The sequence below is a fragment of the Staurois parvus genome, unplaced genomic scaffold (assembly GCF_062004578.1).
Source record: "Staurois parvus isolate SC_StPar_1 unplaced genomic scaffold, SC_StPar_1.0 ptg000009l, whole genome shotgun sequence".
Classification (NCBI taxonomy): domain Eukaryota; kingdom Metazoa; phylum Chordata; class Amphibia; order Anura; family Ranidae; genus Staurois; species Staurois parvus.
Window position 1 is genome coordinate 888,459 of NW_028317805.1, and position 288,358 is coordinate 1,176,816.

Genomic DNA, 288,358 nt, shown 5'->3' on the forward strand with positions numbered 1-288,358 from the left:
TGTGGGTGCATGCATTTTCTTTCCTTCAATGTTTACAAACCAGCGTCTGTACCTATATAGCCTGATCTGGTCGCCACACATCGCACTAAATTACACGGCATTAAATTGAGAAAATTGCGGCTGTAGAATGACATAATTGCTTTCAGGCTCGTGTCATTACAGCAGAAAAATATGATTTTAGTCATCATAAAACATCTCTTTCAGATTTCCTTGCATCTGTTCACGTTCAGAAAACGATGACAGAGCAAAGTAAAGGTAATATTAATTTTATTTTATTTTTTTTCTAGGTGGTATATTATATGTACTTTTTTCACACTGGGGTGGAGAGGAGTTGCACCATTTTCAGCTTTGCCACCTTTCTACCGCTCAATACCACTTCATGTGACCTCGCCGCCCGCCTCGCTGCCGTGCCAGAGCACACAGGAAGCCATTAGCGCAGCTGCAATTACATAGCACATCCATCCAGCAAGCGCTCCTATTTTACTTTAATCTGCTTAAGTGCATTTTCTGCACGAGGTTAAAATCCAACTCCCAGCAGCCCCTGAACTCGCGGCTGCGTCTCCGGCCGACAAGAGAGGCCAATTTAGTGCTGATTCAATTTGTTCTTTACAAACATGTGTAAGGGCTCTGCCATCGCTCCCTGACCTGCCTCTTATCACATTAACTCCCAAATCTTGTTAAAGACCATATTGATGCGAGGCGTTATTAAGGGTGATTATGGGAACAACAGACAATGCGCCAAAGTGTTTACTAACTGGCTTATATATAATTTTGGTAATATCTCGTCCAGATGGGAGGGCTGCAGACAATAAATTCAGCTTTTCAGCCTTGCCATGAATTGGCATCCTGCACTGTATATATAGAAGCCTCATAATGACAGGGACAGAATGGTCCTTACAGCCTGTCAGTCTGACGCTTCGGCGCGGCAGGACTTGCGCTTTTGTGTTCAAGCGTGTATTGCTCGGCTAGAGACAAATGAAGAGAAACACCTTTAAAAGCAAATCACGATTTAGGAAGCAAGCTACCTGTGTGTGGAGCATCAGATAGAAGCTGTCACCCCTCCATGAGGTGCAAGTTAGTTCTGTGGTAGTCTAATATGCAAGTTTAAGGCCACATGTACACTGCATTCTGGCTTTTTATTCCACAGGTGTTTAGCAGCAATAAAAAGCCGTGTTTTTTCATGCGTGTTCACGCATGATTATGCATGTTCACGCATATAACATGAATGCATTCTGTTGGCTGGAATATTAATTTATTCTGGCCATTACAATGGATTAACGTGCCTAGAGTTAGCGCACTTATGCGTGTTTAAGCATTTTTCCGGGCCAAAACCTTCTCTCCTGAATGTGACATTGGTGTGGGTTTTTTTTCTGCCACTAAACTCCTGTAAAAGCCTATAGTGTGCATGTGTGCATAGGCTAACGAGGGGCGTTTAGTGACATGAAAAAAAAAAAAAAGCTCAAACGCCTGTAAAAGCAGCATTTTTAAGCTCAGGTGTGCGTGAGGCCTTAGAATGATAGTTGCAGTTGGAGAATTCTCAAAGGGCATTTTGTTATGTGAGAGAATTTCTTTAAAGTGTTACTAAACCCAGGACCTTGCAATCAGTATATCTGGTCTCACCGGACCCTGCATTTAGTATATCTGGTCTCCCCGGACCCTACATTCAGTATATCTTGTCTCCCTGGACCCTGCATTCAGTATATCTGGTCTCCCCGGACTCTGCATTCAGTATATCTGGTCTCCCCGGACCCTGCATTTAGTATATCTGGTCTCCCTGGACCCTGCATTCAGTATATCTGGTCTCCCCGGACCCTGCAATCAGTATATCTGGTCTTCCCGGACCCTACATTCAGTATATCTTGTCTCCCTGGACCCTGCATTCAGTATATCTGGTCTCCCCGGACCCTGCATTCACTATATCTGGTCTCCCACAGCACACACAACATGGAAATGCAGTTATTGTAGCAAATATAAACTGCTAAATACCTTTTCTCATCAGCAGCCAGTTAGAGCAGTCTTGTGATTTCTATCAGTGTTCAGCAGAGCACTGGTTAAAGCTTGTAGGAGGAGTTTTCTTTCTGCTCTAGGAGGATGCAGAACCCCTGACCTCTGTCTGGACAGTGTTGATAGGTCCTGTGCTGATCACATGCCTTCTCCCAAGCAAAAAAAAACCTCTCTAGCAATATACACTAAACTGAGCATGTGCAGAAGGGATACGGGTTCAGTCTGTCTTATCGGCATGGACATTTGAACAAGAGGAAGGGCAGAGAAGTCAGGATCAAACATCCTTTTTGCACAATGCAGAGGATTAACCCCTTAGGTATAACAAGCATGCTTTACTGCACATACAGACTGATTTTACTGTTGTGGGTTTAGTAACACTTTAACGGCTTGTTCATACTTACAGTTGGGGGATATAACATAGTTGAGCTGTGTTTTTAGTACCCCCCCAACTGCCCTCACCTCCCCTTAGGCTGCAGTGGCAGCAGACAGAGGCAATCACATGCCATGGTTGCAATGCTTTGCTTTGGGCCAGCAGCAACAATTATCTGACAAGTTGCACTCCAAAAGGGACCCATACAAGTGAATGAGGAAGAGCCGCAAAAGCCACAATGTATGCAGCTGGGGTGAATTTATGCTGCAATTATGGGGTTAAAACAGGTATTGATCGCCTCCTCACCACCTGCCAAATGGCTCTGAAAAGCTGTCAGAATGCTGATCCCTCTTCAGAGGAAGACTGGTTTAGATGCAGGTCTAAAATCTAGCCTTAAAATATAACTAATGGCAAAACTTTTTTTAGTTTTGGATGGAGTGCAGAGGGATTAGACTACTTCCTTATTACTACTTCTTCCCCCGTTAGGGAGATTTAACCCCCCCCCCCCCCCACCCATTTGGCCTGTTTGCCGATATCAAAAGTGAAAGTAAGAAATCCCAAAATTTTGGGTTGTCCCTAAAAGCTAATAGAGGGGAAATCTTCCAATGAGAACACTGGTTCTGCTGACCTGGTGGGCCCCAAGAGATTACCTTAATTTGCAGGGATTTCCTCTCATTTCCTGTTTTGGTTATGGGACAGGAAGTGATGGGAAATCTCCCCAATGGGACATGGATGGCAAAAACAAATAAAAACCGTCAGGGGTTATAACCTCCCCTTACTCTATCAACAATGAAAAAAACTGTTTTCCTTTTGCTTCTACTTTAACCCCTTTGTGCAGGCACCTCCTGGCCCTTTAAGGGGTTTGTGACACTGGGAGGTGGGGGTGAGGTTTAAGGTCAAGTGATCGCCCTGATTACAGCAGTCACATGATCGGAAAGGTCCCTATCACAAGTAGCAAGAAGTGACTGGGACCTTTCCGTGGTTGTTTACTTTTGGTACGCAAATAGGAGGCCGCTCGGCGTCAAATCCCAGCCACTGAGAGGCCACATATTTGCGTACCGTCAGCACCGCACCAAGAGGTTAAAGTCTACAGTGCTGTCCCTACAGCCATTCATTCAGATTCAAAAGACTTTATAATTCCTAAAGAGAAATTGCTCTGCCCAGATCAGCGTTATTCTGCGGTAAGTACAGTTAGGTGTTTGCACACAACCACTCAGGTTGTACAAATCAATGACAGGCTGAGAGACTCCGCAGCTTTCTGCATGGATACGCAGAATATAACTGGATACTAACATTTATGGGTCAAGTTGATCCAGGAAATATCCGATTGCCTCTCGGGGGATCAGGAAGGAATTTTTTCCTAGCAGGAGCAAATTGAATCATGCTTTGCTGGGGGTTTTTTTGCCTTCCTCTGGATCAACTGTAGGTGTAAGATTATAACTTTTTTTATGGTTGAACTGGATGGACTTTTGTCCTTTTTCAGCCAGACTAACTATGTAACTATGTATTTGCACATGGCACGATTACCAGTGGTTAGGGACAAATGAACAGCTCTGTGCGCAAACTGCATGTAATCGCTTCTTGTGAGATTACATGTGAACAGTTGCCAGCAGTGTCAGCCTGTCATTGAACAGGATTGCTGTCTGCACTTGAACATAAACACTTGGCCAGAACAGCTGCCAAAAAAGGCCATGTGTATGAGCCCTAACAAAGTGCCAGCATTGTGTCAAATGCATCAAATTGCATTGACGTCAATGGAGAAGGTGAAATTAAAGTGTTTTTGGTGGGCTTTAAGGGTGTGTAACATTACCCCCTTAGGAATCGCTGAGTTTTGGGTCCTCCTGCAGCTCTGCACAGCCAGGCAACACACATTTTCTTCCACACGTTGCACTCAGAGTCAGTAAACAGTCCCTGAGCTTGGTTTTGTGGTTTTATTAAGCAGTTGATAACTTGGATAGGGTTGAGGGGTGTAGGGGATGCCCAAGGAACTGAAAACTTGAGGACAAACTCTTTAGCAACTGTGTACAGATGTGGACAAAATAATCTCTCCATTCCAGTTCTCTGGTGTACCTCCTCAGACCCCAGATAAAGTCTCCCCTTCACCCAGCTGCCTGAGGGTATTCCCTGGGCAAGGGGCCCAGAAATTGCTAATTTAGCACAGCAGCCCCGGGTGAGAAGCTAGTTGGGTTTTCCACCTGACTGCCCTCTCCCCTTATCCAGCCCAGAGTACTCACACTGTCCTCTCCTGATAGCTTAATGGGTTGGTGGCTGCCTTCAGGACTTCCACTGCACTGGCTCCTTCCCTGCTGTTTAGGATTGTCCTGGTACAGTGGAGATCCTCTTCTCCAGCCGCTTCCTGTAGGTAGGCCCCGTCCTTGGACCCCCTCCCAGGCTCCACATTTCAGCCTGTCACTCCATCTTCCACCCGACACTGACTGCTCCTGCTGCACAGGCTCTAACACTTTTTAGGGTTGCCCTGGACACCATGTCCAGCCTCCTGCCAGGGAATTGGCCAGAGTCCCTCAAACATGCAGATCTGGGCCTCCTCCCCATCTACACCCCAGAAAGTTCTCTAAGTTTCTGGAAGAGTGGAAGGACTCCAGAAGCCCTGATCTGTTAGAGCCACCCAGCCTGTCCTGAGGTGAACTCCTGTCTCACTCAAAGGCTGACTCATCCCCAGGCTGCTACTCAGTCTCTGCCTAAAAAGAGAAAACAAACAGCTATCTAGCTAACCTTAAGGGCGTTACAGTTGCAAACGTCTTTAAAGAAAACCTGCGACCCAGACCCTCATTCCTGAACGCACAGTGCTCTAAGTGATATTATCACACACTATATCATTCAATCTTGTCTAGGTTGCACAGGTGTTCCATGCATCTGCTGCCAGGCAGTCTCATATATTAACCACAGTGGTTGCATGGACACAGCCACTGCTCCCAACTTGACATCCATGTGGCTGTGAGTGGGTGCAGGTCCCAGACAGCGTGGCAAGGTATATTGCCTTTTCTTTGCATTGGGACTGCATTGGGCAAGCTGACCAGGGTAGCCCAATGCATTTGGTGGGAATGAGCCCTTAGGAAATACATAGGCTGCTAACCTCTCTTGAAAATGCTATTTGACAGGCTGTCCTAGCATTGAGGTGCATTTAGATGCGTTTAGCCCTCTTTGTCAGCCTCTAAATGAGAGTTAATGCCTATGTGTGCATGGACACTAACATAGAGGGACGTTTAGAGGCAGAAACAAAATGCCAAACACCTGTAAAATCAGCGTTTTTGACATCCAGTGTCCATGAATAGCTTTTCAGAGGTTAGTTTGACAGGAGGGGAAGAGGAGTTAAGGCACCTCCTCACTACCCATATTAACCCCAAAAAACTAGCACTACCGCACCAAAACGTCGGATGTGGGGCAGTTGCAAAGTGGCCCCTGTTAGTTGACACACAAGGGATCATTTTTGCTACAGAGCGATACAAAGCAACATAGCCGCAGCATGTGTACACCCCTATCCACTACCGTTGCAGCTTAAGGGGAGCAGTCAGTAAAAACACAACTCAAACCCGTCTTTTTACCACCCCCAACCAAAAGTGTAAATGAAGCCTAAAGCTGGTCATATACATTGTTTGATTTACAATATTCTGTATGATATAATACATGGGCTACATTCACTATCTATTCAATTTTTGTAGCTGAGGCAGAACCTTGTACAATATAATAGTAGATATAAAGAAAACTCTACATCAGATTGTAACGTATTAACTGGCCATTAGGCCAGCTTAACAAACTGTTATCTGCATACTACATTGGACTCCTTTTGTCGCCAGCAATGCGCTCTGTGACAGTGTCAGTGTGTCCATCCCATGCCTTCACCAGGAGTTGCTGAGACACGAGGCACTTTGAGCTTCCTGGCATAACAGCATTGTGGAGGGTGACAACACTATTTCTGCTTTGTAAGGTTGTAGTTGAGTATTGTAACCCTAAAGGAGCATGTCAATGGATGAAAAACCAAGTTGATCAAATACTAAGGATTTCTAAAGGTAAATTAGACAATTAATGTGCTTTTAAATGTAACAGGGACATTGGACGAATTGTGTGTGAAGCTTAATGGTGCCGCTCCAAAGCCGGATTCACAGAAAGCAATCACCCCACTGACACAGGAATAAAGGGGCAGCACCCTGGGTCCATTCCAGTAGCCTGACTAAGGTAAGGGGGAAAGGATGCCGCTCAAGACTAGACCGAGGAGTTGACATTGTGAGTTTTTTTAAGTTATTTTTTTGGAAAATGAAGAAATTATATAATATTAATTTAAAAAACAAGTTATTTCTAACACACAGCATACAATTCATTCCGAAACACATTCTGCCACTCCTCTCAAGTATGGAAATACAAACATGTGTGAAATGTTTTCACAGCCTTGTCACACAAAGGAGCCCAAAATTCAAGGAGCACCTTCAGGCTTTCTAGGGACATAAATTATACATCTAGTTTCCTGACTACCTATCACATTTTGGAGGCTCTGGAGCATCAGGACTATGGAAACAGCCACAAATATGACTACATTTTGTAAAGAAAACACCTCAAGTATCTCCTAAGAGGCATAGCAAGTCATTTGAAAACTTTATTTTTTTTGTCACAAATTTTTGGAAAATGCAGAATGAAAATGAAATTGTCAATTAATAAGATATTTGTAACACACAGCATAGGCATGATTTAAAATACACCCCAAAACACATTTTATTGCTTCTCCTGGGTATGTCGATACATGTGTAAGAATTTTTCACAGCCTAGCCACATAGAGAGGCCCAAAATCCAAGTACCATCTTCAGACTTTCATGGGGCATAAATTAAGCATCTAATTTCCTGATTGCATGTCATATTTTTGGACACTGTGATTGCTAGACATGTGCGGTTCGTTCCATTCCTAATTGAAATTCGGACCATTTTTTTGTCATTCGGAGATTCGAACGTATCCGAATTTTTTAATTGCAATAGTAACAAATTTAAATGAATCCAAATTAACAAAATTAAATTAAATCAGAAATTCTAATTGAATTTGAAAACGAAATTGATTTTTAAAGCAATAATGGAATAAAATAGAATAGAAAATAAAGAAATAGAATAGTAAAGAATAGAATAGAACAGAAAAGAAAAGAATAGAATATAAACGAATTGAATAAAATGAATAGAGTACAAAACAGAATAGTATTGAATAGGATAGAAAAAAATAGAGTACAAACTAAATCGAATTTGAAAATGAAATAGAAAAAAAGAATCAAATAAAATAGAATAGAAAATAAAGGGATAAAATAGAATAGAAAATAAAAAGAATAGAATAGAGAAGAATAGCATAGAATAACAAAAAACATTAGAATAGAATGAAATAAAAAGACTATAACCATCTTCCGAAATCCGAATAGAATACATTTATAAAGTAGAATAGAAAATAAAGGAATAAAATAGATCAGAAAATAAAAGTATAGAATAGAGAAGAATAGCATAGAATAGCAAAAGCATTAAAATAGAATGAAATAGAAAGACTATAACCATCTTCCAAAATCCGAATAGACAATATAACAGGAAATAAAAGAATAGTATAGAAAAGAAAACATTTGAAAAGAATAGAAAAGAATAGCGATAACAATAGACAAGAATAGACTAGCATACAGTGGGGATCGAAAGTTTGGGCACCCCAGCTAAAATGTTGTGTTAATGTGCATAAAAAAGCCAAGGAAAGATGGAAAAATCTCCAAAAGGCATCAAATTACAGATTAGACATTCTTATAATATGTCAACAAAAGTTAGATTTTATTTCCATCATTTACACTTTCAAAATAACAGAAAACAAAAAAATGGCGTCTGCAAAAGTTTGGGCACCCTGCAGAGTTAATATCTTGTACTGCCCCCTTTGGCAAGTATCACAGCTTGTAAACGCTTTTTGTAGCCAGCCAAGAGTCTTTCAATTCTTGTTTGAGGTATCTTTGCCCATTCTTCCTTACAAAAGTCTTCCAGTTCTTTGAGATTTCTGGGCTGTCTGTCACGCACTGCTCTTTTAAGGTCTATCCATAGATTTTCAATTATGTGGAGGTCAGGAGATTGTGAAGGCCATGGCAAAACCTTCAGTTTACGCCCCTTGATGTAATCCCCCGTGGATTTCCAGGTGTGTTTAGGATCATTATCCATTTGTAGAAGCCATCCTCTCTTTAACTTCAGCTTTTTCACAGATGGCATCAAGTTACCATCCAAAATTTACTGAAATTTTATTGAATTCATTTTTCCTTCTACTCGTGAGATGTTCCCTGTGCCACTGGCTGCAACACAACCCCAAAGCATGATTGATCCAACCCCATGCTTAACAGTTGGACAGAGGTTCTTTTCATTAAATTCTGTGCCCCTTCTTCTCCAAATGTATCTTTGCTCATTCCTGCCAAAAAGTTCAATTTTAACCTCATCGGTCCACAGAACTTGTTTCCAAAATGCATCAGGCTTGTCTATATGTTCATTTGCAAAGTTCAAACAATGATTTTTGTGGTGAGGACGTAGAAGAGGTTTTCTTTTGATGACTCTTCCATGAAGACCATATTTGTACAAGTATCTCTTTATAGTGGAATAGTGTACCACAACTCCAGTGTCTGCCAGATCTTTCTGGAGGGATTGTGCAGTCAAACGTGGGTTTTGAATTGTTTTTCTCACAATCCTGCGAGCTGTTCTGTCTGATATTTTTCTTGGTCTTCCAGATCTTGCTTTAACTTCCACTGTTCCTGATGACTGCCATTTCTTAATTACATTCTGAACAGAGGATATTGACATCGGAAAACGCTTTGCTATCTTCTTATAGCCTTCTCCAGCTTTGTGAGCGTCAACTATTTTCAGTTTCAGTTTTCTAGACAACTGCTTAGAAGAACCCATGGTGCTGATTGTTGGGGCAAGATCAGATGAGTCTGGGCATTTAAAACCTTTGAGAATGACATGACCTGGTCTTCCCAGACGATGATTGAGAACAATCCATGACACTGGCAGGTCTCAGCTTTGCAAAGGGGGAGGTGCATGCTATAAATTCTGCAGGGTGCCCAAACTTTTGCAGACGCCATTTTTTTGTTTTCTGTTATTTTGAAAGTGTAAATGATGGAAATAAAATCTAAGTTTTGTTGACATATTATAAGCACATTAATACAAATTTTTAGCTGGGGTGCCCAAACTTTCGATCCCCACTGTACAATAAAAAGAATATAACCGTCTTCCGAAATTCTAATTTTTAATAGAATAGATTCAAATTCAAATAGAAAAGAATAAAATAGAAAAACCAATAGAATAGAATAGCATAGCATAGCATAGCATAGAGTAAAATAGAAAGAATATAAGCATCTTTTGAAATTCGAATTTTAAATAGAATAATTTAGAATAGATAAGATTAGAATAGAATAGAAAAAACAGAATAGAATAGAAAATAAAAGGACAAAAATGGAATATAATAAACAATAGAACAGATTAAAATAGAAAGAATATAACCATATTCTGAAATTCAAATGTCAAATAGAATAAATTTGGATTTAAATGCTTATTCAAAATTTCCAAAACTGAATTCGGAAAATATGAACTTGAATAAACTAAACAAATTCCGAAAATGAATGAAACAAATTTAACTAAACCAAATTAGTTAAATAATGAATCGAAGCGACACAAATGTTTCCATCCTGTACATGTGTAGTGACTGATGTGTTGGTGATCAGACACACTGTGAGTGGCTGCACTATTAGAGCTCATTGGGGGGAGGTAAAACCTCGCAATTGAGAAACCAAAAAGTTCCTCCTTGCTCATTTAGGTCCAAGGGAAAGAAAAAAACATTTTTCCTACCTGACCCCCTACTCCCTCAGCAAGCAGCACTCCCCCACGCTTTGACAGTGGACTGTCCTTCAGTGTCATCACGTCCAATCCATGACTATGGACCCTGCATTGGTCTTGATGACATCAGGATCTTAGACTGGTGGAACATGCAGGGAGAACATGCTGTGGTGACCGGTCTAGTAGCACCAAGGAGTGGAGGATCGGGTAAGTCATTCTTTTTCATGCCACCTAGACATACAGGAGCAGTTAACCCTTGAAGTGCAGAGCAAGCAAGGAGGAATTTTCAAGTTTCACAAAGCCGGGCTCTATGTTGCGGTATAATCTGAGTACAGGCCTGCTCAGCACTAGGTGTTGAGTAACTCCCTGATCCCTTTATATTTTTATGTAACCCTTTATATTTTTATTTCTGCATCACAGTATGATTTATGCACCAAAAAAAATCCTTCATCACTATGCTATCCTTCAAAGACCTGTCCGCCAAGCAATATGCCGGGTAACGAGCAGGTTCCACACGAGTCGGTGGAATGTCTGAAGCTATACCAACATAATTAACCAAAAAGCTGCAAATTATCTCATTGTGCCGCACTTCCGCGAGACCGAGGAAGACGGAGGAGAGAAGGTGAAAAAAAAAAAGGCAGCGCCAGATTCTAAAGAAACTTTAATTAGAATGTGATAATAGGCGCTATCTGATTCCTGGATAATTACCTCCCCACATTTTGTGTGTGTGTCAGGACCTCACAAAGCTGGGCACCTCTCAAGAGCAAACAGTGAAAGTGTAGCCAGAACAATGTGCGAGGACGGGCAGCCTCCCCGCCTCCTGCCCATTCATCGCCTTTATTCTTTCCAATTTAAGCAAATGCTAGTGAAACTGTAATTAAGAAAGCGCCGTGACCCTGATCGCTGCAGCATTAATGAGGGACTATTGATTTTTCTATTATTCCTAATGACCGTACACAGAAATCGCCGGGAAACAAATGAAAAGAGCAAAGTGTGCGTGAAGATGAACCAGAGAGGGAAAAGACAGGAGCCGGCGAGATGGGACCCGGAGAAATGGAAAACACATGGAGAGGCTGGGGAAGAAACAAAATGAGATGGGGAGAATAAAGAGAGAATAGAGGTTCTGAATGACTAACGAATAGAATATGGGCAGAAGCCACTGGAGAGGAGGACTAGGAGGACTCTTCATAGAGCCTTAGAGTGCTTGATTATCTGTTGCTTCTGAGCTATTTTTAAAAGTGTGCGTAGTTACATGGATATAGTAGTTGTCCATTTTTATTTTTATCTTAAAGTATTTGTAAACCCAATCACTGAAATCTCATATATGCTTTAAAGTGGTCCTGAAGGCAGGAGGTTCTTTTACCTTAACCACTTGCCTGCCGCCCTATAGCAGAAATACTGCTACAGGGCGGCAGGGCTGTGCAAAATCGTGTATATATATATATATATATATATATATATATATATATACACGTTATTTGCATTTCTGGGTAGGAGGCGCGCATGCACCGCCCTATCTGTGCCGTCATTGGCAGCTAGGGATATCAATCACCGGGTCCCAGCTAGTGATTCCCAGCTGGCACCCAGGGATCGTCAGGGAAAGCTGACAGGGGAGAGACCTGTGTGTAAACAACAGAGGTCTCTCTCCCGTCAGCATGGACATGCTGTGTTGTATCTCTCTGCACAGCAAAGAGATACAAAACAGCATGTCTCCAAAGTTAAACATACATGCAACACACAGTTAACCCTTTCATTGCCTTAGATAGATAGTTACATAGTTAGTCTGGCTGAAAAAAGACAAAAGTCCAACCATCAATGTTGACTCCAGATGTTAACCCCTTCCTGCCCAGTGTCATTAGTACAATGTCAGTGCTTTTTATTAGCACTGATCACTGTTATAGTGTCACTGGGGATGCCAGTGGCAGTTAGTCAGCCTCCCCCCCAGTGTCAGAATTACCACCGCAGTCCCGCTATAAGTCACTGATCGCCGATATTACTAGTATAAAAAAACCAACAATTCCAGTATATATACCGCCATTTGTAGACGCTAAAACTTTCATGTAAACCAATTAATTTACATGTATTGAAATTTTTTTTTTAGCAAAGACATGTCGCAGAATACATTTTGGTCTAAATTTATGAAGAAATTAGATTTTTAAATTTTTTTTATTGGACATGTTTAATAGCAAAAAAGTCAAGAATATTGTTTTTTTTTTCAAAATTGTCGGTCTTTTTTTGTTTATAGCGCAACAAATTAAAAATGCACAGGTGATCAAATACCACCAAAAGAAAGCTATATTTGTGGGAAAAAAGGACATACATTTCATTTGGGTGCAGCATTGCATGACCGCGAAATTGTTAGTTTATGTAACACAGCGCCGAATCACAAAAAATGGCCTGGTCAGAAAGGAGGCTAAATCCTCTGGAGGGCAAGTGGTTAATGTATTACCTGCATTAAGTAATACACTGCTCAAAAAAATGAAAGAAACTTTTTTTAATCAGAGTATAGCATCAAGTCAATGAACCTCCTGGAATATTGATCTGGTCAGTTAAGTAGCAGAGGGGGTTGTTATTCAGTTTCAGCTGCTTTGGTGATAATGAAATTAACAACATGTGGACTAGACGGGCAACAACGAGACGACCCCCAAAACAGGAATGGTTTTACAGGTGGAGGCCACTGATATTTTTTTCCTTACTGATCATTTTTGACTATTTTTCACTAGTTATGCATTTGGCTAAGGTCAGTGTCACTACTGGTAGCATGAGGTTATACCTGGACCCTACAGGTAGAGCACCATAGAGCTCGATTGGCATTTGCCATTGAACACCAGAATTGGCAGTCCCACCACTGACGCCCTGTGCTTTTCACAGATGAGAGAAGGTTCACCCTGAGAACATGTGACAGATGTGAAAGGGTATGGAGAACGTTATGCTGCCTGTAACATCGTTCATCCTGACCGTTTTGGTGGTGGGTCAGTGATGGTCTGGGGAGGCATATCCATGAAGAGACGCACAGACCTCTACAGGCTAGACAATGGCACCCTGACTGCCATTAGATATCTGGATGAAATCTTTGGACCCATTGTCAGACCCTACGCTGGTGCAGTGGGTCCTGGGTTCCTCCTGGTGCACCACAATGCCCGGCCTCATGTGGCGAGAGTATGCAGGAAGTTCCTGGAGGATGAAGGAATTGATACCATTGAATGGCCCCCATACTCGCCTGATCTAAATCTAATATGATATCCCAGAGATGTTCTGTTTCAGTCCATCCGATGCAGCCAGATTGCACCTCAGACTGTCCAGGAGCTCAGTGATGCCCTGGTCCAGATCTGGGAGGAAATACCCCAGGACACCATCCGTCGTCTCATTAGGAGCATGCCCCGATGTTGTCAGCCATGCATACAAGCACATGGGGGCCATACAAACTACTGAGTACCATTTTGAGTTGCTGCAATAAACTTTCAGAAAAATGGACTAGCCTGCTGCATCATTTTTTCACTTTGATTTTCAGGGTGTCTTTGAATTCAGTCTTCTTTAGGTTGATAATCTTCCTTTCCATCAAATGATGGGGCATCCTTAAGTTCCTAACACATTACCCAGTCCATATCAGTATAGATATCCAGCATGATATTTTTCTCCATTAAGATCTGATAGGTTTTCAAAGTGTTCCTTTAATTTTTTTGAGCAGTGTATGTCAACCCAAGATTTCATATTCCTGATATGTGCCTCCTGTACCATTTATACTTGTATGTACTCTTTCTATTGCTTTCTTTGTGTGAAACCCCTGGTGTTCATGCCAGTCCTATTAAAGACTGATCACACTAAACTTGAGAGCGCAGCATGATCAGTTTTCTGGCCATTCTGGTATCAGGCTTGCACAGATATCCCCCCCTTACTCAGCCAATCACTGGGAAGATCAGTGTCCTGCTGTTATTCTCCCCCCAGCTCTTGTGCAGCTTAGAACAGGTGGAATGTGATCAGTTATATAAAGAAAGGGGGGGGGCAGCTATTTATAATTTTTTTTTATGTATACACAAATGTTTTGCCTTTCATTTCTGAACTGAGTGGGTTGTTTTACAAAGTGAGGGTTTACATATACTTTAACCCTCCCTGTTGGTCCTGTTGACCATTGTTTCCCATAAAGACATGTTTGGGAGATGGGGTTGATTTATTAAAGGCAAATAGACTGGGCATAATCTGTTCCAGTGTATTACATAAGATGGGGAAGGCTAGAATCTCTGTTAGCTTTGTTGTTCTGTCTGTGCCCCCATTTCAGATTTCCACTGACTTCCTTTGCACTAAAGAAAGAGTAATGAGATAGCATTTGGATTGCACATTTTTCAAGTCAACAAGTCCCTGTGTGTCCATACCCTGGGAGGCATGCCATGGTAATGTAGCTCCTTCTTCTAAAGACTTTCTTTTATCTGCTTGCCAACCATCTTATAGCAGCTTTACTGCAGCAGGGTGGCCACTCTGTGCAGAATCGTGTATAAACACGTGATTCTGCATTTCCTGGTAGTGAGGGCGCATGCAACCGCCTACCCGCACTTTCATTTGCTCCTGTACATATCAATCACCAGGTCCTATTGGCAATCGATAGAGCAACTGACAGGAGAGACATTTGTGAATGTAAACAACAAGGACCTCTCTCCTGTCTCTCCACAGCAGGGAGATAAAAACCAACACATTCCATAGTAAACCACCACACAATACACAGTAAAAGCACTCCCTAACACATAGTTAACCCTTTGATCCCCCTAGATGTTAATCCCTTCCTGCCCATTGTCATTAATACAGTGACAGTGCTTTTTATTATCACTGATGACTGTATAATGTCACTGGAGATGTCAGTGGCAGTTAGTCAGTTCTCATCCAGTGTCAGTTAGTGTCAGAATGCCTGCCGTACTATTGGTATTTTAGGTCTGGCTGCAATAGAGAAAGGAATGGCTGGGAACACTGGCAAGGTGAATATCAGTGAAGGGTAGTTTTATTTTTTTCAAAAAGAAAAGGAGTGAGGGAAGGGAAACATGTCCAGACAGTACACTATAAGTACTGTCATAGTACGGAATTAAACTTGGGATGGTAATAAAGTTGGAGGAGGCAAGTAAGGTGGGTTTCACAGAGGGTTGAGGAGTGTGGAAAAGAAGGCAGATGGAAAAAGTGAGAGGGACGTTATCATAAAATTGATTATGTGGTAGTATAAAAAAGGTAAGGGGGTGATAAAGAGGGAGTGAAGGAGGTAGGGTCCTACTCCGCAATTCAGCCCTATGAAAGATAAAGTTTATCATAGGATAAATGTGATGTGGGGTTAGAACTATTGTCAGTAGTGGAGGTGTTTTTTGTCTAGTAGAACCTTTTCTGCCTGATGGTTTCCCGAGTGCCAATGATCATGGAGATGACATCTTCCATAGGTTTTATATTACAAAATTCTGGCAAACCACTGTGTCAAAGTTGGTGCTCACTGTCTACATCAAGATGCCGGTGTACAAATTCTATCAGGATTTACAAGATGTAAGCGTTGGTATGATTTCTGTGAAATGCACTTGTGGTGGAGCAGGAAGAAAGATGCTCTATAAGGTATTTACATTGCCTATACATTTTTTAGCAATTGTCAAAACTTCCCTCCAGACGTTTAGGTGCTTGGGGTATTCCCTGAAAATATGGAGAATTGTACCTTTGCCACTTTGCCACCACATTGTCAACATTGCTTTGGAATGGATGGGAAAAAAGAATGTAAGGCACTTAGGACCCTCTACCACCGTGTGAGAAGTTCATAGCCTGTTTCTTGGTATCAAGGGTATCACTTTACCTAGCCAAGGGTTTATGTTCAAAGTGCAGTATTTTGTCCATCTGTCCTCTGCAAGAAGGTAACTTGTAGATCTTTATTCCATTTCTGTAAGAATGAGAGAGTTTGTTCTGAGTTTGGGGTGGTCAGTAAAATTTGGAAAGAGTGTGTCTTATAGAACCATGTTCAAGGAACGTTAGAGGGTGGAAATGTGCCCTGGGGAGTAAGGGGAGGAAGGGGTTGACAAGAAGTACATGTGGAATCTTATGTCATTTCCAGTAAAGTGGACAAGTCAGGTGCAGAATTCTTGTCTGTATCAAGGTCTGGAAGCCCAAATCAGCCAGGCCTGGCAAGAACTAAGCATTGCCTATAATGATTAGTAGAGTGGTGATGGAGAAGGTGAGATATTTCAGAAATGGGAGTATTTATGAATACGGAAGTAGGTATGACACCTTTGTTAAGAAGCGGCACCTTTTATTGATTAAGGCAGTTTATGAAGTTTAAGTTATTACGTTAACAAGGTATAAAGCAGATGGCAGCTGAATTTATTTTAAGACTTAGTACAGGAAAGGTGATGTAGATGGCTAAGTAATTATCATGACGTAGCAGTTTGATCAACCTATACATCTGCGTTTTAAAACTGTCAAAAAGTGTTCTCTGAAATAAATACACCACTCAGCTAAATAAAAGTACAGCTCCCAGCTGTGTTCCCCACTTTAATGCAGTCGATTTTAACCCTAAGTTGATGATATTTAGTTTGCTGAAGCACTGTGTACCAGGTTTTTGTTTTCCTTTACTAAGTACTGTTAACACCATTATTGTGATAGCTAGCTGTAATTATTACCTTTGATCTGCTGGCTATTGAGAAGCTATAAGGGATATTGTTTCATGTTGTATGTACATAAATGTTTCCATTAATTCTTCATAACATTTACTTTCATTATCTTCAGCAATTATTTTTTTCAGTCACACAGCTTTTACAAATTGGGCTTAATTTTTCTTTTGTAGAATTCATTTTTTTTAAACTGAAATTTTGTGCACACTTGTCCTGCGCCGATGAAATCTTATTTAAAATGTAGCAAAGACAGATCTTACTTCTTAAGTTCTGGATAAAGCTGTGGGTTTTATATATATATATATATATATACATACATACACACACACACACACACACACACACACACACACACACACACACACACACACACACTATAGTGCCTAAAGTATTGGGACACCCCTCCAAAACATTGGATTCAGGTGTTCCAATCACCTCCATGGCCACAGGTGTATAAAATAAAGCACCTAGGCATGCAGACTGCTTCTACAACATTTGTGAAAGAATGGGTCGCTCTCAGGAGCTCAGTGAATTCAAGCGTGGTACCGTGATAGGTTGTCACCTGTGCAATAAGTCCATCCGTGACATTTCCTTGCTACTAAATATTCCACGGTCAACTGTTAGTACTTTCGTATTAAAACAAAGTGGAAGCGACTGGGAGAAACAGCAACTGAGTCATGAAGTGGTAGAACACGTAAAATGACAGAGCTGGGTCAGCGCATGCTGAAGTGCACAGTGCGCAGAAGTCACCAACTGTAGCTAAAGACCTCCAAACTACATGTGGCCTTCAGATTAGCACAATAACAGTGTGTAGAGAGATTCATAGAATAGGTTTTCATGGCTGAGCAGTTGCATCCAAGCCATACATCACCAAGTGCCTTGCAAAGTGTCGGATGTAGTGGTGTAAAGCACGCTGCCACTGGACTCTAGAGCAGTGGAGACGTGTTCTGTGGAGTGACGAATCACACTTCCCTGTCTGGCAATCCGATGGACATGTCTGGGTTTGTCAGTTGCCAGGAGAACGGTACTTGCCTGACTGCATATTGCCAAGTGTAAAGTTTGGTGGAGGGGGGATTATGGTGTGGGGTTGTTTTTCAGGGGTTGGGCTTGGCCCCTTAGTTCCAGTGAAGGGAACTCTTAAGACGTCAGCATACCAAGACATTTTGGACAATTTCATACTCCCAACTTTGTGGGAACAGTTTGGGGATGGCCCCTTCCTGTTCCAACATGACTGCGCACCAGTGCACAAAGCAAGGTCCATACAGACATGGATGAGTGAGTTTAGGGTGGAGGAACTTGACTGGGATGCCATTAAAGGCATATAAAGGCAGGGGTCCCAATACTATCATGCAAAGGTTATAGGCAAGTGTGAAGAAATGTTGTAAAGTAAGAATGCTTTTTAAATTTACAAAATGCAAAGTCGGCGAACAGAAGAAAATCTAGATCAAATCAATATTTGGTGTAACTACCCTTTAGCTTCAAGTCAGCATCAATTCAATTCATCAAGCTCTTTTGAGGAAGCACAAAGAAACAGGCAGTGTTGAGGACTGTAGTGGTTGGCCAAAGAAACTTAATGCAGCAGATGAAAGACATCATTCTCACTTCCCTTCGACATTGGAAGATGTCCAGCAGTGGCATCAGCACAGAACTGACAAAACCCAATAGGATCCAGGTATACCCATCTACTTTCCAGAGAAGTCTGGCCAGAAGTAGTCCTCGTGGAAGAATTGCAGCCATAAAGCTATACCTCTGACATGGAAACAAAACTAAGGATGGCCATACACTATACAATTTTCTTACAATTTTCTGTCTAGATTCCTTTAGATTTACCTTCAACTATGTAGTGCAAGGGCCTGCCTAATTGGATACAATTGAAAGTGTCATTTAGGATTGACCTTATATTGTATGGTTTTTGGTAAATCTAAAGCAAATATCTCAAGAAAATTGTATAATTTATGGCCAGCATAAGTGACTTAACTATGCACAAAAACATAGGAACTGGTGACTGATGAATCAGAATATGAAATATTTTGCTGTAGCAGGAGGCAGTTTGTTCAGTGGCAGGCTGGAAAGTGGTACAATAATGAGTGTCTGCAGGCAACAGTAAAGCATAGTGGAGGTTCCTTACAAGTATTGGCTGAATTTCTGCAAATGGAGATGGAGATTTGGGCGGGATAAATGGTGTCCTCAATACTGAGAAATACAGGCAGATATCTATCCATCATGCCGTAACTTCAGGTAGGTGTGTGATTGACCCCAAATTTATTTGCCCTGATCTCAACATAATGGAATCAGTCTGGGATTACATGAAGGCTTGAAGAGGATTTGAGGAAACTCACATCCACAGAAGATCTGTGGTTAGTTCTTCAAGATATTTAGAACAACCTACTTGCAGAATTCCTTCAAAAACTGGGTGCAAGTGTACCTAGAAGAATTGATTTAATGGAAAAGGGTGGTCACACCAAATATTGATTTGATTTGATTTCTCTGTGCTGAACATTCAAGAACACGAAGGAAGTTTGCCAATGCTAAAATAATATTGTAACAACGCTCTCTGGACTACAACATATATACTTTAGTAAAATGGCAATGTGGAACTTTTTCCACCTGATGGTTCCTTAGAGCCATTGACCATCCCCTGTTGCGCACACAGCTTAATAGAGGATGGTCTATATTTCTGAAGACCCACTGGCATATCTTAATAAACCTGTGTATGACATGATGCCATTTTCCTGTAGTCCTACTGTTAATGATTTGTGTGGCCTGTACTGACAGACACCTAGTGACCATCTCATGCCCACGGTACCATCAGACAGACCTGACAAGCTATTATGAGGAGGGAAAGTATTGTTCAGACAGGTTAGAAGAAAATTTCCAATTTACTATTGTCCTCCCCACTGATAAGCTGGTGGCGGTGTTATCACACTGCCTCCTTTCCTTCCCGCAGCTGCAAGCTTGCAAGTTCCTGCACTGTTATGCTCTTCCCTTTTTCCTGAGGACCCTTGGATCATGCCTGCATGTTCAACAGAACTACCTTATTAAAGCAGCCCTACCGCTGATCTAAAATTTTACATAAAGCTGTTCCCTGTAAAAAAAAATTTTAATTACTTACCTCTTCTGCTGCCTGCATGGATGAACACCTTTGAAGAGGAATGCCCCCCCTGAAGTCTGTTCAGAAACTGACACTTCCTGGGATGTCGATATCCTCTGTCACTCACAGAACACATTGGTTCCTCTGGATGACCTTCATGTCACAACTACAAGACTGAAACCTTTTGTTTTCTCTTTTTGAAGCATAGTCCTGTCATTCTGGCAGATTTAATATTACATAGAAGGGTGGTGAAATAATTTGTATGTTCATTGATTGCCCTTCTTTTGCATCATCTTACCAAATCTTGTATCCAATGGTCTCAATGCAAAAAAAAACCTTTTTATTTTTTCATTTAGAAAATTGTAAGCAACTCTGAATGGCTTCACAACAAACACAAATGGTGTCCAAGACCACCACAGCATTGAGGTTTAAAGCAGTATTAATGAGGGATAGCTGTACTAAGGAGGAGAGGGACTGTACTGGGGGATCTGTACTGGGGGAAACAGTATACACTATAGAACTGGAATCTGTACTGGGGGGAAACTATACTAAGAGGGGAAACCTTGATTGGGGGGGGCTGTACCAAGGGAGGCATAGATCTGTTCTGCAGAGGTTGTACTAAGGGAGGAGGATACCTGTACTTGATGGGAAGATCTGTATTGGGGGAGGGGGAAGATCTGCACTGGGGGAAGGGGCAGATCTGTACTGGAGGGGAGCTGTACTAAGTGGGAAGATCTGCACTGGGGGTAAGATCTGTACTGGGGAGGAGATAAGTAGTGGGGGCAGATCTGTACTGAGAGGAAGATCTGCACTAGTTCTGCACTTCTAACTCTGCCCCACTGTGCGTTACACACTCCTGACCCCTTCGCTCTGTGTGTTACACACTCGTGATCCCTGTACTCTGTGCATTAGACACTCCTGACCCCTGTGCTCTGTGCATTTTGCACTCCTGACCCCTGTGCTCTGTGCATTTTGCACTCCTGACTCCTGTGCGCTATGCATTAGGCACTCCTGATCCCTGTGCGCTATGAATTAGGCACTCCTGACCCCTGTGCGCTATGCATTAGGCACTCCTGACCCCTGTGCACTATGCCTTATACCCTCTTGACCCCTGTTCTCTGTGCATTATACACTCCTGACCCCTGTGCATTATACCCTCCTGACCCCTGTGCGCTATGCATTAGGCACTCCTGACCCTGTGCGCTATGCATTATACCCTCCTGACCCCTGTGCGCTATGCATTATACCCTCCTGACCCCTGTGCGCTATGCATTAGGCACTCCTGACCCCTGTGCTCTGTGCAATATACCCTCCTGAACCCTGTGCTCTGTGCATTATACACTCCTGACCCCTGTGCTCTGTGCATTATACACTCCTGACCCCTGATTTATATACAATAGATTTGTAATTCAGGAGCAGCTGGAGGGCCAGAGTCTCTCTACTGCTGATATACATTACGCTGTGTATTTGATACTCCTGATCATTTTACAAATCATTGTGCTGAGCTTAATATGCATCTATCAGTTATCTTCTTGTTGCACAGAAATTAAAGAATGTTTCTTTTTAGGTAGAAGGTACCTAAACATAGTGAGAGACTTAATGAGAGTCTTATATATGATATTTTAATTATTGAACTGTTGCATGCTGAGCTTTCTGTTGCAGGCGGCAGATTTTCTTGAAAAACAAACCCATTGACTGATCCTTCCGACTATATATGCACTACAGTTCTTTCAAGGCGAGAATATCATATTGACATATTGGTGAAATTTTATCATTCAGTTCGGAAAGAGCAAAGCACAGAGGCGCCAGAGCTGTGGAGAATGGGTGTCCGCAGGTTATGCCCCACGGATTCAGTGCTGAATTAAAATCCCATTTCCAGGGCTGCCAGCAGCCTGAGCAGTTAAATGCAGATTTTAAGAAAATTGAAGTCGTATTAGAGCGAGACCTGCAGGTTGCGGAATCGAGCCGGAGCTGAAATGTGTGCGCAAATACACCAAAATTGCCTTCTAATCAGCTATTGAATAATATTGTCATCTAATGGATTATAATAAAATAAAAGCTGTTATTAGAGGAAAACATTATCTAAAAAAAAAGAGCAAAAGAAAAAAAGAAAGGAAAAAAAAGCTGTTTTTATTCGCTTCTCCCTCCCCCTAATGTAAGTGTGGGGGGAGCAGATTTAAACAGGTACATTGTGTGCTTATGTGCAAGTGATTCATGGTAGAGGCTGCTGAAAATGGCTTTAAACAAGGAAGCGAACAAAAGCTTCCTAATAAAAGAACAAAAAGAGTGACCGTCCCCCGAATATGAAGAGGAAAGAAACTGGAGGAGACAGTAAAAAGGCATCCTCCCCCCTTCATCCTTCCCTCTCTATTGGAGTAATTAGGTATATGCTGCAGTTAATGTATTTGCGGCAGAGAATGCCTGGGTGTCCCATTCTCTTGCTGTTACCTTTGCACCCATAGCAATGCAATGAGTAGAGCGCAAGAGATTAGCCTGCCGCCGGCTCCGCAATTCGCTCTCTCTTTTTTACCTCCTGTTAGTCTGTGCCAACTTTTAATTCTTTTCTGCTTCCAGCCTAATTATATTCCGCTCTTTAGGGGTATATTTTCCTAAAGCTTCATTTGAAAAACACGTTCAGATGTGCAAAGAAATGTGATCAAAGCAGCTTTGTTGAACAGGCGGAATTGTGAAAATGTTTTTAAAATCACAGTGGTGTCCAGTGCAAAGTAAATGCCATATTGTATTTTTTAATCAGTCATAGCTAGTTAGCTATATTTTAATTAGTAGGGCCGTGTTTTATAAAAGGGGCAAAAAAGGGTATTTGCCTTGGGCCCTCAAGGAGAGAGAGCTCACCAACGGCAATGAGGTTGTATTATGAGGATGTTAAGTAGTCTGAATCTCACCCTACTCGTGTTTTTACCAAGAGACCACCTATTTTATAGCGGTAGGGGGCATGTTTTAGTTTTTGAGATCACTATGTTCCTTGGACTAATTAACTGGTTGCCCTCCGCCGTATAGCAGAAGTACTGCTACAGGATGGTACAGCTGCGCAAAGTCATGTATATATACATTATTTGCATCTCTGGGTAGGGGGCAGGTGCACCCCCTTTCAGTGCCACTATAGGCTGCAGGGGATGTCAAGTACTGGGTCCCGGCCAGCGATTCCAGGCCGGGTGTTTCAGGGGGTCACAGCCTGCTTCTTCAGGAGGACTTCAAGGCACAATTATCTAAAATAATAATCATGCATGTAAGCAAGTCTTTAACAAAATATACATAATCCATATGATGCAATATAAAAATGCTAAAAAAACATAACTTGAAATGATGAGGCAACGTGAGCATGCAGATTCTTTTTCTTTCAATCCTTACCTATGTTCCTGTCAAAGTTGGTGCCATTGTCTCTGCCCCAGGTGTCCTATTTCAGGGTGGCTCCTTTTTTTTTTGCAGCATCCTATGGAGTCACCCTTTCATACATGGACTAGAGTCATGTCATGTCCATTCATCATCCAAGTCTCCTTTCAACTGTGCCACACAACATACTGTATGCCAACCAGGGAAATTCATGACTCATTGAGGCAGTAGGCCAAATAGTGAACACTAAGTAAACTTATTACCATCCCCTTAAAGCGTGGTTTCTCAACCAAGGTTCTGTGGAACCCTGGCGTTCCTCCAGAGCTTGCTATGGGTTCCTGGAGCAATGAAGATATTTTTTTAACTCCCAGTAACCACTGAAAGCAATTAACTTTTTAGCTGTGTGTAAGGGGGACAGTTTTCCCACTGTTCAACAATGTAAGAGTACATATAAGATAATATGTTCATGCTACAGAAACAGGCCTCTTAAAATTGATGATCCGCATGAAGAGTCAGGGCAGGCTCATCTTCAATCTTATCACGCAATTGGTGTAGAAGTGGCCACCACTAATAACCCCGGAGTCTGAAAGCCTTGCTGCTTTCTTCAATTTGGGGAAAAAACAGTGCTACAACACAAACATAAGAAGAAAGCACACCAGCATTATCAAACGTCTTTAATGAATAGATAAAAAAAAGAATGCCAAACTACTCACAAATGTAAATAGTCAAATGCATGTAAAATGCATGTAAAAGTCATTTAGACTGAGCCAGGGTGACAGTGATTGGACTGAGCCAGGGTGACATAGCGGTTGCACTGAGCCAGGATGACATAGTTGTTTAGACTGAGCCAGGGTGACATAGTGGTTTAGTCTGAGCCAGGGTAACATAGTGGCTGCACTGAGCCAGGGTGACATAGATGTTTAGACTGAGTCAGGGTGACATAGTGGTTGCAGTGAGCTAGGGTGACATATTCATTTAGACTGAGCCAGGGGGACATAGTGGTGGGACTGAACCAGGGTGACATAGTGATTGGACTGAGCCAAGGTGACATAGTTGGTTGGACTGAGCCAGGTTAACATAGTCGGTTGGACTGAGCCAGGGTGACATAGTGGTTGCACTGAGCCAGGGTGACTTAGTCATTTAGACTGAGCCAGGGTGACATAGTGGTTGCAGTGAGCCAGGGTGACATAGTGATTGGACTGAGCCAGGGTGACATAGTCGTTTAGACTGAGCCAGGGTGACATAGTGATTGCAGTGAGCCAAGGTGACATATTCATTTAGACTGAGCCAGGGGGACATAATGGTTGGACTGAGGCAGGGTGACATAGTGGTTGGACTGAGCCAGGGTGACATAGTGGTTGGACTGAGCCAGGGTGACATAGTGGTTGGACTGATCCAGGGTGACATAGTGGTTGGACTGAGCTAGGGTGACATAGTCGGCTGGACTGAGCCAGGTTGATATAGTGATTGGACTGAGCCAGGGTGACATAGTGATTGGACTGAGCCAGGGTGACATAGTCGGCTGGACAGAGCCAGGGTGACATAGTCGGCTGGACAGAGCCAGGGTGACATAGTCGGCTGGACAGAGCCAGGGTGACATAGTCGGCTGGACAGAGCCAGGGTGACATAGTCGGCTGGACTGAGCCAGGGTGACATAGTCGGCTGGACTGAGCCAGGGTGACATAGTCGGCTGGACTGAGCCAGGGTGACATAGTCGGCTGGACTGAGCCAGGGTGACAAAGTCGGCTGGACTGAGCCAGGGTGACATAGTCGGCTGGACTGAGCCAGGGTGACATAGTCGGCTGGACAGAGCCAGGGTGACATAGTCGGCTGGACAGAGCCAGGGTGACATAGTCGGCTGGACAGAGCCAGGGTGACATAGTCGGCTGGACAGAGCCAGGGTGACATAGTCGGCTGGACAGAGCCAGGGTGACATAGTCGGCTGGACTGAGCCAGGGTGACATAGTCGGCTGGACTGAGCCAGGGTGACATAGTCGGCTGGACTGAGCCAGGGTGACAAAGTCGGCTGGACTGAGCCAGGGTGACATAGCATTTTTTTCTTGCACATGATTGGATGATGGAAGTCAGCAGACCTTCTGCTCAATTACTAAGCTGTGGAGCTCTTTCAGAGTGCACAGTCTATTTGCTTTTAGTAAACCAACCCCATAGTCGGCACTGCTGCCTGGTGAGAGCTGAGCAAGGAATGTCACAGCTGAAGGAAGGGGACAGAGAATTGTGAATAGCTTGTGAGCGTGTCAGGGACAGGACTGCATACTATGTACGTTCCCATGGCAAAGGAAAGAACTAACAGCGATTGCTGATTATATTTTGTGATTTTCACATCTCATTTGAAAACAAAACAATACCCCACCGTTCCATTAGACCTGCAGTTCTGATTTAAAGGCATTAAAATCATTTCTGGAATCTGCTTGCTATGAAATAAAGATTCTGCTTTTCATATTTTACATAGGAGGCACATTGTATTAATACGGCAATCGCTTCTCTATAGTAAAAAATGGGATCATTTTACATAAAGGACAGGTATTTAATTAGGAATATTATTGACTTGGTTCCACTTTGAAGCAAATGCCTAAACATTTCTATACAATCTATACACGAGCATTGTTCCTGCACACGCGCATGTGTCTCCTACACCTCTCTAGGGGCCCGGCTTGGCTCCTCTCTGGCTGTTTTCACGCAGTTGATAAAAATGATCTCTTACTTCTGAGCCTGAAAGGAGCCCTGGGACAGATCAGTTTATCTCCTGCGACCTCCCAGGGCATCTGCTGCCTACAAGTTCTAGTCTTGTAATGCACAAGTAACAAGCCTCACATAATGCATTATTAAGTAATAGAGTGCTGTCTGTAACCACACAAACCCGATGACCTGTCACCCCCCCACCCTCCCCCTACAAGTCACCACAATAGCACATGACCGGGGAGAGGTGTCCATTTTCTGCCTAACCTCTGATCTGCAAATCTTAATGTGATCTATAGCTTTTCAAGATAAAATAGGCAAGAAACAATGTACAAGACCCATAACTACCAGTCAGAATCCATCTTGTGCTCGCTTCAATTAAGAGGATTCTGATTGGCTACTATGGATAAAGGAGGTGCATTTAGCGCCTTGCTACTTACCCTCTTTACTGACAAAGCCTTCTCTTAAGGGGTTAGTCCCCCTTTGCCAAAAGGCTGCCTATGTAGGTAAGGGCACCTTTAGCATCCTAGCAACAAAGCAACATCCTAGCAACAAGGCAGAATGGGGTGATGCCATCTCTGGAAGTTTTATGGCCAGGCTTCAAGGAGGTACATAAATGACTTACACTTATAACAAGGGCATTATTTAACTTTGGTCAAAGCTGCACAGTTTGTTTTTATCCACAAGCATGGGTGGAGCTTGAAGAGTCCCAGGGCTCACAATTGCGACTCTCACCCATGCCCCCGGGGGCTTTGTACTGTGTCACTGGGCAAAAGCGCTTGCAACATCACCCTGCATAAATAATTCAGTAAATTCAGAGGGCCCGGGCCAGCCGGGCAGGGTCCTTCCCAGACCCGTTTCAGGCCCTTGGAGTTTCCGATTTCACCTACATAGGGTGACGGGGCAAGCCCTTTCCCCCAGCAACGCACTCTCTGCTCAGTCACCCCGCCCAGCGCAGTACAGCCCATCCTGACCCTGCTTAACTGTACACGTGCACACAAGGTGGGGGCAGGCAGGCCACACTCAGAGCTGCCGGGTGAAAGCTTCAAGCTAGCCCTATATCTACAGGCGTCTATTACATGTACTGCATTTGTAATTAATCCTTTAAAGTGTTTCTAAACCCAGTGCCAGAAATGCTGTATATTGTAGCCCACTAGTCCTTGGTGTGGTGGCTGCATTAGTTTCCCTTTTTCATGCTTATTTTGCTTTGTTTTCACCTTGCAGTTCTGTAAATAACACTTCACTCCTCCATGGTATCTATGAAGGGTGCCATGGTTGTCACCCTAGGCTGCTCTCCTGATATGGACTACATACAGTATCGCACAGAAGTGAGTACACCCCTCACATGTTTGTTAAAATTTTATTATATCTTTTAATGTGACAACACTGAAGAAATGACACTTTGCTACAATGTAAGTGAGTGAGTGTACAGCTTGTATAACAGTGTGAATTTGCTGTCCCCTCAAAATAACTCAACACACAGCCATTAATGTCTAAACCGCTGGCAACAAAAGTGAGTACACCCCTAAGTGAAAATGTCCAAATTGAGACCAAAGTGTCAATATTTTGTGTGGCCACCATTATTTTCCAGCACTGCCTTAACTCTCTTGGGTATGGAGTTCACCAGAGCTTCACAGGTTGCCACTAGAGTCCTCTTCCACTCCTCCATGATGACATCACAGAGCTGGTGGATGTTAGAGACCTTGCGCTCCTCCACCTTCCATTTGAGGATGCCCCACAGATGCTCAATAGGGTTTAGGTCTGGAGACATGCTTGGCCAGTCCATCGCCTTTACCCTCAGCTTCTTTAGCAAGGCAGTGGTCATCTAGGAAGTGTATTTGGGGTCGTTATCATGTTGCAATACTGCCCTGCGGCCCTGTCTCTGAAGGGAGGGGATCATGCTCTGCTTCAGTATGTTACAGTACATGTTGGCATTCATGGTTCCCTCAATGAACTGTAGCTCCCCAGTGCCGGCAGCACTCATGCAGCCCCAGACCATGACACTCCCACCACCATGCTTGACTGTAGGCAAGACACACTTGTCTTGTACTCCTCACCTGGTTGCCGCCACACACGCTTGACACCATCTGAACCAAATCAGTTTATCTTGGTGTCATCAGACCACAGGATATGGTTCCAGTAATCCATGTCCTTAGTCTGCTTGTCTTCAGCAAACTGTGTGCAGGCTTTCTTGTGCATCATCTTTAGAAGAGGCTTGCTTCTAAGATGACAGCTATGCAGACCAATTTGATGCAGTGTGTGGTGTATGGTCTGAGCACTGACAAGCTGACCCCCCCACCCCTTCAAACTCTGCAGCAATGCTGGCAGCACTCATACGTCTATTTCCCAAAGGCAACCTCTGGATAGGACGCTGAGCACGTGCACTCAACTTCTTTGGTCAACCATGGTGAGGCCTATTCTGAGTGGAACCTGTCCTGTTAAACCACTGTATGGTCTTGGCCACCATGCTGCAGCTCAGTTTCAGGGTCTTGGCAATCTTCTTATAGCCTACGCCATCTTTATGTAGAGCAACAATTCTTTTTTTCAGATCCTCAGAGAGTTCTTTGCCATGAGGTGCCATGTTGAACTTCCAGTGACCAGTATGAGAGAGTGAGAGCGATAACACCAAATTTAACACACCTGCTCCCCATTCACACCCCATTCACACCTTAGACCTTGTAACACTAACGAGTCACATGACACCGGGGAGGGAAAATGGCTCATTGGTAGAGATGAACGAATTATTCAAAAATTCGATTCGGCTGATTCGCCGAATTTGCGGAATAAATTCGATTCGATGCGAATTTATTCGCTGCGAATTTAACTTATTAAAAGGGTTTCTAGGCTTCAGAGAGCCTTTATATTAGTGCAGAACACTGTACTTTTAATTTTAATGCCCTTGGAGTCTGCTGGGGAAGAGAAATAATACTGTCAGTCAGTATGACATGCAGATGAGTGCCGTCGATCTTAGAATCACCGCACACTTCATTCATTTGGGCAGTCACGGGGCACGACGAAGAAGATGAAGAAGAAGAAGAGGAAGAAGATGAAGAAGAAGATGAAGAAGAAGAAGAAGAAGAAGAAGATGAAGAAGAAGAAGAAGAAGGAAAATAAGAAGAAGAAGAAGAAGAAGAAGAAGAAGAAGAAGAAGAAGAAGAAGGAAAATAAGAAGAAGAAGAAGGAAAATAAGAAGAAGAAGAAGAAGAAGAAGAAGAAGAAGAAGAAGAAGAAGAAGAAGAAGAAGGAAAATAAGAAGAAGAAGAAGAAGGAAAATAAGAAGAAGAAGAAGAAGAAGGAAAATAAGAAGAAGAAGAAGAAGGAAAATAAGAAGAAGAAGAAGAAGAAGGAAAATAAGAAGAAGAAGAAGAAGAAGAAGAAGAAGGAAAAGAAGAAGAAGAAGAAGAAGAAGGAAAATAATAATAATAATAATAATAAGAAGAAGAAGGAAAATAAGAAGAAGAAGAAGAAGAAGAAGAAGAAGAAGGAAAATAAGAAGAAGAAGAAGAAGGAAAATAGGAAGAAGAAGAAGAATGAAAATAAGAAGAAGAATGAAAAGAAGAAGGAGAAGAAGAAGGAGAAGAAGAAGGAAAAGAAGAAGGAGAAGAAGAATGAAAAGAAGAAGGAGAAGAAGAAGGAGAAGAAGAATGAAAAGAAGAAAGAGAAGAATGAAAAGAAGAAGGAGAAGAAGAAGGAGAAGAAGAAGGAAAATAAGAAGAAGAAGAATGAAAATAAGAAGAAGAAGAAGAAGAAGAATGAAAATAAGAAGAAGAATGAAAATAAGAAGAAGAAGAAGAATGAAAAGAAGAAGGAGAAGAAGAATGAAAAGAAGAAGGAGAAGAAGAAGGAGAAGAAGAATGAAAAGAAGAAGGAGAAGAAGAATGAAAATAATAATAATAAGAAGAAGAATGAAAATAAGAAGAAGAAGAAGAAGAATGAAAATAAGAAGAATTCCAGTACAGCAAAAAGTGTATCTGCAGAGAGCTCCGCTATTTCTGACAGTTCTCTGACAGTTCCTTCACATTTACAGCGGTTGAAACATTGTATCTATTTGTTTCCGAATAAAACCATCTGTATCCTAAATGGAAACAAATAGATACAATGTTTCAACCGCTGTAAATGTGAAGGAATTGTCAGAGAACTGTCAGAAATAGCGGAGCTCTCTGCAGGGACACTTTTTGCCGGCTGTAGAAGGGATGAAAATCGGCCGATCGGGAAAAATTTGATTCGTGCATCCGAAGTTTGCTAATTTTCGGATTCGGTGCGAATCAAATTTTTCCTAATATTCGAAACGAATTCCACTTCGCCAAGTTCGATTCGCTCATCTCTACTCATTGGGCCCAATTTGGACATTTTCCCTTAGGGGTGTACTCACTTTTGTTGCCAGCGGTTTAGACATTAATGGGTGTGTTGAGTTATTTTGAGGGAACAGCAAATTTACACTGTTATACAAGCTGTACGCTCACTACTTTACATTGTAGCAAAGTGTCATTTCTTCAGTGTTGTCACATGAAAAGATAGAATAAAATATTTACAAAAATGTGAGGGGTGTACTCACTTCTGTGAGATACTGTACATAGCTCTTCATCTTCATTATATGATGAACAGGGCAATTGGTAGTTTACATTAGATAGCTAGAAAGGAAGGTATTCTTCGGTACAGCTCACAAGAAGTGGCAGAGACAACAAGATCAACATGTATTTTCTGTATTTGTTGAAATGTTCTTAGGTTGAAAAAAAGAAAACTAATGCAGCCACAACATCTAAGAACTGTAAGCTGCAATATACTACATTTTTGTTCTTGGGTTTAGTTATCCTTTAATCTGAGACAGATAGATAATTAGATGGATGAAAAAATAAAGGCAGTTTGTAATATACTGTCTTTTAGATAAAGAATGATAAATCTAAAGAAGTTAAAGAAAACAAGCACCTTAGCCAAAACTGCATTCAGCATTCAGATTAGTGAATGGAGAGGAAGCAGTTTGCTGACAGTCATATGTAATAAGACTTGCATCGCCAGACACAAACACCCTGAGCTAGAACATACTTGAGGGCCTCATTTTGAATCAGATGTGTACTCAAGTATAGAGAGGTCTGGTAACAGCAGGGAGGCAGATTGTGACCTTGTCCTATCTCTCGTGCTGGTCTTCCCATCCATCTGACATTATTCCTTCCATTTACAAATATTTTTTGTAAATAACATATCATGTTTTAACAAAGAGAATTCCCTCTACACCCTTTAACCCTCCCAGGAGAGGTCTCCTTGGCCACGTCTACTGGGACTGACCAGCTGCTTGTATCCCTAGTAGTCACCAGAGGGAGATTCCTCTGCAGGACTTGTCACTTTAATGGACACATGATTGCTCCCTGAAGGTTTAAGAACCAGTATCTCTGGTTACACATTGCTGGCTCTCACTGGTCTGTACAGTTGCTCTCTGACTAAAGTAAACTGAGTAAACAGTGAGCAGATTGAGACTATACTTCTGCATTGACCGCTAAATATTAAGTACTATTGCTGTGCATTAACATCTAGGATCATATTTAGAGCCATAAGGCTTCAAGATTTTTTTTGTGTTAAATCCCTACGGTTTTAAACGTATGGTGCACATTAAGTATATTGCTTTGTGATCTCATCACTCAAGTCTAATCTAGTATTAAGTCCGGGAAATGGATATTTTGTTTGTTTAGTGACTTATACAAGATTGAGATGGGATGACTGGGCAGTTTTCTGTTCAGTAATTGCACAGAAAAAGCTAATTATTGCCATTTGTAGCCTTTTTTTGCATAGCACTCAAAACACACCCAAATACAAATGAATATGAGAAATTGCTACCAAATTATGTTACACTGTAACTTTAAGAAATATATAAACATAAATCTTGAATTCAAATGCATATACAAAGCATGTGCAATCAACAGAAATCGTGCAAAAATCATAATCCATAAAACTCCACCATAAAAATAAGTTATGATCAAAATCTTCCATGAAGCCCCTTAGTGAGCTCCACCACCATTGCTAAGAATCAGCCTCTTACCAAAGATAGAGACCTCAAAGCATAGGAGTTCTCATAGATGCCAGAGGAGTATTTGCAGCAATCCAACAAAGGAATTGGGAACCACAGGGCTCACTAGTAAGGATTGGTATAAACTGGCACCACCAATCACTTTGTAAGATTCTGCCAAGAAACAGATCACTAATACTCCATAGTGTAAAACCGCATAATTTGTTTGTTTAATAGAGAGAAAGGTACTCCCATTTTAAATGTGAAAAAGACAGCAAAACAAACAAGTTGCCATTCAGTTCAGTGGCATGATGACATCAGAACTGCCCTGCATGGTTATTAGAGCAATAAACTTCATTCTGAATAATTGTTATGTTCAATACAGTTTGTTTTCTCATTAAATTAAAGTAGAACTATGGTGAACTATAAAAGCACATGTGTTTTAAGCTGCCAATACAAGACCAGACTCTCTGTTTTCCTACGTACCCCCCGAAACAATTTGTATATAACTGTCAATTCAGCTAGTAGACCCATTGGATAGGCTCTCTTCCTTTGATGGGGTGACAACTCTCCTTTTTCTGCTGTAAAATCACCAAAGATCTATCAGCCGTGCTGCTGCTGTAGCTGCTTAGATGCTGTCCCCAGTCACCCACTCTAGAATTTTTTGTAAAGGGCCTACATGCTCGGACCTGACCATTTTACTATTAATATATTTGAAGAATTTTGGGGGTTTGTCCTGCTATCTTTTGCAATCTGTCGTTCATTTTCAATTTTTGCGGCGTTGATTTCCTTTTTGCATATTTTCTTTGTAATGTTTAAACGATGATTGTGTTCCTTAATTTTTATATTTAATAATAGCTCTTTTGTTATTATTTATAGCTTTTTTAACTTTGGCCGTAAGCCACATTGGTTTGATTTTTAGCCTTTTAAACTTGTTGCCATGGGAATATATTTTGCAGTGTGTTCACATAAGGTCTTTTTGAAGAACTTCTATTTCTGTGTTGTGTTAATTGATGCCAATATTCCCTCCCAATCTAAGTCTTGGAGAGCAGCTCTCAGCCTTGGAAAATTAGCTCTCTTAAAATTTAGCGTTTTTATTTTTCCCATATATGCTTGTTTACAGCTAACAATAAATTAAATCATGTTACGATCACTGCTACCCAGATGTTCTTTTATATGGATTTCATAATAAGCTCTGCATGGTTTAAGATTACCAGGTCTAGCAGAGCATACTTCCTAGTTGGGGCCTCTATGAACTGTACCATAAAATTGTCCTGTAGTAGGTTTATAAATTTTTGCCCTTTCACTGTTCCTGCAGTACCATTACTCCAGTCAATTTCCGGGTAGTTAAAATCCCCCATTATTATCACTGTCCCAGCCCTTGCAGCCCTTTCAATCTGTGCAAGGAGCTGGGTCTCTACTTCCTCATTAACACTGGAAGGCCTATAACAAACTCAAATGATTTCCTTTGTAGCAGGCACCACCATGTGCAGTTCCGCCCATAATGCTTCAGCCTCATCACACTCTCCATCAACTAGGTCCTCTTTCACACTCACTCTGAGATCACTTCTCACATAGAGACAGACACCACCACCTTTCCTTTTTACCCTGTCTCTTCGAAAGAGAACATAGCCAGGAATATTAATGGCCCAGTCATGTGAAGAATGAAGCCAAGATTTAGCAATAGCAATTAAATCATAGTTCTGTTCATGCACCAAAGCTTACAACTCACCTATTTTGCTTGGCAGACCTCTGGCAATGATGAGCAAACACTTTAATTCATTGACACCTTTTGCACACGTATTTTGCATATTTTTTATTTTCATACAACTGGTACCAATTCCAATGGTTGTTTGTCGCATGGGAACCTTCTTGTCATCTGCAGTAGCCCTCCCCTATCTTTCCTCATTCCACCCACCAAAAAGAACTGACCCCTGTCTGATCTGTCTACCCCATTATAATCTAATTCTCCCTCCCCCACTCAATCCTAGTTTAAATACTCCTCCAGCCTCCCCATAAATCTCTCCCCCAGCACAGCAGACCCCCTTCCATTGAGGTGCAAACCATCTCTAGCTTATACTGTAGGTTGCACCCCAATGAAAAGTCAGCCCAGTGCTCTAGAAACCCAAATCCTTGCCTCTTACACCAGGTCTTTAGCCATACATTTAATTCTCTAATCTTCCCCTGTCTTTCCTGAGTTGCGCATGGCACAGGTAATATTTCAGAGTTATCACCTTGGATATCCTTCCCTTCAACTTGCAGCCTAGTTTTTTTAAATTGATTCTTAAGGAGCCTCCATCGTCCATGTATTCTGTCATTGGTTCCAACATGGACCATGACAGCTGGGTCATGCCCAGTCCCTCCCAGTAATTTATCAATCCGGTCTACCACATACTGAACCCTGGCACCAAGGAGACAGCAAACCATTGGGTTGAGGCGATCCTGGCGACAAATTATTCTCTCAGTCCTTCTGATTATAGAATCCCCTACTACTACCAACTGTCTAGGCCTTCCTGCACTACCCTCACCACCCCTCCCAGATGGTCTGCCCTCCCGGCTGTTAGGGATAGCAGTGACCTCCAGGGCTGCCACACCTGAGCTTGCCACCCCCACATCTTCACCCAACCTGGCAAATCTGTTTGGGTGCAAAAACCCAAGGCCGGTCTTCCTTTTTTGTGATCCCCTACCACTCCCTCTCACTACATTAACCCATCTTCCTACCTGATAATTCTGATTAGCCCCTTCACATCAATCCCATTAGCTACCTGCTCAGGGAGCAGAACCCCTTTCAAGGTTGTCGGTTCTGCCCAGTGTTGCAACTTGGTCCTCCAGATCTCTAACGTGAGCTTCCAGAAGGGCAAGCCGCTCACATCTGTCGCAGCGGTATCCATCCTGGAGCTGTTGCTCAATTGTTGCATGCATGCGGTGCACTGTGCACTGCACAAAACCACCAACCCTGCTAGCACTCATATCCCAGTTACTATATTAATATTTCTAATATGAAATATCAACTGTCACTTACAGGTTAGTAGACTGCTGTTATAATCTCCTGTTTTCAACTCCGGTTTTTTAACTCCACTTAGTCAAAGGTCCTGCAAGCAAAATACAGGCAAGCTCAAGGATGAGCAAGCTCAGAGTGAGCTCTACAGCAGGTTATAAAGTACCTGGAGCACCTGTGACCAATTAACCCCTCACCTTAATTAGCAGATTGAAGGAAGACAAGGAAAGGAAGAAAAAAATGCTATTTAAAAAGTGACAGAAAAAAGTGATTTAAAAAAATAAAATCTTTTAGCAACACTCAAAGAAGAAAATAGAACAACTACAAGCACCAGCAATCACCAGCAGTCAAGAGTAAAACTATGTTTCACTCTCCACTCAAATTTCCCACTCTTTTTAGCTATCAGCTAGCAAAAAGTGCCAGTGGCTAGGCTTTTATCATGGTGCTTTCTCCTTGGGGGGGGTTGAACCGGGAGATGCAAGAGGACTCACATCCCCCTGCTTTGGGTGGTAGACGCTGTACAATCCCTCTTGTGGGTACAGGCATTTCCCCTCTACTCTACTCTACGCTGTTCTACTCTACTATCTCTGAACTTTGCTATGGACTGTGTGCCATCGTACCTTATGAGAGGCTGATCTAGTATTAATTTCTGCAAACACTTTTTTTTGTCAATCCTTTAAATTGTAGTAAACTCTTGAAAAAACACTTTCTGGTGTGAACTGCTCCTTCCTCCAACCTACATGGGAACGTCTCCTGAAAACAGCCCTTTGTATTGGCATCACAGTGCGGTCCATTGCCGGCTAAGCCTAGGAAGGGTGTGAGAGTATCCCAGGAAGTGCAAGTTAGGCCAGGCTGGGGTGCCCTGCAGGTGTTCCCTAAGTGACCAATGCTGGGATCCTGTGGGCCCCATGCTGAAAAACACTCAGCGGGATCAAGGGCCTGGGCAGAAATGAGTTAAAAAGACAATGTGCTCTATTACTACACAAAATCTGTCAAACACCAGAGCAACTGCTGCCCACTAAACAACACTGCTATAGTACAGGTACCTTTTGGTGGGTTCAAGTCCTGTACCTTTGAACATTATTATTAACATTATTATTTAATTCTGTGGTCAAGAAACCCAAGAACATCAGGTATACACTATATACAAGACCTTAGGTTCTGCCTAATTTACTGGTCCAATGTCAGAGCCTGTACGAATCACTGGGGCTCCCTCACCACACTGTTGAATTGTTGGGGGTAGACATGGAATGGGATGTACGTATGGACCTGGGGTTCAGGAGTTCCAAAAGTCAATGGAAAAATAGTAAATGAGCAAGGAACATGTGTTTTGTTAATTTAAAGGTGTGAAGTTTTCACTGTTTACAAACACTAATTGAAAATTGCATGTGTATGACTATGTGTGAAAATGTGTGGCCATGTTGCTCTGTCCATGGTCCTGATCTACATCAGATTTAGGAACTAGGTGGAACTTTTCAGTGTTAGAGTAGATATTCTCTGAGTTTTGCTTTTCATCCAGTCCAGTCTCAATTGCTCATATCCATAATTAATAGAGGTGCGTAGCACATTCAGAATTCAAATAAATGTATGTGCTGCCAGTGATGGATGGCTGCTGTCTGTACAGGCCAAGCATGAGTGATGCCTTCTCAGCGGCTCTGATCAATGTTTCCATTAGATAAAGTCCCTGGTATACATGCAAATCCTTCCCTCCCGAGCAAAGGAAGTGTGCTCTCCCGCAGGGCGCATAGTATACACTGACAGACGGCTCAGGGGAAGGCTGTGCTGGGCTCTGTAAATGACACACAGCTGGGGGCACGCACATTGCCATTGGCCTTAGACTTGCGCAGTCTGTCACAGTCCCATACTAGCTTCACTGGAACAATCCTTATTACAGAGTTTCAATTTTCTATTTTGTTACCACTGTATGAGCTAGCATCATATCTACTGGAACCTCATTTTTTTCTTAAGACTTTATTTGCTTCATTCAAAATAAAGTGCATGGCAAACATAGGCATATTTACTGTGGATAATGGTCTGTATGCCATACATTTGTTCTAATTCATGTGAATACAGAGACTCTGTCACTTTGCCCATTAAAGGTAAGGTGACAGATTCTCTTGAAAGAACACCACCACCCCACCTGCTGATACTCACCTCAACTGTGCTTCCTTACTGGTCCATTGCTCCAACAGAGTCCCCTGGAAGTTCCTGGTGCTGGGGTATGGTTCATGGGCGAGCATGTGACTTTTTCTCATGATTTGTTGCTCAGACTCCAGTGGCTAATCGCCAATTTTGAGAACATGAGGGAGAGGAGGAAGTCATCAACTCCCTGTAAGTTCTGACACCACCCAACTCAGAGCTTACACAAGATTTTGACTGCCCCTCAGACAGAGTGGTGGTGGAGCCCAGGGATAGTACATATAAAAGGGTGGCAGGTCGTTCTTTCTAGAGACTTTGTAACTTTACTGTGGATAATGGTCTGTATGCCATACATTTGTTCTAATTCATGTGAATACAGAGACTCTGTCACTTTGCCCATTAAAGGCAAGGTGACAGATTCTCTTGAAAGAACACCACCACCCCACCTGCTGATACTCACCTCAACTGTGCTTCCTTACTGGTCCATTGCTCCAACCAACAGAGTCCCCTGGAAGTTCCTGGTGCGGGGGTATGGTTCATGGGCGAGCATGTGACTTTTTCTCATGATTTGTTGCTCAGACTCCAGTGGCTAATCGCCAGTTTTGAGAACATGAGGGAGAGGAGGAAGTCATCAACTCCCTGTAAGCTCTGACACCACCCAACTCAGAGCTTACAAAAGATTTTGACTGCCCCTCAGACAGAGTGGTGGTGGAGCCCAGGGATAGTACAAATAAAAGGGTGGCAGGTCATTCTTTCTAGAGACTTTGTAACTTTGTCCTAAATGGTCTTTAAGGTATTTTTAAAGAAAAATCAACCTAAAACTTGTAACTTTGTCCTAAATAGTCTTTAAGGTATTTTTCAAGAAAAATTTACCTAAAATTTATGTTTCGCTTATAGGTGAACTCTGGTGAATTGAATTGCATCTTGCTTTCTTATAATTCTTGGGGAATACCATTGGTAAGTAGAACCCTTAGGATGTCTTTACTCTATCCTCTATAACAGTTTTGCCCCTACTATATTCTCTAAAAGGTAAAATAAAGTAAAAATCTAACAGAGTTATCAGACTCTTTTCTTCTTTTTTTTTTACATTAACGTTTATTGAACTTTTAGGACATTTCACAATTCAAAAAGTACATAGGAGATTCACATAATTGCTACATTTGTCAACTCAAATATGACAATATTGAAGTAATTAAGCCATGTCAGAGGGTTCTCCCCAAGCAAGATGGTAATAAATGTTCACTGAACAAGGTAGTACATCACCCTTACCTCCTAATATTCAATATATACAGAAATTGTCATACTAATGTAGCACTACCCCCGCAGGGGCCGCTGAGTAATTTTCAGGTTCCATGTCTGTCTTGACCCCTGCTCTCGAAGCCCAACCTCTGCTGATTCCACCTTACACCTCTGGCTAGAAGAATCTTCTGGCTGCAACCATAAAAATAAACTCACACACACATTAGAGTGAACTGATTTTTTGGTTGTATTGAGATCATACATAAACACAGTGAAGCAACAGGGAAATATATGCATAAAACAACAGTTGTCACTCTAAAGACTTCAAGTAAAGGTCACAAAATAGCATAATCTCAATCAGTTCTAGAGGATCTGCAATTCAGAATTCATAGCCCTAGTCATGGGATGTTTCCTCCCCAGTGAGTAAAAAACAACTACCAAGCAGAGAGGCTAACTCACTTTAGGCTCTCAATGGCTGAGGGCTAAGTCTAATTCTGAGGGAAAGAAGAGCTCTTCAATTAAATAGACTAATGTCCCTTTAACTGCAGTATGAGATCTTCTGTGTGCTCCATAGGGCCCTAGTTGGTGCACATAAGGATTCAAATCCTCCTGGAGGCAAAGGGGTAGAATTTCCTTAATAGTGGGTGAACAAAAAGGGAAGGAGCTGCCCTCTTGGGTGATGTTGCATTCAAATAGTACCACTTTGGCACACACAGGGTGAGGTGCAAAATTTGGCAGGAAGTAGAAATGGGCAAAACACACTTCTGTGGAAATGGGTTCTTCCTTGGGCCACAGTGACAAACTTCAGCAATGCAGGAGCTCCTTGGTGAATGGCCAGACTGTAATGGGAACAATAATACCGCTGGGCCTGCAAGGGCAGATAGTGCAGTAAGCAGTTGTGATTGGATATGCTGGAACTGTAATAACTAGTAGGCCAAACAACTTAGACCTTAACACATGTAACTTGAGAAATTATAGTAATCAAGCCGAGTAGAAAATAACTGGATTTGGTAATGTCAGGTGCAACTTAGATGGCTTGACTAAGGAATTCTCTCACCCAATCCGTGGTCTCGGTCAGGTGACGGAAAGTCTCTCTGTAGATGGGGCCCCCGTTTCCTCATGGTTCCTCCTTCAGAGATCACTTTGGACAGCAGCATTCTGGCTCACCTACTCGCAGGGCTGTGCACCAGACTTGTCAGCGGTGTCAGTGGTCAGCAACTCTCTCTCCTTCTCCTCCACTTTCTGTGGTCTGGCCCAGCTGGAACCTCTGACGTCCCGCACAGTCTTCTCCCCACACCTGCTCTCAAGCTCTCTCTGTCCACTTCCTGTCCTCCAGTTCCCGGGCTTCTGTATTTACCTTCCCCACCCATACACCAGCTCCTCTGGGAAATGTAGTTGGCTAGCTCCATGTCAGACATTGAAGACCTACAATTCAGTCTACAAATCCCATGAAGCTTTTCAACAGAATCTGTGTAACTGGGCTGCAGGACACTGCCATCTTGTGTCCATTTAACATCCTGCAAACAGTATTATGGCAGGGTGTTACACTAATTATACCAGTAAGTTCCAGAACTTCATTATCTCCTATGGAATTAGTACTATATTTATTCATATGAGAATAAAAGAAATCATAAGACTCTTTTGTAATGATAGTGGTAAGTGGGCACAGCTGGGAACTACAGTACACAACCTTTGCAGGTGTATAAGAGGCAAGTGGTGATTGAACCTGCTAATGTGTCTACCTAAAATGACAAAAGATGATTTTCTGTGATGGCTTGATGCTGCAGAAGTTCTAAGAAAGCCTCATTGTAGAAAATTACTGTGTGAAATTATAGAAGGCAAGTGCTGGAATTTAAACCCAAACCGGTCACTATTCCAATGAGATGGATTACCTTCCTGGCCACTTTTCTTCAGGTCTGGAGTCAGGGAGTCAATATACAGTGACAATAATTGGCAGTATTACCCTTAAGGAGTCTGTTCCTTTCACCCAGGAAGCCCATTTTCCATGGATAATTAAACTAAATCCTACTGGCTTCTAGGTATACATGACCGACCCTTACCATATCCTTTTTTACTGGCTTAAAGGAAGTCTATAGTTTTCGGAATGTTTTATTTTTTAAATATATATGCGTGAATATAATCAGTTCAGTGTAAATCTTCAAATCAATGTTAATATTTTAAAATGTTTCTGTGCATAGCTTGTAATGATTTATATACACACATTGCATATTTTCTTAATACATAAGCTGTGCTTCCTGCATATTAATGTTACATGGTGATTGTGCTGTACTCGCTGTACATGTTTAAATTATTCTCATTCAGCTATTCGGCTTGAACAAGAGAAACCACTTGATTCCTCCATTCAAGATAAACAGTGTGGATGGAGAAATCTCCCCTACCAGCAGTTGTATCCAGAGAGCCACAGCTGCTGCAGTTGACAGAATACCCAAACAGTGATTGCATCGTATTGAATGCTGGCCAAAGTTGGTCCAGCCAAGTGGTGTCGAAAAAGCCCCCACCACCGCTGCAGCTTAAATTGCGTATAATTCAGCAGGAATTGGATGAAATTTGAACTGTGTATGGCCAGCTGAAGTCTTCTGGTCTTCTCAGGATGGCAAAAAATAACACAATCTTCATGTGGCCTATCCTGTGATCTCAGCAGGGCTATACAGAGTTGCTGAACACACTTTTTGTTTTACAAATACCCACTAGAGAGAAAAAGAGCATAAAGCATAACTAAAGGTAGAGAGTAGAGAGGGAATAGAACCCCTGTCAGGTTCATGTTGCTGTCTGTGCCCCCATTAGGGAGATTCACCCTCTCTATTTGTCCTGTTTAATGTTCAAAGCCAAAGTAAAATAAAATCTAAAACTATGTCCCTAGAATAGTAATAGAGGGGAAATCTTCCAGTAAGGACACTAAGGACTTTAAAATGTTATATTAAAATGACAATGTAGACTGAACAACAGGCACGTAAAAATGTAAAAGACGCAATAAAAAAATTACCAGGACTAGAAAACTAGCAAACCTGGAATCAATTAAATTTATCGCCCAACTCTGGGCACCATAATTTCCATAGTCTGTGCTTACTTCAGCTGTGTAATAATCTTATTTCAGTGCTGTTTAAATAATTTTTTCTTTTTTGCTTTAGCGGAAAGTTTTGCCCCCGCTCCAGATCTGATAGACACCAGCATTGGTGTTGTCTAGACCCCCTCTACCCTTGTCTATTCACAAAACATGCGGTTATAACATCATCGCAGCCTGTGTTTAATGAATGGCCAAGTGCAGATGGAGACACAACACTAGAGGTCGGTCAAACAGACCTGGAGAGTTGATGTCAAAGGGTGCTAGAATTATAGTATCAGGAATAAAAAAGAACTGCTTTTAAGCTGTTTGAAGAGTACTGACATCATATTACTACACAGACCAGGTAAACACATACTAAACCCTCCTAAACTATAGAAACTCTGGTGCCCATAGGGCTTTAAAGTGTGTCTAACACAAAAACCTTTAATTGGGTTTTGTTTAGGGCGGAGAAATGTCAAAAGAGGCATAAGTGTGGTTTGAGGATTGGCTTTATATATGAAGAAGATGGCAAAGCAAAGACAATGGGAGGGGTGTACCTAAAATGTGAATCCTTGGAAATACAGTTTTACCCAGACATTAGATTTACATATTCCTAACGAGCAGTAAATGAGCTTTAAAACATTCTTTCATCCATCTCTGTAGCAACTTGTATTGTGAAGTAATTCATCCGCAAAGATTACAAAAGAGACTCAAAATAAGGGTTTTAGTGGTAATCGTTTATAAATGTCCATGCCAACTGGATCTGTTACTTCTTACAATATAAGCAGCAGTTGTTAAAAGACCAAACGACCTGCATATGAAATTAATTTATTTTCTATCGCAGCAGAAACTTTTCAGTATACTAGCCCTCTAATGTAAACACACAATAGGTGTTTCTAGGCTGTTAGACACCACTAAAACCCTTGAAATGAATGTAATATAACCGCGCTACTATTTGACCTTGTGTTAAATGTAAAACTCAAAATTAAAAGCAAACTAAATATAAACTGCAAAACAACACAACATATAGTATCAATGCATAAATATCAAAAACAATTAATATACAATATACCATGTGAAAACTTTTCATATAAAAATCATATTCTATCAGAGTGAAAAAAATATGTGAAAAATGTCCAATGTGCGTATCTTATATCAATTCATTCAAGTGAAAATCCAATTGTAAACAATCTGGATGTGCAAATCATAAGTGAATGATCAACTAAAGTCCATCCATTAATCTAATAACATACAAAGTGCTCCAGCTGCCAAGTGTCCAAACTCCATTCTTAGTGTCCATCCATAGACCATAACACCACGTGTCTTCACCGGAGCATACACCATACTCACCCTCAATATAAATTCATATATCCTACAACCAGTATGGTTCAAAGCATTTGTATATATTTAGCGTTGGTTTTCCCAATATACATGGGTCTTTAAACAATTCAACTTTCCAGTGTAAACATACTATTTTATCTCCAGCCATACATCAATCAATCTTCTTGTCTGATCCAATCTGGTGCATATATCTCAGGAAGAGAGAGGTACTCATAGTGTAAAACCATAAAACATTATTGACAATGCAAAAGAGTTGCACTTACAATGTATGACACTAAGGTTCAAACATGCAGTCAAAATTGAGTTGTATAATCCAGCTGTGAGCTAGCAGACTGTGCAGGATGATGTCACAATCCTAACCACCACTTGCGCGTTTCAGCGTCAAGACATCATCGGAGGTGGATGGACGTGTTGTTTATGGATGGACGCTAAGAACGGAGTTTGGACACTTGGCAGCTGGAACACTTTGCACTTTATTAGATTAATGGATGGACTTTAGTTGATCATTCACTTAAGATTTGCACATCCAGATTGTTTACACTTGGATTTTCACTTGAATGAATTGACATAAGATATGCACATTGGACATTTTTCCCATATTTTTTTCACTAGGATAGAATATGATGTTTATATGAAATTTTTTCACATGGTATATTGTATATAAATTGTTTTTGATACTTATGCATTGATACTATATGCTGTGTTGTTTTTGCACTTTATATACAGTAAAGGAAATAAGTAATTAAACCCCTGCTGATTTTGAATGTTTGCCCACTCACAAAGAAATAATCAGTTTAAAAATTGAATGGTAGGTGTATTGTAACACTGAGAGACAGAATAGCAACAAAAAATTCAAAAGAAATGCATGTCTAACAAATTATGCACTGATTTGCTTGTTCATGAGGGAAATAAGTATTTGATCCCCTTCACAAAACATGACTTAGTACTTGGTGGCAAATCCCTTGTTGGCAATCACAGAGCTCAGACTTTCCTGTAGTTGGCCACCAGGTTTGCACACATCTCAGGAGGGATTTTGGCCCACTCCTCTTGGCAGATCCTCTCCAAGTCATTCAGGTTTGGTGGCTGACGTTTGGCAACTCGAACTTTCAGCTCCCTCCACAGATTTTCAATTGGTTTAAGGTCTGAAGACTGGCTAGGCCACTCCAGCACCTTAATGTACTTCTTCTTGAGCCACTCCTTTGTTGCCTTGGCAGTGTGTTTTGGGTCATTGTCATGCTGGAACACCCATCCATGACCCATTTTCAATGCCCTGTCTGAGGGAAGAAAGTTCTCACCCAGGATTTGACGGTACATTGCCCCGTCCATCGTTCCTTTGATGCAGTGCAGTTGTCCTGTCCCTTAGCAGAAAAACACCCCCAAAGCAGAATGTTTCCACCACCATGTTTGACAGTTGGGATGGTGTGCTTGGGGTCTTGGCAGCATTCCTCCTCCTCCAAACACGGCGAGTTGAGTTGATGCCAAAGAGCTCGATTTTGGTCTCATCTGACCACAACACTTTCAACCAGTCCTCCTCTGCATCATTCAGATGTTCAGTGGCAAACTTCTGATGGGCCTGGACATGTGCTTTCTTGAGCAGAGGGACCTTGCGGGCACTGCAGGATTTCAATCCTTCTCAGCGTAGTGTGTTACCAATTGTTTTCTTGGTGACTGTGGTCCCAGCTGCCTGGAGATCATTGACAAGATCCTCACGTGTAGTTCTGGGATGATTCCTCACTGTTCTCATGATCATTGACACTCCACGAGGTGAGATCTTGCATGGTGCAGCTGACCTAGGGAGACTGACAGTTGTTTTGTGTTTCTTCCATTTGAGAATGATTGCACTAACTGTTGTCACCTTCTCACCAAGCTACTTGGCGATAGTTTGGTAGCCCAGTCCAGCCTTGTGTAGGTCTACAATCTTGTCCCTGACATCCTTGTACAGCTCATTGGTCTTTGCCATGGTGGAGAGTTTGGAATCTGATTGTTTGATTGCTCCTGTGGACAGGTGTCTTTTATACAGGTAACAAAATGAGATTAGCAGCACTCCCTTTAAGAGACTTCTGCTAATCTCAGCTTGTTGCCTGTATGAAAAACACCTGGTAGCCAGAAATCCTGCTGAATGATAGGGGATCAAATACTTGTTTCCCTCATGGACATGCAAATCAGTGCATAATTTGCTAGATATGCATTTCTTTTGAAGTTTTTGTTGGTATTCTGTCTCTCAGTGTTACAATACACCATCTTCTTTTGTGACATCATCAGCTGGCCCCTGATGATGTGCTTGTGCACAGTGTGGCATTCCAGCTGCAAGAACCAGGAATTGACAGCCAACTTCTGATGACTTGCCATGTTGCATGCCCATATGCTGTGGATTGGTCAGATGCCTCTTTGGATGCGTGAAGTAAGTGGATGGTGCACCATTCTCGCCTGGGTGGTTGGGTGTATTCTGGAAAAAAATAAATATTCTGTGATTCCGTGAAAAGTGGGTGTGGAAATTTAATGAAAAGTGGGTAAGAAGGATGAAGGTCCACTTTAGCATATGATTATATTTTTCCTTATCCTGGCCTGTTTTTGTTACAATAATTATTTTATACCACCTTTGCTCCTTTAGTGAAAATGCTCCAAAATGCTTTATAAAACTCTGCAATAAGCTTAAGGTTCCATATAAACATAAAACACAGTGGTGTTGTGGGTAAGTTTTTATTATATATCTGTGCTCGATTTTTGGGAGAAAGTAAACATAAAAGAAAGAAAAGAGATGACAGGGCGCCCGTCTTGTAATGGGACCTATCAGCGTTAACACCTGAGGTACCAGGCGTTTATTCCGTTTTTATCTAAGCCCTACACTTCTAAGCCCAAGGATCAGGCTCTATTGTGTGGAACTAGATGGAGGAGTTTATCCCATTATTCCTACTATTAGATACACTTTCTGAGATCTTGCTATGTGACCGCAAAGTCCCATCCGCAAAGCACTGTTAGGTTTTCCTATCATTGTTAAAGCAGGTTCTTCATCGCAGGTCTAATACCTATTACAGCTATGAAAGAAGCACACAGCCAGTGAATAGAAAGGTAAGAAAAGCAATGCATAAGCATCTTCTTGCAAAGATACAGAATAAATGAACAGTACAGAGAGTACTGTGTAACGAAAATGCTTTGTGTATAAGGCCAGAAAGCACAGATTTATGGAATGCAAATGAACCAGAAAACTTGGCGCTAAGGGGACATTTCACCCACTATTGAATTCTACTTTCTGATGCATCTTTGTGGGTTGAAATGTACCACCAATATCTCCTATCTTTTGCATTATTCACCTAAGCTTGCAGGTGCACCCCTTGATTTAACCATAGCAAGGGAGGGTCACTTTCTGTGTTGGATGTTTAATTTATTTTAGCAGGAGTATTGAGACTTTGTCTGGGTAGGATAGTGAGACATCATGGTGTGTGTAGTGGAGCTGGAAGAGTCATCAGGTCGATCTTTAATTCCCCAACATAAAAGTTTTAAGGGAGACTTAGCCCACCAGTCCTGATTCCTAACTGAAATAGAAGTTTTGGGTGGACTGAACCTTTAAAGTGCAACTCCAACCTAGGATTTAGGAGAGACCAAGGAGAGAGTGATATACAGTATCTACTGTACACACAATAATTGAAGAAATTAGTTACCTGCACAAAACGAAAGTGATATTCAGGAGCAGAGACAAGTGAGATCCATTCACACACAGATCTTTTCCCGGAATACAAGCTATAAATGACATCATCACTCCAGCACATACAGCATATACATACCACCAATGACATCTACACTCCAGTACACACAGCTCACTTTCCATCATCCATGCCACCAATAACATTTGATCTCCACCACGCAGAGCTCACTGCACATTGTCCATGCCACATGTAACATCTATACTCCAGTACACAATCTCACTCTCAGTGCTCACTCTCTGTAGTATCTATGCTACAAATACCATGCACTCCAGTACATACAGCTCACTCTCCAGTATACATACCACCAATGACATCTACACTCCAGTACACACAGCTCATGCTCCAGCAGCCATGCCACAAATGACATCTACACTCCAGTTTACACAGCTCACCCTCCAGTATACATGCTACCAATGGCATCTACACTCCATAACACACAGCTCACTCTTCAGCATCCATGCCACCAATGACATCTACACTTTAGCACACAGCTCACTCTCCAGTATCCATGCCACCAATGATATCTACACTCCAGTTTACACAGCTCACCCTCCAGTATACATGCCACCAGTGACATCTACACTCTGGCATACAACTCACTCTCCAGCATCCATGCCACCACTCACATCTACACTTTAGCACACAGCTCACTCTCCAGTATCCATGCCACCAATGACATCTACACTCTGGCATACAACTCACTCTCCAGTATCCATGCCACCAATGACATCTACACTTTAGCACACAGCTCACTCTCCAGTATCCATGCCACCACTGACATCTACACTTTAGCACACAGCTCACTCTCCAGTATCCATGCCACCAATGACATCTACACTCTGGCATACAACTCACTCTCCAGTATCCATGTCACCAATGACATCTACACTCTGGCATACAACTCACTCTCCAGTATCCATGTCACCAATGACATCTACACTCTGGCATACAACTCACTCTCCAGTATCCATGTCACCAATGACATCTACAGTCCAGTACACACAGCTCACTCTCCAGTATACATACCACCAATGACATCTACAGTCCATAACACACAGCTCACTCTCCAGTATACATACCACCAATGACATCTACACTCCATAACACACAGCTCACTCTTCAGCATCCATGCCACCAATGGCATCTACACTTTAGCACACAGCTCACTCTCCAGTATCCATACAACCAATGACATCTACAGTCCAGTACACACAGCTCATGCTCCAGTATACATACCACCAATGGCATCTACACTCTGGCATACAACTCACTCTCCAGCATCCATGCCACCAATGACATCTAGACTCCAGCACACAGCTCACTCTCCAGTATCCATGCCACCAGTGACATCTACAGTCCCGTACACACAGCTCACTCTCCAGTATACATACCACCAATGACATCTACACTCCAGTACACACAGCTCACTCTCCAGTATCCATGGCACCAATGACATCTACAGTCCAGTACACACAGCTCATGCTCCAGCATCCATGCCACAAATGACATCTACACTCCAGTTTACACAGCTCACTCTCCAGTATACATGCCACCAATGGCATCTACACTCCAGTACACACAGCTCACTCTTCAGCATCCATGTCACCAGTGACATCTACATTCTAGCACAGTTCACTCTCCAGTATCCATTCCACCAATGAAATCTACACTCCATCACACACAGCACACTCTCCAGTATCTATGACGCTAACCTCCAAATTATTGCATTTCTTATTTTCAAACATTAGTATACAGGTGATGAAAAAACATCAGAGGCATCTGTCATTTTTTTGTTTGACTTCTTCCTTGCAGACATGATTGGGACTAGTACAGGTGCGTCCTTTGTCTACATACTCTATGTTGAAAGTTGTCCCTCTTTGCCATCTCTGTAAGGTGAGAGTAATGTGACAGGAGTTCATATAAAGACTTTTCTGCTTTCAGCTCTGCTTTGTAATTCTGACACAAGGATAGCATGGCAAAAATGCCTTATCTGTCAGCTTTTTAGATTTTAACAGATCTCGTATTGGAATTTATAAACAGATTAGACACGAGCTGTTCTATTGAATTCTCATGTCTATTAAAGCGGACAAAAAGTGCCAAAATAAAATTTCTTTTGTAGAACAGACATGCAAAGTCTGTTTTGCCAAAAAAAAATCCTTCCCCTTTCTCTCAGCATTTCTTTTATTTTGTACACACTGCCTGCATTGCTGTGTACACCCCCAGCTTATTCAAATCATTTGAAGATGCGAAGAACTGAGTTAGGTGGTAGAACGCATGCTCAGAAGTTGTACCATTGGTGTGTGCCCAGTAGTTGGCTCAGAAGATGTTGGACACAGAAGACAACCAGCAGAAGATGAGAGTGGCCATCGAAAAGGCAATAAGAGAGATGGTGGAAAATGTACAACTAGAGGGTAAGTGTGCTGCAAGTACCTAGCACACAGTAAAGTTACGTTTTCAATAGGGAGTATTCCAAAAGTTTTTTCCTAATAAAACAGTTTGAAACCTTAATCCATTATCACAATCTGGTGTTATCTCATTTTAAAAGGACACTACCTGCCTCTCTCTGCCCAATCTAATTCAAACCTACCTATCCATTCCTATTTTATCAGCGAGCAAAATTTAAATGATTCCTTAGTAATTATCCGATAATCACTTAACATGGAGATTACCGCGCCATGCAGCCCTTTGCTTCTGGAGTTTAAAACATTCTTTTAGTGACCTTCAGCGCCATTATGAGGAGACCCTCTTCCATTGAAATTGTTTAATGCTGATCATTAACCTATTTCACAATATCCTGCTACAATAATTCTCTATAACCTATTTCATGTACTTTTTTGCATTGTCCATGACATTAATCTGTCAGCCAATTACAGGAAAGCCATTATCTCACATGACAAATGCTTCTCTGATTCACATGTTTTCCATGTTGCTGACTGTGAAATGAACATGAGGTGACATTTACTCCATTAGTTTGTTGGCATCTACAGTTTTGTCAACATGTACACCTGTCATATTAAACAGATACAAAATCTGACATAAAGAGTTAAATATAAACACCAAGAGGTGTCTACATAAATGTTTGTGTAGCTTCCTGACCTAACAGAGAGTCCCTAAAAAGTGGGGTAATAAATAAATATCAACTTACTGCTACAATGTGGAGAAGGATCTGGGAGTTCTGGTAGATCATAGCTTAATAATGGCATGCAATGCCAAGCTGCAGTTTCTAAAGCAAGCAAAATCCTCTCTTGTATTAAAAGAAGTATAGACTCCAGAGAGAGAGATATCATATTACCCCGGTACAAATCATTAGTAATACCTCATCTGGAATATGCAGTTTAGTTTTGGGCACCAATTCACAAAAAGAACATTGGGGAACTGGAGAAAGTACAGAGAAGGGCAACCAAACTGATAAGAGGCATGGAGGAGCTCAGCTATGAGGAAAGATTAGAGGAACTGAATTTATTCTCTCTTGAGAAGAGGAGATTAAGGGGGGATATGACCAACATGTATAAATACATCAGTGGTTCATATAGTGAACTCGGTGTAGAGCTATTCACCCTGAGGTCATCACAGAGGACAAGGGGGCACTCTTTATGTCTGGAGGAAAAGAAATGTAATCTCCAAACACGGAAAGGTTTCTTCACAATGAGAGCTGTGAAAATGTGGAATAGACTCCCTCAAGAGTTGGTTCTGGACAGCTCAGTGGATTGCTTTAAAAAAGTCCTGGATTCTTTCTTGGATACACAGAATATAACTGGATATTAACATTTATAGGTAAAATTGATCCAGGGAAAATCCAATTGCTCTCCGGGAATCAGGAAATATTTTTTTCCCCTGCAGGAGCAAATTGGATCATGCTTTGCTGGGTTTTTTTTTTGCCTTCCTCTGGATCAACTGGTATAGGATTATAACTTTTTTTTAATTTTTTTAATGGTTGAACTGGATGGACTTTTGCCTTTTTTCAGCCAGACTAACTGTGTAACTAATGTCTGAACCTAACCTAACCCTTGCAAAGATTGACAATCTATATCAACTTTTTTCAACCAGTGTTCCTCCAGAAGCTGATAGGGTTTCATTGAGCAGTGGCAGATTGATCTACTGCCTGTTAGTACCTTCATAGTTCCGACACCAGCACTACTTGGCAAAGCTATCGACATAGGACTAGTGAAGTTGTTCTTGTTGCACTCTTGTTGTTCAGGGACATAAGCACTAACACCATTTTTTTTAGCTATCTGTCCCACTGACCACCGGTGTAAGGGATGTTCTTTCCATTGACCACTCATGTAAAGAGCATTCTACCCATTGACCATGTAAGCAGCAGTCTTCCTACTGATCACTGATGTAAAGAGCATTCTTCTCACGGACCACTGCAGTAAGGGGCATTTTTCCCACTGACCACCAATGTAAGGAGCATACTTTCTACTGACCATGTAAGGAGCATTTTCCCCAATTTTTGTTTATTAAAAGACTTGCAATCAAAAAACATAAAATCTAGAATATACAAAAATAAATACTTATATACATATTTACACAAAAACAAAAATAAATATAGCAAAATCTGCTGTCAGACAAAAGTAAAACTCTCATAAATGAACATGCCATTACTGGGGGAAATAAATCTTACTAAGACTCACATAACTACACAAGACATCAAACCTGCAATTTTCCTACTGACCACTGATGTAAAGGACATTTTTCCCACAGACCACTGTTATGAGCAATCTTCACACTTACCACCAATGTAAAAAGTATATTCCCACTGACCACCAGTGTAAGGATCATTCTTCCCATTGATCACCAATGTAAGGGATAGTCTTCCCAATGACACCTTTTCTTACAGACCACCAAATGAGAAAGAAGAGATCACATTTCTTATACTGCAACAAGCCTTCTTAACATCCCCTGTACCTCCTTCTCCCTATAGTAATCTTGCTAAATTTTGCCACTAATTCCCAGGGGTGGCCAAAAGAAGAAGCTGAAAAAGTTATCAAAAACAGTTTCATCAGAGGTTTGGTGCTGTGCCTAGTGCATTATCCAAGGTTTATTGAAAGGTATAAAGCATAAAAACATACTCACAGACGAAGCATGTATCTAAAAAGCACTTGCATTATGAAGATGGCCACAACGGCAAGCAAGGTGTTCCAACTGTCAGTGCAGTCCCTTTCCTCAGAGCTGCTGACCAGCTTCTTAGACTGGAGTAGATCCCTTTCAAGCATATTGCACAGAAAAAACAACTTAATGGCCCAAATGTAGCATTTCTGATTTGGAAACATTTGGAATTTAGATTTGGAAAAAAGTTCACTAGAATCACTCCACTCACCCCAGTTCAACCCTAACTGATGAAGGGACCCTGTGTACTTTCAAAATATAAGACAAAAATCCACATATCCACAATATATCCAGAGATATATGATACCACAGTTTACCAGCAGTCAAATATTGGAGTGGTGGCTCATGTAAACATATTTCTGTTGTGATGGGTGGGACTCCTTATTGGTACTACTTTTTAATGCCCTTGGCAAAGCCCAAAACTGAAGCATAAATCTACACATTTATTGTAAACATGCAGACATCATGGTGATCAATTATTTGCGACCCAGAACTTGGTCACCTTATGGCAATGGTAAACAAACACCACCACACCTGCCTATATGAACCTTGTGTTACTGTTGTATCTGCTGCTCTCAATGTTCCGAAATCAGCAGAGCGCAGGCCTAGTGGGACCGCTAATCTACGCAAGGCTCACAAATCTCTTTCAAGCTGTGTATCTTTCTTTATAAAGGAGCCAGAAGCAGCTGAAAGGAAATTAATTATTCTGGCAGTAATTGTTCAAGAAAGAAGCAGATCTGAGAGAACAAATTAGTAATTAAATCATAATTAAGCACACTTACCTAATTTAATGATTCTACAGTCATTTAAGAAGCCTTAATTGGCTCCAGAGTTGGAGCAATAACAAGACGGCAATGTATGAGGTCAGGAGAAAAGGTTTAATTGATCATAATAAGTCTTTGATGGGCAAGGATGAATTATCTCATTGAATATCGGCCCTGGCCAAAAGTCAAGTGCCACCTCGCCAGAGTGGAAGGGAAGGCTGCAGACTGGCACAGGCCCACTGGGGAGGTTTTGGTGAAATTCTTGCATCTCTTTAAAGGAGATGTTTGGGGTTTTAGAATGTTTAGCTATTACACCAAATCTATGTGGGGGTTCTGATCTTCCCTACTTCCTTAAAAGTATTTACAAAAGTCTTTCTGTTTATCAGACGTCAACATCTGATGTGATACAAGATGCACAATTATATCTGATATGAGGAGCTGTGATACCACTTATAATCAGCATATGTCTCTGAGGATGAAATCTCTAATGAATATTTCTGGTCATTAGAAAACCACTGTGACAAATGGGAGCCATGCTACAGGTACAAAAGAATTGTCCACATTTCAAATGATTACTGTGTATCTAAAGTTATCTTAGTAATGTGTTTGGATAAAATGGTGAGGGGACAGAATGCCTGTCAGGTTTTTATTGCTGTACAGTATGTTCCCTTTAAAGAGATTCACCCTTTCTATGGGCCCCGATGACCATTGTCACGAGGAAAAAACTAAGCCCTCTTGTTTGAAGAATTTACTCTGACTTCCTTTTGTGTCTTTAGGACAGGGAGTGAAAGAAAAAAAAAAAAGGTTTGACTTTAGATATATTTTCCATTTTGACTTGTCCAAGATCTGGCTCTATGTAAATTCTTTGAAGGGCAGCAATTCCTCTTTGTTGCATTCTTTGACCCTACATTAAAGCTGAACTGAGGGGTTGATATATTGTGCATACTTACATTGGGCCAGCTTGTCACAATTTAACTATGCATATGTGGTGCCTGATCATTCTCTATGGAAGCTGTAAATCACTGTAGTAACCTGAGCTGTTACAGAAATGGCCGTGGTCTTCCAGGTGCTGTGCTGCAGCTTCCCTTCTGCATAACCACAGGGCTGCTCACTTGGCATGACTACCATTCAGAGAATACCTTGTGCTTTTCTCAGCGAATGTAAAGCATTCACTGATTGGATGAGGTGGAGATTGTGATGTCACTCCCCACCCCAGGTCGTCCAATCAGAAAACACTTTGCTTTAATTGAGAATGCAATCTGTCTTGATGTCAGTATGAAAAATATATTATCCCTGGAGTTCAGCTTAAAGCTGTTATAACCAGTGGAGTAAAAATGTATCTAATTGTGTATATGGCTGTATAGTCAAAGAAACTAAAAAGTGTCAGTGCCAAAAGAAACCTGCTTTTATTGAGATGTAGAATCGTTAACCGATAACATATAAATTATAAAGGAGCCTAGTGCCATCGAAGAAAACTAGTTTTCATTTTTTTGGGTTGGCTGATAATTATTTTGAGGATCAAAAAGTTTTCACCTTGACTTTAATTGGCTCAGATGACAGATGCTGTTAAACACGGCTATGCTTGGTGTGCATGTACATTTTTTTATGCCAACAGTCAGTCAAAAGCCTTAAAAAGAACCTATAAGAATGGAATGATACAAAACCCAAAGTGCCCAAGGGACTTTGTGAGACACAACAAAAATAGTTACAAACTTCACATTTTATTAAGAATAGACATTAAAAAGGCTCAAGCTAGGTATACAAACCTTAGTGCACTCACAAAGTAATAATATACATACAGTATGTCATCAGTAATGACACATATGTTCCACATCTTGAAAACTTAATAATAGAACAGCTCTTGCACAGATCTTGAAACCTGTAAGAATGGAACAATGGACATTGCAATTACTGATGTAGTCATTCTTGTTCTGTCTTTAAAATCTTCAGAGCCTCATACTGGCCCCTAATTGATCTGAACACACCTTGCATACTACCTACCTGCATACTTGTAACTCAGCAGTTAGTGAAACAAGGATCAGATTGAATTAACAGTGGCTGCTCACAGTTTTCTGTCTTCAAAGGCTCACTTTACCGCTCTGATGAGAAGTAGAAGCTAAGAATGGTACCAATGTCCCATGGGACATATAGGTAATGATTTACTAAAACTGTAGAGTGCAAAATGTGGTGCAGCTATGCATAGAAACCAATCAGCTTTTAGGTTGTATTGTCAAAGTTTAATGCAACAAACTGAAGTTAGAAGCTGATTGGCTATCATGCACAGTTGCACCAGGTTCTAAGTGCTCCACTTTTAGTAAATCTCCTTCATAGTTTATGCAAATTAAATATGACACTAACAGGGTAGTGGGACATCTTCCAGTGCTAATCTTTAAAGAACATCCTTTCCCATTTGTTTTTGAGGAGTCGATAGTCATGATTATCCTGCCAGATATTAAAACCAGACAAGAAGGCTGGCACCCATAATCACAGTTTCGTATATTCTTTAGTAAAGATACAGCCAGCTCTTACATACCATGGGATGGACTTCTAATGCCCCCTGGCCACAAGCTGCCTGTCTTTCTGGAATATTTCTTGGTAAAAGGTAAAAGATTTGCCTTTGTATGTTCCACTTTTGTCAGACCCGACCCTTTATAGTACAACTTCAACAAACAAGTAAAATTTCATACCAACCCTTTCCCCATCTTGTGGCTATGAAAACAAAACCACACCATGGCTATTGACTGTACGTTGTAGCTTTGGCAAAAAGAACGGCCTCTCTTCCATCATTCTGTCATATCCGTCTGGATAAATAATGAAGACTCCAGAGCAGGAGTTCACTTACTGTTAGTTAAATTCCATCGGCATAATGGATGAATATTTGTTTATAATTTCTGTACACGGCCCCAGTGTCAGCTGCTTGCTCCTATTTGCATAGGTAGATTGAGCTGTTGCGAGGTTAATGAGCGCGCACGGATAACAAATGAGTTTTATCAGCGGCTCGCCTGTTCTCTAAATGTTTGATAAATTCGGCATGGATTATGCCAGCATTATCAGGTTTTAGTGCTTCAACTCGTCACGTTAAGTCTACGCCAAAAGCTTTCCTGATCCTTCTCCGACTGACAGCTTTTACAGTGCACGCCGTGATCGCCGTGGCAGCGAACGGCAGACAGGGGAAGGCTGTCTCAGCAGCAGATGCTGGGTAATTAAACATACGGTTTGCTCCTTCTGAGCGGCTTTGCAGTGTGCCGCAGATGCAGTTTGTTTAGTTTTGGCTTGAAACACAGTCTCCCAACGAGGAGAAATAAACCAAATACAAACAAGCGGAGGACAGAAAGTGGGCAGGAACCAAGAATATGACTTTCCGTCTACGCTAATCGACTTCTTTCATTTAATTTACATTTCATTTCCTAATAAAGACACAATGATTTAGGGCTGCACAAAATGAGGCTAGGGATTAACCCACTGTTGACTGGTTCCCCATTATTTTCTATTTGTCATTCATTTTTTGCAAATGAATTGTCCAATAAGGGTAATAATTCAGTGATTAAAAATCTTAGGTGCAGTTGAGCCCTTGACGTTAATGTTCAGTTCTCTAATGCCAGTATGGCTGTTGGCACATTACCAATTGGAGGGCATATATTGAAAAGGACTGTTGCAGTGGGCATCAGTCATTCTAATGTAACACAGTGAAGTGATCACTCGCATCCATTGAGTTCTTTGGTTTAAGGGGCTCTTTTAGGTTAGTATTTAGTGGGTAAGAGGGACATGCAGTGGGTACTCCCTTTTATAGGTGTCTTAGTCCAAGGTGTGAAGGGAGATTGATTTACTATGCTCAAGCAGTCTGCAACTCTTCTATTTCTTCCAGGTGGTTGATACCACATTATGTTATAGCCATTAGAAAGCCTATTTTACCATTCCTTTTGCATGGTTAGGTTGCTTGAAATGAAACATTTTTACTAAAAAGATCACCAGTGAGATCATTGCAGTTGTCAGCTACATTTACAGACTTTGTTGGCAGTTTTTTTTATTTTTTTTACATGTTATACACAGATTTAGGGAGTAGAAAGAAGCATCCACATCAGTCCCTGCCCCAGAGGACTAATGTGTTCACATTATAATAAGACTACCAGCTTTACACCCTGTCTCCTCTATACCCTGGAAAATGCCAACCTTGTGGCATATTGAGATGCCCCATTTAAACATCTGCTTTGATTGATCCCTCAGCAGAATGCATGCATTTAGTGTATTGACATGCTTTTTAGACATGTTGGGGTTTTGAAGACTCCATTTAAATTGTTCTGAATGGCATAATGCAGACAAAGCACCTATGGCAAGTAGAACCTTTCCAAAACTCTTCCATTTGATGCAAACAGGTCATATTGAAGACAATGGAAATTCTCATATCTACGTATACTGACAAATGAAGCAAAACACATCACAATGCATCTAGTCTGAATAAAATAAGCGCATATATATATATATATATATATATATATATATATATATATATATAATGTTTATCTCTCTCTCTATATATAATATTTTGTTTTCTCAATAAAAATTGTATATCTGTATATCCTATGAGTCATCTATTCTGTCTCTCTATAAGAACTGATTAATGAATATTTGCAGGAATGGGAAATAATGCAGTAGCCCATAGCAACTAGTCAGGTATTGGCTTTCCTTCTGCAAATTACACTGTAAAATAAAGCAGGAAATTGAGCTGCTATGAGCTCCTTTGTTTTCACTTACATTTTCCCTATAGCTTTCCTAAGCTGCTCTGACCTGCAAATGATAAATTGCATTAAAATGGCCAATGAAGCACAATGAAAGCATTGTATAATAAAAATAAATAATATATGGCGCAATCCTCTAACACAGATTGTTATCTTAACCAAGGATGTGGTCCTGCTCAAAATAAATGATTACATAACTAATATTTGAAGATACTGAGAGGACCAGTGACTGTTCAATATCCTAAAGCCAAATTTAAAAAAACCTTAGAACCTAAGATTGATGGAAGATGAACATGTTCCCAGTTCATAGGTAATGATCATCGGTAATGCAGGTAAGACAGTAATGATTGTTGTAATATATATTAGTATGTGAAATACTATCATTACTCTAAAAATTAACAATATTTTTGTAAAAGTGGTTGTTTAATTTTTAGATAATAAAGTTGTGTTGCAAACCGATTAAACATTTGCACATAAATATATTTGTCAGCTTCACACAAGGTAACGCCAAGTTTGGAGAATGGTGGGACTTGGATTGTCAAATGTTCCTGAGATCTGTACAAGTGGAATCTATGTGAAGGACCACCTATGTCTGAAGTTCTGGATGACCCTCTGCACACTTCTGTACACCCTTTCCAGCAAACTTTGCAATAAAAAACAGGGATATTTAGTTCACACATATTGCAATACATGTTAAAACTAGCCAACTGCACCAAATTAATCCCTCTATGGCCAGTCCCTAACCTGCTCTGCAAAATGCAAATGCTCCAGTGGACATAATGACAATATGGGACAAATAGGCACAAGTTGAAGAAAAACTACAAGTTCAGGTCTGGCCACTGACCTGCAACGCCATAGAAATAAGATATACCTGTGTTCAAATCACAATAACTTCCACATGTATATAATCCATCAGGTACTATCTATGCTTAAAGTTCTTCATTGATGAGCCATACAAAAAATACGTTGGAGGTTGAATATTGGGATAACATTTTCCTTTTGTTACAAAAATGATTTTGATTTAGGTAAATATGAAGTCAGAGTACTTTATTGGCTGTAGAGTCAGTGTGGATGAGCATCAACTTCAATTATGGCCACTGTAAACCAGTTTTAGTTCATGTTCAGGTGACCAAACGCTCTTGTGTAATTAGACATCCACTTCTTGAAGGATAACTTGGTCTTTATGCACTTTTTTGCTTAACTGATATTCCAAGATAGGGCAACTAAACAATCAATTTTGTAAATGGTGATCATTACCAGTAATGTACCCCTGTGCTTACACATGGTCTTGATGTCTCTACTTTGCCCATCCAAGAATTTCGGGTTCTTGCCGTATCTGTGTACACATTTTACGGTCCACTATAGATGTGTAGTTACAGACTCCCAAGGATACCAAGTAAACTTTGGACATTTACAGTACGGATTTACAGTGAATATTTGTATAGCCAGTCCTGGGTTGGCAGAAAATACCAGGCGGTGAATACTATGAGGGGCGTTTTGGTAAAACTGGGACTTTTAATTTTACAAGTATAAAAAGGAATGCTAGTGTTGTGGTAGTACATGCAGTAGTAAGTGGCAAGTGTGTCCTATTACTGATAGGCAGCGCACATGTCGCGGGCCAGTACAGCAACCGTTAATCAAAATCGAGGACAATAGTGTTAGTGCGTGCATAGAACAGAGTGTGGTGATGAAGTTTCTTGCAAACGAAGGCATAAAACCTGCAGATAGACTACAGAAGACTTCATGCACAGTACGGTGATGAGACCTTCAGCCGCAGTAACACATTTAAATGGTGTAAACATTCCAAAGATGGCTGTACGTCCATCAGTGTCCGGTCGTAGCAGTTTCCAGCCCACAACAGTCAATCCTACAAACATTTAGCGCATGGAACGCCTGATCCTGGATAATTGATGCATAACCTGTCATGAAGTTGCACAAGAGACGAATCAGCATTTCTGCACTGATGATGAAGTAAAGCAGGTTGTCCTAGAATGGTTCAGGGATACTGACAAATCTTTTTATGCCAAAGCTTTCCAGGCATTAGTTAAACACTGTAATAAGTGTATACCTGTACTAGGGGAGTATGTCAAAAAATAAATGCCGTTTCCACTCCTTGAAATTTGTTCTCTTATTATATAAACTCAAAAGTCCTGGTTTGACTTGAAAACCCCTCATATTTACAAAGTTGATTACTTCTATGTCCTGATGTACAGTATCACATTTGTCACAAAGGTAAAGTTGCATCTTTGAAAACAGGGAAATCTATAATGATTATAATAATAATCTTGAATAAATGTAGGTCTAATGCCAATCACTAAAATCTCATATAAGCTTTACCATATTAATGTCATTTAAAAATCTGTTTTCCATATTTTTAAATATGACACTTGTGATTCTTCTATGAAGGTTCTTGTTGAGTCACTTCCTGTTATGGATTGACAACGGTCTCCCAACTGTGCTCCTGGGTTGTCACCCAGACATGCTCTAGTGAGTTTATGTGGACAGGGAGTGGCTGAAAGAAGCTGGAGGAAAGCAATAGCTTTGAAAAGGAAAGAATATTAAGGCCAGGGGCACATCTATCCATGTCGGCTGTTGTCTGTGTTTTTACTGCATTTTTTAATGTGCATTGTGGTGTGCTTACACACATTGTCATTATTCTATTGGACATTACAGCACATGAAAATGCACAAAAAAGTGGACATGATTCATTTTTCAAATTGATCTGAACAGTCTTGTTGAATGACATTGCTTCTTATGCCACATCATTGTTTTGCTTTACAATGCACACTTTACAACATAAAGACATAAACAGGGTCTAAAACAAAAGGTGAAAAAGTATTTTAGAGGGCAATTGCTTATAACACAATGGGGTAGATTTACTAAAACTGGATCACTCAGAATCTGATGCACTTGCACATGGTAGACAATCAGCTTCTAACCTCAGCTCCTTCAATTAAGCTTTGACAATAAAACCTGGAAGTCAAACAAAAACTGAACTCTAACTATTCTTAAAAGCTTTCCTTCCATGCTCCTCCTACCTATTCGGCCTACTCTATAAAAAAAATTTAGCAAACTTACCTCTTTTTAATTAATCCAGCCATGTGATCCTGCAACTCTGGCTCCCCTTGTAAGTGAAAGCCTGACAACGGCTGTGAATTCCAGGTGCAGTGACGGCACCCACAGGCTCCCATGACCCAGCCGTTGTCAGCACTCCCACCTCTCCCCTGCAGCAGCTGCTCTCTGACACATGGGAGCCAGAGCTAAGGGATCATGGGACTGGACAAGAGCAGATTTAAAATAGGTAAGTACACAGATCTTCTTTACACACGTAAGGAAGGATAGGTAGGAGGAGTGGGGAGGGAACATTTTTAAGAATTTTTCCATTTTAATGGTGGTTCACTTTGGATTTACATCAACTTACAGCAGCAACATTTTTAATATCACTAAATACATTTAATTTTTGTTTGCCCCTAAACTGTTTTCTATGCTAGCCTGTGGTGGAGATTTAAAACGGGTGCACAAAGAATCTGGTGCAGCTGTGCATAGTTTCCAATCAGCTTTCAGGTTTTTTTGTCAAATTTGAATTGAACAAGCTGAAGTTAGAAGCTGATTGGCTACCATGCGCAGCTGCACCAGATTCTGAGTGCTCCAGTTTTAGTAGATCCCTTCTTATGTGTCCATACACACATTGGCATTTACCGGCATTTAGAGGTAGGGGCATTTAGGAGCAGAAATCTGAACGCACCAAAATTGCTTTCAGGAGAGGAGCGTTTGGGCAGAAAAATTGCCAGACGCATCTAACATGTCTAAGCTCTAGGCGCGTTTAGTGCTTGAGCATTCATTCATTTCAATGGCCAGAATAAATTACTATTCTTGCTAAAGAAATGAATGAACGCCCAAACGCTTAATGCACCTGAACAAGTCTAAACATGTTTGAAAAACGTGGCTCTAGGTGCATTTTTAGCACTGCTTTTCTCCTGTCAGCAGAAAGGTGTTAAGAAGAGCATGGTGTACACAAGGCCTTAATGGCACCCCCACACGTCAGCAAATTGGATTGGACGCATTTCTGCATGCACCAAACTGCATGGTGCCACACAGTTTTAAAAAAAAAGGGTTGGGAACTTCATTCTCCCCATTTCTCATGGGTAGGGCAGCCCATTGGAATGAATAAACTACCCTACACACATAGTTCTGAACCAAGCCTTACACACGCTGATTGTATGGCTGCTGTGGGCCCACCCATTTATTTAAAAGGGGGCTGCCTTGCTTGTTCATTCCAATTATTGGCTCTCAGCTGACCGGGGACAAAGGCTATGCTCTGCATTATAGGTCGTTCCTTATTTCTAGTGGCCAAAAGTTCACGCTTCCCTGGGATTCACTGCAAACCCATGGTACCGGTAACATAAACTTCACCCCTAATGGTAATATGCCATTGAAGCCAACTCTAGTCGATTCTCTCTGAGATTGCTGAGGCTGTGCATTTAGATTCTGACTCCAATAACTTTCCCTTTAGGCTTGCTACACACATTCCAATCTGATTGTACAATATCTTTTAGATATACCAACAATGTGAGGGCATGCATGAAGGAATACAAATTGATTGGATAGAGTTTAAAGGTCCTCATATAATGTAGTTTTGGTAAATGAAAATTTGACTATAAGAAAATTAAATGGTCAAATTTTAATATTTATGGTGACCCTTGGAGAAATCATACAGAGATTTAGGTATGTGTTTTCAAATGTCTGCAGCCAATAGAGGACATTAGTGGTTTAACCACTTGCCTACTGGACACTTTTACCCCCTTACCAGGCTTGCAGCACTGTCACACTTTGAATGACAATTGTGCGGTCATGCAACACTGTACCCATATGAAATGTTTATCTTTTTTTCACACAAATAGAGCTTTATTTTGGTGGTATTTAATCACCACTGGGTGTTTTATTTTTTGCACTATAAACAATAAAAGAGCAAAAATTTTGAAAAAAGTTTTTCTTAGTTTCTATTATAAAAGTTTGCAACCAGATCATTTTTCTCCTTCACTGATGTGCGTTGATGAGGCTGCACTGATAGGCAGCACTGATGGGCACCTATAAGCAGCACTGATGGGCACTAATAGGTAGCACTGATGGGCATTGATGAGGTGGCACTGATAGGCTGCAATGATGGGCATTGATGAGGTGACACTGATAGGCAGCACTAATGGGCACTAATAGGCTGCACTGATGAGGCGGCACTGATGAGGGGGCACTGGTGGGCATTGATGAGGAGGTACTGATGATGCTGCACTGATGGGCAGTGATAGATAGCACTGAAGGGTACCAATACGTAGCACTGAAGGGCACTTGACTGGCAGCACTGGCTGACGGCACTGAATGGTGGCACTGATAGGACGACACTGACAGGTTTCACTGACAGGCACAGATTGGCAGCAGTGCTGGGCAGCACTGTTGGGAAATGAGGGGCAGAACTGATGGGCTATAGCGCAGTAGTAAAGTTGTTAGAATGACATTAAACGTTAGCTTAATTCGCACAAAATAATCCATATACATCCACTACTTAATGGCCCTGTAATCTATTTTTCATTAATTTGTTTCTTACTGTGTTTTTCTGCTTCCTTGTAATGTCCCCCATGAGCTCCCAAACATTTCCTTCTCCCCCTCACTTCTGTGTGTGTTTGGAACGAGCAGTGCATGTTAGTTGCTTTAAGGTGGGAATACACAATTAGAAAATTGACCGATCGGTCATCTGGCGACCAAGAGGCGTTCGTTCGTTGGTCGAAATCGTGGCCCATATTAACCAATCTAAAAAAATTGTTCGTCTGGCAATACGTAGTGTTGACGTCTTCCATACAAGTGGAAGTGATGCAGTGCGCATGTGACCTTGTAGCCACGCCCTTCCGGCCAGAACGAGCAATATACACAACAATTACCAGCAATGAGTATAATATAGTTTATTACATGACCTATATACATAAATAGTGATACATAAAAATATAATCTGCAGAATTCTGGTTTCATTATCTCATTAGGCCAATCTACTTTTAACATTTGGATTATTCGTTCGTGTTGACAAAGATTCCTTGGACATAAACATCCGGGTCATCTTCTGTTTCCACTCATGCGTGATAGCGCTTGATAGATTTTTTTCATACGATCGTCATACCACTGCATAGCAAATCGGTCGTTCGTATGCAAAACAACAAATTCTTTCACTGTTGTTCAACCTGATTTTTTCGTTTACAATATCGTTATCGGTTAAAACATTCTGCTCATCAACCAAGAGAAAATCGTTCAATCAGTGCTTCTGTGAAAATTTTCATACGATTTTCTTATCATGTGTACGGGGCATTACTGTGGACTGCTCTAAGCACACTACATAGTCCTTAGTCCATCTGGGGAGCAAGCAAGAAAAGGTGGCTACATTCTTACATATAGCGGGAATTGGAGAATAAATGTAGCCACCCTCTAACAAGAAGTTGGATCACAGCAGCAAAAAAAGGAATTTGTTGATTTGGAGGGGACTCAGAGCAGCAGAAGGCATTTTTGAGTTAAGAATACATACTTGAATCGATTTTTTTAAAATCAGAGTTTGGTGTCACTATAAGATTTCATGCACACTGGGGCTGTTGTAAACGCTTTTCTCCTAGCAGAAAAGCAGCTTGAAAAATGCACTAAAGTGTTTAGGCGCATCAATCGCTTGGGCGTTTGTTTATTTGATTGGCCAGAATATTAATTTTATTTGCCCATTGAACTGAAAAAAAAAATGTTTTCCTGGAGCTTAGGCATGTGTTGACACATATGCGTTTAGAAACATTTGGCTGCCAAAAAGCTCAAGCACACAAGTGATGTTTTTTTTGCCTCCTAAATCCTCTCCCTCTAAACTCCTGCAAATGACACATAGGAGATTTACTAAAACTGGAGCATGCAAAATCTGGTGCAGATCTGCACAGAAATCAATCAGCTTTCATTTTTTATTATCAAAGTCTAAGGCTAGGTTCACATCTGTGCGGGTGGTGCCGCTGCAGATCCGTACAAAAATCCGTGCAGCTGCACCACCCACACAGAAGAATGCGGACCCACGGCCGGGTGCCATTAGTTCTAATGGCAGCTGCCCACACGTGAAATCGCAACCACACTGGGAACTGAGGTTCCCGTGCGGGCTGCGGTTTCCAAAGAAGCGCAGGGACTTCTTCCCTGAGTGTCCCGAGGCACGGGAGTCCATTCAAATGAATGGGTTCTCATCCCTGCGCAAATTGCGGCCCGCAGGAACGCACATATATGAACCAGGGCTTAAAGAACAAGCTGAAGTTAGAAGCTGATTGGCTACCATGCATAGCTGCACCAGTTTTAGTAAATTCCCCCCATAGGCTAACATAGAGGGGCATTTAGAGGCAGAAAAAAAATACCCATCAAACGCCTGTAATACAAGCGTTTTTCATCTCAATTGTTATTTATTTATTTTTTTTTTCACACTATGAAGTTATTCCTAGCAAAGCTAAGATTGGTCATGCCACTAACAAAAATGCATAGTGCATCACAGATCTATCCGGTTAATTTAATAAAACCCGACGCAGTAACCCATAGCAACCAGTCGCCAATTACCTTTTATGAATCTGTTTCCAGTGACTTGATGAAAGGGAAAATTGGATGGATTGCTCTGGGTCATTGCTCCTTGCACAGTATCACTGCTCTTTGTATTGCCTCATTAATAAAACCTCAATGTCCACGTACCTTTACAGCTCATAGGCGTCATGATAGAATTGTATGATTTGATAAAATAAATTGGATTTTTTTTTCTGTAAATGTAGCTATTAACGTCATCTTAAAAAAAAAAAAAAACACTAGAGCAGTACATGATATAGAATAAGTCATATTATCTCAGGGGTGTTGACAACGGTAGGGGGGCGCGTAGTGTCAAAGGCAATGAACTGCATTAGTAGCACAGTCCTTCCAGAGCCTGCCCGCTTTCCTCCACGGCAGCAACTGCCGCCCCGTTCCGGCAAATCATGTTAGTGATTATATGGGTAATGAAAAGCAAGCTCTTTTTGTCTGCGCCGCTGATTAATCTGCTCTCTATTTAGCCCTGATTTATGGGGCTCAGCAGTTGAGGTGAATGCTGCCCCATCAGTTCTGCAGCCTATTAGCAGCGCTGTGACCGCGCCATGCCTAGGAGGCTCAAACACTGCCACCGCCAGCCTCCAGCTTGCCGCCTCACTCCCTCCAATCTGTTTTGCTTGCCGGAGTGACCTTTTATACAGTAAAACACATTAGTTGAATAGCAGCGTCTCATTAAAGGAGTGAATTAACCAGTGAGTCCCTTTAACGAGATGACAGCCAAGAGGAACGAGTGCCAATGGCCACAGGCATTTGGAAATTTAACTCATGAATCAGACGTGTTAATACGTTCTGCAGCCCCGGAGCTGTAAGAGCTCTTCTAGCCCTTTTCTCTATTCCCGCTCTGCCGCTGTTAGAGTACAGGAGGAAAAAAAAAAGAAGGGAGGAAAAAAAAAAAAAAAGCGCATTACTTTCTTCCTGATGGGGGTGTGCGAGCGAAAACGCGGAATAATAAAGCTTGAATTTTTCAATGCAGTTAAAAATGAATCTGACAGATTACTGACAATAGCAGTTCTAGCTGAGACACAGGGAGCACAAGAACTATTAACCATATCATATATCATACAATGTAATTAAATCAAGCCACGGAGTAAAATGGGTTTTTTTCCAGCGAGCGAAATGGCCTCTGTAAGAGCCCTATTAAATGAACTGGAGAGCTGAAATTAAATAATTCACAGTGAGGGATTTTGCATTTATACAAAAATTGTGTGCTTAATTGTCTGTGCCACATTACGAACTTGGCCCTGTGTTAACAATACACCCTGAACATATTACTGGGAGCCGAGCGCAACTGCTTAACACAAATGCAGCACGGGATAATAAAAAAAAAAGGCTTTTAAGAGAGAAACGCAGCTGCAGATATCCTTGTAAATGTCCGTTTACCTGGCAGAAAAGAAGTCAGCCGATTGGAAAGTGACAAGCTAAAATATCATTAATGTCTGAGCAATATTTAAAAAAAAAATAAAAATCAGTACATCTCTCCAATGCATACACATTTCCCCATATTTTTGTCTGTTGAAGCGCACTACAAGTTGAAATAATACCTGTTGATCTGCCAGATATCCAGTGTGCTCCTGACTTCCTGTTTCAGCTGACAACACTGCTCCTGCTGCACTTAAATCCCAAGTAGTGTTGTCAGCCCTGCCCAGTTCTCCCTTGCTGGATAACAGAACACCTTTCCTTACCTCACCTCTATAACATAAGGGGGGAAAAGTGATTTGTAGTCCAATAGGGGTGGGAGAACAGAAATGTTTTTGTTGTTTTAATTCTGTATTAGTGTATCACTGTTTCAATGTTGAGTGGTGCCCATCTGCCCATTGAATCGGCTGATGCTGGAATTGCTTCTGGACACCTGCTCCTTCTTTTCATCTGTTGGCGAGGTGACTCCTTTTTCCCATCACCAGCATGGAGTGGCGCTGCACGGTATCTGTATTAGTGTAGTTATATTTCAGGGGCAGACTGACCATTTGGAAACTCGGGCACTGCCCGAGGGCCCAGGGTCAGTAGGGGGCCCCATGAGATGCCCCTGGTACCTTTTTTATAGGATTTTTTGAGTTTGGGCAAGGACACAGGGGCCCCATGATCCCCTATTGCCCGGGGTGTCAGTAGAGGGCCCCATGAGACGCCCCTGGTACCTTTTTCATAGGCTTTTTTGAGTGTGGGCAACGACACAGGGGCCCCATGATCCCCTATTGCCCGGGGGCCCCATGAGTTGTCAGTCCGCCCCTGCCTGTGTCATTTACTTGCCTTACTTTGTAATGATGGGCTCACATTATGTGGCTGCAGTTTGAAATGGCATGGCTGATTGGTGAATAGGGACAAGCTAGGTGAATGAATACATGGGCATAGGGGGATCAAAGAGATAGGAACTTCTTGTTCCTGGGTCACACTGCGTCCAATCCATTCCTCACCAGATGCACTGAGAAAAAAAATAATGAATGAAAAAAAGGGGAACACTGAATTTTATTGGAAATGGCAATTGTTCTATAATACATGGTGCTTTATCACAGAAATTGTTATCCAGTAAAGGCTAACTTTAACCACTCTGCTTTCATGCTATAGCTGATTGATGGCTACAGCGAGGTAGTCCAGTTCTGGGAGGGCATCATATGCTGATCACATGAGATGGCAAAAGGCCAATCACAGTGGCCTTTTTGCCATGTGATCAGCTGTGTCCAATCACAGCTGACCACTGTGTAAATACACTTGCCGGGTATCAGCAGTACTTTCCTCGTGTTGTCACAACACGAGGAAAGTACTGCCAGTAACCATCAACTGTCAAAGCAGACATCTGCACTGATTATCAGTGCAGCCCCAAAAGTGCCCAACAGTTCTACCCATAAGTGCCTAACAGTGCTGCCCATCAGTGTCCAGCAGTGCTGCTCGTTAATGCTACCCAGCATCGCTGCCCATCAGTGCCCATCAGTGCCCAACAGTGCTGCCCATCAGTACCCAACAATGCTGCCCAGCAGTGCTGTCAATCCGTGCCTGTCAGTGCTGCCAGTCAGTGCCCTTCAGTGCTTCCTATCAGTGCCCATCATTGCTGCCTATGAGTGCAGCCTCATCGACGCACATCAGTGAAGGAGAAAAATTACCTGTTTGCAAAATTTTATAATAGAAACAAAAAACCTTTTTTTTTTTCAAAATATTTGTTCTTTTTTTCATTTATAGTGCAAAAAATAAAACACCCAGTGGTGATTAAATACCCCCCAAAAAGCTCTATTTGTGTGAAAAAAATGATAAAATTTTCATATGCGTACAGTGTTGCATTATCACGCAATTGACATTCAAAATGCGACAACACTGAAAGCGGAAAATTGGCCTGGGAAGGGGGTAAAAGTGCCCAGTAGGCAAGTGAACAGTGCACTGGGATGCTTATTAACTGCAAAGGTGTAAAATCTCTGGCATTTTCCCATGCCCAGAGACCCACAAGTGCCATGTACAGCAGTCAATACAAGTGATAGGCTGTAGCCGGCTGTACTCGTGTAAACGGCGATGGCTTGTGCATTGGCGTTTACCTGTTCATATGTATACAGCATACTCGTATTTTCTCACACGGCCCTTTCCCGTTTTACGTTTAAAGACTTTGGATCTAATAAATGTCCATGTGCATGAGGCCTAACTTCAGTCTAAATAGAATTCAGGGTAACATGTTAAAACCTAATACAACCAATTATTGGTGACTCTCATTGAGAATTTCTAGGAACAGCAATTACCTTTCATCCCAATAGTGGCCTGTATACAGATGCGGTGCAGGGGACGTTCCTTTATCTGTGGAGGAAAGGAAATCATCTCTGAGCAACTGCAATTTCACAACATGTTACAACATCTCTGAATAGAATAACAAGCACAACTGCAGCTCTAATGTGTTCATTATTGGCCAGTAGTTAACCCCTACATAGCCCATACATTAGAAGTGCCGCTCAAATCAATTGCAACTCTTCATTGTGTTGTGTTGCAAGAAATAGGCACTTTTTTTAGTGCACTGAGGTGCTATGACAGCCCTTTCAAAGTAAATGGGCTAATGCACTATGAATAGACCTTCGGAGTTTGGACCACGCGTGGATACTGCAAATAGACCTACTGAGGTTGATTTACTTTAAGAGCAAATGCTGTTCACTTTGCAAAGTGAATGCTGCAAGGTGAACCTGTGTTCACTTTGAACAACCATCATGTGTAAGGGATAGTACAAAAAGGGATTTTTAATACTACAAGGTTGGTTGGGTATTCATCATGAACACAGGTTTCCCTTGTGTACTAAAATTCACTTTCCTGTGTGAACAGCCACTTCTCTTTCCTTGGTAAATCAACTCCTCTTTATTACCATATGAACTTTGGGCTAATTAAAAGGCTTGATATACACAGCTGCTACAATTACACATAACTAGATGTGAACTCGGGTGTCCTCCAAGCTCTCCTCTAACCTGAAACCCTGAACTTCAGCTTTTTGGTACTCCAACAAGCTTTGGGCTAGGTCATTCCTTGCATCACTGTGAGCTGGGAATGACCTGGCATACAGTAAAAAAAGGCAGTAGCTTGGAGTTCAGCCTAAAGATGAGTTGGGAGGATGCCCAAGCTCATCTATACATATAACCAGTCTGTTTTACCTGTTGACTTTGAAAAACACCTAATTTGCATTTTTGGGCATGACTCCTGTTCATTTTTTGTGTCTCGTAAAAAATCTTCATTGATAAATCTTAATTCATAGATATATATTTCTATAGTGCCAAAAGTGTGTGCAGCGTTTTACAACATGAGGGCAAACAGTACAGTTACAATACAAATTAATACAGGATGAATCAGATGGCCCTGCTCATTAGAGCCTACAATTTAAGAGGGAGGATCAAGACGTATAAAAGGTAATAACTGTGGGGAATGAGCTGATGGAGAAAATAAAATTACAGTTGTTAGGTGAAGGCAGGATAGACCTCTCTGAAAAGAAGGATTTTCAGGGATTGTCTAAAAGTGGACAGAGTTGGAGACAGTCAGACAGATTGAGGTAGGGAGTTCCAAAGGATGGGAGAGGCTTGGGAGAAGTCCTGGAGGTGACCATGGTAGGAGGTGACAAGGAACAGGAGGTCTTGGGAGGAACAAAAAGAACCATTAGGTTGATATTTTGAGACTAGGTTAGTGATGTAGCTGGTCCCATGTTGTGGATGGCTTTGTAAGTTGTTATTAGTATTTTAAATTTAGTTTGTTGGGTGAGTGGCAGCAAATGGAGGGATTGGCACAGAGGGGTAGCAGACACTGAACAATTGGGAGGATGGATGAGTCTGCCAGCGGCATTCATGATGGACTAAAGGGGGATAGCCTAGGTAAAGGTAATCCAATGAGGAGGAACTTGCAGTAGTTGAGGCGAGAGATAACCACGGAGTGAATTAGAAGCTTTATGGAGTCATTGGTTATGATGGGGCATAGTTTGGAGATGATAGGTTGAGGTGGCATGGTTTGGACATTGATTGGATGTGGGGCCGAAAGGATAGTTCAGGATAATACCTAATACTTTGGCATGCGGGGACAGGTTGATGGTTGTGCCATTGATCTTGACAGAGAAGTCAGGGAAAGAGGCACATGGGAGACGAAATATTATGAGCTCTGTTTTGGATAAATTGAGTTTGAGGAAGTGGCGTGACATCCAGACTGATATGTCTGTTATTAAATTAGTGATGTATGTAGAGAATGATGAAGTGAGCTGAGGGTTAGAGAGATAGATTTTGGTGTCCTCAGCGTAGAAATGATTTTGGAAGTCATGGGAGGCTATAAACTGATCCAGGGAAGAGGTGTAGATCAAGAATAGGAGGGGTCCAGAAACTAGAACCTTGGGGGACCCTGACGGAGAAGGTAGGAGGAGAGGAGGATGTAAACTTGTAAGTGATGCTGATGGCATGGTAGGATAAGTAAGATGCGGTAGGGTATTTACAAACACCAATCAGCCATAACTTTATGACAACTGACAGGTTAGGTGAAAAACATGGATTTTCTCATTACAATGACATCTGAATGTTGGTGGGATAGATTAGGCAGCAAGTGAACATGTTGTCCATTAAGTTCATGTGTTGAAAGCAGAAACAATGAACATATCAGTTTGCTGTGTATGGGGCTGCATAGTTGCAGTCCAGTCAGGGTTCCCAAGGACCTACAATGGGCATGTGAGCACCAGAACCAGACCATGGAGCAATGGGAGAAGGTGGCCTGATCTGATGAATCAAGTTTTCATTTCACCTTGGTTTGCCTTTCATGTGGATGTTACATTGACATGTACCACCTACCTTGCTGACCAAGTACACCCCTTCATGGAAATGGTATTCCCTAATGGTAGTGGCCTCTTTCAGCAGGACAATGCTCCCTACCACACTGCAAAAATGGTTCAAGAATGGTTTGGGAATACAACGAGTTTGAGGTATTGAATTAGCCTCCAAATTCTCCAGATCTCCAATCCAATCAAGCATTGTGGGTTGTGCTGGAAAAACAAGTCTGATTTATGAAGTACCCACCTCGCAACTTACAGGACTTAAAAGATCTCCTACTGATGGCTTAGTGCCAGATACCACAACATACCTTTCAGAGGTCTAGTGACATGCATTGCTATGCCATACCTTGACAAGCCAGGGCTGTTATGGTGGCAAGAGGGACTGTTTTGTGTTCATAAAGTTATGGCTGATCAGTGTGTATGTGTATCTATATATATATATATATATGTATACAATCATGGCCAAAAATATTGGCACCCCTGCATTTCTATCAGATGCTGCACCACTTTGCCTAGACAATTGTTGCATTTGCAAATGTTTAGGCATTCTCATGCTTAATTCTTTCATTTGTATTGGTATGACACAAAAAAGTCGAGAAACAAAAGCAAAATCTGACACATTCCATGTAAAAGCCCAAAAATGAACTGGACAAAATTATTGGCACCTTCTAAAAATTGTAAGAAATTCTTATAGAGAAAATACATTGGGAGTTGGTATGAATGACCTAGTAGATTAAGACCTCCATTTTTGGCAATATTAGCACCCCAAACTGTAAATCGTGGGGCCCACCCATTCATTGAAGTGGTGGCTACAGCAATAATCACTTTTCCCAATCTCCTCGCATCCCAATTCCTATTGAGGTGCTTCAAATCCTGCTTTCAGACATATGAAAAATGTCAAATTCCTTCTGCTGAATTTCTGACACATTGCCAGAATAGCCATCTATCTTGGATGCCACCCTCTCCCTATTTTGAAAGTGCCTAACCCTGCTTGGTCCTTCTGGAATTCCAATTCCCAACATACCAAAGGCATGTCTTTGTTCCACCATGAACCTAATTCAAAATTAATGTTTATTAAAAGTCCCCCATTTCTCAAATGATAAACAGAATTACAAACATCCTACTCAGAAGAGCAATGGCAGGAAACCGTTATATGTAATTACTCCTTTTCTAGATGTGCAAACAATTGGGAAATGGGACAAAAGATCCATCTGAGATGATACCTTACCCCTTACTCAACAGCCAAATTTTCAAAAGGAGGAAATAATCTGTGTTGAAGAGGCTGTCGCCTGATAGGCATGTTATCCCATATGTTAGGGTCATGTCATATTTGTAGTTATTATAATTCAGTCTAAAGATTACTTTCGGGGGTAACAGGAGTGTTAGTAAAAGCTACCGTGGAGCAAGCAATTGTCTCTATAAATGTATGTAGACAAGTATCCACTACAACTCAGACCCATAGTGATCAATATTTTGGCAGAGGCAAGCCTTATGTAATACCAAACATTTCGGAAGTGAAGAGTCACATGGATGTTGTTTTTCAATATGAGTTAATAATGGCATATAAGGATGGGACTCAAATTAAACTTTACCAATGCTGGGAACCATGGTTGACCTATAGAGGTCACAAATAGAAAATGTAAGTTATTGTTTGTATACCTTCCCTTTGCAGATGTTATTAGTGAATATCCTATTTAAATATACTAATGGATATCGTTCTGTATACAAATGGCACTTATTTGCTGAGTTATGGATATTATACATACGTTTCAGCTGATGTAATTTGTTTATTTTTTCTTGCTATAAAATATAATAACAATTATTTGACTAAAATTGTAAGAAATAATTACATTCCAAGTATGTGATGCTCCTGTAATGTTTAATTGACCTCACCTGTATCAATTAACAGGTGCTCACAATATAGAAATCACACTGGCAACTAGTTAAAATGGTGAAAAATTGTCTCAACCTTTCTGTTGTGTGTCTCTGTGTGCTGCATGGAGAAGAGAAAGAGCAGCAAATAATTCTCTGAAGTACATCTCCAGAGATCTTAATGTTCCTATGTCCACTGTGTGCAACTTTGTCAAGAAGTTTACAGCCTATGGCACTTTAGCTAATCTACCTGGATGTGGACAAAAGAGAAAAACTTGATCAAAAATTGCAACAAAGGATTGTTTGAATGCCAGATAAAGAACCTCAATAAACTTCCAGACAAATTTAAGCTGACCTTCAGGCACAGGGTACAACTGTGTCAGCTCACACTTTACATCGCCATCTGAATGAAAAAGGACACTATGGTAGGAGACCCAGAAGGACCCCACTGCTGACACAGAAACATAAAAAACCAGATTGGAGCTTGCCAAAACTCACCTGCGGAAACCAAAATCCTTTTGGGAAGATGTGCTGTGGACAGAAGAAACAAAATGGCAGCTTTTTGGTAAAGCCCATCATTTTACTGTTTTCAGAAAAAGAAATGAGGCCTTTAAAGAAAAGAATACAGTTCCTACAGTCAAACATGGAGGAGGTTCACTTATGTTGTGGGGTTGCTTTGCTGCTTCAGGTACTGGATGTATTGACTGTGTGCATGGCATTATGAAATATGAAGAGTACAAAAGAATTCTGGGGTGCAATGCAGGGTCCAGTGTCAAAAAGTTGGGTCTCCGTCAGAGGTCATGGGTTTTACAGCAGGACAATGATCAAAAGCACGTGTCAAAAAAAAGCACCTAGAAATGGTTAAGACAAAGCTCTGGAGAGTACTGAACTGGCCAGCAATGAGTCCAGATCTCAATCCCATAGAGCACCTGTGGAGAGATATCAAAACAGCAGTTTAGATAAGAAACCCTTCCAAGCTGAGCGACCAGTAGAGAGGTGTAAGAAACTTATTGATGGTTACAGGAAGCCATTGATTTCAGTTATGTTTTCCAAGGAGTGTGTTATCAAATATTAAACTGAGGGTGCCAATAATTTTGTCCAGTCCATTTTTGGGTTTTCGTGGAATGTGTCAGATTTGGCTTTTTGTTTCTCCACTTTTTAGTGTCATACCAATACAAACAAAAGAAATAAACCTGAGAATGCCTAAACATTTGTAATTGCAACATTTTTGTGGGCAAAGTGGTGCATTATCTGACAGCAATGCAGGGGTGCCAATTGTTTTGACTGTATATATACAGTGCCTTGAAAAAGTATTCATACCCCTTGAAATTTATCAGATTTTGTCATGTTACAACCAAAAGTGTGAATATAGTTTATTGGGATTTTATGTGATCGACCAACACAAAGTGGCACATAATTGTGAAGTGGAAGGAAAATGATAAATGGTTTTCAACACTTTTTATAAATAAATATCTGAAAAGTGTGGCATGCATTTGTATTTAGCCCCCTTTACTGATACCCCTAACTAAAATCTAGTGGAACCAATTGCCTTCAGATATCACCTGATTAGTAAATAGGGTCCACCTGTGTGTAAAGTAATCTCAGTACAAATACAGCTGTTCTGTGAATCCCTCAGAGGTTTGTTAGAGAACATTAATGAACAAACAGTGTTATGAAGGTGAAGGAACACATCAGACAGGTCAGGGATAAAGTTGTGGAGACCTTTAAAGCAGGATATTATAAAAAAAATCCCACGTTTTGAACATCTTAAGGAGCACTGTTCAATCCATCATCCAAAAATGGAAAGAGTATGGTACAACTGCAAACCTACCACGACATGGCAGGCCACCTAAACTGACAGGCTGGGCAAGGAGTGCAGTAATCAGAGAAGCAGCCAAAAGGCCCATGGTAACTCTGGAGGAGCTTCGGAGATCCACAGCTCAGGTGGGAGAATCTGTCCACAGAACAACTATTAGTTGTACATGCCACAAATCTGGCCTTTATGGAAGAGTGGCAAGAAGAAAGCCATTGTTGAATGAAAGCCAAAGGAGTCCTGTTTGCAGTTTGCAGGAAGCCATGTGGGGGACACAGCAAACATTTTGAAGAAGGTGCTCTGGTCAGATGAGACCAAAATTGCACTTTTTGGCCTAAAAACAAAATGCTAACTAACATTTCACATCACCCTGAACACATCATGAAACATGGTGGTGGCAGCATCGTGTTGTGGGGATGCTTTTCCTCGGGAGGGAGAGGGAAGCTGGTCAGAGTTGATGGGAAGATGGATGGAGCCAAATACATGGCAATCTTAGAAGAAAACCTTTTCGAGTCTGCAAAAGACTTGAGACTGGGGCGGAAGTTCCCCTTCCAGCAGGACAACGACCCTAAACATACAACCAGAACTACAATGGAATGGTTTAGATCAAAGCATATTCATGTGTTAGAATGGCCCTGTCAAAGTCCAGACTTAAATCCAACTGAGAATCTGTGGCAAGACTTGAAAATTGCTGTTCTCAGACGCTCTCCATCCAATCTGACAGAGCTTGAGCTATTTTGCAAAGAAGAATGGGGAAAAATTTCACTCTCTAGATGTGCAAAGCTGGTACAGACAACCCCAAAAAGACTTGCAGCTGTAATTGCAGCAAAAGGTGGTTCTACAAAGTATAGACTCAGGGGGGGCTGAATACAAATGCATGCCACACTTTCAGATATTTGTAAAAAAATGTTTACAACCAGTTATCATTTTCCTTCCACTTCACAATTATTCACCACTTTGTGTTGGTTTATCACATAAAATTCCAATAAAATGCATTTACGTTTTTGGTTGTAACATGATAAAATGTGGAAAATTTCAAGGGGTATGAATACTTTATATATATATATATATATATATATATATATATATATATAATTTGGGGAAATGCTTTCAATACCATTCACAGTATACATGGATTACTACAAGAAAAATGAAATAAGGTACAAACAGTTTTGGCTGGTCTCATTGTGTGTATGTTATGTATTTACTAGTAGTTTAGTCTATGTCAGTAGTTCAGTTGTGAGCACTGTATGAGATAATTATTGATCAATCACTTTGTCTTAAACATTTAGAGAGATGGTGACCACCTTTTCGCATTCCTCAGTCTGACATACATTCATATCCCCATGCATCCTGAAAGTCACACAACAGACAAGTGGATGAAGTGATCAGAGTGTGAAGGAACAGGAAAGAATTTGTGCTTGGAAGCAAAAAATATCATATGTGGCATCAATTGAAGAGAATTTGACTGGTTGTGATAGTAGGTTAACAAATCATCTTAATACGGCTTTTAAAAACAAAAAGCCAACAAAACTGGCTCCTTCATTTTTTCAATCAAAATTTGTTTAGCTTACAGGGCCACCCATTACTAAATTTGGCCAATTCAGCAGGAGTCTGCAAAATTTTGAACCATGTACGACCCATGTAAGACTCCTGGTAGGAAAATGAAGTTGTAAGGTGCTGGACACAGGTAAGTGTCCCATCTGGCTGTAGAGGCTTTATAAAGACAGCTGTCTAGTGAATTATGGCCATAGCTAGGACCTTGAAGTAATGTCTTCAAATGAATAGGTAGGAGAGTGCCAAGATATTTTAAGTCCAAATAAAGTTTATTGATTGCAGACGTCATTTAAAAACAGCAATGCCTTTCCCGGGTTAAAAACATCAATGCCTTTCCAGGGTTAAAAGGCCCCCCCCTTTATTAGGGCTTGAGATTTTTCAACTGAGAAAAGTTTGTTTGCAAGGTTGAGCACCCAAAACTAGAATATAGGAGAAACAAGCAGCCTGCTCAGGTCTCTGATTTAACAGCCTTCTAATTCTAAGACTCTTGGCCTTCTTGTTTCGAGAGCAATGTTCCACTTGTTCTTGGAGCACTTGTTGCAAGACAATGATGTTAAATTTGCCATCAAAGTCCTTGCAATATAGAAGAAGGTAGATAGATGAATAATATGCTATCAACAGCAGTTTAGAGAAGGTCTCCTTTCTGTTCCAGATCTGGCTATTGTAGAGGAACCTGGGCATCAACGGCCACTTATGACAATCAAATCTTTATTTATTTTGACATAGTTGAGGCCATCTGTCTCCTGTATGTGTGGGTCTTTAACTTTAAGGTGTCATTAAACATCATAAAAAAAAACTGTCAATAAATGCTGTATTACATTACTGTTTATACTCACCCAGTCACTATGGGATTTGTTTTCTGCATTCTGCAAAAAGTCTGATTGATCCTGCAGTTCTCTATCTCCCACATTTGATCATGTCCCCAAAACAGTTGGGGATTTTGCAGAGAACTGCACATGCTCAGTTTTCAGTGAGCTTCTATGCTGAGCATTTCCTCCCTTTCACATCTGATCAGCCCATGTGACTATAGAGTCACACATATGGGTGTATACACAGTGGTAAATGACAGCCCACTCCCTCCCTCCTCCTCCATGCCCACTAGCCAGCTAAACACAACAGGGATTGGATATTACATCTTGATTGATGAATATTTTACCTCCCTGTTATTCTAAGACACAGACTGGAGGGGTGTGACACAGCTTATGACTGGCAGAAATCAGCCCACATTGTATTAATGCCAAAAATAATAAAAATTTGATTTCAAATATATATTTGTATGACAATATAAAACCTTTTTTAATATTAATTATTTATTTTTACTCTGTATCCTAAAGCCTATTTTTTTATTAAGAACATGTGACCAGCAGAAGAGGACTAGAAGCTCCTCCTGCCACTATTTCCCTGCAGACAAGTTGAGAAAGAGCTGGGTCTTGTAACAGCTGTATATCGATTAGGAAAAAGGTACTTTTTTAATTTAAAATAATTACAGTACCATCATCCATATTCAGAAATAGAAGGGATAATGTAAATTAAACAGTGTGTGTTTAGTATCACTTTAAGTGTACTCCTGTCAACATGAAGCTGAAGGACTGATGCTATATTAAAAAAAGTTTTGCTGTCCCTTTAATTGAAACCAATATCTGTGACTCAATATTCATAATCAAATAATCAGTACACATAACTAATTAATAATTTGTGAAACATAATGTGATAAACAATCAATAACCGTAATTGATAAAGAAATGTATTTCATTAAATTCAAAAGTTCATATAAACATATAGTCCATAATAAAATTGTGCCATCACTGTGCTCCAGGCTCAAACGATTATATAAAGGTGCTCCAGTGCATAAGGTGGTTCTCAAGCAATAAGGCCTCTTACCAGACAGGGATGATCTCAAATTACAGAGATCATATGAGTTTTATGTTTAAATGGATTTCCGACGCTGTCACCATCAGACCTTCAGATAGCTCCGTGACCCCATCAGTAAGATACAGCAGTGATTTCCCCACAACAGGAAAGCACACCTTAGCCCTCACTCCAGGCAGCGTTCTCAAGCAATCAAGTATGTTAAGCAAGAAGAAGGAGAAGCCTCATAGTGTAGTTAGATAAAATCTTCTTCAATAAAGAATGATATTGCACTTATATTTAAAAGATCAAAGTAAGCGGTGTACAAGACTAAAGACACGCCGCAGGACCAACCAACACGCCCATACGTCATGACGTCACACTCTAGCTCCGCCCAGTATATTTTACTGCACCCAGTCTAGGTGGCTGAAACACTACAAAACTAAAAGATGGCAGTGCTTAAAATACTGAACACAGTGCCCTGTGTTTTCAAAAGTTTACAAGATAGAGACGTGTGCACTAGGAATTAGCTATTTGAGCAACCAGGGCAGGAATAAGAGCCACTCAATTGTAGACTGTGTCCTAAATATGTTTTATTAATGTGTATTTTCATTCCCAGGTAACTTCAGACAGAACTTTATTTTAGTCATGTTTTGCATAGAGGGGAAAGGTTTTATATCTTTTTTTTACATTTTCATTCCTTTCTGTGTGCCCATTGGGGAAATTCCTCACTTCCTGTCATCAGAGCTTTTGGGTGGGCTGAACTTCCTATTTTCCCTCTAGTAGTACATTCAACTTATATTCCAATGGAGAATTCATTAGGAAGCCAAAGGCTCTATTGGAGCTTCCAAAGTAATATAAAGAGAATGTATTTCTGAGAGGATATACAGTACATAAAGTTCAACTCACAGCAAGACTTGAATGGTCATGGAGAGAGGAATTGGGGTGGAGGATATCTCCCATTAAGTAAACAGAGAGAATGCTTGGGTTGCTTTCCATAGCCAGTTTGTGCTGCTGTTGAAGTAGGAGGAAAAGAAGACCTTTCATTATCGTCTTATCCCAGCAGGCAAATAGTGCTCAGACAAGTCTTTCATACCTTTAAACCCTACCAAAAGGGTCTACAGGGACCATAAACATGAGATTTGTGCTAGGATAGTTGATGCTTATCACGTCTACGGCTAGCATAGCTGGTCCAGGATAAATCTTGAAAGACACAAAACTAAATGTGCAAGAAAAGTTATGAGGATCAGACCCTAGCAGGCCTACTTAGTAAAGATGCATGTATTGGATACAGGTCTGATTGAGTTCATATATAAATCAGTACTGCATAGTTTTGGCGAGAGTCCGAAGAAACACTCCTACGTTTCTTGAGCATTTTGACAGCCAGCAATAGGGAGCAGGTTTCTAGGTTATGGCAACTTATTAATGCACAGATAGCTTTGTTTTTGGGTGAGGGGGTGGTAGGGCACAGGTGAAGCTTATAAATGACTTAAGCAGGCCTCCCCAGGCCATTCTATATTTTTGTTGTATTATTATTTGCTCGCCCCATTCTCTATCAATATTCGTCCTGTTGGCTCTGGGTTCGAAGCGCTGGGCCGCGGCATGAGGTGCCTATAGAGTTTTAAACAGGTCTCGGTGTGATTGGTGGCTGTGTCACAGTGAATATTATTCAATGTCACGCTTTGAGCCGCTGCTGTCAGACAGTGTTGGCCCGGCCGCTCCGGCCCTGCACAACATGATCGCAGTATTAATGGCAGCTGTTCCCAGAGGCTCCTGTGATGAATATTGTTTAGTTATCGCTGCCGTGTTCATGCTGCAGGACATCATTACCTCACTGCAATGAGCCTAGGAGTTTTCAATTCTATTTTCTTTAACTCCCTAAATGCTGGCATTGAGCAGTGGACCTGGGGCTCGGTTATATTTAATTACTGGTTTTAATGGGCATGTTTTGTCCTTTGTATAGCTGCCGTGTATAATCATCTTCTTCTTTAAAGAGGACATGTTTCTTGCTGCTCAACAGATTATGTAACGTAGTGCGATGTGGAGTCAGACAGCCTTTTCTGGTTTAGGAGTTTAAAGAATTAGTTTTTAATGGATGTTGATAATAGTTTACTTTTTTGTACTTTGTTCTCCTAGAAAATCTTTTCTATTCTATTGCTGTGTATTTCTGTCACTAAGGCCCCTTGGAATCTTGTTCCTGAAAAGACAGGGCCTTAAACACCGGTAACACCGGTATATCATTCAGCTCCGTCTGCTACAGACTTTGACAGGTTATCTGCAGCGGGGCTGGATGCTGCACCTGTCATTTCTGGGCGCACTGCAACTAAACACCCCAATGTGCAAGGGACCTTAGTCCCCTTTAGAAGCTTTTTTTTAGCATTCCATGTCTGGGGGACTGGACTGGCTCTATGTGCTCATGAAGACTGGTCCCCTCAATTCCCCTGTGTAGTTTTTCCTGCGGTCACACTAATGTGCCCATGTGGTTACATCACCACAAACTGCTCAGTGGGTGTGAATATTAAAACTATTTTTTTTTCTGGCTATTTGTCTCTTCAATGCAGTCTAGCTATTTCCTACCTCCCACCTGCCCTCTTTTGTGATCAAATTTTTCTGTCACTCTTCCCTCCTCAGTTGTCTCTCTGATGTATAGACCTCTATATACACTCAGTGGCCACTTTATTAGGTACATCTCGCCAGTACTGGTTTGGACCCCCCCCCCCCTTGCCTTCAGAACTGCATTAATTCTTTGTGGTATAGATTCAACAAGGTGTTGGAAACATTCCTCAGAGATTTTGGTCCATATTGACATAATAGCATCACGCAATTTCTTGTCAGCTGCACATCCATGATGCACATCCCTCTTTTCACCACATCCCAAAGGTGCTCCATTGGATTGAGACCTGGTGACTGTGGAGGCCATTGGAGTACAGAGAACTCATTGTCATGTTCAAGAAACCAGTTTGTAATGATTTGAACTTTCTGCATTATCCTATTGGAAGTAGCTATCAGAAGATGGGTACACTGTAGTCATCCGCCACACTATTACACCACCACCACCACCAGCCTGAACAGTTGATACAAGGCAGGATGGATCCATGTTTTTATTTTGTTTACGTCAAATTTTGACCCTACCATCTGAATGTTGCAACTGAAATCGAGACTCATTAGACGAGGCAATGCCTTGAGGCATGCCACGTCCAAAGTCACTTAAATCCCTTTTCTGCTCCATTCTGACACTTGGTTTAAACTTCAGCAAGTTGTCTTCACCGTGTTTAGATATCTAAATGCATTGAGTTACTGCCATGTGATTGGCTGATTAGCAATTTGTGAACTAAAACTGCACTTGAGTTCAAACCTCCAATCACCCACCAGTCATGGTCATTAGAAAGGGTCCTATACTCCCTGCTGGATTTGTCTTTGATGTTATATTTAGAGATGAGCGAATCGAAGTATCCGAAGTGGAATTCGAGTCGAATTTCGGAAAAATTTCGATTCGTGCCGAATCCGAAAAACAGCCTAATTCGGACGCGCGAATCGAAATTTTTCCGAAAATGGCGGCTGACATGTGCGGCGACGGAGCGGGGATGTCGGGGAAGGCGCGCAGACAAGGCGCGCTGCCCCATAATGCATTCCTCAACGACATGTGATCGCATCAGCCAATCAGCAGCCAGCCAGCCAGCACTGTGTAATGGTCGAGGTATATATAGCGGCCATTTTGGAAATCTTCATTTGCCTGCAGTCATTGAACAGAGGCAGACCGCTCTGTACTAGGGACAGGGACAGAGTTAGGGCCACAGAAACGAGAATTGGGGACAGAGAGAAGTTACTTAGGGACAGAGAACCATTACTCAGGGACACAGACTTGTTAATGAGGGCCACAGAATCGTTATTTAGGGACAAAGAAACGCTAGTTAGGGCCACAGAATTCATACTCAGGGACAGACAGAATTGTTACTCAGTGCCAGAGAATTGTTACTTAGGGCCACAGAAACGTTATTAGGGCCACAGAATTTTTACTCAGGGACAGACAGAATTGTTACTGAGTGCCAGAGAATTGTTACTCAGGGACAGACAGAATTGTTACTGAGTGCCAGAGAATTCTTACTCAGGGCCACAGAATTCATTCTCAGGGACAGACAGAATTGTTACTCAGGGACAGACAGAATTGTTACTGAGTGCCAGAGAATTGTTACTCAGGGACAGACAGAATTGTTACTGAGTGCCAGAGAATTGTTACTCAGGGACAGACAGAATTGTTACTGAGTGCCAGAGAATTGTTACTCTCACAGACACAAAATTGTTACTTGCACAGACACAGAATTGTTACTTGCACAGACACACAATTGTTACTCAGGGCCACAGAATTCATACTCAGGGACAGACAGAATTGTTACTGAGTGCCAGAGAATTCTTACTCAGGGCCACAGAATTCATACTCAGGGACAGACAGAATTGTTACTCAGGGACAGACAGAATTGTTACTGAGTGCCAGAGAATTGTTACTCAGGGACAGACAGAATTGTTACTGAGTGCCAGAGAATTGTTACTCTCACAGACACAAAATTGTTACTTGCACAGACACAGAATTGTTACTTGCACAGACACACAATTGTTACTCAGGGCCACAGAATTCATACTCAGGGACAGACAGAATTGTTACTGAGTGCCAGAGAATTGTTACTCAGGGACAGACAGAATTGTTACTGAGTGCCAGAGAATTGTTACTCTCACAGACACAAAATTGTTACTTGCACAGACACAGAATTGTTACTCGCACAGAGACAGAATTGTTACTCAGGGCCACAGAATTCATACTCAGGGACAGACAGAATTGTTACTGAGTGCCAGAGAATTGTTACTCAGGGAAGACAGAATTGTTACTGAGTGCCATAGAATTGTTACTCAGGGACAGACAGAATTGTTACTGAGTGCCAGAGAATTGTTACTCTCACAGACACAAAATTGTTACTTGCACAGACACAGAATTGTTACTCGCACAGAGACAGAATTGTTACTCAGGGCCACAGAATTCATACTCAGGGACAGACAGAATTGTTACTGAGTGCCAGAGAATTGTTACTCAGGGACAGACAGAATTGTTACTGAGTGCCAGAGAATTGTTACTCTCACAGACACAAAATTGTTACTTGCACAGACACAGAATTGTTACTTGCACAGACACACAATTGTTACTGAGTGCCAGAGAATTGTTACTCAGGGACAGACAGAATTGTTACTGAGTGCCAGAGAATTGTTACTCAGGGACAGACAGAATTGTTACTGAGTGCCAGAGAATTGTTACTCAGGGACAGACAGAATTGTTACTGAGTGCCAGAGAATTGTTACTCTCACAGACACAAAATTGTTACTTGCACAGACACAGAATTGTTACTCGCACAGAGACAGAATTGTTACTCAGGGCCACAGAATTCATACTCAGGGACAGACAGAATTGTTACTGAGTGCCAGAGAATTGTTACTCAGGGACAGACAGAATTGTTACTGAGTGCCAGAGAATTGTTACTCTCACAGACACAAAATTGTTACTTGCACAGACACAGAATTGTTACTTGCACAGACACACAATTGTTACTCAGGGCCACAGAATTCATACTCAGGGACAGACAGAATTGTTACTGAGTGCCAGAGAATTGTTACTCAGGGACAGACAGAATTGTTACTGAGTGCCAGAGAATTGTTACTCAGGGACAGACAGAATTGTTACTGAGTGCCAGAGAATTGTTACTCTCACAGACACAAAATTGTTACTTGCACAGACACAGAATTGTTACTCGCACAGAGACAGAATTGTTACTCAGGGCCACAGAATTCATACTCAGGGACAGACAGAATTGTTACTGAGTGCCAGAGAATTGTTACTCAGGGACAGACAGAATTGTTACTGAGTGCCAGAGAATTGTTACTCTCACAGACACAAAATTGTTACTTGCACAGACACAGAATTGTTACTTGCACAGACACACAATTGTTACTCAGGGCCACAGAATTCATACTCAGGGACAGACAGAATTGTTACTGAGTGCCAGAGAATTGTTACTCAGGGACAGACAGAATTGTTACTGAGTGCCAGAGAATTGTTACTCTCACAGACACAAAATTGTTACTTGCACAGACACAGAATTGTTACTCGCACAGAGACAGAATTGTTACTCAGGGCCACAGAATTCATACTCAGGGACAGACAGAATTGTTACTGAGTGCCAGAGAATTGTTACTCAGGGAAGACAGAATTGTTACTGAGTGCCATAGAATTGTTACTCAGGGACAGACAGAATTGTTACTGAGTGCCAGAGAATTGTTACTCTCACAGACACAAAATTGTTACTTGCACAGACACAGAATTGTTACTCGCACAGAGACAGAATTGTTACTCAGGGCCACAGAATTCATACTCAGGGACAGACAGAATTGTTACTGAGTGCCAGAGAATTGTTACTCAGGGACAGACAGAATTGTTACTGAGTGCCAGAGAATTGTTACTCTCACAGACACAAAATTGTTACTTGCACAGACACAGAATTGTTACTTGCACAGACACACAATTGTTACTGAGTGCCAGAGAATTGTTACTCAGGGACAGACAGAATTGTTACTGAGTGCCAGAGAATTGTTACTCAGGGACAGACAGAATTGTTACTGAGTGCCAGAGAATTGTTACTCAGGGACAGACAGAATTGTTACTGAGTGCCAGAGAATTGTTACTCTCACAGACACAAAATTGTTACTTGCACAGACACAGAATTGTTACTCGCACAGAGACAGAATTGTTACTCAGGGCCACAGAATTCATACTCAGGGACAGACAGAATTGTTACTGAGTGCCAGAGAATTGTTACTCAGGGACAGACAGAATTGTTACTGAGTGCCAGAGAATTGTTACTCTCACAGACACAAAATTGTTACTTGCACAGACACAGAATTGTTACTTGCACAGACACACAATTGTTACTCAGGGCCACAGAATTCATACTCAGGGACAGACAGAATTGTTACTGAGTGCCAGAGAATTCTTACTCAGGGCCACAGAATTCATACTCAGGGACAGACAGAATTGTTACTCAGGGACAGACAGAATTGTTACTGAGTGCCAGAGAATTGTTACTCAGGGACAGACAGAATTGTTACTGAGTGCCAGAGAATTGTTACTCTCACAGACACAAAATTGTTACTTGCACAGACACAGAATTGTTACTTGCACAGACACACAATTGTTACTCAGGGCCACAGAATTCATACTCAGGGACAGACAGAATTGTTACTGAGTGCCAGAGAATTGTTACTCAGGGACACCTAATCGTTGAATTAAATAGTATGTCAGACAACATGCAGAGGAGTGGCAGAGGAGGCAATGTTTTAGGAGCGAGCAGACGTGGCAGCAGAGGAAGGGGTCGAGGCAGCAGTATTCGCAGCCAGAGGCCAGTGCTCCCGGTGTCATCCAGCGGTCGTGTCTCCACCGACAACCCTGCCGTCATTGATTGGTTGGCTCGGTCGTCTTCCTCTTCCCAGGTCACCTCTGACACCTACAGCCAACGGTCGGTGGGTACGTCAGACACAACCGTTAGTTGGCATGGCCCGGGACCAAGCCCACTGAAATCACGTGTCCTCTACCTGCCCCTGTCCTTTGCTGTTCCCTCACCAAGCGAAGTATCGCATGCTGTGGGCTCAGCCCCACTGTACAGTGAGGAAGAGCTAACAGAGGGCGGTCAGAAACGGGGGGAGACATCAGCCTTTTCAGCAGCCAGGCGAAGAAGTACTGGCGAGGAGAGTGACATAGGGTGCTGGCAGATTACGGACCTCCCATAGCTGCTGCCAGGCCCCTAATCTGCCATGGGCCCCTATATACCGCCTCCTCATGCTGCTGCCAAGTCCAGAGTCTCTCATGGGTCCCTGTACGGCCTCCCATTGCTGCTGTCTCCATCGCCACACTCTGCCATGTGCCACTTTCAGGTCTCCTCACACACTGCTGGTGTGTTGAATTTTTTGACATAGGGTGCTGGCAGATTACGGGCCCCCTATAGCTGCTGCCAGGCCCCTAATCTGCCATGGGCCCCTATATACCGCCTCCTCATGCTGCTGCCAGTTCCAGAGTCTCTCATGGGTCCCTGTACGGCCTCCCATTGCTGCTGTCTCCATCGCCACACTCTGCTGCCATGTGCCACTTTCAGGTCTCTTCACACTGCTGGTGTGTTAAATTTTTTGACATAGGGTGCAGGCAGATTACGGGCCTCACATAGCTGCTGCCAGGCCCCTAATCTGCCATGGGCCCCTATATACCGCCTCCTCATGCTGCTGCCAAGTCTAGAGTCTCTCATGGGTCCCTGTACGGCCTCCCATTGCTGCTGTCTCCATCGCCACACTCTGCTGCCATGTGCCACTTTCAGGTCTCTTCACACTGCTGGTGTGTTAAATTTTTTGACATAGGGTGCAGGCAGATTACGGGCCTCACATAGCTGCTGCCAGGCCCCTAATCTGCCATGGGCCCCTATATACCGCCTCCTCATGCTGCTGCCAAGTCCAGAGTCTGTCATGGTCCCTGTACGGCCTCCCATTGCTGCTGTCTCCATCGCCACACTCTGCTGCCATGTGCCACTTTCAGGTCTCTTCACACTGCTGGTGTGTTAAATTTTTTGACATAGGGTGCAGGCAGATTACGGGCCTCACATAGCTGCTGCCAGGCCCCTAATCTGCCATGGGCCCCTATATACCGCCTCCTCATGCTGCTGCCAAGTCTAGAGTCTCTCATGGGTCCCTGTACGGCCTCCCATTGCTGCTGTCTCCATCGCCACACTCTGCTGCCATGTGCCACTTTCAGGTCTCTTCACACTGCTGGTGTGTTAAATTTTTTGACATAGGGTGCAGGCAGATTACGGGCCTCACATAGCTGCTGCCAGGCCCCTAATCTGCCATGGGCCCCTATATACCGCCTCCTCATGCTGCTGCCAAGTCCAGAGTCTGTCATGGTCCCTGTACGGCCTCCCATTGCTGCTGTCTCCATCGCCACACTCTGCTGCCATGTGCCACTTTCAGGTCTCTTCACACTGCTGGTGTGTTAAATTTTTTGACATAGGGTGCAGGCAGATTACGGGCCTCACATAGCTGCTGCCAGGCCCCTAATCTGCCATGGGCCCCTATATACCGCCTCCTCATGCTGCTGCCAAGTCTAGAGTCTCTCATGGGTCCCTGTACGGCCTCCCATTGCTGCTGTCTCCATCGCCACACTCTGCTGCCATGTGCCACTTTCAGGTCTCTTCACACTGCTGGTGTGTTAAATTTTTTGACATAGGGTGCAGGCAGATTACGGGCCTCACATAGCTGCTGCCAGGCCCCTAATCTGCCATGGGCCCCTATATACCGCCTCCTCATGCTGCTGCCAAGTCTAGAGTCTCTCATGGGTCCCTGTACGGCCTCCCATTGCTGCTGTCTCCATCGCCACACTCTGCTGCCATGTGCCACTTTCAGGTCTCTTCACACTGCTGTTGTGTTAAATTTTTTGACATAGGGTGCTGCAAGATAACGGGCCTCACATAGCTGCTGCCAGGCCCCTAATCTGCCATGGGCCCCTATATACCGCCTCCTCATGCTGCTGCCAAGTCCAGAGTCTGTCATGGTCCCTGTACGGCCTCCCATTGCTGCTGTCTCCATCGCCACACTCTGCTGCCATGTGCCACTTTCAGGTCTCTTCACACTGCTGGTGTGTTAAATTTTTTGACATAGGGTGCTGCAAGATAACGGGCCTCACATAGCTGCTGCCAGGCCCCTAATCAGCCATGGGCCCCTATACCGCCTCCTCCTGCTGCTGCCAGGTCCAGAGTCTCTCATGCCATGTGCCACTTTCAGGTCTCTTCACACTGCTGGTGTGTTAAATTTTTTGACATAGGGTGCAGGCAGATTACGGGCCTCACATAGCTGCTGCCAGGCCCCTAATCTGCCATGGGCCCCTATATACCACCTCCTCCTGCTGCTGCCAGGTCCAGAGTCTCTCATGGGTCCCTGTACGGCCTCCCATTGCTGCTGTCTCCATCGCCACACTCTGCTGCCATGTGCCACTTTCAGGTCTCTTCACACTGCTGGTGTGTTAAATTTTTTGACATAGGGTGCTGCAAGATAACGGGCCTCACATAGCTGCTGCCAGGCCCCTAATCTGCCATGGGCCCCTATATACCGCCTCCTCATGCTGCTGCCAAGTCCAGAGTCTGTCATGGTCCCTGTACGGCCTCCCATTGCTGCTGTCTCCATCGCCACACTCTGCTGCCATGTGCCACTTTCAGGTCTCTTCACACTGCTGGTGTGTTAAATTTTTTGACATAGGGTGCTGCAAGATAACGGGCCTCACATAGCTGCTGCCAGGCCCCTAATCAGCCATGGGCCCCTATACCGCCTCCTCCTGCTGCTGCCAGGTCCAGAGTCTCTCATGCCATGTGCCACTTTCAGGTCTCTTCACACTGCTGGTGTGTTAAATTTTTTGACATAGGGTGCAGGCAGATTACGGGCCTCACATAGCTGCTGCCAGGCCCCTAATCTGCCATGGGCCCCTATATACCACCTCCTCCTGCTGCTGCCAGGTCCAGAGTCTCTCATGGGTCCCTGTACGGCCTCCCATTGCTGCTGTCTCCATCGCCACACTCTGCTGCCATGTGCCACTTTCAGGTCTCTTCACACTGCTGGTGTGTTAAATTTTTTGACATAGGGTGCTGCAAGATAACGGGCCTCACATAGCTGCTGCCAGGCCCCTAATCTGCCATGGGCCCCTATATACCGCCTCCTCATGCTGCTGCCAAGTCCAGAGTCTGTCATGGTCCCTGTACGGCCTCCCATTGCTGCTGTCTCCATCGCCACACTCTGCTGCCATGTGCCACTTTCAGGTCTCTTCACACTGCTGGTGTGTTAAATTTTTTGACATAGGGTGCTGCAAGATAACGGGCCTCACATAGCTGCTGCCAGGCCCCTAATCAGCCATGGGCCCCTATACCGCCTCCTCCTGCTGCTGCCAGGTCCAGAGTCTCTCATGCCATGTGCCACTTTCAGGTCTCTTCACACTGCTGGTGTGTTTAATTTTTTGACATAGGGTGCAGGCAGATTACGGGCCTCACATAGCTGCTGCCAGGCCCCTAATCTGCCATGGGCCCCTATATACCGCCTCCTCATGCTGCTGCCAAGTCTAGAGTCTCTCATGGGTCCCTGTACGGCCTCCCATTGCTGCTGTCTCCATCGCCACACTCTGCTGCCATGTGCCACTTTCAGGTCTCTTCACACTGCTGGTGTGTTAAATTTTTTGACATAGGGTGCTGGCAGATTACGGGCCTCCTATAGCTGCTGCCAGGCCCCTAATCTGCCATGGGCCCCTATATACCGCCTCCTCATGCTGCTGCCAAGTTCAGAGTCTGTCATGGGTCCCTGTACGGCCTCCCATTGCTGCTGTCTCCATCGCCACACTCTGCTGCCATGTGCCACTTTCAGGTCTCTTCACACTGCTGGTGTGTTAAATTTTTTGACATAGGGTGCAGGCAGATTACGGGCCTCACATAGCTGCTGCCAGGCCCCTAATCTGCCATGGGCCCCTATATACCGCCTCCTCATGCTGCTGCCAAGTCTAGAGTCTCTCATGGGTCCCTGTACGGCCTCCCATTGCTGCTGTCTCCATCGCCACACTCTGCTGCCATGTGCCACTTTCAGGTCTCTTCACACTGCTGGTGTGTTAAATTTTTTGACATAGGGTGCTGCAAGATAACGGGCCTCACATAGCTGCTGCCAGGCCCCTAATCTGCCATGGGCCCCTATATACCGCCTCCTCATGCTGCTGCCAAGTCCAGAGTCTGTCATGGTCCCTGTACGGCCTCCCATTGCTGCTGTCTCCATCGCCACACTCTGCTGCCATGTGCCACTTTCAGGTCTCTTCACACTGCTGGTGTGTTAAATTTTTTGACATAGGGTGCTGCAAGATAACGGGCCTCACATAGCTGCTGCCAGGCCCCTAATCTGCCATGGGCCCCTATATACCGCCTCCTCATGCTGCTGCCAAGTCCAGAGTCTGTCATGGTCCCTGTACGGCCTCCCATTGCTGCTGTCTCCATCGCCACACTCTGCTGCCATGTGCCACTTTCAGGTCTCTTCACACTGCTGGTGTGTTAAATTTTTTGACATAGGGTGCAGGCAGATTACGGGCCTCACATAGCTGCTGCCAGGCCCCTAATCTGCCATGGGCCCCTATATACCGCCTCCTCATGCTGCTGCCAAGTCCAGAGTCTGTCATGGTCCCTGTACGGCCTCCCATTGCTGCTGTCTCCATCGCCACACTCTGCTGCCATGTGCCACTTTCAGGTCTCTTCACACTGCTGGTGTGTTAAATTTTTTGACATAGGGTGCAGGCAGATTACGGGCCTCACATAGCTGCTGCCAGGCCCCTAATCTGCCATGGGCCCCTATATACCGCCTCCTCATGCTGCTGCCAAGTCCAGAGTCTGTCATGGTCCCTGTACGGCCTCCCATTGCTGCTGTCTCCATCGCCACACTCTGCTGCCATGTGCCACTTTCAGGTCTCTTCACACTGCTGGTGTGTTAAATTTTTTGACATAGGGTGCAGGCAGATTACGGGCCTCACATAGCTGCTGCCAGGCCCCTAATCTGCCATGGGCCCCTATATACCACCTCCTCCTGCTGCTGCCAGGTCCAGAGTCTCTCATGGGTCCCTGTACGGCCTCCCATTGCTGCTGTCTCCATCGCCACACTCTGCTGCCATGTGCCACTTTCAGGTCTCTTCACACTGCTGGTGTGTTAAATTTTTTGACATAGGGTGCTGCAAGATAACGGGCCTCACATAGCTGCTGCCAGGCCCCTAATCTGCCATGGGCCCCTATATACCGCCTCCTCATGCTGCTGCCAAGTCCAGAGTCTGTCATGGTCCCTGTACGGCCTCCCATTGCTGCTGTCTCCATCGCCACACTCTGCTGCCATGTGCCACTTTCAGGTCTCTTCACACTGCTGGTGTGTTAAATTTTTTGACATAGGGTGCTGCAAGATAACGGGCCTCACATAGCTGCTGCCAGGCCCCTAATCAGCCATGGGCCCCTATACCGCCTCCTCCTGCTGCTGCCAGGTCCAGAGTCTCTCATGCCATGTGCCACTTTCAGGTCTCTTCACACTGCTGGTGTGTTAAATTTTTTGACATAGGGTGCAGGCAGATTACGGGCCTCACATAGCTGCTGCCAGGCCCCTAATCTGCCATGGGCCCCTATATACCACCTCCTCCTGCTGCTGCCAGGTCCAGAGTCTCTCATGGGTCCCTGTACGGCCTCCCATTGCTGCTGTCTCCATCGCCACACTCTGCTGCCATGTGCCACTTTCAGGTCTCTTCACACTGCTGGTGTGTTAAATTTTTTGACATAGGGTGCTGCAAGATAACGGGCCTCACATAGCTGCTGCCAGGCCCCTAATCTGCCATGGGCCCCTATATACCGCCTCCTCATGCTGCTGCCAAGTCCAGAGTCTGTCATGGTCCCTGTACGGCCTCCCATTGCTGCTGTCTCCATCGCCACACTCTGCTGCCATGTGCCACTTTCAGGTCTCTTCACACTGCTGGTGTGTTAAATTTTTTGACATAGGGTGCTGCAAGATAACGGGCCTCACATAGCTGCTGCCAGGCCCCTAATCAGCCATGGGCCCCTATACCGCCTCCTCCTGCTGCTGCCAGGTCCAGAGTCTCTCATGCCATGTGCCACTTTCAGGTCTCTTCACACTGCTGGTGTGTTTAATTTTTTGACATAGGGTGCAGGCAGATTACGGGCCTCACATAGCTGCTGCCAGGCCCCTAATCTGCCATGGGCCCCTATATACCGCCTCCTCATGCTGCTGCCAAGTCTAGAGTCTCTCATGGGTCCCTGTACGGCCTCCCATTGCTGCTGTCTCCATCGCCACACTCTGCTGCCATGTGCCACTTTCAGGTCTCTTCACACTGCTGGTGTGTTAAATTTTTTGACATAGGGTGCTGGCAGATTACGGGCCTCCTATAGCTGCTGCCAGGCCCCTAATCTGCCATGGGCCCCTATATACCGCCTCCTCATGCTGCTGCCAAGTTCAGAGTCTGTCATGGGTCCCTGTACGGCCTCCCATTGCTGCTGTCTCCATCGCCACACTCTGCCATGTGCCACTTTCAGGTCTCCTCACACTGCTGGTGTGTTGAATTTTTTGACATAGGGTGCTGGCAGATTACGGGCCTCCTATAGCTGCTGCCAGGCCCCTAATCTGCCATAAGCCCCTATATACCGCCTCCTCATGCTGCTGCCAAGTCCAGAGTCTGTCATGGGTCCCTGTACGGCCTCCCATTGCTGCTGTCTCCATCGCCACACTCTGCCATGTGCCACTTTCAGGTCTCCTCACACTGCTGGTGTGTTGAATTTTTTGACATAGGGTGCTGGCAGATTACGGGCCTCCTATAGCTGCTGCCAGGCCCCTAATCTGCCATAAGCCCCTATATACCGCCTCCTCATGCTGCTGCCAAGTCCAGAGTCTGTCATGGGTCCCTGTACGGCCTCCCATTGCTGCTGTCTCCATCGCCACACTCTGCCATGTGCCACTTTCAGGTCTCCTCACACACTGCTGGTGTGTTGAATTTTTTGACATAGGGTGCTGGCAGATTACGGGCCTCCTATAGCTGCTGCCAGGCCCCTAATCTGCCGTAGGCCCCTATATACCGCCTCCTCATGCTGCTGCCAGGTCCAGAGTCTCTCATGGGTCCCTGTACGGCCTCCCATTGCTGCTGTCTCCATCGCCACACTCTGCCATGTGCCACTTTCAGGTCTCCTCACACTGCTGGTGTGTTCCATTTTTTGTCATAGGGTGCTGGCAGATTATGGGCCTCCCATAACTGCTGCCAGGCCCCTAATCTGCCATGGGCCCCTATACCGACTCCTCATGCTGTGACGTTGCAACAAGGTGGAATTCAACCCTACATATGTTAGACCGCCTTTACGAACAGCAAAAGGCCATCACAGATTTCCTGATGTTAAAAGCAGATAAAGGTACTCCCTGTGTAACTTAGATGTCAGCCATTGGCAGCTCATGCGTGACACCTGCGCTTGCTCAGGCCCTTTGAGGAGGCCACGCTATTCGTGAGTCGGCAGGACTATGGGATGAACGACGTCATTCCTCTGTTGCACGTCCTGGAACAAATGCTGTTAACAATGGCTGGTCAGGGTGCGGTAGACGTGGCGCACAGATCTCAACGCCACATGGCCCCTGTGGGGGCAGGACTGGAAGAAGAGGAGGAGGTAGAGGAGGACATTGGTGCTCAGGAATTATTGAGTGAAATGGGTGGTTTTTCCACTCAGCGGACAGGAGTGGAGGAGCAGGAGCATCTGGTAGAGGAGGAGGAAGAGGAGACAGAGGACCTAGACGCACCGTGGCAGTATGCTGTGGAGATGGAGGCAGGGAGTCCCTCGCATTCCTTGGCACAAATGGCCCATAGCATGCTCGGTTGCTTGCGTAGCGACAGCCGAATAATAACCATCAGACAGAGGGATGACTTTTGGCTGTCCACCTTGTTGGACCCTCGCTACCGTTCAAAAATGGTGGCCTTTTTCACACCTGCTGAGAGGGAGGCCAAAATAACGTACTATAAAAAACACCTATGTAGTCAGCTGGTCTCTGCCTGTCTGCGCCAACGTCCATCCTCAGACACTGTGGGCCCTGTGCGCTCGTGTTCCGCTGCCATGGCAGCAGGGGAGGGGTGGGGTGGTAGGAGCAGTGGCAGCTCCACCAGCAGCGGCTGCCTCAGTCTGCAGTCGATGATGAGTAGCTTTCTTCACCAGCGCAGTGAGGAAACTACTAACCAGCCGCAGCAGCAGCAGCAGCATCAGGTGGACCTGGAGCAGGACCTCAAACAACAGGCTTAGGCCTACTTGGACAGCACCCTGCCAACCGAGGTAGACAATCCCCTTGACTACTGGGCAACGAAACTTGACCTTTGGCCCCAACTAGCTGAATTTGCCCTTGAAAGGCTGTCATGCCCGGCCAGTAGCGTGGCATCGGAGCGCGTGTTTAGTGCGGCAGGAGGTATTGCAACTCCGCGGAGGACACGACTGTCCACCCAAAGTGTGGAGAGACTGACGTTTGTGAAAATGAATCAGGCGTGGATTAGTCTGGATTTCAAACCACCAGTTCCTGACACAACTGACTAAATCCGCCATGAATCATGCCCCAAACATGTGCCACTTTCAGGTCTCCTCACACTGCTGGTGTGTTCCATTTTTTGTCATAGGGTGCTGGCAGATTACGGGCCTCCCATAGCTGCTGCCAGGCCCCTAATCTGCCATGGGCCCCTATACCGCCTCCTCATGCTGCTGCCAAGTCCAGAGTCTCTCATGGGTCCCTGTACGGCCTCCCATTGCTGCTGCCTCCATCGCCACACTCTGCCATGTGCCACTTTCAGGTCTCCTCACACTGCTGGTGTGTTCCATTTTTTGTCATAGGGTGCTGGCAGATTACGGGCCTCCCATAGCTGCTGCCAGGCCCCTAATCTGCCATGGGCCCCTATACCGCCTCCTCATGCTGCTGCCAGGTCCAGAGTCTCTCATGGGTCCCTGTACGGCCTCCCATTGCTGCTGTCTCCATCGCCACACTCTGCCATGTGCCACTTTCAGGTCTCCTCACACTGCTGGTGGGTTCCATTTTTTGTCATAGGGTGCTGGCAGATTACGGGCCTCCCATAGCTGCTGCCAGGCCCGTAATCTGCCATGGGCCCCCGTACCGACTCCTCATGCTGCTGCCAGGCCCGTAATCTGTCATGGGCCACTGTTGTCGCTTGTTGGCATATTCCGCTCGTTCAGATGCTCCTTCTCCTGCTACTCCTCTTCACGGATTCCGTCAGCAGTCTTTCTTGGAATCCGTTTCCAAGAGACAACAGTTTGCGAGCACGCACCCGACGGTGCAGAAGCTGAACGTCCTCCTGTCCAAGTTGCTGCTGCCAGGCTCGTAATCTGTCATGCGCCCCTGTACCGCCTCCTCATGCTGCTGCCAGGTCCAGAGTGTGTCATGGGCCCCCGTACCGACTCCTCATGCTGCTGCCAGGCCCGTAATCTGTCATGGGCCCCTGTACCGCCTCCCCATGCTGCTGCCAGGTCCAGAGTGTGTCATGGGTCCCTGTACGGCCTCCCATTGCTGCTGCCAGGCCCGTAATCTGCCATGGGCCCCTGTACCGACTCCTCATGCTGCTGCCAGGCCCGTAATCTGTCATGGGCCCCTGTACCGCCTCCTCATGCTGCTGCCAGGTCCAGAGTGTGTCATGGGTCCCTGTACGGCCTCCCATTGCTGCTGTCTCTATCGCCACACTCTGCCATGTGCCACTTTCAGGTCTCCTCACACTGCTGGTGGTTTCCATTTTTGTCATAGGGTGCTGTATGGCCTCCCATTGCTGCTGCCTCCACCGCCACACTGTGGCTCCACACTCTGGTTTTGGCCCCGTGACTGCCCAAATGAGTGAAGTGTGCGGTGATTCTAAGATCGACGGCACTCATCTGCATGTCATACTGACTGACAGTATTATTTCTCTTCCCCAGCAGACTCCAAGGGCATTTAAATTAAAGGTACAGTGTTCTGCACTAATATTAAGTCTCTCTGAAGCCTAGAAACACCCTTTTTTAAGTTAAATTCACAGCGAATTTATTCGACTCGAATCGAATATTGTCCACGAATTCGCCGAATCAGTCGAATCGAATTTTTCATTTCTTCGCTCATCTCTAGTTATATTAAACCCCACTATACATTTGGGGTTAAATAAGCTAAATACATTCCAAGTACATAAAAACAAAAGGTGTTCAAAGTCTTACAGTGTGTTTATTTTAGAAAGTAGTTACAATATGATTAGAAAAACCTGTTCTCTGCCAGCATGCTGTAGAGGACCCCTGATCTCTGTGTGGAAGCAGTGGTCTCTCTGCAGAGGCCTGACTCCTCTGTCCCCTACTAAGCAATTGAGAGGACCAAAGTAGCATGCGTTGTGGTGCAGCATGATTTAAAGAAAGGGTCATGCATTCTTTAGTGTGATTTGGGTGTGTAGGGCAGTCTACTAAAATCCATGGGCTGCTCAAAATGCGACTCACAAAACTGTGCAAAAATATGCAAGCACCATCGCACTTGCATAGGTGTGAATGGAGCCCTAGGCAGGCCTTCATATTATATAACTGTTGATAAGTCTACAGGAGATTGTACAATCATATACAAGATGTAAAGAGTAATCTCTCCAATCATGGTGCAGACAGCAACAGGGGCAGACTGACAACTCATGGGGCCCCTGGGCAATAGGGGATCATGGGGCCCCTGTGTCCTTGCCCACACTCAAACCACACCCAAAAAAGCCTATGAAGGGTACCAGGGGCATCTCATGGGGCCCATTACTGACCCCGGTCCCTCGGGCAGTGCCAGAGTTTTCAAATGGTCAGTCCTCTCCTGGACAGCAATAACACAGTTTTCAAAACCATGAGCTACTGAAGCCTTAGCTGATACTTTAGTAACTAAAGTATTTTTATTAGGAATTAAAGTAGGTAGAAATTCAAAGTGCAAAAAAAAATCCCCATGACACTTCAATAACTAGCTAATATTAATCTTAGCTGTATACATTAGAAATCATTGTGATTTTCTACATTTATAGGTGGTCACGTGACCGTAACCACCTGAGCACTGTGCCTCCCTCTGTAGGTGGTGGGCAGAAACTATCAAAGGGCCAAAGCGAGGCAAGGAACAAGGCAGGAGGTTTATGGGTGGTGCACAGCTAGCACAGTCAGAGGTCCTCCATTATCACAAGACATCAGAGGAAGCTCCTGGCATGCTCCATCATTCTGCATGAATAATTAGTCTGTGAAGCCTTTGCATGTGGACAATGCACTCTTCATTTGCATAGAATGAATATAGCATTGCCAATGCACACCGGAAGTGGTATGAACTGGCAGAATCAACAGGTAATTACTATGCAAAGGCTCTCAAACATTAAAACAACATGGAAGGTTCGTATATGTTGTTAACCATGTAAAGCTGCATTTTCATTTTTTCCTGGAGTAATTAACTTTAATCATTTCTGCCGGCCTAATTTTCATCCACTTCAGCATGTAGGCAGATGCAGTCTATTTTGGCCACTCTAGGTGGCACTCATCTGGAGCAGTACCACAGCTGAACGTGAAGTCTAGGGAAACTTGGCTTCTCTATAGTTCTTACGGCCCCCTGGAGTAGCGTTCCGGTTGGCTAGGCTACATCAAAGTGACCCTGGCAGCCAACTTTGGTCACACACAAGACTTTTTAAGTCCTTGCCCCCAGGTTTTGACACCTATTTGCGAAGTGGCAAGTGTAGGGAAAGCATATCCATCTGTCAGGGACAGCTCTAGTGGTAGGGACAGGTTTTGGAGAAGTAGGGATAACTCAGGGCCTATGTCTGTACTTTAGCAAGCTCCCTGTTGGGTTGGAATGGCCAGGCTACATTCCACCCCCCTTGGCCTGCATTGTCTTCAGTTCTGGCCTATTACTGCTGACTCTCAGCTGCATTGACTGTGAGTTCCCAGTTGGTTGGCCTCCCCTGCCGAGTTGTTGTACTGTTTTCAAGTTCTTCAATACATTGATTACTGCACTCTGTGCCTCTCTGTGTTTAATGTTGCTGCACCTACTCAACAAGCAGCATTATAAGCCTTGATGAAGGTAGTACAGTTTTGGCCACCAAAAAAAGTTGTACTGTTACCTTGAATTTCTATGATGGAATAAACATGGTTGTATTCACTAATCATTGGTGTGGCCCCTTGTAAAAAAGGTAGGGTTTAGTCCAGTATAAGTAAACCAGTGTGTACTTATGCACATGTACATAGTTCTATGCATATTCTGCACTGGTATTGGCCCACAGCAGCCTTTAAAAAATAGAGCACTGCAGAGAGATGTTGCTGAGTGGTCTTCACCTAGCTCCTAATTACCTGCCACCTGACCTGCTAATTATGCCTTTCTGTGTGTATGACCAGCTTGCCTCCTGACCTGCCTCTAGGCCTTTGCTTCCTTGTTGTGACCTTGGCCTGCCTTCTGTACTTCATTTTTTGCCTTGTACATCTGCTCATTTCCTAGACTTGTCCTTGCTTCTTGATTCAGTACAATGCTCTTCAGCTATTTCCGACTTTGGTTTGTGCCCCAACTCTGCCTCGGTCTCCTAATCTGGAACCCCACTGCCTGGCTGTATCCACCTTTGGCAAATGCTTCAAACTAATTCCCGTCACCTTCCTGTGCTTGGTTCCTGCTCCATAGTTGAAAGTCTTCTGCCCTACACATCCGGCTGCCATACAAATCCAGCACTGTTTGCAATTCCAGCACTTGTGCCACTCCACACCCTCATACTCTCTATCACCACCTTCAGGAGTGTTGAGCGGGAGATGCAAGAGGAGCCTCTTTTGTCTATTTGGTCTCTACCAGGTAAGTAATACCCCTTATTCATTTACAGAACATTCTCCTAGCAATAAAAATCCAACAAAGGTTTTAACCTCTCTGTGCTGCATAAAGCTAGAAGACAAATATGTCAATCTGTATTGGATCACTTACCTTTTTGAAAGTGAATTATAAAACTATTTCCCATGAAGAGCTAATTGTAGTAAGTCAGATTCAAATGGACCTGTTCTGTAATGTTGGAGATGTTTCGTAACTTCTCCAAGCTACTTCTTCAGTTCTTGGAGCTCAAGAAGTAGCTTGAAGAATCTAGGAAACATCTTCATTAGTCCTGTTGAATGTGACTTGCTACTTCTAGTTATACCATGACCTGGACAAAGAATAACCTTCACAAACATATTGTCAGCAAATACCATTTTACCCATTGATAACCTGCACTGGAAACATAAAAGGGAGAATGTGGTTGGTTACTACGACCAACAAAGACAGTACCTCTTTTGAGCACATTACAAATGAGTTCTATTTTATTCCACATTGACAATCTGCACCTCCAACCAGCAGAATTATTCTGGAGATAACATCAGTGTAGTTTGCTATGCCTCACCCTCACACTACAAAGGCCCTAGATATAGTTCGGTATGGCCAGCTGCCTGTATCTAGGACCACCATTTGAATGGGGACAGGTTATGATCAGTGACCTTTGTGGTCGATGTATGCCTAAGACATCTCTGTGGGATCTGGCTGAGTGACCCAAACCTTAGGCTTCAGCTTGATCTGCGCTTTGCATTCTGCTTTGGCTTGCCAGCGGAGACAGAAAAAGAGAGATCCTAGTGATAAGCCTGCTGCAGCCTCAATAAAAGCCTCACAAAGGCTGGGAAACAACGAGAAATTAGATTAAACAGCGGCAATAGTGGCTGAATTGAAACAAGAAGTTAATATGTCCCCCTCCGACCGGCTCTGTCATTACCCTGAATCATATGCACCCATTTAGTAAATAATGCTTATCGCCTGCAAATCTCTCCTTCCCCACCAAGGCTTTATGCTTTATTTCTGTAAAGATTGCATGAATAATTAACACCTTCCGTGCCAGAGACAAGCCGGTGATCTACGAGAAAAGGTGGAAGGCGCTCCGGTAATAGTTGCAATCCAGCAGAGACTTGTTTGATATAGCTGTAGTGAAGCCACTCACCCATAGAACACATTTTCTGGATAATTACATTTTTCTTTATTGTATAAGCCCACGTTCCTCTCCCACAGTCCTCCTGGACCAGTCACAAGCCATGTATTATAAAAAGCCATTCCATCATTTTACCGACGCGTTTAACTTTAAACAAGGCTTTAAAAAGGACATTGAGATCGCACATTTTTTTTGTGATGGGGTAATGTAATCAATTCAGGAAAATAAAACGGAGGGTTATGCGTTTCCTTTGTGTGCCTGATTGGAAAAATGGTGTGTTCTTTTAGGCTGTAACAGAGATTTTTTTTATGCATAACTCTAGTCAAGTATTCGTTTGTCAATTGTTTTTATTTTACTTATTCATTTAGATATCATATATATATATATATATATATATATATATAAACAGTTTACATATATTTACTATATATATACAGTGTTAGTGTATATGCACTATATATATACATATATATATATATACATATATACAGTATATGTAAGCACACAGACAATCAGCCCTTGCAAGATTTGTATAGCAACTATTTTAGTACTTGCATTAGTTCTTTTTTCTAGTATCTTTATAGTTTTTAATATATTGCTCCTTTTTGTGTTTTAGAAGCCCTTGTTTGTAACTATTTGCCCAAACAAATGCGGTGTTACCCTTGGTCTTCAATAGAGATGTATCTGCAGAATTCATACACTAACAATAATGAAAAATGGGGAATCTGGAAAAGATTCCATTTAGCCCAACTAACTTTTGATCTGATTTTGATGTCCTGAATGGTGTCCTGAATTTTTTGTGGTTTTTATGACATCAATTATACAATTAAATTATGCATGTTGGATATGCGCTAAGTGAACCTTAAATATGAGACCACGGCTAATAACTAATACAGAATTAAACGTTAGCAGTCATAGTAAATTTGAGTTTGTATTAGCCTCTTGCAGTCAACTGTACAGCAAAGCTCAGCAAGGGAATGAAACAGTACAAGCAACCAATCAGTTGGCAAGGAACACACTGATAGGAGGAGAGAACAGGTGATAGGGATATGAGCTCATTACTCTGCTGCTTTAGCTTTCATTGTCTAGTCACAGAGTGGGGAGGTGACCTGAAAGTGAAAGTGAAAGAGCAGCAGAGAAAGATCAGGTTTCCTTCCTTGCTAGGCTGGATTGTGCAAACATGTTTAATGGTTTTATGTTAACATATGGTTATAGGACCACTTTGTGACCCATACACAAGATATTTATATAACATACACTCTTCTGTGCATCGGGCCATGTCACCAAAATATTTTGCCAGCGCATCTCTTCAAGTTTCTGATGCACTGTGTTGCAAATGTATTTACAGTACACCCTCTATGAAAAGTGTTATATTTCTGGTACTATATTTGAGATTCATAAAGGATAAAATACTTCACTGGAAGTCTTAAATGCCAGATAGCCAATACACTTACAGGATTATAACAGATAATAAAATGTTTCTGCCCCACTTAGCAATATGTAATCTGTCAAACATGTTGATTTAGTAACATAGAAAAGTGAACCAGAGAAAAAAGTGGCCCATCAAGTCTGCCCATTTTTATTTTTTTTTGTGGGGGGGGGTTCAACACTGTTGTTTGAGTATAGATTTATGTTTGTCCTAAGCATGTTTGAATCCAGTTACTGTTGACTGACTCACTACCTCTGCTGATAGTCTATTCCAAGTATCAACCACTCTTCTGGTAAAATAATACTTTCTAAGATTAGTTTTGAACTTTCCTCCTGCTAGTTTGAGGTCATGTTACAGCTGCCATGATCTTATCAAAATTACCACATCATTAACAAATCAAGCCACAACCAGGGGCGGACTGACCATTCAGGCACTCAGGCACTGCCCAAGGGCCCGGGGTCAGTAGGGGGCCCCATGAAATGGCCCTGGTACCTTTTTTTATAGGCTTTTTTTGGTGTGCTTTGAGTGTGGGCAAGGACACAGGGGTCCTATGATCCCCTATTGCCCAGTGGCCCCATGAGTTGTCAGTGCGCCCCTGGCCACAACCATCTTTATTTGGCTATAAATGCCATAGTAGCCTTTTTATTGTTGTAATCAAAAGTAACAACAATAATGTACATAACTGGACTTCTAGCAGATCTTAGGATTTTGAAGGCACATGTGATCAACCAACAGCCTGCATCTGCCACAACAAAGCCCCTCAGCCACAATTACACCACATCAGGGACAATTGCTTACCAAGTTACCACCCGAATCAACCCAATAACATTATTGACATTACTTAGCATGGAAGGTAAACCCATACCTGAAATGGGCCAAACCCATCATTCTCCAAATGCTTTTTAACCATCCCCCCCTTCAAATACCGTTAGACCCCTGCCTGCTGATTTGTCACTGCCAGATCCCCCCATAGATTCAATGCTTAGGAAACAATCTCCACCACCACCAACCACAACCACCTTAGCATGGGAGGAGAAAAGAAAAGTGAAATGAGGAAGAGGGGAAAACCAACTAGACAGAAAACATTTCAGGGAGGGAGGGCAGGAGAACCTTGTCTGACATTGTCACTGCTCATACTGACCCTTGAAGCAACACCTCCCACTTATCAAACCACTAGAGCCACACCATGCTATACACTGCCACACCCTGCTCTCCACCAATAAAAATATTTTCTTTTAAAGAAATATATATTTATCACTGCATTAACTACAGCCTAGACTTACAAACTCAGTCAAGTAGGCCTTCCACTTATGCTGCGCATACAGCTCCTGGCCTACTAATTTATATAGAAAATACTGCCCCGTTGAACCTTCTTCACTTGATGTATTTAAATGTTTTAATCATGTCTACCCTTTCCCATCTTTCTTCTAGACTGTACATATTAGGTTTCTGGACTCCTGAAGTCTCTCCTAATATTGTACTAAAGCAGGGTATACATGCACAGTTTTTTTTCGATCAGTCGGTGAGTTGAACCAAAAAAAAACCTTTACAGATCTCTGCATCCACACAAGAGATAAAATTTGTGACATTTCAATACAATAAAAAAAGTAAATGTTGAAACGCACTGTAACAGTACATCGCACTGCCCTGCTAAAATACACCAGCGTGTGCGAAATATACCAGGGCCCTCATTTACTCCATGAATCTGCAGTGTTGCACAATTATGGCAACATAATTTGTTTGTGTAATCTATGTTGCAAAGGAGGGATCAGCCAATCTGAGCTCTGATCCCCCCCTTTTCATTCAGATCATATGACCAAATGCCTAGGCTTCCAGCGCAGAATTCCATTGTTCCCAAACATAGTATTGAGGAAATTATATTTTATGGTTCAGTCGATCCTGAATACAGCTGCCAGACTCATTCACCTTTCCAACCGCTCTGTTTCCGCCACCCCCCTCTGCCAATCCCTCCACTGGCTTCCAATTGCGCAACGGATCAAATTCAAAATCCTAACACTGACGTACAAAGCTGTCCACCATACTGCCCCAAACTACATCACCGACCTAATATCCAAGTACCGCCCAGCACGCACACTCCGCTCCTCACAAGACCTCCTTCTCTCTAGTTCCCTGGTCTCCTCCTCCCATGCCTGCCTCCAGGACTTCTCCAGGGTGTCACCCATCCTCTGGAACTCCCTGCCCTAACCCATCAGATTATCACCTACTCTCCTCTCCTTTAGGCACACCCTGAAAACCCATCTCTTCAGGGAAGCCTATCCCACCCCCTGCTAACTTGCCGACCTCCTCCACTCTTCCTACCACCCCATCCCCCACAGCTATCTCCTCCTGTACCACCATCCCCTCCCTCCTAGACTGTAAGCTCGAAAGAGCAAGGCCCTCAATCCCCTCATGTTTTGCATTGTATTGGTATTGTTCTGTCACATGTTCTGTCCCCCTTTGTAATGTACAGCGCTGAGTGAACTATTGGCGCTTTATAAATACTGTATAATAATAATAATATTATAAGTGATTTTTTTTTTTTTGCATGGGTGGACAAGCTAAAAATGGCTTGTGTCTAAGCTAAGGTGCAGACATAAGAAGTTTGCGGTAGGATCACAAGGATAGGGTAAGATAGGTCCCGTAGTATCGTTAAATGGTGTGTTAGCAAAGGGCTTCCCGCCATAAGTGTGGCAGTAATCTCTGCCAGCTCTGGATATGCATGCTCTGATCCCCCCCTTTTCATTGAGACCATATGACCAAATGCCTAGGCTTCCAGCGCAGAACTCCATTGTTCCCAAACATAGTATTGAACAAATTATATATTATGAGTGATTTTTTATTTTTTTTGCATGGGTGGACAAGCTAAAAATGGCTTGTGCTTAAGCTAAGGTGCAGACATAAGAAGTTTGTGGTAGGATCACAAGGATAGGGTAAGATAGGTCCCGTAGTATCGTTAAATGGTGTGTTAGCAAAGTGCTTCCCGCCATAAGTGTGGCAGTAGTCTCTCCGCCAGCTCTGGATATGCATGTTCCTTCCCGGGACTGATTTGTGGCACCTCTCATCTCTGCATTATGAGAGTGCTCGCAAGGTTGTGAAATAAAATGTCGCTTAGGATAATGTAATTGGCCTTAAGGTACAGGAGTTGAATTATATGCTGGTGATTTATAATCTGGAAATTAAGGACTCACTCATTTTCTAATTTAATTCCATCTTTAAAGGGAAAACGCTCAGAATTAAATTGGTAAGTGCCGCCGCTAATTCAAATGCAGATGTAATTTGGATTCGAGAAGGCGCTTGGGGTGATTAACGAGTCCCCGATGGGCTATTCTGATCCTTATCTGCTAAACCCCACAAATTCTCTGCCAGTTGTGACAATAACGCTACCAGGGTGAAGGAAGGCTGCGCGGTATATATTCTCAGTAGCATTGTCAATCGCTGCACAGCCTTTTACTCCTGACAAGGAATGGGCCACTATTTCAAATCTATGGCATAGCAGAGACAAATAGAAGGCTGCTTGGGCAATGCTTTGTCACTGTTAATGAGAAGTTTTAATTGTTTACTGTAAACCGGGATGTGCCCCTTAGTGCACAGGCCAAAAGGGTCATGGATCATATAGTGCTTTACAGCACAATTCCAACCAAAACAGATATTTTGGGTGTGGGTAGATTGTGGCTGGCTGAAATCCTAATATATTTCTCTGGTGGTGAGATTTTTTTTCAAACTTAGTTTTAAGTTCTGTCTTCCTTCACTGCGAAATTTCCTTCTTCCTGCTGAGGCAGGTGTCTTACTCCTTCCGCTGCATTTTTATTAAAATGAATTCCAGGTATGGATATTTCTACATACAGTAGTTACATTGGTCCAGTTTGGTGTGTATGCTGCAATGCAACCCCTCCTCTTCATAATTCTATACATTTATGTTACATGCCTTTAGGCTGAGTTATTCTCCAGATTACTATAGATTATGGGGACTTCATTGAAAATATCATGAGATCAACACCCTGCCTCTCCACCTTGTCCAATCAGAGAATACTTTGTATTCATTGGGAAAATGCAAAGTGATCTGTGAATAGCACCAGTGCAAAGCAGGCAACCTCCTGTGTTCACACGTGTGCAAAAAAGTGACAACAACCCCAACCTAAAACTGGCCTTTGCAGCAAGGTGCACATGGAAGGGCAATGCACATCACAAATAAACAAAGGATTTTCCAGCACACTTACCAGCCAGCCTGCAAAACAACCGAATTGGCTGTGTTTAACCATTTATATTAAAAGCAGAGGGTTTTGTTTGCACACATTTGCAAATATATGCATAAACCACAGTACTCACACCAAGGAATCTCTTATGTTCACCAGACAGCAAGGCAACCGCTCATCATGGTACCCAGAATCTAGTAGAGATCATTGCTTACTATGCTGATTTACATCTTCCAGGGGGATCAGCCAGGTATGGTATATGCATAGGTACATCAGTCCAAACTGTACATACAGTATGTAACCAGGGGCGGACTGACAACTCATGGGGCCCCTGGGCAATAGGGGATCATGGGGCCCCTGTGTCCTCGCCCACACTCAAACCACACCCAAAAAAGCCTATGAAAGGTACCAGGGGCATCTCATGGGGCCCCCTACTGACCCCGGGCCCTCGGGCAGTACCCGAGTTACCAAATGGTCAGTCCGCCCCTGTATGTAACTATGTTAAAATATCCATACCTGGAATTCATCTTTAAAAATTTTCAACAAGGAGAGTGAGACCTCCTATAGGCAATGGAAGAGTGGGTGAACCTGGGGACCTAGGTAAAGTAAAAGTTAAGCCCCAAAAATCTATAATAATCTGGAGAATAATTTAATCGAAGGGATGTAACAAAAACGTATGCATTAAATGTGAGCAGGAAGGGCGGCATTGCAGCTTACACGCCTCAGTGTAAATTTTTTTGCAGAACATCATATTGAGTCTTCTCTAGAAATAGGGTGAAACCTATATCTGAGTGTCCTACTTATCTAGAGATTAACTATTCAGATAGTAGTGAGGTTGAAGTAAAGCAAAACTGAAAAAAAAAGTAAAGTAGCATCTGTATATCGTGCAGAAGCCAATTTAGTTTCAGATAAAACATGGAGTAAGGAAAAGTTCCACTTTAATTGTACATTTACTGTATTTCTAACAAATAAGATAATATGCCCCATAACATATCTTAAGCCGTCCATAGACAGTTTGAATCTCGGCTGGTTCAGCATGGACCGGTGCAAGATTCGGACCATGTATGGGCAGGCTGAATGTACCTAAGTTGATCGATCATCTTAGGTACAACCAGCCTGTTGGATTTCACATGCGAATATTGCTAGTGTCTATTAAAGCCACTAGCAGTAATCACTGCGTTCTCCCGGTGGGGACGGTTCCCCTTTTTCCAGGAGAACACAATGGCTGTGTTGATAGGGGAATTGAGTGATTTTCTTTCCTGCACATGCTCCATCTATGACTGGCTTTAGTTTCTCTAGTTTAGAAATACAGTACTTACGCAATAATCACACATGTAAGCAGTACTAACTTACTGCCCCGTACTACATCTCTGACCTAATATCCAAGTACCGCCCAGCACGCACACTCCGCTCCTCACAAGACCTCCTTCTCTCTAGTTCCCTGGTCTCCTCCTCCCATGCCCGCCTCCAGGACTTCTCCAGGGTGTCACCCATCCTCTGGAACTCCCTGCCCCAACCCATCAGATTATCACCTACTCTCCTCTCCTTTAGGTGCACCCTGAAAACCCATCTCTTCAGGGAAGCCTACCCCACCCCCTGCTAACCTGCCGACCTCCTCCACTCTTCCTACCACTCCATCCCCCACAGCTATCTCCTCCTGTGCCACCATCCCCTCCCTCGTAGATTGTAAGCTCCAAGGAGCAGGGCCCTCGATCCCCTCATGTTTTGCATTGTATTGGTATTGTTCTGTCACATGTTCTGTCCCCCTTTGTAATGTACAGCGCCGAGCGAACTATTGGCGCTTTATAAATACTGTATAATAATAATAATAATAATAATAATAATTTATCATTTAAGAGGAGCTGAACTTTGGAAGCTGTGCCCAAAAATAGGCAGGTAGGGGTCAAAGGACTAGTCATCAGTGTTGCCTGTGGTTGTAGTAGCTAATCTACCCTACTTCTATTGACTAATCTACAAATTGCTAAAATTAATACAATAACAAAAATAATGACAAGCCACAATATAAAAGTAAATAAAAATATGTGCTCACTCAAAATGCACTGGGCTATCCTCGTAACACCAGGAATTTTCCATAAATCTCTTTCTCACTCAGCACAGATTAGTACCTACTTAGTTATGTGCTCAATTTAGTGACTTGCCAGCCGCTTACTCTCGAACACTGAACTTTGGAGTTCTGGTTCACGGCTTTCCAAATTACTGACATTTCTAATAAGAACTTGGTCCAATTGAATGTGATCAATTAGCTGTGAGCATGTTAATTACATAGCAATTGGCGGTTAGCCTTGCTTTTCACTTACTGCTTCAAGATATATTTGAAGTGAAAAAGGTGTAACAGCAAATCAGAGGATTCCATTTCAATAAGAGAAGAACTCCTGAGAGATTAGCGAAGCCAACCTGTACCAGTTGTGAGGTCATACCCATGGACGGACGCATTGCCTTCCAGAGATTCGGACTTGCACCCCGGTCACATTGGGTGCAATTTGGCATGCGATTTGAATGCCATGCAACTTGCAAATCATATGCCAAGTCGCACCCAATTGTCTGCTATTAGAGTGGTCATATTGGTGGGGTTCCGACTAGTGCATGCACTACTTTTGTTGCGATTTGCATAGACATCTGTGTCAGATGTCTTGCAAATCGCAACTGAAATCGGCAGGTCACCCGATTTTGAAATCAAATAAGCTTTGATGTGACCGGGGGCTTAGTCAGGAATGAGGAGAGTAATGGTGGAGTGCAAAGTGCAGTAACTGCAGTCAACCAATCAAATGTTACTTTACCTATGCAAGATTAGGGAAAATATGGTTGCAGTGGGGTGCTACAGCTTAATTTTAACTTGAATAAACAAAGCGGATTCTCTGTAGTTTTCAGTCAGACCTAAATAAACCTGTCAGTATCCAAAGATTGACCCTACATGTCACAAGCTGGCTGTATAATCAGATCCACCAGCAACTATGTAGTGCAGGGTCCCTCTGATTGGATACAAATTGAATTTTGGTTAGGTAATAAACAATAAATAGTTTTAGTACAACTACAGGAATCTTTTGTGCATGGGCAGCTTAAGAGACCTTAATAGGATTTAGCAGTATACTGCAGGCATCCACCTTCCTGCACATACCTTTAGGTGACCAGCCCAATACAAGAAGAATCTCCAAAGTGGGGCCACTGTGACACAGAATCTTTAACACTTCATGATAGTGTAGAAGGTTGTTGCACTCCCTCCTGCCTTCTGTCTGTTTCTAGTGATCTCTGTGAAGAGCAGCCTTACTGATGTAGCACCCTCTTAGTTATCAAGGGGTTGCTAGCTGAAAGGCTGATCAGCAACCTGGTGATAGTCTGCAGGGTCAAATTTGGGTCAGGGCTGAGACTGAGAAGCTCTGCAGATCAGTTCCCTGTTTCCTCTCCCTGATCTAGAGACTTGGAGAAGTCTCTAGAACTCAGTGGGAGGGGGTGAGGAGGGGCTGGTCTGCATACTCAAGGGACTCTGGCCAATCCCCAATTAAGAGGCTTAGTATGGGACCACAGCAGCCATTAAGTATGATTGCTGCCCAGTGGCAGGAGAGTTGAGGTGGAATATGTAGAGAAGGCTGAGATGCAGGAGCCTGGGAGGAGGCTCAGTGGGAAAGGGCCTACCTACAGGCTAGGACTTGGAAAGGAGGATCGCTCAGCCTCACCAGTCCCAGGAGGGAGGACTACTTGTGCGGCCAGAAAAGAAGCTAGCCCAGCAGAAGGCCAGAAGGCAGCCACCTACCTAAACCAGCTCACAGGTAAGAGTGTGAGTAATCCTACACCCCCTGGGCCGGACAAGGGGAAAAGAGCACTCTGCTGGGAAACCTGATTAACTCCTTACCCAGGACTGTTTTATCTTAGAGTGGCAGGCACTGGATCTCCTTGCCTAGGGATTCCCTCAGGCAGCAGAATAGGAAGAGGATTTATCAGAGGTCTGGGGTGGTACACTAGGAGAAGCTGGAGAGCTCTCCAAGAAGAGTTTTGCTGTGTAAAGACTTGTACATAGTTTCCAGGAAGTTGTCCTCAGTTTGCAGTTCCCTTGGGCATCCCTTACACCCCTTACCCCATCTGAGTCTAATGCCCTAATAAAATTTAAAAAAAGAGTTCAAGGACTGTTTTACTGTCTCTAGAATGCAAATCTGTGGAAAATGAATGTTGCCTGGCTGTACAGGACTATCGGGGGACCCAAATCTCTAGCGACTCCTAAGGGGGTAGTGCCACACTGGCCAATAGGAACAGGCCTACATTTTACTGTTGAAGACTTTCCAGGACCACTTGCCATTCTCATGTAGTATGAAACCTGTGATTTTGAGAGCATGTTGTAATGTAACAAGAAGATTAATTCCAAAAATGTATTTTAAAGAAGGCACGTTATCCATTGCAACTACCTAGAGTGTGCCTGTTATACTTTAGAGTTCAGGATTAGTTGGTCTCTGCATATGTTGCTATGGTTTGAAATATCTTTTAGATTTATTACAGGTATTTCTATAGCACTATCAATTTACATAGTGCTTGACACACTATTCATTCGCACCAGTCATTTGCACCAGCTTACAATCTAATGTCCCTATCTCATATGCACTCATTCTAGGGCCAATTCAGACAGGACCCTATTAATTGACCAGCAGGTCTTTGGAGTGTGGGAGGAAACACAGCATTAAATTCCATCCTGACCAAGATTCAAACTGAAGAACCTAGTGTTGCAAGGCAGAATTGCTAACCACTAAGCCACTGTGCTGCCCGTTGTGTTCACTAGTCTGGTAAACCTACACTATTAGGTATATTATGGGTCAAACTAGTCATTTAGCATGTTTATGTACCCTCATTGTCAACTGCCAGGGTGTGGCAGATTCATAATATTTAAAAATATATTTTTTACATATAGTTACATAGTTAGTCTGGCTGAAAGAAGACCAAGGTCCATCCAGTTTAACCAAAAAAAAATGATTAATAATCCTATACCCACAGTTGATCCAGAGGAAGGCAAAAAAACCCAGCAAAGCATGATCCAATTTGCTCCTGTAGGGGAAAAAAATCCTTCCCGATCCCCCGAGAGGCAATCGGATATTCCCTGGATCAACTTTACTTATAAATGTTAGTATCCAGTTTTATTATATGTATCTAGGAAAGGATTCAGGCCTATTTTAAAGCAATTCACTGAGCTGGCCAGAACAAACTCTTTAGGGAGTCTATTCCACATTTTCACAGCTCTTACTGTGAAGAAACCTTTCTGTATTTTGAGATTAAATCTACGAGAACTCCCAGATCCTTCTCCACCATTGATTCCCCCAGTTATACCCCCCCCCCCCCTAGTATGTACAATGCATGCATATTCTTAGCCCCGAAGTGCAGAACCTTACATTTATCAACATTAAACCTGATTTGCCATATAGCTGCCCAATTAAACAGTGCATTGAGGTCGGCTTGTATGTTGGAGACATCCTGTAAGGATGTTATTCCACGGCACAGCTTGGTGTCATCTGCAAAGACTGAAATGGTGCTTTTAATCCCAGACCCTATATCGTTTAGAAATTTATTAAAAAGTAAGGAACCACTGACAACCCTAGACCATTCAGAGTATGAATCATTAACCACTACTCTCTGAATACGATCTTTTAGCCAGTTTTCTATCCATTTACATACAGATTTTTCCAAGCCTGTAGACTTTACCTTACACATTAGCCATGTGTGGGGAACTGTGTCAAACGCTTTTGCAAAATCCAAGTTTACCACGTCCACCGCCACCCCTCTGTCCAAGTATACCACGTCCACCACTACCCCCCTGTCCAAGGTTTTGCTCACCTCCTCATAAAAAGAAATCAGATTTGTTTGACAACTTCTGTCTTTCATGAATCCATGCTGTCTGTTGGTTAAAATATTTTTTTCCAGAAAGCACTCATCTATGTGGTCTTTTATTAAACTCTCCAGTATCTTCTCAAGTATAGATATTAAACTGACAGGTCTATAATTACTTGGTAAAGATTTTGATCCCTTTTTAAATATAGGCACCACATTAGCCTTACGCCAATGATGTACATTAAAATCTGAATCACTCATATGATTACTTAATTACCATAAATCTTTCTTTACCTTACACTTACTAAACTCCTAGCATGACAGAAAAGCAGGCACATAGGTTTGCCTCCGTGTACCTTTTAGATTTCTCCCTGCCTGCCTGTGAAACCCAAAACCTGAGGAGCTCAACAATGCAAATTATGACTTTATCTCAGAAAATCATGTTCTGACATGCTTCTGCATCTCACTGTTGGTTTCCTGATGTGATGGGCCAGTGGTTAGTTGCTTATCAAAGCTCTTCCTTAATGTTTTGTTCACACCATACGTGCAGAACTGATGGAAACTGATATGCAGATTTCATCTGCATAGACATCAGTTTACATCAGTTTTCATGAGTGCTCTGTTGAGTTTTATACACATTGCAGATTCCGGCACAGAAAAAATCTGCACATGATGCTAGAGTTGTGGTGTGAACAGGGCATATAGAAAACAATTGATTTTGTTGTGCCCTTGCAGAATGCATGCAGAACTTATATCTCTACGCCATGGTGTGAACAAGCCTTAAGGGCAGCTGCCTCTGTTGACTGTTTTAAGATTTAGGCTCCGGTGCAATCATACTGACCCTGGCTACAAAATCATGTGAGTTACACTGGTCATACATGAACCGGACAAATTTGTGTCCATGTATGGGCAGGGTTGGTTGTACAGAAGTCAGTCTACTGAATGTCTTCTGTAAATCTACCCTGTCAGATTTTTGCTGCTTGATCAGTGCCACTGGCTATAGCAGGTGGCACTGATCAGTGTATTCTGGTGACGGGGAAGTCTCCCTACTGTCAGAATACAAAAATTCAGCAGAGAGGATTCCTTCATCCACAATCAATGTGTGGATGGGGGAATCTAGTCCTTTTTTCTCTTTCAATTTGCTGGTTGAATGAAAAAAAATGATTAATATGTGGTGTGCTTAACACTGGACTTAAGCCCCATACACATGGGCCGAATATTGTCCAAAATCAGCCGGTACAGTAGATACCGGCTGACATTCAGCCTGTGTTCAGGTTGATGTCCTACAGATGCCAGTCTCACGACCACCTTCTATCGAACGTGCATGCTCAAAAACCAACAGCTAATTGGCATTGACAACTCATGGGGCCCCCTGCCAATAGGGGATCATGGGGCCCCTGTGACCTTGCCCAAACTCAAAAAAGCCTATGATAAAGGTACCAGGGGCATCTCATGGGGCCCCCTACTGACCCCGGGCCCTCGGGCAGTGCCCGAGTTTCCAAATGGTCAGTCCGCCCCTGGCTCTGATTAGGGTTGCCACCTCATGCCTTTAAACCCAAACACATATTAATGACACAGGTTCTGTGGCTGATTAAGGTGGTGATTAAACTCACCTAGTTCCTTATCTGCATTAAATTAGCCTCAGAACCTGTGTCATTAATATGTGTTCGGGTTTAAAGGCATGAGGTGGCAACCCTAGTCCTGATGAAGGGGCGGTTCCTCTGTCAGAACACAATAGTTAGTACAGAAACCTCCTTGCAAGTTCCTCATTTTTTGTGTTGTTTTTCGTTCAGCCCACAGGGTTTAACCATTTCCATACCGGGCACTTTTACCCCTTCCTGCCCGGGCCAATTTTCAGGTTTCAGCGCTCTCACACTTTGAGTGACAATTGCACGGTCATACAACATTGTACCCAAACTAAAATTTTATCATTTTCTTCACACAACTAGAGCTTTCTTTTGGTGGTATTTAATCACCGCTGGGGTTTTTATTTTTTGCTAAATTAACAAAAAAAGACAAAATTTTGAAAAAAAAACACGTTTTCTTTGTTTCTGTTATAAAAGTTTGCAAATAAATAATTGTTCTTCATAAATTTAGGCCAAGATGTATTCTGCTACATGTCTTTGGTGAAAATAACCCAAATTAGGGTGTATTTTTTAGTTTGTAGGAAAGTTATAGAGTTCACAAACTATGGGATATATCTGAAAATTGATCAATCCTGAAGTACTGACGGCCAATCTAATTTCTTGAGGTCCAAGAATGTCAGAACAGTACAGATATCCCCCAAATGACCCCTTTTTGCAAAGTAGACAGTCCAACGTACTTCATAAGAGGCATGGCGAGTTTTTTGAAGTTGTATTTTTTTTGTCATAATTTTTCGGAAAATGAAAAAATTAAAAAAAATATTTTCACTATTTTTTTTTTACATACTGTCACCAGTGCAGTACAGCGTCATCATATAACTGGCATGGCGGTGATCAGGGACACTGACTGGTGACAGTATGAAATTTAAAAAAAAAGTAATTTTTTAAAAAAATTTTTATTATTTTAAATTTTTTATTACATTTTTTTCTTTTTTTTAAGATTTTTTTTTTCATATTTCAATATGACCAAAGTAGTACAATGTTACTATAGTAACATTGTACTACTTTGGGGAAGTGATCAGTATTTTTTTTTTTTTTTGTTTTACACAATTTGCTTATAGCTTTAAGCAAGCATTCACCTGAATGACATCGATTCATTCAGGGCTTTTTTTTATGCTTAGCTGTGATTTGGCCATGGCTAATCACATGACACAGCTGGGCTGTGATTGGCCCAGCTTGTGCATGTGATTGCTGTGACCATTCACAGTTAGGCACACTAGTATACAATGGATGGCTTGAATGAAGCCATCCATTGTATACAACTGTCATGTGGCCTGCTGTGATTGGTCACAGCAGGTCACATGGTACCTGCAACAGGGCCGGTACTCAGATCTGTCATCGGCCGTGTCCGAGGTACACGGCCGGTGACAGATCACACCGCTGCGCGGCTCTGCAGGCACGCAACCTGCACATGCCCGGGAGGACGCCATATGGCGTCCATCAGGAACTCTGACGAATGGGACTGGCTGAATTTTGATCCATGAGTGTCTACTCCACTTCACAGAAGTCTATATAACAATCGGATTCTGTCAAATGAGCTTGTTGGAAAATGTTGTCTTGATCAGCATTGGTTGCAGCTGGTGATCAGTGTATTCTGACAGCGAAGAGTCCACACTCTCAGAATACAATGTCTCAGTGAGAAGGATTCCTCCATACACCTTGATTGTGTGAATGGTGGAAGCCATTCATTTTTTTTTTTTTCGTTCAGCTTGCTGGAAGAATGAATACAAAACATCCATCTATAGACAAACTTTAACAAGCTAGTGAAGTGTAAAAAAATTCTCGTTCTGCTTGGTAGTATTCAAGCCTTTGAATGGCTATGTGCTGGATCCAGAATTACCTTAACCTTAAAAAAAACAAGTCAGCCACAGCAGCTTGTACCTTCATTACTGCCTGACATGAGAGATTGAAGACCCAAAACCTCACCATTGGAGTGCAGAGAGATGAGCCTTGGGAGGGGGGGGCGCTACTGAAAAGTGAAATTGTGCGTTAACATTTTCTATTCATCTAACAAAAGGCTTTAAAAAAAAAAAACTAGATTCCCTTTAAAATGGTGCAAACAATCTTGCAGGCTGCAGACTATTTCGCTAATAAGTTCTCTCCATCTCCTTCATGTTCTGTTTCCAAAGATTATCACCCATTCTGCAACAAACCCGCAGCCTGGGGACACGAGAGAACGAATTGAAAAGGGTAGTCTGTGGCGTGGACAAAACAAGCGTAGCTCCCCCCCCCCTCTTTCCCTCTGTACAGTTTACTTATTAACAGAACGTGTAATTGCAGGAAAATAGCAGGTTCTAAAAATCGGTCAGAGCGAAATGATGGTAATTTTTTACAGATTGAAAATGAATCTGACTCGAAAATACCATTAAATTACCGACTTGCTTAAAATTTAAAGGGTAATTCCTATATAATGCTTTTATTTAATAGCCCAATTTACAAAGCGCTGAAAATGAATGTAGCTTTTCTCAGGACAGCGCCCGGCGGTAAGTGTACCAACTCATTTTTGCTCACTTGAATTGAATTATTAATAAAGTGAGAACGGGGCCATATGTTCCCCAAAGAGCCAGCTACATTTATTTCAAATAAAACGCCAGTGTTTGGTGCCTTAGAAAAGGTTTAAATGCATTCTCAGGAATTACTTCCGTATATACTGACTTAATAGAGTATAAATCAGCTGTTGTAATTAGGGACACAGCTGTTAACTTAAAGCTGGTTGTTCTCCACATTAGGTCTGTATATATCAGCTTTGTGCTCCCTGCCAACGTCAATTTTTTTCTGTTTTGTTTTCTGTGCAGAAGTAAAGTGAACTACACTAAAAGTGGAAGGAAATTTTAGGATGTGATCTATTTGATTACATTGTAGTTAAAACAAATTTATGGTCCTTTCAATTTTTTTATTACCTTGTAAAAAAAAAAAAAAAGAAAATATCCTTGTTGGTATGTGTTACATTTTCAAATGTTATTTTTGTGTATAATTTTTATAATTGTGTATAATTTTTAATCTCTGTAATCTTTATATGGATATGGGGGCAGCCATATTTGCTCATTAAATATGCAAGTTCTGCAGTATTCCAGGTTTGCAGTATTATACAATGGTTGAGCTTTACTGTATTTTACAATTCAAGTTCACCCCCCGTTCACATCTATGCGGGCGCGCGGGCCACGTTTTGCACGTCACGAGAGCCCATTCATTTGAATGGACTCCCGTGCCTGTGACACGCAGGGACCTACTCGATTCCCAGTAAAGTTGCGTTTTCCAGTGCGCAAGTAATGGCACCCGCCCGCGGGTCCGCAATTCTCTGTGTGGGTGGTGCGGCTGCATGGATTTTCGTGCAGATCCGCAGCGGCACCACCCGTACAGATGTGAACCTAGGGTCATAAAACTTGTCACACAGTGCAAGGCTTAGTTTTGTTAGAAATTCTGTATATAGCCCTGCAGAATACACAGTGCACAATCCACATTTTTTTTCTGCTTCACTACAAAAAGGAAACAGGAAACGTTATTTAGAGAAAAGACATAGCGTATACCATAGATGCAGCTACAAAATATTAAACACTGCCATCTACTGGTTGAAGAGTATATCTCTATCAAATACTGATGTAGTCGTTGCACAAAATACACTGTATTCCAACAAGTTGTTGTTTGGAGAAAAATGAAAAACAATCGGTTGAACCGTGTTTTTTCCACTTCTAAATGAAGACAGCAGTACAGGGGTATACATATACCATGGTTGCAATGCTTTGAATTGCAGCATGCCAAAAATGAACCCCTTTGTCACATTCAGCCTCATTAAAGTCAATGGAGCTGCACCACAACCATGTACAATGCATGTGGTTGCGGGGCGGTGGTGTGGCCTTTTAGGGGTTAAAACAGGTGGTAAAGAGTCAATATATCTCTTCCTTATCACCTATCAAAATCACCTACCCTCAGAAAAGCAAGTCATCACAGACTGTTCTTCAGAGGGCAACACTTATGTGAACAAGCCCTAAGATCACTCTATTTCCAACCATGCTAAACAGTTTAGATGGACCAATCTCTTCTGCTGGCTATTGTGTTCTGACAGCCAGCAACAGAAGACCTGAACAGTGGCTGCATCTGATTGGATGGAGCTGCTGTTCGGTCAACAATTTTCCACACCACTTCTTTGATTTTTAGATAAAGGGATGTAAGGCAGAAGGGTGGTAACAAGGCCACTAAGGGTCAAATTTTGTCCAGGCACTGGATGAAATTTGCTTTGTGTATGACCATCTTACTTCTTGCACTACATGGGTGGTTGATAATTTATCTGAGCAGTTGTTGAAGTTGAACTCCAGGCACTCACACTCACTTACTAATGGAGAGGTTAGGTTGAAAAAAACTATTTTATATGGCAGAAATGGTCATCTTAATTCACAGTGAGGTAACACACCAGGATCTGGATCTTCCATCTTCTTGCCTTCTTCTAATGTCCATGGTTGACACCTCCTATTAGCTGTCGAATTGTTTGGTCATTTGAAGGCTGCAGTGGCTGATGACATCAGGAAGAGGTAGCCATTCTACTGCTGAAGCCGCACAAGTGGAGGATATTAAAGTGCTCCAAAAGATACTTATTTAAAGGGTAAGTTCACTTTTTCATGAAAAGTAGAACTAACCCCAAATATCTTGCAGGTCCCACTGCACATAGAATTTATGATGGATGGAGGGGACAGAGCTGTCAATCATCTGCCTTTTCTCCATTATTTGATCTTGTTCTGTTCATATGGGTGGGCATAGTCTGGTTCTCTTGCTGTGTGACAGCCCTTTAGTTGTATTAACCCCCGCTGCATTGGGTGGGGGCAGGATGGAGGAGAATAATTTCTAACAGCAGCGGAATCAACACAAGGGACACATCCTACTGACTATAAATTATGTCCCTTGTGCTGATTTTTCTGATTTTTATTATGGTGGCAATTAGGCTTTAACATTTCTAATAAAAACATATCTTTAGAACATGGAGACCCATGTAATATAAACTGCTATACAAAACTGCCAACATTTGATCTTATCGCATCTTTGTCCAATCAGCAGGCTGCATCAGGACATTGAACACACTGTACTACAATGGAGATAAGTCACCTGACTGTGCTATATAGACTCCAAGATCCAGATTTATTAATTGTTACAGGCATTTATATTACATCAATAATTTACTCTACATTTTGCATACTGTACATTTACATCAGTCCCTTAAGGAGAGTGCAAGTAGATGCTTCCAAGGGGTTTATTGTGTTGTGTGTGTTATTATGTTTTTGACTGTTGTGGTTCTGATGACTTTGTTTGCATTACTTTGGAAAATATATAGTTGTGCTTGCCCTGTTGAGGTGGTGTTCCCTGGGAGCAGGGGCGGACTGACCATTTGGAAACTCGGCACTGCCCGAGGGCCCGGGGTCAGTAGGGGGCCCCATGAGATGCCCCTGGTACCTTTTTCATAGGCTTTTTTGAGTTTGGGCAAGGACACAGGGGCCCCATGATCCCCTATTGCCCGGGGGCCCCATGAGTTTTCAGTCCGCCACTGCCTGGGAGGTAAGGCTGGTCAAGTTTTCCAGGGCTTTTTGAGGAAGTACCACCTTTTGCTTGAGCAAATACATAAAGAGGGAGGGAACCACCTCTTGGGGGCCTGCAGTAAAAAAGATGGCTGAAGGTACGGTTCCAGGTTTCCCCTTTTAAGGAACAGAATTCTGCTAACAGATGTGAAATACTCCTGGCACATAACCATCCCCTGTAGGAACCCAACTGAGATTCAAGGGCATATGGACTTTTACCACTACTAATGGACTTAAAGTGGAGCTCCAGTCTCCAAAGCATTTTTACCCACCCCGTGATTCTTTCTAATTTCACAATATAATTAGGATATTGTTATTACTGTGATCATTTCTGTTGCTTTTAAATATACATAAACCCGTCAGGTAGGCTGAGGCCATTGCTGCTGTGGCTATCTGAAAATGTGTTTCCAGGATCCATGCAGCTACAGCTAAGCTACTGTGTACATATGTATATATGTATGTGCATTATTAACATCTACGTAATGCAAACTTCTTCTATAGTATAGGTCAATGTCTGATAAACATTTCTCTAAAAATTATCAAATTATTGGATAGAGGGAGAAGCTGAGATGAGTTATCAGGACTGATCAAATTTTCTAAAGAGACACATGTAAATCAGAAGTGGTAAATGCAAATCCGCAGATTAATAGGTTTCGCTGTGTACATTTAAAACATTTGCATTTGTTTCACTGTACAAGAAAGTACAATAAAACCTTTGTGCATTTTCCTATGAACAGAGACAGGTAGAAGACAGTTCATTTCAGTTGTTTGAACTTGGGAGGATTTGGAGTCTATGGGGGGGGCTTAGTAGCATCTTCACAAATGCAGCTTGGTATACCCTCAGAGGTAGGTATATTGCCTTCAGAGGGGTCCAGGAATATAATTAAGAGTTAAGGGCCCACCTTTGCTCTCCTGAAAATCAAGTTCTTCAATTAAAGGGCCCGAAATTGCTGAAAATTGTTTAGAGGATGATATAAGGACCATTTATGTTGATGATATCAGTGTTGGAGTGGTTGAAAGGAATGCTGTAATGATATCAGTATGAAATAGAGACAGCTGACATACTGTCCCCAGAACTTATCTCAGCTGCCCTCTTTACCCAAAACAGTATGGCCAGGTAGCATGAAGATATGACATTATCCCTATACTGGGAGCTCTAATTATAAGTGCCAAAGTGACCCAAAATGTGTTTACATTGGGTCCCTTTACAGGCTATGTTAATTACTGTAATAGAACCCCCCCCTCCCTTTAATACCAGAGATGTACCCATATACAGTGCAGCTTAGAGGTAACATGGGCTGAAATGCAGACATATATTTGTGCTTATAAGTTTGAATCCCCTGGCTAAAATCATGACATTTTCGGCATTGATATTGAAAATATGATTGATCAGGTAAAAAAAAAACCTGTCTTTTATTTAACCATGGCCGTTTGGCGGCCGGCAAAATCCTTCAGTGTTCCGGGTGGACGCCATATGGCATCCTCCCGGGCATGCGCAGTTTGCGTGCCTGCAGAGCCGTGCAGCGGCGCGATCTGTCACCGGCCACGTACCTCGGACACGGTCGATGACAGATCTGAGTACCGGCCCCATTGCCGGTACCATGTGACCTGCTGTGACCAATCACAGCAGGTCACATGACAGTTGTATACAATGGATGGCTTCATTCATGCCATCCATTATATACTAGTGTGCCTAGCTGTGAATGGTCACAGCGATCACATGCACAAGCTGGGCCAATCACAGCCCAGCTGTGTCATGTGATTAGCTGTGGCCAAATCACAGCTAAGCACCAATAAAAAAAAAAAAAGCCCTGAATGAATCGATGTCATTCAGGTAAATGCTTGCTTATAGCAGAGTAATTCTTTGCTATAAGCAAATTGTGTAAAAAAAAAAAAAATACTGATCACTTCCCCAAAGTAGTACAATGTTACTATGGTAACATTGTACTACTTTGGTCAAAGTGAAATATGAAAACAAAATGTAATAAAAAATTAAAAATAATAAACAAAATTAAAAAAAAAATTAAAAAAAAATTTTTTTTTATACTGTCACCAGTCAGTGTCCCTGATCACCACCATGCCAGTTATATGATGACGCTGTACTGCACTGGTGACAGTATGTAAAAAAAAAATTGTGAAAATAATTTTTTTAATTTTCCGAAAAATTATGACAAAAAAAATACAACTTCAAAAAACTCGCCATTCCTCTTATGAAGTACGTTGGACTGTCTACTTTGCAAAAAGGGGTCATTTGGGGGATATCTGTACTAATCTGACATTCTTGGACCTCAAAAAATTCGATTGGCCGTCAGTACTTCAGGATTGATCAGTTTTCAGATCTATACCATAGTTTGTGACCTCCATAACTTTCCTACAAACTAAAAAAATACATCCTAATTTGGGTTATTTACACCAAAGACATGTAGCAGAATACATCTTGGCCTAAATTTATGAAGAACAATTATTTATTTGCAAACTTTTATAACAGAAACAAAGAAAAAAGTGTTTTTTTTTTTTACATTTTCGGGCTTTTTTTGTTAATTTAGCAAAAAAAAAAAACCCCAGTGGTGATTAAATACCACCAAAAGAAAGCTCTAGTTGTGTGAAGAAAATGATAAAATTTTAGTTTGGGTACAGTGTTGTATGACCGCGCAATTGTCATTCAAAGTGTGAGAGCGCTGAAACCTGAAAAATGGCCTGGGAGGGAAGGAGGTAAAAGTGCCCGGTATGGAAATGGTTAAGAATAGTGATCTTATGATACCAGTTATTATTCACATAGTTGTTTGGCTCCTTTTTAAATCATAATGATAACAGAAATCACCCCAATTGCCCGGATCAAAAGTTTACATTTCCAGGGATGTTTGGCCTTGGTACAGACCGCACAAGGTGACACACACAGGTAAAATGGCAATTAATTTCCCCCATCTGTGGCTTTTTAAATTGCAATTAGTTTCTGTGTATAAATAGTAAGTGAGTTTGTTAGCTCTCACGTGCACTGAACAGGCTAGATACTGAGCCATGGCAGACAGAAAAGAACTGCGTAACAAAGTATTGGAACTTTATAAAGATGGAAAAGAATAAATAAGTATCCAAAAGCCTTGAATATGTCAGTCAGTACTGTTCAATCACTTATTAAGAAGTGGGAAATTCGGGAATTTCTTGACACCAAGCCAAGGTCAGGTAGACCAAGAAAGATTATAGCCACAACTGCCAAAAGAATTGTTTGGGATTCAAAGAAAAACCTACAGGTAACCTCAAGAGAAATACAGGCTGCTCTGGAAAAAGACAGTGTGGTTGTTTCAAGGAGCACAATATGACGATATTTGAACAAAAATTAGCTGCATGGTCTATTCACCAGAAAGAAGCCTTTACTGTGCCGATGCTACAAAAAAGCCCAGAGAGGCGTGTCAAAGTGTCAGACATATTGTAACCTTAGGAGTGACTGAAGTCTTGGGTCCCCCTATAGTCCTGCACAGCCAGACAACATGCATTTCCACACCAACTTGTGTCCAGGAGTCAGTAACCAGTCCTTGAGCTTGCAAGGGGTGCATGGGATGCCCAATGAGACTGAGAAACTGAGGACAACTTCCTGGAACGATTTAGAAATGGATGCAGCACAACAGTCTCATTTTCAAAGCTAGCCAGCATCTCCTGTAGTACTACCCCAGACCCCAGATAAATCCTCTTCTTTACCCAACTGTCTAGAGGAATCCCTGAGCAAGGGATCCGGTGTATATCACATAGATAGTGAAACAGTCCTGGGTGGCAGGCTAATCCAGCTTCCCCTTAAAGTGCCTCCTTCCGCTTATTGACCCAAAGGGTTCAGGTCTTTTCACTCAGTCCTTCTTCTGTGCGGATGGTGGGTCAGTGGCCACTACCAGGCCTTCTAGCTGGGCCACTCATTCCCTGCTACACAGGAGATTCTCGTTCTGGGGGCCGGTGAAAGTCTGAGATTTCCTCCTTCCAAGCTCAACTGCCTGTAGGTAAGCTCCTCTCCATCTGGGCCCCCTCCCAGACTCCTTTCTCCAGCCTCCAATGTCCACCCAAAGTCTCCTGCTGCTGAACAGGCTCTCTCACTTTTAAGGGTTGTCCTGCCCTTGCCAAACCTCCTGTTGGGGATTGGCCAGGATCCCTCAAAAGTACAGATCGGCCACTCCTAAGAACCACTGACTGCTTCCAGACCTTTCTCCAATGTTCTAAAGCAGGGGGAAATTCCACAGGGCTGGTCTGCGGAGCCTCATAACTCTAACCATAATTTGACCCCTGCTAGCTATCACACCCAGGCCACTAGGCCCTCCTTGCTAACAAATGGAGTCTAGCTCCCTCTGACTAGAAGGGATATATATACACACACACACTTTATTGCCAAAAGTATTTGGACAGCCCTCCAAATCATTGGATTCAGGTGTTCAAATCACCTCCATGGCCTCAGGGGTATACAATCTAGCATCTAGCCAAGCAGACTGCTTCTACAAACATTTGTGAAAGAAAGGATTGCTCTCGGGGGTTAGTGAATTCAACCGTGGAACCGTGATAGGTTGCCACCTGTGCAATAAGTCCATCCGTGAAATGTCCTTGCTACTAAATATTCTACGGTCAACTGTTAGTGGTAATATAACAAAGTGGAAGTCACCAACTGTCTGCAGAGTCAATAGCTAAAGACCTCCAAAATTTGTGTAGCCTTCAGGCTAGCACAACAACAGTGCGCAGAGAGCTTCATGGAATGGGTTTCCATGGCTGAGAAGCTGCATCCAAGCCTTACATCACCAAGTGCAATGCAAAGCTTTAGATGCAGTGGTGTAAAGCACATCACCACTGGACTCTAGAGCAATGAAGTGTTCTCTGGAGTGATGAATCACACTTCTTGGTACGATACTTGCCTGACTGCATTGTGCCAAGTGTAAAGTTTGGTGGAGGGGGATTATGGTGTGGGCTTGTTTTTAAGGGGTTGGGCTTGGCCCCTTAATTCTAGTGAAAGGAACTCTTAAGGCGTCAACATACCAAGACATTTTGGACAATTTCATGCTCCCAACTTTGTCGGAACAGTTTGGGGATGGCCCCTTACTGTTTCATATATATATATATATATATATATATATATATATATTTTTTTTTTTTTTTAACTTCTTTGATTGAGTATAGATCTATGGTTGTGCAAGCATGTTCGAAACAACTTGCTGCTGAATGAATCACTACCTGTGCTTGAGATCAATTCCAAGTATCAACTACTCTTTTGGTAAACTAATACCTTCTAAAGCTGGGCAAGTGAGGTGGATAGAGGAATCCCCCACACCAGGACACTGTATTCATATAGTGGCTCCTGCTGCATATACAGTATACATCGATCAGCTGCAGCCACTGATCAACAAAAGTTTTCCAGCCAGTCCGTTCGACATAAGTCAATATAACGGTCCCTGCTGAACCAGCTGAATTTTCATCAATCTATGATTAGCAAATGCTGATCTAGTCAAAACTTGCAGATACATTATATTAACAACATTTCAGCTAAGTTGGATTTTGAATGAAGGGAATTAACATATCTGGTGCAACAATGATAAGTAAAGATAGGTCCAAAATTTTTCTTCAACAGAGTCTATCTGCAGTCTGTGACCAACACTGGCCAATACACATCTAGCTATCCTGCCAAAGCTGCAAAGGTAACAGACTAAAAGTATGGAGGCAAACAAAGCTAGTTTATCCATTAAAGGGTAAAATAATAATACAGAAATATTAAATTGCTACATAAGCCAATTTGTAATTTATTAATATTTTTTAAATATCACCTTTCCTTTCAATGTAAAGCCAGTGTAATTTTCTGTAACATTTAATGTAATATGCCAACCTAGAAATGTTCTGAATAGTTGCTCCCAGGTTTTCCCAGAAGTCTGAATTAAAACACAAGTCAGATTTTAGGCACCCCCTGCAATAGGAATTTCAGATTTGGTGACCCCCCCACCTCAAGGATTGTGGGTGCCCACCCTGCAGCTTTTCTCATTGAAACACTGAGCATGCACCAGCAGATTATAATAAACCAGACCCTCTCATTCAGACTGAGGAAAGTTGTCATACGTATACAAATGGCAAGCCAAAGCTGACAATGTATAGCAAGGTATATTAAAGCGACCTAATGATGCCAATTTTAGGGGGTTGTCTCCAGGAAAAAAATGTGTCCGGGGTTATTGATGATGTCACATGCCAATATTACAAGGTTTTCCCATTCTTCCCCTCTTGCTTGTGCAGATCTCATTGCAGGGTATAAGGATATGGATTATTCGCTGCTTTGCCCTTGCTTGTGATGTTGATTTGCAGTGCACACTTGACCCACAGCAAAGTAGGCTTGGGTGTTACAACACCCCTTTAAGCTCCTTCTATTATCAACATAATTTGGCTGCATCCAACATTTGGTGTGGTGCAATTAACATGCCACTCTATTATCCTTACCCCCTGCTCCACCCCAATAAACGTGGACATGATCAGTAAGGGTGTCCCCAGATTTCATTTTGACAATCTGGTCACCTTGGGGTACATCTACAACAAGAGTGTCTTAACAGTGCTACTGATCCCCACAATATACCAAAGCAGCACCCTGAAAAATCCACATGCCCTCCTCACCCTCCCACAATGCAGTGCTCTCTGCCTAAGCATAGGTGGCATATTTAGCTTTGTGCTAATACAGACTTTCAGAAAGTCAGTCATTGCATGGGATTTTTCCGGGTGTGAAGGGTTGCAGCAGATCATAGGTTGAGCAGTGCTTTTAAGGGAGAAGCAGGCAACTTAGTGTACTTGCTATACTTCATCAGTGTTGGTTTGCATTTTAGTTTACATAAGGCTCATTAGTCCATAGGTATGTTCAGCAAACAAGTACAGTAATTACTGCTATATCATGGTTTAGTATTTTATGGAGTTCAGATGAATGCAGATTATCACATGCAATGTTTCTAGATGTCTTAAACTGCTGTCACGTTGCTGATGTATATCTCGGATATGAGCATAACTATATATACACTGCTGAAAAAAATTAAAGGAACACTTTGAAAACACATCAGATCTCAATGAGGAAAAATATCATGCTGGATATCTATACTGATATGGACTGGGTAATGTGTTAGGAACGTAAGTATGCCCCATCGTTTGATGGAAATGAAAATTATCAGCCTACAGGGGACTGAATTCAAAGACACCCTGAAAATCAAAGTGAAAAAAAAATGATGCAGCAGGCTAGTCCATTTTGCTGAAATTTGATTGCAGCAACTCAAAATTGTACTTGGTAGTTTGTATGGCCCCCACGTGCCTGACAATGTTGGGGCATGCTCCTAATGAGATGATGAATTCGTCCCAGATCTGGGCCAGGGTATCGCCGAAATCTTGGACAGTCTGAGGTGCAACCTCGGATGGACCAAAACATGATATCCCAGAGGTATTAAATTGGATTTAGGTCAGTCAAGCGTGGGGACCATTCAATGGTATGGTATGGAACTGCCTACATACTCTTGCCACATTGTTGTGTACCAGGAGGAACCCAGGACACACTGGCAGAGGTCTGTGCATCCCTCCATGGATATGCCTCCCCAGACCATCACTGACCCACCATCAAAACTGTCTTGCTGAACGATGTTACAGGCAACTTAACGTTTACCATGGCTTCTCAGGACCCTTTCACCTCTGTCACATGTGCTCAGGGTGAACCTGCTCTGATCTGTGAAAAGCACAGGGCGCCAGTGGTGGACCTGCCAATTCTGGTGTTCAATGGCAAATGTCAATGGAGCTCTACGGTGCCAGGCAGTGAGCACAAGGCCCACTAGAGGATTTTAGGCCCTCAGGCTGCCCTCAGAGACATTCACACCAGTGGCCTGCTGGAGGTAATTTGTAGGGCTCTGGCAGTGCTCATCCTGACAGTGCTCACCCGACCTTCTACGCTCTGTCCAGCTCTCCTAGAATAACTGCCTGTCTCCTGGAATCTCCTCCATGCTCTTCAGACTGTGCTGGGAGACACAGCAAACCTTCTAGCAATGGCACATATTGATATGCCATCCTGGAGGAGTTGGACTGCTTGTGCAACCTCTGCAGTGTCCAGGTATCGCCTCATGCTGCCAGTAATGACACTGACCCTAGCTGAATGCAAAACTAGTGAAAAACAGTCAAAAAAGATGAGTAGGGAAAAAAAATGTCAGTGGCCTCCACCTGTAAAACCATTCCTGTTTTGGGGGTCGTCTCATTGTGGCCTATTTAGTGCACCTATTGTTAATCTCATTAACACCAAAGCAGCTGAAACTGATTAACAACCCCCTCTGCTACTTAACAGACCAGATCAATATCCCAGGAGTTTAATTGACTTGATGCTATACTCTGATTAAAAAGGGTTTCTTTAATTTTTTTTTAGCAGTGTATATATATATATATATTCTTTAATGTGTAGCTGGAAAAGCTGTACACCTTATACAAATTTGATGGAAAATGTTATTTTCCGCTCATGCAGAATCCTGCATGAGTCCTGTATTTTTATGTCTCCTGTAAAGGTTCTGTTCAAAGTGTATATGTCGCAACAAATTATTATGTTTACTTTCCTCCTCAGTCCTGGAAAAGTAATAGAATAGTCTGTAATATTGTACTGTAGGTGATTTTATGTGCAGGGTTGAGTACTAACCTGCTAGTACTTTATTGCAGTTGGTTACATTGTGCAAGTTAAAAGCTTTTAACCCCAGGCAAATAAAAACTACACACATCAATGCAGTTCTGTATTCATTAATAGGTGGCATGAGACCAGGACTGCAGCACCTCATATAAGACCAGGACTACAGCACCTTGGATAAGATATGACTACAGCACCTCAGATAAGACCAGGACTACAGCACCTTGCATGAGACCAGGACTGCAGCACCTCAGATATGACCAGGACTACAGCACCTAGCATGAGACCAGGACTACAGCTCCTCAGATAAGACCAGGACTACAGCACCTTGCATGAGACCAGGACTGCAGCACCTCAAATAAGACCAGGACTACAGCACCTCATATAAGACCAGGACTACAGCACCTTGCATGAGACCAGGACTACAGCACCTCAGATAAGACCAGGACTACAGCACCTTGGATAAGATATGACTACAGCACCTCAGATAAGACCAGGACTACAGCACCTTACATGAGACCAGGAATACAGCACCTCAGATAAGACAGGACTACAGCACCTCAGATAAGACAGGACTACAGCACCTCAGATAAGACAGGACTACAGCACCTCAGATAAGACCAGGACTACAGCACCTCAGATAAGACAAGGACTACAGCACCTCGGATAAGTCCAGGACTATCGCACTATGGATAAGTTAAGGACTATAGCACCTCAGGTAAAAGCAGGACTAGGACTACAGCACTTTGGATAATACTAGAACTACAGGACTAGGACTACAGTACCTCGGATACAGTAAGTCTAGAACTACAGCATTAGACTACAACACCTTGGATACAGCCAGGATTACAGCACCTTGGATAACACCTTGGACTGCACCTCAGATAAGACCCAGGCTACAGCACCACAAATAAAACAAGGGCTACAGCATCTCAAATAAGACCAGGACTACAGCACCTTGGATAAGTCTAGGACTACAGCACCTTGGGTACGACCAGGACTGCAACACCTCAGATAACACCACTGACTACAGCACCTCAATAAGACCAGGGCTACAGCCAGCACTCAGATAAGACCCAGACTACAGCACCTTGGATAAGACCTGGACTACCGCTCAAATAAGACCCAGACTACAGTATCTCAGGTCAGACACTAGACTACAGCAGCTCAGATAACTGCAGACAAAAGCAGCTCAAATAACATCCAGTATTACATCACTGTATATAAAAGCCGGATTACAGCACCTCAGATAACACCAAGAGTACAGCACCTCAGATAAGACCAGGACTACAGCACCTCAGATTAGACTAGGACTACAGCACCTCAGATTAGACTAGGACTATAGTACCTCGGATATATCTAGGACTACAGCATCTTGGATATGACCAAGACTACAGCATCTCATATAACACCCCAGACTACAGCACCTCAAGTAAGACCAGGACTACTGCATCTTACATAAGATCCGAACTACAGCCAGATAAGACCCAGGCTACAGCACCTCGGATAAAACCTGGACTGCAGTACCTCAGATAAGACACTGGACTATAGCACCTCAGATAAATCCAGACTACAGCACCTCAGATAGGACCAGGACTACAGCACCTCAGATAATACCTGGACTACAGGTCCTTGGATAAGATAAGGACTACAGCTCCTCAGATAAAACCAGGACTACAGGTCCTCAGATAAGACCAGGACTACAGGTCCTTGGATAAGACTAGGACTACAGCTCCTCAAATAAAACCAAGACTACATGTCCTCGGATAAGACTCGGACAACAGCTCCTCAGATAAAACCAGGACTACAGCTCCTCAGATAAGACCAGGACTACAGCTCCTCAGATAAGACCAGGACTACAGCTCCTCAGATAAGACTAGGACTACAGCTCCTCAGATAAGACTAGGACTACAGCTCCTCAGATAAGACCAGGACTACAGCTCCTCGGATAAGACCAGGACTACAGCAGTACTGATTTGTTTGGAACTGTTGATAATTCTTCTCTTAGCTAGTTGAGATGTTGATCTGATATGTGTATATATATATATATATATATATACATACACACACAGGAGTACTTACCACTTATCAGCCAATTATACTGCAGTGCAGGTATATTGATTCACTATACTATAATTGCCTTTTACAATTTAATAAGTGATATGTACATTTTAATGCATTATTATAGCCCAGCTCTTCTCTATTTTTGCTGTGATGTGCAGAACAATTATCCATTCAGGTCAATGTTTCCATGCAAATTGTAGACTTAGTGGGAGCAATAATCCTCTATGAAGCACATTTGCATGAGCTGAAACGGCAAGCTGAGCAAAAGTTCCTGATAACAGTGGGATGGTTTTGTTTTAAGCTGTTATTACCTCTTTGCCTAGGGGTCAGGGGTCGAGCTCTTTGTTCATTATCCAGTATTAAGCATTGATCCTTCCTAATTAGGATCTTTGCATTATAACTGGTCACAAGTGAGTGTATTTTTCCCTTAAAATATTTGGATATAGGGTCAGTCCATCAAAAACTTGCATTTGCATTTCTGCTAGAAGCTGACCAAATAAATCAGACTCTATTTTCTTTTAATTCTTGAAGACTCCATCGGCCAGATCTTTGTGAGTTTCTGTGTCTTTTTGGGTCCCTATTTAAAGGGTAACTCCACTTTGGTGGAAAAAAAATAGCTAATAGGAAAAAAACTATTGCATATTTTCCCAGAAGTCTGCATTAAGATACATTTTAGGCATCCTCTGCAATAGGAATTTAAATTTTGGTGAGATACTCCCCAAAGGTTAAATGCTTGGAAAGGGATGCAGACCCCGTAGCTTTTCTCATTAAAACATTGAGAGTGCACCGGCTGATTATAATGAACCAGACCCTCCGATTTAGAATCAATCATGGGGAAGCAAACAACAATTTCTTCAGAGTAGAAACAGGTAGGAATCTGCTACAAAATTTGTTAAAACTCTGCAATGTACATTGATCACCAAGAGGGGATTGATTTTGTCTCAACAAAAGTGTAGTTACTCTTTAATTCCTTCCCGCCCAGTCTATTGTAGGATGACAGCCAAGTGGGATCCCTGTTATTATTAAAATTATTATTATTATTTTCTTTTTTTACATACTGTCACCAGTCAGTGTCCCTGATCAACGCCACACCAGTTATATGATAACGCTGTACTGCATTGGTAACAGTATGTAAAAAAAAAATAATAATTTCTTCATTTTCCACAAAATTATGACAAAAAATGACAACTTCAAAAACTCACCATGCTTCTTACTCAGACTGTCTGACTTTCCAAAAAGGGATCATTTGGGGGTATATGTACTGTCCTGACATTTTTGCCTCAAGAAATGAGATAGGCCATCAGTATTTATCGATTTTTAGATATATACCATAGTTTGTGGACTCTATAACTTTCCTACCAACCAAATAATAAACACTGATTTGGGTTATTTTCACCAAAGAAATGTAGCAGAATACATGTTGGCCTAAATTTGTGTAGAAAGATTATTTATTTGCAAAATTTTATAACAGATACAAAGAAAAAAATCTTTTTTTTCAACATTTAGTTTTTTTTAAATTTATAGCACAAAAAAAACAGTGGTGATTAAATACCACCAAAAGAAATCTCTATTTGTGTAAAAAAATTATGAAAAATTCTTATGGGTACAGTGTTGCATGACCACACAATTCTCATTCAAAGTGCTGAAAGATGAAAATTGCCTGGGCAGGAAGGGGGAAGAAGTGGTTAGGTAAATAGTAGAAAATATATGCGAGCGCACGTAAGAGTAAATAGCCGCTGAGCACTCAAGGTAACCAAAAAACCTCAAACAGACAAGATAAAATAATGTGCAGCGCTAAAAAAGGTACATAAAAGCATCAAAACCAATCAAATAATATATGATATATAAATAGTTCATAAAGTGACTATCAGTGCATATAGGAATCCTGCGTTCATCAAGAATTCGGTGCTTGTGCAATCAGGTATGGGAGAAATGCGCACTCACCGGAACGCATAATAAAATGTGCATTTGTATATTAAAATCCTGATGTCATCAAGGTCATCCAAATCTGGGCAGGAATAGGGTTGAATTGCTCATAGGATGGGTATGGATCCTGGGGCCTCTGATGTGAACCGGAAGGGTGCCAGAGATCCCTATAAGGGATGGACAGGTCAGCTCACCAGATGTACAGGGGCTCCCTCTCTGGAAACTGGATGCTGGGTTATCTGCAAATTAATACTCCCCAGGGGAGTTAAAGTAGAAGAGTACCCATAGTGTAGTATTGCTTGTTTATTAGGGTAAAACATCCAGGTAAAGGTATCAGGTATCCAGGTAAAAAAATGACATACATCCAAGGTAAAGTAACTGTGTGTAGTGTAGGTAATGGGACTAACTTTCCTGAATCAAAGATGGCCGCCAGAGCTCCACATTGCTCCGGCAGTGTGATGTCACGGCGTTATTGGCTCCTCCAAGGTAACCCTTCCTATTCTAAACATAAATTTCTGACCAGTGTTCCACTTTAAATACACAACACTTTCTTTTTTGTGCCCATAATACAAACGTATGGCAAAGATACAGTCCTCATAGCAACCAACCAGATTTCAGCTTCCATTTTTCCTATGAATTGGCCTGATTTGGAAAACCTAGCCACTTCTTATTTCGGCCCATATTTCTTTAAAGTGAATTTATTCCTAAAAAGCGCACTAGCTGAATAAAATAACTAGCCACCTGCTGTTTCTGGGGGCTGTGCCTGCATTGTATGGGCTAACTGCTCATTTTGTACAGCGACACACAGAAAAGATATACTTACCCGATCCGTCTATTCTCTGGAAAACATAGCTCCCCCACATCCAGCAGTGGACTGTTCCTGCTGTCCTCATGTCCAAAAGTCAGTCTATGGGGACGATGATGTCAGGAGCAGTCCATGCACAAGGCCGCTAGCATGGGGGCAGAAGCGTCAGGGACCAGTCTTGTGCTCAGAGGAATGGTGGATTGGATGAGTATATCTCCACTCTGCAAACCCCTAGACAAAAATGAGCAGTTAACCCATGAGTGCAGGCACAGCCCCACTCCATGGGAAAAAAAATCCCAGAGTTCTTCTTTAAGATTCAAATGAATTTTCCATATTCTCCTGCTATAGAGATAAGGATTTGGATAGCTTTTCGTCTGCTGATTACTTAGCATCAGCAGTGTAATAGCCACAAGCAACGCATTTTGTGTATGCGCAAGTCAGTACTTTTTGGTAGAAACTCAGAAATATGTTCTACCAAATAATACCTTTTCATTCTTCCATGTCATTAAAGTGATTTAAATTTTTAAGCGCTTTCATTGGATGTTTTATTTACTTACTGAGTACGCAGCTTATTAAACCTTAAGGGCTAGTGCCTACCAGCCACTGGTGTTCAGTGCAGTCCGCAGGATCGCCACAGTGTCAATGCACCAATCTCAGTACAATGCGTTGTTCACTTTTTTTTCTTTAAATTAATTTTATTGAAATGCCACAAAGACATTTAATTAAGTTCATTTGCAGACCACGTGGTGAGAGGCAGTGGAATGCCTTGCATGGCAAAGTGCTGGAAAGAAGTACTGTGCTCAGTACCTTTTTTCAGTGCACTCTGCCAAAAACCACCGCAATGCAGTGCTGTGAACCTGACATAATGGAAACAAGCCATTTTACCTGGTCATGCGGTGGGACTGCGCTAGAATAGCTGTGCAATGTAGTCCCACTGTGTCTGGGGTGACTGTTGCCTTAATCCTTGCCTATGTTCCTGGTTAAGCTGGTGCCATGATCTCTGCCCCAAGTTTCCTGTTTCAGGGTGGCTCCTTTATCTTGCAGTGTCCTATGGAGCCACCCTTGCATGCAGAGACTGGAGTTCTACGTCCCTACATTGTGTATGTCAGTAGAAACACACAGCCCCTAAGCCTAGAATGGCAAGCCACTCCCTTCCTCCTCCCCTCTCCCTTCTCCAAATTAACTGGATATTTCTATGTCCACTGTTAACTATTTCCTGTGAAAACCGGATGTTTAGGGAGGCAGCTCTGCAAGAGCAGGGGATGGCAGCACTGAAAGCTGTAAATTGAAAGTGCCTGGATGAGAATTTAAATAAATAGTTTACTGGGGAATAGTTATTTTATTGTAATAAATGTTTAAATTAAAAAATGCCGAGAGTTTAATACTACTTTAAAGTTGCATCCTTTTTTAGGAAAAATTACTGTCCTTACGATGTATTTCCTATTAACAATACTGGAATAAGTCTGATCAGACCAGTAAATTAGTGTCCAGATCACAACTCTACATGTCACTAAAGTTGGTAAAATATCACATAATCTCTGTCACTGGACTAGTTAGGGAGACTGAATGGCAACTGTCCTATTCTTATTTGCCCCTGTCTTGGTCACATATAAATGTAAATGTGTTAAATCTCAGGGCTCAGAAATCACATAGATACATGAATATAGCACAACTGTTTCTTTAACAAACCAATATTACTGTCAGAAGACCACTTTGAAGCTGGATGGTTCTACTATTCATATACACTATTGCCCTCTAGTGTCCAAGAGTGAGAACATCATGTTGGAATAGTGGTGGAAACTTTATTGGGGGGTATTAGGCGTCCGTAGGCAGTGCCAGATTTATAGGAGGGCAAAGCAGGAATTTGCACCAGGTCACCTGCTGAAAGGGGCCCCTGTCTATGCAAAAAATTGAATAATTAAAAAATGTGTTTCTTTTATTAAAATGTATTTAAAATATATTGGCAGCACAGTGGCTTAGTGGTTGGCACATCTGCCTTGCAGTAAATGGGTCATGGGTTCAATTCCTGACCATGGAGCCTCCTGCATGGAGTTTGCATGTTCTCCCTGTGCTTGCGTGGGTTTCCTCTGGGTACTCCAGTTTCCTCCCACACTGCAAAGACATGCTGGTGGGTTAATTGGATCCTGTCTAAATTGGCCCTAATGTGTGAATGTAGGTTAGGGACTTTAGATTGTACACCCCTTGAGGGTTAGGGACTGATGTGAATGTTCAATATATTCACATAAAAAAAAAAAAGTTAAAAAAAAAGTAAAGTAAAGCACTGTGTAAATTGACAGCGCTATATAAATACCTGAAATAAATAAATATTGCCCGCAATCATCTGCAAACTTTTTTTTTGTATATTGATCAATTTGTAAAAAAAAATGTATATATATATATACATTTTTAATGAATGCTGCTCTCTCAAGCAAACCATGTATGGAGCACTTACAGCTTTAGGGAAGGTAGCCTGCGATTGCATGTGTGCATGCTCATGCGAGCTCATAACCGTGTTGTGTCATGCTTTTTTAAAATGTGTTACTGTCATCAGTGGTGTATTTAGGTTTTGTGCTGCCCTAGGCAACACAAAAATTGTCTGCCCCCACAGACACCGACCAACACAACTCCCCCCTCCCCATCCCTTGGAGAGAGCCTGACATTGACCAACGACACCCCTGTTCCCCACCCGGGAGAATCTTCCACTACCCCCCACCCCCGGCAATAGAGAGACACGCATCTCCACATCTCCGGACATCCCCGGGAAGGGAACGAGAGCCAGGCTCCACATACACCATCAAGCAGTCTGCAGCCTCTCTCGGATCCCACCTGGCTCCCATGGTGCACGTGTCCCTTCTTTCATCACTTCTTCTGGGTGAGGTGCTGCCCCCCTGAAAACTTCCGCCGTAGGCAAGTGCCTTGTTTGCCTTGTGGTAAATACACCCCTGACTGTCATTGGAAAGTAAATCAACTATATAGTTGTCAACTGGTTAGTAAGAAAAGTTGATTACCAAGAAAATTGAATCTAGAGGTAAGTGGTCTCATCAGCACCATCAAGCTAGACAACCTCTATATGCCGTATTATACGTATATTAATGTGGTCAGTGGATGTAGATCTTCTTGGTGTATTGCTGACATCTATTCATATGCAGACATTTATTACATCAGATATACAAATCATTTAACCTTCCTATGTATATATAACTTGTCAGTTCCATTGACATGTAATGCATTGACTTTAATATGTACATTTAGTGATTTGCCATGTATTTTAATTCTTTTGTATGAGGGGCCCGCCGAACATGAAGTGCCCTGGGCCGACCAAAGTCTAAATCTAGCCCTGTCTCTTTAGGATGAACTGTCATCCTTTCTGCTAACAGCAACTTACAGTATTTGCTCTATTTGTACTTTCGATACCCTTGTGATACTAGGAGGATATGTCCTGCTGTGGGCTAAACAAACTGTGAGCTTTCAGACAGTTGTCTATAATTGAGCTTCTTTAAAGTGGTATTAAGCCCAAAACCAAAAATGTAATATATTGCAGTTTACCAATAATTAGATGTGGTGGCTGCATCAGTTTTCTTTTCTTTGGCTTTTTTTCTCTGTTTTCACCTGGTGATCTGGCCAGTAACACACCTCCAGTATTAGTGAGACACAACTCTGCAGGAATGAGCACAGGAGGCACAGAAGACAGCAGCATTGTCAGTCTAGGGGGGAGGGTAGTGTTAAATGTATTTTCAGATTTGAATACAATAACAAACTGAAGCCAAACTCCAGCTCACACTTTATAATTAGTTCCAGCAAAAGTCTTTTCCTTTTAGGATAAAGTGTTTTTCGCGAATAAATAAAAGCTGATCATTTTTATCACCCCTGCCAGTGTTAAGTGGTTTGCCTCATCTTTGTAAACTGATACATTCTGCTGGAGAGCTAGATGAAAATAGAAGAAAGGAAGCCTAAAAAAGGAACCTACTGTAGCCATCACATTTAAGAACTAGTAAGCTGCGATATAATAATATATAATACATAATCCTCTACGTATACACTTTTTGGGAACTGATATGGAGTCCTCAGTAAAGGCACAGTGTGGTTAAATGTGTTGTAAACTGTCAGGATGGTATCACAAGGCCAAGTGCACATGTGAGTGTTCTGACACAAGGTCGAAGGTATAAGGTCATAGCCAGCTGTTTGCATGTGCATACATGTTTATGCAGACACTCATTCATGTGAAAATGCTCACAGGCGTGAACATCTAATGCCAGTACCAGAAGGTCTATTTAAGGAACAGTGCTGAACTAAGAATTTGCTGGATGGTCTTCAGCTATTACCGTGTGACCGGAGTAACCTGATCCTGTCATTTGCCTTCTATTCTGCCTATCTATTGCTGACCCGTCCTGCCTCCTGGACTTGCTTTCTATTGTACCTAACTGTTGCTGACCCAGGATACAAAGAAAAACAAACAGAAGGCGCATTATCGTAAAAAATGTATTGGAAGGATAAAAAGTAAGTATCATACTCACAATAGGCAAACAGGTCAAAGGCACATCACACTAAACAGCAGTTTCCAATCCACACTGCATATAAGTCCAAAAAATGGAACCCTGAGGTGGCTCTGAGGAAGAGGTTTGAGACCTCGAAACACGTTAGCCTGTTGGAAGTCCAGGCTTCCATTTTTTTGACTTATATGCAATGTGGATTGGGCACTGCTGTTTAGTGTGATATTCCTTTGACCTGTTTGCCTATTACGAGTATGACTGATTTTTATCCTTCCAATAAATTTTGTTACGATAATGCACTAGGCCAGTGCACCCTCTGTTTGTTTTTCTTTGTATCCAGTGACATTGGACTACCCCGGTCCGTTGAGGGCAGCAAGGAGTGCATTTTCCAGGATATCTGTGATGTTACCATAACCCTAGCCGAGTCCATCCCGAAGTGCAGGAGTACAGAGTTTGCTGTCTTTTCGTTGCTGACCCAGCCTACCTCTGGACCTGCTTTACACTGCCTACCTGTTTCTCATTGTTGCCTGTCTTGGAAGTGCTTCTATCTTGCCTCTCTGTTGCTGACCTGGCTAATTGCTGACTAGGGCTTACCTCTGCTAACCCCCTGGCATGACCTCGGCCTGCTTCCTGACCATGACCTTCTACGCTGCCTGCTGTCTGTCCATGGTTGCTGACTTCAGCCATGACCTAAACTATGTTCCTAGCTGCTGCACTGCTCCTGTGTTCCTATCAGATTGTGCTCCAGTCTGTACTGTGTCTCCTTCAGTGACTACTTCTGCAGCTCTATTCTTTGGTGGCATCCTACAACTGTCTTTGTCACCTGCCTTCAAGAGCACTTCATAGCCAAGGTACCTCCAGAGCCCTCTACAAGAAGTATTCACCTCCAGACTGGACATCTGGAACCCATGCCACTCTGTGCCCTGTTCTTTGGTGGCATCCTACAACTGTCTTTGTCACCTGCCTTCAAGAGCACCTCATAGCCAAGGTACCTCCAGAGCCCTCTACAAGAAGTATTCACCTCCAGACTGGACATCTAGAATCCATGCCACTCTGTGCCCTATTCTTTGGTGGCATCCTACAACTGTCTTTTTAACCTGCCTTCAAGAGGACCTCATAGCCAAGGTACCTCCAGAGCCCTCTACAAGAAGTATTCACCTCCAGACTGGACATCTAGAATCCATGCCACTCTGTGCCCTATTCTTTGGTGGCATCCTACAACTGTCTTTTTAACCTGCCTTCAAGAGGACCTCATAGCCAAGGTACCTCCAGAGTCCTCTACAAGAAGTATTCACCTCCATACTGGACATCTGGAATCCATGCCACTCTGTGCCTTCTGTACAAAAAAGTAGCAACCACCCCAACCTATAACTGGCCTTTGCAGCAAGGTGCACATGGAAAGGTAATGTACATCACAAACAAACAAAGGATTTCCCTGCACACTTACCAGCCAGCCTGCAAAACAACCAAAGTAGCTCTAACAGTTTGTGTTAAAAACAGAGGATTTTGTTTGCACACATTTTCAAATATCTCCTAGATTGTAAGCTCCAAGGAGCAGGGCCCTCAATCCCCTCATGTTTTGCATTGTATTGGTATTGTTCTGTCACATGTTCTGTCCCCCTTTGTAATGTACAGCGCTGAGCGAACTATTGGCGCTTTATAAATACTGTATAATAATAATAATATGCATAAGCCACAGTGCCCACGTCAAGGGACCTCTGTATGTACTGCAGTCCTAACCTTCACTCTGTGCCCTCTCATCCCTGTCCACCTTTCCAGGAGTGTCTGAAACAGAGGTGTAGAGGAAGCCCTCTCGTCACTTTTGTTTTGTTTGTGATAGTGCGGAATCAATAGAAGTAAGACTTGGTTCTGATGGTATACAGTGGAGGCATCTTTCTTCAGGGAGCTGATCCGTGATGAATGTACAGTTGTGCTCAAAAGTTTGCACATCCTGTCAGAAATGTTGGCAATGATATTGAAAATATGACTGATCATGCCAAAAAAGTCTTTTATTTAAGGATAGTGATCAGCTGAAGTGAATTATTATCTCATAATTGTTTGGCTCCTTTTTAAATCATAATGATAACAGAACTTACCCTGATTTCTGTTGGTCCTGGAATGTTTGACCTTGGTACAGACACATATGGTGACACACACAGGTTAATATGGCAATTAAAGGTTAATTTCCCACATCTACAGTATGCCTAGATAACAAGCCATGGGGAGCAGAAAAGAACTCTCAAAACACCAGAGTACCAAGGTAATGGAACAGGGATGGAAAAGGATATAAAAAGATATCCAAAGCCTTGAATATGTCTCTCAGTACTGTTCAATTACTTCAAAAGAAGTGGACATTTTGGGGATTTCTTGAGAAGAATGCTGCCACAACTGTCAGAAGTTGGCAACCTTTGATCTGAGCAGATTGCTGGTGACCGTCTCCTGCTCTCTGCTTTGCTCCTCCAATGCTCCCTGGAGCGCTGAGCTGTGGAGGGGGTGGGAATGGCTGGCTCAGTCTCCCAGTGGCTAGCTGAGAGGCTGACCCAGCTGCCGCTGTAGGCATCTGGGTGGATCCTGACTGTAAAATCAGGATTTATCCAGAGCCTTGACCACATGAGTGCCATCAGCCAACAGCGGACTTTAGCAGAATGAACTGCACTCCTGTGATCCATAGGAAAAGTAGGACCAAAAAAGCTTTGGCCCTACTTCCCATAAAGTACAAAAAAGTGTGAAAAGCACCACCACTAGACCATGGAGCAGTGAGTCTTTGGGGAGAGAGTGCTGGGGAGAAGATAAGCATTGCTACATTTTTCTTTTTTCTCTAAATTGAGCTATTAGTGTTACACAATAAACGATGTACATACACAATAACCGTTGATGAGATTCAACATGCAAAATATAATAAATAACCCTCTTCTGGCTCAGTTATTGGAACTCAAGCCATCACATATGACAGCTAACACTGAAAATGTTAGATGGGGAGAGTGGAGCACTTCTGCTTGCAGGCTGGCCACTGATCACAAAGGTGCACCTTATATCCTGTCCACCAATGCTCCAGAAACGTCTGTGACTCCCGACTGGATCCCTGGAATTCTGTTTATCATAATTTAAAGGTGCCAACACCAAATTTTCCCCACATGTGCCAAACCCACCCTTTAAAAACTTCAAACAAACCCCTTCGAGAGGGGATAGGTGGGGGGCGGCCGCAATCCCACGAAAGTGGTCCCAAAGGTTTGTGCCACTTTTGGCCATGGGCTGTCTTATGCATGGCATACACCTTTTTGCGCTTTGAGATTTGCATGTTTTTTAACTGTGTGCTTTGATGCATTTGTCATGCATTTTTTCTCATTGTTAATGAATTGCACAGCAGGTGTGCCACATGTTTGTTGCATGTTTCTTAACCACGCTTAAAACCGTACATTTGTGTTCATGTTCACAAGTAGCTATAGTGGGAATGCAGCTTTAAGGCCTGAAAAATGTGCTCTTTATTGTAAAGGACACCCCAAATGTAGCCAGCAGCTGCTTTCCATGTTTTTGAGTGCAAAAAACATGTGAAAATCAGAGAGCAAAAAAGGTGCATGAGCCACTTTGCCTCTATTGACATGTTTGGGCCAACACATTGACATGAATGAGCTGCTCTAAGCGTGTGCACGCAAAAAAAAGAAGCATGTGGCTTAGTGTGCATGGTATCTACAGTATAGCAGGAATATAAATGCTGGAAAAAGGCATAAACTTCAAAGTTGTTTTCAGAGATGACTTCTCCTATGTTTAGAAAAGCAAAATGCAGGGGTGCCAGTGTGAATGAGGCCTAACTCTTAGCCGAAAATGATCACCACTGACTGTACTATATGGGGTGAGTGAAATTCAGAGTTGTACAGAACACTGCGACCTAGTCCCATGGCACACACCACATTAGTGTGGATGTATTTAGGCCTGGTTCACACCAATGCACTGTGCTTTTTGCAGTGCCTTTTGCAGCATTTTTACAGAATTTTGCATTTAGCGATTTTTAAGCTTTTTATTTTTTTTGTTAACCACTTGCCATCTGCCCTATAGCAGAAGTACTGCTGCAAGGTGGCACAGCTGCACAAAATCATGTATATATATGTGTGATTTGGTATTGGTGGCTGGGGATGTCAATCACCGGGTCCCGGACGGTGATTTCCGGCTGTCACTCGATGATCGTCGCAAAGCTGACAGGGGAGAGACCTGTGTGAAAACAACACAGGTCTCTATGCTGTCAGCATGGACATGCTGCTTTGTATGTCTCTGCACAGGGAGATACAAAGCAGCATGTCTCCAAGGTAAAACAGCACACAGCATTCATTTAACCCTTTGATCACCCCTCATGTTACCCCCTTCCTGCCCAGTGTCACTAGTACAGTGTCAGTGCTTTTTATTGGCACTGATCACTGTATTAGTGTCACTGCGGATATCAGTGGCAGTTAGTCAGTTCCCACCCAGTGTTAGAATGCCCGCCACAGTCCCTCTATAAGTCGCTGATCGATTTTAGTAAAAATAAATAAATAAAAATTCCAGTATATATACCGTCATTTGTAGACACTATAACTTTCACGTAACCAATTAATATACTGTACATGTATTGGGATTTTCTTTTTAGTAAATACAGGTAGCAGAATACATTTTGTCAACAATTTATAAAGGAATTTGATTTTTTAAATTTTTTTATTGGATGTGTTTTATAACAAAAAGTCAAAACAAACTATTGGGTTTTTTTTCAAAATTGTCTAGTTTTTTTTTTATTTATAGCGCAAAAAATTAAAAACTCACAGGATGATCAAATAACACCAAAAGAAAGCTCTATTTGTGGGGAAAAAAAGGACATAAATTTAATTTATGTACAACATTGCATGACTGCGCAATTGTCAGTTAAAGTAATGCAGTGCCATATCGCAAAAAATGGCCTGGTCAGGGGGGGAGGGGGGGAGGTAAATCCTCAAGAGGGCAAGTGGTTAAAAGGGAAATTTCTTTGTTGCTGAGCAAAATAAAAATGCAAAATGCAGCAAAAACACGCCGAAAAAGCAGCACATGCGGTTCAGCAGATTCTCCATTGAACTCCATTGTAACAAAAACGCTGCTTTTTGCCTTTTAAAAAGTCCCTGACCCGTTCCAAAAATGCAGCAGCTCAAAAAAGCATAGATGTGAACATAATCTCTTAGATTGTAAGCTCCAAGGAGCTCCTATCCCTCTTGTATTGAACTGTATTGTTGCCGTATTGTCTCCCATTATATTGTAAAGGGCTGAGCAAACTGTTGGTGCTGTATAAATCCTGTATAATAATAATAATAATATTAAATTGTAGTGAGTTTCTGCAAAAAGTACTAAAAAACGCATTGGTGTGAATGCCCAGGCCCAATACAATGCACATGTCAAAAATATTTTTTTGTTCAGCTTTAACCTCTGTGTATGGTATTTATCTCACTCCTGTATGTGAATCCCTATGCTTACCATGTACAGCTAGACCTCTGAGTATAGCAATGAATCATTTGTTTTTAGAGGTCCACACCGGACCTCTTGTAAGGCTGTCTTCGCTGGGATGTGTATGCTTTGAAGTTTCTGCTTCTTAGTAATGTATATAAGTGACAGGTGCTCTTTAAGGCTCACCCTCTCTCATTTTGGAGGAAAGAATAAAACAGAAAGCCCCAGTGGGGTGTGTATGATGAATGTCATGCTATTTACTACACCACCACGATGCGGTCATGGATGACCTGTAGCGGCATCATTTGTCGTCTCATCTGTTATGACTACACACAGTTTTTCTTTCATGCGGTCGCTATTTATTTTGTCTACAGAGCTGTTTGTGTGCAGCGGATAGTGAAGTAGCTTTTTCGATGCATTGTGAGCTAACGTAACTTTTTAATCTGTTTTTGAGTAAACTTTTAGACAGGGTTTTGGGTTGTTTGTAGTTAAACTGAGTGCACAGTTTATACTACTTCATATTCTGCAGGTACCACGTTGTCTCTGTACCTTTTTCATGGAATAGTTTCCCTGCCATGCTGTAGGTGTTACTGGCTTCTACTGAAGTGATTTTGGCATTTTTGATTTCGACAACAAATGACCAATGACACCCTCACCAAAATATTCCCAAATTACAGTTGTGTTCAAAATAATAGCAGTGTGTTGAAAAAAGTGAATAAAGCTCAAAATCCTTCTAATAGCTTTTATTTCCATACACACAAATGCATTGGGAACACTACACATTCTATTCCAAATCAAAACATGAAAAAAATAGATCAAATTTGTGTTGTTCCTCTGAAAAAATTGAAGAAAAGTGAATATTAGACTGTTTAAAAAAATAGCAGTGTTTGTATTCTTCTTTACAAACTCAAACATTCACTATATAAACTGAAAAATGTTTGAAGATTTTGCTTTCCTTTGAATCACTTAATGAATATTTAGTTGTATAAGCACTGTTTCTGAGAACTGCTGTACATCTGTGTTGCATGGAGTCAACCAACTTCTGGCACCTGTGAACAGGTATTCCAGCCCAGGATGATTGGACTACATTCCACAGTTCTTCTCTATTTCTTGGTTTTGCCTCAGAAACTGCATTTTTGATGTCACCCCACAAGTTTTCTATTGGATTAAGATCCGGGGATTGGGCTGGCCACTCCATAACGTCAATCTTGTTGGTCTGGAACCAAGATGTTGCACGTTTACTGGTGTGTTTGGGGTTGTTGTCTTGTTGGAACACCCATTTCAGGGGCATTTCCTCTTCAGCATAAGGCAGCATGACCTCTTCAAGTATTCTGATGTATTCAAACTGATCCATGATCCCTGGTATGCGATAAATAGGCCCAACACCGTAGTATGAGAAACATCCCCATATCATGATGCTTGCGCAACCATGCTTCACTGTCTTCACAGTGTACTGTGGCTTGAATTCAGTGTTTGGGGGTTGTCTGACAAACTGTCTCCGGCCACTAGACCCAAAAAGAACAATCTTACTTTCATCAGTCCACAAAATGTTGCGCCATTTCTCCTTAGGCCAGTCACTGTGCTCTTTGGCAAATTGTAACCTCTTCAGCACGTCTTTTTTTCAACAGTGGGACTTTGCGGGGGCTTCTTGCAGATAGCTTGGCTTCACATAGGCGTCTTCTAATTGTTATTATTATACAGTATTTATATAGCGCTAAAAGGTTTGCTCAGCGCTGTACATTATAGTGGGGGACAGAACATGAGACAATACAGTAACAAAACAAAACACGAGGGGTTCAAGGGCCCTGCTCTTTCGATAATTGTAACAGTACTCACAGGTAACTTTAGACCTTCTTTGATCTTCCTGGAGCTGATTGTTGGCTGAGTCCTTGCCATTTTGGCTATTCTTCTATCCATTCGAATGGTAGTTTTTCGCTTTCTTCCACCTCTTTCAGGTTTTGGTTGCCATTTTAAAGCATTTGCGATCATTTTAGCTGAGCAGCCTATCATTTTCTGCACTTCTTTATATGTTTTCCCCTCTCCAATCAACTTTTTAATCAAGGTACGCTGTTGTTCTGAACAATGTCTGGAACGACCCATTTTCCTCAGAATTTCAGAGAGAAATGCACTGTAACCAGCATGTACAACATTTGCTGCCTTCCTTCCTTATATAAGGGCAATAATTGCCACCTGTTTTTCAAAGAATGAATGACCTCACTAATAGAACTTCACACTGCTATTATTTTGAACATGCCCCTTTCAATTAGTGATTCAATTACACAGAATCAGCAGCATGCATGTCATGACTGTTGGGTCTGTTGGATTTCTATTACTCTACTACACCTGCTAGTAAATTATTTGCCATGTAGAGATATAATTTCTACCAAAAACAGTGATTGATCAGGTTAGTGATGTCTGACTGCTATTATTTTGAACACAACTGTACCCTCTAATTTCACCTTGTGGACTGTTTAGGAAAAAAATTGCTTAAATCAGTATTAAACCCAAAATCAAACATTTATTATGTTACACCTTACCAATTCTTAGATGTGATGGCTGTATTAGTTTTCTTTTTAGGCTTTCTTCTATTTTTATTGTATGATCTGGCCAGAAAATCTGTTTTCAGAAGCTCAAGCTCTCGAGCAGAATTTATCAGTATACATGGTTCAGACAAACCATTTAACATTGAAAGAGGTGATTAAAATTATCAGCTTTTATTTATTCATGTAAAACCTTTATCCCAAAAGGAAAATAACTGTTTGCTATAACTGATTACTCCAGTGTGAGTTGGAGTTTGCTTTTAGTTTGTTATTGTAATCAAATCTGCTAATACTTTTTTCTGTTTGCTATAACTGATCACTCCAGTGTAAGCTGGAGTTTGCCTTTAGTTTGTCATTGTATTCAAATCTGCTAATACATTTAACACAGCTTTCCTCCCAGACTGACATTGCTGCTGCCTGCTGTGCCTCCTGGGTTCCTTCATCAAAAGTGGGAGCACTTAACTACAGGAGGTGTGTTACTGGCTAGATCACCAGGTGAACACAGAGGCAAAAAAGCAAAGAAAATAAAATAATGCAGCCACCACATCTATTGATTCGTAAGCTCCAATATAATACATTTTTGGTTTTGGGTTTAATACCACTTTAAAAATATTTTATATAATAATATAAATAAATTTATATAAAGAACCTGTCTGTGTTTTTAGCAGAGCGTTTGTATTATTACTGTTCCCCTTTTTGTGTATATTATTGTTAATGTTTTCAGGGGTTTTTCCACAGAAAAGAAAGGGGAGAAAAAAAGAACACGAAAAGGTAAAGAAACAGTACACAATTATGCATTTGGGTTTTATACATTCTTTGTGTAATTTATTATTTGATCAAATATTAATATAATACCCAAAAATAAATATGATAAATACACACACACACACACATATATATATAACAAGGCGCACAAACTAAAAAGAAAGTATTGCGTACACTACAGATCTTGATTTTTACTACATTTACAGACATTTTGTCTGTCACTTGGTTGAGGGCTCAGCCAGGTGTTTGTTATTCAATATTTTATTTTTATTTTGTGTGCCTTTTAAATATATATATACTTTTCATCATTATTATTATTATTATTATTATTTATGCCTTGATATATATCACTCAGATTATCTATTTGCACACATGTTGAGGTTTCACTTATTGATTTGTTCATATTTGGTATTGCCTAACAGGGCATCTAGTCTGTTTGGATATTTTTATTCACTTGTGTTTGGTTATTCTCTAGGTATGCACTTATATCACCTTAGCTAGGGGCTCTGTCAGGCATTTACTTTTTGCTGTATGGTTAGGTTTAGTGAGTAGCACAGCACTATATAACTATTCATTCATCTGTCACTTTGCTCTGTCCTGCTGTCAGCATGCTTCTTATCATTACGTGAATTTGTTGGCTTCTTGTTATGCTTCTTTCTCTCACAGTCACAGTACAGGGACAACAAAAGACTGATACCAGCTTGTATTTACAAATTGCACTATGTACCTCTTTAAATACATTTAATGATGTATTAAGAGCTGCATTAATCTGTATCTTTTAGATATCTGCCCAGAGTTCAACTTAACCCTAGGTTCACATCTGTGCGGGTGGTGCCGCTGCAGATCCGCATGAAAATCCGTGCAGCTGCACCACCAGCATAGAGAAATGCGAACCCGCGGGTGGGTGCCATTAGTTCTAATGGCACGCCGCGCACACTGGAAAACGCAACTGAGGTTCCCATCCCGGACTTCTTTCCCTGCATGTCACATGCAAATGAATGGGCTCTCATGCCTGTGCAAAACGCAGAGATGTGAACCGGGGGTTAAAGCTCACTGTAACCTTAAAGTCCACCAAAAACCACCTTTTCCTATTGACTCCTATGCATTTCACAAATGGTGATGTTTCACTGGTTTCCTGCCAGCCACCAAATCATTACAGTATGCAGTAGTCTTTCAGAGGCAGGAAGGAGGAACCACGGCACCCAGCAGAGAAGACACATTATCTGACACACCAGGAAGTGTCAGATAGCAGAATCTCCATTATTTGAGGCAGAAGCAAGTATTTAACTCTTTTCCTGCCATAGAGGTAAGTATCTAGCTTCTTTCATGGGATGCTGCAGGTTGGATTTCTTTATACAAGTACCAGGGTCACCTAGTGCATTATCCAAGGTTTATTAAAAAGTCAAAAAGATGAAAACATACTCACAGACATACCATGTTTTTAAACAATTGTATGAGAATCAAGATGGTCACAACAGAAGGTAGGGTGTTCCGACTGTCAGTGTGGTCTGCTTACTGACGCGTTTTGGGGATGAGTCCCTTTGCTAAGAGCTTTGGACAGCAGCATTGTTAGTATGGGCGGAGGAGAAAGTATGATATACTAGCAGATTTAAATACACTAACAAACTGAAGCTGAACTCCAGCTAACACTTTATAAGCAGATATAGCAACCGTTTTTAGCTTTTGGGATAAGGGTTTTATATAAATAAATAAAAGCTGATCATTGTAAGCAGCTCTGTCAGTATTAAAGTGGTATTAAACATTGTTTTTAAAAAAAGTTCGAACAGACATGATATTTATGACAAAAGAGACTGTATTGGTCTCTTCTGCCATAAATGCTTCCTCCTGCCTGTCAGCCATCATGTACACCGAGTTCAGTGAATATTTACGGCCCGTACGCATACTCCCGCGAGTGACATCATTGCGACCTGGCCATTCAAGTGGCCGAAGGCACAGAGCCCTACAGGAAGACCAGGTGAAGATGGAAGTGCCCAGGGCTCACTGGATTGACCACAGAAGAGTTGGCTTATTTGGCAGGTATGTCTGTCATAATGTGCTAGTATACTGTGCATGATAGCACATTATGGCATTACCCACCTGGGGGTCCCTGAAAACAAAAAATTGCAGCAGACTTTACTACTGCTTTAACCATTTGCTGACCGCCCCATAGCAGATATACTGCTACAGGGTGCCCACGTTATACAGAATCACGCATATAAACATGATTCTGCACTTCGTCGCAGGTGCATGCTGCTTCTGCTGTGATTGGACACAGCCAATGGATGAGTGCCAGCACCCGTTGATTGTCTAGGACAAGGGTCTCCAAACTTTCTAGATAAAGGGCCAGTTTACTGTTCTTCAGACTTTGGGGGGGCCGGACTGTGGCCAGTGAGAGTAGAACATGCCCTGGCATCAATGGGAGTAATCATAGCTCTATCATTGATATTAGTGGAATGAATATTGCCCCATTGTTGGCATCAGGGGAAGGAATAGCGCCCCATCATTGGTGTCCATGGAAAGAATAGTAACCCATCATTGGTATCAGTAGAAGGAATAGTGCCCCATTGTTGGAGTCAGTGATAGGAATTATGCCCTGCTGTTGGTGTCAATGGGAGGAATAGTGCCTTGTATAGGTGGGAGGAATAGTGCCCTAAGGGCTGTATAAAGGCAAGCATAGGGCCACAGTTTGGAGACCACTGGTCTAGGAGACTGACAGAACACAGCTCTGCCTATGTAAACAAGACAGAGCTGTGTCCTGTCAACAGCACTGTGCTGGATTCTCTTTTCCCTGCTAGCAGGGAATAGAATACAGCACATTACCTAGTGAAAACAGTACACACAGTACACATTACAGATAGCTAGGCACACAGTTAACCCCTTGATCACCCTAGATGTTTAACCCCTTCCCAGCCAATGTCATTAGTACAGTGTCAGTGTATATTAGTGTCCCTGGATCCCACAAAGTGCCAGTTAGTGTCAGTTAGTGTCTGATTGTCCATCACAATATTGTAGTCCCGATCACCGCCATTACTAGTATAAATAAAAAGATAATAAAAATTCCAGTATATACAGTGGGGCAAAAAAGTATTTAGTCAGCCACCAATTGTGCAATTTCTCTCACTTAAAAAGATGAGAGAGGCTTGTAATTGGCATCATAGGTAGACCTCAACTATGAGAGACAAAATGAGAAAACAAATCCAGACAATCACAGTGGCTGATTTGGAAAGAATTTATTTGCAAATTATGGTGGAAAATAAGTATTTGGTCAATATCAAAAGTTCATCCCAATACTTTGTTATATATCCTTTGTTGGCAATGACAGAGGTCAAACATTTCCTGTAAGTCTTCACAAGGTTGGCACACACTGTTGCTGGTATGTTGGCCCATTCCTCCATGCAGATCTCTTCTAGAGCAGTGATGTTTTGGGGCTGTCGCTGGGCAACACAGACTTTCAACTCCCTCCAAAGGTTTTCTATGGGGTTGAGATCTGGAGACTGGCTAGGCCACTCCAGGACCTTGAAATGCTTCTTACAAAGCCACTCCTTCGTTGCCCGGGCGGTTGCACTCAAAATCTCACGATACATGGCCCCATTCATTCTGTCCTGTACATGGATCAGTCGTCCTGGTCCCTTTGCGGAGAAACAGCCCCAAAGCATGATGTTGCCACCCCCATGCTTCACAGTAGGTATGGTGTTCTTTGGATGCAACTCAGCATTCTCTCTCCTCCAAACACGACGAGTTGTGTTTCTACCAAACAGTTCTATTTTGGTTTCATCTGACCATATGATATTCTCCCAATCCTCTTCTGGATCATCAAATGCTCTCTAGCAAACTTCAGACGGGCCCGGACATGTACTGGCTTAAGCAGGGGGACACGTCTGTCACTGCAGGATCTGAGTCCCTGGCGGCGTAGTGTGTTACTGATGGTAGCCTTTGTTACGTTGGTCCCAGCTCTCTGCAGGTCATTCATCAGTTCCCCCCGTGTGGTCCTGGGATTTTTGCTCACCGTTCTTGTGATCATTTTGACCCCACGGGGTGAGATCTTGCGTGGAGCCCCAGATCGAGGGAGATTATCAGTGGTCTTGTATGTCTTCCATTTTCTAATTATTGCTCCCACAGTTGATTTGTTCACACCAAGCTGCTTGCCTATTGCAGATTCAGTCTTCCCAGCCTGGTGCAGGTCTACAATTTTGTTTCTGGTGTCCTTCGACAGCTCTTTGGTCTTCACCATAGTGGAGTTTGGAGTGTGGCTGTTTGAGGTTGTGGACAGGTGTCTTTTATACTGATAAGTTCAAACAGGTGCCATTGATATAGGTAATGAGTGCAGGACAGAGGAGCCTCTTAAAGAAGAAGGTACAGGTCTGTGAGAGCCAGAAATCTTGCTTGTTTGTAGGTGACCAAATATTTATTTTCCACCATAATTTGCAAATAAATTCTTTCCAAATCAGCCAATGTGATTGTCTGGATTTTTTTTCTCATTTTGTCTCTCATAGTTGAGGTCTACCTATGATGCCAATTACAGGCCTCTCTCATCTTTTTAAGTGGGAGAACTTGCACAGTTGGTGGCTGACTAAATACTTTTTTGCCCCACTGTATACCACAGTTTGTAGACGCTATAACTTTTGTACAAACCAATCAATATACGGTTATTGGGATTTTGTTTACCAAAAATATGCAGCAGAATACATATTGGCCTAAATTTATGAAGCAATGTGATTTTTAAAAAAAATTTTTAATGGATATGTTTTATAGCAGAAAGTAAAAAATAATCTATTTTTGTTTATAGCGCAAAAAATAAAAAAAACCCAGAGGTGATCAAATACCAGCAAAGGAAGCTCAATTTGTGGGAAAAAACATAAAATTTAATTTATGTACAGTGTTGCATGACCGTGCAATTTTCAGTTAAAATAATGCAGTGCCAAATCGCAGAAAATGGCCTGGTCAGGAAGGGGGGGAGGGTTAAATTTTCTGGAGGTCAAGTGGTTACATAGTTTGTCTCATCCCTCTAACTGCTAGAGAGCTTGTTCTTTTGAAAAAAAAAAAAAACAGACTTAATGGCCAGATCACTAGATGAAAATAAAAGAAAGAGCGCCTATAAAAGAAAAATAATCTAAGAATTGGTAAGCTGCAATATAATAAATGTTTGCTTTTGGGTTTAATACCGCTTTAAGCAGTGTGTACATTACAGCAGACATATGCATGCAAGCCATTACTCTGCCTTAATGTGAATATAACATGTCTGAAGAAGCAGCCAGACAGGGCAACATGTCTGCTTTTCAATGAAGCCCAACGTAATGGCCTCATCTACTATATTTATCTCTATTATTTATATAAATTTGCCTCTCTGGCCGCCAAGCAAATTTGTTTATTAAATGAAGTGTGCCTGCTTATTAAAGCACTAATAATTTCTTCTACAGACCCCAAGGATGATGATCTATAAATATATATATATGTGTGTGTGTGTTGTGCGCATCTTGTTGCATGTATTCCTATTAACCCCGGCCCTCCCCGACAATATGCTGTAATGTGTTGGGTTAATTAAGCATTTGGGGTCCTGATTGAGTCAATCCGACTCCACTCCTCACCATTGTGGCCATGTGCAGGCCTTAGACCCATGTTGTGTGTTGGCCCCACACAATAGGACAATCCTCTTAGACAAAGTTGTTTGGCTTTCCTCTTCCTTGTGAGTGGGACCCTTTTCCAAGCATTTCTGAAAAGGAAATTATCTCCTGCCTGAAAGGAGAAAGTGCAGCCTCTTTATTGAGGGGAATTAAATAAATCTTTTTAAGAAGAGCAGCAGCAGAGGCCTTTAATTACACTATTAACAGACACAACAGCCCAGAGCACACCCTCCATTGTGCAGCCCTTGTTAAGGGTACAATTGGCATCAAGAATTCTCAGCACTGTAATCTGCAATAGCTCTGCTCTTGAGCCGGAGTTCCACCTAGCAACTGCTGTGTACTATAGTGGGTGAGTATACTTATGTCCCTGGTGTAATTGCTTATCAGGCCCCACTGTTCACTTGCAGTGTCTTCTTTATATATGAGCAACACCTGAACAGAGCCAATTGTTGTCTCTTTCCCAGAACCGTATTTATATTGTAAGTTATTACTGAGAAACAGAATTGCATAAAGGTGGCCAAAGACGGCCCAATAATTGCAGCAGATGCTGCTGGCTCTGAGCATTGCTTGTGATTTTTGGGCTGTTCCTGAACCCTGACTTATTGGAAAAGCTGCCTATGAGCAGCCCAATGTTTCCCTGGGTTATGGAGCAAAGAAAAAGGTGCACCAGGGACAGGGTACAGGAGTGTGTATTACACAAGGTGCAGGGCTCAGAAGTGTGTATCATACAGGGCCCAGGAGTGGGTAACACATACTGTGCATGACTCAGGAGCAACACACAGGACACAGGGCTCAGGAGTGTGTAACACACAGGACACAGGGCTCAGGAGTGTGTAACACACAGGATGCAGGGCTCAGGAGTGGGTAACACACAGGATACAGGGCTCAGGAGTGGATAACACATAAGATGCAGGGCTCAGGAGTGGATAACACACAGGATGCAGGGCTCAGGAGTGGATAACACACAGGATACAGGGCTCAGGAGTGGATAACACATAAGATGCAGGGCTCAGGAGTGGATAACACACAGGATGCAGGGCTCAGGAGTGGATAACACACAGGATGCAGGGCTCAGGAGTGGGTAACACACAGGATGCAGGGCTCAGGAGTGGGTAACACACAGGATGCAGGGCTCAGGAGTGGGTAACACACAAGGTGAAGGGCTCAGGAGTGGGTAACACACAGGATGCAGGGCTCAGGAGTAGATAACACACAGGATGCAGGGCTCAGGAGTGGGTAACACACAGGATGCAGGGCTCAGGAGTGGGTAACACACAAGGTGAAGGGCTCAGGAGTGGGTAACACACAGGATGCAGGGCTCAGGAGTGGGTAACACACAAGGTGAAGGGCTCAGGAGTGGGTAACACACAGGATGCAGGGCTCAGAAGTGGGTAACACACAAGGTGCAGGGCTCAGGAGTGGGTAACACACAAAGTGTAGGACTCAGGAGTGGGTAACACACAAGGTGCAGGGCTCAGGAGTGGGTAACACACAAGGTGAAGGGCTCAGGAGTGGGTAACACACAAGGTGCAGGGCTCGGGAGTAGGTAACACACAGGATGCAGGGCTCAGGAGTGGGTAACACACAAGGTGCAGGGCTCAGGAGTGGGTAACACACAAGGTGCAGGGCTCGGGAGTAGGTAACACACAGGATGCAGGGCTCAGGAGTGGGTAACACACAGGATGCAGGGCTCAGGAGTGGATAACACACAGGATGCAGGGCTCAGGAGTGGGTAACACACAGGATGCAGGGCTCAGGAGTGGGTAACACACAAGGTGAAGGGCTCAGGAGTGGGTAACACACAGGATGCAGGGCTCAGGAGTAGATAACACACAGGATGCAGGGCTCAGGAGTGGGTAACACACAGGATGCAGGGCTCAGGAGTGGGTAACACACAAGGTGAAGGGCTCAGGAGTGGGTAACACACAGGATGCAGGGCTCAGGAGTGGGTAACACACAAGGTGAAGGGCTCAGGAGTGGGTAACACACAGGATGCAGGGCTCAGAAGTGGGTAACACACAAGGTGCAGGGCTCAGGAGTGGGTAACACACAAAGTGTAGGACTCAGGAGTGGGTAACACACAAGGTGCAGGGCTCAGGAGTGGGTAACACACAAGGTGCAGGGCTCAGGAGTGGGTAACACACAAGGTGCAGGGCTCGGGAGTAGGTAACACACAGGATGCAGGGCTCAGGAGTGGGTAACACACAAGGTACAGAGCTCAGGAGTAGGTAACACAGGATGCAGGGCTCAGGAGTGGGTAACACACAAGGTGCAGGGCTCAGGAGTGGGTAACACACAAGGTGCAGGGCTCGGGAGTAGGTAACACACAGGATGCAGGGCTCAGGAGTGGGTAACACACAAGGTACAGAGCTCAGGAGTAGGTAACACAGGATGCAGGGCTCAGGAGTGGGTAACACACAGGATGTAGGCAAATACAAGCGAAGGGTTGGACGCTGCTCATCCGATCCCAGGAATCTAATGCTGAGGAATGGCCTCAGCCACTGTACTGGCCATGCCCTCTGATGCATTTTGCCCCACCCACTGGGGCTTGGTCATAAAGGTAGACCCTACCAAGCACCAGTGGGCGGGGTGAAATGTGGCAGAGGGCATGGCCAGTGTGGCGGGTGAGGCCATTCCTCAACATTGGACTCCTGGGGTCGGTTGAGCAATGTCCATCCCTTCACTTGTATTAGCTGACACTGGAATCACTCAGACTCATGCTCCCCTCTTCTTACATGCCGGTGGGTTGATCCTTTTCCTTCCATCCATAGCTTGGGGTGGCACCATAAGGTTTCACACAGGATGTAGGGCTCAGGAATGGGTAACACACAGGGTGCAGGGGTCAGGAATGGGTAACACACAGGATGCAGGGCTCAGGAATGTGTATCACACAGGATGCAGGGTTCAGGAGAGGGTAACACAAACAGCGCAGGGCTCAGAAGTGGGTAATACACAGGGTGCAGGGCTCATGAGTGCATATCACACAGGATGCAGAGCACAGGAGTGGGTAATGCACAGGGTGCAGGGCTTAGGAGTGTGTACAACACAGGGTGCAGGGCTCAGGAGTGGGTAACAATAGGTGCAGGGCTCAGGAGTGCATATCGCACAAGGTGCAGAGCTCAGCAGTGATTAATACCCAGGATGCAAGGCTCATGAGTGCATATTGTACAGGGCTCAAGCATGCTTACTGCACAGGGTGCAGAACTCAGGAGTGGGTAAACGTCCAGTGTGCAATCAAAACTACCTCCCCCCCAACACCCCCCCCATCACACACACACTATACAGCTCACCCCCTCCCCCCTTCCTCAGTACAGAGCTCTCCCTGCACCCCTTAATCCCCTCTTCCGTTCCCAGTACAATACAACTTAAAGAGTGCCAGGGAGAAGAACCCAGTAAGTGCCAGGGCAGACAAACCCACTGCTGTCTATGAATGAGGTCTGCAGGTGGAACCACTACTACAAGGCTGGTGGCTTCCTCCTCTCTGACATTGGACAGGGAGGGTTCTGTGTGAGCCGCCGTAAGAGGTACTGTCACTGGAAAACACGACAGCTGTCAGTGGAAGCGAGTAGGACAGAAAACTTCCTCTACCGGCTTCAGTGTTTATCAGTGACAAGATGGTGAGTGTAGAACACAGGGCCAGAGCCAGAGGAGGCGATACGGAGTACATCCACATTCTGGATGAAAAAAGTCCTCAGCAGCCATTTTTATTAAACAACAATTTAACAACATTTTTCCAAAATTACACATTCTTTGTAATAACTCACCTAATCACTACCCCCCTTCCTGTTACTCCGGATTACCTCTTTAAAGTCTAGGGTCTTTGAAGGCGACCAACCAACCTGCTGTATCTACCAACAACATAGACTTCAAGGCCCCCAGCCGCAAATACACCGACTCGGGGACAGTTTCCTAAATTTACCCTTGATACAGCCAACTTACTCCTGCACCATTACTGCAGTAAATTTGCTAGGGTAGGTACACCCATACCTGTGATGGTCCCAACCCACCATTCACCAAAATAATTAAACCCGTCACTGCCTTCCAAGACCCTGAGACCTCTGCCAGCTACCATGACAAAGACACCCAGAAAACAAGCAAACCCTTACAAAAAACATGAACACTGCCATCCATGAAACCACCCATAACCACTGAAAGGGCAGGAAGGACCCCTAAAGATGAGCCCCGCAAACACGGAACTGTCAAACCAATGTGCGGGAGGGAGGGCGAGAGAAACTTGTCCTATGCTGTCTAAGCTCCGACTGACTCCGACCACTTTGGAACTGCCCTACTAACTCTTCCTGCCATCCGACCCCTCTTAAGACCCACCCGAGTCCCCTCCAATCAGCTACTAACTTCCCATTTATTTCAAATCAAACTCCTCTATTAACCCTACGATTTCCCGCCTATTCTGCCAACCTAGTCATGTCAGGCCCTCCGCCTAATGCTGAGCATCTAGTTCCAGGCCTTATTTTTTATAGGGATAAAACTTGAGAAAAAGCACTTGTCTTGCAGAGATGTACTACATATTTATGTCATTTTGCCCTAATGTACACTTTAATGTGAACGACACCATTTTTTTACATTACGCAGTACCAGGGTGGATGAGGCCTCAAGGCCTGTGTTTGTAGAATCCTGTGACTAGGCTTTGAAAGGTGTCTGGATATTTACATCTCTTTATTGTAAAAGCAGAGAGACAGCTACTCGGCTGCTCTGGTAACACAGCCATATCACTCCTATCTAGTACGTGCCTTTATCATGCTAATTAGCACCTGAAAATTGAAAGGCAAGCAAATATTTGTTTGTGCACCCGCTTGAGCAGCTGAAACAGATATTTTACTGAAGCTCACATCAACTTCTTCATGCAAAGCAGACGGAGAACTGGATGCGGACTCATTTCCCTGCGTCATTTTACTTTTAAATTCCAAACAAGGCGGCATTGTGTGCCCAGGCCGGTCTAACTGATATACGCCATAAAGCAGCTATTCTCTGGGCTGTGTTAAGTGTGTCGGTTAACAAAACCTCGCTCTGCATGTTAAGGCGGTTGAGCTGCTTCTAAAAATGACAGCATGTAAATTCTATCAGATATTTTACTTTTAATTGTTGATGTGACCAAGGAAAAAACACCGCAAATTATTATAAGGAAATTGTTATAAAGAAATGGTAATAACACTCACCAATGACAGCTCTTAATAATTAACTTCATCAACCTTTGAAAGTAGAATGCATAGCTCCCAACTGTTCCTTGACTCGAGGGACTATTTTTCTGTCCTTCTCTCCTCAGTTGTCCCTCTCTTTAGTCTAATGCAGTAGTCCCCAAACTGCGGCCCTTTACTTGACTTTATCTAGCCCTTGGGGCACTATTGCTCCCACTGATACAGCGCACTATTCATCCCTTTGACATCAATGATGGGGCATAATTCCTCCCACTGACATCAAAGATAGGGAACCATTCACTCTATGGACACCAAAGATGGGGCACTATTCATCCCATTGACATCAACAATGGGACATAATTCCTCCCACTGGCACCAACAACGAGCATAATCCCTCCCACTGAGACCAACAACAGGGCAATATTTCTCCCACTAATATCAATGATGGGGTACTATTCCTCATCCTACTGACTACAGGTATTATGTAGTTTATTTACTCCCACTTTGTTTACTCTCACTGACACTGGAGCATTTTCTACTCCTGCTGGCCACAGTCTGACTCCCCCCCCCAAAAAAAAAGTCTAAAGGATAGTAAACTGGCCCATTTTTTTTGTAGTTTGGAGACCCCTGATCTAATGTATCAACCTTTATTTAAGGTGATTGTAGTCGTATTAGTGCATTTGCGACAGAAACAATTGAGTACTGTCCGTGATACTTTTTTTATTTGCACTAACAATTTTGAGGACAAGCTTTTGGAGTATGTCCCCTTCTTCAAAGTCCAAGCAGTACTGTTTGGACTTTGAAGAAGGGGACATACCCCGAAAGCTTGTCCTCAAAATTGTATGTTAGTGCAAATAAAAAAAGTATCACTGTCAGTACTCAATTGTAACCTTTATTTAAAAATGTAGCATTTAACCGCTAAACGTGTTATACTTCTGTAGCACTTACTCCCGTAGGAGCTGGTGGAATCTTGCCCAGGTTCTTCCTCAGTGGATTTCCCCACAGCCAGACACATAGTCACTTGTTTCCTCAATAACCAATCTAGGGGTGTTGTTTATGTTGTGTTTATGTTGTGTTTTTTTTTTTTTAGAGAACTTGGATAGGATGGGGATACTCCAAAAACAGAAACTACAAGTTGAGGACAGTGAACTCCTTTCTGTAAGGCTGAAGTAGAAGTCCTTGCATATAGCAAACTGTGGACTTGGCTTATAGTAGAAACAGTTGAAAGCACTCAGGTTTCTTTCTTTAGAGCGGGGTTCTCCAAACTTTCTGAACAAAGGGTCAGTTTATTGTCCTTCAAACTTTAAGGGGGCTGGACTGTGGCCAGTGTGAGTAGAAAATGCCCCAACGTTAATGGGAATAAACAATGCCTCCTCATTGGTATTGATCTAAGGAATAGTGAACCATTGTTGGTAGGAGGGGAAAAAATAGTGCCCCATCACTGGGATCAGGGAAAGGATTAGTGCCCCATTGTTGTTATCAGGGAAAGGAATAGTGCCACATTGTTGGTGTTAGTGGGAAGAATAGTTCAATAATATTGATGTCAGTGGTAGGAATAGTGCCCCATCATTGGTGTCAGTGGGAAGAATAGTTCCATAACATTGGTGTCAGTGGTAGTAATAGTGCCCCATCTTTGGTGTCAGTTGTAGGAATAGTACCCTATTGTTGGTATCAGCAACAGTAATTATATCCCATTGTTGGTGTCATTAGAAGGAATAGTGCCTTGTATCAGTGGGTGAAATAGTGCCCCAAGGGGCTGATAAAGGCAGGCAAAGGGCCACAGTTTGGAAACCATTGCTTTAGAGCAACAAGAGCAGTAAAGCACACAGGCATCTTTCTTTAGAGCAACAAGAGCAGAGTCTCTTCACAGAGAACTAGTCAGACTAAGCTCTTCAGAACACCATCCAATGTCGCCTATATTAAACACACAGCTGACTCTAGCACACAAGGGGTGGGATGGCAGCCTCTCAAATCTCTCAGCAGTCTGTATTCACAAAAGGTCCAGGGACAGTTGGTTACCTTCCTACAACTTCCAAGGGACACTTTCCTCCAGCAGAAAGTCCTTCAGTCAGCTTTCAGCAGCTTCAGCATCCAGACCCTCAGATTGCCCGCCTGAGGCCTCAGGAACAGCAAGTACATGACATGATAGCCCAAGGGAGCCCCCCTAGGCTGTGTTCCTCTCCTACCAAAAAAGACACAGAGCTCAGTGTTCTTAGAGAAGATATACAGTTACCCAGCATGCCATCAGGGCTCAGCTCCCTGGGATTGGCCAGGGCTGTATAAATATTCATGATGCCATCTGCATAGCTCCACACCTACACTCGCCGGCCACTTTATTCAGTTACCTTGCTAATACCAGGTTGGATCCCCTTTTGCTATCAGAACTGCCTTAATTTTTTGTGGCATAGATTCAACAAGGTGTTGGAAACATTCCTCAGAAATTTTGGTCCACATTGACATGATAGCATCATGCAGTTGCTGCAGATTTGTCAGCTGCACATCCATGATGCGAATCTCCAGTTCCAACACATCCAAAAGGTGCTCTATTGGATTGAGATCTGGTGACTGTGGAGGCCTTTGTAGTACAGAGAACTTATTGTCATGTTCAAGAAACCATTTTGAGATGATTTGAGCTTTGTGACATGGTAAATTATCCTGCTGGAAGTAGCCATCAGAAGATGGGTACACTGTAGTCATAAAGGTATGGACATGGTCAGCAATACAATACTCAGGTAGGCTGTGGCATTTAAACGATGCTCAATTGGTAATAAGGGGCCCAAAGTGTGCCAAGAAAATATCCCCCACACCATTACACCACTAGCCTGAACAGTTGATACAAGGATGGATACATGCTTTCATGTTGTTTATGTCAAATTCTGACCCTACCATCTGAATGTCATAGCTGAAATTGAGACTCATCAGACACGGCAACGTTTTCCAATCTTCTATTATCCAATTTTGGTGAGCCTGTGCTAATTGTAGCCTCCGTTTCCTGTTCTTAGCTGACAGGAGTGGCACCCGGAGTGGTCTTCTGCTGCTGTAGCCCATCTGCTTGAAGTTACAATGTGCTGTGTGTTCAGAGATGGTATTCTACTTACCTTGGTTGTAACGAGTGGTTATTTGAGTTACTGTTGCCTTTCTATCATCTTGAACATTCTTCTGACATCACCAAGGCATTTTTGTCCACACAACTGCGGCTCACTGGATATTTTCTCTTTTTCGGACCATTCTCTGTAAACCCTAGAGATGGTTGTGCGTGAAAATCCCATTAGATCAGCAATTGTTGAAATATTCAGACCAGCCCGTCTGGCACCAACAACCATGCCACGTTCAAAGTCACTTAAATCCACTTTCTTCCCCATTCTAATGCTCGATTTGAACTTCAGCAAGTTGTCTTCACCAAGTCTACATACCTAAATGCATTGCTGCCATGTGATTGGCTGATTAGCAATTTGTGTTACCAAGCAATTGAACAGGTGTACCTAATAAAGATGAGTGTATAATCCAGAAAGTTCTACTTAATTCTGGAAAGCAGAGGGAGCTATCAGGCTGATAGAAGCTGAGAACACTGAACAGACCTAACTAATCAATTATAGTCACACTAATTACAGCAAGGCAAGCTAAATTTACCTGACAAAAATAGACACAGCTCCACTGAACACTGTGAGCCAGCACTAAATCTGACTAATCCTAGCATCCTTGAACAATGGGCAATTATATCTCTCAGATAAGTAACCTTTGACACCAATTATCTTTTTAGTTATCTGTAAGGATGGGATTCTTCCCAAGGACCACAAATGACGGGAACATTCTTCTCAGTGACCATCAAGCTAATATATCATGAGCTGTAGATATAGTATTTATTTGTATTTAGCAGGGGTTCCCTGAGACCTATAAATTATTTCAAGGGTTCCTCCTTTTTAAAAAAGATTGAGAAAGTTTGCTTTATATTATTGCATTTATTATTTAAAGACAGTACAAAAGGAAAGTATTATGATCCTGCAGCTCCTGCATACCTGTGTCAGTGAGTGGCTGCTGCAGAGGAGAAGAAAGGGCGCAGGCAGTGACTGGGCCATGGGAGCAGATGAGTGATGTACTGGCTCCTGGAATTCCCAGCTGCTGTCAATCACTCCATGACACAGGAGAGCCGGAGCTGCAGGATCACCTGACTGGACCAGACTAAAAGGGTAAGAACATAGATCTTTTTTTACATAGGGTAAACAGGATAGATAAATGGAGGGGGGGGTATTTTTAAGACTAGTTACTATTAGGTTTAAATTTCATTTTAAAGCTATATAGGCAGGGACAAGCTTTAGGGTTCATGTACAAGGAATTTATGCACCTAGCTTAATTTTTTCAAGTGCTTTCCAGCTCCAGGGGAGCCACGGGTGGTGCATACAGCCTGCCATATAGGTAAATGGCTGTACAGAGCTGTACTCTTATAAAACCAATGCTGCTTTTCATCAACCTTTACCCCCGCATGCACGTTTGTTATATTTTCCAAACATGAAATTCAGCTTAAACTATTGAGCTCTATTAACATGTTTTTTACAACAAAAGAGCTAAGAAGAGTGAAAATGTGAAAAAGGAGCTGAGAGTGCCATCTGTTAGCTGTGTAGAATACTATGTAATATTAATATGCAATATTTCATGCTTAACTGGTTAAAAATAAGAAAAACGGATATAATATTCAGCTGACAGCAGTACATAAATAAAGTATATACTTAAGTTTTTTAAGTTTTAAATACAGTCACAACTATTGGCGCCTTTAGCCCAAGGATGCTTGAGAAGTATGGATCTCTTACAAAAAATATCAGGATGGCTCAGGAGGAGGATCCATAGATTTCCAGCATCTTTGGGCTACAGGCGCCAATAGCTGTGTAGAATTCACTAAGAGTCATACATGTGATTTTTATATATTGTAATAACATTATCCAATTCTTGCATGACCAGCTAAGCTTAGAATCTGCAGCTCACAACCACATGATCTACATTTCAAAGATGATGAGAGCTGTATGCTGGGCCCCTTGTAGTATTGATTGTCATGGTGAGCTGGATTTTCTATCTCCTCTCTATAAAGCTTCACATGGAAATGACCCGACAGCCTCCCAGGGGTCTATTAGAGAAGACATAAAGCCCCCAATCGTTTAATCCTCATGATGAGCTAATGATGAAGTCGCTGAGTACAATAAGAACTCCATGTCTTTAGCCGGGACATGTCCCATTTATCAAGGCCGTTTAAATGTGTGGAAGACGTGCTTAAGAATCTTCCAATCATTCCGCCTGGAAGGATAATTTAACCTGGAAGATGTATCAGTCAATTGTTTTACCCATAAATCTCTGTACATTGGGAAAGAATGAAGTGACCAAAACACAAGCAAGATAATGAAATGAAAAGTAGAAGAAAATGTATTCCGCTAGTTGTGTGTCAGCTCTGTTTTATTAAAGTGTGATATCAGAATATTTGTGGCCATTTTTTAAAGTTGAATTATTACTTACTTAAAGGATAGCTAAACAACGCACATACATTTTAATATATTGCAGTTTACCAATCCTTACATATTGTGGCTGTATTTGTTTTTTTCCAGCATATTTTACTTTGTCACCTGGTGATCCTGCCAGTAACACATCCTGTTCTAGGATGACAAAGCTCACCCACTATACTGTGTTTAAGGAAAAGCAACATTGACATGGCTAGCTGTGGCTAACTGACCTCCCATCTGAGGAAGCTTGCATAGATCCAGGTCCAACATCACCTGACAGAGCAAGCAAAATGACTGCAAAGGTGTCAATCTTGCCACCCATGTAAGGGGGGAAAATCTTCCCACATACCATCACCAATGGAAGGGGCATTTTTCCTACGACCGTTAATGGACTGATCTTGTGTAATCTAATGGATTAGGGCAGCCATTCTCAACCAGGGTTCCATGGAACCCTGGGGTTCCTCCAAAGGTTTGCTAGAGGTCTTTAAACTGTGGTCGATTGACCATCCCGCATCTGATGATACCTGCATAATTCTAGGGCCAATGCCACTTGGTAAAGCCAGCTGCATGACACCGATGATCTTTTTAACTGTCTATAAGGGACATTCTTCCCACTAGCCACCAATCATATTTACCATTGTCCTCCAATGAATTAGTTTTAGCAGGGGTTCCAAGAGACCTTAGAATTATTTAAAGGATTCCTTTAGGGTAAAAGGGTTGAGAAAGGTTGGCCTATATCCGTGGTCTCCAAACTGCAGCCCGCTGCTTGCCTTTATCCAGCCCTTGGGACACTATTTCTCCCATTAATATGAGGCACTATTCCTCTTACTGACAACAATGATGAGGAACTATTCCTCCCTCTGACACCAATGATGAGGCACTATTCCTCCCACTGACGCCAAAGATGAAAAATTATTCTTCTCCCTGACACCATCACTGGGGCACTATTTTTTTCACCATTTTTTACTCCAATGGCCACTGTCTGGCTCCCTAAAGTCTAAAGGGCAGTACACTGACCCTTCGTTTAGAAAGTTTTGAGATCCCTGGGCTAGGTCAAATATAAGCAAGAAAAGAAAAAAAAAAAGCGCCAGAAAAAAAAACCCATAAAGCTCATCTACCATCATTGTAGACTTTGTTGTCATTCAGTCAACAAGATGTAAATGATATAGTGGGGCAGGCACAGATACAAAATGTTTAAATGCACCAAGTACAGGTCTGCAAATGATCTGTTCTTTTGTTACAAGGAAACAAAATAAAAGTGTTTGTATATAGCAAAACCATCAACTTATGTATGCTAAAATAATAATCAGGTTGGGTCGGATGTTGGCACATTGTCATTGGCCTTCTGAGGTTCCTGGTACAAAAACATATGTTTGAATGTAATTCAGTGAATTAGTGGTAGCTGTCTGTAGTCATTGTGCAATGTGTTTTGTGTGTGTGTGTAACTGCTTAGAGCGTTCTGTGCCTTTTGTGTAATTCTAAATGATGCTTATGGCCCGGTGTCAAGGGAGGAGGTCCCGAGGCGGGAGGTGATTAGGGGGCAGCTTATTATGAGCTAATGAGGCGTCGCGCCCAGCTGGGATTCAGTGCTTGACAGGCAGCACAATGTGTTATTACAGATTTATGGCCGAGATCACAGCACCAATGAATTTTACCATAACACTCTGCCCTCCCCCCACCTTATTACCCTCCTAAACCACCCTCCTGGGTGCTCAATCTTTATTTCCCCCTCACTAACATCCTTCTTTTTGTGCCGTACACATGCCATAATGCTGCTTTACTGTTGGAAATTGTGATTATTATTGTTGTTCTAACTAAAAGAATAGGTATGCCTGTCTGAAAGTCCAGCCATTGTGTCAACCATACACACTTGGATAACCAATCGATTTATTTTCTAATTAATCTCTTCCGATTGTAATAATCGCTCTGTAGTCAACAACCCATTTGATCTATGTGCCACACTCAGAGATAGTTAAGATATATCATAATCCGATTGATCAAAATACAATCATATTATGAACAAAGTCTATCATTGCTGCCAATCATTGCAAAATAATTGATAATATTCCACCCTGACTGATCAACTCAGTTTGATCAAATTCAATAAAATATTGAGTCTATATTGATCTGAGATTATGGATTTTTTGCCAATTTTATCATTTTGTTTGAATTGCACATGGATTGGATAAAAAACTGAAGCATGTGTGGCCACCATTAAAAAAGGCATACATAAGAGCTGAAATGTATATTTTACATAAGGGGTGCTTGACCCGTGATGTGGTCCATGACCTTAAACCAGGGAAGTGCATGCCTGGGATCGGCAATCCACTAATTGTGACCCAAAGCATCACAGTGCTTTAAACCAGCACCATCAGCGGAGGAAGCAGGTGCACTATGCTACACCCATGGGACAGGTAAACCGCAGCACATATGTGTGAAAGCAGCCTTATAGGGGGCTCATTTACATTAGCAGTTTTGGGGCAGGGGTGGTAAAACCCCATAGCTGAGATGTGTTTTTACCACCCCCAACCAATTGTATAGCAACAGGGGTCACAATGGCAATCCTGCCCCATGCTCCAGGGGGCCCGTGCAGCCTCCCTGTCACATTCTGTTTTACACTTGTATAGGAGGGCAGAGTATACAAGAACAGATTCTCTCCCTCCTGTGGGCATTTAGTGGCTGCAAGAGGTAAATGTTCATTATGCTATGCAAAATAAAAAATTCAAAATTCTGAATTATTTCATTTCATTGTGGCTCATGACCGGTTACCAAATCACTTACTATAAGTGGCCCTTACTCTTCAAAAGGTGGAGCACCTCTGCTCTACATAACGCATAGATGTGTTAAATACACTGTAAAAGGGATATATTCATTAAAAGTTTGTAAAGTGTCAAAGCATTCTTAGCACACCACTAGCGTTCATTTGTGGGTGCTGATAACAGACCATATGAATGTAACGTGTTTGGCTGGAGTTGTTATGCAAGGCTCAGATTCATTAGTCATTGTTTCAGGGATAATGACAGACTAAAGGTCCGCTTTCCCTCATTGCACTCCTAACCCCCTCCTTGTTCACAATCAGACATTTATCTATTTTTTTTTTTTTTTCGTTTTTTTTTTTTTGGAACCCCTTCTGCCATTTTTAGGATTCTCGCCTAGGCGGAAATGATGTTCCATCAATCACCAACAACCTCCTAGGGTACTGATGCTGCACATCCCAGGAGGACTTGGGGTACTCTACAGTGTAAGCGCTGCTATGCATCATTAGGGGGCTGGCTGTGTTTTCCTGGTTCATGCAGCCAACCCCCCTGATGGCATGCCACAGCACATGTGTGTCATCAGTGGGTCAACTGTAAGGTCCTGGAAGAGACAGACAGCCCTCTGATGGTGTACGTAAAGAATATGGGACCTGGTGTGCAGGACAGCACTGGATTTATTATTATTATTATTACATTGAGTTTATATAGCGCTAAAGGGTTTGCTCAGCGCTGTACAATAGAGGGGGGGACAATACATGAAACAGTACAGCAACAACAAACAACACACGAGGGGTTAGAGGGCCCTACTCTTTCGAGCTTACAATCTAGGAGGGAGGGGATAGTGGTACAGGAGGAAGTGGCTGTGGCGGATGGAGTGGTAGGAGGAATGAAGGAGAACGGCTGTTAGGTGAGGGTGGGGTAGGCTTCCCTGAAGAGGTGGGTTTTCAGGGAGCGCCTGAAGGTGAGGAGGGAAGGTGACAGTCTGATGGATTGGGGTAGTGAGTTCCAGAGGATGGGGGAGGACCTGGAGAAGTCTTGCAATCGTGCGTGGGAGGAGGAGAACAGGGAGCAAGACAGAAGGAGGTCCTGTGAAGAGCGATGGGTACGGGTAGGGTGGTACCTGGGATTTATTGGCTCTGTGTGTATTGTCAGCAAATGAGATAAGAAAGGATTAATAAAAACAAAAGATAACACATGGGAAGGGGGTAAAGTTCCACTTTAAACTGTCAGTTCTTCGTGAATCTGTTCCTTCACATAAGGCCTATTAGCTAAGTGACCTTGGGATTCAGAAATCGCTTGGGATTCAGAAATGGGTCTCTGGCCTCAGTTATTACTGAGGCCTGACTGGTACAAATGAATGTGTGAGATCTTGATAACCCCAGCATTTAGGCCTCATGCATACGTAAGCGTGGTTGTTTGATTGTTGGGATTGTTTTCATATTGCTTCTCTCCTGTCCATGTTTCAAATTCTGTGTATTCAGGGGGCCCATCTATACCAGCCTTTCTCAACCTTTTCAACATAGAGGAACACTTGAAATAACTTTCCAGTGTCAAGAAACCCCTGCAAAAAATCTACAACTCATGATACATTAGTGTGATGGTCAGTGGGAAGAATGTTCCTTACACTTTTGGACATTGGAAAGAAATGACCACCTTAAAGATAGCTAAAAAGATCAATGGTATCATTGGGAATTTATCTGTGAGGCAGAAATTGCTCATTCCTAAAATAAACCCTTGCAACCTCTGGAGGAACCCAAGGCGTCCATGGAACAATGGTTAAGGAACCCTGTACATAGAAAATAGTCGTTTTCTATGGTGTCCTATTCTGCTTGGCAATTATATGCTGTTCTAGGGCTTTTTCCTTTCAGTGGGAATAACAGTTGTGAGCAGTTGGCGGACTCACCATTTGGAAACTCGGGCACTGCCCGAGGGCCCGGGGTCAGTAGGCGGCCTCATAAGATGCCCCTGGTACCTTTTTCATAGGCTTTTTTGAGTTTGGGCAAGGACGCAGGGGTCCCATGATCCCCTATTGCCCGGGGGCCCCATGAGTTGTAAGTCCGCCCCTGGTTGTGAGTCTAGGTGAAACTGTTGCACAATGACTAGGCCCTTGTTTTCTGGCTTCATGACCTCAAATGTGACCAAACATGGACTTTCCCTCATTCTATAGTAAAATAGCATCTTATTAAAATGTTTTTACTTCATCAGCCCTATAGATGATGAAACTAATTTTCTTTTCCAAGTAATTACTGGGGAATAAACTCTACTCAGTCCGTTGTTTAGTTCCAGAAGAGCATTCAATATAGAATCAATAGGCCAAAATTTATAGTATTAGGATCATTCAGACTGGATACCACAACCCTGCTATAGCATATGCGTTGTTTAGATTTGACCTCATATTATATGGTTTTTGGTAAATCTAAAGCAAAATTCTCAAGAAAATTGTATAATGTATGGCCAGCCTAAGGGTCAGTTCACACTACATGCGTTTCAGTTGCTTTTTTTCTGCATCCAAAACGCACAGAAAGTAGGTTATATTGTTGTCAATGACACAGTTCACCTCAGTGCTTGCAGTTCCAGTGCAAAAAAAGTAGAACTTGCTGCATTTGTTCTTCACAGAACTGTACTGGAATGCATTAAAACGCATAAAAACGCACAGGAACGCACCAAAATGCATCAAAAACACACTGGAACGCACATGTCCCTATTTAAATTGAAGAAAAAGAGAGGGGGGAAAAATTAACTGGAATGTATAAAAAAAGGTACCTGAACGTGTCAAACTGTGCATGCGGAAACGCATCCGGAACGCATCTGGACTGCGTTACTATAGTGTGAACCGGCCCTAAATGAATTCTCATTCACTTTGCAGTGATTACCTCTTTCTTCCTGCTGCAGTTTAATGACAGGAAATGAATGGAAATCTACCCAATGTGACACAGACAGCAAAGAATAAACGGACAGGTTTCATTTCTTTTTTCTCTATCTAAAGCAGTAAAAAATGTTTTGTCTATGTATACACTTTGATTGATTACTTTAAATACATCTGTTTGTTTTACTATTTTTTAAATGTTCAGGTGAAACAGAACACTGAATGTGTGTTATGTCATGCTGGTGGTAATTTCTATTTTGTACTATCTGCACATATTTCCAGTGTGTACAAAATGCATCGGAATGATCTATATCTGTCCGGGATCCCCAGTGAAACCAGAGGACAGATAAAAGGATTAGAGCTTTGTTATGACAGCTCATGAGGACACGCGTGTGTGTATGTTTGTATGTATGCAAGAAATACACAGACTGTGGTTTTGTATAAACTTGTTGGATGTCATCTAGTCTTGAACTGACTGGAGTCATGTCACTTTTAACTTAAATTTGTTTAGTATCATTATTATGTCATTCTCTTAAATCAGTCTGAAAAGTGATCTGCAATGGATTGCTTTGCAGAAGGCAGTTGACAGACAACAGTGCCTGTTTCAACCACTTACAGCTCAGGGCAATTCCAACATTTCTCACATACAGTATATTATTATTATTATACAGGATTTATATCGCGCCAACAGTTTGCTCAGCGCTTTACAATATAACGGGAGACAATACAGCAACCATACAGTTCAATACAAGAGGGATAGGAGGACCCTGCTCCTTGGAGCTTACAATCTAGGAGGGAGGGGCTAGTGGTACAAAAGGTAGTAACTGTGGGGGATGGACTGGTTGGAAGAGTAGAAGATTCCAGTATTAGCTGAGGGCAGGATAGGCTTCCCTGAAGAGATAAGTTTTCAGAGATCGCCTAAAAGTGAGCAGAGTAGGCGATAATCTGATAAATTGGGGTAGAGAGTTCCAGAGGATGGGGGAAGCTCTGGAGAAGTCCTGGAGACGAGTATAGGAGGAGGAGACAAGGGAGCTAGAGAGTAAGAAGTCTTGCGAGGAGCGGAGAGGACAGTTTGGGTGGTATTTAGAGATAAGATCGGTGATGTAATTTGGGGCAGAGTTATAAATGGCTTTATACGTTATTGTTAGTGTTTTGAATTTTATCCGTTGGGCAATGGGAAACCAGTGGAGGGATTGGCAGAGAGGGATGGCAAATACAGATATATGTATGAATCAGCATTTTTTTTTTTGTTAGAAAAGTACTTGGAACCCCCAAACATATATTTTCTGAAAGCAGAGGCCATCAAGAATAAAGTGGTGGTTGATGCAATTTTATTACGTCACAGGCTATTTGCACATTAGTTTATCAATTGCAAATTTCCTGGAAAAAAATACACTTTAATGGATAATAGTGCACAAAAACACAATATAATATAATACCCAAATGATGATGTTATGCCGAGTAAATAGATACTTAACATGTTACGCTTAAAGATTGTGCACACCCGTGGAATGGCGACAAATTATGGTACAATAAATGATCTGTTTTTTTACTCTGTAGACAGCAGTAGGGACACTCCTGTAGCGTGAAGCAGAATCTGAACTTTTGCAAACATTTACTTTAAGCCCTCATGCACACGGGACGTTTTGATAACGCTGGTAACGTTAGCTGTGTAAAGTTGTGTGAGTTTTTCAGATTTTTTTAGCGTTTTTGCATTAGCGTTTTGTGGCGTTTTGCCGCAATTAGCGCTGTTTTCCCACGTTTTTTGCCGTTTTTAGCATTTTTTGGACCAAAATGAAATTTTTTCTTGGTCCAAAAAATGTCCAAATATGCCAGTCTGTGTGGTTTACCACGTTTTACTGTGTTTTGCCACGTTTTCCAGCGTTTTTCAGCGTCAGAGCATTTTTACAGCTAAAAATCTCCTCTAGAAATCCACTAGTTCTGGGTTTTTTCCAGCCAAAAAACATTGATTACAGTCTATGTGTGCATGGACACACACAATATCATGCTGGGGGGTTTAATAGCTGTAGAAAAAAATGTCAAAAAGCCAAAAACAGCATCTATAAAAATGTGTGCATGAGAGCTTTATGCCAATTCCACAGACTCACTTGTATTCTACACAGCCATACTAAAAAATGTGATGAAACGTAGGATCCATGGATTCGATACATTTCTGTGCCTTGATGTCTCCCAACTTGGCACTCTCCTTTTCCTTTTCTACTTCTTTTTCTTTACTTTTTACTATCCCTTTTTTTCTGTTCTCCGGGGTTAGTTGAGACTAGTCCCTATTTGTTCTAAAACATTTGCCCTGCTTCAAATGACTCATTTTGTGGGTATTCTTAGGTTTACGAATAGAGGTTCCCTCCCTTCCCCTTCTATTAGGACCCCTGACTCCCCCTTTTTTCTGCCCCTTTGTAGACCCCCTCTCTCCTCCCTTACCCCACCACTACCTTCGTCACCTATATATGGTTGGATAAATGATGGAGACTCTCTATTTGAATTATTCAATTGCTTATATACAGATTCTCTGATTTCCTAATGTATGTTTTATGTTAGATAAACCATGTTTTTGTGTTGATTGAAACCCACTTATTATGACATGACACCTGTCTATTTGCACTATTTTTTATGTGAAAATTGTTTAATAAAAATGATTGGAAAATAAATGCTACTTCCACCTTTTGGGAAAAATTAATAACCGTAACCACATTGATTATAAAAAATTTGTTCATTTATTCTTTTTTTTACCTTTTGAGCCTGCAAAGCATTGCATCCGCAGTTAGTGGATCGTAGGTGCAGTGCTCTTATTCCTGCAGACTATTCCTTCAACCACAGGTCCATACCGAAAGCCGGGGAGAAGAACCACCAGAATCAGTAAGGAATGGGGGAGGGGCTTGAGGGTGGAGGTCTATAGACTGTGAATATCTTTTCCTCCAAAAGCCTGTATGAGAGTACACATCTGTAAATTAATGGCCTATGTAACCACTTCAGTTCCAGAAAGTTTATCCCCTTCATGACCAGGCAATATTTAGCTTTTTAGCACTGCAATACTTTAACTAGTAATTGTGCGGTCATGCAACAATGTACCCAAATAAAATTTATATCTTTTTTGTCACACAGATAGAGTTTTCTTTCTTTTCTTTTGGTAGTATTTGGTCACCACTGGGTTTTTTATTTTTTAATATATAAATGAATAAAGTCAGAACATTTTGAAAAAAAAAACAATATTTTTTACTTTCCGCTATAAAACATTCCAATAAAAAAAATTAAAAAATCAAATTTATGCATAAATTTAGGCCAAAATGTATTCTGCTACATGTCTTTGGTAAAAAAAGAACTGTATATTGATTGGTTTGAGTGAAACTATGGTATATATGGAATTTGTATTTATTTATTTTTGTTATACTAGTAATGGAGGTGATCAATGACTTAAAGCGGCAGGCAATCTGACATTAACTGACACTGATATCACCAGTGACACTAATACAGAGATCAGTGATAATACTACTGACTGTCACTGTACTAATCATGCTGGCTGGGAAGGAGTTAATATTTCGGGGTAAACAAGAGGTTAAGTGTGTGCCTGACAAGCAGGTTCACATCTATCCAGATTGCGGATTGTGCGATTTCACACTGAGTTTTTGATGCGATTTTTTGCCAATAGGAAAGTATTGACTTTGATGCCACTTTTTTGCCACTTTAGATGGGTGTGACTTTGATGCGGCGTTCATGTGAACCTTTTATGGGTACGACTATGATGCGTCTTTGGATGGGTGTGACCTTGATGTGACTTAGATGCGACTTTGGATGGGTGCGACTTTGATGCAATTTTTTTTTTGCTAATAGGAAAGTATGAGTTCTGTTCATATAGTGCAACTTTTATGCAACTTGAATGCCAAAGAGTGTAAAGTCAGTTACATCAAAGTTGCACTACATGAACAGAACTCTTATACTTTCCTATTAGCAAAAAAAGTCACATTAAGGTCGCACCCATCCAAAGTCGCATCAAAATTGCACCCATCAAAAGGCACATCAAAGTTGCACCCATCCAAAGGCGCATCAAAGTTGCACCCATCCAAAGGCACAACAAATTTGCATCCATCCAGAGCCGCATCCAAGTCGCACTAAGGTTGCACCCATCCAAAGTCACATCAAAGTTGCACTCATTCAAAGGCGCAACAAAGTTGCATTCATCCAGAGCCGCATCAAAGTCACACTAAGGTTGCACCCATCCAAAGTCACATCAAAGTCAATACTTTCCTTTTGGTAAAATAAAAACCTCAAAATGTTTCAAAAATGCAAAACTTGCATTGTTGGTGTGGGTGCACTGAAGTCTATTGCTTGCAAAATTCAGTCTACTGGGAAAAAAAAGTCCCTGACCCTTTCCAAAGATGCACTGGTTCAAAATGCACAGATGTGAACTAGATCCACAGGAAATCATGTTAAATGGATTGTAGTGTGTTTCTGCAAACTGGTAAACACACTGAAATCTGCATAAGTGTGAACCTAGGGTTAATATGTGTAATATTTGCTGCCTTTTACTAAATATCTGTTTGTTCTTTCTCCCTGCTTTGCAGTAAAATGCGGGCCGGCGGGTGGCAAGTGGTCACAATGTATTATTTCACTGTCCTGCACTGTGTAACTTGTCAGGAAGGTAGAGTCACACTTTCAATGTCTAACATGGGTATTAATTATGTTAAAGTACGTGTAATAAGGCAGGAATAAAAATCAGCATCATGTTCACAAGCTAGTTCCATAAGCCACGTTTCTTATGCAAATTCCAGGTTTTAATGGGTTTATTGTCCTCTGTTATGTATGTAGATTACAGTTAACAGAGGGATACCAAAGGTGGATTTAATTGCTGCAGAAATGGTGTGTAATTGTGTACATAGGTAAAACAGGGATTGCGGACAATGTGGATCATTTGTATAGAAAACCACAGTGCCCCAGATACATTATTATACAAACTGCCCATGTACCAAGCACTACAGTTAAATTGCAGCAACACCTAGCAGTCAAATCAGTTGAAAATGTATTCCTATCAGGGGCCTAACTACAGATCATGGGGCCCCATAGCAACATTTTAATAGTGCCTTCAGTAACCTCCTTACTGTCACTGATCCTAACATAAAGTGCAAAATCTGGTGCAGCTCTGCACAGAAACCAATCAGCTTCCAGGTTTTATTGTCAAAGCCTAATTGAACAAGCTGAAGTTAGAGGCACATTGGCCACCATGCACAGCTGCACCAGATTTTGCAAATCAACCCCAGTCTGTCTAATGCAGGCCACAAAAAATCGGTCGTTCAAGCGGCCGACGTTACCAGCAACGGTAAAAAAAATCGGCCGATTTTCATCCCGTCTACAGCCGGCAAAAAGTGTCCCTGCAGAGAGCTCCGCTATTTCTTTGACAGTTCCTTGACATTTATAGCGGTTGCAACAATGTATTTGTATCCATTTAGGATACAGATGTTTTTATTCGGAAACAAATAGATACATTGTTGCAACCGCTATAAATGTCAGGGAACTGTCAAAGAAATAGCAGAGCTCTCTGCAGGGACACTTTTTGCCGGACTGGAATTCCTCTTCTTCTTCATCCTCTTCTTCATCCTCTTCTTCTTCATCATCCTCTTCTTCTTCCTCTTCTTCATCCTCTTCTTCTTCTTCTTCTTCCTATTCTTCTTCTTCCTCCTCTTCTTCATCCTCTTCTTCATCCTCTTCTTCTTCATCATCCTCTTCTTCATCCTCTTCTTCATCCTCTTCTCCTTCCTATTCTTCTTCTTCCTCCTCTTCTTCTTTTCTTCCTCTTCTTCATCCTCTTCTTCATCCTCTTCTTCTTCTTCATCCTCTTCTTCATCCTCTTCTTCTACCTCTTCTTCCTCTTCTTCTTCCTCTTCTTCTTCCTCTTCTTCTTCTTCCTCTTCTTCTTCTTCCTCTTCTTCATCCTCTTCCTCTTCTTCATCCTCTTCTTCTTCATCAACCTCTTATTCATCCTCTTCTTCATCCTCTTCTTCTTCCTATTCTTCTTCTTCCTCCTATTCTTCATCCTCTTCTTCATCCTCTTCTTCATCCTCTTCTTCTCCTTCATCTTCTTCTTCATCCTCTTCTTCTTCTTCTTCTTCCTCTTCTTCTTCCTCTTCTTCATCCTATTCTTCTTCATCCTCTTCTTCATCCTCTTCTTCTTCCTATTCTTCTTCCTATTCTTCTTCATCCTCTTCTTCTTCTTCCTCCTCTTCTTCTTCTTCCTCTTCTTCATCCTCTTCCTCGTCCTCTTCTTCTTCATCATCCTCTTCTTCTTCCTATTCTTCTTCTTCATCCTCCTCTTCTTCTTCTTCTTCATCATCCTCTTCTTCTTCCTCTTCTTCTTCATCCTCTGCTTCTTCTTCATCCTCTTCTTCATCCTCTTCTTCATCCTCATCCTCTTCTTCTTCCTCTTCTTCTTCTTCCTCCTCCTTCTCCTCCTCTTCTTCTTCCTCCTCTTCTTCTTCTTCCTCTTCTTCATCCTATTCTTCTTCATCCTCTTCTTCTTCCTCTTCTTCTTCATCCTCTGCTTCTTCTTCATCCTCTTCTTCATCCTCTTCCTCTTCTTCTTCTTTTTGTCTTCCTCTTGCAGGTCACTGCTCATGCACAGATTTTTTTATCGGTAAAAAGATCGGCCGATTTGCCCATCATTGCCGCGAAAATCGGCCGATCGGCAAAATCGACCGATTTTTTTCCAACTTTACCGATAAAAAAAATCTGCCAAAATACCAAAAAACGGCCGAACAAATAGCCCACTAACAATCTGAAAATCGGCCGATTTTATTTTCGACCCATCTATGGCCTGCATAACCCTAGGTTCACACCTAAGCATTTTCTGCAACGTTTTACATTTTGTAGAAATGCAGTACATTCCATTTAACATAAATACAAATACAATGGATTGGTGCTGCGCTACTCAGTAAACAAATAAATAAATAGGTAAATAAATATATAAATAAATAAATAAACCCTGCTCCCAAGTATTGGAGTATAGGAACTACTAAATCGTGGCCAAAGCAATGGAGAAATATATATAAACATCTGCATAACAAAGTGTAATTAAAGTGCCAGTGATGAACAAATGTATAAGTGACCAAAAACAAATATGATTGAAGAAAAACGTGACACAATATATAAGTCCCAAACAAAATCAATATAGTGTACAGTCCCAAAAAATCAGTGAATCTTCAGCACAAGCCGTGAATCATTCAGCGATCACTGCAATTAATCAATCCTCCACCAGCTAGCGTGCACGCTCACCTTCAAACTGCGACACGCAAGGGGTCACAAGGCGTTGAATACACTCAATCGATGATCTCACTGTGTATCTCCCTTGATAGCACTCAGAGCACTCCTCTATGGTGGAGATGGTGAGCACTCACAGGCGTAACAGTAATAATCTGTAGTCCAGCACACTACAGGTCCCAGCTTTCAATGTGCAAAGTTCAATGTGGCAGAGTTCGGGATGTATAACTCAGGGCCATGCAACCCGAGGATCCCGCAGCTACAAGAAGAGATCTAGGGAGATCTAGTGCAGCTCAGGAAACAAAGGAACAGCAGCGTAGGATCCTCATTAGAAATGTAGTATAAATGTATTCAATAAAACAAAATAGTACACTCACATGCAAGGTTCCTGACAACCGGCTCAGGTAGTGAATCCAACAGGATAGAGGTACCGTCAAGCTGTAATGAAGCATTGGTTAATCTTACTTCCTGGCCAGCATAAAAGGGAACCCAGATGTGACAGCTGTCAAAGACCACCAGTGCCCAGTGCTGAGAACCGCTATCACTGCCTCCTGGAAACCTCTACACCATGGGTCTCGAAACTGCAGCCCGGGGGCAAGATGTGGCCCTTTGCTTACCTTTATCTGGATCTTGGGGCACTATTCCTCTCACTGACACCAACAATGGGGCACTATTCCTCCCATTCAGGGGCGGACTGACCATTTGGAAACTCGGGAACTGCTCGAGGGCCCGGGGTCAGTAGGGGGCCCCATGAGATGCCCCTGGTACCTTTTTCATAGGCTTTTTTGTTTGGGCAAGCACACAGGGGCCCCATGATCCCCTATTGCCCGAGGGGCCCCATGAGTTGTCAGTCCACCCCTGCTCCCATTAATACTGATGGAGCACTATTCCTCTCACTGACACCAACAATGGGGCACTATTCCTCCCATTGACACTGATGGGGAACTATTCCTCCCATTGACACTGATGGGGCACTATTCCTCCCATTGACACTGATGGGGCACTATTCATCCCATTGACACTGATGGGGCACTATTCATCCCATTGACACTGATGGGGCACTATTCCTCTCATAGACACCAAGGATGGGGCACTGCTCCTTCCACTGATAACAATTATGGGGCACTATTCCTCCCATTGACACTGATGGGGCACTATTCCTCTCACTGACATCAACAATGGGGCACTATGCCTTCCACTGATAACAATGATGGGGCACTGTTCCTCCCACTGACACTGATGGGGCACTATTTCTCCTCCTACTAAAGTCTGAAGAACAGTAAACTGGCCCTTTGTTTAGAAAGTTTGGAGACCTCTGCTCTACACAGTGATAGGGGAGGGACAGGGGGGGGGGGGTGGTAACTCGCTTAATGGTACCTCTATCCTGTTGGATTCACTACCTGAGCTGATTGTCAAGAACGTTGCATGTGAGTGTACTATTTTGTTTTATTGAATAAATGTATACTATACTGCTAATGAGATCCCGCGCTGATGTTCCTTTGTTTCGTGAGCTTCAGGGATCAATCGTTGGCCGCTTTCATTGGCCAGGCTGAGATGATGTCACACTTGTGCATGTGCTGAATTTGTAGAATGAGCTGTGCCTGTGCAGCTCACTGTAGAGGTGTGGCAAGGCAGTTAAGTAACTTTAATGCCAAAGAGACATAGGATGTCTCCTCTGCATTAAAAATCCTGCCTGTTTGTACATTTTTTATTTTTGTATTAAAGTTCCACTTTAAAAAAGCTGATTACTTAGCTCTCAGCCTCCTCCAACTCTTCAAACTGCTTTTTTTTTTCGCTGCTGTGATCCCTCCTCCTGTTAAAGAGTGTTCATTCTCCATGGTCCCACTATATGTAGGAACATGGCCACCCACTCTTGCTTACGCTTGAGATCAATTCTGGACTATGGGATGTGTAATGTGCACAGCGCAGTATACATGGCCACAATTAATGTCTGCTGCTTGTTCCAAACAAAAGGAAGTGAGAGGGAAAAGGTGAGGACATTACAAGGAGGCAAAAAATGCCATAAGAAATTATTTCAGGAAAATACATTACAGGGTCATTAAGTAGTGGATGTGTATGGATTCTTTTTGGAAATTATGACTATCATTTAATGTCACTGTAACAGCACTGCCATGTTAAATTCACCCTAAGGGCTCGTTCTGACCACACAGCCACCGATAAAGTGACATTTCATTCAGTATTATTCACCGCGGCATTGCAATGTGGTGGTTTATAACATGCTGTGCTTGAGAAAAAGTACAGCACTGTACGCAGTGCACACCGACAGTGTGTGTGACAGCGGAAATGATGTAAGAGAGGGTCAGAGACTGTAAACATAATGCAAGAAATGGTCAGAGACTATGAACATGATACAAGAGATGGTCAGAGACTACCAACATAATACAAGAGATGGTCAGAGAGTACAGCACTGTACGCAGTGCACACCGACAGTGGTGTAAACTGGCTTCATAGCAAACCCACCTTGTCTTTGTGTTGGGACACAACCCAGTGCAAATGGTGTAAACTGGCCCTAAAATGTTCGCTCAGCAGCCAGGTCACAGGTGCAGGACCAGTCACTCTGTAATATTTGTAGAAGTCTGTGGCCCTAGAAATCTTGCCATCTCCAAGTTCCCAAGCTACATAAGAAGTGGATGATCCAGGCCACCAGTTTCTATCCTTGTCCATATCACTTTTGGGTGGACTTCGATAGAAGTAATGATAATCAGCGCAAATACTGGATCAAAGTCCAAAAGTCTAGTAGTATTTAGAAATAGTCCATGTGACTTGGATAAGGGGAGGGGGGGGTCCATGTGGCACTCAGGGCAAGCTCCATGCAGTACTATAGCAGACTCTGTGTAGTAAGGAGAGAACAAGCGCCTCTAAGTGCAGCAGACCACTTTAATATATAGTAATAGTAGGAAAACTAACATGGTAGTAGAGTAATAAAAGCATGTAGAGTATTGTGGTGCAGAAACACCATGTGGAATGGCTGTCACTGGTGCCTGTATCGTCCATGTCTCAATGGTAGGGAGCGTGGTTCAGGAGGGAGACAGATGTGGAGCCGACCGACATGCATGTACTCCTAAAGATGGCGGCTGGAACGCACACTGAACTGCAACGTCGGCGTGATGTCATCAGAGACCAAGCTGCAATGCGATGCATTTCGGAGCATACGCTGGAATCTAGTGGCGGAAGCGTGCTCCTTTCTCAAGCAGGGGAATGACATGGCAGAAGGACAGTTCCTTTTATAATGGCTAATGTGCCTTAATTGGCAATCAACAATTCGGGAATAACAATTAGCATAATTGGAAACATGTGGGTTAGTGATGAGGAAGCCAGCGCATGCTCCGAAACGCGTCGCATAGCATCTTGGTCACTGACGTCATCACGCCTACGCCCACATTGCGGTTCAGCGTGCGTTCCAGCTGCCATCTTTAAGAGTACATGCATGTCGGCCGGCTCCACATCTGTCTCCCTCCTGAACCACGCTCCCTACCATTGAGACGTGGACGATACAGGCACCAGTGACAGCCGTTCCACATGGTGTTTCTACACCACAATACCCTACATGCTTTTATTACTCTACTACCATGTTTGTGTTCCTACCTTTTACTATATTAAAGTGGTCTGCTGCACTTAGAGGCACTTCTTCTCTCCTTGGGTGGACTTCGACCCTAATGCGGCTCCAAACATCACCAAAGGGCAGCACATAAAATTCTGTGAATCTCAGAGACAGCAGATATATTGTAGCTGACAACAGAGACTGCTGACATGATACAAGAGACAACCGGAAACTGTGGACATGATATAGAAGATAGTCAGAGACTGTGAGCATGATGCAAAAGATGGTCAGAGACTGTGGAAATGATACAAGAGATGGTCAGAGACTGTGGACATGATACAAGAGATAATCAGAGAATGTGGACATGATACAAGAGATGATCAGAGACTGCAGACATAATACAAGGGATGGTCAGAGACTGTGGACATAATACAAGAGATGGTCAGAGACTGTGGACATAATACAGGAGATGGTCAGAGACTGCGGAAATGATGTAAGAGAGGGTCAGAGACTGTAAACATAATGCAAGAAATGGTCAGAGACTATGAACATGATACAAGAGATGGTCAGAGACTACCAACATAATACAAGAGATGGTCAGAGAGTGCAGACATGATGCAAGAGATGGTCAGAGACTGTGGACATAATACAAGAGATGGTCAGAGACTGCACACATGATACAAGAGATGGTCAGAGAATGTGGACATAATACAAGAGATGGTCAGAGACTGCAGACATGATACAGGAGATGGTCAGAGACTGTGGATATGATACAAGAGATGGTCAGAGACTGCGAACATGATGCAAGAAATGGTCAGAGACTGCGAACATGATGCAAGAAATGGTCAGAGGCTATGAACATGATACAAGAGATAATCAGAGACAATGCACATGATACAAGAAATGGTCAGAGACTGTGGACATGATACAAGAAACGATCAGAGACTGCAGACATGATAAAGGAGATGGTCAGAGACTGTGAACATGATGCAATATTAGATATGGTCAGAGACTGTGGACATGATACACGAGATGGTCAGAGACTGTGAACATACTGGAGTATTAGATATGGTCAGAGACTGTAGACATGATAGAAGAGATGGTCAGAGACTGTGATCATGATGCAGTATTAGATATGGTCAGAGACTGTGGACATGATGGTCAGAGGTGGCAAATATGATGGAGTATTAGATATGGTCAGAGACTGTGGACACGATACAAGAGACAGTCAGGAGAGGTAAACTTGATATAGGAGTTGTTGGAGAAAGGGAACATGCTTCAACAGAGTCTGGAGACACATTACATGAGACGACTAGAGATCATTGCTATAACAGGGCAATAGGGGAACACAGATAAGTGCCTGCAGGGGCCCTGAGTGCTGCACAAAAAGTTCCAAAGGGCCACAGGTTGGGCAGTAGGGCTCTAATAGATTAGTTTGTAATGTATGTGGACAGAAGGCCTCAGAGGAACCATGAAATATGTGTGCAGGTGGAAGCCATGGGGGTCCGGGGGGAGTAGAGTGCATGTATGTGTAATGGGCCTTCATTTGTGATGGGATGTGGAATGTGTGTTGGGTGTAGCCGGAAATCCCTGTCACTCAGGCATCCACCCGCACCGTCACACACAAGTAAATGAGTTTGGTCAAACACTGTAGATTTTATCTCACTGTGAACTGAAAACAGAGGAGCTCTCCCGGCCACAGGGGCAGAAGGGGGGTCACGTCGGACAAGTGGTGAACCCTTCCTGACCTACATGGAGGGGGAGGAGGATGGGAAATGGGGTAAGGGAAGGATCAGGCACAGGTGCACAGATTCTGGTCTCAATATCAGAGTCAAGTGTACAGTCTTTGTGCTGCCTCTGAGAATGCAGTGTCTGGCTCTGTCCCTGCCGGATCCCCAGGGAGGCCTTCCATTCTCACTGTTACCTGCGCCAGGTGAGGGGGAAGTGGAACCAGATTTCCAACACTCAAAAGAATTCATCAGCAACATTCCTGTGTCTGCTAGTAAACACCAATCCTCTGTAATGAGGACCTGTCCTATGATCATAATGTACTCATCTGCCATAAATCAATTTATATTTAGATCTGAACCTGATCAGTATAATCTCTTATAAGCTGTAATATGTTATTGTAGTTTTATATGTCGCTTCCAGATGTTTCAGCTTTCCTTAACTAGTTCCAGTCCGGGCCAATTCTGACACTCCTCTCCTACATGTAAAAATCTGCATTTTTTTTTTTAATTGAAAACTACTTAGAACCCCTAAACATTATATATATATTTAAGCTGAGGCCCTAGAGAATAAAATAGTGAGTGTTTCATATTTTTATGTCACACTCAGGGGCAGACTGACCATTTGGAAACTCGGGCACTGCCCGAGGGCCCGGGGTCAGTAGGGGGCCCCATGAGATGCCCCTGGTACCTTTTTTCATAGGCTTTTTTGAGTTTGGGCAAGGACACAGGGGCCCCATGATCCCCTATTGCCCGGGGGCCCCATGAGTCCCGGGTAGGATAAAATTTGAAACACGAAATCATAAATTATAATTTAATAAATAACCATAAAAAATAATAATATAATAATAATAAATTTAATTCAATAATATATTCAAACCAAAAACACTGAACTTTGAAATACAGAGGCAAATTCGCAGATCGCTGAGCAAAGTCGCAAAATCGTTCTCAGTGTCTGATGACGAATTTCTCCACGAATCATTATTAGAGATGAGCGAATCGAACATGACGAAGTGGAATTCGTTTCGAAGATTAGGAAATATTCGATTCGCGCCGAATCCGAAAATTAGCAAACTTCGGGTGCACGAATCGAATTTTCCCAAAAATGGCAGCGACATGTGTGGCGACGGAGCGGGGATCTCTGGGAAGGCACGCAGACAAGGCGCGCTGACCCATAATGCATTCATTCATGACATGTGATCGCATTAGCCAATCAGCAGCCAGCCAGCCAGCACTGTGTAATGGTGGAGCTATAAATCGCGGCCATCTTAGAATTCTCCATTAGCCTCCGGTCATTCAAGAGAGACAGACCTCTGTGTATTAGGGACAAAGTTAGGGCCACAGAGACTTTAGGGCCACAGAATCGTTACTTAGGGACACAGAATCGTTACATAGGGACACAGAATCGTTACTCAGGGACACAGAATTGTTACTCAGGGACACAGAATTGTTACTCAGGGACACAGAATTGTTACTCAGGGACAGACACAGAATTGTTACTCAGGGACACAGAATTGTTACTGAGGGACACAGAATCGTTACTCAGGGACACAGAATTGTTACTCAGGGACACAGAATCGTTACTCAGGGACACAGAATTGTTACTCAGGGACACAGAATTGTTACTCAGGGACAGACACAGAATTGTTACTCAGGGACACAGAATTGTTATTCAGGGACACAGAATTGTTACTGAGGGACACAGAATCGTTCCTCAGGGACACAGAATTGTTACTCAGGGACACAGAATTGTTACTCAGGGACAGACACAGAATTGTTACTCAGGGACAGACACAGAATTGTTACTCAGGGACACAGAATTGTTACTGAGGGACACAGAATCGTTACTCAGGGACACAGAATTGTTACTCAGGGACACAGAATTGTTACTCAGGGACACAGAATTTTTACTCAGGGACACAGAATTGTTACTGAGGGACACAGAATCGTTATTCAGGGACACAGAATCGTTACTCAGGGACACAGAATCGTTACTCAGGGACACAGAATTGTTACTCAGGGACACAGAATCGTTACTCAGGGACACAGAATTGTTACTCAGGGACACAGAATTGTTACTCAGGGACACAGAATCGTTACTGAGGGACACAGAATCGTTACTGAGGGACACAGAATTGTTACTCAGGGACACAGAATTGTTACTCAGGGACACAGAATCGTTACTCAGGGACACAGAATTGTTACTCAGGGACACAGAATCGTTACTGAGGGACACAGAATCGTTACTGAGGGACACAGAATTGTTACTCAGGGACACAGAATCGTTACTCAGGGACACAGAATCGTTACTCAGGGACACAGAATTGTTACTCAGGGACACAGAATCGTTACTGAGGGACACAGAATCGTTACTGAGGGACACAGAATTGTTACTCAGGGACACAGAATTGTTACTCAGGGACACAGAATCGTTACTGAGGGACACAGAATCGTTACTGAGGGACACAGAATTGTTACTCAGGGACACAGAATCGTTACTCAGGGACACAGAATTGTTACTCAGGGACACAGAATCGTTACTCAAAGACACAGAATCGTTACTGAGGGACACAGAATCGTTACTGAGGGACACAGAATTGTTACTCAGGGACACAGAATTGTTACTCAGGGACACAGAATCGTTACTGAGGGACACAGAATCGTTACTCAGGGACACAGAATCGTTACTCAGGGACACAGAATCGTTACTCAGGGACACAGAATCGTTACTCAGAGACACAGAATCGTTACTCAGGGACACAGAATTGTTACTCAGGGACACAGAATTGTTACTCAGGGACACAGAATCGTTACTGAGGGACAGAGAATCGTTACTGAGGGACACAGAATTGTTACTCAGGGACACAGAATCGTTACTCAGGGACACAGAATCGTTACTCAGGGACACAGAATCGTTACTGAGGGACAGAGAATCGTTCCTCAGGGACACAGAATTGTTACTCAGGGACACAGAATTGTTACTCAGGGAAACAGAATTGTTACTCAGGGACACAGAATTGTTACTCAGGGACACAGAATTGTTACTCAGGGACACAGAATCGTTACTCAGGGACACAGAATCGTTACTGAGGGACAGAGAATCGTTACTCAGGGACACAGAATCGTTACTCAGGGACAGACACAGAATCGTTACTCAGGGACACAGAATCGTTACTCAGCGACACAGAATCGTTACTGAGGGACACAGAATCGTTACTCAGGGACACAGAATCGTTACTGAGGGACACAGAATCGTTACTCAGGGACACAGAATCGTTACTGAGGGACACAGAATCGTTACTGAGGGACACAGAATCGTTACTCAGGGACACAGAATCGTTACTGAGGGACACAGAATCGTTACTGAGGGACACAGAATCGTTACTCAGGGACACAGAATCGTTACTCAGGGACACAGAATCGTTACTCAGGGACACAGAATCGTTACTGAGGGACACAGAATCGTTACTCAGGGACACAGAATCGTTACTCAGGGACACAGAATCGTTACTGAGGGACACAGAATCGTTACTCAGGGACACAGAATCGTTACTCAGGGACACAGAATCGTTACTCAGGGAAACAGAATCGTTACTCAGGGACACAGAATCGTTACTCAGGGACACAGAATCGTTACTGAGGGACACAGAATCGTTACTCAGGGACACAGAATCGTTACTCAGGGACACAGAATCGTTACTGAGGGACACAGAATCGTTACTCAGGGACAGACACAGAATTGTTACTCAGGGACACAGAATCGTTACTCAGGGACACAGAATCGTTACTGAGGGACACAGAATCGTTACTGAGGGACACAGAATTGTTACTCAGAGACACAGAATCGTTACTGAGGGACACAGAATCGTTACTCAGGGACACAGAATCGTTACTCAGGGACACAGAATCGTTACTCAGGGACACAGAATCGTTACTGAGGGACAGAGAATCGTTACTCAGGGACACAGAATCGTTACTCAGGGACAGACACAGAATCGTTACTCAGGGACACAGAATCGTTACTCAGGGACACAGAATCGTTACTGAGGGACACAGAATCGTTACTCAGGGACACAGAATCGTTACTGAGGGACACAGAATCGTTACTGAGGGACACAGAATCGTTACTCAGGGACACAGAATCGTTACTGAGGGACACAGAATCGTTACTGAGGGACACAGAATCGTTACTCAGGGACACAGAATCGTTACTCAGGGACACAGAATCGTTACTCAGGGACACAGAATCGTTACTGAGGGACACAGAATCGTTACTCAGGGACACAGAATCGTTACTCAGGGAAACAGAATCGTTACTCAGGGACACAGAATCGTTACTCAGGGACACAGAATCGTTACTGAGGGACACAGAATCGTTACTCAGGGACACAGAATCGTTACTCAGGGACACAGAATCGTTACTGAGGGACACAGAATCGTTACTCAGGGACAGACACAGAATCGTTACTCAGGGACACAGAATCGTTACTCAGGGACACAGAATCGTTACTCAGGGACACAGAATCGTTACTGAGGGACACAGAATCGTTACTCAGGGACACAGAATCGTTACTCAGGGACACAGAATCGTTACTCAGGGACACAGAATCGTTACTGAGGGACACAGAATCGTTACTGAGGGACACAGAATCGTTACTCAGGGACACAGAATCGTTACTCAGGGACACAGAATCGTTACTGAGGGACACAGAATCGTTACTGAGGGACACAGAATCGTTACTCAGGGACACAGAATCATTACTGAGGGACACAGAATCGTTACTCAGGGACACAGAATCGTTACTCAGGGACACAGAATCGTTACTCAGGGACACAGAATCGTTACTCAGGGACACAGAATCGTTACTGAGGGACACAGAATCGTTACTCAGGGACACAGAATCGTTACTCAGGGACAGACACAGAATTGTTACTCAGGGACACAGAATCGTTACTCAGGGACACAGAATCGTTACTGAGGGACACAGAATCGTTACTGAGGGACACAGAATTGTTACTCAGAGACACAGAATTGTTACTCAGGGACACAGAATTGTTACTCAGGGACAGACACAGAATCGTTACTCAGGGACACAGAATCGTTACTCAGGTACACAGAATCGTTACTGAGGGACACAGAATCGTTACTCAGGGACACAGAATTGTTACTCAGGGACACAGAATCGTTACTCAGGGACACAGAATCGTTGAATTAAAGAGTATGTCAGACAACACGCAGAGGAGTGGCAGAGGAGGCAATGTTTCAGGAGCGAGCAGACGTGGCAGCAGAGGAAGGGGTCGAGGCAGCACTAGTCGCAGCCAGAGGCCAGTGCTCCCGGTGTCATCCAGCGGTCGTATCTCCACCGACAACCCTGCCGTCATCGATTGGTTGGCTCGGTCGTCTTCCTCTTCCCAGGTCACCTCTGACACCTACAGCCAACGGTCGGTGGGTACGTCAGACACAACCGTTAGTTGGCATGGCCCGGGAGCAAGCCCACTGAAATCACGTGTCCTCTACCTGCCCCTGTCCTTTGGTGTTCCCTCACCAAGCGAAGTATCGCATGCTGTGGGCTCAGCCCCACTGTACAGTGAGGAAGAGCTAACAGAGGGCGGTCAGGAACGGGGGGAGACATCCGCCTCTTCAGCAGCCAGGCGAAGAATTACTGGCGAGGAGAGTGGCTCGGTAGCCGGTCTAGAGACAGGTCTGTCTCCTGACCCACACGCAGCCGAGGGGGCTAATAGTGAGGCGGAGACCCTAATTGATGATGATGAGGCTGATCGCACTTGGCAGCCTCGTCGTCATCAGGCTATTGCTTCCGCATCATCAGGAGAAGAGGGTGCCAGCTTGGCAGCGAGCAAAACAGTCGGTGGGTTGCCCAGGAGGCAGCAGGGTCACAGCAGTGTCAGTGGAGGCAAACGGCCACGGAGTAGAGCACCAGCTCCACTGCAGCCTACCACCACGGCCAGTAGTGGTGCCGGTGTGCACGGAGGAAGTAGCAGTCAGCCAGTGAGGAGTAGCGGGGGCAAAGTTTCCTACTCGGCGGTGTGGCAATTTTTCGTCAAGCCGCCCGAGGAAGTAAACGTAGCCGTATGTCGACTATGTGGCCAGAAAGTCAAGCGTGGCCAGGGGGCCCATGTTGGGACTACAGCGTTGCGTCAGCATATGCAGCGTCGCCATTCGGTGGCCTGGGAAAACCGTGATAAAGATACGGCGGTTCTGCCTGCCCCAGCCCCCGCTCCATCACCCGCTCCGTTACTTGCTCCGTCACCCGACGTCAATCGCCCTCTATCAGCCAGTCAAGGCTCCAACACCTCTGCTGAGGGGAGTTGTCGCTCGTTGGCATCTTCCGCTCGTTCAGATGCTCCTTCTCCTGCTACTCCTCTTCACGGATTCCGTCAGCAGTCTTTCTTGGAATCCGTTTCCAAGAGACAACAGTTTGCGAGCACGCACCCGACGGTGCAGAAGCTGAACGTCCTCCTGTCCAAGTTGCTGGTGCTGCAGTCCCTCCCTTTCCAAGTGGTGGACTCAGCACCTTTCCGAGAAATGATGGCTTGTGCCGAGCCACGGTGGAGAGTGCCAAGCCGGCATTTCTTCGCCAAAAAGGCAGTGCCAGCCCTGCATTCACATGTAGAAGAGATGGTGGGCCAGTCTTTGAGCATGTCGGTCTCTGCCAAAGTGCACGGCAGCGCCGACGTGTGGAGCTGTAACTACGGTCAGGGACAGTACATGTCATTTACGGCCCACTGGGTGAACGTGGTGCCGGCACAGCCGCACCAGCAACTTGGACATATTAACGCCGCTTTTGCCTCCACGTTTGCACGTCCTTGGTCCAGCAAAGATGTCCGCCTCTACCACCTCTTCTTCCGCCGTGTCCTCAGCCGCCACCCCCGTGTCAAGTCCCATTACCCGACCGGCATATCACATGTGCAGGGCGCAACGGTGTCACGCTGTGCTGCACCTGGTATGCCTTGGCGAACGTAGTCACACAGGGGAGGAACTTCTGAGTGTAATGAACAGAGAAATCGACAGATGGCTGTCTCCGCGCAAACTGAAAATCGGAACCATGTTGACCGACAACGGAAAGAACATGGTGTCTGCTCTGCATCAAGGAAGGTTGTGCCATGCGCCATGCATGGCTCACGTGTTCAATCTGGTTGTCAAGCGGTTCCTAAAATCCACCATCCCACTGCAAGACATCCTTAAAATGTCACGTAAACTTTGCATGCATTTCAGCCATTCCTACACCGCAAAGCACACCCTCCTTGAGCTGCAGCGGCAGAACAGAATTCCACAGCATCGCCTGATCTGCGACGTTGCAACAAGGTGGAATTCAACCCTACATATGTTAGACCGCCTTTACGAACAGCGAAAGGCCATCACAGATTTCCTGATGTTACAAGCGGATAAAGGTACTCCCCTGTGTAACTTAGATGTCAGCCATTGGCAGCTCATGCGTGACACCTGCTGCTTGCTCAGGCCCTTTGAGGAGGCCACGCTATTCGTGAGTCGGCAGGACTATGGGATGAACGACGTCATTCCTCTGTTGCACGTCCTGGAACAAATGCTGTTAACAATGGCTGGTCAGGGTGCGGTAGACGTGGCGCACAGATCTCAACGCCACATGACCCCTGTGGGGGCAGGACAGGAAGAAGAGGAGGAGGTAGAGGAGGACATTGGTGCTCAGGAATTATTGAGTGAAATGGGTGGTTTTTCCACTCAGCGGACAGGAGTGGAGGAGCAGGAGCATCTGGTAGAGGAGGAGGAGGAGACAGAGGACCCAGACGCACCGTGGCAGTATGCTGTGGAGATGGAGGCAGAGAGTCCCTCGCATTCCTTGGCACAAATGGCCCATAGCATGCTCGGTTGCTTGCGTAGCGACAGCCGAATAATAACCATCAGACAGAGGGATGACTTTTGGCTGTCCACCTTGTTGGACCCTCGCTACCGTTCAAAAATGGTGGCCTTTTTCACACCTGCTGAGAGGGAGGCCAAAATAACGTACTATAAAAACCACCTATGTAGTCAGTTGGTCTCTGCCTTTCTGCGCCAACGTCCATCCTCAGACACTGTGGGCCCTGTGCGCTCGCGTTCCGCTGCCATGGCAGCAGGGGAGGGGTGGGGTGGTAGGAGCAGTGGCAGCTCCACCAGCAGCGGCTGCCTCAGTCTGCAGTCGATGATGAGTAGCTTTCTTCACCAGCGCAGTGAGGAAACTACTAACCAGCCACAGCAGCAGCAGCATCAGGTGGACCTGAAGCAGGACCTCAAACAACAGGCTTGGGCCTACTTGGACAGCACCCTGCCAACCGAGGTAGACAATCCCCTTGACTACTGGGCAACGAAACTTGACCTTTGGCCCCAACTAGCTGAATTTGCCCTTGAAAGGCTGTCATGCCCGGCCAGTAGCGTGGCATCGGAGCGCGTGTTTAGTGCGGCAGGAGGTATTGTAACTCCGCGGAGGACACGACTGTCCACCCAAAGTGTGGAGAGACTCACGTTTGTGAAAATGAATCAGGCGTGGATTAGTCTGGATTTCAAACCACCAGTTCCTGACACAACTGACTAAATCCGCCATGAATCATGCCCCAAACATGTTATTATTTTTAACATAGGCCTCTGTATGGCCTTCAATTTAAGCTGCTTACGCTTCGCCACTCTGCCATGGGCCCCTGTACCGCCTCCTCTTGCTGCTGCCAGGTCCAGAGTGTGTCATGGGTCCCTGTACGGCCTCCCATTGCTGCTGCCAGGCCCGTAATCTGCCATGGGCCCCCGTACCGACTCCTCATGCTGCTGCCAGGCCCGTAATCTGTCATGGGCCCCTGTACCGCCTCCTCATGCTGCTGCCAGGTCCAGAGTGTGTCATGGGTCCCTGTACGGCCTCCCATTGCTGCTGCCAGGCCCGTAATCTGCCATGGGCCCCCGTACCGACTCCTCATGCTGCTGCCAGGCCCGTAATCTGTCATGGGCCCCTGTACCGCCTCCTCATGCTGCTGCCAGGTCCAGAGTGTGTCATGGGTCCCTGTACGGCCTCCCATTGCTGCTGCCAGGCCCGTAATCTGCCATGGGCCCCCGTACCGACTCCTCATGCTGCTGCCAGGCCCGTAATCTGTCATGGGCCCCTGTACCGCCTCCTCATGCTGCTGCCAGGTCCAGAGTGTGTCATGGGTCCCTGTACGGCCTCCCATTGCTGCTGCCAGGCCCGTAATCTGCCATGGGCCCCCGTACCGACTCCTCATGCTGCTGCCAGGCCCGTAATCTGTCATGGGCCCCTGTACCGCCTCCTCATGCTGCTGCCAGGTCCAGAGTGTGTCATGGGTCCCTGTACGGCCTCCCATTGCTGCTGTCTCCATCGCCACACTCTGCCATGTGCCACTTTCAGGTCTCCTCACACTGCTGGTGGGTTCCATTTTGTCATAGGGTGCTGGCAGATTACGGGCCTCCCATTGCTGCTGCCAGGCCCGTAATCTGCCATTGGCCCCTGTACCGACTCCTCATGCTGCTGCCGGGCCCGTAATCTGTCATGGGCCCCTGTACCGCCTCCTCATGCTGCTGCCAGGTCCAGAGTGTGTCATGGGTCCCTGTACGGCCTCCCATTGCTGCTGTCTCCATCGCCACACTCTGCCATGTGCCACTTTCAGGTCTCCTCACACTGCTGGTGGGTTCCATTTTGTCATAGGGTGCTGGCAGATTACGGGCCTCCCATTGCTGCTGCCAGGCCTGTAATCTGCCATGGGCCCCCGTACCGACTCCTCATGCTGCTGCCAGGCCCGTAATCTGTCATGGGCCCCTGTACCGCCTCCTCATGCTGCTGCCAGGTCCAGAGTGTGTCATGGGTCGCTGTACGGCCTCCCATTGCTGCTGCCAGGCCCGTAATCTGCCATGGGCCCCCGTACCGACTCCTCATGCTGCTGCCAGGCCCGTAATCTGTCATGGGCCCCTGTACCGCCTCCTCATGCTGCTGCCAGGTCCAGAGTGTGTCATGGGTCCCTGTACGGCCTCCCATTGCTGCTGTCTCCATCGCCACACTCTGCCATGTGCCACTTTCAGGTCTCCTCACACTGCTGGTGGGTTCCATTTTGTCATAGGGTGCTGGCAGATTACGGGCCTCCCATTGCTGCTGACAGGCCCGTAATCTGCCATGGGCCCCCGTACCGACTCCTCATGCTGCTGCCAGGCCCGTAATCTGTCATGGGCCCCTGTACCGCCTCCTCATGCTGCTGCCAGGTCCAGAGTGTGTCATGGGTCCCTGTACGGCCTCCCATTGCTGCTGTCTCCATCGCCACACTCTGCCATGTGCCACTTTCAGGTCTCCTCACACTGCTGGTGGGTTCCATTTTGTCATAGGGTGCTGGCAGATTACGGGCCTCCCATTGCTGCTGCCAGGCCCGTAATCTGCCACGGGCCCCTGTACCGCCTCCTCATGCTGCTGCCAGGTCCAGAGTGTGTCATGGGTCCCTGTACGGCCTCCCATTGCTGCTGTCTCCATCGCCACACTCTGCCATGTGCCACTTTCGGGTCTCCTCACACTGCTGGTGGGTTCCATTTTGTCATAGGGTGCTGTATGGCCTCCCATTGCTGCTGCCAGGCCCGTAATCTGCCATGGGCCCCCGTACCGACTCCTCATGCTGCTGCCAGGCCCGTAATCTGTCATGGGCCCCTGTACCGCCTCCTCATGCTGCTGCCAGGTCCAGAGTGTGTCATGGGTCCCTGTACGGCCTCCCATTGCTGCTGTCTCCATCGCCACACTCTGCCATGTGCCACTTTCAGGTCTCCTCACACTGCTGGTGGGTTCCATTTTGTCATAGGGTGCTGTATGGCCTCCCATTGCTGCTGCCAGGCCCGTAATCTGCCATGGGCCCCCGTACCGACTCCTCGTGCTGCTGCCAGGCCCGTAATCTGTCATGGGCCCCTGTCCCGCCTCCTCATGCTGCTGCCAGGTCCAGAGTGTGTCATGGGTCCCTGTACGGCCTCCCATTGCTGCTGTCTCCATCGCCACACTCTGCCATGTGCCACTTTCAGGTCTCCTCACACTGCTGGTGGGTTCCATTTTGTCATAGGGTGCTGTATGGCCTCCCATTGCTGCTGCCAGGCCCGTAATCTGCCATGGGCCCCCGTACCAACTCCTCATGCTGCTGCCAGGCCCGTAATCTGTCATGGGCCCCTGCACCGCCTCCTCATGCTGCTGCCAGGTCCAGAGTGTGTCATGGGTCCCTGTACGGCCTCCCATTGCTGCTGTCTCCATCGCCACACTCTGCCATGTGCCATTTTCAGGTCTCCTCACACTGCTGGTGGGTTCCATTTTGTCATAGGGTGCTGGCAGATTACGGGCCTCCCATTGCTGCTGCCAGGCCCGTAATCTGCCATGGGCCCCCGTACCGACTCCTCATGCTGCTGCCAGGCCCGTAATCTGTCATGGGCCCCTGTACCGCCTCCTCATGCTGCTGCCAGGTCCAGAGTGTGTCATGGGTCCCTGTACGGCCTCCCATTGCTGCTGTCTCCATCGCCACACTCTGCCATGTGCCACTTTCAGGTCTCCTCACACTGCTGGTGGGTTCCATTTTGTCATAGGGTGCTGTATGGCCTCCCATTGCTGCTGCCTCCACCGCCACACTGTGGCTCCACACTCTGGTTTTGGCCCCGTGACTGCCCAAATGAGTGAAGTGTGCGGTGATTCTAAGATCGACGGCACTCATCTGCATGTCATACTGACTGACAGTATTATTTCTCTTCCCCAGCAGACTCCAAGGGCATTTAAATTAAAGGTACAGTGTTCTGCACTAATATAAAGGCTCTCTGAAGCCTAGAAACACCCTTTTTATACGTTAAATTCGCAGCGAATATATTCGACTCGAATCGAATTTATTCCACGAATTCGCCGAATCAGCCGAATTGAATTTTTGAATAATTCGCTCATCTCTAATCATTATCACTCAATTCTGCAAGTGGTTCTGATTTACTATCGCTGTTCTCTAGCCGGTCTAAAACTGCTTTTGACGTAAAGGGATGCTTTTTGGACGCCATGGACTTTTCTAAGTTTCCAGGCAGAAAGAACAGTCAAAATGCGGGCAGGGCACAGGACAAAGCACTCGGGACAAAATGTATGTGAAATGCACTGAAACAGCAATGTTTTACTATGTAATAATCATTTTAAAAAAATTACATTTTTAAAAAATTTCAAATTTGCCGCCAGTTCCGGCGCCCATGCGTCCCGACGTCACAGGGACCGGATGCCGGCATAGGCCGGAGGAGATGGCTGGGGACGCTGCAGGGGACACATCGTGGGAGCGAAGGACAAGGTAAGTGCTGCAGGGACTCCCTGAGCAACACCGCATGGTAAGCCCGAGTGTAGCTTGGAGGTTAAAAGCCTTTACAGGTTACCAGAGTTACACAAGAGGTCTGACCCTAGAATTATTGCTCCCAATCTGACATTCATGGTAATACTTCACATGTGTGGTGCGATCATTATGTACATATGTGCGTGTGATCTACGCTTCGAGTTAACTTTTGCGAGTGATCATGGAAGGAAGGGGGTGCTTTAAAAATTTAGTTTTGTTTTAATTTTTTTTTTTTTTTTACACTGTACCTTTATTTATTTATTATTTATGTTTTATTTATTTATGTATGCTATTGCTATCATATTGCTGTCTTTTTGGAGACATCTGGAGTTTATTAGACCCCAGATCTCTTCTCTGGTCTTTAAAGTATCTCATCAAACCAAGATTGGTTTGATCAGATGCTTTCACAAGTCAGTAATAGCTTGTTTGCATGAGACCGAAACCGGAAATGGCTAAACTCTTGTCTCTTTCGGTTTCTGACGTCACAACATCAGTTCCTCTCACTGTGTCCCAAGAAGTGGATGCTGCCAGTTACATCATTACTGGGCTCCTTGATCAGACAGGATAGCAACCCCCCCCCCCCCCCCTGCTGCCCATAAAAGTAATCCAGCGGCTCTATAGCCACTCGAATTACTTTTACTTTGTATTTACTTATTTTAAACTTTTTTGGACATTTTTTCAGTTACTTCCTTGTTTCCAGGCCTAGGCCAATATGATGTCATACAACCCCGGAGTCTTCAGGAGGGGAGGAGGGGTTTTCTCAGCTAAGCACACCCTCCTGTCTGCATGCCTGAGCTAAAGGCAGATGGATTTCAGAAAGTAAATGCTACATGAATTATGCTGTCCTACCAACAGCTAGCTAACAAAACTGATAGAAGCAGCGTTGTGTTTTGTTCCAAAACTGAATTTACTTCTGTGAATAGTTCTGTAAAATTGCAATACAATATGACCACATAAACTGAAATTACAATATGCTTGTACACATGTCTATTACAAATGCATACAATGAACACATTTCTTGCAAACAGCTACCTACAGATCACTAAATATATTTAAATGTGATCTAGCTATGTATGTGACTTTGACAAGCACAATGAAAGAACTTACATGACTAGTGTAGAAGAGATGTGTTGGCAAATGCTAACTCCCCCAAAAATACTGACCCAACGTCCGAAAACCCCCCTTTTTTCAAACACTCCCTCCACCAATAAAGGAGACCACACATTGTTGGAGTGAAATGGCCTTCACGGCCTTTTATTAAATCAACTTTATTAAAAAAACAGAGAAAACATTCCTTAAAACAGAAACATACATAAACCTACAGAATGAGTTGTTGGTCTAGGCAGGCAGCCAAAACATTATTGATCTCCCCCTGCGGAACCTTAACCCTAATGTTCCTACTAGGCCTCCAGCCGCAATGCACCGACTCAAAGACAAGGACACACCTTCCGCAGATAGACCTCCACCTTCCAGTTAAACCCGGTTAACTGGAATTTACCCGGGCACACCATAACACAGATGGGTCCCAACCATACACTTTTCCTTCAAAACAATTTGCCACCTCCCAAGACAAACAACTGCCACAAAACTAAACCAATCCAAACAAAACAAACACCCCAGGGGAGGGCGGGTGGGAACTTCTCTCTTCAGCTGCTAAACCAGCACTGGCTTGTCCGACCCCCCAACACTCCCCCAAGAGTCAACGATGATCCCACACAGTACTACTAACACCAATCAGGTAACCTTCCTATTTTTTAACCCTTCCCCTTTGACTTAACCCTTTCCTGTCATTTATCCCTCCTCACCTAGTCATGTCTGCCCTGCGCTATTCTTCTCTTTCTTTTCTTTCACTATGGGCACCCCTGATGTATGTGTATCAAAGGGAGAATGGAGGAGACCTTCACTGGTGTTCTAGAAGCTGAATGGCTGCAGCGGTTTATGGAAATTTCTTAACCACTTGCCCTCCAGAGGATTTACCCCCCTTCCTGACCAGGCCATTTTTTTGCGATACGGTGCTGTGTTGCTTTAACTGATAATTGCGCGGTCTTGCAACGCTGCACCCAAATGAAATTTGTGTCCTCTTTTTCCCACAAATGGAGCTTTCTTTCGGTGGTATTTGACCGCCTCTGAGTTTTTGCGCTATAAACAAAAAAAAGACTGACAATTTTGAGAAAAAAACCAATATTGTTGACTTTTTGCTATTGAACATGTCCAGTAAACAAAATTAAAAAATCAAATTTTGTCATAAATTGAGGCCAAAATGTATTCTGCGAGAAAAAATAAATTAAGGCCAAAATGTATTCTGTCTTTGCTAGAAAAAAATCCCAATATGTGTAAATCAATTGGTTTCCGTGAATGTTATAGCGTCTACAAATGGCAGTATATATACTGGAATTTTTTTTTATGCTAGTAATGGCGGCGAACAGCGACTTATAACGGAACTGCGGTGTGCATTTTGATACTGGAGTGGAACTGACTACTGACATCCACAGTGACACTAATACAGTGATCAGGGCTAATAAAAAGCACTGACACTGTACTAATGACACTGGGCAGGAAGGAGTTAACATCTGGGGCGATCAAAGGGTTGACTGTGTGCTGTTTTACTCTGTGTGCTGTGTTTTACACTGTAAGCATGCTGCTTTGTATTGCTCTGCTATGCAGAGTATTACAAAGCAGCATGCTGGAGCTGACAGGGGAGAGATCTGTATTCCTTACATACAGACCTCTCCCCCGTCAGGGATACTCGGCGATTGCCGGGTGCTGGCGGGGAATCACCCAGTGGAAATGCAAAATCACGTATATATACGTGATTTTGTGTAGCCGTGCCGCCCTGTAGCAGTATTTCTGCTTTAGGGCGGTGGGCAAGCGGTTAAATTAAACAAGCTTTTAACCTCTAGTGACAGAGGGTAAAACAAATGTTAATGCATGAACTCATTTTTACAACTTAGAGAATAGCTATACAAGAGTTGATTGCACAAAGGTGTGGACATATTCCTAAATTCTAAACTCCTATTTACAACTAAATATATGTTATTAGGGGAAGTGATGTTTTATTTGAAGTTTGTTTGTTTTTTTAGGCCTTCGGTTGCCAAAGACATTTTTTCATTTTTTTGCACACATTAAAGCTGAATTCTGTATATTATTTTTTGCATAGTTAAATGGATAAAGCTTGGACCAATGTGAGTATGCATATTCCATACCTGGTTGATCTTCATAGAAGCAAAGAATAATTGTAGTAGCACCCCCTAAGAGGGATCGTTGCTGTCTACTGGATCCCACAGGGAGTTGTCTGCTCAGTATGAGTGCCATTCAGAAAACGCCTTGTATTCTTCTGAATGTATACAAGACGTTCTCTGATTGTTCATTTTCTCAATTAATGAAAAGTGCTCTCTGACTGGATGAGGTGGAGATTGTGATGACACTTCCCCGCCTTTCCACCTCATCCAATCAAAGAACACTTTGCATTCATTGAGAAAATGCAAAGTGAGCACCCTCTCTGGTTGCTATGCAGCAGAGATGCTGTTTGGCACAGCTTTGGACATCTCACGGAGCTCTGTTCAATCCATCATCCAAAAATGGAAAGAGTATGGCACAACTGCAAACCTACCAAGACATGGTCGTCCACCTAAACTGACAGGCCGGGCAAGGAGAGCATTAATAAGAGAAGCAGCCAAGAGGCCCATGGTAACTCTGGAGGAGCTGCAGAGATCCACAGCTCAGGTGGGAGAATCTGTCCACAGGACAACTATTAGTTGTGCACTCCACAAATCTGGCCTTTATGGAAGAGTGGCAAGAAGAAAGCCATTGTTGAAAGCAAGTCATAAGAAGTCCCAATTGCAGTTTGTGAGAAGCCATGTGGGGGACACAGCAAACATGTGGAAGAATGTGCTCTGGTCAGATGAGACCAAAATTTAACTTTTTGGCCTAAAAGCAAAACGCTATTTGTGGCTAAAAACTAACACTGCACATCACACTGAACACAACATCCCCACCAAGAAGCATGATGGTGGCAGCATAATGTTGTGGGGATGCTTTCTTCAGCAGGGACAGGGAAACTAGTCAGAGTTAATGGGAAGATGGATGGAGCCAAATACAGGGCAATTTTAGAAGAAAACCTGTTAGAGTCTGCAAAAGACTTGAGACTGGGGCGGAGGTTCACCTTCCAGCAGAACAACAACCCGAAACATACAGCCAGAGCTACAATGGAATGGTTTAGATCAAAGAATATTCATGTGTTAGAATGGCCCAGTCAAAGTACAGACCTAAATCCAATTGAGAATCTGTTGCAAGACTTGAAAATTGCTGTTCACAGACGCTCTCCATCCAATCTGACAGAACTTGAGCTGTTTTGCAAAGAAAAATGGGCAAAAAAATCACTCTCTAAGCTGGTATGACACCCCCAAACAGACATGCAGATGTAATTGCAGCAAAAGGTGGTTCTACAAAGTATTGACTCGGGTGGGCTGAATACAAATGCGCGCCACTTTTCAGATATTTATTTGTAAAAAATTTTGAAAACCATTTATCATTTTCCGTCCACTTCACAATTATGTGCCACTTTGTGTTGGTCTATCTCTATCACATAAAATCCCAATAAAATACATTTACGTTTTCGGTTGTAACATGACAAAATGTGGAAAATTTCAAGGGGTATGAATACTTTTTCAAGGCACTCTATATGCAAACAAAAAATTCATACCTGGAATTTCGCTTTAACATGTGTGCAAAAAATGAAAAAATGGCTTTGGCAAGAATGAATAGCAAATGAATAGCAAATGTATAAAACAACACTTCCACTTCTACTAATAAAAAATATGAATTATGAATTAATAAATCATAATTAATAATGATTTAATCAATTAAAAATTAATAATGGTTAGTTAAATATTTAATAAAAAAATGAATACACGTATAATAAATAGGAATTTAGGAATATAATTCAATTCAGGAATATGCCTACACCTTTACTGGTGCGATGCAATCAACTCTTGTATGTCTATTCTTCTCAGCCTCCTAGATCTAATTTGCCAGCCTGGTAAATAGAGTTCTGAATATCCTCCAATCCTCTGATGTTGAGGCGGGTTGGCAGCCAGACACAGGCAAGGATGAAAAGCCAAATGCTTCCTCCAGAGAAAGGTCCTGTTTAACAGAAACAAATTGCTGAGCACTTTTCCATGACACGACCAGAGGCGGGAGCACCTTCTACTCGGCTTGCATGGACAGTGCTTCCAACCTGCTCAGGGATCCGGTATCCCCCCCACCCTCTCCTACCCCCAGCCTTTGTTCACCCCGGTCCCCCTGAAAAAACCACAGGGAATAGAGAGCGGTTAATTATTGTACTGGCAGCTCACACATAGGCCTGATGAAAAGTTCAGAGCACTAGCACCGGTAGTCAGCCTCTCAGCTGCAGGCTGTGCCTATGAATGGCCGATCTGTCCCGGCTCATTCATCCGAGCCCTGCGGGAGCCACAGCCATGAAAGACTCTTGTTTGCCTTGTACTCTTTAGTGCGGAAGTACAAAACTGAACATTCTACGACATTCGAGGTGGCCTGATCTGCTGTGTGTGTGCGTGACTCACTCTGTTTGTTACGACTTGTCCCTTTGAAGGTCATGATACCGTTTTTTTTTTTCTTCCTTTTTTCTTTTAGGTCCCCTCGTAGGCACTCAAGCACACACTGCTGGAACGATGATTCACGGCAAATCAATACTTCCATTCCTCATCCTGACATCTGTATATACATAAATACATATATTTACACCTGCTACATTTTTTTTTCTTATGAAAAAAAGACATTTTCTAATATATCTGGAGTGCCTGGCCAACAATGAATAATGAAGAGGTCTTTTCTGTATAGGGTATTGTGGCTCCTACATGAATACTAATCTGGTTAACTGTTTCGAGACCCATTGTACAATAAAGCAGCGCTGATCTACTTTAAAGTGGAACTCCATATTTATTATTTGCTGTTACTTTGCATATTGTATACATTGTCTATCTTGTCCCCGCACAGCTGTACATATAGGGCCCTTTTCCATTGAAAAAAACGTGATTAAAAAAGCATATGCGTTTTTGCTGTGTTTTCTAGACTCCTGGTTCCAATCATGCGCTTGTGAAACTTAGACGTGTGACTCAAAAAATGTACCAATTGGTGCGTTTCTGGTGGGTTTTCTATGTTTCTATGAAATCAATGGAAGATGCACTTTTGGTGCCCTTTTACCCTAGGTTCACACCTATGTGGCCGTGCGGGCCGCGTTTTGCTCGGGCACGAGAGCCCATTCATTTGAATGGATTCCTGTGCCCATGACATGCAGGGAAAGAAGTCCCTGCACTACTTTAGAAAATGCAGCCCGCATAGGAACCTTGGTTCCCAGTACAGTTGCGTTTCCCAGTGCGGGCGGCATGCCGTTAGAGCTAATGGCACCCGCCCGCGGGTCCACAACTCTCTGTGCGGGTGGTGCGGCTGCACGGATTTCCGTGCGGATCCGCAGCGGCACCACCTGCATAGATGTGAACCGGGAGTTCAAAAGCAAACCAAAGATGCAGCATGCAAGTTTTTTAAAAACTCACCACACTGGCATGAAGAGTTCCAGGGGATTTACCCTAGGTTCTCAACTAAGCATTTGCTGCAGCGTTTTGCATTTTGCAGAAACACACTACAGTCCATTTAACATGATTCCCTTTGGGACATATTCACATCTCCACATTTTCACCCGGTGCATTTTTTGGAAAGGGTCAGGGACTTTTTTAACGCAAAAAGTTGCCTTTCTGGTTCTATAGACTTCAATGAAAACGCTGCAGAAAACATGTAGTGCATTTTTGCTGCATTTTTGATGCGTTTTGCATTTTAAATCTGCCTAGCAACAAGGAAAAAAAAACACGAAACACATAAAAAAAGTGGTAAAAACGCAATGCAGAAATGCATCAAATGCAAACTGCATTGGTGTGAACCTAGCCTTAAAGGGATTAATGTTTCATGCATTTTTCTTCCACCTTTTTACCCCAAAAATGCATAAAACATTAATCAGTGTGAAAGGGCCCTTAAAATGGTACTAAACCCAACAGCAATTTCTTATATTGCAGCGTACCATTTCTTAGATGTGGTGGCAGCATTACATTTATGTTTTAAGCTTTCTTTCTTCTATTTTCATCTGGTGATCTGGCCAGTAAGTCTGTTGTTTTTTAAAAAAACAAACAATCTCTCCAGCAGAAATGAGACAAACCATTTAATACTAGCAGGTGTGCTTACAATAACCAGTTTTTATTTATCTATGTTCAACCTTTATCCTAAAAGGAAAACAAAATGTTGCTGTAACTGCATATGAAGCATTATCTGGAGTTTGCCTTCAATATGTTATTTAAATCTAACACTCCCCTTCCCCCAGGTTGACTATGCTGCTGTCCAAAGGTGCCCCCTGTAATGCTTCATCTAGAGTAGAGACACTTTAATACAAGAGGTGTGTTACTGGCTTTATCACCAGGTGTAAACAGAGGGCAAAAAGCCTAAAAAGGAAAACAAATGCAGCCACCACATCTAATGATTGGTAAGCTGCAATATACTGCATTTTGGGTTTTGGGTTTCATACCTCTTTAAGTGGGCCATACATACATATAGTAGATTTTTGAATGAACATTTCTCAGTACACTAGATGGATTGACAAACGTCATTCTAAAGTAGTTCAAAATTTCATTTGATTTTTAAATTCAGTTTTGAAGTGGATGGACGTTACTGAATGAAAACTACATACACTGTTTGGGAAAAAAATTCCTTCCTGCTCCTTCGAATTTTCTTGTCACCGCACTTGAAAATGAATGTCAATTTGATGAAACTAGATCATAAAATCCAACAAAGTTTCTTAAAACAAACTTTGAAACTTTGAAGGAATATCTAGTAGTGTATACCCAGGTTTATTTTGGGAGAGCAATGGAAATGTATTAAATATCAGAACCAGAGGAACTTAGGGCTCATTCACACAAATGTAATACACACTATATTGACAAAAGTATTGGGACACCCCTTCAAATCATTGGATTCCGGTGTTCCAATCACCTTCATGGCCACAGGTGTATAATATCAAGCACCTAGGCATGCAGACTGCTTCTACAAACATCTGTGAAAGAATGGGTCCTCTTAGGAGCTCAGTGAATTTACAGTACATATGATACTGTGATAAATTGCCACCAGTGCAATAAGTCCATCAATGAAATTTCCTTACTACTAAATATTCCACGGTCAACTGTTAGTTGTAATATAACAAAACAGAGGCAACTGGGAACAACAGCAACTCAGCCACGAAGTGGTAAACCTCATAAAATGACACAGCGGGGTCAGTGCATGCTGAAGCGCACAGTGCGCAGAAGTCGCCAACTGTCTGCAGAGCCATGAGCTAAAGACCTCCAAACTCCATGTGGCCTTTAGATTAGCACAATAACAGTGTGTAGAGAGGTTCATGGAATGGGTTTCCATGGCTGAGCAGCTGCATCCAAACCTTACATCACCAATTGCAATGCAAAGTGACAGATGCAGTGGTGTAAAGCACGCCGCCACTGGACTTTAGAGCAGTGGAGACGTGTTCTCTGGAGTAACAAATCATGCTTCTCTGTCTGGCAATCCGATGGACGTGTCTGGGTTTGGCATTTTACAGGAGAACGGTAATTGCCTGACTGCATTGTGCCAAGTATAAAGTTTGGTGGAGGGGGGATTATGGTGTGGGGTTGTTTTTCAGGGGTTGAGTTTGGCACCCTAGTTCCAGTGAAGAGAACTCTTAAGGTGTCAGCATACCAAGACATTTTGGACAATTTCATGCTCCCAACTTTGTGGGAACAGTTTGGGGATGTCCCCTTCCTGTTCCAACATGACTGCGCACCAGTACACAAAGCAAGGTCCATCAAGACATGGATGAGCGAGTCTGGGTTGGAGGACTTGACTGGCCTGCAGAGAGTTCTGACCTCAACCTGATAGAACACCTTTGGGATGAATTAGAGTGGAGACTGTGAGCCAGGCCTCCTCATCTGACATCAGTGCCTGACCTCACAAATGTGCTTCTGGAAGAATGGTCAAAAATTCCTATAGACACCCTCCTAAACCTTGCGGACAGCCTTCATAGAAGAGTTGAAGGTGTTATAGCAGCAAAGGGTGGGCCAACTCAATATTAAACCCTACGGACTGGGATGCCAAAGTTCATGTGCATGTAAAGGCAGGCGTCACAAAATACTTTTGACAATATAGTGTATATGCTGCTTACAGTGTACGACTTTGAACACAGCTGTATACTAGTCTATGGGCCCATTCACACAGCAGCATACATAAGCGTAAATGTTCCGCTAAATAATATATAGAACATGAAAGTGACTGGAGAGAAGCGCCTTAGTACTAAACAATTGTAAAGCTGCTATGCACGAATGAGGTACCAATAACCCCTAGAAGACCTTACTAAACATAAAATAAAGTGCAGCGCTAAACATATATAGATAATGACATGTATTCAATCAGTTCGATCAATAAAAAGTCCTCCTCAATTAGGTGACAGAGATTAGGTGCTCAAGTATGCAGGTGACTTAGGTATTCAGGTGACTTGGTTCAGGTATCCGTGCACGAAAGTGATAAAGCAATGCGCACTCACCAGACCCGCATAAAATATGCGCCTTTGTGTATAAATGATCCAGATGTCATCCGATACTGGGTGGTCCTCCCTCAGCTGTGTATGAGGCTGATGATCCTCTCCACTTAGGGGTCCCCCTGGTGTTGGACGTTAAAGGATCTGGTCTGGGTCCCTCCGGTGTATCCAGGATATATGATAGGTGAGCACAGAGAAACACACATGTGAAGGAACAGCAAGGAGGGGGAGCACTCTAATTTGCAGACCTGCTCCTGGATACACCGGAGGGACCCAGACCAGATCCTTTGCGCATTGCTTTATCACTTTCGTGCACGGATACCTGAACCAAGTCACCTGAATACCTAAGTCACCTGCATACTTGAGCACCTAATCTCTGCACTTTATTTTATGTTTAATATATAGAACATGGCTACTGTATGTCCAGGGACATAATTTCAGCTCTGTTTCATGCTGTACATTTGTGTTAACATTTACATGTGCACAGCATGCAGAATAATGTAAATCTGTTGGCTGCTGCCACTGCTCGTGGTCCCCATGTCAATTACAAGAACGTAATTAGTGGTACCTGTGCTGCTGGTTACACACTGTCAGCCTTAATAGGTTATTGTGTGCGGGAGGCACATATGCAGGTTTTGTGTAGTCACTCACGAATGACTACCTGAGTTCATTATGCACATGTGCTGCCAGCTGCTCATTACATGTTGTTGTAATTGAAATGTCAGCCAGGAACAGCGGCAGGGCCAATAGGGTCCCTTTACGCTCTCCGCTGTACGCATAATAGGTTTGCACAAATGTTACATGCGTACAGTATATATGCAGGATTTTTCTGCCAGTGTGAATGAGCTCTTAAAGACAGATTTCCTCACCAAATTTTCTCAAAGATGCGACACAACAGTATTAAATTCATCACTATGGGTGGCTGTGCACAGCAACTGTGTATCCCACACATGGAAATATGCCCAATATGTTTAAAAGTGCCCAAGTGTGAATTTTTCATACTTTGGAGAGGTTTCTGCTGCAAATATCCTCTGTAGATGTCTTACTCAGTGATCAGAATATACAGGGGTATGGAAATTCTTAGAGACTCAAATTCACACACACTAGGGTGACCAGATGTTCCCAGTTTTTGGTGACAATCCCTGATTTTAAGTGGTTTTCCCCCTAAAAAATTGTCCCTGGTCCATGGACTATGTGATGATTTTTCTGGCAAGATTTTGCTGCGGAGGAACTCTGCTTTACCTACTTTTAACCTCCACATTCTGTGCATCATACACTCCTGACCTTTATACTCTGTGAATTACTTACTCCTGACCTCCACACTCTGCATCATACACTCCTGATCTTTATACTCTGTGAATTACTTACTCCTGACCTCTACACTCTGTGCAATTTTACACTCCTGATCTTTATACTCTGAGAATTACTTACTCCTGACCTCTACACTCTGTGCGTTATACATTCCTGACCTTTATACTCTGTAAATTACTTACTCCTGACCTCTACACTCTGTGCATTATACACTCCTGACCTTTATACTCTGTAAATTACTTACTCCTGACCTCTACACTCTGTGCATTGCATATTTCTGAACTCTACATTGTGTGCATTACATACTCTTGATCTCTACACTCTGCGCATTACTTACTCCTGATCTCTACATTCTCTGCATTACTTACTCCTGATCTCCGCACTTTGTGCATTACTTACTCATGACCTCTACACTGTGCATTCCTTTTTCCTGACCTCTGCGCTCTGTTCATTACTTACTTCTGACTTCTACACTTTGTGCATTACTTACTCCTGACCTCTACACCCTGTGCATTGCATACTCCTGACTGTTACACTTTGTGTATTACTTACTCTTGACCTCTACACTGTGCATTATACACTCCTGACCTTTATACTATGTATATTACTCACTCCTGACCTCTACACCCTGTGCATTACATATTCCTGACCTCTACATTGTGTGCATTATACACTCGTGTCTGCTGCACTCTGTGCATTACATACTCTTGATCTCTACACTCTGTGAATTACTTACTCCTGACCTCTACACCCTTTACATTACATACTCCTAGCTGTTAAACTTTGTGTAGTACTTACTCCTGACCTCTACACTGTGCATTTCTTTTTCCTGACCTCTACGCTCTGTGCATTACTTCTGACTTCTACACTTTGTGCATTACTTACTCCTGACCTCTACACCCTGTGCCTTACATACTCCCAACTGTTACACAATTGTGTATTACTCCTGATCTCTACAATGTGCATTATACACTCCTGATCTACACCATGTGCATTTCTTTTTCCTTACCTCTACGCTTTATGCATTACTCCTGACCTCTACACTCTGTTTGTTACTTACTCCTGACCCTTGGACACACGTGAGTTACCCACTATAGACTGCACTCTGTACATTACACACTTTTGACCCAGAAAAGTGTAGGCTCAGGTTTTATTTTACCACTTTTAGCACGATTTGGCCATATGCACTACATGGCAAAGAACACTTTACATGCTGCTATTAGCCCAACCCATTAAAAGTGAGCATTGTCAGTAGGGTGTCCCTGGATTTTAGAAATCTGGTCACCGTACACACACATGCGCGCAGGGGCGGACTGACCATTTGGGAACTCGGGCACTGCCCGAGGGCCCGGGGTCAATAAGGGGCCCCATGAGATGCCACTGGTACCTTTCATAGGCTTTTTTGGGTGTGGTTTGAGTGTGGGTGAGGACACAGGGGCCCCATGATCCCCTATTGCCCAGGGGCCCCATGAGTTGTCAGTTCCGCCCCTGCACACACGTTGCTTGAACTGGATGGACTTGTGTTTTTTGTGCCACATTATGCATGTATTTAGGATTTCCTCCCACTTCCTGTTGTGTTTACAAGACAGGAAGTGAAGGGAAATCTTTTGAATGGGAAGCAGATGGAAAAAACTGACATTGATTTTACCCTTTTCCAATATATATATAAAGTTGTTGTTTTGGTTTTTTTTTTTGCTGTAACTGTCTGTTGCTAAACATTGGCTTGGCTGTGCCTTTCTTTGTATCACACACAAAAGACCACAAATGTACAGCAAGATTGTTGCATTGTCCTATTCATTCCGGCTCACAATGGCAGAATGACCTTATTGATTTGCTATAAGTCATTGGCGTTGGACGCGATGTGCAGGGTAGATTAAGGCCCGACACTGCATTTACTGCTCGTGCTTGGCACGTGCGCTCCCAGCTCTTCCTCCTGGAACTGTCATTTGTGGCGAGTTTTATTTGATCAACAACGAAATCAATCACGATTGATGGCGGACATTAGTTTCTGAGATCACTTATGGATCTTTGATGTCGGCAGGGCTTATGGACAAGAACAGCGATGAAGCCTCTTTAGATTGATACAGTAAAAAATATCAATTTGCTGAATCTAACACGTTCATCATTGCATTTTAAAACCAATCTATCTTTCAGCGGCCATCCAGCTGCAGCAGCCTTCTGGAAGACGTATATATTTATATAGAGGAGAAGTGACATACAGGAAAAGGATGAAGCTCTAGAAATAATGAAATTTAGAAATCTGCTTTTCTTATGTCCTGGTCGTGTAACTCCTACACTTTATTATAGCTTGAATAGGTAGGACATTACAGACACTTAAGTAGCTCTCCGCTTCTGAAAACTCGTTTGGTTATTGGAGGAGCGGAGATCTTGGTGCCATTTTGGCACATGCACTTTTAGTGCAAAAAACTTTTAATTGTTATACATTTATCATTAATGAAAAAAAACATGTAATAGTCCCCTATAATGGAATTGTGTGATTTATTTAAAGAGGTATTACACCCAGAACCAAAAATGTTATATGTTTCAGCTTATCAATCATCAGATGTAGTGGCTGCATTAGTTTTCTTTTTTTTTAGGTTTTTTTCCTCTGTTTTCACCTGGTGATATGGACCAGTGTTTCCCAACCTTTTATCAGTCAAGGCACCCTGTAAAATTATGAATAGTTCCAAGGCACCCTTTAAAATTATGGACAGTCTTGAGGCACCCCATTCTAAAATGTGAAAAATTATTCTATTAGTTTTGTATAACGTAGCAACATCCACATACTGTATGTAGGACACCCAACATTAGAGGGCATTTATTCTTCCAAAGCAAATCCACTTTTGCACACTGGTACTGGGTAATACTCCAGTGTTTCTCTTCTCCCTCAGTTTTCTCCATTACTGAGCTAATGAGACCCCAGCACTGATGGAGAGGGGCGGGGGAGGGTCAAACAAGGATGCTGTGCAGGCAGCTGACATTCTCCTTATCAATTGATGATGTAATTGGTTGTCAGGACGTCGGCAGCTAGAAAGATGTAATAGTGCACAAAAAAAACCTGTGGCTTTGTGTAACTAAGAGGCAGGTGTGTTCCACCCGCTGGCTTGTATACAGTTATGGCTAATTTTTAGACATTTTGGCAAGGCACCCTGAAGAAACCTCAAGGCACCCTGGTTGAGAAAGACTGATCTGGACAGTAACACACCTCCTGTATTAGAGTGCCTCCACTTTGGATGAAGGAGCATAGGGGCACCTTTGGACAGCAGCATTGTCAGTCTGAGCGAGGGGAGTGTTAGATGAACTATCAGATTTAAATACACTAACAAACTGAAGCCAAACTCCAGCTCACACTTTACAAGCAGTTACAGCAAACAGTTTTTTTTTCCTTTTGTGATAAAGGTTTTAGATGAATAACTAAAGGCTAATCATTGTAAGCACCCTGTAAACTGTTACATCTGCAGAGAGCTTGTTATTTTGAAGAACAACAGATTTAAGGTGGGAATACACGATTAGAAAATCGACTGATCGGTCATCCGATGACCAAGAGGCATTCGTTTGTTGGTCGACATCGTGGCCCACTATAACCAATCTAAAAAAATGTTTGTCGGGCAATATGTAGCGTTGACGTCTTCCAGACAAGTGGAAGTGATGCAGTGCGCATGTGACCTTGTAGCCACGCCCTTCTGGCCAGAACGAGCGATATACACAACAATTACCAGCAATGAGTATAATATAGTTTATTACATGACCTATATACATAAATAGTGATACATAAAATATAATCTGCAGAATTCTGGTTTCATTATCTCATTAGGCCAATCTACTTTTAACATTTGGATTTTTTGTTCGTGTTGACAAAGATTCCTTGGACATAAACATCTGAGTCATCTTCTGTTTCTACTCATGCGTCATAGCGCTTGAAAGATTTTTTTCGTCCAACCATCATACCACCGCATAGAAAATCAGTCGTTTGTATGCAAAACAACAACATTTTTCACTGTTGTTCAACCAGATTTTTTTCGTTCACATTATCGTTGTCGGTTAAACATCCTGCTCATCAACGAAGTGAAAATCGTTCGATAAGCGGTTCCACAAAATTTTTCATACGATTTTCTTATCGTGTATATGGGGCATTAGTTTCTTTTCACGTGAGCGGACTCCACCAGTGGTTCTGTCCGCTGATCCCCGCTGAGAAGGCAGATGACAGGTCTGTGTCCACTCCACTTATGCAGAGCAGACACTGACATAGCCGCTGTCATGTATAGGTGGTCAGATGTAAACAGACTGCCTGTCCATTTACATCCAACTGTCATCTGATCCTATCTGCTAGATGGATGTGGAAGGATCCTCATCCATCTTTTATTAATGAATAGGATCAGATCAGATACAGGTGGATATAAACAGACATGTGTCCGTTTACATCCACCACTCCTTAGGGAGCAATGGATGGTCCTATTGGGTCCACCTGTGAAACGGTCAGGGGGATCCAAGTGGTCTGCCCATGTGACAGGGGCTGGATCACCAGATGAAAATAAAGGAAAGTAAGTCTAAAAAAGAAAAAACGAATGCAGCCATCACATCTGGGAATTAATAAGCTGCAATATAATACATTTTTTGCTTTTGATTTTAATACCGTTTTAAGGAATATTCCAATAGATACATAGAGAGATGTCTGATAAGCCCTAACTCAATTACATCTAATTTGCTAATGCACTGCTTATCATAAACAGACCTTTTTTTTCAAGAAAATACTCATGTTTAACCTTTTGAATTCTTCATCGCATCTATGCGCTACTGATCTCTTGCAGCCTTTTGAAGCCACTTCCTGACTACATGCACTCCAGCAATGGCCACATGGCATTTCTCAGAGTGGATTTCCTAATGGTGACATAACCATCAGTGCATCATGCGTGTAATGTGTTTTGAAAAGGACAGTTGTCATCAGTAGGGTGACAACTTAAGAACACAGCTGAGAAACAGGAATCCAGTGATGTCACCCCATGACAGGAAGTACCTGAACAAGAACCTTCATTTTAGGGTCATCAGCTCCTGAGAAACTTTAAATCTATGACATGACAATGGGGCTGCACTTGCACTGCAAAGGTTAAATGCTTTTTTTGTCTAGGTGAGAAGAGAAACACTTTTACTTACCTGATCCTCTACTCCCCTAAGAGGTTGGGCTCCCCCATGCTCCAGCAATGGACTGTCCCTTGGCATCATTATGTCCAATGCAGAGCCTGCATGGACCCTGCTTTGATCTTGATGAAATCAGGTTCTTTGATCACTGGAATGTAGGAGGGGAAGATTCTGTGGGCAAATAAAAAGATATGCCAAGGGCCTCTATAGCCAGTATGGAGAAATTGATAGATGCAGAATAACATATATCAGACGCCAAATTGTTGCTGACTCCACCCAAAAATATATTAATAGAAATAATAGGTGTGGTCACAACAACTCATACAGAAAACAGGGATAAAGGGATACCCCTGGAAGGAAGTTTCAAATGAGACCATGTAGCTTAATCAAAAATGGCTTTATTGAAAAACAAAAATAACCGAAAGTTAGTGTTTATAGTTCACTTTTGTATATTACTTGTTTATATATGTTTTTCAATCAAGCCATTTTTGATTAAGCTGCATGTTCCATTTGAAACTTCCTTCCAGGGGTATCCCTTTATCCCTGTTTTCGGTATGAAGATTCTGTGGGGACTAGTCTAACAGCAAGAAGAAGCAGAGGAACCACTGCAAAGGATAATTATAAAGGTTCACACAGTTGGGCTTTAATAAAGGTTGTAGTTTTAAAGATATTAAACATTATTTTGAAACTGTATGAACATGCTAATGCTTATAATATTATTATTATTATTATACAGGATTTATATAGCTCCAACAGTTTTCTCAGCGCTTTACAATATAGGGGAGACAATACAGCAATGATACAGTTCAATACAAGAGGGTTAGGAGGGCCCTGCTCCTTGGAGCTTACAATCTAAGAGGGAAGGTCTGGTGGTACAAAAGGTAATAACTGTGGGGGACGAACTGATGGGATAAATAGAAGATTTGGTTATTAGCTGAAGGCAGGATAGGTTTCCCTGAAGAGATAGGTTTTCAGGGATCGCCTAAAAGTGGACAGAGTAGGTGATAGTTGGATACATTGGGGTAGAGAGTTCCAAAGGATGAGGGAGGCTCTAGAGAAGTCCTGGAGATGAGCATGAGAGGAAGAGACAATGGACCTAGAGAGCAGGAGGTCTTGAGAGGAGTGGAGAGGGTGGTTTGGGTGATATTTAGAGACAAGATTGGTGATGAAATTTGAGGCAGAGTTGTAAATGGCTTTATATGTTATTGTTAATGTTTTGAATTTTATTCGATGGGCAATGGGAAGCCAATGGAGGGATTGGCAGAGAGGGATGGCAGACATGAAACGGTTGGTAAGGTGGATGAGTCTGGCAGCAGCAGTCATGATAGAATGAAGGAGAAGGGAGTTACAATAGTCAAGGCGAGAGATAACAAGGGAGTGAATAAGTTGCTTAGTAGTTTCAGAGGTTAAGAACGGGCGTATCTTGGAGATGTCACGGAAGTGAAGTCTACAAGATTTGGACAGCGATTGGATTTGGGGCTGAAAGGACAGATGGGAGTCCAAGATTATACCTAGTACCCTGGCATGAGGGGAGGGGCTGTTGGTTGTATTATTGATCTTGATGGAGAAGCCAGGGTAGGGGGCATGGGCTGGAGGGATTTTATGAATATTATGAGCTCGGTTTTAGAAAGATTGAGATTGAGGAAGTGGTGTGACATCCATGCTGATATGTCAGCATGAGATTTTAGTGGTTGAGATCATATTATACTTTAAATATATGCTGAAAGGTGGAGGGGAGACAAAGGAAATGCTTCCCCCTGCCTGCAGCAGACAAATTACATCATTCTCCCAAGATGCTTCTACAAGGCTAATCTGGAGCACAGGCTCTTCTTCATAATGCTCAGCTAACAGTATTTTTTATTATTCTGCTACTGTATTATGTGACAGGTCAGTATTTTTGGGAAATGTATCTTGCTTTCACACCATGCCAATACGTGGACCATGTGGTAATGTGCTCTGCAGCAACCAGATGGAGATGTCTTCCAAACGCATAAGAGCAAAAAAGTTACCAGCACACCATTATCCTTCATTAAGAAAGTCTCCAGAATAGAGGAACATTTTGATACTATGCTTGGCATGTCATTTTTTCTGAAATGCTCCCTGCAGAGGCCAGGTAAACAGGTAATAGAGGTGTTCAGTGAAGAACTTGAGTGAGGACCATTTCACACCTCTACATTTTGGGGTGAAAAAATAATCCTGCTTGTTGTCTCTGGTAAGTCTTTTCAGCAAATGCACGATTCATGGAGGTGAATGATAGAACCTGTAGTACAAGCCTAAAACATATCTAACTTAGCTGGTGTGAATGGGCCCTGACTAATCCAGATAGGTATAATTCACAAATTCTGCATCAGAAGTTAACCAAAAGCTTGATTTACAAATCATCTTACAATAATTCCATAGATTTTAGTAAAAATGTGTAAATGTTCTTTTTTTAATCACTGCTGAAAATAATCTCCTGACAATAAAAAAGTAACCTTTGCAACATATTAAAAGCTATTACACCTAATGAATGTAAACATACTATGCTGGGGTTTGTCTGCTCATGCTTTTTCTGTATATTTATGTAGGGATCTGCTGCCTTGTACCATCTGAACTTGTAAATGCCTGTAAATATATTATATATGCACTTCCTGTCTCTGGTGGTTGGCTTTGAAACCCCAGAAGGAGGATGTGGAGAGAGGAAGTCTCAGCCACATGTCCTGTCCATGCTGCTAAAGCCTGGACCAGAAAACCTATTAAATATACTAGGGAAGGACTAAAGAGCAGAGTAGAAAAGCTGACTCTGAACTCCAGTGCCACACCACAGTTCCTGCCGGTGAGAAGTCATTCCAGGCTGGTCGGACAACAGTTGGAGGATACCCCTGCCGCAGGTCTCCAACACAAAGACAGATGCTGCATCTTCCTCAGGGGCCCCTGCAACTGGACATTTCTGCAACATTCCTCTGGAGGTATTTCTATTAATAACTCTATGTAGCACCTCCCTAGTTAGCTAGGGGAGCTAGACTCCAATTGTTAGTTAGGGCTGAGTAGCAGCCTGGGTGTGATAGCTGGCAGGAGTCAAATTTTGTTTAGGGCTGAGAAGCTCTGTAGACCAGCCCTCTGGAATTTACCCCTGCTCTGATGGCTGGTCTGTACTCTTGGAGGATCCCCAACAGGAGGCTTGCCAAGGGTCCAGGACAACCTTTAAGAGTAACTGAGCCTGTTCAGCAGGAGGAGAGTTAGAGGAGAGGCAGGTGGAAGATGTGAGAGAGGAAGAGATGTAGGAGCCTGTGAAAGGGGTCCAGATGGGAAAGGGGTTCACCTCCAGGCAAAGAGACCTTGAAAAGAAGAAAGAATGGGGCTTAACCGGCACCCTGAGAGAGAACCACCTGTGGTAGGGAAGGAGCAGCCCAGCTAGAAGGTCTGGTAGCAGCCAACGACCCACAGAAGACACAGAAGAACACAGAAGAAGGACTAAGTGAGTACACCTGCACCTACTGGGCGAGCAAGGCGAAAGAGGCACTCTGGTGGGAAACTGGATTAGCTTCTTACTTGGGACTGTTCACACTGCAGTGGCAGGCACTGGATTGCGTGACCAGGGATTTACCTGGTACAGCTGGATGAGAAGAGAATTAATCTTGGGTCTGGGGTGGTACTGTGGGAGAGGCTGGCTAGCTCTCCAGAAGACGTTTTGCTGTAAAGACTTGTTCATAGTTGCTAGGGAGTTTGTCCTCTGTTCCCATTGTCCAGGGGCATCCCATACACCCCTCACCCCATCCAAGTTCTAGTTCCCCTGATAAAACTTCAAAACAAAGCTCAAGGACTGGATACTGTCTCCTGATGCAAATCTGATAGAAATGCATGTTGCCTGGCAATGCTGACCATAGGCGAACCCAAACGTCAGAGATTTCTAAGGGGGTAGTGCTACATATATATAGCGGGGTATATGTGCAAAATTCCACCAAGACTCTTGTTGGGCCCTTTGCTGATAATATCTGTTTGTAAATTGGCTGTAATTACTGTTATTAAGGGCGGCACAGTGGCTTAGTGGTTAGCACTTCTGCCTTGCAGTAATTGGGCCATGGGTTCGATTCCCAACCATGGTGCCTCCTGCATGGAGTTTGCATGTTCTCCCTGTTTTCACGTGGGCTTCCTCCCACACTCCAAAGACATGCTGGTAGGTTAATTGGTTCCTGTCTAAATTGTCCTAGTTTCATCCCTGGTCATGTAGGATCTCCTGCATGGTAGGGGTTGGGGAAAGACCTGGCAACCTACCCCGTAAAACAATTGCTAAGAGAATTCATGGAAAAAGTCGCTTACAAGTGATGGTCCATGCAATTGCCAAGGGTCGGATACGACTGAATAGATAGATAGACTGTTATTAATCTGTTCTTATATAAAGCTTGTATTATTTTATATTGATGTGCATCTACTGTATATACTTATGGCTGATGTTATATGCGGGTTGCAGTAGTTCTTCTAATCCCAATTACTTTGATTAGATTACTGGTTAATTTCTCAGGAAGGTAATCCCCTCTGTTCAAAGATGCCCTGTCCTGGGCAAAGGGACTGCCAACGTTATTATCAATCCCACTCTTCTACTTAGCAAAGGTTCTGGTTCTCTTATTTATAGGTTTAGCACAATATGCTAATTGGGGAGGGCCATTTCTCATAACCCACCCCCAAAGAGGGCTACACATACAAACCAAGGGCTAGTCATAGGTTGTCAGATATCTTCTTATGCATAGCAGGTGAGGAGAAATATTACCCCCCACCCCCTCACCAATTTCACAAGTAGCAATGGAGGTCGACAAAATCACCAAAAGATCCATTTACAGTAATTTTTGGGCCCTTCATTCAACTACTTGCCAAATACCAACATTTATTCTCAGACAGGGCCACGATCAGAAATCATGGGGCTCTGTCCCAGATGCCCTGACTCTTTCCCTGCTACATAGGCAGCAGAAAGAGGGGTGGTACAGAGGCTGGCAGATGGGCTGGCTGGCCATGGGGGACTGGCTGGCCATGAAGTGGTCACATTGTTGCTGACAGGTGAGCCTTAACCTGAGCATATAACACAAACTTAAAGCTCTCACATCACTGCCAAGTCAAGACCCCCTGTTGTTCCAATGGGGTCTGGGCTTGGGCCCAGTACGAGAGTACTGCCTCTACCCCCATCAGCAACCCTGTTCTTGAGATATAAACAGATTGATACATGTAGATGAAGAGAAGCCTTGAAATACCCTATATTATATCATGGTACATAACAGAAAACTAGGGTCAGACAGTGAACACCCCCTTGACTTCCAATCTATATGGCGTCAAGATGAAATGACAAAAGGTTTCTGTGCAGTATGTCTCATAGCAAGTTAGTTAAGGTGTTAAGGATGTGCTTGTTGCCACAGAACTTGGATATTACAAACCAGGAGAACAGTTAGAACATCTAGAAGAATGGTTCCTATTTCTCACTTACCATAGAAATGAACATGGCCCATAGCTATGTGACAGCATCATGGATCTAAACAGAGGCCAGGATGGCACCTTCCTTGGCTATAAAGGATGAAGAGGGAGGGGGGGGGGGGTTGTTTAGATACAATTTTATTCTAAAGTAAATTCAGATCAAAAATCTATACTCATTCAATACATTTCAGGGGCTAAACCTTGCTTCATCAGGGTTCTAAACATGTGAAATATTGTATGTGGTAGCAAAAATCTAGTGGATATTTGAACTAGTGTGTTGGATAGGCACCAGATTGTCAGCAGTGAGAGTGGGACATGTAGTACTTATCATACTTTAGTCTTTCCCCTTGAAATGTGAAGAATTCGTGTTCTTGCAGGGAGATTTTCCAGCAAGAAATGACACAAATTTCACAAGAATTGCTCAAAATTGTCAGCATTATTGCTTTTGTTTGAAATGTCTATTCCTGGCTTAGTTATATTGATGTACTGTATATGTATTGAAAAGTTGCTACAGTATATTAAAGGAGAGGTACAGCCATAGCTTGTTTGGCTGTACTTCTGTGCATCGCAGGAGTGCACTTCCTTCTGCACTCCTGTGACCCATTTTCAGCTAAAGCCTGTCTGCTGTCAGCTGACATCACAGAGCCGGTCCAGGCTGGGGAAATATTAAAACCATATGGTTGGGATCCACCCAGGAGCCTGAACCAGCACTTGGCCTAACCTTTCAGTGATTCACTGACAGAGCCTGAGCCAGACGCTCCTGCCCCCTCCACAGCCTGACAATCCAGTGAGCGCCAGGGGGAGGCAGAGCAGAGAGCCGGAGACTGACAGTCACTGTTCTCTGTTCAGAGCAAAGGGGAGAACTGAGTAACCAACGGTGTCTGATCGCTCAGTTCTCAGCCTTAGAGTCTTCAGAAGACAGATGCAGCATCGGATCAATGCTGCATCTACCTACTTCTCTTTTATAGTGTTACTAAACCCAGGACCCTGCATTCACTATATCTGGTCTCCCACAGTACACAGAACATGCAAGTGAAATTATTTTATCAAATATAAACTGCTAAATACCTTTTCTCAACAGCAGTTAGAGCAGTCTTGTGACTTCTATCAGTGTTCAGCAGACCACATGTTAAAGCTTGTAGAAGGTGTTTTCTTTCTGCTCTAGGAGGATGCAAAACCCATGACCTCTGTCTGGACAGTGCTAATTGGCCCTGTTCTGATCACATGCACTCTCCTAAGAATAAAAAACAAACTCTCTAACAATACACACTAACCTGAGCATGTGCAGAAGGACTACTTGTTCAGTCTGTCTTATCAGGAGGTAAGACGTGGACATTTGAACAAGAGGAGGAGCAGAGAAGACAGGATCAAACTGCCTTTTCACACAATGCGGAGGACTAACCCCTTAGGTTCCACAGTGAGTATAACAAGCATGCTTTACTGCATATACAGACTGATTTTACTGTTGTGGGTTTAGTAACACTTTAAAAAATAGAAAATCCACTCCTCTGTTGGTCAGCATAGTAAATTCAACTACTTTCTCTGTCCGGTTAATATTCAGTTCAGTACAGAAGAGTGAAGGTGAACACAACCAAATCAAGGCTCATTTGCTTTCTAAATGCATTCTTACATGAGAGGGATATTGGGATGCCCTAAGCCAGGGGTCTCCAAACTATGGCCAAATCTGACCAGCGACATCATTGCATCCGGGTCTGGTTCCCTCTGTGATGGGGACATCTTTTCACCCCAGTCAGCTGTGGGTCGGTCATTCCCTCTCCTGCAGCACACCAAAACAAAGGGGAGAGATGCTAGTGACATCAGTGCCCTCATATAAGCACATGCCATATTTAGTCAATGACGTGTCTGTATAATGGCACTGACGTCACTAGCATGCTGCCCCTTTGTTTGTATGTGCTGTAGGGCAGGAAATGACTGTTGATTGAGGTGAAAAAAAACACGACTTAGAAGTTTGATGCCCAAGCTCATCTCTAATGGTGACCTGGATGGATACATTCAGTTTTTGTTCTTGGGTTTAGATATGCTTTCAGCTGTAGCAATGTGTCAGATTTTAGTTGACAGCAAGCTGGCTGTTACGGCTTCCTGCACTTTGCACATTGCCATTTGTCCTGTAGCAGTAAATGTCATCATTAACAAACCTCTAGTTCTTAGTTTTCTGTTAAAGTCAATATGCTCATAAATATAAAGCTGTTATAATTAAGTAGTGACCTGGTCATAGTCTGCTGAGACTAATTGAATGAGTTCTAATTAGTAAAGTAAATAAGCATATTAAAGTACAATCACATATACAGAACTGTACTATAAGGCATAATGTTGTGGAATTGATGTAATTAGCTCGAATGCAATGGGCCCAGCTGTATATTTTACCCTTAAATGTGTCCATACATCTGGAAGGCTATGATGAGTGATGTCTGGACCTTGGATGGTGTGGTTAAATGTATACAAGCAAAGCAGAGGCATAATCAGAACCTTCAGGGCTCCAGTGCAAGAAATCCTAAAGAGCCCCCCCCCTTGGTCCCTTGGTGGCAGAACACCAGGATCCAGCCGCAAGTGCGGCCTTTGCGAACCTGGTAGTTCTGCCACTGGTGTCAGTAGTTTTCTATTTTTGTTATTTTTCTTATAATTTTTTTCATTTTTATATATATAAAGCACCTGGACTGGATGGCATACACCCACAGGTCCTTAAAGAATTGATCTCTGTCATTTCAAAGCCATTGTTTCTAATTTTTAGTGACTCTTTAATGACTGGCATAGTACCACTGGATTGGCGTAGGGCAGGAAGCCTTGAACAGAGGGGTGGCGGTGGACGTGGTATACTTGGACAGAGGGGTGGCGGTGGACATGGAATACTTGGATTTTGCAAAGGCATTTGACACAGTTCCCCACACACGGCTTATTTGTCAGGTAAAGTCTGTGAGCTTGGAAAAATCTGTATGTAAATGGGTAAAAAAATGGCTAAAAGATCATATTCAAAGAGTAGTGGTTAATGATTCATACTCTGAATGGTCTGGGGTCATCAGTGGTGTACCCCAAGGCTCAGTGTTGGGACCCTTACTTTTTAATATATTTATAAATGATATAGGGTCTGGGATTAAAAATCCCATTTCAGTCTTTGCAGATGACACCAAGCTGTGCCGTGGAATAACGTCCTTACAGGATGTCTCCAATTTACAAGCCGACCTCAATGCACTGTTAATTGGGCATCTACTGTATGTGGCAAATGAGGTTTAATGTTGATAAATGTAATGTTCTGCACTTGGGGGCTAAGAATATGCATGCATCATACATACTAGGGGGGTACAACTGGGGGAATCAATGGTGGAGAAGGATCTGGGAGTTCTGGTAGATCACAAGCTTAATAATGGCATGCAATGCCAAGCTGCGGTTTCTAAAGTGAACAAAATCCGCTCTTGTATTAAAAGAGGTATAGACTCCAGAGAGAGAGATATCATATTACCCCGGTACAAATCATTAGTAAGACCTCATCTGGAATATGTAGTTTAGTTTTGGGCACTAATTCACAAAAAGAACATTGGGGAACTGGAGAAAGTACAGAGAAGGGCAACTAAACTGATAAGAGGCATGGAGGAGCTCAGCTATGAGGAAAGATTAAAGGAATTTAATTTATTCTCTCTTGAGAAGAGGAGATGAGGCGGGATATATAACCATTTCCATACCGGCACTTTTACCCCTTCCCTCCCAGGCCATTTTTCAGGTTTCAGCGCTCTCACACTTTGAATGAAAATTGCGCAGTCATACAAAATTGTACCCAAACTAAAATTTGATCATTTTCTTCACACAACTAGAGCTTTCTTTTAGTGGTACTTAATCACCACCGGGGTTTTTATTTTTTGCTAAATTAACAAAAAAAGACTGAAAATGTTGAAAAAAAACACGTTTTTCTTTGTTTCTGTTATAAAAGTTTGCAAATAAATAATTGTTCTTCATAAATTTAGGCCAAGATGTATTCTGCTACATGTCTTTGGTGAAAATAACTCAAATTAGGATGTATTTTTTAGTTTGTAGGAAAGTGATAGAGTTCACAAACTATAGTATAGATCTGAATATTGATCAATCCTGAAGTACTGACAGCCAATCTAATTTCTTGAGGTCCAAGAATGTCAGAACAGTACAGATATCCCCCAAATGACCCCTTTTTGCAAAGTAGATAGTCCGACGTACTTCATAAGTTGTATTTTTTTTTGTCATAAATTTTCGGAAAATGAAAAAATAAACAAAAATTATTTTCACTATTTTTTTTTTACATACTGTCACCAGTTCAGTACAGCATCATCATATAACTGGCATAGCGGTGATCAGGGACACTGCCTGGTGACAGTATGAAAAAAAATATATATATATATATATTTTTTTTTAGATATTTTTAATTTTTTATTAAATTTTTTTCTTTTTTTTAAGATTTTTTTTTTCATATTTCACTATGACCAAAGTAGTACAATGTTACCCAAAATGAGCGATCTTGGGAGAAGGGCCTTAGCCAGCGAGGTAACCAAGCACACGATGGTCACTCTGAAAGAGCTCCAGCGTTTCTCTGTGTAGAGAGGAAAACCTTCCAGAAGAACAACTATCTCTGCAGCACTCCACCAATCAGGCCTGTATGGTAGAGTGGCCAGATGGAAGCCACTCCTCAGTAAAAGGCAAATGGCAGCCCGCCTGGAGTTTGCCAAAAAGCACCCGAGTGACTCTCAGACCATGAGAAACAAAACTCTCTGGTCTGATGAAACAAAGATAACCCTTTTGCTTGAATGCCAAGCGTCATGTCTGGAGGAAACCAGGCACCGCTCACCACCTGGCCAATACCATCCTTACAGTGAAGCATGGTGGTGGCAGCATCATGCTGCGGGGATGTTTTTCAGTGGCAGGACCTGGGAGACTAGTCAAGATCAAAGGAAAGATGAATGCAGCAATGTACAGAGACATCCTTGATAAAAACCTGTTCCAGAGCACTCTGGACCTTAGGCTGGGGCAACGGTTCATCTTTCAACAGGACAACAACCCTAAGCACACAGCTGACATAACAAAGGAGTGGCTATGGGCCAACTCTGTGAATGTGCTGGAATGGCCTAGCAAGAGCCCAGACTTGAACCCAATTGAACATCTCTGGAGAGATCTGTAAATGGCTGTGCGCCGACGCTCCCCATCCAACCTAATGGAGCTTGAGAGGTACTGCAAAGAAGAATGGGAGAAATTGCCCAAAAATAGGTGTGTCGAGCTTGTAGCATCGTACTCAAAACGACTTGAGGCTGTAATTGGTGTTAAAGGTGCTTCAACAAAGTATTGAGGAAAGGCTGTGAATACTTACGTACATGTGGTTTTTAGGCATTTTTAATAAATTGCAAAGATTTCAAAACAAATTTCTTTCAGAAGGTCAATTTGGGGTATTGTTTGTAGAATGTTGAGGAAAAAAATGAATTTAATCCATTTTGGAATAAGGCTGTACCATAACAAAATGTGGCAAAAGTTAAGCGCTGTGAATACTTTCTGGATGCACTGTGAGTGTCTAGAGTCTACACCAGCCTTTCTCATCCAAGGTTCCTCCAGAAGTTGCTATAGGTTCCTTGGGAAATGAGCAATTTCTGCCTCTCAGTTCAGTAACCACTGACACCAATGATCTTTTTAGCTATCTTCAAAGAGGGCATTCTTCTACTGACCTTCAATCACCAGTGTAAGGAAGTACTTCTCCCACTGACCACCAATCTAGGAAAGCCATTCTCTACTGACCACCAATATTGGGTCCCCTCTCCAAGTGATCACCAATGTAAGATGGTCCTTCTCCCACTGACCACCAATCTAAGAGGCCTTCTCCAGTGACCACCAATGTAATGGGGCCCCTCTCAAAGAGATCACCAAAGTAAGATGGTTCTTCTCCCACTGACCACCAATCTAAGGGACCCTTCTCCACTGATCACCAAGGTAAAGGAGGTTTTTACTGACCAACAATGTAAGGGAAAATGACAATTTTCACTGTCTGCATTTCTTTGCTGGCCAATATCATTTGCTTCCTTTCATTATTTTTACTGAAAATAACTGTGTTGCATGGCTCAGCCCTTGGAGTGAAAATAGTTTAAGTATGTTACATTCTTTATTTTTCATATACAATACATTTTAGATATAGTAGTTATTAGCAGGAGTTTGAAAAGACTCAAACGTTTTTGCAAGGGTTTCTCTGTGTTAAAAATGTTTGAGAGACACTGGTCTATACCATTAAGGCCTTTAAAGGCCATTTCACGTTTTACATAGTAAAATATGCAATAAAAAAAAATGTAAGTATCACAGCATAACTTTCCTCCCCTTCCTTGCTGTTTGCAAATTTATATATATTTTTTGGCCATTTTCCTCCTCTCTGCCCTTTCTGTCTGTAATAAATTATCACTGTCCATTTTTTATTTTTAAATTAACAGGTGGCTTTTTCCTACAACTTTTCGTTTCTTTGCATGTTGTATCTTATCTTCTTTACCTTATGGTTACTGAAGCAGCTGATTATTGAGTTTAATGCCTGAATTAAATATTTCTAGAAAGAAAGAGGTATTATTAACCGGTTACACATCCTATAAGAAAAGGCAAGAGGTTTTTTTTTGTCAGTTTTACATAATCTTGAAATTTACGGAATTGAAGGTGAAATTTCCTTTTCAGCACTCTGAACATTTTCTAACAATGTTGCTAATCTTGCTAAATGTTAATCTCTTCTTTAAAGTACCAATGTATTTTCCACTTTACTTCCAAGCCACTTAATGGTATTGACTCTTTTAGCAATCTGTAGTTGCAACAGATTTCCCAGTGGATATGCATAGCGTGTGTCACATGTTTAGGGGAATCTCGAGGTCTCATCTCTTCCACTTTCAATTATGAAGTCACTCTGCAGCTCCTAACTGTCACTTATTAGCCTGTTGCCTTTCAGCTGACTGCCCTTCGGCATTTGATTGGCTGCGGTTGCCTGTGCTATATGCAAGTGTATGCTGTAATGAGAGGATGGATTAAAGTCTCAAGCTGCCCTTTGTGTAACAGAATTCAGGATAATCCTTTGCTTAATCTTCTTTAGCTCAAAGCAGCATCTTGGGGTAAAGTGATACTCCTGGGAGCTGGCTGGGCTTCCTCTATTCTTCCAGTTTAGTAGATAGAAAAAAATAGAGCAACGCTCTGCCTACTGCCTATAGCATTATCTGACGTGTCTATACAATGCTGAGATTGCATTGGGTCAAGTGACTTCTAAATGTCTCATAAATGGGCTGAGAAACTTTGTTTTTGACCTTCTCTTGGTGTATGGGCTTCTCCGAGCTACAAGGTATCTGAATATCAGACAGCCATAATGGAAGGTACCCTTGTACAAGAGGTACATGGCACTTCTATTGTCCCCCAGGCAATGCAGGCATTCAGTGTCAATGCCTAATGTCCACATTCTTGGCCAGAGCTTACATTGCCATGTATAGTTATCTCCCAACTGTCCCCCATTTAAAACCAAGTCCTTGTGTCTCTCTTTCCTCCTCAAAGTACCCCATTTCTGGTCTGATGTACAGACCTACAATATATAAAATAAATGCACTATATAATTATCCAATGTACAATGAAACTTTCATCCAAACTTTATATTATTGCATCTGTTATCTTAAAATGACATTAAAGACCAATTTTTTTTTCCCATTTGTATTGCTCCAGTAAAGACTTCCAATGTGTTCTGCCCCTTGATATGTAAATGTTCTTTCTTCCTCCTAATTTAGCTGGTCCCTTCCATGCTAGTTCCACTGTCCGGGTTTCAGGATCCAACTCAGCTACCCTTATGTGCGCCTGCCCAGGAGAAAGAGAATTGAAGTGGCTAGAAGTTCAGGGAAGTGGCACAGAGGAACCCAGAGGATGCAGTGGTAAAGGTAATACATTGTAAGTGTTTCTGACCATTTTGTAAGCAAAGGTATTATTGTCTTCTGCTTGATTGCTCCATACAAATGTGATTCTACTAACAAATGTGAGGCTTTAATACTACTTAAAAAAAAAAAAGCAAGAGTAAAAGGAAAATAGGAAAAATATCATTTGTGAGCTAAGGCAATCACTATACGTTGATTATTTCTTTATGGTCCATGTAATTTGTAGCATGAGAAGGATCTGCTTTTATTATAGATACTTTGTGTTAAAGGTGTTCCTCTTTCTTATCTCAGAAAGTTGGGAAGTTTGATATAAAATTACCTAAATGTCCATGGGAAGAGTGGGAATGCCTGATAATGGCCACTGTGGGTGTGCACACTCAGACGTTCAACTACACAGATCCCATCAATGGGGTTATAAGGAACATCAAGGGATTGAACTCATCTAGGATCCTTCTAATGATAAATACTGGGTATGCTGTCACTACAATTCCAGTACATTAGTAAAACGTTGTCAAGCATTTTATTCATGCTTAGGACATGTATCTGAGTCTGTAGCTCTATCTATCCAGTTGTATCCGACCCTTGGCAATTGCATGGACCGTCACTCGTAAGTGACTTTTTCCATGAGTTCTCTTAGGAATTATTTTACAGGGTAGGTTGCCAGATCTTTCCCCAACCCATACCATGCAGGAAATCCCACATGGCCAGGGATGAAACTAGGATAATTTAGACAGGAACCAATTAACCTACCAGCATGTCTTTGGAGTGTGGGAGGAAACCCACACGAACACAGGGAGAACATGCAAACTCCATGCAGGAGGGGCCATGGATTGGGAATTGAACCCATGACCCAATTACTGCAAGGCAGAAGTGCTAACCACTAAGCCACTGTGCCGCCCAAGTCTGCAGCTACTCTGTGTATTAAAAGTTTTGGTCAAGACCCAATCACACTTGAACTGAACATCTTTGATTTTACCCGAAGCTTTTGTTGAGAGTGTGCACATTTTTGCATGCATTTCAGGCTTGAGCATTTTTTTTTGTTTTTGTTTTTTGTGGGGGGGGGGGGGGGGGGGTTGGCCAATAGAAAGCTAGTTACTAAGCATGAAAATGCACAAAATTAATTTTCACATTTTTCAGGAGCTCCCATTGAAGTCTAGGGGGGCTTACATGCACGACTCTGTCCCCAAAAAAATTCAAGCTTTTTTGAGCAATGAGCTTTAAACAACACTGCACTGAGGTGTGAACAGGCTTCAATGAATATCATTGAAATCCCAATGTCAAGCACTGAGGCGCTTCTGGTGAAGCTTCAAATTGCTCAGATGTGAATGGAGCCATGGTGAGGAATTATTATGCAGTATTTATATATTATATCGCTAAAAGTTTGTGCAGCACATTACAATCTAAAGGGAGAGAGTACAGTTACAATACAATGAAATGCAAGAGGGTTAAAAGGGCCCTGATCAAAAAAGCTTACAATCTAATAGGTGCTCCTCTATAGTCACTGTTCAGGGGTTCAGTATTGTATGTTTGCAGGGTAGCAAATAATGCAAAGTAAAAAAAATAAATCCAAAAAAAATTACAGTTTTGAAAAGTAGATCTTTTTAATCCAGTACAAGAAGCACCTGCCTGATGTTGCCCTATCAGTAACCTGTATCGTGTACAGCAGGGGTCGGCAACCTGTAGATCTATCAGTAGATCATGGCCAGGTGACTGGTAGATCGCAGTCTGGGCTTGCTGACCTGCCGTCCCAGAGCATCAGAGTGCAATGCAGAGGGACTACTTGTAAAGTTGTAGTGTAGTAGGGAGCAAGAGCCCTATAAGCCGATGCCTCCTCTGTACTGGTGGCTCCTTTCCTATGGGGAGTAATACCAACTGCACTCCACCTCTTATCCTGGCTAGTGGTCTCCAGAGTGGTGCCAGCAGCAGGAAAGAAGAAATCTTCAGGTCAGTGTGAAGCAATACACTGGGCATAATGGTATAGGGCTGCTTTCACACTGATGCACTGCGGTTTACCCACATCGCGGGTTCAGTGCAGTGTATCTGCAGCTTTCCTGTGGGTTTGCTGTGCTTGGCCATAAACTTCTATTATATCCTGCGAGTTTGCATTCAGGAGTTTTGATGCGTTTTCAGAAAGTGCACCACACCTGCAGGATATAATATAGTTCTATATCAAAGCGCAGCTAACCCTGGAAAGTCACAGATGCACTGGGCTGCACCCGCTTTGCAGGTAAAGTGGGGGCTCAAAACAGTTAGGGTTTATTTACATTTTCAGTTTTAGGGGGTGGTGAAACCCCATACTTAAAATGTGTGTTTACCACCCCCGCCCCAACCAAACCACCTTTAGCTGCAATGGCCATGGGTGTACACATGTTGGAGCCGCAGCAAGAGTTATACGCCCTTCATGGTTGGTGGGTGTAGCACCTGCCAAGAATGACCCATTCAAGTGAATGAGGCCACTGTGTAAGTGCCCTGCATCCTTGTGCAGTCTTGCAAACAAGGGGTTAAAGCAGGCAGCACTGTGTTGCTTTCTTACCACCTGCTTAAACCACTTGGACCCCAAAGAAGCATGCAGTTGCAGGAAACCATTTAATTGAATGGGTATTGATTGGCAGGCAGTAGCACCCATAAAAAGCAATTTCTGCTGCAGCATGTGTACACATTTTGGCTGCATCAGTATCAGCTAAATGGGGTAGGGTTTGGGGTGGTAAAAATTATGACTCAACCGCATGGTTTTACACCCCCCTACCCCCTGTAGATCTCCACCTCTTTAAGGTCACCTACCCCTGATGTCCAGTATGTTAATTGACCTACAATTTATAGTCCAGTGTCTTAGAAAGCAGTTGCAATTACATTGGAGCATTTAGAGAAATCAGCCCAAAACTGTTTTCAATCAAACATCATATGATTAAAAAAATAAAAATAAAAATGAGTAGCATAAATGATGTCTACTTGCAGAAGTCAGGAACAGCCCCTGGGTCTCGATGGAGGCCACAACTGTGACAGGCAACAGCCTTCCTGTACCCTGTAATATTTTAATACAGTAAGATGATTTGGGATAAGCACAGAGTGTTGGGCCTGTTCATTCAGTTAAAGAATAGGTCACCCCTACATTTCTTATTCCTGGTATGTGCCTGCTGTACTATGTACTTGTATGAAAAGGTATTCTGCTCTCTGTGTATTGCTTCCTTTGAGTGAAACCCCTGGTGTTCCTGCCAGTCCCTTTGCTTTCCTTTTAAACTGACCACACTAGGCAAGAGAGCACATCCATCCCAGTGTGGTCAGTGTTCTAGCTGTGCTGAGAACTTAGCCTGCTCTCCTCCAATGATCAGATTTGTGCTGACACCCCCCCCCCTCCCATGCACAGCCATTCACTGGGAAGACCAATGTACTGCTGTTTCTCCACCCCTAGCTCTCTGAGCTCCCTTATGCAGCTGAGAATATAGATTATGTGATTGCTTATAAAAAAAAACAATATTATTTATATTTTTTTATACATATATACAAATTCTTTGATTTTCATTTATATTTTAAACTGAATGGGTTGTTTTACAAAGTGGGGTTTCACATATAAACAAAAGACAATAACAAATCACAACCAACCAGCCTTCATTTTTCTCTAATCTGATAGAAACATAAAATATAGTTCACTGCTGTGGGCCACTCCACTTTACCCTTCGACCTTGCTCTCTGCATTGCCTCTCTGAATAAAACGAGATGTATTAGCATTAATATATAATGTAGGGGGGCTGGGGTATGTTCCTGAAACTCTGAGAATGAGTCCAGTGGAATGTGAGAAACTTCTATTAGTTTTATCATGACCTGGATAAATAAGAACCTTCTCAGACATATAATAATAATAATAATTATTATTTTTATTGTTATTATTAATAGTATTACTTTTATAATTTTTAAATAATAATAATAGTTGTTTTGTTAACATAATGTATAGTTTTCTCTGGTACACAACGGGCATACAGTAATGCATAACAATCAGATCAGATTTTCAAATACTGAATAGAGATAACAGAAATTAAATCTGTTTGCTATAAGTGACTGCACTTTTTGCCTTATAGAATAGGTCTACGTATTTTATATGCTTTAGATCCTGAGATTCAGCGGGACAGAAATTCTGGAATGCAGGGCCTAGGCTGCCATCTGATGGTGAATGACAGTGTTGCACTATACTTGCAGCTTTCTTTAGGTTTTAGGTGACATCAAAGTATCGGATTTCCTTTAAGTTCAAAAGAAACCTTCAAAATGCAAATCTAAATGATAATACTTAAGTATAGCCAGAAGCATGGTGATGTGCATATTATATAAAAGTTGCTTCTGGTGATATTTAAAGTGTTACTAAACTCACAAGAGTAAAATCAGTCTGTATATGCAGTAAAGCATGCTTGTTATACTCACTGTGGAACCTAAGGGGTTAAATCTTCTGCATTGTGTAAAAAGGCTGTTTGATCCTGTCTTCTCTGCCCCTCCTCTTGTTTAAATGTCCATGCTGATAAGACAGACTGAACCCTTAGCCCTTTTGCACATGCTCAGTTTAGTGTGTATTGCTAGAGAGGTTTTTTTTTTCTTGGGATAGTGCATGTGATCAGCACAGGGCCAATCAGCACTGTCCAGACAGAGGTCAGGGGTTTTGCATCCTTGTAGAGCAGAAAGAAAACTCCTCCTACAAGCTTTAACCAGTGCTCTGCTGAAGTCACAAGACTAACTGCTGATGAGAAAAGGTATTTAGCAGTTTATATTTATTAAAATAATTGCATTTCCATGTTCTGTGTATTGTGGGAAAACAGATATAGTGAATGCAGGGTCCGGGGTTTAGTAACACTTTAAGTATCACTGTTGATTTGCAATTCCACTGGCTTGGTGGTCAGTAGGAGTAAAAAAAATGATTCATTGTGCCCCATCATTAGTGCCAGTGGAATGAACAGTTCCCCATCATTGGTGTTAGTGGAGGGAATCATGCCCTATGATTGGTATTCAGGGGCAGACTGACCATTTGGAAACTCGGGCACTGCCCGAGGGCCCGGGGTCAGTAGGGGGCCCCCATGAGATGCCCCTGGTACCTTTTTCATAGGCTTTTTTGAGTTTGGGCAAGAACACAGGGGCCCCATGATCCCCTATTGCCCGGGGGCCCCATGACTTGTCAGTCCGCCCCTGTTGGTATCAGTGGGAGAAATAGTGTTCCGACATGTAGATCAATGGGAAGAAGAATGTTCTATCACTGGGTGTCAGTGGCAGGAATGTTGCCCCATTGTTGATGTCAGTGGAAGGAATGGTGCCTCAAGGACCAGATAAATCGTGGGCCACTGCTATAGAGCAATAATAAAGAGCTGTAACCAATCAGACTTCTTTTATAACAGATCAAGAAAAAAGTACTACTGATTGGTCTTTGTGGATCACTGCAATTTACATATTGCACCTGACATTGTGCACAAGTACATACACTAGACCAGAGCTGCAACAATTGACAAGTTACATTTGATAAATGTCCGTTTTTTTCAACCTTATGCCCTACCTATTTCAACCTCTGCACTTTGTAATCTGACCTTAGTATCAGAAACTGATCAGATCAGATGCATATTCATGCCTATGCAAAGCATCACAAGAACACTATCCCAATATGCAAATTTTGACTTTTGCCAGGAAAGTCTAGGGCTGGCCTGTTGGTCAGCGAAATCACCTCTCATGTCTAAGGACCAATGGGAAGTTGCATAAGGGGACAGGCCAGCCTTCAGATGTGGCTGTTCAACTTTTAACCAGAAGTCTTGTTCATTTCTTGCTTAAATTCAAATAGCAGCTTAAATAATTGTACTCCAGAGCGTCTTTCATTCACCAGATGATAGGAAGATTTTCACACTGCATTAAACCTGAACTCCAGGTAGTTAGACAAAAAGACAATTGAATTTAGTTGTGCATGGATTACAAATCATTATATGGCCCTTTCACATGGGCGTTCTGTTTTTTTTATCAGTTCAGTCACGTTTTTTCCAAGAAAAAAACAGATCAGTTTACATTAGTTTTTCATCAGTTTACATCAGTTTTTTTATCAGTTCACATCCATTTTTCATCAATTTACATCAGTTTACATCTGTTTTCCATTAGTTTACATCCATTTTTAATCACTTTTCATCAATTTACATCTGTTTTTCATTCTTTTTTCATCTGTTTTTCATCTGTTTACGTTTGCTTTTGTCTGTTTACATCCGTTTACATTAATTTTCATCTGTTTACATCCAATTTTGTCCATTTACATCCGTTTTGTTTTAACAGAAGAAAAATAGGGTTTTTTTCCATCAGTTCACATCCATTTTTAATCACTTTTCATCAATTTACATCTGTTTTTCATTCCTTTTTCATCTGTTTTCTGTCTGTTTACATCTGTTTTTGTCAGTTTACATTCATTTTCATCCATTTACATCCAATTTTGTCCGTTTACATCTGTTTTGTTTTAACAGAAGAAAAATAGGGTTTTTTCCGTTCAAAAAACGGATGTTAACGGATGCGGACATTAACGGACATAAACAGGTGATCATCCGTTTACATCCAGTAGTCCACAGAAATACATGGGTGTCTGTTTTTCGTCTGTAAACAGACAGATGAAAAAACAGACATACGGAACGCCTGTGTGAAAGAGGCCTATGTGTGTTACATAGAAGTAACTTGATCTTATTTGATATCAGCCACCTGTAATCCTCTGTGCAGCAAAACTGCAGGGACAACTATATGAACTCATTACGGAATGGCCACAATTATAAAATTATATAATTACTTTTTTCCAGGATTGGGTTGAGTGCAGAAGAATTAGAACCCCTGTCTTGTTTTTATTTTATTTTTTTCAGTGTCCCCTTTGGAAGTAAAAATTAAATTTTGTTGATTTCTGTATAAAAGTACATCTTCAGCTTTGGAACAAAATCATCCCAGCTCCCTTCAACCCTGACAATACAAACAGTTGGGTCCCTTCCTACCCACAGGTCTGTACTTACCTACTCCAACAGCTGAGGCCTCAAACGCTGTCTGTATTTTGGCTGGTAAAAATCTAATGCTGGGCTGCCTGAACCTGCAACCTAACCTCCCATAGTCTTTAATTGGATGTTGCTCTTGCTATTAGGGTACGTCTCATTCAAATCAATGGGACTTAATGCACAGGTGTGGGCAGCCTAGTGTAGCAGATGTCACAGCCTTTGAACCTACTATGTATAAAATGCAGCTGGTTAAATTGAGCAAATTAGGGAGGGGGGGGGCTGAGGGGGACTTTGTTCTAAACCTGTACTTATACTTTAAGAACTAGCAATACATTGAGGTACTTTAATGTCTGTTTTTCTAAGAGTTAATGTGCATTGCATTATGAATGGGCTGCCAAAGCACCACAATGAGCTAAAAATGGAGATGATTCCTTTTTCAGAATGCAGAACACCACAATGCACGGTATGCACATTATAATGTGCTGTACTGCATCATGCATGGAACTCTACTACACAATGTGTTTGGCTGCCATTTACAATGAATGCCACCCAGCAGCAGATTTACCACAAGGCAAACAAGGCATTTTCCTAGAGCGACAAACTTCAGGGGGGGCGGCACCACTTCCACGGAGGAAGTAACGCACGTAACTTTTGCTCTCTTTGTGGGCGGAACCTGTTTGGCAGAGAGTGATGGCGAGGCCTGGGGGGGGATTGTAGGGTTGGTGGAGATTGGCGGGGCTGGGTATTTGGTGCTGGCGGTGGTGGGGGGCGCCCATTTTTAGTGGTGGCCGGGCGGCCATGGGGGTGCTGGTGGTGGATGACCAATTTTAGTGATGCCTAGGGCAGCACGAGAGCTAAATACACCACTGATGCCACCCACACATATAGCAGGTGCATCGCCATGCGTTGTGGCAACCTGCATTAATGTGCACATTGTAGCATGCATTGCTGCAACCCACAAGTGTGATTGGACCTTGTAATATTCATCAAAAAGGCCTGGCTCAGTTATGTAATTCACACTTAGCTGTAAGTCCAGAGTTCTGCTATATAATTCATACTTAGCTTTAAGTTCAGAGTTCTTGCTGGTTAATTTAGCGGTAGAGTTGAGATAAGTCCCCGGACAAAACTCGACTTCACCTGAGATATTGAAATAATTGTGTCTTCCACAGTACTAAGTAACGGCTCACTTTGGAAGCAAAAGAAAAAAAAATAGCCGATGAATTTGCATTTAAATGATATTCTTAAGCGTGGCTCAATTGTGATTTGGCCTGAAACGATGAAGTAGCAAATTAGAGCAGAAAATTGTTCTGAACAATCAGATGGAAATGTTCAAGAATGACAGAGCTGTTTCGTTAAAACATTTTCCTAAAATCGAATGCATCGTGCCAGAGCTAAAGTAACCGGAATACTATAGAGACATCCCTTTTTCTGGCAGTCTTTGAAATGAAAGCCGACATTCCATTGGTGGTTATTGGACTTTTGAGCATACATCTACGTATAGGGTTGCCACCTCATCCCTTTAAAACCCTTTAAAACTGAACACATATTAATTACACAGGTTCTGAGGTTAATTTCATAAGGCACTAAATGAGTTTAATTACCACCTTAATCAGCCACAGAACCTGTGTAATTAATATGTGTTTGGTTTTAAAGGGATGAGGTGGAAACCCTTTTTACGTATGCCTTTTTAGCCCTGGCTGTGCCAATCCATAGCAGGGCCGGATCTCAGGGGGGCAGAGGATGGGAGGTTAGCAGGGCAGAGGACAGGGGTCACTGCTGGCAGTGCAGAAGGCAGGGATCACTGTTGGCAGGGCAGAGGACAGGGGTCACTGCTGGCAGGGCAGAGGACAGGGGTCACTGCTGGCAGGGCAGAGGACAGGGGTCACTGCTGGCAGGGCAGAGGACAGGGGTCACTGCTGGCAGGGCAGAGGACAGGGGTTCACAGCTGGCATGTATACTGGTAGTATAGTGGCAGGTTAGGGTTGGCTTGGGGGGCACAACTAAAATCTTGGGGGGCATCGCCCGCCCCAGCACCCCCCTAGATCTGGCCATGATCCATAGACTATCATCAATAAAAAGCCACATTGCATATTAAAGGTGAGCTGTGTTAGATTTAGTCCTCATTGAAATGAGTGAATGGGGGTGGATAGGCCAATGCATTCAGGGGTGGTGAAAACACCGGCTCTGGATGCACCAGCTTTTTTTGTTATGTGGCCAGAAATGCTGTCCCTGGATGCAAACTGTCTGTGTCCAAGGCTGGTCAGAGTCTGTATTCACATGTAACCACTTGGATGAATGAACATGTGAACAATGGTGGTGCAAGCCATTCATTTGTACAGGTGGTATCACTGCCTTCAAGCAGAGAGAAGGAAATCATACAGATTCCTCCATCCACACTAAATAATGCGGATGGACTGATCTCCCCTGCCAGCTATTGTATTCTGACAGCTGGTGCCCCTATGGCTGTCAGAATACCCGTACTATGACTGCACTGATTGGATACAACCAATTTTCCACATGGCTCCTTTAATTTTTCAGCCAAAGGATGTTGGGCAGAGTGGTGCCAATAGGGTCCCCCAATGAGTGAATTTTGGCCAATTCACCGAGAACTGGTCAGTTTAAAGAATATGTGTCTGGCTCCAGCATGCGTGATGATGTCAGCACAGGCTCCGTTCTGACGCGTTTCTGACAAATGGTCAGATTTGTGTTGTCACGCCTCCCCCTGCACAGCCATTCACTGGGAAGGCCAGTGTGCAGCTGTTTTACCTCTCCTAGCTCTTTGAGCTCCCTATGCAGCCTACAAAAAAGGAATACAAAAAGGTATTTATAATCTTTTTTTTTATAAATATAAAGCCACAAATTTTTTGCCTTTCATTTCTATTTGAAACTGAATGGGTTGTTTTACAAGGTTAGGGTTCACATGTGCTTTAAGAAATACTTTCTCCAAATTATAATTTCTGCATGCTTATTGGGGATCTTTCCCTAATTTGTGTGGTCAACAATTTAGATTGAGAGCTCCTGTGGTGGAGACAGACTGATGTAAATTGAATGTACACTATAAGTTGTTGCATAATATAATGGTGTTAGGTTTAGTTCACACCCTTCGCTGCAACCGAACGTGTGTGCACTTCTGCCTGGTTTCAGTGCATTCCTGCGCATCGCGTGTAGGCCTATTTATTTTAAAGGGCTGCCCTACATTTGAAAAACGTGGAAAGAAGTCCCTGTTTTCCAAAAACACACCGAAAACGTGTGAAATTGTGTGTGTGTGCAGATGTGTGGGGGTGCCATTACCAATAATGATATTGCCACACATTTGCTAAAGGGCAGCGTGTCTTTGTGTGTCGGGAAGTGTGTGATTTTGCTTGTGTTCCCAACATGCTTAGATATGAACTTAGCCTTAACCACTTCCCGTCCGGCCCATGTAGATAAACAGCCGGACGGGAGCAGTGCTGAAGCCGGTCACCGTTTATAAACGGCCCCCGCATTCATTGCCTGTGCGCGCTCCCTGGGATCCGGTGCCCACTGTGTCTGGAACACCGATCGCTGTACAGGACCTCTGTGTAAGGTCCCAATTTATGTGATCACTGATTGGCCAATCAGTGATCACATGAACAGTAGTAAACAAGATGTCACTTCCTGACATCATTGCTTACTACTTGTGAAATCTGTGAATGATCACAGAGGTCACATGGTACAAGGCTATTCACAACAGCCTTGTACCATGTGACAAGCTGTGACCAATCACAGCTCTCACAGTATTTCTTAATGGCTGCAAGAATGCAGCCAGAGAGAAGGAGTAATGATTGCTTTTACAGGCTTTATAAAAGCAATCAGTCTAAAAAAAGAAAAAAAAATTCATCACCCCCCACAAGCAGTACAGTGTCACTATGGTGACACTGTACTGCTAAGGTGACGGTATGTTTAAAAAAAACCATAAATAATAATATAAAAAAATATAAAAATGTAAAACAAAATTTTGAAAAATTATAATTTTTGGTTATAAACTAATTTGGGTTACTTTTTTTTTTACTAAAAAGATAGCTAAATACATTTTGGCCAAGCTTTATGAAGAAAGATTATTTATTTGCAAAATTTTATAAGAAAAACACTTTTGAAAATCTTTGGACTTTTTCATTTATTTATAGAGCAAAAAAATAAAAATTCCAGTGGTGAATAAATACCACCAAAATAAAGTTTTATCTGTCTCAAAAAAATGCTAAAACAATCATATGGGTACAGTGTTGCATGACCGCACAATTGTCATTCAAAGTGTGATAGCACTGAAAGCTGAAAATTGGCCTGGACAGGCAGGGGGTGAAGGTGTCCAGACTGGAAGTGGTTAAAGAAATACTGGAAAGAAATAATGTGCTACTCTATGTGAAATGCTGATACAAAAGTGTTTTACTAAAGTGTTTTATAGCAGTTTGTCTTGATGGGTTTGTCTTATATGTCTTCTGGAGATCAATAAAACTATATTAAATTAAAGAGACTCTATAGAGAGTCACAAATATGGAAATGAACAACTCAGAGGTGTAGCAAGCACAAAAGATGCTTGTTCTTATCTTTTCACTATTCTCCCCACCACCAATACAAAAACAGTACTTCTATATAGGGGGGACATAACACTCCTCCAGTACTTGGGGCATCGGTGAGCCAATTGTCTTAAAGTGGTTGTAAACATCAGACATGAAATATGAACAAAGCATATCCATCTATACTGTGTACGTTTTCCAGATACCAAGAGAAAAATGGTGACAGGGGAGGGGCTTCCATCAGATTGACAGCCTCAGCTCTGTTTCTGTGAGCTGTATGGAGGGGGTGTTTCTTCCCTTCAATCAGCTCTCCACACTGAGCTGTGCAGTGTGTGATTTCAGCTCTCCACCCCCTTTTCACTGAACTCTCAATCAAGCTTTATACATTTAGCACTTTGAACGGATGTAGAGAAGAGAATACTGCAGACAAACAGGTACAACTTATGTAGGAGGATTTCTTTCATCTTTGTGCATCACCTGAGGCTAATCATTTCACTGGGTGTATGTAAGAGTTTACAACCACTTTAAAGCTGATCTTTAGGCAGATATAAAAGACACAAACAATTTAGATCTGTAATCATTAACATCATTAATTTTTTTTTTTTAAATGCAGTGTAAGTACCTGAATTTGTGTGAGAGGAGGAAGTAGCACAAGAAGCCAATCATTTCTTGTGCTGACAAGAACCATGCTGATAGGAGGAGAAAAACGAGTGACAGAGCAAAGGGCTCATCACTGTGCTACTTCTCCTTTCACTGTCCAGTCACAGGCTGGTGTGGATCCAGGATGACCTGGGCTCAAGCAAAGTGGGTTGAATGATGCTGGCCATCAGACTGAGGACATCTAGTGGGAAATAAAGTACAGTGGGTGGAGAGCTGTGGATTGAAAGTGAAATTCTCAACAAAAGCTGTATTTTTTATATTAATTGGATATTAATATTATTTTTGGCTGGAGATCTGTTCTAAATGCACAGCTGTTCAAACAAACATACTATTGTGGGAGAAAAGATTCAGAAACCATTACCATTCAAAAATTGGGTTTGAACAGTATTATGTCTCTATGCAAAACCTACACCAAGCACAGGCTGATATATGAACAGAAAGCAGTTTTATATAAGGGGGATCGGAGATTTTTAAGGTATTTAAATCACTTCTACTTGCCATGGTGACCTGCTGCAAAACTGACATGTATTTAATGCTTGCTTTCAGAACACAAATCACCTTGACTCTCTCCGGTGGACTTTCTATTACAAGACTTTAATCAGAGACAAAAATGTGAGTTCCTAATAGGAAGGCTTTTGTTTGAGCAGCATTTAATGTAATGTGATGAAAAGGGAGAAGAATGAGCGAGTGAGTGATAGATGGAGAGTGAAGAGTGAGGTGGATGTGGAGCAGTCACTACCTAGGCCAACCACAGACCTAAACCTCCAAGAAACATAAGTTTTGTACTATTGGAGCCTATGGTGTGACTTCAGAGGTGGTTTCAGTGTGCACAAAACCTGTCCTTAAATTCATGTAAATCAGGTTAAGACCAGATGGGCAGCACAGTGGCTAAATGGTTAGCACTTCCACCTGGCAGTACTAGTGTCATTGGTTCAAATCCCAGCCACAGCACCTCTTGCCTGGAGTTTGCATGTTCTGCCTTTGTGGGTTTCCTCTGGGTACTCCGGTTTCTTCCCACACTCCAAAGACATGCTGGTAGGTGAATTGGATCCTGTCTAACTTGGCCCTATGTAAGTGTATGAATGTAAGTTAGGGACCTTAGATTGTATGCCCCTTGAGGGTTAGGGACTGATGTAGAATATGTATGTAAAGTGCTGTGTAAATTGATGGCACTATATAAGTACCTGAAATAAATAAAAATGACCACATCCAAAACACTGGGCTTTTTTTCTCATTCTGCCTCTAAACGCCCCTGCATGTTAGCCTATGTGTCCATGTACACATAGGCATGTAAGTGAATTTAAAGGCAGGGGCGTTTAGAGGCAGAAATATCCAAAAGCAGTGGTGTTTTGGCAGAAAAAAAAGCAACGTGCCTAAACGCACATGAACGTGAGGTGTATTTAGGGAGGTGAGCAATAAAGTGTTACTAAACCCACAACAGTAAAATCAGACATATCCCAGAACTGGGTACTAGAACACTTGGCATAATCTTCTGCCTGACAGTGTCTGCATAGTTCCAGTGGTGACTACAGGCAGCAGTGCAGGAGACAGTCCGGGTAAGTTAAAATGTTACTAAACCCACAACAATAAAACCAGCCTGTAAATGCAGTAAAGCATGCTGGTCTTCTGTACGGAACTGAATATTTACCAGACAGAGAAAGGAATTTACTATGCTGACCAACAGAGGAGTGGATTTTCTATTTTTTAAAGTGTTACTAAACCCACAACAGTACAATCAGTCTGTATATGCAGTAAAGCATGCTGGTTATACTCACTGTGGAACCTAAGGGGTTAATCCGCTGCATTGTGTAAAAAGTCTGTTTGATCCTGTCTTCTCTGATCCTCCCCTTCTTCCAATGTCCCAAGTCAATCTGCTGACAGTACATAGCCCTAAGAGGCACACTGCACATGCTCATGGAGCACACAGCCCTGCTCATGGAACTCACAATCTACAATTTAGCTAAAAAAAATTTTTGGCACTATAGCATCATGTAGGCAGCTGGATCCTGGAGAAATCTTCACTGCAGGGATGCCCTGTCCTCTTCCTTTCTTTGAACTTTTGGTATGCTGGTGGTTAATAGCTTCAGCTGATCAGCTTCCCTAATGAATCTAAAAGAAAAAAAAAACCTCCTAACAAGGACCCCTACCCCTTCATCCCTCCTCCACTGAGAAGTCATTTTGTTACTTTTACTGTCTTTATCACTGAATTGGTGGGGGGAGTCTTTCGACCCAAAGCTGTTAACCCATTACTCCACAGAAGTTTTCAGGCAGGAAGAGGACGGGGCATCCCTGCAGGTAAGTAACTTCATTGCAGGTAACCTGTTGCCCCCGGCATAACACATCCAGTATGTGCAGTGGTAAAAGGATGGGCTTTAAAACCCACACTGCACAATTGGGCGGCCAGTTTTCTTTGCACTCCCAGCACAGAGACCAAACTGCTCTCAGTCCTCACTAATGATCAGTAGTCAGTGGGACTGGCTCCTGACCATGTGACCACTGTGACAGCCAATTACAGTTGGCACACAATCACTGATCTTTCCCACCTTCTCCCCCGGGTATTCCCAACTTTTTAAAGGGACATTGGTGTCAGAAGGGGTTAAGTTAGGTCACTAAAGCTATAGGGCTATAGGGCTAAAAATACCTTTTTATGTTTAGCTTCAGCTTTAGAGGTAAATAATTATGACTTTAGTGTCGGGAATGAGTTTTACTGTGCAATATTTAGAGGAAGCTTTTTCTGCATTTTTAATGCAACTAGCACAAATTCTTTAATTTGTGTCGACATCCACTTCCTGTAATCTGCAGCATCGCTCAGACTGAGAAAAGGAAAATCAGCACTAGGAGCCAATCAGGCTCGACTTCATTCCCAATAGTTACATAGTTAGTCTGGCTGAAAAAAAGACAAAAGTCCATCCAGTTCAACCACAAAAAATAAAATAAAAAAGTTATAATCCTACATCCCCAGTTGATCCAGAGGAAGCAAAAAAACAGGAAAGTATGATCCAATTTTCTCCTGCAGGGGATAAAATTCCTTCCTGATCCCCCGAGAGGCAATCGGATATTCCCTGGATCAACTTTACCTATAAATGTTAGTATCCAGTTATATTCTGTGTATCCAAGAAAGAATCCAGGCCTTTTTTAAAGCAATCCACTGAACGGGCCAGAACTAACTCTATTCCCTATATTCACAGCCCTTACTGTGAAGAAACCTTTCCATGTTTGGAGATTAAATCTCTTTTCCTCCAGACGTAAAGAGTGCCTCCTTGTCCTCTGTGATGACCTCAGGGTGAATAGCTCTACACTGAGTTCACTATATGAACCACTAATGTATTTAACAATGAATCACCTGCACCAAAATATCTCCCCCCCAGCAACAATAGACCCCCAGCAGCAACAACAGATCTCCACACGACCATCAATAGTAGACCTCACCCTCAACAATAGTCCCTTCCCAGTAACAATTAGTCCCCCAGCAATATAAGACCCACCCCCAGCAACAATATATCCCCCACCATAGACCTCAATGCAAAAATAGATCCCCCTCCAGCAACAATAGATCCCCAGCAGCCTGCATCAATAGACCCTTCAATGCACCCTCAGTATTTCTTACCATTACATATATTCAGTGTTGTAGTTGCCAGAATTGCATTCCCCCATGTTCTTGCTGAAAAAAAGCCCTGTGTATTAATAATTTACAGAGCTGCATTAATGTGTGCCTTTTATATTCACATCTAGATTAGACATGTGCGGTTCGTTTCTTTGCAAATCGCATTTCGGACAAATATTTCCGTTATTCGGAGAGTCGGATGTATCTGAACAACGAATTACAAAAATAACGAATTTAAACGAATCCGGAATAACAAAACAAAATTTGGCCAAAATGCGATTCAAAAACAAATTCGAATTCGGAAACAAAATCGAAAACAAATTCGAATTGAAAACAAAAGCAAAAACAAAAGTGAAAACAAAATCGAATGCACATTCGAAAACAAATTTAAAGCGGAGCTCCACCCAAAAAGGGGAAGACTGGTCCCTCGCTCCCTGTTATTTTTCACATTTTTTTAGAAATCTTTTCGATTTCGCACAACTTTTCGAATTTTGTTGAATCAATTTCAAATTCGGTTGAACCAGTGTCGAATAGGAACGACTTTTAGAATTTGGTCAAAATGTTTTCGAATTACCGAAACGAATTACTGAAATGAATCCCAAAAACGAATTGAACGAATTTACCGAATCCAACTATACGTAATTTGTTAGATTTCGAAACGAAACAAATGTTTTTGTTTTGCACATGTCTAATCTAGACTGTTCATTTAGCTGCTTCCCCGGAGTTCAGCTTTAACCTCTTCACGCCGAGCCACCGCATATTTGCGTACCATTTGTAAACAAACGTGTGCTGAGAGCGAGCGCTCTGCGTGCTCCCAGTACGTGTCGGTGTCCCACGGAAAGGTCCTGATCTCTCCTTGCGATCGGGACCTTTTCGATCATGCGACTACTGTGACAGCCAATCACGGCGGTCATGACCCTAAACCCCGCCCCCGCCTCCCAGTGTCAGAAACCCCTTAAAGGGCTGGTGTGAAGGGGTTAAGATTTCTCTGTTGCCCTGTATGTTATGGCATTTTGATTGTCACAATAATATGATCTATTATATTAAGCACAAGAGATGTTTTTGTTGTAACATTTCTGGTCACAGGTGAATGAGCCCATTATGAATCCTCTAATCTTCTCCTGTCCAGCAATCTGCCATAAATTCTTGTGCACTTTGGCAGGTTGAAGTCGTGTCTGTAGTGGAAAACTTTCCCCAAACAGAGTGAGTTTTCAATATAAATATTTGCATAAGATCAATTCCATTGTCACTGAGTCAGCCGACTGTCACTTCCCTTTTCCAGCCTTTGAATAGAACTATTGTTAGCTGATCTGCTCAGAACTTATGACTCCATCATTTCTTTAAATGCATGTATTGATGAAAAGATTGAACACTTCTATTCAAGGGCACATGCTCCATAATTCGCTGTTTTGGGTAATTAGTGGATGTTTTTAATATAAATGAGAGGGTGCGGGTCCTTTGACTAGCCAACAAATGTTCCTTTCTCACAGAGCTGATCTCAAAGACTTATTGGAACAACCAAGTTGGACTGGGCTTTGCTTGTGTTTTCTGACAACTTATTGTGCAGCTTGTCACAGTTATCCTTAATGTAAGCATGAAAGAGGTATTAACCCCTTGCCTTCCAGAGGATTTACCCCCCTTCATGACCAGGCCATTTTTTGCGATACGGCGCTGCATTATTTAACTGACAATTGCGCTGGTATGCAATGCTGCACCCAAATAAAATTTGCGTCCTTTTTATTCTCACAAATAGAGCTTTCTTTCGGTGGTATTTGATCGCCTGTGCGTTTTTTATTTTTTGCACTATAAACAAAAAAAAGACCAACAATTTTGAGAAGAAAACAATATTTTTGACTTTTTGCTTTTAAACATGTCCTTCAAAAAAATGTAAAAAACTTAAATTTAGGGCAAAATGTATTCTGCTACATGTCTTTGCTAAAAAAAAAATCCCAATATGTGTAAATTAATTGGTTTATGTGAAAGTTATAGCGTCTAAAAATGGCGGTATAGATACTGGAATTTTTTTTTTTAACTAGAAATGGCGGCGATAAGTGACTTATTGTGGGACTGCGACGGCATTCTGACACTGGGGGGAACTGACTTGGTGTCACTGACATCCCCAGTGACACCAATACAGTGATCAATGCTAAGAAAAAGCACTGACAGATTAACATCTGGGCGATCAAAGGGTTAACTGTGTGCTGTTTCACTGTGTGCTTTACACTGTAAGCGCACTGCTTTGTATGGTTCTGCTATGCAGAGCCATACAAAGCAGTGTGCAGATGATGGGGGAAATCTGTAATGTTTATACACAGGTCTCTCCCCCCTCAGAGATACTTGGTGATCACTGGGTGCTGGCAAGGAATCACCAGCCGGGACCTGGTGATTGACATCCGAAGCCGTGAATGGCGCACCCCCTATCCAGAACTGCAAAATCACATATTTACATGATTTTGTACACCCGTGCCACCCTGCAGCAGTATTTCTGCTATAGAGCAGCACGGAACCGGTTAAACCCCAAATCAAAAGTGTTATTTGGCCTGCTGTGTTTTCTTTCCGAGAGACAGGGTAAATAGGAAAGGTGGTGGTGTCTGTCTATGTGAGAAGTGATCTCAGAGTGAGTGTGAAAGAGGACCTAGTTGATGGAGAGTGTGATGAGGCTGAAGCATTATGGGTAGAACTGCGAATGGTGGTGCGTACTACAAAGGTAATCATTGGAGTTTGTTATAAGCCTCCCAGTGTTAATGAGGAGGTGGAGAATCAGCTCCTTGCACAGATCGAAAGGGCTGCAAGGGCTGGGACAGTGATAATAATGGAGGATTTTAACTATCCGGAAAATGACTGGAGTAATGGTACTGCAGGAACAGGTAAAGGGCAAAAGTATTAAACCTACTACAGGACAATTTTATGGTACAGTTCATAGAAGCCCCTATTATGAATGATCCTCTGCTGGACCTGGTAATCTCAAACTATGTGGAGCTTATTACGAATGTCCATATAAAAGAACATCTGGGTAGCAGTGACCATAACATGATTTCATTTATTGTTAGCTGTAAACAGCAAGCACATATGGGAAAAATAAAAACGCTCAATTTTAAGAGAGCTAATATTCCAAGGCTGAGAGCTGCTCTCCAAGACTTAGACTGGGAGGGAATATTGGCATCAATGGACACAACATAGAAATGGGAGTTCTTCAAAAAGACTGTATGTGAACACACTGCAATATATATTCCCATGGGCAACAAGTTTAAAAGGCTAAAAATCAAACCTATGTGGCTTACAGGCAAAGTTAAAAAAGCTATAGATAATAAGAAAAGAGATTTTATTAAATATAAATATGAAGGAACGCTATCATCGTTTAAGCATTACAAAGAATATTATTATTATTATTATACAGTATTTATAAAGCGCCAATAGTTCGCTCAGCGCTGTACATTACAAAGGGGGACAGAACATGTGACAGAACAATAACAATACAATGCAAAACATGAGGGGATTGGGGACAAATATAATAGAATATGCAAAAAGGAAATAAAGGCTGGAAAATTTTTAAACGAATGACAGATTGGCAAAAGATAGCAGGATAAACCCCAAAAATTCTTCAAATATATTAATAGTAAAACGATCCGGTCCGAGCATGTAGGCCCTTTACAAAATAATCTAGAGTGGGTGACTGGGGACAAAGAGAAGGCAAATTTATTTAATACCTTCTTCAGCTCTGTGTATACAAAGGAGCCTGGGGGAGCTCTTGTCCATAATGGGCATGGTATTGACACAGCTCCAGATGATCCACATTGGCTCATCCAGAAATATTTAGACAGAATAAAGATGAATAAAACACCTGGACCGGATGGCACACACCCACGGGTCCAGTGATGTATTTTGGTTTTGTGCTGCCCTAAGCAAGACTAAAATTGGGCGCCCCCCCAAGACTAAAATTGGGCGCCCCCCACCATCTGAATTTGTCCCACGCCAGCCAACATACCATTTGGTGCCAAATTATGGTACCTAAAAATCTCCATAGGCAACATTTTAAAAGCCTTTACAAGTTACCAGCTTAGAGTTACACAGGAGGTCTGGTGCTAGAATTTTTACTCTCACTCTGACATTCATGGCAGTACCTCACATGTGTGGTGTGATCTCCATTTACATACGCATGAGGGACCTATGTGCGTGTGAGCATGGGGGAACCGGGGTGCTTTCATTTTTTTTTGCTATTTTATTATTTCTTTATTTACATTTTTTTTGTACACTGTACCTTTTAACTTTTTTTTTGATCAACTTTATTTCTATTACAAGGGATGAACAGCATCCCTTGTGATAGCATGGGCCATGACAGTTCCTGTTTATGGAATGATCTAGAGTCTATTAGACCCCAAATCTCTCCACTGGCCTCCCAATACATGCGATCAGACACAGATCATTCTGATCGTTTGCATTGGGACTGCATGGTAGAGCCTGGTAAAGGCGTCAGTGGCAGGAGGGGGAGGGACGCCCTTCCGCCACCTGTAAATGTAATCCAATGGCTTGTTAGCCCACAGATTACTTTTATCTTGTGCAAAATGAGAGAGAGAGAGGGAGAGAGAGAGAAGAAGAGGGAGAGAGAGAGAAGAGAGAGAGAGGAGGAGAGGGAGAGAGAGAAAGAAGAGAGAGAGAGAAGAAGAGGGAGAGAGAGAAAGAAGAGAGAGAGAGAAGAAGAGGGAGAGAGAGAGAAGAGAGAGAGAGAGGAGAAGAGGGAGAGAGAGAAAGAAGAGAGAGAGAAGAGGGAGAGGAAAAGAGAGGAGGGAGAGAGAGGGGGGAGAAGAGAGAGAGAGGTAGGGAGGAGAGAGGGAGGGGGGTGAAGAGGGGGGGAGAGGGGGAGAAGAGAGAGAGGGGGGAGACTTACGGGGGGATAGAGAGAGGGGGGAAGAGACAGGGAGAGGGGGAGGAGATGGAGAGAGGGGGAGGGAGAAGAGCGAGAGAGAGGGGGGAGAAGAGAGGGTGGGGAGAAGAGAGAGATAAGGGGGGAGAAGAGAGGGGGGAAGAAGAGAGAGCGGGGGGAAGAGAGAGCGTGGGGAAGAGAGAGAGGGGGCAGAAGAGAGAAAGGGGGAGAAGAGAGAGAGGGGGGGGGAAGAGAGACTCTATTTGACAAGTAAAGGAGCACTTGTCTGGGGTCCGTAGGGTCTGTGGCTGCACTGATACCTGAGATGCAGCGATGGTCTCCTCTCCTGCACCCCCTCTTCATGGTCAGCTGACCTCTAGGCTCTGCCCTCCAGCCCTATGCAGTGAATGGAATAGACGGCCGGCTGGCTGCAGAGAGGCCGGGTGGGTGGAGCATAGCTGCGATGGTCAGTACGGGCCTAGGCTTCCTGCCAGATCTTAACAAAGTCAGTGAGTGCAGCAGGGAATCAGCACTCCGGGAAGGCACAGAGAGGGTAAGACAGCCGGCTTATCATCAATTCAGGATGGCATAAGCTGAACCCACCTTCCCCTGCTTGACTTGCTAAGCTCGCCCCCCTGCCTAAACCCTGCCTCCTGCCCAAGCCTACCTCCCACCCGAGCCATGCCGCATGAGCCTGCCTCTGCTCGAGCTCGCCTCTGCTCGAGCTCATGCCGAGCGGTGCTGCCCCCTCTGAAAACTGCTGCCCTAGGCAAACGCCTTGTTTGCCTCGCAGCAGATACGCCCCTGCACGGGTCCTTAAAGAATTCAGCTCTGCCATTTCAAAGCCATTGTTTCTCATTTTTAGGGACTCTTTAATGACTGGTATAGTACCACTGGATTGGTGTCAGGCCAATGTGGTGCCAATATTTAAAAAGTGGTCAAAATCCTTACCAAGTAATTATAGACCTATTAGTTTAACTTCTATAGTTGGGAAGATACTGGAGAGTTTAATAAAAGACCACATAGATGAGTTCTTGCTGGAAAAAAATATTTTAAGCAACAGACAGCATGGATTCATGAAAAACAGAAGTTGTCAAACAAATCTGATTTCTTTTTATGAGGAGGTGAGCAAAACCTTGGACAGAGGGGTGTATATATACACTGCATGTTGAAATGCGTTTTTATTACAAAATAAATGAAGAATATTTTTTAAAATACATTTCAAATATACTGTATGTCTTTAAAAATACAAATCTACATTTTTTGAATGCATTTACATATATATAAAAATATATGTTAAAATGACTTTTTTTATATGTTAAAAAACATCTGAAAATATATTTTAAAAAAATGTTTTAAAAATATATATTTTTTAAATATATTCTTCAGTAAACCTTTCTAATGGAGCCTCAGATAGCAGTAAAACTCACCAGGAGTTCTAGTCTTTCTCCCACTTTATTTAAAGCCCGAAAAAAAAGTTTTGGGGGCTGACATACACTTTAATGAAAGCTTCAGATTGACCCTGGGTTCACACTGGCCGGCCGGGGCTGATTGGCTGATTGTGGGATTGCGCTGCTCTCACGAGACGCATGGTGCTGCCATTCATTCTCAGCCCGCAGTGCGATTGCGGATGCAGGAACAGACCATGCGGTTTCCCTGTGGCCATGTTTTTAAAAAGGTGTATGCACCTTTTTTGGTGCAGGACACGTGGCACAACAGCCCATTCAAATGAATGGGCTGCCTTGCCTGAGCAAATGCGAGTCGCACTAGTGTAAACCAGGCGTTAAAAAAGATTGAAAATAACTTTAAAATTGCATTAACTTGCTAAATCTTCTATTCTATAATATTGATTGGGTTTATATATACTTTAAATAGAGTCAATAATATATATTGTGCTGTGATTATATATCACTCCAGTCTGAAGCCTCACCCTTCCAGTGGTAGCATACCTTTACCTGCCATTAGCATTGCTTTGGGATATCACATTCTATCAGAAAGCAGGCAGCACTCTAGGAGTCTTGTCTGCTTGATGTTGTCTATGGGAGGTTTGAACTTTATCAGATATACTGCGGATTACAGGTAGCTCGATCTTACCACAACAGAAGAGACCGATTTGATTGTCCAGTGCAGAGTCCTGCATTTAATCAGAGTCTGGCTGGCTCCCCCGGCACGGCACAGCCTAATCTCCAGTAGGGGTGTTATAGACTTCAAGGGCCACAGCCTTCCTCCATCTAATCTCTGTAAAAGGGAAAGCAGTGTTTGCTGAAATCAGAGGAACATTTTGTTCGAAACCAGAGGCTAATCCTCTTCCATTTAATGGTTTGAGTGGAGTGACTATGAAAGTAAACAGTCACGCAGATTAAACGGAGAAACTTAATTGGGCGTAACCAACACCATAGACTGCACCCCAGCCTAAACCCTTTAAACAGCCTCCTTCTTAAGTCCTAAGCCTGCACTGAAGTCACTGCCATTCACCATTTTATCACATTTCAGGCTTTGGGATTGTGGTATCGGATCCAGCCATCAGGACGCTTAGGAAAGAAAAGGACCACCATCCCTCTTTCCTAATGGTAGACAATACTCATTTTGTATGACTACTTACTATACTGTGAATCTTTATAACTGGAATATAAAGAAATATGCCACAAAATAAAATACATGTGTGAGAAGCCTCTGATGAATCCTGTAATTTTCTGGTTCCAAGAGACATACTGGTTCTAGGAGAGGCAAAGCGGAGTCTTGTTAACATCATAATGACATATGTCATGGTCCCCAAGCTACTAACCCACCAAAACTGAAAGCACATTAGGCACTATTTCATTCTGCCCCAACCATGATTTTGGTTCCTGATTTCTACTGGGGTGTGGAAGGCCAAAATCAAAGTTAAGTTTCAAAACTTAGTTGGGTCAAAACATTTGTAGCACTACCGCCTTAGGAGTCGCTAAAGATTTGGGTCCCCCTATGGTCCTACACAGCCTGGCAACACACATTTCCTTCAGGTCTTGCACTTAGGAGACAGTAAACAGCTATTGTGCTTGTTTTTGTGATTTTATTAAAGGGATTAATAACTTGGATGGGGTTGAGGGATGTATGGGAGATGCCCAAGGCACTGTTAAAGCCAGGACAACTTCCTGAAACTATGTACAAGTCCAGAGAAGGGTTTCTCTTCTTGGAGAGCTCTCCAGCCTCTCCTAACGTACCACCCCAATCCCCAGATAGTTCTCTTCTCTCCAGCTGTCTGGAGGAATCCCTGGACAATAGGATCTAGAGCCTGCAACTTTGAAACACAGTCTAGCTGGGGGCTAGCTAGGTTTCCTATCCAAATTCCCTCTCCCTTACTCCAGTCCAGGGGGTGTAGAAGTACTCACTGTCCCTCTTCTGCAAGCTGCAGGTTGTTAGCTGCCTTCATGCCTTCTTCTGGGCTGGCTCCTTCCTTAGCTCCACAGATGGTCCTCTCTCAGGAAGTTCAGCTTTCCCTCTGTCCTGTTCTTTCCTCGAGGCAAGCCTCTTCACTGGGCCCCCTCTCAGGCTCCACACTCCAGCTCCTGTGCTCACATCTTCCACCCAAACTCTCTCCTCCCTCTGGGCAGGCTCAGTCACTCTTGAGGGCTGTACTGACCCCATGCCAAGCCTCCTGCCTGGGGATTGGTCAGGATCCTTTAAAAGTGCAGACCAGCTCTTCCTCACCACCGCGCACTGAGTTCTAGAGACTTCTCCAAGTCTCTAGATCAGGGGGAGGTATCAGAGAGCTGATCTGCAGAGCCTCTCAGCCCAAATTTGATCTTCTAGCTATCACCCAGGCTGCTACTCAGCCCTCTATCTAAAAGAATAATTAGCTAGCTCCCCCTAGCTAACTAGGAGGCTGCTATACATTTCTTTAAAAATCAGCACAATGGACATTACAGTCAATCTCTTTTAGCGCTATAACTCTGATCTAGTTGATTTTTTTCTCTAGTGTGTAGTTTGCTCTTATCTAAACTGTTGTATCAACAGGGTGAGATTGTGTTGATTATTTTCATACTGTATCACATGATTACACTACAATGTGTGCATGGGTTATTTTCATAGCATGCTGTTGATACAAAATGTTTCCTTGCTATTGTTCGACAGCAGTGGTTCTCAACCTTTCTAATGCCGCAACCCCTTAATACAGTTCCTCATGTTGTGGTGACCCCCAACCATAAAATTATTTTCGTTGCTACTTCATAACTGTAATTTTGCAGTGGGAGGAGTAGTGCCACGTCATTAATGTCAGTGGGAGGAATAGTGTCCCATCACTGATGTCAATGGGAGGAATAGTGCCCCATCATTGGTATCAGTGGTAGGAATAGTGCCCCATCATTGGTGTCAGTGGGAGGAATAGTGCCCCATCATTGGTGTCAGTGGGAGGAATAGTGCCCCATCATAGGTGTCAGTGGGGGGAATAGTGCCCCATCATTGGTGTCAGTGGGAGGAATAGTGCCCCATCATTGGTGTCAGTGGGAGGAATAGTGCCCCATCATTGGTGTCAGTGGGAGGAATAGTGCCCCATCATTGGTGTCAGTGGGAGGAATAGTGCCCCATCATAGGTGTCAGTGGGAGGAATAGTGCCCCATCATTGGTGTCAGTGGGAGGAATAGTGCCCCATCATAGGTGTCAGTGGGGGGAATAGGGCCCCATCATTGGTGTCAGTGGGGGGAATAGTGCCCCATCATTGGTGTCAGTGGGGGGAATAGTGCCCCATCATTGGTGTCAGTGGGGGGAATAGTGCCCCATCATTGGTGTCAGTGGGGGGAATAGTGCCCCATCATTGGTGTCAGTGGGAGGAATAGTGCCCCATCACTGGTGTCAGTGGGAGGAAAAGTGTCCCATCACTGGTATCAGTGGAAGGAATAGTGCCCCAACACTGGTGTAAGTGGGAGGAATAGTGCCCCATCATTGGTGTCAGTGGGAGGAATAGTGCCCCATCATTGGTGTCAGTGGGAGGAATAGTGCCCCATCATTGGTGTCAGTGGGAGGAATAGTGCCCCATCATAGGTGTCAGTGGGGGGAATAGGGCTCCATCATTGGTGTCAGTGGGGGGAATAGTGCCCCATCATTGGTGTCAGTGGGGGGAATAGTGCCCCATCATTGGTGTCAGTGGGGGGAATAGTGCCCCATCATTGGTGTCAGTGGGGGGAATAGTGCCCCATCATTGGTGTCAGTGGGAGGAATAGTGCCCCATCACTGGTGTCAGTGGGAGGAAAAGTGTCCCATCACTGGTATCAGTGGAAGGAATAGTGCCCCAACACTGGTGTAAGTGGGAGGAATAGTGCCCCATCATTGGTGTCAGTGGGAGGAATAGTGCCCCATCATTGGTATCAGTGGGAGGAATAGTGCCCCCATCATTGGTGTCAGTGGGAGGAATAGTGCCCCATCATTGGTATCAGGGGGAGCAATAGTGCCCCAACATTGGTGTCAGTGGGAGGAATAGTGCCCCATCGTTGGTATCAGTGGGAGGAATAGTGCCCCATCGTTGGTATCAGTGGGAGGAATAGTGCCCCATCGTTGGTATCAGTGGGAGGAATAGTGCCCCATCGTTGGTGTCAGTGGGGGGAGGAATAGTGCCCCATCATTGGTGTCAGTGGGCGGAATAGTGCCCCATCATAGGTGTCAGAGGGGGGAATAGTGCCCCATCATTGGTGTCAGTGGGGGGAATAGTGCCCCATCATTGGTGTCAGTGGGAGGAATAGTGCCCCATCACTGTTGTCAGTGGGAGGAATAGTGTCCGATCACTGATGTCAGTGGGAGGAAAAGTGTCCCATCACTGGTGTCAGTGGGAGGAATAGTGCCCCAACACTGGTGTCAGTGGGAGGAATAGTGCCCCATCATTGGTATCAGTGGGAGGAATGGTGCCCCATCATTGGTGTCAGTGGGAAGAATAGTGCCCCATCATTGGTATCAGTGGGAGGAATAGTGCCCCCATCATTGGTGTCAGTGGGAGGAATAGTGCCCCATCGTTGGTATCAGGGGGAGCAATAGTGCCCCAACATTGGTGTCAGTGGGAGGAATAGTGCCCCATTGTTGGTATCAGTGGGAGGAATAGTGCCCCATCGTTGGTGTCAGTGGGAGGAATAGTGCCCCATCGTTGGTGTCAGTGGGGGAGGAATAGTGCCCCAACGTTGGTGTCAGTGGGGGGAGGAATAGTGCCCCATCATTCGTATTAGTGACACCAATGATTGGGCACTATTCCTCCCACTGACACCAATGATACTTACCTTGCTGACCCCTGCTCCAGCCTGGGCTTGCTCGCTCCCTCCCTCTCCCATGGTACAGACACTTACCGGTCAGATGTCTTCCTTCTCCGGCCGCTCTCCTCCTCTTCACTCGCTCGATCTTCGCGGTGCCGCTCGGCTCCTCCTTTCCAAGCTCCACCTCCTCGCCGGTGATTGGCCGCCTGTGTGCATCTCCTGAGCTACAGTTCCGGCAGCCAATCACCGACGAGGATTGATCCCGGGGGTGTGTCCAGATGACAGGGACGGCATGTCATCCCGCCCACACCTGGAGTCGGATAGAGGAGCGGTGTCTCGGTTCCTAAGGCCATCGGAAATATGTGTTTTCCGATGGTCTTAGGCGACCCCTGGGAAAGTGTTGTTCGACCCCCAAAGGGGTCGCAACCCCCAGGTTGAGAACCGCTGTTCTACAGGAAGGAAAGGAGACACTGGCAGGGAATGAAAAACTGAAGTTGACCTTCCCATAATAGTTGCCACCGCCATACTGCCTCCTGTTGGATGTATTAAGGAAGGCAATGGTTTGCTTTCATTATTGAAAGTTATTTAACCACTTGACCTCCAGAAGGTTTTACCCCCATTATGACAGGGATATTTGTTTAAGGAATAGTGGTGTAAACCTCCTGCGCTTAAACTACCAAATAAATATAAATAATCTCAGAGAAGCTGCTATCATCTAATCATATACCAATGATCCAATACATGCAATATACAGTTGTGTTCAAAATAATAGTGTGTTGAAAAAAGTGAATAAAGCTCAAAATCCTTCTAATAGCTTTTATTTCCATCCACACAAATGCATTGGGAACACTACACATTCTATTCCAAATCAAAACATGAAGAAAAATAGATCAAATTTGTGTTGTTCCTCTAAATAAATTGAAGAAAAGTGAATATTAGACTGTTCAAAAAAATAGCAGTGTTTGTATTCTTCTTTACAAACTCAAACATTCACTATATAAACTGAAAAATGTTTAAAGATTTTGCTTTCCTTTGAATCGCTTAATGAATATTTCGTTGTATAAGCACTGTTTCTGAGAACTGCTGTACATCTGTGTTGCATGGAGTCAACCAACTTCTGGCCCCTGTGAACAGGTATTCCAGCCCAGGATGATTGGACTACATTCCACAGTTCTTCTCTATTTCTTGGTTTTGCCTCAGAAACTGCATTTTTTATGTCACCCCACAAGTTTTCTATTAGATTAAGATCCGGGAATTGGGCTGGCCACTCCATAACATCAATCTTCATGGTCTGGAACCAAGATGTTGCACGTTTACTGGTGTGTTTGGGGTCGTTGTCTTGTTGGAACACCCATTTCAAGGGCATTTCCTCTTCAGCATATGGCAGCATGACCTCTTCAAGTATTCTGATGTATTCAAACTGATCCATGATCCCTGGTATGCGATAACTAGGCCCAACACCGTAGTATGAGAAACATCCCCATATCATGATGCTTGCGCAACCATTCTTCACTGTCTTCACAGTGTACTGTGGCTTGAATTCAGTGTTTGGGGGTTGTCTGACAAACTGTCTTCTATCCATTCGAATGGTAGTTTTTCGCTTTCTTCCACGTCTTTCAGGTTTTGGTTGCCATTTTAAAGCATTTGCGATCATTTTAGCTGAGCAGTCTATCATTTTCTACACTTCTTTATATCTTTTCCCCTCTCCAATCAACTTTTGAAATCAAAGTACGCTGTTCTTCTGAACAATGTCTGGAACGACCCATTTTCTTCAGAATTTCAGAGAGAAATGCACTGTAACCAGCATGTACAACATTTGCTGCCTTCCTTCCTTAAATAAGGGCAATAATTGCCACCTGTTTTTCAAAGAATGAATGACCTCACTAATAGAACTCCACACTGCTATTATTTTGAACATGCCCCTTTCAATTAGTGATTCAATGACACAGAATCAGCAGCATGCATGTCATGACTGTTGGGTCTGTTGGATTTCTATTACTCTACTACACCTGCTAGTAAATTATTTGCCATGTAGAAATATAATTTCTACCAAAAACAGTGATTGATCAGGTTAGTGATGTCTGACTGCTATTAATTTGAACACAACTGTATATAAACTGATGTAGCGCTACTCACATACAGATATTACACATATTTTCATAAATATATTTGAACAAGTGAAAAAAACTAAATTGGTAGTGACACATTGTGTAAATGCTACCAAGTGATAGGATCCTATTGGGGTCTAAACCCAGATCACTAAATCGTGCTATGATCCTATTGGATCAACAAGTGAAAGACAAGTGAAACAACGCACATCTACATAATAAGTGGAACCATATAATGAATAAAATAAGTGAATGTATCCTAAACAGGATAAAACAGTGATAGTGAATAATAGTCCAACTGGGACTTAAGAATGGTGAGTCTATATCAATATAGGCTCAACTAAAGATATAAACGCATAAACATGCAAGGCAAGTAAATCTGAGTAAAAAGATGCAATTGAAATTAACTAATTCATATATCTAGTAGTGTAAAAAATTATCCACTCCAAATGGGAAGAAAAAAAAAAATAACTTACATATAAAAAACATACAAAACATAAAAATTTAATGTATTGCAGCTTACCAATCATTAGATGACTGCATATGTTTTCTCATTTTTTAGACATTTTCACCTTGTGATATGTCCAGTAACACAACTCCTGTACTAGAGTTCCCCAACTCTGGATGAAGGAGCACAGGGGGCAGATTTGGACAGCAGCATTGTCAGTCTGGGGGGAGGTACATGTTAGATGGGCAGCACAGTGGCTTAATGGTTAGCACTTCTGCCTGGCAGTACTATGGTTGTTGGTTCAAATCCCAACAACAGCACCACTTGCCTGGAGTTTGCATGTTCTCCCTGTGCCTGCATGGGTTTCTTCCCATGCAGGAGGGGAGGTTAATTGGATTCTGTCTATATTGGCCCTAGTATGTGTATGTATGAATGTAAGTTAGGGACCTTAGATTGTACACCCCTTAAGGGTTAGGGACTGATGTAAATGTACAATATACATGTAAAGTGTTGCATAAATTGACAGCACTATAGAAGTACCTGAAATAAATAAATACTAGCAGATTTAAATACATCAGCTAACAATTTTTAAGCAGTTACAGAAAACGTATTTTTTTCTTTTGGGATAAAGGTTTCACATTAAAAGAAAAAAAGTTGATCATTGTAAGCACCCCTGACAGTGTTAAATTGTTTGTCTCATCCCTCTAGCCGATACATTTGCAAGAAAGCTTTTCTTTTGAAAAACATCAGACTTACTGGCTGGATCACCAATGAAAATAAAAGAAAGGAAACCTAAAAAACAAGTATAATGCAGCCAGCACATCTAAGAGTTGCCAAGCTGCAATATAAGAAATAATAAATGTTTGCTTTTGTGTTTAATACCACTTTTTTAGGCTGCAATCTGTTCATTTTTAGGTTTAGATACACTTTAAATAACTGAATTATTTCCAGAAGGGGGCGCTCTTGGATCACAAGCCCCTGTATTACTGACACTCTGAAGCTAAAATTTGATTTATATATAATGTAAAAAGCAGCATTAAGCCAGGCTGCTCAGGTTCCACTAACACTTGTGAGTTTTTAAAGCTTCAGCATCCTGAGAAGACATTTATTTGAATTGCTCCCTGGCATGTGTGGCTTTGGTCCAGTGAGGCTCCAATGCTAGTGGGGTGATTAGCATTACGGCAATGCTCTGAAGGCTGACAGCCTACAGATGGCACGTCTCCTGTCTCATTAGATGCCTAAGTGAGTGGACAGGTTTGCTTAGAAGGAGAATGTGTTTGCTTGTCTGTGTTCTGCACACACAATTATGGAAATCGCCTTCTGATTATATAACTAGGTTAATTGCATGCAAATGTGTGCATGACTATGTATGAGAGATCGGCTAAAAGAATCTGTTTCCTAACCATCCTAGCCCAATGACTTATATAAGAGAAGCCTGGCATCAATAAACACAAGTCATACAATTAAAGAGGAGATTATTATTTATTATATAAATACGAAATAAATACATTGAATGCAAATGATCAACGTCTGTTAATGTAGTAGAAAAGCATGTGGCTTTATAGAGTTTGTAATTATATAAGTGAATAAGGGAGCCATTTTTGCCGATTACATAAAAGCTCATTTTTTTTTTTCCCTTGGTATTGCCCTGTTGGTCGTCTTTCACTGCAAGTCTACCAGACAGGGTCTGTCTAGCTGAAAAATAATAGATGTACTGCTTCTGTATCTGTATATCTATGGGACTACTCACAATTCTAGTAGCCAGAGACCATGTGATCTGGGAGGCTGTCAGTTTGTTCATATACATGGTAATGTAAATGCATTACAAGCTGGCTACTTTTGTAGTGTCTTTCCGCGAAGGCAGTGGTGTATTTAGGTCTTGTGTTGCGCTAGGCAACACAAAAATCAGACGCCCCCCCCTCGCTGGTGGAGAGAGCCTGACACCAACCAACACCAGACCCTCCCCAGAGACAGAGCCTGAAAGTGACGAACAACACCCCATCCCCACCCCCACCCGAGAGAGCCTTCCACTAATACCCCCCCACCAGCGATGGAGAGAGAGAGACACTCACCTTCACAGCTCTGGATATCCCTGGGAACGACAGTTGGGCTCTGCATCCACCATCAAGCAGCCTACAGCCTCTCTCAGATCCCACCTGGTCCCCGTGCCACATATGTCCCTTCTTCCGGGTGGCAGTGCCCCTAAAAAATGTCACCCTAGGCAAATGCCTTGTTTGCCTTGTGGTAAATTTGCCCCTGCACGAAGGCATACAGGAGTGTTTCTGGCTCAGTTTGTACAAGAACAGCTGTCAGAGCTCTGTATAGCATTGTTTGTAGAGTTTGCTTATTATTACATTGTACCAGTGTTATTGCTACAATTTTGTACTTTTTAATCTTTTAAACTGTTAGTTAACCTTTATGCAAAAATCCCACCATAGCAGCTGATCAGATCGTACAGCCACATCGTTGTTCCTGTTCTGTTTCAAATACCACTTTATGCATTGACATACCTTCTTAGACTCAGTGGGGTTTATTTACTAAAGCTGGAGAGTCCAAAATCAGACTCCCTTCTGCATAGAAACCAATCAGCTTCCAGGTTTCATTGCCAAAGCTTCATTGAACAAGCTGAGGTTAGAAGCTGATTGGTTTCTATGCAGAAGGGAGTCTGATTTTGGACTCTCCAGCTTTAGTAAATAAACCCCAGTCTGTCCAGTCAGTATGGTCTTGAAATAGTAAAAACCCAACAGGGGATGCAGCACTACGTCACCAACAGTTAGACCCACATGTTGACTTGGTACCATCCACAGGCAGTTTAACTCTTCAATAAGACACAGGTGTTAAATCCAACACACTTTACTTCAACTAATTACAGTACAGGGAATGTGTTTTCAGTCTTTAGAAGTGTAAGAAGAAGACTTTCTTAAGCTCTGTCCCTGCAAATAACTAACATTGACTGAAGAAACATCTAAATTTAGATTAGAATAAAAACAAATTATGGAATAAACGTTACACTTTTTAAATGCACTAGTTTTCAAATTAGAAAATGGCAGAGTGACAGATTCTGTTTACGTAAATAGAGGAGGATGAGCATACTTCTTCATGTTATCTGTAACATTCCACCTTTCCTGAGACTTGTTGCTCTGATCACTGTGATTGTACACTGCTAAGGCATGTCCAGACCCTGCAGCCCTGCAAATTCTTCTGCATTGATGAAAACACTTTCTTTGCAGCCTCTCTAAATGGGAAAGATGAGGAGTTCACAAAGTAGACACAGAGTTTTTTACTAAAACTGGAGAGTGTTCTGCACAGAAACCAATCAGCTTTCAGGTTTTATTGCCAAAGACTAATTGAACAAGCTGAAGTTAGAAGCTGATTGGCAGGGCTGTCCTAATGCATGGCACCCCATGGCACAGGGGGGAACTAACTAACTGCCACCAACATCCCCAGTGACACTAATACAGTGCTCAGTGCTAATAAAAAGAACTGGCACTGTACTAATGACACTGGGCTGGAAGGGGTTAACATCTGGGGCGTTTAAAGGGTTAACTGTGTGCTGTGTGTGTTTTACTATGTAGAAAAGCTGCATTGTATTGCTTTTCTGTGCAGAGCAATACAAAGCAGCCTGTTCATGCTGACAGGGGAGAGATCTGTGTTGTTTACATACAGACCTCTCCCCTGTCAGCTCCGCCAACAATTACTGAGTCACGGCGGCCAGGACTCAGTGATTGACATGCCAAGGAGCCAATAGCAGCGCTGGTAGGTAGCTCCAAAATCTCCCGGTAGACTGCTGTGTTGACCCTGGACTTAATGAAGCACAGTGGACCAACACCAGCAGATGACATGGCTCCCCAAATCAACAGACTGTGGAGACTTCACACTGGACTTCAAGCATCTTGCAGTGTGTGCCTCTCCATTCTTCCTCCATACTCTGGGTCCTTGGTTTCCAAATGAGATGCAAAAGTTGCTCTCATCAGAAAAGAGGACTTTGGACCACTGAGCAACAGACCAGATCTGTTTTTCTTTAGCCCAGGTAAGACGCTTCTGATGTTGTTTGTTGTTCAGGAGCAGCTTGACAAGAGGAATACGACATTTGAAGCCCATGTCCAGGATCTGTCTGTGTGTGGTGGCTCTTGATGCACTGACTCCAGCCTCAGTCCATTCCTTGTGAAAGTCCCCAACACTTTTGAATGGCCTTTTCCTGACAATCCTCTCCAGGCTGCAGTCATCCCTGCTGCTTGTGCACCTTTTTCTTCCACACTTTTCCCTTTGTTGTGGGCTTTTGAATCACGTCTCAAGAATATGACTTTTATCAAGACATAGTATTATATGGCAAACAGCTCAGCATAACCGGATGTTAAGAGTTAATTTTGTCTTGGTTGAACTACCAAGAATTCTAGTTAAAGAACTGGAGAGAATGGGTGAAGGGATTGTTTTTCTTTCCTCCTAGAGACAATACTATTTTAAAGTTCTACAGGTGATCAAACACCATTATTCAGACTTCAATAAGCAGGTAAACATATACAAGGTCTGGACAGGATAATAGAGGAACCAAACTGATTGTCTGAGAGCTTACCCAAACCTTGTAGAGTGTGATGAACCAACAGACCTCTGAAACTATTACCATATACTATTGTTCACCAAGGGTGAAAGCATTAACAATTGTTTACCATGAGCCCAATACAAGGGCCATGCAAATAGAGAGTTTTTTCCCTACACAGAGAAAAATGTTGATTCTGAAACAAAGGGGTGAAATTCAGGACATTTAAGTCTAAAAGTTCACTGTATATCATTACAAAAATGTATTACAAAAACAGATTATAAATAAGATGTCATAGACTTTAAACACCACTAAATACTCAGCAATGGGAACTATATATCACTAACTTGAGTATTGAGATGATGGGAAGTAAGATGTATTATAAACTAGCATTAGTTACATGTCTTATCAGGAAACAAACAGGATGGTACTTCAAGGAGGAATAACCGAATATACACCTATATTCCATGGTCCCTATTTAGAATAATATAGGTATCACTGCTATATCTGGAAAGAGCCGTATATTTTATTCCTGAAATTACCTGAAGATTCCACCCAAGGTATGAGTCATCTCAAATACTCACATTGTTCTGTGATACATGACCGCCACCTGGCGGGCAGGTGAGAAATAGCTTATGTACACACATTTCTCAACTAGCCAATCAGGAAGCCTGGTGGGAAGGTATCTTAGAACAATGGACTAGTGGATATAAAAGCCCATGTGCTTTAAGAAAAAAAAAAGAACCTCATAAAGACCTCATGGAAAGACCTGACATCTGAAGAAGATCTCTGCTGAAATAACTACTCTTCCATCTTTTCAAACTTCCTAAAACTTTAAACCTCTAAACTTATAACTTCCTACATTCTCCCCTATTGAATCTATCACTTGCCTATATATCAGTCTAAAGGCGTTCCACTGCCAGCTAAATCCACGGGAGAGTTGCCTAGTCTGACGTCCGGGTGTGGTGAGATGTTTATTTGATTTTGTATTAATTACTTTCTCTGTTGTGTAGAATCATAAAATTACCTTAGTGTATTACAACAATATTGGGTAGTTAGATATATGTAGAAAGATACTGTGTTACTGTTAAAAATTGTTTATTGCCATATTATAAATTTTTCCATATTTCATAATTTATTGAATATTAATAACCAGAGTATCACATATCAAGGGCTTACTTCTTGCAATCCTATGGCCACGGCATGCGAGAATATAACCTTTGAGATATTCGAAATTATTAATTATTAATAAATTTAATAAATATCATATCATTTAAAATTTGTGATTGATGTAATTAGTTAGAGACATTATTAGTGTGTCTTACATTGGTAGGATATATTTTTGATTGTGTGTACCAATATTCATTTATCACCAGTCTTTTGCGTTTTGTGTTAATATATATATAATTTTTGTACATAAATAAATTTTTATATTTATCTATTATAAGGCAAATTTTGTGTGTATGGTACGAAATCATATTGGCTAAAAGAATTCAAGGTATAATAATAAGTGGTGATCAAATTATCAAAGTGTCCAAATTATTGGTTTATTAAATATTTGCCGTATTTTAACGGCTGGAGGCACTGTAATATTTCATCTAAGGGAAAGGGACACGCCCTTTATAAATAATATATATCCTTACATAAACCACCACAACATAAATTTGGAGGCGCTGCTGAGAGCCATAGAAATCGTACCATAACACAACGCACTGGTGATTGTATATTTGTACACTTTATCAAACATATATTTTGTATCAAAATGGCATCCAGTAATCACGGATCCACCTCTTCCAAGCATAACGAGGAAAATATGGCGGCTCAAGGCATTGAGCAGGAAGTTATGAAGCCAGCTCGGAAAGCTGCCGGTGCTTGGCAGAAGTATGTTGAAAATGAAGTAATAAATTATCTCCGCAAGAAATTGAATTTGGGGGATAGCAATAATGAATTTGTGGATGAAGAGAAAGAGCAGGCTATTAGCACCTTTGAGGACCTGTTCAACCAAAAGGGCCAGGTTGTTGGGTTTTTAATGGCATTTGCTGGAGCAGAAAGTGATAGAAGCCGTGACAGACTTCTCCTAGAAGCTTGGCCCATGTTATGGTTCATGACCGCTGGAGCTGCCCAGCGGACCATGACTCTAAGGGAAGAGTTGTCAGAGGCCCGCCTCTTGTTAGAAAGCAAAAATCAGGACATTGAGTCTTTGAAAGGGAAGCTTGGTCATGCCGGTGTTCGTTTAGACGAATCCGAGAAACATTATGATAGATTGGTCGGAGACTTTCGAAGTGCTCAAGACCTATATGAAAGAAACTTTCAGGAATTAAAACAACTTCAAAAGAAGTATCAGGACTTAAAAGATGAGGTAGAGTACTTCAGATCAGAGAGGTTATCTCCTGTCAAAAGTAAAGTTCACCCAGGGGATAAGCATGACCAGTCAGAACTTACCTTGATAAAATCTGAGCAGAAAACTCTGGAGGAGCAGATTATAAGGTTGACGGCCCAAATAAATTCTGGGGTCCAAAGACGGACCAACCCAGTCAAGCCAGAGGCTGATGAGCGGAGATACCCGCATCACAGCGAAGTATCTGATAGTGAGTCAGGGTCAGAATATAGGTCACCTCCTAGGCTTTCAAGATATACTCCAGAGCGCTCTGAAGAAAAATATGAGGTTTCATATAGGCAGGAAGGGAAATCCCAGGGGTCATTCAGGAGATATGACACCCCAAAGGTCATTAAGTTCCTGAGGGACACTGTTCCTATGTTTTCTAAGAAAGGGTCCCTTGAGATCACCGAACACATGAAAACATATGAACAGACGTTAGAGATTCTGGGCATTAGAGATGACCACACCAAAATAGAATTGCTGCCATGGGTGTTTGAAGAGAAATACCGGCAATTCTTTGAGACCTTGAGGGCCTATTCCAGTCAGTCCTGGAGAGAGGTTAAACATAAGTGCCACATGGAATTTGGGCCTTATAAAACTGTAACCTCTGCCAAGGCTGCGGCCTACAATTTAAAGTGTGGTCCTCACCAAAGCCCTGCAGAATTTCTGGCTGTCCTCAGAAATGCCTATTTCCTGGCTGAAAAGGATCCCAATCCTAACCAGCCAGAATTCAAGACACTATTCTATGAAGCATTACCTGCTTACATAAAATTGGGACTTGCAAAGGATTACAGAAAGGGATGCACTCTTGATTGGTTGGTGAGAGAGAGTGACTATTTATTCTCGATCCAACAGTCCAGTGAGGGCGGGATAAAAAGAGAACCCAAAAATAGCCCCAAGATAGTAGCAGCCACTACCGTTTCCCCTCCAAATCCAAATTTGCAGGCAGAGAAGAAATCATATGCGGAAGTAGTCCGTGGGGGTAAAACCAATGGTTCCCCTAGATTTGTACCTCAAACCCAGCAAGTGAAGGAGGTCCATAACTTTGCACCCCAAAACCAGTGGGTGAGAAAGGATAGACAAAAGCCAGGGAACTACGGTAGTGGAAGTGAGAAGAATAAAAAGTATGGTAAGGGTCAGTACAGTGAGGAGAATCAAAGGAGTCAATGGTATCCTCAGAGGTTCTATTATCCTCGCCAAAACCAACATAGGAATTTTTATGGGAACCCCAATTTCAACAGACCCCATAATTACAATAAGAATCCCAATTTTAATAAAAACTCCGACTTCCAAAGATTTCCTCCACGCCAAGAACACCCTCAGGCTCAAAGGGGGGATACAGTACCCCAGGCTCCCTTTAATAACAGGGAGACCCCAAAACCTCAGAGAGAACAATGGCGTCGGGACCAGAGCAGTAGTTCTGACTCTGAATCTCATTACCAGTCTCGTCCAAAATACAAGCGCAAGTATAGGAAAAGGGAGAATCAACAGAATGACTCCTCTGAGCGTATTGGACAAATAGAGGCACAGGTCAGCAAAATGGCTGAACAAATGGACAGGCTTGTCACTCAATTTCCATCCAATCCTTTTTTAGGAGCAGCTCCTGTGACCAACCAAGGGTCACAGAATTAACAGGCAACCAAGCCTTAAACCAACAGGGAAGGACACTGAGTCAAATGACAGGAGATGTGTGCCCCGTCCCTGACACGCCTACTAATGGAGAAGCTAGTTCTCAGGCAAAGGGGGACCAGTTGTTGGTGATTAATGATTCTCCTGTTTTTCAGTGTCCATCTATTGCCCCTAATATAGTCGCGGCATCGGAAGTCATCAGGATTGACAAGCCAGACGGAGCACCAACTTCTAGTTGTGCTTCTGTCTTGAGACAGTCCAAGAATCCCACCAGGGAGGATAAGGGTGATGTGTCCACCACATGCGGTGAGATAAGAGCTAGTCATAGGTTATTGAAGGGCCCACAGATCTTCAACCACACTAATTTCATGTGTGAGCTGACTGAATCTGATGGGAGATATTATGCCACGGTGCAGGTGCAGGATGCCAGTGATCTTTCGATTGTCGGCTTAATAGACACTGGATCCCAAGCAACCATCATGTCACAGGAACATTTTGACAAAGTGGCGAATGTCATGCCCACCAAGCCGAGACTTAAAAGTTTTGACAGCTCATTGATTGGTGTAGGTGGAGACCCGTTACAAGTCATGGGTACCGCCTGGCTTAAATTGAAACTGGGTAATAAGGAACTGAGACACCCCATCATCATTGCCAGTATCTCCCAGCACCACATGATAATTGGGATGGACTTCCTAAAAAGGCTGAACACCATAGTTGACTGTGTGAACCAAGTCCTGTGGTCACAGGTAAATACCCCAATTAAATATGGGAAACTTAAAACTCCCCATTCCCGACAACACTGCCACCTGGTGGAAGAAAGGCCTGGATCATTAGAAATCCATTTCAGGAACAGCCAACTTCCTGATGTAACGGTTATCAAACCTGATGACCATAACCCTATCAGAAGAGATGAGGAACACATTTTTAGAATTCCCCAAGATAAAATAAAAGACATTTCCCTCCAAGATAACATCCTTACGATATCTTTTCATCAGGAGGATAAACCAAGAAAAGGGGGAGATCACACCCAATTCTTGACAGGTATTGAAAGGGTTAACAGCGACTTGTTTATCCCCATCCGGATAAATGGTCTTAATAGGTCAAAATATGCCAAACTAGATTTGAGACAGGAACACAGCTTTGTAAGCCATGGGCTGATAAAACACCTGACCGAAATGGAAATGATCCGTTTCTCCACACCTCAGCGTCATTGGATTTCAGACTCCCTTGATGACTCTGATGATCACAATTCAATGGCCAAGTGTCTCTTAAACGTCACTGTAGGAAACAAAACAGCCACCCATGTGTTCCTAGTCTTGGATAATCCCCAAACTAAAATTTATTTTGGCAACGATATATTACATCGCTTTGCAATGCAAGTCGACCTAATTAATGACTGTTTATGGAGTCGACTAAAGGGGGACCCCGAAAAATACCAAAATCTGGACTTAGCTTTAAAATCCCAGCAACAGATGCCTTATGCTGTTGAAGTCCAGGTAGCCCAAAAGATTACAATTCCTAAGGGCATAAATAATTTCATACTCCCCATCCAAGTCAAAAAGGGACATAGACTGAAGGGGTCAGATGCATTAGTATGCCTCTCCCATAAAATGAAGGGGGAGGGACTGAACATTACACACACGCCCCTAGTCAACACACATCAATCCCCGATGTACATTTACATACATAATCTGTCCAATCAGGACATCGTCTTACCCAAAGAGACCCTTATTGGTCTAGCGGTAGAGACTGAATATTATACCTTTGGGGTTACTAACCAGGTGATTGGACTCATCCCCGATGAATATTTGTCGGAGGAACAATTAATTGAACAAACATTCCATTCATTACCAGAGGGTATTTTCACCATAGAGTCCATTTATCCATTCGATTCTAAAGATGGCACCTGTCGAGTCGAAGAGACATCAATTGTCTTTGATCACCCAATCAAAGAACAAGAGTACCCCAAAGAACCTGGATGGCAGGAGAACACACACACACATCACATACCCAATGACCTCACCACGAAACTTGAAGAGGCATATGAGATAGGTCAGCCGGAAAGCTTTCCTGGATTCAAGGAGTTAGTGGAAGAGATGGTGGCCCTCGCCGACGCGTGTGCCAGTGATCTCGACCGACAATTGCTCCGAGAGCTTCTCCTTGAATTCCAAGAGATCTTTGCCAAGGATTCTTACGATTGTGGGACTACTGACCTACACATCGCTAGGATCCAAACAGATCCAGATGCCCCACCAGTATTCGTAAGACAGTATAGGTTACCATTAGCTTCCTATGAATCTCTAGCTGAGATTATCAGGAAGTTACATGAAAGGGGTATAATTAGGCCCATCCACAGCTCCTACAACCACCCGATCCTGGGTATTTTAAAACCCAATGGACAATGGCGTTTGTGCGCTGACCTCCGTCAGCTAAACAAACGTGTGTACATGTCAGGATGGCCTGTCCCATACATAGACCAATGTCTCGCCCAGCTCCAAGGATCCCAGGTTTTTACAGCCTTGGATTGTGCACAGGGGTATTGGACCATAAAGGTGAGTGAGGAAGACCAATACAAACTGGCCTTCAGTTTTGGGAATCGACAATATTGTTGGGTGAGAATGCCTTTCGGATTCATAAATTCCGGACATGAATTTGCTGTGTTCATGCACAAGGCCATGCCAGACGCCTTCGAAAGGGGGACGTTGGCATATGTGGACGATATCCTGATCAAAAGTACGGATATGGCCAAACACATTACAGAACTTCGGCATGTCCTGGGCCAATTAAAAGCAGCAGGAGTTAAACTGTCCTTACAAAAAGCCCAGTGGTGTCGCACGAAGGTAAACTTCCTAGGCCATGAAGTTACTGCTGAAGGTTTGAACCCACAAAAGAAGAAAGTTGAGGCGGTTCTGAACTGTAAAGTCCCTACTAACCTTAAAGAATTGAGATCATTCCTAGGTATGGTGAACTACTCGCGTAAGTTTATTGATAATTACGCCGAGATAAGCAAGCCGTTGCTTCACCTACTGAAGAAGGATGTCGAATGGTCGTGGGGTAAGAAACAGGAGGACGCCATGAAGGAATTAAAGGAACGTCTCACACAAGCTCCGTGTCTCGGATATCCCGAAGGGGGTAAAAATTTCTATCTAGAGACAGGGTTTACGCAGGTAAGTATGAGTTCTGTTCTTTACCAGAAACGTGATGATGTCAGTAAGGTGATTGCCTATGCCAGTAAAACTTTGTCCCCGGTTGAAGTAAAGTTCAGTGACTGTGAAAAAGCTCTATTGTCCACCGTGTGGGCATTACAGAATTTTCGCAGTTACATTCAGGGAGAGAGAATCATTGTTGAAACGGCACACCAGCCTTTACAGTATTTAAAGAGTGAACGTATCAAGGGAGGAAATGTGTCTAATAGCCGCATCACTGCTTGGACTTTGTCTTTGCAAGGGTGGCCTCTTGAAATTCGGTACAAACAGAACAAGGAAAGTCCAGTAGCCCAGGGCCTAGCCGAGCTCCATGATTGTTCCGCAACTACGCCTGCTATGGAGGGCCCGGACACTGACTTTCTGGAAGAACAACTGTTCTCTCCCTACAAAGTTTATGATGAAGAATACTGTAAACAGCTGCCGTGTGTATATGTGGATGGTTGTGCTTTTCATCACAAGGATGGGGAACAGCTCCAACTAGTGGCAGGTATTGGAATCGTTTGGACCCAAGGTGTCACCCCAATTTCTGTGGGATACAAACTTGGACCAAAAAGCAGTCAGGTTGCTGAACTTACTGCAATTCTTAGAGCAGTTGAGATGGCTATAGAGTTCAACATCAGAGAGTGTGCCATCATAACCGATTCCAATTATGTCAGGAATAGTTTTGTGGAGTATTTCCCTAGGTGGAAGCGAAACAACATGACCAAGAGTAATCACAAACCCGTGAAACATGGTAAGCTCTTTTGTCACATCGATGAACTGGTAAGGTCCAATGATCTCACCCTGCACTTCAAGAAGACCAAAGGCCACTCCAAGGTTCTAGGTGCCGAGAAAGAAGGGAACGATCTGGCCGATTCTCTAGCCAAGGAAGGGGCAATCACCGGTGAACTGTTAGACATTGATCAATTTTTAGGTACCGTACAGGTTGAAGCTGTCACCAGGCAACAGGCTAGAACAGATGGTGATCCGAATGCATTACAGTGGAGTCACGATTCTCCTAGTGAGGATTTAATTACTGCCCAAAAAGAAGACCCAATAATTGGCTTGTTTTATAGTCATATAGAAGATCCCAACCAAAATCCCATAAATAAGGAAGTATGTAGTGGGAAGGAGGATTTACGTATCTTAATGAAATCCAAATCCCAATTCTCTTTATACCAGGGATTGTTGATACGAACCTCAAAGGGTGGCGTACAACAATGGGTCGTCCCACTTAAATTTAGAGGTTTGATGCTACAGCATGCCCATGATGCTCCCACTTCCGGTCATCGTGGAGAAAAGATCACGTATGAGATCCTGCGGGATTATGCCTACTGGCCTCATATGCTACGTGATGTGAAGGAATACTGCCAAGGTTGCCTAATATGTCCCCAATTTCAACCTACCAAGCCAACTCACAGAGCACCTCTCCAGAAGAGGGGGATATGTATGCCTTGGTCAGACCTTCAGATGGATTTTATTGGGCCAGTAACAAAATCTTCACGAGGAAATCGGTATATGTTAACAGTTACATGTTTATTCACCAAGTATGTCGAATGTATACCAGCACCAAATAACAGCTCCGAGACATGTGCTGCATTGCTAATAAATCATGTATTTTCACGTTTTGGTTTACCTCAGAGGATAGAGTCTGATAGAAGATCGCACTTCACTAGCGAAGTGATGGCCAAATTGTGGAAAATTTTGGGGGTTAAAAGGAAATTGCATATCGCCTATCGGCCAGCCTCTAGTGGTGGTGTAGAACGATACAATCAGACCATCGTTAATGTCCTTAAGAAATTTGTTAAGGAAACAGGCAAAGATTGGGATGTCAAGCTCCCGCTGGTCCTGATGGCGTTGAGGGCTACTCCGAATACAGTTACAAAAATGTCATCTTTTGAACTGATGACAGGTAGACGGATGGTACTGCCCCAGCACTTATTGTATCGCACTACAGATCAAAATTTGATCAATGCTACCACCACACACCAGTACATAGAGGATTTACGTAAACATCTGCAATATGCTTTTGCCTTTGCCCAGCGAAATTTGGAAAGAGCTGCAACTAGTGCTAAGACATACTATGATCTCAAAACCTCCAAGAAGGAATATGAGATTGGTGACAAGGTCTATCTATACAACTTTGCAAGAGACCAGATCAAGGAACGGAAATTCCTTCCATCTTGGAAAGGTCCGTTCTCTATCATTGATAAAATCTCTCCGGTCGCATATAAATTGCAGGTTACCCGGTATGGTGAAATCAGTGATAGATGGGTGCACATCAACCAATTACGTGCTTGCCATCCGAAGTCTCAATTGCAGTTGTTGGAAGACTAACCCACCAGTTCCTATCTGGAGATATTGAGATCATTATTAAATTTCCTTTAAACATATAATTCATCTTTTGCCTTACAGGATCCAGTAACATAATTTTATGTATATCCCATACTTAAACTGTTCATTTTAATAATTTAGAAAGGAAGGCCCAGACTATGACCAGACCGGCGATCGGAGGTGTCAATGACCGGACCCTAGAAGGAAGCTATAATGTCCTGTGGGAAAGACCAGATGCCAGAGATCGATCCGGAGACGATAACCTGATGTCCCAGGCCACCAAGGGCCAGTCCAGAGGAAAAGACCCGCCTAGGAGACCGTCTAAGAGACCTGTCGTGCGGTGGACCCATGGACCCCAAGGTGGATGTGCCAGGCCAGGCCGGCCTCATCACAAGACCAGGATCGTCATCGGAAGTATCCATCTAAAGACGCCGAGTCAAGTTGAGGAACAACCAGCATGACCGCTGCCATTTTATTATCGAAATATTTTTTTGAATTTCATTCCCTTCACCAGAGAAGACGAACGATCACTCTAACCCAAAAGCCCCACTCATGTTTTTCGATACAGACACCCCTCTACGCGTGCCTATACCCCAAAAACAAAGGGGGATTTTGTTGTGGGCTTTTGAATCACGTCTCAAGAATATGACTTTTATCAAGACATAGTATTATATGGCAAACAGCTCAGCATAACCGGATGTTAAGAGTTAATTTTGTCTTGGTTGAACTACCAAGAATTCTAGTTAAAGAACTGGAGAGAATGGGTGAAGGGATTGTTTTTCTTTCCTCCTAGAGACAATACTATTTTAAAGTTCTACAGGTGATCAAACACCATTATTCAGACTTCAATAAGCAGGTAAACATATACAAGGTCTGGACAGGATAATAGAGGAACCAAACTGATTGTCTGAGAGCTTACCCAAACCTTGTAGAGTGTGATGAACCAACAGACCTCTGAAACTATTACCATATACTATTGTTCACCAAGGGTGAAAGCATTAACAATTGTTTACCATGAGCCCAATACAAGGGCCATGCAAATAGAGAGTTTTTTCCCTACACAGAGAAAAATGTTGATTCTGAAACAAAGGGGTGAAATTCAGGACATTTAAGTCTAAAAGTTCACTGTATATCATTACAAAAATGTATTACAAAAACAGATTATAAATAAGATGTCATAGACTTTAAACACCACTAAATACTCAGCAATGGGAACTATATATCACTAACTTGAGTATTGAGATGATGGGAAGTAAGATGTATTATAAACTAGCATTAGTTACATGTCTTATCAGGAAACAAACAGGATGGTACTTCAAGGAGGAATAACCGAATATACACCTATATTCCATGGTCCCTATTTAGAATAATATAGGTATCACTGCTATATCTGGAAAGAGCCGTATATTTTATTCCTGAAATTACCTGAAGATTCCACCCAAGGTATGAGTCATCTCAAATACTCACATTGTTCTGTGATACATGACCGCCACCTGGCGGGCAGGTGAGAAATAGCTTATGTACACACATTTCTCAACTAGCCAATCAGGAAGCCTGGTGGGAAGGTATCTTAGAACAATGGACTAGTGGATATAAAAGCCCATGTGCTTTAAGAAAAAAAAAAGAACCTCATAAAGACCTCATGGAAAGACCTGACATCTGAAGAAGATCTCTGCTGAAATAACTACTCTTCCATCTTTTCAAACTTCCTAAAACTTTAAACCTCTAAACTTATAACTTCCTACATTCTCCCCTATTGAATCTATCACTTGCCTATATATCAGTCTAAAGGCGTTCCACTGCCAGCTAAATCCACGGGAGAGTTGCCTAGTCTGACGTCCGGGTGTGGTGAGATGTTTATTTGATTTTGTATTAATTACTTTCTCTGTTGTGTAGAATCATAAAATTACCTTAGTGTATTACAACAATATTGGGTAGTTAGATATATGTAGAAAGATACTGTGTTACTGTTAAAAATTGTTTATTGCCATATTATAAATTTTTCCATATTTCATAATTTATTGAATATTAATAACCAGAGTATCACATATCAAGGGCTTACTTCTTGCAATCCTATGGCCACGGCATGCGAGAATATAACCTTTGAGATATTCGAAATTATTAATTATTAATAAATTTAATAAATATCATATCATTTAAAATTTGTGATTGATGTAATTAGTTAGAGACATTATTAGTGTGTCTTACATTGGTAGGATATATTTTTGATTGTGTGTACCAATATTCATTTATCACCAGTCTTTTGCGTTTTGTGTTAATATATATATAATTTTTGTACATAAATAAATTTTTATATTTATCTATTATAAGGCAAATTTTGTGTGTATGGTACGAAATCATATTGGCTAAAAGAATTCAAGGTATAATAATAAGTGGTGATCAAATTATCAAAGTGTCCAAATTATTGGTTTATTAAATATTTGCCGTATTTTAACGGCTGGAGGCACTGTAATATTTCATCTAAGGGAAAGGGACACGCCCTTTATAAATAATATATATCCTTACATAAACCACCACAACACCTTCCACATAACTTTCTATTAATGTGCTTTGATACAGCACTTTGGGAACATCCAACTTCTTTTGCAATTACCTTTTGAGGCTTTCCCTCCTTATGGAGGGTGTCAATGATGGTTTTCTGCACAACTGTCAGGTCAGCAGTCTTTCCAATGATTGTGATTCCTACTGAACCAGACTGAGAGACCATTTAAAAGCTCAGGAACCCTTTGCAGGTGTTATGGCTTAATTAGCTGATTAGAGTGGGACAATTTGAACCTAGAATATTGCACCTTTTCACAATATTCTAATTTTCTGAGATTGTGGATTTGGGGTTTTCATGAGCTCTAAGCCATAATCATCACAATTATGACAAATCACAGCTTGAACTATCTTGCTTTGCATGTAATGAGTCTATCTCATATATTAGTTTCACCTTTTAAGTTGCATTACTGAAATAAATGAACTTTTGCACGATATTCTAATCTTTCGAGTTTCACCTGTATACTGATATGGACTGGGTAATGTGTTAGAAACGTAAGGATGCCCCATCGTTTGATGGAAATAAAAATGATCAACCTACAGAGGACTGAATTCAAAGACACCCCAAAAATCATAGTGAAAAAATGATGCAGCAGGATAGTCCATTTTGCTGAAATTTAATTGCAGCAACTCAAAATGGTACTCAGTAGTTTGTATGGCCCCCACGTGCTTGTATGCATGCCTGACAACGTCGGGGCATGCTCCTAATGAGACAATGGATGGAGTCCTGGGGTATTTCCTCCCAGATCAGGACCAGGGCATCAATGAGCTCCTGGGCAGTCTGAGGTGAAACCTGGTGACGTCAGATGGACCGAAACATGATATCCCAGAGGTGTTCTATTGGATTTAGGTCAGACGAGCGTGGGGGCCAGTCACTGGTATCAATTCCTTCATCCTCCAGGAACTGCCTGCATACTCTTGCCACATGAAGCTCTGGCATTGTCGTGCACCAGGAGGAACCCAGGACCCACTGCATCAGCATAGGGTCTGACAATGGGTCCAAGGATTTCATCCCAATACCTAAATGGCAGTCAGGGTGCCATTGTCTAGCCTGTAGAGGTCTGTGCATCCTTCCATGGATATGCCTCCCCAGACCATCACTGACTCACCACCAAAACAGTCATGCTGAATGATGTTACAGGCAGCATAACATCCTCCATGGGTTTTCCAGACTCTTTCACGTCTGTCTGTCACATGTGCTTGAACCTGCTCTCATCTGTGAAAAGCACAGGGCACCAGTGGCGGACCTGCCAATTCTGGTGTTCAATGGCAAATGCCAATCGAGCTCTATGGTGTTGGGCAACGAGCACAGGACCCACTAGAGAACATCGGGCCCTCAGGCCACCCTTATGAAGTCTGTTTCTGATAACTTGGTCAGACATTCACACCAGTGGCCTGCTGTAGGTCATTTTGTACAGTTCTTTAGTCAAAGCTGCACAGTTTGTTTTTATCTACAGATGTCCCTTACCTGCATAGGCAGTTCCTTAGTAAAGGTGAATCATGCCTTTAAGTGACACAGGGGTTATTTACTAAAACTGGAAAGTGCAACATCTGGTGCAGCTCTGCATAGAAACCAATCAGCTTTCAGGTTTTATTGCTAAAGCTTAATTGAACAAGCTGAAGTTAGAAGCTGATCTGGCACCAGATTCAGGGTGCTCCAGTTTTAGTAAATATACCCTTCTGTCATTAAAAAAAACGTCAAATAGAGTCCTTCCCACAAGCCCATTCAGCCATTCTCTGTTGTAATGAAGAGAAAAACCTTCATAATCCAACTCCAGTCCAGGAGTATTAGTTTCCTGGCAGCTCATTGTACTGTACGGTTCCTCCAGCAGACCCCTACATTACATGATACATTAGTGTAACAGAGACTGGTGGAAGTGCCTGATTCTGAAGGTTCTTCAGGTGACAATTTCTCTTCATTACAGCAGAGATGGGTAGTGCAGGCAGTGGGAGAGGTGAGTGGTAACCATCCTCTTTGGCAGGGAGGACATTATTTTACAAATTCATTTTATAACTATTTTAAATGGAACCTAGAATAGTTTTGTTGTTTTCCAAGGAGAAAGCTCAGCATGAGCTGATTACTTTCAGAGTCGCTCTCTAACTTTATACTGAGCCATATAAACTAGAGCCAATCCTCTGACTCTTTAAATTGTGAAATGCACCATGCATGCATTTCAAAGCATCACCTATGGATATTTAAATTTGACATAGTTTGTAGCCTGTGCACAGGTGTACGCATTTTAAAGCATGTCACGTTTAAGATCTGTTTACTTTGCGTAACATAATTTTTTTTATAGTTTATCAAACAACTGGGCAATATATTGTGTTTTTGTGCATTAAAATTCTAAAAAGTGTATTTTTTTTCCCCAAAATGTGCGCATACACTGTGTGATATGAAAAATGTCGACACCCACCATTTTATTCTTTAGTGGTTAGAAGAGTGGGCGATGTGTGGCATTTTTGGAAAGTAGACACTCCAAGGTATTTCCTAAGGGGCATGATGAGTATTTTTTACATCTCATTTGTTGCCACAAGTTTTTGGAAAACGAAGAAAGAAAACTAAAATGTATGTTTTCTTTTCTTTTTTTCTTTTTCAAAACCCTGTGACAAAAGTGATATCTGCAAAATACTCACCATGCCTCTTATCAAATTCCTTGGGATTTCTACTTTCCAAAAAAGGGTCATTTGGAAGGTGTTTGTACTATCCTGGCATTTTAGGGCCTCTGAAACTGTGATAGGTAGTGAGGAAGTGATATGAGGAAATATGCCCTTTGAAAGCCTGGAGGTGGTCATTGGATTTTCGGTGCCAGTATGTAGCAAGGCTGCCAAAAAGTCTCTCACGTGTGGTATCCCCATACTCTGTAGAAGTAACAGAATGTGTTTTGGGGTGTTATTCCGCATATACCAATGGCATGCATGGGCAATATAATGGCATGCATGGGCAATATATCATTTAAGTGACAACTCTGTGTAAAAAGAAATAATGAAAATATTTTTGTAATTTTCCAAAAATTTGTGGCAAAAAAATAAAATCTTCCATGGACTCAACATGCCTTTCAACAAATTCCTTCGGGTGTCTACTTTCCAAAAGGGGTCATTGGAGGGGGGGATTGTACTGCCCTGGCATTTTAGCACCTCAAGAATTGTCTGAATGTAAAAACTATAAATTCTAATATATATATATATACCATAGCTTGTAAACGCTATAACTTTCACACAAACCAATTAATATACATGTATTGGGATTATGTTTACCAAAGACATGTAGCAGAATATATTTTGACCTAATTTTATGACTAACTTTGAGTTTACTGGATATTTTTTATAACCGAAAGTAGAAAATATTGTTTTTTTCAAAATTGGGTCAGAGATAGATCATGGGCCTGCAGGCTGAACTGAAAAAAAACAACGAGACATTGTATTCTGACAGCAGGGGCTCTCAGAAGGCACTGAGCAGTGGCTGCAACCAATTGGCTGCACCTGCTGATCGAAAAAAAAATTCCCAACAACCTATTCGACAAAAGTCAATTGGTAGGTCAGCTTCTGTCAAGTGGAAATGGCCACACATGGATCCTTGCTGAACCAGCCAAATTTCAATCCAATTAGGACTAACTTAAGTTGCAGCTATTGAGCTCTATAGACTTTAAAGAAAAGCAGTTGAGAATATGGAGAATGTAAATAAATGTTCCACCTGCTGGCTGCAGTTTGTTAAACATAAAAATATAATTGTACAATGACAAAAATATTATACATTTCTTTTTATAATGCTATTTACCATATACGTATACATTGGCAAGAGATCAACCTGACATATTTTTAGAACCCGTTCCTATGCATAGCTAGTAATTATATATTACCTCCATCGCAGACTTCACAGCAGTTAAAATAAACGTGAAACAAACCTGAGACATTTGCGATGAGCATGTGATTAGAAAAATGCAAAAGTAGCACTTATCTTCAGTGAAGCTCTACTGCATGTAGATAAAGGCAGCTGAACCTATACCAAGATCTCAAAATACATTTCAGCTTTAAGAATTGTTTTTCACAGAAAGGTAAAATATTTTAGCATTGACACTAGTGTTATGCTATGAGACACATTCAAATGTAAGCATGTGCTCTTTATAGTTATTATACAGGATTTATATAGCGCCAACAGTTTGCGCAGCACTTTACAATATAAGGGAGACAGTATAATTACAATACATTTCAGTACAGAAGGAATAGGAGAGCCCTGCTTGTGGAGCTTACAATCTAAAGGAAGGGGGAGGTGATACAAAAGGTGATAGCTGCAGGGGATGATCTAAAGGAGGTGATTCAAGTACAGTTCTTGGAGGTGGAGGTGGTGTTGGCTTCCCTGAATAAGTGAGTTTTCAAAGATTGCCTAAAGGCAGACAGGGTGGGGGTTGACAGGACATACTGTGGTAGGGAGTTCCAGAGGGTGGGAGAGGCTCTGGAGAAGTCCTGGAGGCGAGCGTGGGAGGAGGTGATGAGGGAGCTAGAGAGTAAGATGTCTTGGGAGGAACGGAGCAGGAGATTTGGGCGATATCTGCAGATGAGGTTAGCGATGTAGCTAGGGGCAGTGTTGTGGATGGCTTTGTAAGCTGTGGTTAGTATTTTGAAGTTTATACGTTGGGTTAGTGGAAGCCAGTGGAGGGATTGGCAGAGAGGGGCAGCAATCTCTGATCGGTTAGTAAGGTGTATGAGTCTAGCAGCAGCATTCATATTAGACTGAAGGGGGGATAGCCTGTGTAACGGTAGACCAGTGAGGAGGGAGTTGCAGTAATCAAGGCGGGATAAAACCAAGGCATGGATAAGTTGTTTTGTGGTGTCACTGGTCAGAAAGGGGTGGATGGTTGCCTTCCTTTTCTTCTCTGCTGCTCTGTTTACCCGCCGGAGTGAAAAGAAGAAACCCATTGTAACACCCAGCTGTCCTGCTTGAAGCTTGCACAGGGCTAAGGACTCTCACCAAACCTCACCTGACACTGGAGCCTAATGATTGACTACTTAGGAATACAGTGCTGCATCATAAGATAAAAGGGGGGGGGGTCACTTGCTTCCCCATACCTGGAAGTACTGAGTGTTCTTCTACAGTGCAGGAAATCCAGCAGTGGGAGAGCAAAAGAAAGGTGACTATGAAAGTCTTTGGAGAGCGGATGGTAACAGAACCTGTTGCTTTGCCCTGCATTGGCAACACAATTTCATGTTCAAGAACCCTACTAAGAACTCAGAAATGATTACAAATTGTAGAATTATTCATATTATTATTTTTGTTGTTGTAAACATATTAATTATTAGTAGTAGCAGTATTAGTATTTAATCTATTATTATTAGTGGTAATAGTAGCAGTATTAGTATTATTATTTTATCTATTATTATTAGTGGTGATAGTAGCAGTATTAGTATTAGTATTTTATCTATTATTATTAGTGGTAATAGTAGCAGTAGTAGTTGTTCATTCATTATTTTAGTAGTAGGTATTTTTATTAATAGTCGCAGTAGTGTTTTTTTTATTATTATTATTATTATTATTACAGATACTTATATACGTCAATTTATGCAGCGTTTTACATATATATTGTACATTCAAATCAGTCCCTAACCCTCAAGGGGTGAGCAATCTAAGGTCCCTAACTTACATTCATATACTAGGGCCAATTTAAACAGGATCAAATTAACCTACCAGCATGTCTTTGGAGTGTAGGAGGAAACCGGAGTACCCGGAGGAAACCCACACAGGCACAGGGAGAACATGCAAACTCCAGGCAGGTGGTGCTGTGGTTGGGATTTGAACCGATGACCTAGTACTGCCAGACAGAAGTGCTAACCATTAGCTACATTTTTATTATTATTAGTAGTAGTAATAGTAGTATTTCATTCAATATTTGTAGTAGTAATAGTAGTATTTCATTCAATATTTGTAGTAGTAATAGTAGTAGTAGCAGTAGCAGTCTTAGTATTACTATTATATTTATTAATATTAGTAGTAGTAGTATTTTATTCATTATTTTTAGTAGTAATAGTAGATATTTTTATTATTATTATTATTAGTAGTAGTAGTAATTATTTATTTTTTTAGTAGTAGTAGTAGAAGTAATAATATTTAATGTATTATTTATATTATTAGTAATATTAGTAGAAGTAAATTAATATTAGTTGTAGTAGTATGTTATAATTTAATTTATTCATTATTATTATTATTATTATTAATACTAATAATAATAATGCAACTTGTAGTGGTATTTTATGTATTATTATTATTTTGTACAAAAACAACTAATCATATCATTAAATGCAGTATATGCCATTACAAGAGCCAGACTAAAATTTTATTAGTTCCTCTCTTATCTCTAATTCTGTTATCTTCTGGTAAAGCACAGATTAAGTTGAGAGTATCAGTGCCTGTGCAATGCCACTATATTTTTTTGCCCCCTTCATGCACCCCTTAATGCCCAGAATAATCTATCATATACTAAAGAGGAAAAAAAAAGGAAGAGGTGGTCACTATGGGCAATGTAGTCAAGTACTCTTTTAGGTTATATTCAATGAGTCATAAGTGTAGCTATGAAGAAATGCAGAGCTATTAATCCTGTGAAGCTGTATGTACATTTGTTCTGTGTGAATGGGGGCAAAATCTAATGTTACTAGGCTATTTTAGGCTATTTTCATACAGAGTGGAGTGAATAAGGAAAATACCACATTATGGCCACTAGATGGGCCTGCATATCATTGGAGATACATATTTACTGTGATTGTCAGCTCCATCTAGTGTCCATAATGTAGTATTTTCCTGATTTACACAATTCTGTATGAAAAATAACATTCGACCTGGAGAGATAATATCCTAATAACAATAGTTGTTGCCCCTATTTGCAAGGAATGAATGTACATGCAGTTTCATGGGACAAATAGCTCTGCATTTTTTTTTTATAAATAATCCTTTAAGTGTATGATCCCCTAAGTAGTAAAAACTAGTTTGAAATAGGTTAACTGAAAATTGCACTTGTAAGAAGCCCCATCCGCAAAGGAAATTCTGTACAAGAATAACTTTAAACCTTTTCATTTATACTTTTATGAAAAAAGTTGTTCTTCAGTGACCAAAAGAATGTCTGTAAGCCAAGTAAATATAGTCAAATATAGTAATATTTTAGAACCAGCCAACATTACCAGCATGTTAAGTTTCAAAGACACCTGCTATAAAACCGAAATCTCATCCAAAAAAAAAAAAACAATTTTCATTTTTCATCGCAGCTCATCAGCACCATACGGCCTCCAGAGGAACAGAACAAATCTAGATGATTATAAATGGAATTCGTTCACAGTACAGGATGAGAAGGAATAGTGTGCTCACCTGTCTACTCTTTTACAGTCATTGATATTCAAATCTGAAAGAACAGCAAACACTGCACACATACTAATAGATAATTATCAGTACGGATGATTAGGAGTATGAAAAACCTCTAAGGGACCAATACAGAGATTATATAAAGAGAACTTCCTTTAGATCTTCTATGGCCATTAACTGTCTTGTGCAAGTCATAGTAATGACATACTAGATGTGTTCTCTACAACAGGGAAGTACGGAAAATAATAGTGTCATGTTACGTCAAAAAAGTGAGGAGAGAAGCAGGGTGATACTGGGCTAAAACCCTGGAGTGCCATCATCCCAACCCAGCAAACAACTACCGCCCTAAAAAAAACTGAATTCCTAGGACAGCAGCCAAGGATAAAAATATAAAAATATATCCAGATTTATTATTCACATCATATAAGTTAAAAAATAACATATAGTCCCCAATATTCTTTTTTTGTTTTTGATACATTAGAAAGACCATGTATATATTGTATATCATATAATACATCATATATTATTATATATTATACCAAGCATCCCATTTTACATGTAACAGATTGTGGTCAACGCGTTTCATACAGTAATTAGCGCCACTTCATCAGCAGCGCCAGTGAAAGGGTTATAAGACATCCATACAATTCCATTGATCTCAGTACATTAGTCCTAATTAGTTTATGGCATCAGCTACTACGTTTTGTACCTCCCTTTTCAATTGTTAGCTCCACAAGCAGGGCCCTCCCAATCCTTTTGTCTCAAATTCTATTGTAACTGCTCTGTCTCCCTTTATTTTGAAAAGTGCTGCACAAACTGTTGGCACTATATAAATCCTGATAAACTATAATAATAATAATAATAATAATAATAAATACTACTACTAATAATAATAATAAATACTACTACTACTAATAATAATAATAATAAATACTACTACTACTAATAATAATAATAAATACTAATAATAATAATAATAATAATAATAAATACTACTACTACTACTACTAATAATAATAATAATAATAATAATAAATACTACTACTACTACTACTAATAATAAATACTACTACTACTATTAATAATAATAATAATAATAATAATAAATACTACTACTACTACTACTAAAACTACTACTACTAATAATAATAATAATAATAATAATAATAATAAGAAGTACTGTAGTAGTAGTAGTAGTAGTAGTGTTACAACAATAAAAAATATGACAATAATTCTTCTACAACCTATAATAATAATTGAGTTCTTCAGGTTCTTGAACATGAAATTATGTTGCCTATGCGGGACAAAGCAACAGGTTCAATTAACATCGGCTTTTGCATGTCTGAGAGTTTTGCTTTAGCTTTAATTGTTTTTTAAATTTAGAATTTCTACTTTTACAAAAGTTGCAGTTTATTTGGCCTTAATGACAAATGATCTGAAATGGCATCTTTTGAACACAAGTGGGCACCACAGTGGCTTAGTGGGTAGCACTTGCAGCACTGGGGTCCCCAATACAAATCATGACCAGGATAGTATGTGCATGGATTTTGCATATTCTCCCCATGCTTGTGTAGGTTTTCTCCCAAACTCCAAAGACATGCCAGTAAGTTAACCTCTTCGCATCGGCGCCTCCCGAACCTTTAAGAGTTTCAGAAGCCGGGAGGCGGGCGGGGTTTTAGGGTCATGTGATCGCCGTGCGTGATTCGCCGTCACGACGATCACATTATCAGAAAAGGTCCCGATCAAAAGGGGATATCGGGACCTTTCCGTGGGTCACGGACATATGTGTTGGGAGCATGCAGGGAGCGCGCTCTCAGCACATATGTATTTTGTAATCGCACGCAAATATGCGGCTGCTTGGTGTCAAGGCCCAGATGCCGAGAGGCCGCATATTTGCGGACGCTCGGCGTCAAGGGGTTAAAATACTTGTAAACCTTTACACATAACCAATGAAGTGACTGGCCATAGGTAATATAAAGAGATGAAACAAATCCTCCTACATAAGTTGCACCTGTTTATCTGCAGTCTTCTCTTCTCTACAACTGTTCAAAGTCTAGAATTTGTCTAAATTTGCCTGAGTTATCAGAAAACAGGGGGCAGGGAGCTGAAATTACACCCTGCAGAGGTCAGTGAGGAGAGCTCTGAGAGCTGATTGGAGGGAAGGGACACCCTCCCCCCTTCTTACAGCTCACAGCAACAGAGTTGAGGCTGTCAATCATAGGCTGTGTGCTGGAACTCCCTCCTCTGTCACCTTTTTATCTCTTGGTGTCAGAAAAATTTGTCAGAAGTGTTTCATGCAGATAGCAGAGAAATGAGGCAGCAGACAGAGATAACACTTAGCACTCTGGATAGAAACACGTACACAATATAGAGGGATGTGCTTTGTTCATATTTCATGTTTGAGGTTTAAAAGTACTTTAGTTGCCCCCCCAAATTGGCCCTAGTAGGTGTATGTATGCATTTGAGATAGGGGTCTTGAGGGCAGGAACTGATGGGTATGTTAATATGGAGAAGAAAGAGAAGTGCGCCAGACTAAGTGCAGTATGAATATAAAAGTTTATTGCACACAAGATTATAAAAACTCACAAGACGTGGGTAGATATCAGGCATCAATATATAAGGAGGAGGATGTCATCTGTGCTGCACCTCACAAATGGATGGCTGTAATGCCAAGGTGTTGCGTGGCTGGCGCTCTAGGCGAGTCCCACAGGAGGAGGCGAGGATGGCAGACGCAGTAACCGGGAGTCGCGGCGCAGATAAGAACCGGGATCCAGGGCAGGCACTGCTGATCTCTCACATCAGCGTGGGTACAGTAGCCAGCTTGAGGCACATCCAAGATGGCCACCGGGCAGGAAATGACATCAGAACGTTGCTGGGAATCCTCCAAGGGGGCGGTGACGCGTTTCTAGGCAACCTGCCTTTTCATCCTCAGAGGTCTGATGAAAAGGCAGGTTGCCTAGAAACGCGTCACCGCCCCCTTGGAGGATTCCCAGCAACGTTCTGATGTCATTTCCTGCTCGGTGGCCATCTTGGATGTGCCTCAAGCTGGCTACTGTACCCACGCTGATGTGAGAGATCAGCAGTGCCTGCCCTGGATCCCGGTTCTTATCTGCGCCGCGACTCCCGGTTACTGCGTCTGCCATCCTCGCCTCCTCCTGTGGGACTCGCCTAGAGCGCCAGCCACGCAACACCTTGGCATTACAGCCATCCATTTGTGAGGTGCAGCACAGATGACATCCTCCTCCTTATATATTGATGCCTGATATCTACCCACGTCTTGTGAGTTTTTATAATCTTGTGTGCAATAAACTTTTATATTCATACTGCACTTAGTCTGGCGCACTTCTCTTTCTTCTCCATTTACCACAGAGTCCGGTTTACTCTAGAAAGTGCAAGCCTCACGACGATGTCTACATTACAGCGTTGTATATATATGTATACACATATATATACCATCTATCTCAATCCAGTACTGTTTGCATCACAAGGCCTTTTTTCCCCTCCTTTCCCTACCCCCCTCCCCTCCCCCCTTCCCTTTCCTCACCACTAAAGCTGCATCATCTACTTGTTGCCCCTTTATTACTGGCATGTATGATTATATATCTTAATTTCTGTTTACTGGATTATTTTGTTTAAGGTTTGCTGAGTGAACGTTATGTCCACTACAAATTCTCTTGCGCCAATTGCATTTTTATTTTTATTTTTGTATGTTAATATAAATACCTGTAATAAATAAATAAATGATGCTTGCTGCACTGAAATTGTTAACACTGTTTCCATGCCTTTCCTTTGCTTGTTAGAAGAAAATATAAGAATAGCATCACATAATATATGTATGTACATATAAATAAAAACAAACAAGGGCGCACTCTCATCGTGCATTACCGTGGTATAACACGTAATTTATTAAATAAAAAGATGTATACTCACAAACCAACGTGATTATAGGCAGTAAAGGTGATCCACAAATACAGGCACAATGCAAACTGTCTCTAATGATGCGGATAAACTGACGCGTTTCGGGAGCTGAACCCCCTTCCTCAGAGCTCTGTTTGTTTTTATTTACCAGTGGTCAGATTTCCCGATCTTAGAAGGGCAGCACCTCTTCGGTTGGCATTTTGACAGTTCCTTGGTTTGCATGAAGATTGGAGCGCTGGTTTCGTTTGTTTTTCTCTTGGAATGTATTTACATATATATATATATATTGTATATCATTTATCTATACACCTAAAACCCACATACATAGGATATAAACACTCTTATCACATGGATGGTTTTATGACACAAAACTGTTTCATTAAAACCAATCACATTTTTAATTAGCTGCGTTTATCCTCGGCAAGACTTTACATTTACAGGACAATATAGTCAGTGTACAGCCAGGCAGAGAACACATTAGAACATAATAATTGGGCTCTGGGAAAGGATGATAGCATTATGTTGGGGCCACATGGAGGAAGCGATTGGTCCCCCATTAGTGTCTGTCTGGCAGCATGTGTGTGAGTAGGATGTCCTCACCTCCCGGGGAGAGGAGGGGGCCCCTGGCACAGTGCGTCTGATGAGCCAGCTTTGCTTCTGTTCTCTCCCTGGACGGATTCTGGTCGGTTTCAGCTCTGCTCTAAACCGTCATTATTCCCTCTTCACTGGATAATTGGGAGATTTCAAGAACTTAGAGACAGTGCGGTTGTGACAGGTCTGTAGAAAGCACAGACAGAGCAGAAACTGCTGTAATTAGCAGGAGTGCAACTGTACGCCTACGCATCATTCCCCCCCCCCACCCCGAATCCTTCAGGACGCACAGTTCCTCAGCTGGAGTGACACTTACCCCCCCCCCCTCGCCAGTCACTTAATATCCCTTTCTACAATGCATGTCCGCAGGCTTCACTTTGTATATAGAGAATTAATGGAACATTAGACGATCTTATCTACCGCTGTGGAATCGCAGATGTTATCATTGACTTGTAGATTAAATAGACGCCAGGGACGAGAAAAAAAAACTACCTTAAGATACGAAAGGCCTGTATCACATGCAGAAGATGACATAGCATTTCTATGCAGTTGAATTTACTTGGAGATCCGATCATTCGGTACTGAGTTTTTCAGGTTTGGGCCATGATTTGAACGTTCAGCTCTCCGCAGACACCCCCAAGCTGAGCACTTTAGGTGGGGAGAGCAACTGCACCAAAATGCTGGATGTTCACTTTTGTCCTCTGGAGACCAGGCTGGCCGGATGGAGGTCTTCATCACCATCCTGCCCTTAGGTTATATGGCCCTCTGTGCTAAATTTTAATATAGTGTTCCTTTACTTGTAGCCATTCCCTCTGGTGCCTATCAAGAATCAAGAATCATGGCCTTTTCTGTGAAAGGCCTGACATATTCCCAGTTACAAATCACCCTGCATGGTACATAGGCCACATTATTCAGCCTGATTTGATTCAAAACACAACTTTTTTCTAAAATGCATAGTTTTTCCATTACCATCTGGCAAGCAAGAAGCTGGCAGTGTGCCAATTGAAAATCTTTGAAAATCCCATGCACGTGCGCAGATTGCACCACTGTCTCTACCAGAAATTTAGGAACTGGCAGTGCATCTGCACACGCGCCATTACCATATGGCAAGCCAGAACCTAGCAGCATGCAACATGCCTTTGTGCTTTTACATGTACTGCAAATTTTGAGAGAACAATAAAATAACTCAAGTTACATGGGCATGACGCAACATGTTAGGGGAGCCAGTGACGTCATTACAACCAAACCCAAAAGTGGGATGAATTTGCATAAAGCTCAACCACTGGACTGAATGTCTTTAGGGGAAAGTACACAAACACTCTATATATTGTGTGCCTATTGTATATTGTGCACAAAATAATGATTTGATGCTTTTTAATAAAGGGGTTATTGTAGTGGAAAGCACTATTATGTTTTTGTTTTGATCTGCTCTTGAGCACCTGTGTCTCGAAAAAGCATAAATAAAGGAGATAGGAGTCCATTATCCTAAAAATCATCAAAGGAGTTAAAAGTGAGTTGGAAACTGATGGAAGTGTCTGGTTAGAAGATTTACAGTTGTGACCAAAATTATTCAACCCCCACTGAAATTGAGTGTTTTGGCCAGTTTGACATTGCTTTTGATCATTCAGTCATCTTGCTTACATTTACATTAAAGAGGCACTTGTAGGTCAGACAAATATAACATAACAGTTATAATGAAATAACCACAAATGTCTTTTCTGTGCTCACAGCATTATCAGTTTTATTCAACCCCCAAGTGACATTCAATCTTAGTACTTAGTACAGCATCCTTTTACAGTTATAACAGCTTTTAAACGTGAAGCATAGCTTGACACAAGTGTCTTGCAGCGATCTACGGGTATCTTCGCCCATTCTTCATGGGCAAAGGCCTCCAGTTCAGTCACATTCTTAGGCTTGCGCACTGCAACTGCTTTCTTTAAGTCCCACCAGAGGTTCTCAATCGGATTTAAGTCTGGTGACTGCGATGGCCACTCCAAAATGTTCCAGCCTTTCCTCTGCAACCATGCTCTAGTGGACTTGGAGGTATGCTTGGGATCATTGTCCTGTTGAAAGGTCCAACGTCTCCCAAGCCTCAGGTGTGTGACGGACTGCATCACGTTTCCATCCAATATCTCCTGGTACTGAAGAGAATTCATGGTACCTTGCACACGCTGAAGCTTCCCTGTACCTGCAGAAGCAAAACAGCCCCAAAGCATGATTGACCCTCCACCATGCTTCACAGTAGGCAAGGTGTTCTTTTCATCATAGGCCTTGTTCTTCCTCCTCCAAACATAGCGTTGATCCATGGGCCCAAACAGTTCTAATTTTGTTTCATCAGTCCACAGAACACTATCCCACAACTTTTGTGGTTTGTCCACATGGCTTTTGGCATACTGCAGTCGACTCTTCTTATTCTTTGGAGACAGCAAGGGGGTACGCCTGGGAGTTCTGGCACGGAGGCCTTCATTACGCAGTGTGCGTCTTATTGTCTGGGCTGAAACTTCTGTACCCACATCTGACAAATCTTTTCTCAGTTCCTCAGCAGTCACACGGGGACTTCTCTCCACTCTACGCTTCAGGTAGCGCACAGCAGTCGAAGTCAGCATCTTCTTTCTGCCACGACCAGGTAGCGTTTCAACAGTGCCCTTTGCCTTGAATTTGCGAATGATGCTTCCTAAGGTGTCTCTTGGTATGTTTAACATCTTTGCAATCTTCTTATAGCCATTGCCCTTCCTGTGAAGAGAAATCACCTCTTCTCTTGTCTTCCTGGACCATTCTCTTGCCTTCACCATGTTTGTAACCACACCAGTAAATGTCTAGAAGGAGCTGAGTATCACAGTCATTTTAAAGCTGCCTAATTGGTGCTTATTATGCTTGATTGCTGCTCGGTGACATCCACAGGTGTTTTCAATACCTGATGGAAAGCACCTGTATGAACCTCTGTTCTTCAGAGTGGTAGTCTTTAAGGGGTTGAATAATTGTGGCAATGAAGAAACCACATAAGAACCATTTACTACTGTATTACATAAACAATTGATGTCATTTTAGTTGCATTTGGGTAGTTACAACGTCCTTGTAGGATTTGATTCTGAATACAATTCCAAATGTACACTATAGTCCCTAAACCCCTTTACAGCATTGGGGGTTGAATAATTTTGGTCACAACTGTAGACTGACAGCACAGCATCTATTTTACAACTTAAAGGGAAAGACACATACTGATCTATTGCACCTATAGGTTAAATAAATAAGGTGAGAGTTTGGAGTGATTGGTGGTGAATCACACAGGGAGTCACATTATGTTTGCGGAGCATGGACGGTCACATAAGGACTTTATTGTTAATTGGACTTTTGTCTTAGTATGTTAGAGCACATAGTTGGCACTATAAGTTCATTCTTGCACTTGTAGCACCCTCCTAGTTAGCTAGGGGGAGCTAGACCCCAAATGTTAGCTAGTGGTGAGTAGCAGCCTGGGTGTGATAACTAGCAGGGGTCAAAATTTGGTCAGAGCTGAAAGGCTCTGCAGACCAGCTCTCTAGAATTTCCCCCTGCTCTAGTGGCTGGTCTGTACTCTTAGAGGATACTAGCAAATCCCCAACAGGAGGCTTGGCAAGGGGCCAGGACAGCCTTTAAGAGTATCTGAGCCTGCTAATCAGGAGGGGGAGAGGTGGTTGGAGAGGGAGAGTGGAAGATATGAGAGAGGCAGGAGCCTGAGAGGGGGTCCAAATGGAGAGGGGCTCACCTGCAGGCATAGGACCTTGGAAGGCTAAAAGCTTGGAACTTCCCCTGAGAGAGGGCCACCTATGAGGCAGGGAAGGAGCGGCCCAGCTAAAAGGCCTAGTAGCAGCCAACGACCCACCAGCAGCATAGGAGAAGGACTGAGTGAATAGACCTGCACTCCCTGGGCCAGAGAGGGGAAGGAGGCACTCTGGCAGGAAACTGGAGTATCTGATACCAGGGACTGTTTCATTATTAAAAGGGACATGCACTGGATCCCCTGTCCGGGGATTCACCCAGAACTACCGGTTTAAGGAGAATCTGGGGTCTGGAGTGGTACATCAGGAGAGGATGGCTAGCTCTCCAGAAGGGGATTTTTTGGTGTACAGACTTGTAAATAGTTTCAGGAAGTTTGTCCTCAGTTCCAGTTCCATTGGGCATCCCATACACCCCTTATCCCATCTAAGTTCTTAATCCACTAAAAAAATATAAAAACAAGCTCAAGGACTGGTCACTGTCTCTAGGATGCAAGTCTGAATGAAAATGTGTGTTGCCTGGCTGTGCAGGACTATAGGGAAACCCAAATCTTCAGCAACTCCTAAGGGGGTAGTGCTACACACTTTAATATGTTTTCATTGCACTGATATATTTATAATTAACCTCAGCACTGCAATAGTATTGAGCATAAATTTTGAGAAAAACTGCCCCTGGTTAAAGTGGAACTTCACTGCTTCATCAACCCCCCTTCCTCCTGCCCCTCTTCCACATGGCCATCTTCAGAAGTCCCCAGTATGTGCAAATGCGCACAAGCTGGAGATTTCTCCACTTGCACACAAATGCCTCCAGTTTCTGGTATATGAGCACTGTATCGGTCATGGCATCTGTGCTCATGTGCTGAACCTTGCAGCACTCATAAGCCCCTGGATAGGTTTGAGGTGGGAATCCCTGGAGGCAGAAGTTGTGCCATCCCAAACACAAAAACCTTGGAAGCACGGCAACATACAGAAAAAAGCATCATAAATAAACATAGGTTCATTGTAATATGTGACAACTAGATTGTGTTTGTGCTAGACTATGTGAAGGAAAGAGACTTCAACAGATTGTGTCGGCATGTCAGATTGCCATGTACGTAGTCACTGTGGCGTATAGAGATACGTAAATTGGCAGGTGTATCACAGCAACTAAAAGCAAATAAGCAAATCTATGTTTGCAGATCTGCCTAAATATGTATGTAATGTATGTGTAAATGACACTGGATCACAAGCATATGGCCCCTTTCACACGGGGCAAACCTGCCAGTGGATCAATTTGCTCAGCGGGGAATCTCTCCCCTGCTGCAGAGTGGACACAGACACAGCCTGCTTTTTCCTATGGGGTGGTCATATGGAAATGGACCACCTGTCCGTTTCCTCCCGACTGTCATCCGATCTGATCCACCGGACAGATGGGGAAAGGATCCCCACCTGTCTGTTTTTGGCATACAGGATTGGATAGAATGCTGGCGGGTGTCAATGGGCACTTGTCCACTGACACCCGCCGGTCCATGGAGGTCTATGGATGATCCGATATGGTCTGCCTGAAAAACTGACAGGCGGACCAGACCAGACCGTCAGTGTGAAAGGGGCCTATTTCATGCCAAAAACCGCCATTAAAGATCTGCTTGTTCCATCATGGTTCACAAGTATATTTTGATATACTGTGCAATGATTTCTTCCTCTTTATATTGAACAGACATTCCTCCTAGCTAGTTTTAAATTAATGCTAAACATACAATGCTTAATTGCCATTATCCCTTCTATTTACATATACAGATCATGCCACTTATTTTATTTAAAATGTTAATTTCTCTTTGTTGTTTGACATGTGTTGCCCTTCCATGTGTTCCTTGCTGTGAAGGCCAGTTATAGACTGGGGCATTGGCCATTTTTTGTACTGTTGAAATGCTGGTTGAGGGGGTGCACTGGACACCTTAGCTGCCATTGTGCTACATGCTGGGTGTCCGGTGCGCTCCTGTACCTTTAAGGAGGGGTGGGCTCCCTCAGGTTCACCTGCCCTTGGTCTATCCATTAAGTACATGTACCTCTACTATGAAGGATCTCAAAATTTGTAGAGTTAGGACTACAGAATATCGGGGTGCCGTGACGAGGTTCCGTAGCTTACGTATGTACATTTGTGTTCAAAATAATAGCAGTCAGACATCACTAACCTGATCAATCACTGTTTTTGGTACAAATGATATTTCTACATGGCAAATAATTTACTAGCAGGTGTAGTAGAGTAATAGAAATCCAACAGACCCAACAGTCATGACATGCATGCTGCTGATTCTGTGTAATTGAATCACTAATTGAAAGGGGCATGTTCAAAATAACAGCAGTGTGGAGTTCTATTAGTGAGGTCATTCATTCTTTGAAAAACAGGTGGCAATTATTGCCCTTATTTAAGGAAGGAAGGCAGCAAATGTTGTACATACTGGTTACAGTGCATTTCTCTCTGAAATTCTGAGGAAAATGGGTCGTTCCAGGCATTCTTCAGAAGAACAGCGTACCTTGATTAAAAAGTTGATTGGAGAGGGGAAAACATATAAAGAAGTGCAGAAAATGATAGGCTGCTCAGCTAAAATGATCGCAAATGCTTTAAAATGGCAACCAAAACCTGAAAGACGTGGAAGAAAGCGAAAAACTACCATTCGAATGGTTAGAAGACAGTTTGTCAGACGACCCCCAAACACTGAATTCAAGCCACAGTACACTGTGAAGACAGTGAAGCATGGTGGTGCAAGCATCATGATATGGAGATGTTTCTCAAACTACGGTGTTGGGCCTAGTTATCGCATACCAGGGATCATGGATCAGTTTGAATACATCAGAATACTTGAAGAGGTCATGCTGCCTTATGCTGAAGAGGAAATGCCCTTGAAATGGGTGTTCCAACAAGACAACAACCCCAAACACACCAGTAAACGTGCAACATCTTGGTTCCAGACCAACAAGATTGACGTTATGGAGTGGCCAGCCCAATCCCCGGATCTTAATCCAATAGGAAACCTGTGGGGTGACATCAAAAATGCAGTTTCTGAGGCAAAACCAAGAACTAGAGAACTGTGGAATGTAGTCCAATCATCCTGGGCTGGAATACCTGTTCACAGGTGCCAGAAGTTGGCTGACTCCATGCAACACAGATGTACAGCAGTTCTCAGAAACAGTGCTTATACAACTAAATATTCATTAAGTGATTCAAAGGAAAGCAAAATCTTCAAACATTTTTCAGTTTATATAGTGAATGTTTGAGTTTGTAAAGAAGAATACAAACACTGCTTTTTTTTTGAACAGTCTAATATTCACTCTTCTTCAATTTTTTTAGAGGAACAACACAAATTTGATCTATTTTTCTTCATGTTTTGATTTGGAATAGAATGTGTCGTGTTCCCAATGCATTTGTGTGTATGGAAATAAAAGCTATTAGTAGGATTTTGAGCTTTATTCACTTATTTCAACACACTGCTATTATTTTGAACACAACTATATTTGCAAATATGTGCTAACTAAACCTCTGTTTTTAACGCATACCGCTAGACAGGTTAATTCAGTTTGTTTGAAAGCTGGCTGGCAAGTTGGGCTGGGAACTTTTCTCTTTTGTTGTTTGACATGTGTGGCCCTTGCATGTGTTGCTTGCTGTGAAGGCCAGTTATAGACCGGGGCAGTGGCCATTTTTTGTACTGTTAATTTAATGTAGCCCAACCCTGCAGGAGCCAATGGTACTTTGGGCCTATTTCCCCCTTTAGAACACACACAGGCAGGCACACAGAATTTCTGTGTTTCTCCTCTGGCTCAGGAATCAGTTTAGGCTCTTCCTTTTTTTTTTTTTTTATTGGGGAACTTAAATAGTTTGAGGACTACTAACTTTCTGGTTGCTCTGCACAGCTCTTGAAATTTGCACAACTTTGGCTGCACTTGTACAACTCCTGGCTGTATTCTACAACTGCTTGGCTATCCTGCACAACCTCTCTCTGCATTGCCCCAGCAAAGTGCAAAGAATCTCCAGCTTTCCATGCCCTATACTTCACTCACAGTCCCAGTTACCTCAATGTCACCCTTGTAGCACTGGGGTCTTGTACTCACTCAGCCACAGGATCATCGGTTGCCTCCTGCCGATATCCTCCAGGCTCTCTCTAGTGAAGGAGATATAGACTCACACCGTCTCTGGAAACTTGGGCTCTCTCCCACAGTTTCCCACTGACTGTATCCTGTGAGCTTCACCTGACCCTCTGGATTCCTAGTTTGCGTTGCGAATAGCCCCCCCTCCACATCTAAGCCTAACTGGGACCTCAGTGTCTTCAGACTGGCTTCTGCCCCTCAACAGTGGAAATCTTCAGCAGAAGGGAAACAGAGAAACACAGTGTCTCTAACTGTGTACTGTGAAGGTATTTAATAGAGAGATAAGTAGTAACTCACATCTTAGAATAAAAAAGCAGGCTCATTGGTAAGAGGGTGGGACGTCTATAGCCAGATGTTGTGATTGATCCAGAGAGGAGATCGATTAGATCTGTCAGCAGATGGTGCTGTGCATGTGCAACACGGATGGTGAACCTTGTGGAATCTCCAGGGTGTCTGCCAGCAGATGGTGCTGTGCATGTGCATCATGGATGGTAAAGCCTGGCAGAGTCTCCAAGATGTCCGGGATCTGCACGTTTGGCATCTGACGTCATCAAAGTGTGACACGTTTCTGAGCATGCGTGGGACCAGCGGAGTCCAGCGCACTCTTTCATCAGGCAGGGAGGAGCAAGGAGGTGAAGAAGCCTTATGTAGAGCAAAGGGGAGATGATGGACAGGGCCAGGGGTGGGAAAAAATGGAGGATACTGTCACAGATGCATAAGGATCAGTGTACACAGACACTTGCTCTTGACATGGGTTTGTGAAGCTTTTTTGCTGGATTTGGAATGCAGTGTTTGAATTTGAGATCTCATTTAGCAGGAAAGTCTCTGTAAAATAGTCCAATTATGGCGGCAGATAATATGTTTTCAGGTAGTGACAGTGTACATAAGCATTGCGTGGAGTCTAGGGCCCCAGGCAGCCTCCACATCAGCCCTTTTTATAACCCAGCATTGAATATAATGTATATACGTAGTACTATCAGGCCAGAAATTAGGAGTTTGTTGTGAGTATGATGACTGTTCAAGTTGGCAGACATTTCAAAAAAATATTCCAAGGACTAATTTTGTCAGGAACTGAATGACAGTTGGAAAGAATGCTTATGCAGAATTATGACACCAGAAGCTGAAGTTGTCCAACACATGAGACTCCGAAAAACCTCCCATCCCAAAGACTGAAAAAACCCCAAAAAACGTTACCATAAAGAACAAAGATCAATTTACAGCATCGGGAGATTATTTCCCTGCTTCTGTTTTCAAGCTGCAGTCTCTGTAGTGTCAAATGTATACAATACTGGTGTAAAACAGCATCTTGAGAGGGTATAGTAAAAGGAATCCCCCAAGGACTTTCATTATGCTTTATTTCTAGAGGGAAAGCCAACAATATTCGGCAAAGAACAAATTGTACAGTAAACGTTGGCTATGCTGGGAACTGAAATCGTTATAATTCTTGTTACATCAATGTGGCAGCAAAAACTCTAAAAAAAACTGCCACACCCATCACCCTCCCAGTGCACAGGAAGCAACAAAAAACTAAACAAAATCTCTCAAAA